General features: G+C 42.9%; 3 protein-coding genes across 5 annotated transcripts; 2 read left to right on the forward strand and 1 right to left on the reverse strand.

The window, feature by feature from the left end:
* Positions 1-28,805: 28,805 nt before the first annotated feature.
* XPO4 (exportin 4) lies at positions 28,806-195,599 on the forward strand. The gene is made up of 23 exons (XM_050937160.1): positions 28,806-29,079; positions 76,482-76,587; positions 82,386-82,527; positions 82,817-82,955; positions 116,107-116,223; positions 117,037-117,190; positions 137,177-137,289; positions 139,767-139,924; positions 140,196-140,370; positions 148,261-148,437; positions 151,235-151,377; positions 151,528-151,673; positions 153,141-153,318; positions 155,572-155,731; positions 168,092-168,261; positions 172,421-172,595; positions 174,263-174,556; positions 175,859-176,039; positions 177,560-177,678; positions 178,703-178,833; positions 179,628-179,745; positions 181,694-181,786; positions 187,282-195,599. Exons 1-23 carry the CDS (start codon positions 29,002-29,004, stop codon positions 187,477-187,479), a joined length of 3,465 nt encoding a protein of 1,154 aa, XP_050793117.1. The 5' UTR covers positions 28,806-29,001; the 3' UTR covers positions 187,480-195,599.
* A 5,266-nt stretch (positions 195,600-200,865) lies between these two features.
* Positions 200,866-221,652, forward strand: EEF1AKMT1 (EEF1A lysine methyltransferase 1). Of its 3 annotated transcripts, none has more exons than XM_050937334.1 (5): positions 200,866-200,986; positions 209,807-209,965; positions 211,151-211,233; positions 216,977-217,257; positions 221,482-221,652. In XM_050937334.1, the coding sequence occupies exons 2-5, from the start codon at positions 209,810-209,812 to the stop codon at positions 221,634-221,636; spliced, it is 675 nt and encodes a 224-aa protein (XP_050793291.1). In that variant the 5' UTR covers positions 200,866-200,986; positions 209,807-209,809; the 3' UTR covers positions 221,637-221,652. The 3 variants fall into 3 exon arrangements, with proteins under 3 accessions (XP_050793291.1, XP_050793292.1, XP_050793290.1); XM_050937335.1 differs by lacking the exon at positions 200,866-200,986 and adding an exon at positions 209,484-209,586; XM_050937333.1 differs by lacking the exon at positions 200,866-200,986 and having other exon boundaries at positions 211,154-211,233.
* Positions 221,653-239,737: 18,085 nt separating this feature from the next.
* IL17D (interleukin 17D) lies at positions 239,738-261,078 on the reverse strand. The gene is made up of 3 exons (XM_050937345.1): positions 260,962-261,078; positions 260,098-260,396; positions 239,738-241,981 (listed from the first exon to the last, which is right to left on the reverse strand). The coding sequence occupies exons 1-3, from the start codon at positions 260,974-260,976 to the stop codon at positions 241,663-241,665; spliced, it is 633 nt and encodes a 210-aa protein (XP_050793302.1). The 5' UTR covers positions 260,977-261,078; the 3' UTR covers positions 239,738-241,662.
* Between the last annotated feature and the right edge of the window lie 7,761 nt (positions 261,079-268,839).

The raw sequence follows: 268,839 nt of genomic DNA on the forward strand, positions 1-268,839 counted from the left end.
AGACTCTGAAGGGTCTCATTGACTCAGTCACAGGGTTCCTGGTTACAACAGCCAGGGTTTACCTGCAGCTCTTGGGTCATATGTGGGCATGCACGAATGTGGTCCATCACGCCAGACTCAGGATGAGACCCCTCCAGCTTTGGCTGGCCTTGAATTTCTCCCAGGCCACAGATGGGGTGGAAAAGGTCCTCACAGTGCCACACTAGGTGATCACCTCCCTGAGGTGGTAGTCCACCCCAAGCAACATGTTCCAAGGGGTCCCATTCAGAGATAAGGCCCCATCGTTGGAGCTGGTGTCCGACGTGTCGGATCTGGGTTGAGGAGCCCATGTGGGGAGCGTTCAGACCCAAGGCCTGTGTTCGGATCGAGACCTGACCCTACACAAAAATGTCAAAGAACTCAGGGCGATGCGGCTGGTGTGTACGGGCTTGGCGGGCAAGGTAGTCAAGGTCCTCACGGACAACACAGCCTCCATGTTCTATATCAACAGGCAAGGCAGGGCCTGATTCTCTGCCAAGAAGTCCTCGGGTTGTGGGATTTCTGTATAGCCCACAATATCCACCTGAAGGCATTCCTCTTATCAGGCGTCCAGAACGAGAAGGTGAGTAGCCTAAGCAGGGATTTCTCCTCGCAAGACGAATGGTCCCTCCACCAGAAAGTGGCCCACCAGCTTGTCCAAAGGTGGGGAACTCCGCAGGTGGACTTGTTCACGACTCGACAGAACCAGTGATAACCCTGGTTCTGCTCCAGGGGAGCCTGGGGAGGGGCACTATCTCTGATGCCTTTCTCCTGTCATGGTCAGGCAGGCTTCTCTACCCCTTTTCCCGTTCCCTCTAATCAGCAGGGTCTTGGAAAAGATAAAGTCAGACAAATCCCGGGTCCTCCTGATCGCCCCGATGTTGCATTGGCAGTACTTGTACGGGACCCTCATGAGCCTGGCAGTAGCTCTGCTGTGGCTGTTACCACTCCGCTTGGACCTGCTCTTACAGGACCAAGGCCACCTCCTCCCACCCAATCTAGCGGCTCTCCATCTCATGGCGTGGCTGCTCAATGGTTAGGGGGAGAGGAGAGGCCGTGCTCGAAACAGGTTCAGCGCATCCTCCTTGAAAATAGGTGGCCCTCCACTTGCCATGCTTACTTGGCTAAGTGGTCACAATTCTCTAAGTGGGCGGCGGACCAGGGTGTCTGCTTGGTGTCCACCCCTATCCAGCTTATCCTTGATTACCTCCTCCACCTGAGGGCTCAGGGCCTGGCACTCTCGTTGGTCAAGGTGTACCTGGCGGCCAAATCGGCCTTCCATCCGCCTGTGCAAGGACACACGGTGTTCTCCCACGCTTTGACTGGCTGGTTCCTTAAAGGTCTGGAATGCCTCATCTCGTACTCTAGACCCCCCCGGTTCCACAGTGGGACTTAAACCTGGTCTTAGCTCATCTCACAGGGCCCCCGTTTGAACCATTGGCCACATGCTCCTGGTCTCATCTCTCTTGGAAGGTGGCCTTCCTGGTTGCTATCATATCGGCTAGACAAGTCTTGGAGCTCAGGACCCTGACCTCTGAACCCCCGTACATGGTCTTTCACAAGAACAAGGTCCAGCTCCGCCCATACCCTGTGTTCCTCCCTAAGGTGGTCTCTGCATACCACATGAGTCAGAACATTTTTCTACCAGTCCTCTGCCCCAAGCCTCATGCATCCAGTGAGGAGCGCTGCCTCCACATGCTCGACGTGTGGCGGTGGGCCTTGGCTTTCTACCTTGAGCAGACTAAGTCATTCAGGAAGTCCTTTATCACCCTGGCTGAGAGCGTGAGGAGCCAGCCGATCTCCGCCCAGAGGTTTTCCAACTGAATCATTTTGTGCATCTGGTCCTGTTATGAGCTGGCAGGTGTTCCCCTGCCGCTCATTGTGAGGGCACACTCGACCTAGGCTCGGGCCTCGTCAGCTGCCTTCGTGGCCCACGTGCCCATCCAGGACATTTGCAGGGCTGCCACGTGGTCTTCGGTTCACATGTTCACTTCGCACTATGTGATCGTTTCCCAATCCAGGGATGACGCCAGTTTCAGCAGGGTCGTCTTCCATCCTGGGAACTTGTGAATTCCTACTCACCTCTAACAGATATAGCTTGGAATCACCTACTGTGGAATACACATGAGCAATCACTTGAAGAAGAAAAGTCAGTTACATTTTCCGTAACTGGTGTTCTTCGAGATGTGTTGCTCAGATCTATTCCACATCCCACCCTCCTTCCCCTCTGTTGGAGTTGTCTGGCAAGAAGGAACTGAGGGTGTGGCTCCCCTTATACCATGCCAGGCAGGCGCACTCCAGCGGTCATGGGGGGCGCTCCCCTCTACAGGTACTGATAGGGGAAAAATTTCTGGCACTGGTGCACGTGGCAAGCACGCATACCTACTGTGGAATAGACATGAGCAACACATCTTGAAGAACACCAGTTACGGAAAAGGTAACTGTTTTCTCATCAAACAAGATGTCAAATTAATTTGATAGGATCAATTATCCAGAAACCCTTGTTAATTGGCATTAATTATATCAAATCCCATATCAGTCCTTCCATTATTTTGCCCAGGATTCTAGGCTTACAGGCCTATAATTACCCCAGTCGTTCTCTTTACCATTTTTAAATATTGGCACATTAGCTTTCTTCCAGTCCTCTGGAACTGTCCAAGAGTTACTGAAAATTAACATTAACAGTCCAAGAGTCATAAGAGTGGCTCATCTCCAACCAATACCTACATAGTTCACTCGGTATCAAACCTCCTGAACAGAACCCCTCCGGTTATTTTAGAAGGTGAATGATCTACTTGTAAATACAGTCTTGGGAATTGAGCAATGCATGATAAACTAGCCCAGAAAGTAAGAATGGAACCACTAATATGCTATTAATCTTAAATCTATCTCAGTGTGCAATTAAAAAACAAACTCCAATTTCACCTCGAGCAGAACTGAACTGTACAACAGTCTTTTCTGTTTAGCCTCTCTGTATAGCTAGTTTGCCTCCCTTTGTACCAAAATTTCAGAGGAAGCCAGAACCCAGAATAAACTATATGCAAGCTGGCAAATTAGACACATGCCGTACATATGAACTGGCTTCTGTATGTTCTTGGGTTTATATATTTCCTACTAAGATACCTAATATTTTATTTGAAAAATTAGAACTGTGATTAATGTTTTGGGTCCTTTAAAATCCCTTGCCTCAAAAGAAAATGTTTGAATTATCTTTGGCTGCAAAGAGGCTCTCACACTTTAAACCATATTATCGGGCAGCAAATTGAAGAATTACAGCTACATGGAAAGAGAGAGAGTGATAGGTTTGCCCAAATATCCCTTTGCCCTACCACAGAGAGAGAAAAGGAATCTATTCCGAAAGAGCATCTTTCATTTATGGCAACACTTGACATTTGGGGTGAAATCCTGGCTGCATTGAAGTAAATAGCAAAACCTCCATGGACTTCAATAAGGCCAAGAAGTCACCCATGGATTTCAATTTAAAAAAAGTACACCAGGTTGACATCAGGTAAAATAGTCACTACGTTTCCAGTCTTTGTTCTGGAAGGTCTAAGTAATTTGGACGGTAGTCTAGCACTGAACAGTATATATGATAGTGTGTTACTACAGAGTGGCAAATCTATAACACAGCAGTAACAGTGTTGTAGGAACAAAAGGGGTCTTCATAACCTCTCTTTGTACCTATATTGCCAGATGTGGAGTTTTGCAATAAGAAGTAGCAATAATTTATTAGAGGTAATTTTGTTCCTGGTTTCTCAATGGAAAAGAATTACAGGTAGAATTTATAGCGTATATAATTTGGACAACATTAAAGGTAAATGAGGAAGAAAAGCATTTTACTCTCAAATGACTGAGGAAGAATAGAATTAACTGCACAAGAAGTAGTGCTATTGTCTGTAATTTGATGGAAACTCTGTAATAATTTACAGAGATTCAGTTTTACTCCCTACAGATTGGGCTATGATACAATTGCTTCATATAGTGCTGGAGAAACTCTAGTGGAGAAGGGAGCTTAGAACATATAATTTGGTTCTGTCCCAACTACAGAAATATTGGCAGAAAATATTCACAGCTACCAAAAATATTGTTGGAATTAGAAGTATTGAATTCTTCCTGCAGGAAATAATCTCAGGAATAGACAATGCAGGAATAGCAACTGCTAACACACAAAGACTTGTAAAAATGTTTTTCCTGGAAAAGAAATGTGATATTGTAAGAACATGGAAGCAGTGCCTTCCTCTAGTGGCTTTTAAGCAGCATATGGCATGTGGTGAAAATGGAAAGCTGAACTTGATCATATCAAAATAAACCAAAGAACTTAAAAAATGTCTGGTCTCCTTTCTTAAATTATGCAGCAATAGCCTCAAGCCCTACAGAACAAAAGAGAAAGTGGACAAATGGACAATTTAACTTGAAACTGGACTAATACTCTACCTTGTAAATGCTTCATCAGTTAGGGTGCTTTTAAATTAGTTCAATAAAGGAGAAAAGGTACTTGTGTGCAGATAATGAGTTTTAGGTGTATTGGTGTGCCAACTATTTCAATTACAATATTTGCTTTTTAGTTCAATGTTTCATATACATGTTTTTGTTTTAGCTCTATTGTACGGTTAAGGAACAAATGTTAGGCTGTCAACTTTTTTCTCAAGTCAGTGTTGATTATGATAATTCTAAAACTTTACAAAGTAAGGTTTAAATCTGATGTATTGATAAGACTGCAATAAAAAGCTACATTTTTTGCAAAGTTTGAGGTTGGTGGAGTAGAAAGCAGGGAGGCAACAGAGGAGGTTCAAAGAGCGCAGTTGGCGACATGATAGAGAAATGGACAGGAAGGTGATTGTTGCATTTCCTTTGTTTCAGAAGGGAGTGACGTGTGTGTGGGGGGTGAGCTGAAGAGTAAGGAGTGACAATCATCAAGACACGACATTATGGAGGGCCTGAATGAGAGGTTTAGCTATGTGGACAGTGCTGTTATTATTTATTTGTATTATACTGAATTGATGGCATGCTAATAGCTATGAAAAATCTGCTTCAGTGTTTGCATCCTATTCACAGTGTTTTACTGTTCAAGGAATGCTTTTTGCTAGATTCAACTTCTTGCTGTGTGGCTTCTCATGGCTGCTAAACAAGTTTCTTACATTCATGTGATTTATTGCTTTGCCTAAAGTGCTTATTATTAATATAATTTACTGAATAAAAGCAAATATCTCCCAGCAAAATGCACTCCCTCGGGCCCCTGACTGAAAAACTGAATTTCCATTGGGAAGGTTGTATGTATATGTCCCAAATGAAAATAAATCTGATGCACCCAGTTTGTTTTGATCTGAATTGCATCCCACCTTAACTGAATGCTCTTGCCTTGGGAGGAAGGGGATTTGCTTGGCCTTTTCTGCTGGACTGCGCCTTGAATCCAGCGGTTTGAGGGATGTGGTTTCATCAGTTAGGAGTCGTTGGACTGAGGAAGAGATGCTAGTTGGAGCTGGTCAGAAATTTCCTGATGGAATAGTTTTCCATCAGAAAGTGTTGCTTTAGCAAAAATGAAACATTTCCTGGGAATGCATTGATTTGTGTCAACATTTTTCTTGAAAAAATATCAAAATGTTTTAGTTTTGATAAGGGCAAAGTGTTTCACTTTGATAGTCATCTCAACTTTTATATTATATAAATATATACAATTTTATATATTTTATTTCTTAACCAAATTATAGTTGAAGTGAACCACTTCGATAAGGTCAGTTTGGTATTTCTAAAATGATTTTTTTCAACTTTTCATTCCAATCGATGACTAAAGGAAATTTTGAATGTCAGAATTTCCCACAAAACACAAATTCTGAGCTTTGACCAGTCATAATGAGGATGGAAGCCGCAGACAGCAAACCAACGTGAATAATATCTGAACTGTAACTGAATCTAATAGATCACATTCATCCCCAGGGTAATTCCATTGATTACAATCACTTGATGGTCTCTTTAGTCACCTCATCTGCTCTCCATGTCTTAGCAATTCTGATTTCATACGATACTTAGTTGTGGAATTTTTAACACTGCTGTGTGCCCAATCTGCTTTATTTTACTGAAACTGGGTAGGTTGCTGATTTACATGACTATGTTTTCTCTTATGACTATGTCTGGTTGATGGTGGCTACACAAATGGTATGTATGAAGTAACAGAATAACATTTTATTTTCTTCCTTTGATTTCCATGGAGAAAGTAGCCCAGAACTGAGTGACAGAGTTTGACAGTACAAGACAGCAGGCTAGATTACAGGAAATAGTGATGTAAATATATTGTATGCTTGGTAAGTTTTAAAGCAGGGAGCAGCGGGGAAACAGTGAGCGTAATGCAAGGGAGTAAGGCCTCCACCTGGGAAAAGCATGGAGGGAACTAAGCGCTGAACTAACTACATGCAAAGGTGCAGGTGGGGAAGACAGAGCCTTTCAGACCTTACAAAACCTAGAGATACTTGGCCCACAACCCGCATCCCCCTTATTCTGCAGCTAAGGTGAACTTTCGCAAGCTACAACCAGCATCATCACTTAATGCTGAAAGGTGGATTCAAGACTTTTCTCTTTTGCTGTATTACCATTAGGGGAGCTGGTGGGGCTGAAGTGCCAGCAACACAAGGATGAAACCAGCTCTACAGCTTCCAAATACCACAGGCAAACAATACAATGCCTAGCTGAGATCAGCAGATTCATTAAAGCTAACCGGCTGAAACTGAACCCAAGCAAGGCTAGTGATGCTGATAAGAAATGAAATATTTTGAGGAACTCACCCCCTTCATGACACCCCACAGATTGCTGTCCGTTTACAGTGTTGCGTTCTGTTGGACTCCTCCATTGCAACTGGATGCCAAGTAGCCTCGGCAGCCAAAAACACCCACTTCCACATATAGACAGACAGAAAACTATGCCCTGGCTTTTCAGGCTTGAACCTGACACTTGTGACTCACACACTCATGACCTCAAGCCTTAATTATTGCAACTCGTAACATCTAGGAATGAAACCAGATAGCCTGGAATTGCCCCAACTGGTACAGTCTGCAGCAGCCAGTCAGCTAAATAATGCAGGTTGCAGTGAGCACGTAGCTCCAGTGCATCACTTTCTGCACTGGCTCTCCATCAAACAGAGTCCAATTCAAGGCCTCTGTCCTGATGTGCAAAGTTCATCATAGGCTTAGCCCTAGCTACCTGAGAGCGCAGTCTTCTTCTCATGACCAGAACTTCCCACACCACTTTACGCTGGAGTTAGGCAACTATTGTCCTGTAGGAGAAAATCATGGATGTAAGAGACAGGACCTGGACTAAGGCTTGGTCTACACTTAAAAGTTAGATCAACATAGCTATGTTGGTCAGGAATACGAAAAAAAGCCCACCCCAACTGGCATAGCTCTGCTGACATAACCCCCAGTGTAGACACAGCTATGTCGATGGACTAGTGCTCCAATTAATGTATCTACCATCAGTCAGGGAGGTAATGTTCCTACACCAATGGAAAAAACACTTCTGTCACTGTTGGCTATGGCCACGTCCAGACTAGGAATTAAAATCGATTTTAGATACGCAACTTCAGCTACGAGAATAACGTAGCTGAAATCGAATTTCTAAAATCGAGGTACTCACCAGTCTGGACGGCGCGGCATCGATGTCCGCGGCTCTCCGCGTCGATTCCGGAACTCCGTTCGGATTGATGGAGTTCCGGAATCGATGTAAGCGCGCTCGGGGATCGATACACCGCGTCCAGACTAGACGCGATATATCGATCCCCGAGCAATCGATTTTAACCCGCCGATGCCCCGGGTTAGTCTGGACGAGGGCTATGTCTACACTATGGGGTTATGCCAGCATCGCTACAATGACCTAGCTATGCTGGTATAGTCTCTACAGTGTACTGTAGATATACCCCAAGGCTATGGAACTGACTAGGTGAAGAGTGAAAAATGACCACCAGTTTCAGTGGATTCCGAAATAAAAGCAAAACTGATTTCTTTCAGGTTGACTTTGTTAATAAGAATATTTCTCTTCCCTTTTCCCCCAATACATATATTATAGGCACAATCTCTATGATCAACTCAGGTTTTTATTTCTAGAATTGGAAAAGAAAAAGTGAGAGAGTCTGCATTTATTGTTATTTTTTTAATACTTGGGGGGTACACAGGTGCTGCCAAGATCAAGGTCATTTAAATAGAAACATAAATTAAGATTTTAGCAGACGTGAAGTTCAAGAAATAAGAATAAGAGAAATGTTTAAAAAATAGTAATACACAAATTTACAAAGCTTTGAGAGGAGAAGGAAAGTTAAAGGATTCAAAAGAACACTAAAACTATCAAGCGGAGAGGTGGCTAGGTGGACTAAGCTGGGGAGTGAGATGGAATTCTGTTTGAGGATGAACCTCTTGCCCCAGAAATGCTCTTCTGCCTTCAAGACATTTAGCAAAAGGAAGTTGAGAGAAAGCCACAAGTCTACTTGGCCAGGTCAGGCACTGTGAGCAGGGAGGAGACATTAAAGATGTCAAATGATATGTACAAATTAGAATCACCAGTGTGCATATCAGTGGCATAGCCAGGTTCTCAGTGTAGGGGGAACAAACATAAAAAAGGTGCCCCCCCTTGGCTCCTCCTCTGGCCACGCCCCCTTGGCTCCTTCTCTGGCCCTGCCCCCTTGACTCGTTCCGTTTCCCCCCGGATTAACCCTGGGACCGGCTCAGGACTCCTGCAGGCTTTCTGGGGGTGCGAATACCCCCCTGTCCCTCCGCGGTCCCGGGAGAGTCTCTCCTGCCCAGCGCGCTCTTCAGGTATCCACCGCCGGGCTGTGCCACCCAGTTCCACCCACGGGGTCCTGTCCCCCCCCCCCAGATTCCAGGCTCCTGCGCCGCACCAGAGCCCCCCTTCCATCCAGACTGCACAGCCTGCTGGCAGCGCTGGTCCAGCAGGCGCCTCTTCCTCGCCTGCCGCCCTGAGGGGAAGCGGCAGCTTCCTCTTAACCCCGCTAGCTACGCTACTGGTGCATATTAGTCCAATACAGAGGGAGGATCCCTGTCCCAGTGTGCCCCTTAAGAGAAGTTGAAATCCCAGCTCTAACCTGTGCTTAGTTTTCCCTGATCAAGGGAATTTTGAGACTTGTAGACCAGGTGCCACTAAAGTTGTGGCATGAGATGACATGGGTATTAAGGATAGCCACTTTTCTCACTGGTGGAGAGGACACCTCAGCTGAGGAGCTGACCAAGACCTGGACCTGTAGTACAGTTCTCAGCTGAGATGGAACTGGAAAAGAAGCCTCTGGAAAGATTGTGGAAAGATATCTAAAATGCAGGCAGGCAGGCAGGAAAACTGGGTGTCTGTGCGTGTGTGTGTGAGAGAGAGTGAAGTGGACTACTGCAGGCTGGAGTGGATGGCTGCCTCACACTGTTTAGGGCCTTGAGATTACCTTGATCAGAGGAGGCAATGAATTTGTTCTTCCTGTGCCCAAGGGCTTAAAAGAGCTGTTGTAAGCCACTAGGACTGTGGGATGAAAGTCACACAGACCTAAAGAGGGATCTGTGACCTGCAGAAGATGAAAAACAATTTGTCTGGAGAGCTAAACTAAAGCTGAGCGATGGATAGCTAACAGGGAAAATGAGACATAGCTGCAACCTGACAGCAGGAGGTATGTGACTTTTGTTCAGCAACCAAGAGGAAAAACAGACAAGATCAGAGGACTAAGAACATAACTGTGTAGGTCCTGATTGAGGCAGATTTTTGGCACAGAGAAGAGCCATCACCCAAGCGTGAGTGCATAGAGAATGCAGCAAAGGAGAGTGCAGGAGGTAGGCAGGAGCCTTTCTAAGAACATTTGTTCTTTAGAACTTTTTTATTGATTTAAGTTAACTGTATAATTTAAATTATTTTAAAATTTTTACTTAAAGAAACTCTGAAAGGCTCCTTTACCTTGCTTATGAATTCAGCTGGGGAGCTGCATTTTCTGTGTCTCGCATTACATAATGAGAGTTGGCTTCCTGTTGACCATTACCAATAAAATACCAGTTTGCATTGTCAGACACTGGCTGTATTAGTGCTAGTTATTGAGCTAGTGGACCAATGGTTGCCATTTCTAACAGTTGTTTTGAAAAAAACATATTTTAAAATATGGTAATGAAATGGGTTGTGTGTGTTTCATTGTTGCTCTCTGCTGGATAGAATCAGCACTGCTCAACTGTGTGTCATGGACGCCATACTACTAATAGCCTTCTTTAGCTCAAGTTGGAGGGGCCTGTACTTTTGAAGCAGGAGAGTCTTGCTCTGTCCATGATGCACATCATAGTGACAACTATAGTGTCCTAAATTGCCAGTGCTTTCTTAAAATCTTTAGCAAAAGTTAAAATAACTCATCATTAAGATCTTTAAGCAATGGAAAATTTCCATCAGTCACTTTTGCTTGTTTAAATGTTTACAAGGAAGAGGAGAGAATAGCATGTTCTCATTCTGTTTCCGTAGTTAGAGTTTCCCCTGCAATGAGAAGAACAGATTATATTGTACTGTAATCTTTTTTTCCTAACCTTTGTGTTTGCTTTTCAAGCAAAAAATAACAGTTTATAGGTCACAAAAGGGATACCAGCAAATGACAAACAGCATATCTTGATAAATATGTATTGTCAAAACTCGAACACTTCCAAGTTCTACAGCCTCCAAGACATACAGTACAAATAGACAGTAATGGTAGGAACGTTCAAAGTCAGAGGGAGTTAGTCACTTAACTGCCATTTGTGTCATTGAAAATCAGCCCCAGGAGTTTATTTTAAATACCAGGTTATAAGTAGAACAGGGCAAATTTTTTCAGCCAAAACTTTTTTCACTGAAAAATGCAAACTCAGGTTGACTGAAACATTTTGGGGGTTTATGTCTAATTTGCCAAATTGTTTTAGGAAAAAAACAAAGTGAAAAAGATGAAAATGTTTCATTTCAACAAGGTCAAACCGCAACATTTCAATATTTTTATTTAGGGTGACCAGATGGGATGAAGAAAATATCGGGACACATGGGAGGAGGGAGGGAACCCGCTGGTGGAGCAACAAACAAACAAACAAACAAACAAACAAACAAACAAACAAACAAACAAACAAACAGCAGAGTCCAGCAGGCACAGCAAAAAAAAAAAAAAGCACACAGAGTCCTGGAGTCCCGCCGGCAAAGAGAGAGAGAAAAAAAGCGGAGTCCTGCCTGCGGAACAAACCAAACCAAACCAAACCAGGAGTACGAAATAGCGGTAAAAATTGCATCCCGACCAAACATCGATCAGGACGCAGGACAAATGCCTACAAATCGGGACAGTCCCGATTTTATCGGGATGTCTGGTCACCCTATCTTTATTCAAAATTGCTTTGTTTTGAAAGTTACTTCAATTTTATCAGAGTTAAATATGTTAAAGCTCAACTGAAGAAAAACATCTCATTTCAGAGCAAACAAGATATTTTGTTTGACCTGAAACAATTCTTTTTTCCAATTTTTTGGAGAGCCAGTGAACTGAAAAAGCAGCTGTTTGCACAGCTTTAGCTAGATATGAGCCCACTCACTTCTGATCCTATACAAGGGAAGCCTAGTTAACTTGACTCACTTAGCAGCCTCCATGAAGAAACCAAGAGAAGGGCAATATAGTTCTATGCAGGTATGTTTGGAGCACTCCAGACACTGGTTTGGAAACTTTATTTTCTTCTCTCTCTTCATAGGTGGACTCCCCTGGAGACTGGAAAGCAATAACTCTATAATTAGAAGAAGGGAAGGTACCCTGATTTAAATTGAAAGGAAAAGCATACATTAGTATTTTGCTAAGATTACACATAGAGGGAACATTCCACTCCCACCTCCTCAGGTGCATATAGAGCACATAGAGGGGCATAGTCTACCCCCGCCTCTTCAGGTGTGGAATGCCCTTGTGTCATAAACAGATAGCTAAGGGTTAATGTCTCTTTCACCTGAAGCACCTGACCAGAGGACCAATCAGGAAACCGGATTTTTTCAACTCTGGGTGGAGGGAAGTTGGTGTCTGAGTCTTTGTTTTCTGTCTGCCTGCTTTCTCTGAGCTTTGGAGAAGTAGTTTTCTGCTTTCTACTCTTCTGTTTCTAAGTGTAAGGACAAAGAGATCAGACAGTAAGTTATATGGTTTCTTTTCTTTGGTATTTGCATGAATATAAGTGCTGGAGTGCTTTGATTTGTATTCTTTTTGAATAAGGCTGTTTATTCAATATTCTTTTAAGCAATTGACCCTGTATTTCGTCACCTTAATACAGAGAGACCATTTGTATGTATTTTTTCTTTCTTTTTTATATAAAGCTTTCTTTTAAGACCTGTTGGAGTTTTTCTTTACTTCAGGGAAATTGAGTCTGTACTCACCAGGGAATTGGTGGGAGGAAGAAATCAGGGGGAGATGTGTGTGTGTTGGATTTGCTAGCCTGATTTTGCATTCCCTCTGGGTGAAGAGGAAAGTGCTTTTTGTTTCCAGGACTGGGAACAGAGAGGGGGAGACACTCTGTTTGGATTCACAGAGCTTGTGTCTGTGTATCTCTCCAGGAGCACCTGGAGGGGGGAAGGGAAAAAGGATTATTTCCCTTTGTTGTGAAACTCAAGGGATTTGGGTCTTGGGGTCCCCAGGGAAGGTTTTTCAGGGGGACCAGAGTGCCCCAAAACACTCTAATTTTTTGGGTGGTGGCAGCAAGTACCAGGTCCAAGCTGGTAGCTAAGCTTGGAGGTTGTCATGCTAACCCCCATATTTTGGACGCTAAGGTCCAAATCTGGGACATAGAGGGAACATTCCACCCCCACCTCCTCAGGTGCATATAGAGCACATAGAGGGGCATAGTCTACCCCCGCCTCTTCAGGTGTGGAATGCCCTTGTTAGCATCACCTGCTTGTTTTTTAAAGGAGAGGTTGAATTAGGGTGGTGATGCCATGGTCCTCTAGTCCCACTTGGCTTGGACTCCAAGTAAACTGGGCTGCATGCTGTGGGGTAGAAGTAATATTAGGGGAGTGGTGGAGCCAGATCTGCTGCAGTGTGACCCCTCTAGTCTCCTACCACTGAAGGTATATACTAGAGTGCAGAGGTGGAGCATCATTGAGGAGAGGATTTCTTTTCTTTTTTCCAGCACACTGGTGAGAGTTCAGATTGGAGATTTGTCTCAGAGGACCCAATAGTGTAATGAGCTGAGTACCCTCAGCAGCCATGGATGTTGGCTGGCTGAGGAGTTAGCTGAATCATTAGTGTTGATTTTCAGTAAGTCTTGGAGCACTGGGGAAGTTCCAAAAGACTGGAAGAAAGCTAATGTGCCCCTTTTAAAAAAGGGTAAATGAGATGAACTGGGTAATTATAGGCCTGTCACCCTAATATGGATCCAGGGCTTGGTAACAGAGTGACTGATATGGGACTTGATTAATAAAGAATTAAAGGAGGGCAATGCAAATCAATATGGGTTTATAATTTGATATCTTTTTAAAAATGAGATTACAGGTTTGGTTGACAAAGATAATAGTGTAGATGTAATATACTTAGACTTCTGTAAGGTGTTTCACTTGGTACCTCATGACATTTTGTTTAAAAAACTAGGACAATATAAAATTAACATGGCATGCATTAAATGGATTAAAAACTGGCTAACTGATAGGTCTCAACATGTAATTGTAAATGGGGAATTGTCATTGAGCAGGTGTGTTTCCAGTGGGGTCCCACAGGTCTTGCCCTACACTATTTAACATTTTTATCAATGATGTGGAATAAAACATAAAGTCATCATTGGTAAAGTTTGCAGATGACACAAAAATTGGTGGAGTGGTAAATAATGAAAAGGACAAGTCACTGATTTTGAGCGATCAGGATCTCTTGGTTGACTGGGTGCAAAGCATTTTAATACAGCTAAATGTAAATGTATACATCTAGGGACAAAGAATATTGTCAGAATGGGGGGCTACATCCTGGGAAGCAGGGACTATGAAAATGATGTGCAGATCATGGTGGATTAGCAGCTGAACATAAGCTCTTAATGTGATGCTGTAGCCAAAAGAGCTAATGTGATCCTGAGGAATCATGAATAGGAGCAGAGAGGTTATTTTACCTCTGTATTTGGCACTAGTGCAACCACTGCTAAAATACTGTGACCGGTTCTAGTGTCTACAATTCAAGAAGGATGTTGATAAATTGGAGAGGGTTCAGAAAAGAGCTATGAGAATGACTAAAGGATTAGAAAACATGCCTTATAGTGATAGACTCAAAGAGTTCAGTCTATTTAGCTTAACAAAGAGAAGGTTAAGGTGTGATGTGATTACAGTCTGTAAAAGTATCTACATGTGGAAAAATATTTAATAATTCATTCTTCAATCTAGCAGAAAAGGGTATAACGTGATCCAATGGCTGGAAGTTGAAGCTAGACACATTCAGACAGGAAATAATGTGAACTTTTTGACAATTAGGGTAATTAACCACTGGAACAATTTACCAAGGATCATGGTGGATTCTCCATCACTGACAATTTTTAAATCAAGACTGCATTTTTTTTCCCAAAAGATATGCCCTAGAAATTATTTTAGGGAACTTCTATAGGAGGTCAGACTAGATGATCACAATGGTCCCTCGTGGCCTTGGAATTTAGAAATAAGAGCTGAGGGTGTTCCAGGATCTCACAGAATTGGGCCCTTAAATAACAAATAGCTGCTGATGTGAGTTCAATCACACCACCAGTGTGTAAGAAATTAAGTTCTGGAAGTTTGATTTGTTTTCCTAGAGTACTGTCTGTACGCTCCACTGCCTCTTCCAAACTCCTTCTACAAAGTTCTGCTGAATTCTGCCTCCTAACTGAACAGCTCAGCTGCCCTCTTTTCTTTTCTATACATACACACACATATTCACAAGTTATCTTGGAGCTGATGTTTTTAAAGTCATCTATTCTTCACATACTTTAAACGTTTTATTTGTTGGTGGTTATGTTCAAAATGTGTATGTCACATCACCTCTTACATTTTTAGACAGCTAGCAGAGTTAGGAACAAATCATGCTGAGAACCCAAGGACTTAACACACAGGTTTGCTTTGTTAGAATGTTTCAGATAGATGCAGTAAATTATTGTACTTTATATTTGCTATGAAATGGATAGAACCATGATACAAAGAGCAGAGCAATTTAAGTTTTAACATCCACATATATCAGCTATGGTTGGTAGGGGCCATCTTGTGGTAATATTGTTGAATACTTCTTTTAAAAAGACTGCTTTAAATGGATACTGTTATATTTAAAATCTTAACTGAAAAAATATAACTATCTTGTGTTGCTGCTAATACCGTAGATTGTTAAAAGAGAAAATGTACTACTTGACCCCCTTTTAATTCAGAGCAGATAATGAGTCTGTGGGTTGAAAATGCTGCATGGTAATGTTTGAATTCCATAACAACTACTTTCATTGAGCTGAAAAAGAGAAAGAAAATAAGACACTTCTATTCATATAAGTTTTATAAAACTTATTTTTAATATTTCAAAGTTGGGACCTAATTTGCCTAACCATGTCCTTCTAAGAATAGTATGCATGATTAACATATTTTATAAAATATACGGTTATCTATAAGAATTCCATGAAAAAGAGAAACTAATATCTGACTACTTACTAAACTTTTTGTTTGTTTGTTTGGACCATTGTCCACATATTGGATGATATCTCAGCTCTGTTGGAAGCAATGCCACTAACTTTATTTGGGGCCAGAATTTTATCCATAAGTTTGTTATTGCAGTGTGGCCATTTGAGGGAATGAAAATGGAGGCCTTAACCAGAATGAATCGTTGATGTTGTGATGATGGTAATTCCAGTGTTGCTCCCTCTGGCACAGCTAAAACATCTGCAGCTCAGCTTCCTTTGAATCAGAATAAGCTAATCAGTATTGTAATGTGTGTTTGGAGAAAGGACAGGAACCCAGGCAAGTATTCTCATTCTTTCTTTCTCTGGACTAATGAATATTTAGTTTTACAACATGGAATAGTTTCAACAGGAGAGATTGAGAAAGTCCCATAGCCCAATGGTTAAACCACTCACTTGGGCTATGGGACAGACTGTCTTGGGTCCCAACTCTGCCTGATTCACTGCAGGGAACTTGGGTCTCATCCTAGGGCTATAGGGTATAAAGAGAGTGGTGGTGGTTGGCAGAACTGCTACCAGTGGTGTCTTGTGAATGACATTTCTAAATATCATTTGCTTTTAGTGAAAAAATTAAATGCCTGAAATCAAAATGAAATGAAAAAAACCTGGGTTTGCCAAGAAAACTAAAAAATGTTTGCTTTGGGTTGACCTGAAACAATATTTTAAGAAAAAATATTGGTTTGGACAGAGAAATGAAAAGTTGATTATTTGCACAGTTCTATCTGTAACTCATGTCTACCATTCAAATATATTGTCTTTAGCCTTTTAAAGACTGGTTCACTATTTAAAATCTGCCCAGTATTAGCAATTTAGAGATGACACTTTAAAAATATCAGATTTAATGTCCAACTCTTTTGGAAAGTATCCTTTTTCAGAGCAGATCTTCTACAAAAAATTAATCTTCTGCCTAAAATAACTACCAGCAATAAAATGTTTCAAGAGTGGCTCCAAAAACAAGACAAGAAATAAGGAAAAGCTACCTACGAAGAACACCTTACCCTCATGCTAAGAAAAGTAATTAGGGAAGTCAATGGATGACTTTGGAGATGGGTAATAGGAGACAGATGTCCACACAATTAAAAAGTTTGAGAAGCCCCAGCGTAAGAGTGATTGTTTTGTAGCCACTCCCTTTCTGTTCATGATTGTACAGTGGTTAAAATAGATTGAAACAGGAGAAGCAACTCTAATTGCACTGGGGAGGAAGAGTTTATAAGGGAGCACTTCTCTCCCAGTCTTGGTTGCGGAAGAGGAGCTCTCCTTCTGCTTTTAGCAGATGAAGAGCTGACCTCCCCTCCTGCACCCTATTCTCCCCTTGGTGTTACAGCTGCAATCACATAACATCCCTGTGGGAACTATAGTAATTATATGCATGGGAAAAATAATATTAGGAAAGTAAACATATTTTTATCTGTCTCTTGATGCAATTTAGCAGCTGGAAACAAGAAGGACTAGCACAATGTGACCAGCCTGCTCCCATGGACCATCAGAAAGTGCTCTGAGAAACCCCAGTGGTCCATGAATTAGAACTGCTAATACAGAACTTTTCTGTTCTAGACTCAGGGTTGAATTCAGGCACCAGAGAAAGAAGCAGGTGCCCGGGGGCAGCCGATAGAAAGGGGCGTCCGTTGTTGGGGCGGCATATCCGGGGTGATGGCGGCGGTACTTTGGTGGCAGCTCAATCGGTTTGCTGCAGTCTTCCGTGGCAATTCGGCGGCAGGTCCTTCACTCCCTGTCTTTCTCTTTGGCAGCACTTCGGCAACAGCTCAATCGTCTTTTTCTTTTTCTTTTCCCCCCTGCCGCTTGGGGCGGCAAAAAAGCTGAAGCCGGCCCTGTCTAGACTCATAACTTGTATCCAGCACAGGTAAGAAGTAATCAAAACATTTGTTAAGGAATTAACTGATTACAGTTTATAATTACCTACAGGAGGAACAAATATTTGATAATGGGCTCTTCAGTCTAGCAGAGAAAAGAATATCATGGTCATGGCTGGAAATTGAAGCTAGACAAATTTTTAACTGCAAGACTAATTAACCATTAGAACAATTTACCATACGTTGCAGTGGATTCTCCATCACTGGCCATTTTTAAACCAAGACTGGATGTTTTTCTAAAAGATATGAGGTAGGAATTATTTTGGGGAAGTTCTATGGCCTGTGTTATATAAATGGTCAGCCTTGATAATCAAGTGGTCCTTTCCGGCCTTGGAATCTATGAATGTGATGTCTACTGGTCCATGTGAATCTCAGTCTAGTTGCCAGTGGATAGGTGTTTAAATCAAGAACAGCATTATAGCTAGCAATAAATTGCAAGTTTATTGGCAGTGTCTGCGGAGGGTCAAGGATTAAATTGACCATGGAGACTGAACTGTCCTGTCACTCCTAGAAGGGTCCTGTTGAATCAGGGTTAGAGCTGATTAACTTGGAAGCTTGTATTGTTGCTATCAGTGAGAAGCTCTTTGGATCTCCTTGTCAAAAACTTTCTGGTATTTCACCCCTCCCAATATTGCTAATTCATCCTTACCAGATATGATTTATCCCTGAGGCTTATTAGATTTTTAGCCTTTAAACTGGACAATATTACACCAAATAGCAAGTCTTTAAAAATAAATGCTCAGAAAGAACACCCAGGATCATGCAGTCTATCACTTTTCCTTCTTGTGAGCACAGATAACTCTTATCCATGGGCCTTGTCACAGACTAAAGGGAAGTATTTATTAAGCTATTGATAGCTTGTTAGTGGTTGTTCTGCAAACGGATCGGCAACTTCAGACTCTGGATGTGTAATTCTGACAACTTTCACCAGTGCTATATTGACAAACAATAATTAGAAAGGAAGCAAAGCAACTGAGTATGTCCCCACCAAATAAGGGGAAGAAAATACTACAGAATTAGCTGAGGGGAAAAAAACTGTTCACATATACACACAAAATCTGAACACTTGGCACCACTCCTCAAAGATGTCAATGGTACTGTGAAAATCACTGAGTGATCTATACAACTGTGAAGAGCGAGTCAGTACACCAGCCTTCAGTGTGCTTCCTACTCCTTTGGTAATAATCACTGTGAGTGATAGATGGGAGGTCTGGGAAGTAAGGAAACTTCAAAGACTATTATGTTGAGCTGTGACACATATTACAGACAAATGCAAAATCTCTGAGAGTCTTGTATCTATTTTATAACTGTTATATGTATCTTTGTGAGCCAGGAGTTGTATTCTGGCTCCATGGGGGAGAGTTACAGAACTTCTTGCAGGAACTAAAATCGCTGCAGGGTAATTATTGCAAAACCCTGTATAGGTAAACGGGTCTGAGAAGGACCACCCCCCTGGGGTGGGGATTTGCATATACTCGGTTTGACCAGGTTCAGGAGGCCCAGCAGACAATGAATGGAGGATTGGAAAGGGGCAGTCCAAACTAATTCAGGACAGACTCATGCTGGAACAAAGAATTGACAAACTTGAGTCTAATGCAGTATAATAGCTTTGTGTGTGCGATATTACTCCCTCCCTTGTCCACCCCAGATGGAATTCTTGAAAGCATAGCAAGCTTAATGTGCATGAGATAGTTTATTGTTTTATTATGTTTTCTCCATAATGATTTTGTCCTAAATAAATATACTGTGATTTGTGAAGACTGGCTGGTCACTAGTAAACTCTGTCATTGTCTCTGGGAGATAAAAGGGCTGCAAGTGCTCAGGTAACCTCAAATTTGCTAAGGTTATCACAGTGAAGCACAGAAGTAATTGAAGGCTAAATCCCCAGTCTGGGAGAAAAACATGAATTCTCAATCCAAGAAAGGTGATGACTAGAGGCCTCAGATGTAGGTGGGGCTGACTTCAAAGGGGCTGTGAAGGGATCAGAGGTGCAGTTACCCCAGAACTGTGATAAACACATTCTAGCTAATAAACTCCTCAGCCTCAGAGCTGAGCTCCTTAATCATTTCTGCTTTCTGCTCCAGAGATCAGTTAGCCCCAAGACTTATTTTGTAAAAAGAAAACACCCTCAAGTTAGAACTGCAGAAAGTAGAAGTTGTTGAATCAAGACTGTAAATGTATCACATTACTGGATAGCACCAGATGGTGCTATTGTTAATAGCTGTGTTGAGTCTCAGAAGACATGTGTACCTAAGTGACTCCTTGTCAGCTTGCTCACTTTTGTGAATTCCATTCTTAGATATCTAGCTCTCTCCATTCATTGTACAAGGAGTCAAGATGCTTAACACAGGCTTTGTGAATCACAGTCCGTTCCAGTGATTTTCTAGCAATCAGGCCCAAGATCACATAGGAAAACTGTGGCAGAGCAAGGACTTAAACCTGAGTCTCCCACGGCCTAGGCTAGCACTCTAACCACTGGGAAAGCCTTCCTCTCTTACTAACCAATTACTGGGTGTTGGAGCTCAGTTTTTCCTTTTTTTCTCCTCTCCTCATCTGAATGGCAAAAAGAACAGGAGTACTTGTGGCGCCTTAGAGACTAACAAATTTTTTTCAGCATGAGCTTTCGTGAGCTACAGCTCACTTCTTCGGATGCATAGAATGGAACACACAGACAGAAGATATTTATACATACAGAGAACATGAAAAGGTGGAAGTATGCATACCCAGGGGCGGCTCTAGACATTTCGCTGCCCCAAGCACGGTGGCATGCCACAGGGGGCACTCTGCCGATCGCCAGTCCCTCGGCTCCGGTGGACCTCCCGCAGGCATGCCTGCGAAGGGTCCGCTGGTCCCGCGGCTCCACCGAAGCAGCGGGACCAGTGGACCCTCCGCAGGCACGCCTGCAGGAGGTCCACCGGAGCCGCAGGACCAGAGGATCCTCCGCAGGCATGCCTCCGAAGGCTGACTGCCTGCCGCCCTCCTGGGACTGGCAGAGTGCCCCCTGTGCCTTGCCGCCCCAAGCAAACGCTTGGCATGCTGGGGCCTGGAGCCGTCCCTGTGCATACCAACAGGAAGAGTCTAATCAATTGAGATGAGCTATCATCAGCAGGAGAACAAAAACTTTAGAAGTGATAATTAAGATGACCCATAGAAGGTGTGAGAAGAACTTAACATAGGGAAACACATTCAATTAGTGTAAAGATCCATCCATTCCCAGTCTCTGTTTAAGCCTGAGTTAATTGTATCTAATTTGCATATTAATTCGAGTTCAGCAGTCTCTCTTTGAAATCTGTTTTTGAAGTTTTTTTGTTGCAAAATTGCCACCTTCAAGTCTGTCACTGAGTGGTTAGAGAGGTTGAAGTGTTCTCCCACTGTTTTTTGAATGTTATGAGTCCTGATGTCAGATTTGTATCCATTTATTCTTTTGTGTAGAGACTGTCTGGTTTGGCCAATGTACATTGCAGAGGGGCATTGCTGGCACATGATGGCATATATCACATTGGTAGATGTGCAGGTGAACGAGCCCCTGATGGCATGGCTGATGTGATTAGGTTCTATGATGGTGTCACTTGAATAGATATGTGGACAGAGCTGGCATCGGGCTTTGTTGCAAGGATAGGTTCCTGGGTTAGTGTTTATGTTGTATGGTGTGCGGTTGCTGGTGAGTACTTGCTTCAGGTTGGGAAGCTGTCTATGAGCGAGGACTGGCCTGTCTCCCAAGATTTGTGAGAGTGAGGGATCATCTTTAAGGATAGGTTGTAGATCTTTGATGATGCGCTGGAGAGGTTTTAGTTGGGGGCTGTAGGTGAAGGCTAGTGGCATTCTGTTATTTTCTTTGTTGGGCCTGTCCTGTAGTAGGTGGCTTCTGGGTACTCTTCTGGCTCTGTCAATCTGTTTTTTCACTTCAGCAGGTGGGTATTGTAGTTTTAAGAATGCTTGATAGAGACTTATCTCTATCAAGCATTCTTAAAACTACAAAACAACCAGCATAGGACCTAATCACATCAGCCACATCATCAGGGGCTCGTTCTGTTCTTTTTGCAGATACAGACTAACATGGCTGCTACCCTGAAACCTGTCATCTGAATGGGGTGATGGTGTGGCAGATGAGAGATATCATACAGAATCAGGTGACCTACTATCCTGCTTTTCCTGGGCACCCTACAGCCTAGCAGACAAGCAGGCAGTGAAGCAACCTGGAGATACTCTACAGTGTATCAAGCTGCCAGTGGGAACACCAGTGAGCAGCTGCTCAGAGTGCTCTTAGCTCACATCAGACCTACTCCTGGGGTGCTAACAAGACATGATCTTCCAATGCTTCACATCTCCTCCCTGTACCAACAAGGCTAATTAAAACATTGTTTCATTCACACTTTTTCTGGGTTGGTGAGAGCCTTCCAGGTTACAACCCTTTCGTTTTAGCTTTTGGGTTCTCCTGAAGGAAGTTTTGGAAATTCTGAGTTGGCATTGTGCAAGTTTGAGAGGAAAGTAAACTAGTGTACAAAAGGATTTTAAAAAATGTGTCATTCAAACTTGTTAGTCATAACTCACCAGCCTATCGTGTAGCATATTAGCAAAACTTTTTGGAATACCGCAGCATTCACTTTGCAGTCAACAGAAACATTATGTGAAGCAAAATCAAGAGCGTGTTGTCCAAATACTTACTGAAAGCTATTGCTGATAAATTGCTCTATAAGCAGTCTGTACTAGTTAGCCACATGCAAATCCTAAAGATAAGATTGAAGGTCAAAATGTCTAAGCCTATTGATGATGATGATGATGTGCTTCCTTCAAGCTCCCTCTGCCAACACATACAAGCCCACACTAGGTCAGAGCCCTTTGGTAAAGCAGAGTGACAAGAGAATGAGCATATTTTAAATACAAGAATGAAGGTGGCAAGCTTACCATGAAGTAACAAGGTCCTGTGTTAAATAATCAAAACAGCTGAATAAAAACATACAATAAGTATTTATTATTTATGGCCCAGTGAGAGAGCTGGGCTTAGAAGTCTGTTACAAGATCCCAGAAGTCTGGTTCTAGCAGCATTACTGCTATCCACCTCTGTCTTTGTGTTCTGTCCACCAGTGCTTTAAACTGACTTTTTTTCTTCTGGAGTAATCTACATCTACCCCTGCATCTACATCAGGATGCTCTGTGATGCTTTCCTTATACATGAGAAGAGAGCCACTGGATGGCCTAAGAGAAATGGCTCAAGATCCTTAAGTTGAATATTACTGCAATAGACACTGCAATGTTATTATGTCTGAAGACTCAGCCTGCCTTAGAAAACTGTGGGTGCTCAACAACACATTCCTGAACTTCCCCTTTCACAGTCTCTGAGAGCAGGATGGGTCTTAGCACATCCTCCCTTCATCAAGGAACAGTTATGGCGGTTTAACTGCTACTCAGTGAGCATTCTATGGTCCCTCTCAGCCAGCTCTGCTGTATAGTGGCACATTGACAAAGGCTCTTCTCCCTAGAGAAATAGAGGAGCTGGGCAGCCATTTAATGTGTAGGCCTGCACCCATTTCCTGTCAGGACGCCTGAAGGAATTGTGCTGTTCAGCAAAGGGATCTGCTGCTGCCTCCTCCACTGACCGAGGAACTGCTGCTGCTACTGTCTGTGGGAGCTGCTTCATGGGGTGACTGGTGCCAGGCTGCTGGGACAGGATCAGCCACACTGGAGCTGCCATCCTGAAGCCATTGCTACTGAAGGACTGCAGGAGCAGACACTGCAGAGGGAGCAGCACAATGAGGCATACAGGAAGAGAGGTACTGAAAAAGCCACCACCAGCGAACCAGAAAGTATTTCAGGGAAAGTTAGGCTGGAGGAAGGAGGAGCTGGGAAGTGGGAGATATGAGGGGGAAACAATTTAAGGCCACAGCAGGAACCCTGTCTAGGAGAGGAGGCCAAAATGCTTGCCTGGGGACCACAGCCCCCTATTTATATGAAGGGAGGCTCCTAAAAGAGCCCTAGAGTTAGGTAAAGACGGAGAAGCTAAGCAGAGGAGGGGAATTAGTGGGTATTCACCAGGAGCAGGGAAGGGAAATGACTACACTTTGGGATGCTAATAGCAAAGTGTCAGAGACTGGCTTGGTACCTGTGGGGAGGTGGGTGTGGAAGCAGTCTGAGATAGAAAATTTACTTGAAGTGACCTGTCTCCACTCTCATTCTCCACTGCCCTCCCATCCCTGCAGCTGCCTTTCTTACTCCCCCATCCCAGCATGTAATTTTCCTGTTGAGTTTCTGTTCCCTGGCTCATTTTCTCCTGTGCTCAACCACTCCTTTTATCAGCTTCCTCAAGAGCCCCTCTTTCTCCCTGCTGCTTCCTACTGCCTGTAAATAGGAGGCCTCCAATTTGTAGCAGCTCATTCATGATTCTGTGTCTTATCATGAATTGTTGGTCACAGTCTGGCAGCTTGAGCCAAAGTACCAAGGAGAAAGAACCAACCAAGACAGAGCCTAGTATTAGCTTTGACAATGTTGTGACAGACTGAAACAAACCTTAGGGAATTAAGATAGACCTTACTGAATTATATTAATCCATATTGATTTAGGGTTAATAGCTTTGGGGTACATTGTATTAAAAATCCAATTGTGTGTGTGTTATTGTGGCACTGTATGCACCATCTTTAGTAGGAGGGGAATGCTATTGTACTTCTTTTATCAGCTCTTTGAAGCCTCTCCCCTGGAGCAGTTCACATATACTAGTTCAAACTGGATTCTCCAGGGACCAACAGACAAAGAAAGGATTTTTGGATAAATGGCCTGATTTTAAACTGGCTAAGGGCCTTATTCCTGATCCAGCAAGCAGACAGGACCCCTGGTCCATGGAAGGAAGGGTTGGAAAGACTGGACCTATTGAGGCCCCATAAGACTAGGTATGCATTCGGAGCTGAAGCTGTGATGAATTTGCAACCAAGAGGAATGCCCTTTGGTTGGGATCTGGAGGACTGCTCCTGCCAAAGCCATTGTTAGGGAATTCCAGCTTATTAGCAGGTTCCTTTGTTGATTTTATTGTGTTTTTTCTGTAATGCTTTTCCCTTAAGAATAAAATAGGCTAGTATAGAAAGAACTGTGTGGTAACATATAACTGTAGCAATTATACCAGTTAACCATCTCTGAAGAGAAAGCAAGCAGGTGTGCTTGGGTAGCCTGTCTGTGATGGAAATAATAGTGAAAGCAGAGAACTGTGTAGCCTGGAGATACCCTGGTCAGAAGGGAGTGAGATGTGGTGACAGCTGGAAGCCTGAGAGTGCCCTTGCTAGATCAATGAGGGGAAATACAGATGCAGTTGCTCTGAACTGTGACAGAAGTATCTTCAGCTGTGGGAAAAAAAGGAATTAAGAGGAGGACTGTCAGAAAGTAGGAAGGCAAATACATGGAAATGGGCCATATGTGGACTATATCTAGATGAGTATCACATCAAAGTTATTTGCTGTGAAGTGTTGGACACTGAAAACCTCACCTCATTCCCTCCAGTTAATTTGAGACCACACATTCTTACTTGAAAAACAACATGTGATTTTTTCCCTGCACAAGTTTACAGAGCAACATAGCCAGAAAAAAAAGTGCAGCCAGTGTCCACAAGCTTTGAAGACATCTCATGTGAGTCTTTTCATTACAAAAGGAGGGAAATATCACTATAGCGAAGAGTTTCTTTCTTCTAGCAGCAGAGGAAGCATCAGTGGCATCTGATATCAAGACAAGCAGATAGTTGGCCATATTAACATTGTTAGACAATACAGAATTAACAAGACTCTCCAACATTGCTGAAAATATGAAAGAACGTGCTCTCTCAAGTTTGGAGTAGTCATTTAATTGTAATACAGCTTGACTAAACATTGATTTGCTTTCCAATGAAAACCTTTCCACCTATGTGAGATATGGGTCTGATGGCAAAGTGCATTATTTTCTTTTTTGTCAATCTTTTCCAATCTACACAACTAAAAAGTAAATGTTCTCAAATACTGGATGGATATGTGAAGGAAAGTAAGCTTAAATAACAAAATAGTATCAGGATCTTCATGGATGATGCACGAGCAGTCATTGGGAGGCATAGTGGTCTAGTGGCATGTACTATTCTGCTGCATAGTGGTCCAGTTGCATGCACTGGCCACTATCCAGAGACAGGATACTGGGCTAGATGGGGCATTGGCCTGATCCAGTATGGCCGTTCTTATGTTCTGCCTTGGTAAAAGGCACGGCCTCAAGTAACCAGTACTGCCCCTGGTGGTGTGTGGAAAGACTGAGTCTCCAGACCGGGTATGGGGGTGGGGCTTGGCCTTGCTCCGGCCAGTGTGCTGGGTCAGGACTGCACCACGTGGCTCAGCCCCACTCTGTCCGGGGCGATGGGTCGAGGCCACACCACGCAACTCCCAGAATCTGCGGCATGACCCACTCTGGCTCCTACGCACTTCAGTAGGAGCTGAAGGGGCAGAGCCTGCAGATGGGGCAGCATGCAGAGCTGCCTAGCTCTGCCACCGCGTAGGAGCTGGAGAAGGGACATGCTAATGCTTGAGGTAAGCACTGCTCACAGCCTGCATCCCCTGAGCCTCTCTTCCGCCTGAGCCCTGATCCCCTTCCCGCTCTCTGAACTCCTCAGTCCCAGCCCAGAGCACCCTCCTGCACACCAAACCTCTCACCCCCAGCCCCATCCCAGAACATGCACTTCCAGCTGGAACCTGCACCCCTTCCAGCACCCATGATCTCACGCATGAACCCCTTAGTCTCAGCCCAGAGTACTCTCCTACACCCCAAACTCCTCCTCCCCAGCCCCACCCCAGAACCCGCACTCCAGTTTTGTGAGCATTCATGGCCTGCCATACAATTTCTATTCCCCGATATGGCCCTTGGGCCAAAAAGTCTGTTCCACCCCCTGTGTAAGGGATGAAGAAAGCTAAGGTCCTGCTGAGGTAACTAAGGAGTTGATGCCTCACTGTTGGAGGTATGGAAGAGAGCTGAACTCCAAGTTCCCTCTTGCAGAGGTTCTCACCCTTTTCCATTCCAGAGCCACCCTGGGACCCCTTCTCAGGGCCAGTGCAAGGAAGTTTTGTGCCCTAGGTGAAACTTCCACCTTGCACCCCCTCCAGCGCACCCACCCTGAAGCGCCCCCCCGCGGCAGCTCCCCTCCTCCTCCCTGAGGCGCCCCCCTTGCGGCAGCTCCCCACTCTGAGGCACTCCCCCCCGCCGCAGCTCACCCCTGCCCTGCCTCCTCCCCGAGCAGGACGTGGCCACTTTACTTCTCCCGCCTCCCAGGCTTGCGGCGTGTCATAAACAGATGGTTAAGGGCTAATGTCTCTTTTACCTGTAAAGGGTTAAGAAGCTCAGTAAACCTGGCTGACACCTGGCCAGAGGACCAATAGGGGGACAAGATACTTTCAAATCTTGGTGGAGGGAAGTCTTTGTTTGTGCTTTTTGTTTTGTTCGTTGTTCGCTCTCGGGACTGAGAGGGATGGGCATCATTCCAGGATTTCCCAATCTTTCTGAATCAGTCTTTCATGTTTCAAAATTGTAAGTAATAGCCAGGCAAGGCGGATTAGTCTTATGTTTGTTTTCTCAACTTGTAAAGGTTTGTTTTTGCTGGAAGGATTTTTTACCTCTGTTTGCTGTAACTTTGAATCTAAGGCTGGGGGGGGGCATCCCTCTAGTCTATATGAATCTGAGTACCCTGTAAAGCATTTTCCATCCTGATTTTACAGAAATAATTTTTACCTTTTCTTTCTTTAATTAAAAGCTTTCTTTTTAAGAACCTGATTGATTTTTCCTTGTTTTAAGATCCAAGGGATTGAGTCTGAACTGACACGGATTGGTGGGGGGAAAGGAGGGGGATGGTTAATTCCTCTTTGCTTTAAGATCCAAGGAGTTTGGGTCTGGGTTCCTCAGGGAAGGTTTTGGGGGAACAGAAAATGTGCCAGACACTAAATTCTGGCTGGTGGCAGTGTACCAGACCTAAGCTAGTAATTAAGCTTAAAAGTATTCATGCAGGTCCCCACTTCTTGTACTCTAAAGTTCAAAGTGGGGAAAAAACCTTGACATGGCGCCAATCAGCTTAGGCACCACAAGCCTGGGAGGCAGGAAAAGTGGAGCAGCCATGGCATGCTTGGGGAGGAGGCGGGGCAGGGGTGAGCTAGAGCAGGCAGTTCCCCTGCATGCTGCTCCCGCTCCTTACTTGCTGCAGGCAGCCCTCCCCGAGCTCCCCTGCTCCAGCTCCCTCCGCCTAAATGCTGGCGGTGACAGGAGTGGCCGAAGATCCGGCCGCTGCGGTCACTGTCAAAGAAAATGGTACCCCCCCCCCAAATCCTGGTGCCCTAGGCGACCGCCTAGGTTTCCTAAATGATTGCACCAGCCCTGGCTGGCCAGCAGGATGAGAAAGCCAGGCTGCTGGCTGGAGCGTGCGTGGGGAAGCTGAGTTTACTGTTGAAGGGGTGGAGGAGAGCAGTAGTTGAAAAGAATGGAAAATTGAGCTCCACACCCCTATTGGGTGTCGAGGGAGCCGCAATAACTGCCCCCTCGGGCCGGACCAAGCTTAGGTGTGCGCATGCAGCGAGCCAAGTCTCTCGCTCTCTTACCTCCCCCACAGCAGACTGAGGGTGCTAGTGCCAGGAGCCGAGCCTTCCCTCCCCACCATCCCGTTCCAGCAGACTGAGGGGTGCAGGCAACCGAGTCTCCCCCCATCCCCGGTTCCAGGAGACTGAGGGGTGCAGGGAACCGAGTCTCCCCCCATCCCCGGTTCCAGGAGACTGAAGGGTGCAGGGAACCGAGTCTCCCCCCATCCCCGGTTCCAGGAGACTGAAGGGTGCAGGGAACCGAGTCTCCCCCCATCCCCGGTTCCAGGAGACTGAGGGGTGCAGGGAACCGAGTCTCCCCCCATCCCCGGTTCCAGGAAGCTGAGGGGTGCAGGGAACCGTCTCCCCCTTAACCCCGTTCCCGCAGACTGAGGGGTGCAGAGAACTGTCTCCCCCTCCCCCTCCCGCAGACTGAGGGGTGCAGGGAACCGAGTCTCCCCACATCCCCGTTTCCAGCAGACTGAGGGTGCGCGTGCAGGGAGCCGAGCCTCCCCGCACCCCGTAAGCGCTCCCCGGTGTAGCAGGTGTCAGAGCGGAGCTGCAGCCGGCCCCCAGCGAAGTGAAGCAGAAACCGCAGCTGATCTCCCGAAGCGATGCGACCCCTCTCGCCTTGGGCGGTGCTGCCACAGGCGAACTCTGTATTGGGCCTGCATGAGTCCCGCCCCCCGCCGTCTGCGGCCGCGTGCCCTGGGCCCGCCCCGGGGGAGAGCGCGGAGGGGTGGCTCTTGCTGCAGTCACGCCCGGTGCTTCCGCCTGTTCCCCCGCTGCTCCGGCCGGTCACGCTGCTGCAGGTCGGCGCTGATACTCTCGGTCCGGGCGCTTCCCCGCCGGGCCGGGGGATTGGCTGTGCGACCGCTTCGTCCCACAATGCAGCGCATGGCGCGTCACTGAAGAGAGACCATGATGGCGGCGGCCGTGGCTGCGGGGGGGGCTCCTGAGGTGATCGCCCAGCTGGAGAACGCCGCCAAAGTGCTCATGGTGAGGGCGCCCCCCCCGGGCCGGGGAGGAGAGGGGCAGGCAGCGCCGGGCCCGCGGACCCACCTTGCCGCCTGCATAGCCCCCTCAGTGCCCTGCACGGGCCCCGTCCCGTCTGCCCCTTCAGAACTACCCTAGCTGCCCCCCGATGCTTCTGTGTCCCTCAGAGCAGTTTCCGTGCATAGTTCTCCGGGATACCTTCCCTTGCCTCCTTCATACCGCCGTCCCCTCAATGTCTTTTTCCTTTTAGGTAGTTGCCTCTCTAACGCTTTTAGCTTCCCTAGGCTCCTTTTTTCTCTTCTGGCCCTTCAAAGCAAACCTTCCCCACCCAGGAGCCTGCCACTCTCTAAAGTCTCACTAGAGGGGGGGCCCTTACACGCCTTTATTCCCATGTGCTCCAATCTCCAGTAGCCAACATTCTCCACTCTACGGTCCCTTGTTGCCCTTTCCCCCCGGGAAATCCTTCTTTGTTGGTCCCCTGTATCCCACCCCCTTCCTGTCACCACCAGTGTTTCCACCACTCCACAGGAAACTAGCAGAGAAATCCCTGCTCCAGCACCTATCTCCTCCTCTCCCACTGCTTGCACAAACTTGTGTGTGTGTGGGGGTTTACATAAAACATAACTATAACTGCCTGTTTCAGCTTTCCCTCCTTGCAGTAATGGGAACTGGGAAACCCCAGGGTTGAACTGCAAACTTGTCATATGAGAGGTGTCTGAGTTTAGTAGTGGGTGAAGTGGTCCTGAACAGTTTGTAATGTGTTCTGTGGTTATAAAGGCTGCATAAAGGTATTGTGTATGAGATGTATGGAACGTCAGACCTTACGAGTTGTGATTCTATCTGCCCTGTGTTGTGAAATGCACTCGAAGAGTCAAGGGCTTTGTAATGAACAAACTAAAGTACTCCACTTAAAGTACCAGTAGCACTACAACAAAGCTAGTACTTAGTATTTTGATATTTAAATAGTGATGGACTGTGTAAAAAAATCTCTTAGCATAAAACGTTTTGTTAGCTATTGTCTGAGCAGTGGGTTGTTTCTTTTTCTTTTTTTTTTTTTTTCCCAGTGGTGTTTTTGTTACTTCAATTAATGTGGAGTTCGTGAAGGGTAAAAATCCTCAAAGGATTATTAAATATTTTTGAAACAAATCTGGATTAGAACTATGCAGTTATTTAACTGACTTTATTTGTGGTGGTCTGACTTTTTTTCACCATCACTTAAATGAAAATTGCTTTGGTTTTTGGAATTGAATGTTGTATAATATTGAGTATGTGAGGGAGAAACTTAACTATTTTTTCTAAAACAGAAATAAATGCATACAATCGTTATGTGTTAGACATTTGAACATCATATAAAACTGATGAGTGCCTTTTGATTTTTTTCTTCTGTATGAAAAGTTGTACATAAATAGTTTTAAACATAAATCTATTTTAATAAAAGATTTTCCTTCAGTTTTATTTTCTGATTGCCATTAAAATTCTGACCTTATTGATAACTTGAATGACTTTGACAATTTGGTGGGAGTTCAGTGGAGCTGAACACAATTTAATTAAGAGTCTGGCTGAAATATTTAATATTTATACTAAAGTTGTGCCCAGAGGCTGCATAGTATGAGGTATTTTGCACATACTGAGACTGTCTCTACCCCAGTTACCGTAGTAAACAATCTAATCTCTTGTAAATTAAACTAACCTGAATTAAGACCACTTTAATTCTGAATAAGTGAGTCCACATAGGGATTGAATGTGGTTAAACAAATCTGTTTTAAATTCACACCTTTAGTTAATTTTGGATTAATTTTCCTGAGTGTTCCCTTGAAGTTAAACCCATAAAAGCTAGTCCCATAAACTCACATCTTTATGTATGTGAGTAATCCCTTTGAATTAATCGTCTGTATAACTGTTTGAAGCATCATGGACTAAAAAAAGTTAAACATGTATTCCCAGACAAAAAACTGCAAATTCAGTTAAAATTGCCAAACAAAGCTCTTGTCTTTGGAAATGTATCAAAATAGCTATTTTGGAATAATTATTCCAGAGCAACTCCCCATGTGGGCACTCTTATGCCTGGTCTACGCTGAGGCGAAATCGATCTTAGTTATGCAACTTTGGCTATGTGAACAATGTAGCTGAAGTCGACGAACTTAGACTTACCGTTGTTTCTTCACCGCGGTGAGTCGTTGCTGCCACTCCCCTGTTGACTCTGCCTGTACCTCTCGCTGACCTGGAGTGCAGGAATCGATGGGCGAGTGCTTGGGGCTCGATTTATTGCGTCTAGTCTAGACACTATAAATTGACCTCTGCTGGATCAATCGCTGCCCGCCGATCCGACGGGTAATGAAGACTTACCCTTAGTATGGAGTAAGTGTGTTCACATGGACTTAGTTCGGGACACTCTTATTCCAGAGTAACTGTCCACATGGGGAAGTTGTTCAAGAATAACTCTTCTAGAGTAGTTACTTTGGTATTTTGTAGACAAGTTCTTAATAGGAAACATTACAAAAAATAAATACCAAGAATTATAGATAAAATATAACAATTAGAAGTATGCAAATAGTAGTAAATTAAGGTAATGTATATTAAGATTTGAATTATGTTACATCTCATACACATGCTTGTGAAACTCATGAGTAATATTAGACAATCAACTACCAATCTTAGACTCCCTTTTTCGAGCTTATCTGATTATGGTGGTAGAAGGACTCAGTTGTATAAGAGCAATTTAATAATAGAAGTGTATTGTTATTATGTTAGATGTTACAGGCAAGACTGGGGCAGGGGAGAGAGATGATTAGGAGGCTTTTTTTTTTTTTTTTTTTAGGTGAGTACCATTAACTTTTGCAGCTTAAAAACAAGTCTCTAGTTGCATGTTGGTAGAATATAACCTTCCAAATGTTTAACTGAATTTACACTAACAAATATAGTATCTGATTATCAGTATTGTATAGTTCCCCTGTGCTAGTAGTAGTGTAAATGTTAGTGTAGACTGGCTGAGGCACTTTCATATGAGGCTTTCATTAAAGTGGTGGTAAAAATACGTGAGTCCTGTTTATGGTAGTGCTTACACAGATATAGAAAAATGGGCAATATATTCGCTCTTGAATATACAGCTTTAGTACCTCTTCTGCTATTCAGCATTTTCAAGATGTAGTAGACTGAAACCTGATCAGACTTTTATCTGTTTTCACTACTGTTACTGGAAACCTTGTGGAAAATATTTAAACTGACAAGAATTAGGGCTATTTTATTCTGCTGTAGAAGTCTAGGGTAGCAGACACAGAGGCAGGCACCAAAGCTATTCATGGGGGATTTGGAGGTTGGAGGGAGGGGCTCTCTCTAATGCTCCTTTCCCTCTCTAGTAACCAGAGGGTATTTTAGGTGATGGAGGGGAGAATTCAAATTGTTCAGACAACTCTGAGTTGAAAGATAGGATCCCAAAGCTGGGCTCAGGGACAGCATGATGAAAGGAATCCCAGAAATTGTGGAAGCGCAGTTTGTGTCTCACCAGAAAATTACTCCTGGTCAGTGAGGTAAATTTTTCAAGTCATTTGCGTATAAAGGGAATGATGAATGAGGGCAGGAGTCTGTGTGAATGGATTGTCCACATTCACAGCTTCACACGTGTGGAAGAAACCACTGGAGAGCAATGAATGTGGTGGCGGGGGGAGGAAGAAAAAGTATTGAAATATGTGTGCGAGAAGCTAATGAACAGGAGTTGAAACTGGCATTGTTAGTGGAGATAAGTGGGTGGGACCCTGCAATAAGAGATGAATGGGCAAACGGAGGAGATGAGTTATGAACAACCTTGTAGGTGAGGGCAAGAAGGTTGAACTTATCTGCTTCGTAACTTGGGATTGGTGGTTGGGTAGGTGGCAATGGAGAGATTTAGAAGAATGTTGTGATGTGTTCAGTGTGTCAGACAAGGAAGATGGTCTTAGCAGCTGTATCTTATATGGATTAGAAGGAGATGATATGGATGTCAAAGACACTCAAGTATTCATAATGGGAGATTTATGTGCTGAAATTAGTATTTTAAATATCTTTTGACTTTATCCTTTAAAAAGTGGAAGTTAAATCCTATTGAAGAATATAGAAAGGAGCATAAACTTTGACAAATGAAGTGTAAAAATCTAATTAGGAAGGCCAAAAAAGAATTTAAAGAAAAGCTAGCCAGAGACTCAAAAAGTAATAGCAAAAATTTTGTTAAGTACATCAGAAGCAGGAAGCCTGTGAAACAACCAGTGGGCCCACTGGACAATCGAGATGCTAAAGGAGCACTCAAGGATGATAAGGCCATTGCAAAGAATTCATTTAGTTTCTTTGCATCAGTCTTCACTGTTGAGGATGTGAGGGAGATTCCCAAACCTGAGCCATTCTTTTTAGGTGATAAATCTGAGGAACTGTCCCAGATTAAGGTGTCATTAGAGGAGGTTTTGGAACAAACTGATAAACTAAACAGTAATAAATCACCAGGACCAGATGACATTCACCCAAGAGTTCTGAAGAAACTCAGATGCGAAATTGCAGAACTACTAGCTGTGGTATGTAACATCATTTAAACCAGCTTCTGTACCAGATAACTGGAGGATAGCTAATGTGACACTAATTTTTAAAAAAGGCTCCAGAGGCGATCCTGGCAATTACTGCCTGGTAAGCCTGATTTCAGTACTAGGCAAACTGGTTGAAACTATTGTAAAGAACAGAAATATTAGACACATAGATGACCATGATTTACTAGAATTCTTTGAGGGGGTCAACAAGCATGTGGGCAAGGGTGATCCAGTTGATATAGTATAGTTAGATTTTCAAAAAGCCTTTGACAAGATCCCTCACCAAAGGCTCTTAAGCAAAGTAAGCAGTCATGGGATAAGAAGGAAGGTCCTCTAATGGATTGGTAATTGGTTAAAAGTTAGGAAACAAAGGGTAGGAATAAATGGTCCATTTTGAGAATGGAGAGAGGTAAATAGTGGTGTCCCCCAAGGGTCTGTACTGGGATCAGTACTGTTCAACATATTCATAAATGATCTGGAAAAAGGAATAAACAGGTGGCAAAATTTGCAGATGATACAAAACTACTCAAGATAGTGCAGTCCAAAGCAGACTGCGAAGAGTAACAAAGGGATCTCACTAAACTTGGGTGAGTGGGCAGCAAAATGGCAGATGAAATTCAGTGTTGATAAATGCAAAGTAATGCACATTAGAAAACATAACCCCAACTGTACATATAAAATGACGGGGGCTAACTTAGTTGTTACCTCTCAAGAAAGAAATCTTGGAGTCATTGTGGATAGTTATCTGAAAACATCCACTCCATGTGCAGTGGCAGTCAAAAAAGTGAACAGAATGTTGGGAATCATTAAGAAAACGGATAGACAATAAGACAGAAAATATCGTATTGACTCTATATAAATCCATGGTACGCCCACATCTTGAATACGGTGTGAAGATGTGGTCACCCCATCTCAAAAAAGATATATTGGAATTCAGAAAAGGGCAATAAAAATGATCAGGGGCATGGAACAGCTTCCATATGAGGAGAGATTAATAAGACTGGAACTTTTCAGCTTGGAAAAGACAACGGCTAAGGGGGGATGTGATAGAGGTCTATAAAATCATGACTGGTGTGGAGAAAATAAATAAGGAAGTGTTATTTACTCCTCATAACACAAGAATTAGGGGTCACCAAATGAAATTAATAGGCAGCAGGTTTAAAACAAATAAAAGAAAGTATTTCTTCACACAACTCACAGTCAACCTGTGGAATTCCTTGCCAGAGAATGTTGTGAAGGCCAAGACTATAACAGGGTTCAAAAAAGAACTAGATAAATTCATGGAGGATTGGTCCATCAATGACTATTATCCAGGATGGGCAGGGATGGTGTCCCTAGCCTCACTTTGCCCGAAGCTGAGAATGGGCAACGGGGTGGATCACTTGATGATTACCTGTTCTGTTCATTCCCTCTGGGGCACCTGGCATTGGCCACAGTCGGAAGATAGGATACTGGGCTAAATGGACCTTTGATCTGACCCAGTATGGCCAGTCTTACGTTCATATTTAAATACTGTGTTTCTTGCAGGGCAAAGTTTAGACATTCTGATAAGTTTGTTAATATTTATACTTGTCGCTCTTTCTTGAGAGAATGTATAAACTGTAAAGAAATTCAAATAGTTTAATAGATTACTGTAATCTCTCTACTTTTTAAATGTTTTAAAAAAAATTAGCATTCTTGATATTTGTTTCAGAGGGGTGGCCGTGTTAGGCTGTACCTGCAAAAACAATAAAGAATCCTCGTGGCACCTTAGAGACTAACACATTTGTTTGGGCATAACCTTTCGTAGCCTTGGGTTATAGCCCATGAAAGCTTATGCCCAAATAAATTTTAGTCTCTAAGGTGCCACAGGGACTCCTTGATATTTATTGTTACTTTAAGTTAATGAAGTTTTTTTCAGTGAGGATTTCCTTTTTTCTTTGATTTGTTTTAAATTAACATAAAGTATATTAAGAGTATTAATTAGGCATCTGCACTACTTAAAAGCTTCTCATGGACTCCTGCAAACACTGACCAGCAGCCCCTAAAAAATTGTGGAGTTCCCAGTCTTTTCTCTTGCAAAGTTCCTCTTTCTGTCCCTACATATTAAAATAAATCTGGTTGATCTTGTATCAATAAACTCTATTCTGGTGGTCCTTTTAAACCAAGAGTTGGCAAACTATGGCTGCGGGCCCAGCGCCGCTCTCAGAAGCAGTCCCCGGGTGGGGGGGCAGAGGGCTCCGTGTGCGTTGCCCTTGCCTCCAGGCACCGCCCCCCGCAGCTCCCATTGGTCGGGAATGGGGAACCGCGGCCAGTGGGAGCTTTGGGGAAGGTGCTTGGAGGCGCAGCAAGGGCAGCGCACGCAGAGCCCTCTGCCTTCCCCTCCGCCAGGGGCCGCAGCGCTTCCTGGGACAAGGCAGGCAGGCAGGGAGCCTGCCCTGGCCCCAGTGGGTGCCGCTGCCATCCCGGAGCCACTTTAGATAAGCGGCACCGGGCCAGAGCTTGAACTCTTCCTGCCGCCTGCCCCCCAACTCCATGCCCTAAGCCCCTGCCTTCACCCCGTACCCCGCCTGCACCCCAAATCCTGCCCTGAGCCTCCTCATATACCCTGCACCTCTCCAGAACCCCAGCCCCCTGCACTGAGGTCCCTGCTGCACCCTGCACGCCTGTGCACCCCAGCCCTCTACCACACCCTGCACCCCTCCTGCACCCCAGCCTCTGCCCTGATCCCTCTCCTGCAGTCTGCATCCCTCCTGCACCCCAATCCCCTGCCCTGAGCCCTCTCATACACCCTACATCTCTCCTCTGCCCCAATCCCTTGCCCTGAGTCCCTTCCTGCACACCGTACCCCCTCCCACACCCCTGCCCCAGCCGTGCATGCAATTTCACCACCCAGATGTGGCCCTCAGCCCAAAAAGTTTGTCCACCTCTGTTTTAAACAGTATCTTTGTTCAAGGGATATAGCATGGAAACTCATAAGTTTTTGGTATAAGTTGCAGTGTCAGTACTCAGACATGACTACAGCTTGAAAAGTCAGAAGGCTGAAGAGAATTTAGGATCAGTATTCACTTTTGTGTCCATCAGTGCTTATACTTTTTGTGTCCATTGTATGCATAAGCTATGTTCTGAAATATTTTCATCATATAAAGTATGCACAGTTTTTATTATTTATATTGTGGTAATACCCAAAGACCCCATTGTGCTAGATGCTGCATGAGTATGTAGGAAGACATTCCCTGCTCCAAAGAGTTAAAAAGCTAAAATTCTATGATGCTTTTTAGGGTATAGTTTAAAGGTATGTAACAACTTATACGATTAAAAGACTACATAACCAGCATACACCAAAAGGTTGATGAACTGCATTGACCTTGATCCTCCTTCCCTTCCAGATGGTACAGGCCTCCCCATGTAAATGTATATGTTTTCTGGATCTACACTCTTCCCCCTCGCAGCCCATGTGCTTGAGTGCTGATCATTAATTGACATTGATCAAGCACTAACTTCATTAATTGTCTATGAGTATCTGAGAAGCAAAACATATTCTGGGCCACCTGGGATGGAACATAAACCTGATTCTTGTGGGGGAGAGGTGTGTGGGAGAAGGGGACTGCTTGTAAGTGGCAGTTTATAACCGTGGAAAAGCAGCTTTGCTCTAGTTAAGTTCAGATTCACTGTTCAGTGAGTACATGACTTTTCTAAATGGTCTAAAATCCAGATGCTGACTAAGGTTGTCTTGAAAATTATGTCATGTGGTGGTGGCCTGGGTTGGATAAGTGAACCAAATTTGGGAATATTTGAGCAAGGTGTTCTCCAAATAAAGCCCTTCTAAAAATCCTGTCAATTTCCTTTGGTACTTATGGTGCTTTTTTGCCCACAGATGGGGCTCAAACGATTTCTCTAATGTTGCTTTTTTGCCCACAGATGGGGCTCAAACTATTTCTCTAATCCTCCTGAAATTTATATCACCTGCTCAGGATTTATCTCAGCTACGACGCGGCACCCACAATCCCTCTGGAGTAGCAATATTTCAAAAATTATTGAGGGTAAAGTTGGGAACTCCAGCATGGATTGACTCAAACTGATGCAGCAAAGAGAATTAAATAATTATGTGCAGTAAAAGTAGGACTCTGTTGCAAGCCAGGAGATTTGCAGACAGACTGACATTAAAGTAAACAGGTGGCTCAAAGTGACATGCTATAGTCATTGAACTTGAGCAGCATACATGCACTGTAAGTTCAAGTTCTACCTTTGGCAGATTCTTGAGAATGTGTTGTGCACATTACTTGCTTTTTACATGGATTCTACAGCATCTCCTTTTGAAAGTTTTGCCCTGAGACAGAGCTGTTTAAAACTGTTCAAAAATCCACATACATACTCCAGTTTTATGTAGAGGTATTGTCAAGTAAAAATAGCATTAATTAAATAGAGGGAAGATAGAAAAATTCTTTTGAGCTGTTAGGATAATGAAATCATGACTCCTGCTCCTCAGCCTTTCCCTGAACAACGGTACTCTGTGATTGAAGAAAAGCAAGTAACTGAGTCATTTTTGTCTGGTGGTTCCTGATATGTTCCGTACTTAGCAAGAGCTGTTAAACGTTTTCAGGTTCTTACTACTTACAATATTTCTAGGGGAAATCTACAACTCTGTCTTTCAAGAAATTTATAGCATGGACTGGCGTTGTGATCAGTTATTGGGTGGTACAGTTTAGAAATATTTCAAAAGCTATTGCATTACAAAAGCTTTAGTACCTCCTTCTTAGAAACAGCAAGCATCTCTGTGTGCTATTGCTTCCTCAGAAACTGTTTGGAGTGACATACACTGAGCAATTTACTCGATGGTTTAAGGGAAGAATTGCTGTCCCTAGAACCCAGGCACAATGAGTTCAAATGTTTTGCTCAGGTCAGAGGCACTGACTTCCTGAGTTCCTGGGACGTGCTCGACCTCCGCTCTGCCCCAGGCCCCGCCCCAGCCCTGGAGCACCCACTGAGTCAGCGTCTGTGGCTCAGGTGATTTGTTTGCTGTACATACTAGTGTTCTCAGCCAGCCTTTCTGCTTGGTGTCTAGGACCACAATCAAGCTCCTTTTGGAAGCTGTAGAACTTCAGCTCTCTACAAATGCACCCTCAGTGCAATCTACATGAGTTCCTCCTTGGGACAGCTTGTTGGGCTGTACTGTGGCCGGGAGAAAAAGCCAGCTGATGCCTCCCTTCCATGGGTTGGAGAGCTGGGGAGAGAGTACTGAGCTGATCTGGACAGACACAGACTAGAGATGAGGAGATAATGCAGGGGCAGGAAAGGAATCAACTTGCAGTCACTATCTTTTGTGCCTGGAGTAATCATTGCCAAGGAGCCAGAAGCAGTGGATGGGGAGAACTGGGCTGTAATACGTAGGATGCTGAGAGAATTTCTTTGTATTATATATTTTTAAATAATTTAACACCCTGTAAACTTAACACAGAGTTAAGATTGCTCAGTGCTGCCAATGCCCTTCCAGAATGTGAAGAATGACTAAACCTATGCCTCTGAAACCCAGAAGTTACAGAGTTAAGGTACACACTAACCATGCAATGCAACCTTAACTCTGCCCCCCAGAGATGGCAATAGCCACTTGAAATGGTTCAGTAAGGGTGGTGCAAAGGTTGAACTACCTAAGGAAGTGGTGGACTCTCTGTTCCTTGAAGTCTTCAAATCAAGACTGGATGCCTTTCTGAAAGAGATGCTTTTATCAAACACATGTTGTTAGGCTCAGAAAAGAAGTAACTGGATTAAATTCTTTGGCCTCTGTTGTGCAAGAGGTCAGATGAGATAATCTAATGATACCTTCTGGGGTCTTAAAAATCCATTAATCTATAATAAGTGGACTTAAGTAAGGACTAAAAATATGTCACTGTTTTGAGTTCTACAGGAATGAATTCCAGTATTTGTCAGCATGCACTCCAGCATGCTCACAGTGTTAGATGTAGCAGTATTGATTAGTCGAGGGGTTAGCTGGAGCAGGTTGGCAGAATTATCTCTGTAATATGACAGCAGGTGCACATGTATTGTGAGAGATCAAGTAAGAGCTCTCCCGTCAGCCTAAAAAACCCCAACTCTGCAAGCAGCATAAGCTACATTGTAAGGAGAAACTCTCCTGCCAACATAGCGCTGTGCACGTGAGCACTTATGTCAGTGTAATTTATGTTGCTTGGAGGGGTGTATGGAATATTCACCCCTCCCACCCCCCAAGTGACATAAATTTTGCTGACAGAGACTAGTGTAGACAAATCCCAGAGACTACTCCATTCTCATTCTCAATATCTCGGTGGCTTTTCATGCTAGTGATGGTTCTTTGTCTTTCAAATCTGTCGTCCATTGGCTTTTATGTCCCTGTTTACTCATTACTTTTTCCTTACCTCTTCAGTTACTACTTCACTGTCTTATTTGGTGGGTCTTCCATTTTCCCTCTCTTTCAGTAGACATCCCCCAAAACTCTGCCCTTGGGCCCCCTACACGTCTCTCATCCACAAGCAGGGATTACGCCATCTTTAAGCCAATTTTACTCGTTCTGCCCTTAAGGCCAGTCATCATTTTGCTCTGTCCTATCTGTCAGATCTATTAATTAGTGAGTCAATGACTCCCACCTTTTGCTCTGCCATTGTCAGTCTTGATTGGCCCTTCTTTGCTTCTCCTTCAAGCTCTGTCACGTTTCCTTTTGGTAGCTTCCTATATTACAAAATAGTTTTGCATCATTGTCAAGGAAATGTACCAGCCAGGTACAAAATCTACTGGTTCAGCTTTTACTGTGATGACAGATAATAAACAACTAAAGATACATTGCTCCCTATGTCTACAAACAAATTCTTCCCAGGGGAGATAGAGAGGCTTAATTCTAAAGCCTTTATTTTGCTAGGCTGTTTTAAGTGGGATTAATAACAGGTGTTTGGTAACTTGACTACAATAAATTGTACATTGGGGAGAATGTGTTGAAATGAGAGGAGACAATAGTTGCAATTCTGGAGCAATCCTAATGCTCAAATTACAACCATTTTCTCTGGAGATATATATACTGGTGAAGAAGTTTAATATTAAACCGTGGCCAAGATTTTTTTTTTTTTAAGTGGGTGCCTAAATCCTAATTTAAGTACCGAAATAAGCGTTAAGTATCAGAGGGATAGCCATGTTAGTCTGGATCTGTAAAAGCGGCAAAGAGTTCTGTGGCACCTTATAGACTAACAAACGTATTGGAGCGTGAGCTCACCCACGAAAGCTCATGCTCCAATACGTTTGTTAGTCTATAAGGTGCCACAGAACTCTTTGCCAGTTAAATAAGTGTTGTGATTTTCTACAATGCTGAACACCTAGAAACTTGCATCAGGGGAGTTGTTGAGTGTTCAAAACTTCTAAGTCAAAAAAAGCTTTTTAAAAAGTGAATTTCTGGTGATTTTTCAAAGTTTAAAACTCCTTTTCTGGCTTTTATCAAACTTCTTTAAATTCTGTTGTGAGATGAAATTATGCCTGTGAAATTTCAGAAAGATTGGTGGAGGAAGGGTTGAAAAGTGGGGTTATAATAGGAAGTTAGCTTTAGCCTTAACTGTGGAGCACCTATTGTTGCTCTATAATTTGGTAAACAAAAATACTGTCATCTTGAGACACTGTATATCAAGCTTCCCTCTGAGACCATATTTAAAATTTTAGATTAAATATGCTGGCAGTTGTGGTCTAGATTGAAATTCGCACTGAAGTGAAAGTGCAGAGACCTGAGCCTATCTGCACACTATGCGTGTGTCTACACTGCCCTACAAAGGTTGGTTTAGAGGATGTTGGGAGTGGTGCACTGAATCCACAATGACATGAATCTAGTGGCTCTCACTATTGAGATGTATGTTGCAGTAATACCCAGAGCTAGATACTGCGCAAACAGACATGTTCCTGCCCCGTAGAGCTTAAAATTTAAGAAGGTAAGTGACGTATAGAGTGGTTTGGAGATGGATATAATTGTATACCTACAACTTTTGCATTTAAAACTTTTCTTTTTATAGATCAACTATTTCCTGCCCCTCAACCCTGACCATAATGAATTGGTTTTGCAAATGGTGCTGCAGAACTGTGGCTGCTATTCCAACCCTTAGACTCCTATACCCCCATGCCTTGCCCTCAGGGTAAGGTAATGAATTTTATCCCTGAAACTTCCCACTCACTTCACCTGCAAAAAGCTTGCTTTCTAAGACAGACTTCATGGGACGAAAATGTCACCTTTGCAGAATTTAGTGCAGCAATTATAGCACTGCTATAATTTTGGGCATCATTGAAATTGTAGACTAGAAAGAAAAGAATGCACAGTACAAGTCATTACTTACCTTTTTTGTTCATGTAAGTGAAGCAAAAGTAGAGAATGTGTCCTGCAGTAGGCGAGAGAGAGCTGGCAGCATTGTACATGCTGTAGGTCTAGTAAATAGATAAGGCAGAGATTGAGAGTCTGTTCTGCCTAAACTTAGTTTTTGTGTTAAGCCATGTTTGTACATTATGGTAATTGCAAAACTACTGCTTTAAATATGTATCTGTCCTAACTTTGTGTGGTGATAACTTTATTTTAGACAGAAAAGCACCATTAAAAATAACTTCCATAATCTCTCAATGACTTACAGCAGGAGTGCCCAAACTAGCCTGTGGGGCTTCTTGTGGGTGAATGGAGTACTTAGACAGAAATTGGAAGTCTCATGCTGATTCACCTGGGATGGATTACATTACTAGTACATAGGAGTAACTAATATGAAGGTCAGGAAAATCTTTCCACAAATAACCTCAGCATTAACATCTATCTTCTACCTATCCACAAACTGACCACTACAGAGTGCATGTACACTAAGATTTTTTCTCCCATGATTAGTTTAGCACCAGTGCAGCTCTACTGATGGTAGCTACAGGTAAATCAGTAATATAGACAGGATGAGAGGGGGCACAGGTGTTGTTTAACTTTGTGTCTTCTAACCCCTGTGCCCTAACTATACTAGTGCTTTCATTGGTGGAGTTGCACAGGTGCTGGTAAAGTTTATACAGAAAGAGAGAGAGGGCTTTACCCCATCTAACCCTCATTCCCAGATTAAATTGCTTACTTAGAAGGAATTGAATCTTGGTGCTGTTTATCTGAGAACCTGGAACCATTTTGGTATCCATTTTGTTAGAGGAATGCTTAGAAGGATAAGAATGTTGCATCACACTCTAAAACAGGGGTTCTCAAACTCAAATGATCATGAGGGCCACATGAGGACAAGTACATTGGCCTGAGGGCCGCTTTTACTGACACCTCCCCCCTGCCGCCCTCGGCCCTGCCCCCAGGGGGTGCAGGAGGGATATGGGATGTGGCGGGGGCTCAGCAGAGAGGTGGGGTGCGGGGTGCGGCAGGGGGTCAGGGTGCAGGGTGTGGCAGGAGGCTCAGGACGGGGTTGGGCTGCAGGAGGGGTACGGGATGCGGTGGGGGGTTCAGGGCAGCGGATCGGGGTGCAGGGTATGGTAGGGGGTCAGGGTGCAGCAGGGGGTCCAGGTGCAGAAGAGGTGCAGCAGGGGGCTCAGGGCAATAGGTCGGGGTGTGAGGTGCAGCAGGGGTTTCAGGGCAGGGGGTTGGGGTGCAGGAGGGGTGTGGCAGGGGGTTCGGCTGCAGAATGGGTTCGCTGTGCCCCTGCGCCGCTCTGGGAAGTGGCCGGAACATGGGGAAGGAGCGGCGCAGGGGTGTGTGTGGCTGTTGCTTCAGGCACCACCCCCAGCAGCTCTCATTGGCCGCAATTCCCCATTCCTGGCCAATGGGAGCTGCTGGGGGTGGTGCCTGAAGCAACAGCCACATGCACCCCACACCCCTCCTTCCCCAGATTCCGGCTGCTTCCTGGAGCGCCGCGGGGGCAGGGCAGGCAAGAGCTGCTCTAGGAAAACACTGGGGGAGGGCGAGGGGGCTGTGAGGAGCTCACGGGCTGCAGAAAATAACCCTGTGGGCCATGTGTTTGAGACCCCTGCTCTGAAAGTTGCAGTACAGAAGCTCTGCCTGTTCTGGGTCTTGCAATTATTATTATTGCTTATTTGTATTGCTGTAGGGTATAGAGGCTTCAGTTAGGGATTTTGGCTGAATTGTGCTAGACGCTGAACGTGCACATAATGAAGAGGTTGTGCCTTCCCAAAGGAGTGTACAATTGGTGATTCTCAGACTGTGATCCATGAGCCACTGGTGGCTTGCAGAGAACTCGCCCTGGAGAGGTAGCTGGTCACATGGTGTCATCTTGTTTCCAGTTGTTGAATCATATTAAGACAGCTAAAAGGCATTAAATATGTTTTCTAATATTGGTTTAACATGTAAGTAGCTGCAGGTCATGAATAGGAAGGAAGATGGTCCCTAAGATCGCTTTTATTTGTGATGTACAGTACAAACAGTTGAAAACCGCTGCAGTAATGAATTTCACAGCTAAGGGCCTCTTACTGAAAATGCTCTATCTTGGGTGTGTTTGAATCTGGGTTCAGTCAGCTTTACCTTTCCTGTCTAATTCAGCTACCTCGCTGGGTCTGGAGCAAGAGGTGGCCTCTCAGATACCTACGCTCTAGTGTTCAAAGATGTGGAGCAGAATCTTGAAATACATCTGATGTGGAATAATATTGAGGACAAAAGTTTGGTGTGAATTTAGAGTCTAAGGGAGGGTGTACACATGGAGTTAGTAAATTCCTGAATAACTCTGTGTGGATAAGCCCTTATCATATAATTTGTTTTTTACTATTTCATTGTCCAAGTTGAGAGGAAATACAAAACAAACTAGTCAGCTTTACTTTCAGATTCTCATACTAGCAGTATACAGCAGTGTTTCAGTTGCAGGGGTTGCCAATTTGACTTTTTAAAGTTTCCATTGGAATCTCTAGAAATTATTGAAAAATTTGTTGGCTGTAAGTTTATAAAAATATTTTTATTAAAAATTCTAAACCTACACTGAATGTCACTTGAATCTTAGGCTCGCAACACTTCATATTTTGATACAAAAACTGTAGCTATGTATGTACATCTGCAGCCCACTGTGTGTGGGCTGTCTGAATCTGGTTCAACATTGACAAGTTAAAGTAGTGAATATTGGGGGAGGATTTAATTCTTGTGGGAATATTGCATTTTTTCCAAATTCTCTTGCAGTAGTCTTCTGTGGAGTGGATGGAATCTGGACTCCTTGTGTTCTAATAGTACTTGCCAAGAGGCTGGCAAAAGAAGTACACTTCTACCTCAATATAACGCAACCCAATATAACATGAATTCGGATATAACGCGGTAAAGCAGTGCTCCCGGGGGGCAGGGCTGTGCACTCTGGTGGATCAAGGCAAGTTCGATATAACGCAGTTTCACCTATAACACGTTAAGATTTTTTGGCTCCCAAGGACAGCGTTATATCGAGGTAGAGGTGTATCTAAAGAAACTGGTGCAATTTTAGCTTATTCTGCTGTATGGACACTTGCCCAGCAGTATTATGCACTGATGATCTGGACAGAAAATCAGAGATTCATAAAACTGGGGAATGTGAGGAGACTGTCACTAAAGGTCAGAGTAGCTACACTGGTGATCCTGTGGTAGTATGTATTATTTTTATAGCACTAAACTTGGTGCCTTGGACTTCTGTGCTAATAAACATACTGTAGAACCACAGAGTTACGAACACCAGAGTTACCAACTTACTGGTCAACCGCACACCTCATTTGAAACCGGAAGGCCACAATCAGGCAGCAGCAGAGACACGATAAAGCAAATACAGTACAGTACTATGTTAAATGTAAACTACTAAAAAAAGGGAGGTTTTTTACAAAAAGATTTGACACCATAAGGAAACTTTCTGTGCTTGTTTCATTTAAATTAAGATGGTTAAAAGCAGAATTTTTCTTCTGCATCTAATGTAGAGTTGAATCAGGCAGAGGAGGGACATGAACCTGGGTGTCTTACATCCCAGGCCTGTGTCCTAACCAGATAGATAGACATGCAAACTCACCTGCCTATGTGCCTGAATCAGAAAGCTCAGGTTTCAGTCAAAAAACAGATATTTTGACACAATTCTGTTTTTGCAAAAACATTAGGAAGGTTTTGGTTTTGTTCCAGCGCAGAATGAAAACAAATTTTGAAAGCACAAAAGTCGCTGCCTACCATGAAATGGAATTAACTTCTTCTGGTCAGCGCCAATGCTTAACCAAAGCAACAGTTTCTGCGATTTAGGACTTTGAGGATGGGGTGTCCTGAAAATCTTTCTATCACTTTCTTTAAGAGCACAACCAAAAAGAAGGTAGAGGTTGCAATGGATTTGGGAAGAGAGAAAACATACAGGAATAAGAAGTGAGTGAATGTGGCAAAGGTGGTGAGAAACACCTCAGTGCGAAAAAGTGGCATGGGAAGGAGGTGCAGGTGGATATTGCTTTTATATATATTAAATGAAAATATTATATAGAAAGAATGAAAGCAAACTGCTGTTCATAATAAAATTTAGTACATACTTCAACTTGCAAAGGACTTAATTAAAAGACTACTCTAGAAAAAGCAGGTGAAGAAGGCAGATTTTGTTTAAAGTTAAAAATCATCATGATGGCAAGAGATGAGATAGTAAATGTGTAGGAGGTAGTTCCTCTGACAGTCATGTGTGGGTTCCAAATATAAATTGAAAAGTGCTTGGCAATGGGGAGCTTAAATAGGTTGTATCATAATTCATTTTGGAAGACTTTCAGAAAATGAAAGTCCTTTGTACTTTTAGAAAATCTTAGGTTCTCTTACATTGTCTTTTGCAGATCTAAGGTATAGCCTTTGCTCAAATTGAAATTCTCTTATGGACATGCTGATTCAGCTTGGCTAGCTTCGCCTTGTTTTTGCCTGTTACAGGCTTCCAGGCTCTTCTTCATAGCAGTGTCTAGATAACATTTTGAAGTCTATGAAATTGAGGCTGAAGGGCCCCTACCATGTGGTCAACTGTGTCTCTGCAAACCACTAGCAATCCACAGAACTCAGGGAATAACTGTGTTGTTTGACTTGACTGCGAGGAAAGGCAAGGTTTTTTTACAGTATTTAAGCAGGGTCAGTTTGGAGAGTATGCAGTGTAAATTTCATTAAATCACACTTTCATTACGGATCTCAAGGATTTTTTTATTTCTACTCTTGACAAATTTGCAATTTACTTCATCTGTAGTCATAAACATTGCCTTTGGCAAGACAGTTCCTCCTGGCTTGAATAGTAGCAGCTGAGAGAAATTTGATCAGTTTCTTTCAAGAAAGTCCTCTGGTAGGCATATTTGCCTTTCCTCAGTACTGTGTTTAGGCTACACTGTTCCTATGAGATATTTTCTGTTGGTGGAAAGACTGTGAGTACTAGTCTAAAGCACTGCAACGCACCATCTGTGTCATTCTTTTTAAAACTAGTAAGGTCTGGAAGAATGCTTAATTATTCTGCTGTGTAGCCAACTAGTTTTTAGAGTTCCCTCCTAATAATTATAGAAAGAGACATTTCCTAAATAATTAAATACAGCCATGATTTGCTGTATTCTTGCATTACATAAGGGTGTGAAAATGCAGAACCCTTAGAGCTAGTGTAGTAACTCTTTCTACAAAGAATGAAAACAATACATCTGGTGCCTGCTTACTGTTACGCCAGATATTTTTAACAAAAACATGCTACTCTGAGATAACACCACAAACATGCTTTAATAGAAAACTTAACCAACTGATTAAAATATGTAATGGAATAAATATTAGATGCTATTAATTTTGAGAGATCGCTCTATGTAACTGGTCAACTGTACACCCAGTGACAGGTGGTGGTACCAATGAGCTGAAATTCATGTAAAAATACAAGAGGCTTGTATTGTTTTTGTTTTAATATATATAGTCCAACAGTGTGTTGGGCACTTTAGATATCTAAAGAAAACAAATTTCTGTCCCAGAGTTACTTGTCTGTTCAAACAGCATATGGATGGGGCAGAAGATATGCTTAGGTTATTTATTTGTGAGCATGTGGGCTACATATGCAGATTTGGATGTTCAAAAAAAATATTTTCCTCCTTCTAAAAACCTTTTTCTGCTCTTGAGTGCTCTGTGTTTGACCCATTTTAGATTTTTAACTTGTGCCTACTTGACTGCTGATTATCAGGTTATCCAATCTTTGTCCATTTTTGTTTAACCCTTTCCCTGTTTTAAGTTTCATTCTTGTAGACTCATAGGGCCCTACCAAATTCACAGCCATGAAAAATGCATCATGGACTGTGAAATCTGGTCTTTTGTGTGCTTTTACCCTACCATGAAATCTGGTCTTTTGTGTGCTTTTACCCTATACTGTACAGATTTCATGGGGGGAGAACACTATTTTTCAAATTGGGGGTCCTGACCCAAGAATGAATTGCGGGGATAGGGTAGGTTTACAGGGTTATTGTGGGGAGGGGTCGCGGTTTTGCCACCCTTACTTCTGTGCTGACTTCAGAGCTGGGTGGCTGGAGAGCAGTGGCTGTTGGCTGGACGAGCAGCTCTGAAGGCAGTGCCCTGCCAGCAGCAGTGCAGAAGTAAGGGTGAAAGTACCATGCCATGCCATTCTTACTTCTGCGCTGCTGCTTGTGGCACCTCTGCCTTCAGAGCTGGGCTCCTGGCCAGCGGCCACTGCTCTCCAGTCTCCCAGCTCTGAAGGCAGTGCTGCTGCCGCCAGCAGGAGTGCAGAAGTAAGGGTGAAAGTACCATACCATGCCATTCTTACTTCTGCGCTGCTGCTTGTGACGCCTCTGCCTTCAGAGCTGGGCTCCTGGCCAGCAGTCACTGCTCTCCAGTCTCCCAGCTCTGAACACAGTGCTGCTGCCGCCAGCAGCAGCGCAGAAGTAAGGGTAGCAGTACGGCAACCTCCCCAGTAACCTTGTGACCCTCCCACAACTCCTTTTTGAATCAGGACCCTTACAATTACAACACCATGAAATTTCAGATTTAAATAGCTGAAATCATGAAATTTACAATTTTAAAAATCCTGTGACTGTGAAATTGACCAAAATGGACCGTGAATTTGGTAAGGCCCTACTCACAGGAACCATTCTTGTCATCTAGTCTGACCTCCTGCACATTGCAGGCCACAGAACCTCACCCATCCACTCCTGTACTAGATCCATAATCTATGGCTGAATTATTGAAGTCCTCAAACCATGATGTAAAGACTTCAAGTTACAGAGAATCCACTAGTTATTCTAGTTCAAACCAACAAGTGTCCTGTGCCCTGTGGTGCAGTGGAAGTGCCAGGGTCCCTGCCAATCTGACCTTGGGGGAAATTCCTTCCTGACCCCAAATATGGCTGTCAGTTAGACTCTGACCATGTGGGTAACACATATCAGCTAGACACTTGGGAAAGAATTCGCTGTAGTAACTGAGAGCCCCCACCATCTAATGATCCATCTTTAGCTATTGGAGATATTTGCTAATAGCAGTCGCAGATAGGCCACATGCCCTGTAGGCAAGCTCATCCCACCATCCCCTCTGAGAATTTCTGAAGCTCGGACTTGAAACAAGTTAGGTTTTTTGCCTTCGCTGTTTCTGTGGAGAGGCTGTTCCAGAACTTCACTCCTCTCATGGCTAGAAATCTTCATCTAATTTCAAATCTAACTTGTTAATGGCCAGTTTATATCTGTTTGTTCTTGTGCCAACTTTGGCTCTTAACTCCTCTCCCTCCCTAATGTTTAACCCTCTAATATATTTATAGAGAGCAATCATATCTCCCCTTACCCTTCATTTGGTTAGGCTAAACAAGTACATAAGAACGGCAATACTGGGTCAGATCAAAGATCCATCAAGCAGAGTAGCCTGTCCTCTGACACTGGCCAATGGCTGATGCCCCAAAGGGAATGAACAGACAGGTTATCATCAAGTGATCCATCCCCTGTCACCCAATCCCAGCTTCTGGCAACCAGAGGCTAGGGATACCATTCTTGCCCATCCTGGCTAATAGGTCCATCAGTGGCTATCTTTCATGAATCTATCTTGCTCCCTTTTGAACCCAGTTATAGTACTGGCCTTCACAACACCCTCTTGCAAGGAATTGCAGGGGTTGACAGTGCATTGCATGAAAAAATACGTTCTTGTGTTTGTTTTAAATCTTCTACCTGTTAATTTCATTTGGTGCCCCTTGTTCTTGTATTATGAGAAGGAGTAAATAGCACTTCCTTATTTGCTTTCTCTATACCACTCATTATTTTATAGACCTCTTTCATATCCCCCCTTAGGTGCCTCTTTTGCGGCTGAAAAGTGCCAGTCTTATTAATCTCTCCTCATATGGAAACCGTTCTGTACCTCTAATAATTGTTGCCATTTTCTGAACCTTTTCCAATTCCAATATATCTTTTTTGAGATGGGGCAACCACATCTGCATGCAGTATTCAAGGTGTGGGCATACCATGGATTTATATAGAGGCAATATGATATTTTCTGTCTTATTATCTATCCCTTTTCTTAATGATTCCCAATATTCTGTTCGCTTTTTTGAGTGTTGCTGCACATTGAGTGGATGATTTCAGAGAACTATCCACAGTGACTCCAAGATCTCTTTCTTGAATTGTAACAGCTAATTTAGACCCTGTCAACATGTGGACTCGCCCCCGTGGCGCCGCCTGCTGGTTGCTTCGGGGAATTAGCTCGATTCCAGCTATGGCACGCCCTCTGCAGGCTGGTGAGCCACCTGTTCTCCGCTGGCCCCGGGCCCCTCCCTGGACCTCAGTGCCCCTTTAACTGGGTCTCCCCCCTCCCAGGGGAACCCCCACCCTACTATCCCCACTTTGCCTCAGTATTGGCTACTGTCCAGTCATTGTCTAGCCCCACGCCCTGGGGCAGACTGCAGTATCAGCCACTCATCATAGGCAAAGGGGTTTTGGCCTGGCTGCCTTTACCCACCCTCTGGCTGCCCCTGTGCAAGCCCAGTACCTTGCAGGCCTAGAATTAGGCCCTGCAGCCTGGGGAGTTGCTGGCCTAGGGCTTCTCAGCTCCTAAGGCTTTTTTCCCCAGCCCTGCCTTCCCTTAGGTCCCCTGGGTGAGTCCCCAAGCAGCCAGGCCTGTCTCTCTCTTCCTGTCAGAGAGAGACTCCTTCTGCTTCTGGCTCCCCTGGACTCCTTATACAGCCCTGTGGCTCAGTTTGTGACATGGCCCCCAGCTGCAGCCACTCCCGCCATCAGCCCAGGCTTCTGGCTCCAGCTACGGCCCCTTACCAGAGCTGTTTTAACCCCTTCTCTCCCGGAGCAGGAGTCCACCCTGCTACAGACCCCTTCATTGTATATGTATAATTAAGATTATGTTTTCCAGTGTGCATTACTTTGCATCTATCAGCACTGAATTTCATCTGCCAGTTTGTTTACCAGTCACTCAGTTTTGTGAGATCCTTTTGTAGCTCTTCGCCATCTGCCTGGGACTGAACTATCTTGAGTAGTTTTGTATCATCTGCAAATTTTGCCACCTCACTGTTTACCCCTTTTTCCAGATCGTTTATGAATATGTTAAATAGGACTGGGACCAGTACAAATCCCTAGGGGACACCAGTCTTTATCTCTCTCCATTCTGAAAACTGACCATTTATTCCTACCTTTTGTTTCCAATCTTTTAACCAGTTACCAGTCCATGAGAGAACCTTCCGTCTTATCCCATGACTGCTTATTTTGCTTAAGAGCCTTTGGTGAGGGACCTTGTCAAAGGCTTTCTGAAAATCTAAATACACTATATCCACTGGCTCTTTTGTCCACCTGCTTGTTGAGCCCCTCAAAGAATTCTAGTAGATTGCTGAGGCATAATTCCCTATGTTGATTATTTCCCAACAAATTATATTCAACTATGTGTCTGACAATTTTGTTCTATACAATAGTTTCAACCAGTTTGCCCAGTACTAAAGTGAGGCTTACTGTCCTGTTGTTGCCAGGGTCACCTCTGAAACTCTTTTTAAAAATTGGCATCACATTAGCTACCCTCCAGTAATTTGGTACAGAAGTTGATTTAAATGATAGGTTACAGGTGACAGTTAGTAGTCCTTCAATTTCACATTTGAGTTCCTTCATAACTCTTGGGTGAATACCATCAGGTCCTGGAGACCTATTACTGTTTGGTTTATCAATTTGTTCTAAAAGCTCCTCTAATGACACCTCAATTTGGGACAGTTCCTCAGATCTGTCACTCAAAAAGAATGGCTCAGGTTTGGGAATCTCACTCACATCCTCAACAGTGAGACCCTGGCGCATGTTTACTTAGAGTGCGCCAGGTTGCAGCCCCTACACCGGCTCCTCACAGCCATCCTCTTACGTTTCTGGTTACACTTTTCCCCTCACCTCCTTTTGTATGCACTCCCTATCCGTGGCCCCACGAAGTCCCGGGACCTCCTGGTCAACCTCCTCCTCGCCCTGGCGAAAAAGGCCATCCACGCGACCAGGGAGGGGAGGTTGGCCGATGGAGACTCCGGTGACTGTGGGGCTTGCTTCCGCTCCATGGTCCGATCACGCATCCGGGCGGAGTTCCTCTGGGCGGCGTCCACTGGCTCCCTTGACGCCTTCGAGGAGCAGTGGGCGCTGTCCGGGGTTCTCTGCTCGGTGTCCCCTTAGGTTCCCTCCTTCTGACCCTTTGACCTCACTCCTGTCCCTGTTCTTTTATTAGTTGTCCCCCGCACTCAGTGGGTTCTGTGGCCCTGTGGTTCCTCCCCTTAGGCTGGGGGAGGATCCTTTAGCAGTGGGCGGGCTTTCCCCGCCCACTTCCCAGACACCCAATAGGTACAGTCCCCTTCCTAACTGCTTTTGAAAATTAGATGCATCTGTTAGCCAAACACAAGTGTAATTTTCATAGTACAATTCACCAATTGTACACTCACTGCTATGTTTTATAATGAGCAGTCCTTAGCTTTGTTATGCCAAGGCTGCACAGATTCAGTAAGAGTACCACTGATATGCTATAACTGCAGATAAAAAGGACTGGAACCAAAAAAAAAAAAAAAAGAAAATCCTCAACAGTGAAGACCGATGCAAAGAATTCATTTAGTTTCTCTGCAATGGCCTTATCATCTTTGAGTGCTCCTTTAGCATCTTGATCATCCAGCGGCCCCATTGGTCGTTTAGCAGGCTTTCTGCTTCTGATGTATTTAAAACATTTTGTGCTATTACTTTTGGAGTCTTTGGCTTGCTGTTCTTCAAATTATTTTTTGGTCTTTCTAATTATATTTTTACACTTCATTTGCCAGAGTTCATGCTCTTTTCTATTTTCCTTAAGTCTCCTCTCATAAAGTAATTTCTTTATTCTTCTCATCATCCTAGTAGCCCTTCTCTACACCTGTTCCAGTTGGAATTCATCTTTCTTAAACACAGGAGACCAAAATTGCACACAGTATTCCCGGTGAGGTCTCACTAGTGCCTTTTCATAATGGTGCTAGCACTTCCCTATCTCTGCTGGAAATACTTCAGATTGTATTCACCTTTTGCATGGCTTCATCACATTGGTGGCTCATAGTCATCCTGTGACTGACCAGTATACCCAGGTCTTTCTCCTCCTCTGTTGCTTCCAACTGATACATCCCCAGCTTATAGCAATAATTCTTGTTGTTAATTCCTAAGTGCATGACTTTACACAAAATTGGGAGGTATTGACAATAAAGAGAAATCTGGAGTAATAGAAATGCGATCAAGTTTAATAGTGAAATCTGCTAATTTTATTAGCACGCTCCCACTTTTTGTGCCAAGTTCATTAATGAAAATGTCAAATAAGATTGGTCCTAAGGCTGATCCCTGGGGAATTTTCCTCCAGCCTGACAGTTCACCTTTCAGTATGAACTTTTTTTCCTTTCTTAAGAATAGGTACTATATTAGCAATTCTCCAGTCATAGTGTCCGACCCCTGACTACTATTCTAAAAGAAGTGATCCAGGAGACTACAGGTCCTTTAGTTTGACCTCAGTTGTATGCAGGGTCATGAAACAAATAAGTAGTTAAGGATATAGCGGTAATTGGGATAAAATATGACATGGTTTTACAAAAGGTAGATCATACCACACCAACCCTTGAGGCGTTCCAGTAAGAATGTAGCAGTATCATTTGTTCTCACATGAAGGACAATCAGTGGAGTCTGTTCTGATCCCATTAAAACCCTCTTCATACTCAGGTCCACACCCTGTATCTTAGCTCCTGGCAGACTGCACACCCTTCTGATCTCGCGATCAGGTCTGTCTATTCTTCTTAGTAGAGAGTGCCCAGTCACATAGATCTGCCTCTTCCTGATGTTAGTGCAATTATTTGTCCTTTCCCTTTTCTGTTCTTTCTGGCTACAAGTTGTCTTGTTTTCTGTTTTCACTTGCATTCTGGTTTTTATTTGTTTTAAAATACTTCCTATTTTAGTTTTTTGACTATAGCCTATGTAACTAACCCTTTCTGAATTTAACTGTCTTATTATTTTTCTCTGTTAGTGCTGTCCCTTTTTCTTATAATGATAGTACACGGTATATACTCAATCATAAGCCGGTTCGTATATAAGCCGACCCCCTCAAGATAGATAAGTAAAAATGGAATTTTTTTATGACCCGTTCATAAGCTGAACCTATAATTCAGGGGTCAGCAAACTTTGGCTCCCAGGCCATCAGGATAAGCTGCTGACAGACGGAGATGATTTGTTTACCTCGAGCATCTGCAGGCACAGAGGTAAACCTAAGTGAACAAAGTGTCCTGGTGTGGCAGCTGCTTATCCTGATGAGCTGGGACAGCAACAGGTGGGGAAATTTGGAGGGGAGGGGAAGAAGCTGGGGGTCATGGGAGTAACCCCTGTGACCACCCCCCATGTGACCCCACCCCAAGCCTGAGACCCCTACACTCTCCCGATCCCATTGTCATAAACAGATAGCTAAGGGTTAATGACTCTTTCACCTGAAGCACCTGACCAGAGGACCAATCAGAAAACCGGATTTTTTCAACTCTGGGTGGAGGGAAGTTTGTGTCTGAGTCTTTTGTCTGTCTGCCTGCTTTCTCTGAGCTTTGGAGAAGTAGTTTCTACTTTCTAGTCTTCTGTTTCTAAGTGTAAGGACAAAGAGATCAGATAGTAAGTTATATGGTTTCTTTTCTTTGGTATTTGCATGAATATAAGTGCTGGAGTGCTTTGATTTGTATTCTTTTTGAATAAGGCTGTTTATTCAATATTCTTTTAAGCAATCGACCCTGTATTTTATCACCTTAATACAGAGAGACCATTTGTATGTATTTTTCCTTTCTTTTTTATATAAAGCTTTCTTTTAAGACCTGTTGAAGTTTTCTTTACTGGGAAATTTCAGGGAAATTGAGTCTGTACTCACCAGGGAATTGGTGGGAGGAAGAAATCGGGGAGATCTGTGTGTTGGATTTGCTAGCCTGATTTTGCATTCCCTCTGGGGAATAGGAAAGTGCTTTTGGTTTCCAGGACTGGGAACGGAGAGGGGGAGTCACTCTGTTTGGATTCACAGAGCTTATGTCTGTGTATCTCTCCAGGAGCACCTGGAGGGGGGAAGGGAAAAAGGATTATTTCCCTTGGTTGTGAGACTCAAGGGATTTGGGTCTTGGGGTCCCCAGGGAAGGTTTTTCAGGGGGACCAGAGTGCCCCAAAACACTCTAATTTTTTGGGTGGTGGCAGCAAGTACCAGGTCCAAGCTGGTAACTAAGCTTGGAGGTTTTCATGCTAACCCCCATATTTTGGACGCTAAGGTCCAAATCTGGGACTAAGGTTATGACACCCATCCCATCCCTTCCCTTCCCACCTTATCTGGGGAGGGCCAGAAGAGAATGTCTCTGGCCTGGCTGGAGCTACTCTGGCAGGCTGGGCAGCGCAGCCGCAGCCTGCTCTGGTGGGCCAGACCAGACAGAGCGGCTGCAGCATGTTCCAGCAGGCTGGGCCGGGCGGCGCCGGAGCTGCACTGCTTCGGAGACTGTTGGGAGAGCAGCATGGCCAGAAGTGGAGAGACTCTGGCCCCGTCTCTTCCCTTCCGGCTCTGCTGCCTCTCCTGGCTCCCTCTTCTTCAGCTACCCTGGGGGGTGGGGCCGAGCAGCACGATTGCAGCCTGCCAGCCCTGGAGCTGCAGCTGCTTTGGAAGCTGGGGAGAGAGGCTGGGGGGAGAGCAGAGTGGCCAGAAGTGGAGAGACTCTGGCCCCGCCTCTTCCCTTTTGGCTCTGCTGGCTGTGCTGCCTCTGTTGTGGGGAGGGACTGTGTCCTACATCTCCCTCTCTATACCCATTCATAAGCCGACTCCCTTCTCTGGGGCTTCCCTTTTTTTTACTAAAAAAAATTCAGCTTATGAACGAGTATATACCTTCTCCTGGAAGTACTGTGTTCGGTGTTGCTCACACTCCATCTCTAAGAAGGTTATGTTAGAAACAGAAAGGGGTTCAGAGAAAGGTGAATAAAATAAGTAGACATGGAAATTCTCTACTGTATGAGGAGAAAATGAAAAGATTAGGACTATTTGTTTCCCTCTAAAATAAATAAGAGGGAACATGATAAAGCTATACAAAATAATGAATTGTGTGGAGAAGTTAAATCAGGCACTTGTATTTGCCTTCCCTCAGTACAAAACGGGAGGGGCATATTCAGTGAAATTGGAAAAACAAATTAAAAACCTCAAAGAACTTTTTTTTTTACGTATGTAATTAACCCATTGGACTCTCTACCGCTGTATTTGTCAGAGCAAGAAATTAATAGGATTTCAAAAACAATTAGACATTCTTTATGAAGAATGAAAACAACCAGAATTACTCTAGCTGGGGAAATGTTTATAAGAAAAATATATATCCTCACATTTCAGGGCATAAGCTGCTACCTGTGGTTAGGAAGACACTTTCCTTATGAGCATGTTATTTTTACAACTGTTATAGGTCTTATTGATTTTCCCCTGGAGTATCTCCTACAGTATCTCCTCTCTTAAAGTCATCCCAGTTAACATTGTTACATTGCTGATCAATTAGAGAACATGCTCATATAAAGTTGCACAATGCTCCCTTATAATATTGTTTGGCAGCTGCCTGCTCTATCCACTGTTTGCAGAAAGAGCAGCCTGTTGCAGCTAGCTGGTGGGGGCTTGGAACCAGGGTGGACCGGCAGCCCCCCATCAGCTCCCCGCTCCCCTAAGTTCCCTGTGTGGCAGCCACCCAGCGGGCTATCAGTTGCCAGCAGTTTAGCTGTACCTCTCCCCGCCATGTGCTGCTCCTGCCCTCTACCTTGGAGTTGCTCCTGGAAGCCTCCTGCTTGCTGTGTGTCTGTGAGGGGGAAGAGAGAGGCTAATATCAGAGTGTCCCCCTGCTCCTACCCCATCTCTATAGATGGCGGAGGGGGGGGACATGATGAATAAAGACAGCGGGAGCTTGGTGGCAGCAGCTGCTCTCTCAATTTGCAGATCTACTTAAAAAGGCAATGTACTTAGAGTGCGGTCACCGTACTTAAAGGGGCAGTGTGCATCTCTCTCGCTCACACGGTGTGTGTCTCTGTTTCTGTCTGCCATGCTGTCTCCCTTCCCTCCATTTGTGCTGCTTTGTAGAGAGTGAGGCTACATTAACAACAGTGTGTTAACTCTGGAGTGCTCAGCAAAGTGCTAGTTCAGGGGTAGGCAACCTATGGAGGCAGCTCTTTGTGCTGATTAGTATGCTAGTTGTGGGGGGAACAGGGCTGTTGGCTTTAGTCTCTTCTCTGCTCCATGTGCTTCTGGACTGATGCTTCTAAAGGGCTGATAAGGCCATTTATTGGAGATTGCTGATGGGGCTACTCAGGGCCGTCCTTAGGCATAGGCAGAATAGGCAGCCGCGTAGGGCCTCAGACTGCTTGAGGGCACCACTCTGCAGGCAGCCCAGACAGTGTAGAAGCAGGGCTGCTGGGTCCTAGAGAGAGCCGAATGCAGCACAGTCTGAGGAATGGGATTGGCTGCTGGGGTCTCTGGGAAGGGGAGGGGGTGGGGGTTGGGAAAGGAGCTCACCTGTGAGTGTGACTCTTTTCCCCCCGGCTGAGGTCAGGTGAGGCTGTGGCTCTGGAACCAGTATCCTTTGTTGTCTCCCATAACATCCATTCTTCTCCCCCCTGCCCCACGGAGCACCCCCTCCTTTCTCCCTCCTCCCCAGGAGCACCCCTCTCTCTGTCCTCCCTCCCCTCCGTCAGGGCTATGTTGGGTGAAGTGCTGGGGGGGGGAGAGGAGGCTGGCTGGCTGCTTGCTGAGGAATGAAAGTGAAAGTAACTCACTTCCTGGGCAGGCAGCCAGATGTGTGAAAAATCAGGATAGGGGATTGGGATAGGGTGAGCAGATATCCCTATTTTATAGGGACAGTCCCAATTTTGGGGTCTTTTTCTTATATAGGCTCCTTTTACCCCTCCACCCCCACCCATCCCTGTCCTGATTTTACACACTTTCTGTCTGGTCACTCTAGGTGGGGGTAATTGGTGCCTATATAAGACAAAGCCCCAAATATCAGGACTGGCCCTATAAAATCAGGACATCTGGATCTGGCCACCCTAGCTGGGGAGCGCCTCTTCCCCAGGCTGGCAGCTGCCAGCGATCCATCTCATCCGGGGGGAGCTACACAGGGCAGGATGAGCTGCTGTGGCTCCATGGGTGCCCTGTCCCTGAGATCAGATGCTGTGCTAACTTCACCATGGTCCATAAGGCTGGTGGTGGTGCCCATTGGCGTGTGATTGGACCTCAGGGTTTGCTGCTGCTGTTGCCACTCTGCACCCCAAGAGGTGGATTTTGGGATCCTGCAGTTTTCCACCTATCTCCTCCTCTACTGCAGCTTTTGGGGGTGAGCCAAGCATGAAAGCAGTACTGTGTTGCCATTTAGATTGTCATTTAACAACTTTGTTTGCCAAAAATTCTTGCTAACAATCCTGAATCCAATTTCAATTAAAAAAAAAATCAATATCTTAGCCAAAAACAGAAAATTAAGTTGTTGACAATTATTAGTGACAGGTTTGGTTTGAGGCAGGGAGTGGGCCAGTTTTCATCAGAGAAATAAAAAATGTTGACTGACTTTCCTATAGCCTGTTACTCCTGATAAGAGCCCTCCAACAATTGTAATATGCTCATCTCCTTACTAGTGTATAAAGCAGGGTTCGGCAACCTACGGCACACCTGTCAAAGGTGGCAGGTGAGCTGATTTTTGATGGTATGCAGCAGCAGGCTGAGCGGCTCAGCCCATCACTGCTCAGGGGTTCCGGCTGCTGCCCTGTTGCCAGCTGGGATACCAGCCATCGGCCCCACTCAGCACCTGCTGCTGGCCTGGGGACCCCCAAGGAACCCCAGGCTGGCAGTGGGCTGAGCAGGCCAGTTGAACCACTCAAGCTGCTGTCAGCCTGGGGTTCCATTCACTCAGCCGGCAGCGGGCTGAGAAGGCTGGTGGCGGGCTGAACGGGCTGGTGGCGGGCTGAGCAGGGCCGGTGGGGGGTTGAGTGGCTCAGTCTGCTGCCAGTCTGGGTTGCCAGCAGCACTCAGCCTACTGCTACTCCGGGGTTCCGGCTGCCAGCCCCTTGCCAGTCAGGAACTCAGCCGCCAGCCCCACTCTGCCTCGTGCCAGCCTGGGTGAGCAGAATCCCAGGCTGGTAGCGGGCTGAGGGGGGGGGGGGGTTGGTGGCCGGGATCCTGGCTGGCAGGAGTTGGTGGTCAGAACCCCAGACCAGCAGCGGGTTGAGCAGGGCCTGGGATCCTTGTCTAGGGTTCCAGCCACCAGCCCGCTGCCGGTTTGGGATTTCATTTACTCAGCTGGCAGTGGCCTGAGCAGAACCGGTGGCCAAGACCTCAGATAATAACAATAGTTTATTTATATAATATAGACATAGAGAGAAACCTTCTACAAACATTAAAATGTATCACTGGCACGAGAAACCTTAAATTACAGTGAACTTGGCACACCACTTCTGAAAGGTTGCCGACCCCTGGTATAGAGTGACCATATGTTGTACTAAGATTCTCCTGCTTTTTTTTTTTCCCTGTGAGTCAGTATAACTTTTGCCAGCCCAGAAGTTGGGCAGCCAATGTTTTACGTTTTCACAATGTTTTCTCCAACTTTCATAAAGTAAATACATAGTTAATATGAGTTAAAAAGGCCAGGGACACTTCTTTGTGAAGAATCTGTACAGCAGATCATGCCCATAGACGATCCAGAAAAGAAATTTGAGGTTGAATTTTTTAATGTTGTGATGGGTAAAGCAGTATCTGCTGTTGATGAAAGGTTTAATACCTTGCAAGTACACCATGAGCAGTTTGGACTTTTGCATGACATAACTAAATTCAACGAAATAGGAAAACAAGAGCAACTAATGACAAAGTGCAAGAATCTAGAGAGCCTCCTGAAGCATGGTGATAGTTTTGATTTAAATGGACTTGAACTGTACGAAGAATTGAGTACACTGTCATCAGTTTTGCCACATGCAAAATCGGTGATGGACATTGTACAGTTTATTCATACCCGCAAACTTGTTGACATATATCCTAACATGTACATTGCCACTCGTATTCTACTGACAATTCCTATAACAGAAGCATCAGGAGAACGGAGTTTCTCAAAACTAAAGCTCATTAAAAACTATCTCCGCTCTACAATGAGTCAGGAATGCTTGACTGGTCTTGCTATTCTTGCGATTGAACAAGACACGACTTTGTCTTTGTCATATGATGACATTATTACTGATTTTGCAGCCAAAAAAGCCAGAAAGATTGCTTTTAATTAAAAACAAATCTTTGTTTCAATACTTCTTCATATAAATTTCCAATAAAATTTTGATAAATTAAAAATTATTTGCATCATTCTGTCATATCAGAATTTTTTCTATAGTGCTGCTTCTTTAGTGCTAGTCCATCAGCATTACAGTGTGCTTAATTAAGTTAAACTGGTTTTAATAACATGCATGTGGCAAGTTTTCCAATACTATAAGCTTATGTTTGTGTTGCTAAGAGCAGATCAGGCACAGGGGCACCAGTTTAATAATCTCACCTAGGGCACCATAAATCCTAAGGCCGGCCCTGGGGCTACTACCCCATATGTTGGTGCTTGGGGATGGGGGAGCTTCTGGGACTTGGACTGTAGCACAGTTCCTCTTACTAGTCCTGGTAAGAATGAGAGGAAGGGGAGAGATGCTGTAGACATGCTGGGGGTGATGTTAGTCGGATTCTGCAGGGGTGGGTTCTAGGCCTGTTCAATATTTTTTCAATGATCTTGAAGAAAATATTAAATTATTGCTGATGAACTTTGTGGTGAAACACAAAGATTGATAGTGTCAGTAATAATGGATGACAGGGCAGATATATGATCTGGATCACTTGGTATGCTGGGCCCATTCAAACAAAATGTGTTTTAATACACCTAAATGCAAGGTCATACATCTGGCAACAAAGAATGCAGACCATACCTACAGAATGGAAGACTGGAGCCTGGAAAGCAGTGTCTGATAAGAATGTGAGGTCATAGTCAACAAAGAATTGAACAAGAACAGTTTGGCTTTAAGAAAGGCCAAGGAAACGTGTACTTCAGCAAGGGATAGCGAAGCGGCTACAGTACTAATAAAAAAGCTTCTGGGCTTTTATTGACGTGGGAAAGGTATATGATAAAGTGGACAAAAGTTTCCTCAGCACTGGTGTGAGCATATGTGGAGTGTCTGATTTATTAACTATGATGAATGCCCTATATAGATCACCTACCACAGTGATCCAAGTATGTTTTGAAATCTCAAGTCCTTTTGAAGTGAATGTTGGACTGCGCCAGGGGTTGGCCCTAAATCCACTGCTGTTTATCATATTGATGGACTACGTCAGCAGGAAGATCCCAAGAGGAAAAGATGAGAAGCTGCTGCATGCAGATGACACAGCAATAAGAATGTCCTCAAAAGAAGACCAAAAGGAAATAGTAAACCAGTGGTATGACCAGCTAAGCTGCCGTGGGATGAAAATGTGCATGACTAAGACCGAGGTCCTGTGGGTCATTAGAAGTGCCACAGGGAAATTGGATGTAGAGATTAATGGAGTGAGACTAAGCCAGTCTGACCAGTTCAAGTACCTTGACGCCTGGGTCATGGAAGACGGTGAGGTGGAACATGATACAGTACAGACAGGGGAGTGTTGCAAGAGTGTAGAATAATATTTCAGGGGTTGTGTATGACCAGTGTAAGCCACTGAGACTTAAAGCCCAATAGTATAGACCAGTGGGGAACCCTGCAATGCTGTACAGTGCAGAAACATGGATGATAAAGAAATGACAGGTTCAATACCTACAGAAATTTGAGATGAGATGTCTTCATGCTACAAGAGGAGTTACACAAAGAGGCACTTTCATTTCAGAATCCATTAGGATGGAAGTCAGTGTCTATGATGTTGCTGACAAAATCTATGAAATTTGACTTTGCTGGTTTGGACATGTGCAGAGGATGGATGAATGGGACTTGGTGAAGATGACATGTCAGGAAAAGCTGGTAGAAAAGTGACCCCCTAGGAGAGCCAAGAAAGCAATGAATGGATTGCATCAAAGAAGATGGTAAGCAGGTGGACCTTAATGCTGCCTGGACAGATGAAGATGGTGGATGCTTGCATGATGGCTTGACTCCATTTGATGGGTTAAGGGAAAGAGTAAGAATAAGATTAATGTTAATATGTTTGCTGCCAAGTTTTAAAGAAAATGGAGTCAATGGCTATGCATCTGGAACTAGTTTGATGAAGTGCTAAATCAGCTTTTGACAGGAGAAGTCTCTTCTGTGGGGGCAGAGAAAATGTATTTCCTTCATTTCACTTCAGCTAGTTAGTTCAGTTCAATTTCAAATTCAAAATTAAGAAACCAATTGCGAGTTTGAAAAGGCAGGAAAGCTTATTTTCCTCTTCCAATCTGTGAATAAAAACTAGGTGTGAGAGGTTGAGATCTGCTAGGTTTAAAGGACTTGATGATGAGAAAAAAGTAGTTCAGTTTACTAATTACATATAGTACTTCCTTTGCTCAATAAATAAATTTTAAAAGCAAAATGTTTTAACTTTTTTATGTACCTAACATATCTAAGGTTATTTTATTTAATTAAAATAATTAAAATGCTGTTTGTGCATTTGTAATTCTGAATTTTCATCCAAATAGAACTTGACACAAATCACAAGAAACAAATTAATCATCTAGTAAATAAGAAATGCACCATCCACCATTTTCTAACATCATAAAAATGTAAAAATTAAGAATCTGAATAAATGTAAATTAAACTATATAATTGCTTAAATATATGTACAATCATAAAATATCAGGGTTGGAAGGGACCTTAGGAGGTCATCTAGTCCAACCCCTTGCTCAAAGCAGGACCAATCCTCAACTAAATCATCCCAGCCAGGGCTTTGTCAAGCCTGACCGTAAAAACCTCTGAGGAAGGAGATTCCACCACTTCCCTAGGTAACCCATTCCAGCGCTTCACCTCCCTCCTAGTGATTTTTTTTCCCTAATATCCAACCTAAACCTCCCCCACTGCAACTTGAGACCATTACTCCTTGTTCTGTCATCAGGTACCACTGAGAACAGTCTAGAGCCATCCTCTTTAGAACTCCCTTTCAGGTAGTTGAAAGCAGCTATCAAATCCCTCCTCATTCTTCTCTTCTGCAGACTAAACAATCCCAGTCCTCTCAGCATCTCCTCGTGAGTCATATGCTCCAGCCCCCTAATCATTTTTGTTGCCCTCCGCTGGACTCTTTCCAATTTTTCCACATCCTTCTTGTAGTGTGGGGCCCAAAACTGGACACATTACTCCAGATGAGGCCTCACCAATGTCGAATAGAGGGGAATGATCACATCCCTCGATCTGCTGTCAATGCCCCTACTTATACAGCCCAAAATGCCATTAGCCTTCTTGGCAACAAGGGCACGCTGTTGACTCATATTCAGCTTCTCGTCCACTGTAACCCCTAGAGCCTTTTCTGCAGAACTGCTGCCTAGCCACTTGGTCCCTAGTCTGTAGCAGTGCATGGGATTCTTCCGTCCTAAGTGCACTCTGCACTTGTCCTTGTTGAACATCATCAGATTTCTTTTGGCCCAATCCTCTAATTTGTCTAGGTCCCTCTGTATCCTATCCCTACCCTCCAGTGTATCTACCACTCCTCCCAGTTTAGTGTCATCTGCAAATTTGCTGAGGGTGCAGTCCACGCCATCCTCCAGATCATTAATGAAGATATTGAACAAAACTGGCCCCAGGACCGACACTTGGGGGACTCTGCTTGATTCTGGCTGCCAACTAGACATGGAGCCATTGATCACTACCCTTTGAGCCCGACCATCTAGCCAGCTTTCTATCCACTTTATAGTCCATTCATCCCGCCCTTACTACTTTAACTTGCTGACAAGAATACTGTGGGAGACCATATGAAAAGCTTTGCTGAAGTCAAGGAATAACATGTCTACAGCTTTCCCCTCATCCACAGACCCAGTTGTCTCATCATTGAAGGCAATTAGATTAGTCAGGCATGATTTGCCCTTGGTAAATCCATTCTGACTGTTCCTGATCACTTTCCTCTCCTCTAAGTGCATCACAATTGATTCCTTGAGGACCTTCTTCATGATTTTTCCAAGGCCTGAGGTGAGGCTGACTGGCCTGTAGTTCCCTGGATCCTTCTTCACTTTTAAAAAAATGGGCACTACATTAGCCTTTTTCCAGTCATCCGGGACCACCCCCGATCGCCATGAGTTTTCAAAGGTAATGGCCAGTGGCTCTCCAGTCACATCTGCTAACTCCTTTAGCACCCTCGGATGCAGCGCATCCGGCCCCATGGACTTGTGCTTGTCCAGCTTTTCTAAATAGTCCTGAACCACTTCTTTCTCCACAGAGGGCTGGTCACCTCCTCCCCATGCTGTGCAGCCCAGTGCAGTAGTCTGGGAGCTGACCTTGTTCGTGAAGACAGAGGCAAAAAAAGCATTGAGTACATTAGCTGTTTCCACATCTGTCACTAGGTTGCCTCCCTCATTCAGTAGGGGCCCATACTTTCCTTGACCACCTTTTTATTGCTAACCTACCTGAAGAAACCCTTCTTGTTATTTTTAACATCTCTTGCTAGCTGCAGCTCCAAGTGTGATTTGGCCTTCCTGATTTCACTCCTGCATGCCTGAGCAATATATTTATACTCCTCCCTGGTCATTTGTCTGATCTTCCACTTCTTGTAAGCTTCTTTTTAGTGTTTAAGATCAGCACGAATTTCACTGTTAAGCCAAGCTGGTCACCTGCCATATTTACTATTCTTTCTACTCATCAGGATGTTTTTTTCCTGCAATCTCAACAAGAATTCTTTAAAGTACAGCCAGCTCTCTTGGACTCCTTTCCCCTTCATGTTATTCTCCCAGGGGATCCTGCCCATCAGTTCCCCGAGGGAGTCAAAGTCTGCTTTTCTGAAGTCTAGGGTCCATATTTTGCTGCTCTTCTTTCTTCCTTGTGTCAGAATCCTGAACTCGACCATCTTATGGTCACTGCCTCCCAGGTTCCCATCCACTTTTGCTTCCCCTACTAATTCTTCCTGGTTTGTGAGCAGCAGGTCAAGAAGAGCTCTGCCCCTAGTTGGTTCCTCTAGCACTTGCACTAGGAAATTGTCTCCTACACTTCCCAAAAACTTCTTGGATTGTCTGTGCACCTCTGTATTGCTCTCCCAGCAAATATTGGAGTGATTGAAGTCCTGCATGAGAACCAGGGCCTGTGATCTAGTAACTTCTGTTAGTTGTCGAAAAAAAGCCTTCTCCTCCTCATCCCCCTGGTCTGGTGGTCTATAGCAGACTCCCACTACAACATCACCCTTGTTGCTCACAGTTCTAAACTTAATCCAGATACTCTCAGGTTTTTCTGCAGTTTCATTCTGGAGCTCTGAGCAGTCATACTGCTCTTACATACAATGCAACTCCTCCACCTTTTCTGCCTTACCTGTCCTTCCTGAATAGTTTATATCCATCCATGACAGTACTCCAGTCATGTGATTTATCCCACCAAGTCTCTGTTATTCCAGTTACATCATAATTCCTTGACTGTGCCAGGACTTTCAGTTCTCCCTGCTTGTTTCCCAGGCTTCTTACATTTGTGTATAGGCACTTAAGATAACTCACTGATGGTCCTGCTTTTCTCAATATGAGGCAGGAGTCCTCCCCTCTTGCCCTCTCCTGCTTGTGCTTCCTCCTGGCATCCCACTTCCCCATTTATCTCAGGGCTTTGGTCACCTTTCCCGCAGTGACCCTAGTTTAAAGCCCTCCTCAGTAGGTTAGCCAGCCTGCCTGCGAAGATGCTCTTCCGTCTAGATATAATCTGTCTTCCAGGTTAAGCAAAAAGAAGCACCACATTTATTGTAAATGCTGTATTTAGTTGCAGCTCAATATGTGTTAATGGTTACTAACCAATGAAAATCAGAATGGCTGGAGGTTAGTCAGACAAATTCAAGTGAGAAATAAGGTAGAGTTTTTTAATAGTGAGAGTGACTAACCATTGGAACAAATACCAAATGAAGTGGATTCTCTATCTCTTTAAGTCTACAGATAAAAACTAGATGTCTTTCTGGTAGATGTGCCTTAGTCAGAGTGAAATATTGGTCAGCTTATATGATCTGATGGTCCCATCTGGCCTTAAAAATCTATAAATTTATTCATCGCTGTGTAGGTAAACTACTAAAAAGAGACTTTGCTAGCCAAGAGAAACTAGTGACCTACTACTGCAGTAAAATAGGTATGAGCTGAGGCATGTCATTTGTGCGATTTGTGTGGTAACTGCAGAATAAGACTTATTAGTTAATAATTGTGAAGCAATATGTTTGATGTAACTTTCATTTCAAAGTTTCCAAAGTGCTGTGCAGATTTATTTTCTATATGCACAAATCATTTCTCCAACTAATGGAACACAAGAGCTGTTGGCCAATACAAAACAAGTCTTCTCAAGTTTAGGACAGGAACTGAACTGAAGAATATTCTCTCTGATTAAAACTTTAGGAGAAATGTGGATAGCCACAAAATGAAGTTTACATATGACATCCAAGCTAGCACCATTATTCCTGCAAATAAATAAATAAATGTTCCTGACTGGAAACACTTCAAACAGCAGAGTGCCCTTACTTACATGTTGGGGCACAGACTAGGGAGAAGTGCAATTTGTTGAACTGCTAACATAGCTTCCTGCAAAACTGTTTTTTGTTTGATCTTTTATGCAAGAACTGACCTTGTTCGGTTTGAGGGGAGTACACAATAGTCTGAGGTGACCCATTTCTTATCTATTCATATATATCATAGATAAGTCTGACAGTATATTTGTAAAGAAGCAGCCACATAGCAGGGTGTGTTAATGATCATATACACAACCTGGATGTGATGAAGCACTAAGAATAGTAATAATGTTAAATCATAATACTTTTGTTAAAAATATGGAATTTAGCATTGCCTTAAAATAGCTTTTTGGTTAGTAGGAGTTATTTCTGGTGTTAGGCCATGTACTAATTATTACTGAGTCATTAACTTTAGTTGTGCCATCAGCAATTTGGAATCCATGCCAAATCTATTGCAATATAAAAGTTACTATCTCTGTGCCTTGTGTGTGGTGGGTTTTTTAATCACATTTAAGTGCAAATGTGATAAACCATAGACTTTTTTATGGAGCTGCAACCGGTGACTCCATAATGTAATTTTTAAACTTGAGCTCATTGTTGTAACATTGTTTTAGTTTTACATAGCCTACTTTTTGAGGAGATGCTTGACATTATTGATTTAATTTTGGTTTTGTATAGAGGCTAAATGTCAAATGTAGGATAACATGAAAGTCTGTTAAATGGAACTAGTGGTAGGCTAATCAAGCAGATCTTCCATCTGAGTAGGCCCTAGCTTTTCCTTCTCACTTGGTCTACTTTCAGTAACGTCATGGTCTTTTGAAATTCTTTGGTGTTGGTGTAGGTGAGCATGAAGAACATGTGCAGGTTATTAGTTTGAATATAAAAATTGACTTTGTGTCAAATGAAGTTATGTCGAGTAGCCCCAATACTCTATCGGTTAGCACCTGTAGTAATTTTCCATACATATTCAAGTTTCCTATGAAAATCTAAGCCAACATGTACACCTAAAAAAAAAACAACGTGCTATACCTTGAGATGCCATGAGGGCAGGGGACTGGACTAGATGATCTCTCGAGGTCCCTTACAGTCCTATGATTCTATGATTACCAGAACTTCATCTGCCTTACCAGGCTGATCAACTGCTAAAAACTCCAGTACTGTCCCTGTCCTAATGTGAAGAAGTTTTCTTGTTTTGAAGTTTCTTTGTTTTTTTTGATAGAGTAGCGGGACACAGTAGTTTGTCTGCACATATTCTATGTCTTGTCACAAGATTCTTACGGTGTTCTTGCTGCTCTTCATAATCAGCATTTTTCATTATGCTGCCAGTTATGCTCCTCCATAGGACATCTCCAGCAGAAGTACTTGTGATCCGTTAATGGAAGTTGGCAAATTGGAGAGGAAAGAAAAGACAGTTTCTTCCCTTTTCCTTCTTTTCTCACCCATTCAAATCGCTGAACAGTCCCAGCAGCAGCCGCCAAGGATTGTCCCAAAAGAAGCGTGAAGATACTGCATTTCTACAAGCCTGTGTAGAATTTATATCCTCCAACACATACTACTCTGCTCTGCTGCTGTTTTCCCTCAAAAGTTTGTACCCTATCTTCTTCCTGTCCTCCATTCAGATTTTCCCCACCAGTGGTAGTTGGATATGACTGAGAAGGAAGAATCAGTTTTTCTAGAAACTCTGGGATATAAAGGTGGGATGAAAGTGTTTTCTTTTTGATTACATGTCCAGGCTCATAGTTTAAAAAGGTAGTCTGTTAGTTACTACTCTGCCAAAGTGGTGGCTTTCACATATCATCTCATTGATTTATTCATTGTTTCTGTTGTTGAATTTCAGCTGTAAAACTTTTGAAAAGTTGAACAAATTGTAAAGAAAAAGGCCACTGTCCTGCAACCCTCGTGTGAATAATCTTTATTCATGGGTATAGTCCTATGTTATCAGTCAGATTGTGATTCCTGTGCTGCTGTTGATGTCTTAAGCAGTTCCAGTTTTGCCATCTAAAAATAGTTAGCAGTCAAATAAAGTGGCAAAATCTCAGACATAAGACAGTCTGTATTCTTTTTAATATTGATGGAATTTGCACACACTGATTTTCTTCTTAGAGTTGACATAACTATAACTGAAACTTCATATTTTTTTATTTGTGCACCAGAAACACTGTTATCTTCATATAGTAGCTTTCAGACTAGAGTTACTTATCTTTAAGCTCCCTCTCATGGTGATGTGGTGCAGAACATACAAAAATGTTTTATGAGTGATCTAAAATTTCTCAGCCATACAGTGAGGATTTAAAATAAATAAAAAATAAAAGCTCTACCTTTTAAGTAGACCAGATTTGAGAGGCTAATGAGGTTAATTCATGTAATTACACTGTGCATTATAATTACTGAATAAAAACTTTGTTAATATAGAGGGAAGGTTGCCCAGTGGTGGTGTATTGAATGGTGGAGGGATTATTTGAAGTAGATTGGTAGAGTTGTCATTGTGCTATGAGAAGAGGTCTGTGTCTGCCTTGAGGAATCAAGCATGCCTCATTTCAGCACTGAGGTCTGTAGGTTGTACAGACATAGAATCTAGAACTGGAGGGGACCTTGAAAGGTCATCAAGTTCAGTCCCCTGCCTTCACAGCAGGACCAAGTACCATCCCTGGCAGGTTTTTGCCCTGATCCCTAAATGACCGCCTCAAGGATTGAACTCACAACCCTGGGTTTAGCAGGCCAATGCTCAAAGCACTGAGCTATTCTCCCCTCCCCCGCCAACAATCAGTATTAGCAGCAGTATTAGCAGACAGTCAAGTCTTGTCATGGTGATTGTCAGCAATGTAGTGGAATACATGACTGGGCTTAGTGAGGGGCTAGTGATGGCACTGTCTTAGAAGAAGTCCTCAAGGAAAGGGTGAAGGAATGGTAACATTTTGCAGATCTGGGGCGGTCAGTGTGGAGAAGGCTTAGTGTTAGAGTGTAGGCTGGGTGCAGGTAGCTCCTGTTTGCTATGCCTGACCTAAACCAGAGTTTTGCCTTGGCCTAGAGAAGGTTCTCAGTTCTCAGAGTGTTCTGTAGCATCTGTAAGGATAGAATGCTAGTATTTGTGTTATAGGTAGGGCTAGAATTTTGTCACGGAAATGACTTTCCGAAGACCTCCATGACTTGAGCCCTCAGCGCCTGGGAGCTGCAGGGTCCCCCCATCACCTGTGGTGTCTGGGAACTGCAGGGTCCTGAGCTCGTGGGTGGCTGGGGTGCTCTGAGAGCTCGGAGCCACCACGGGCAGCTGGGGTGCCCTGGGGCGGAGTGGGAATCCCACAGTTCCCCATTTTATCTTGCATATTCATGACTTTTACTAAAAATATGTCACTGGTTTCTGTCTGTGATTTTTACTAAAAATACATGTGACAAAATCTTGGTCTAATATGCCTATAATTAAAGCTTTCTCTCAGGGAAGAGTTAAGGTTGCATTGCAAGGATGGTGTGTACCTCAATTCTGTATTTCTGGTTTTCAGAAGTTTGCCTTACTGTAATTTTTCGTTTCCTGTTTTTCAGAGGTTTGAGTATAAATGAACTCAACATTCTGGAAGGGAACAAGACATTACTGGACACAACCTTACCTCTGCATTAACAAAGTTTTTGGGCAGTTAATTTTCTTGGTTGTTTTTGTTCTTTTTAAACTTCTCTCAGTACCTCCATGTTCCTCCTCTGCTACCTCTGAGTTCTTGGCATTATTAAGGTAGACAGAGAAGACCCTGGGTCCACGTTTGTCCCTTCATTGCCTGTCCAGCACAGACTAATCCTCCTCCCACAGAGAAGCGGACATTGATGAGGGCCCCACAGACTGAGGATATGGGAACAGAAAGCAGTTACAGTACAGTGATTTAATATAGTCAATGGGCACATGTTTTGAAAGGGGCATAGAAATGGGGGAGTCTGGGGTGGTTTTGTGGGACAGAGCTGACGCCCCCACACCTCCCACTACACATCTGTCCCCTGAATTTTCACCCATTGTTCCTTGCACTGTTCCAGCACCCCCACCTCTTCTCTCCTACTGGTTTGAGGGTCCCCTCCCAACTTTACAGATTCACCACCACTTCTGTAACTCCTCCAACATTCCCTCCATCCATGCCCATTCCTTTGACTACTCTCTCACATCTCTCCCTGCTCCGCTGAGACCACCCCTCACACACACACACCAGCTCCACCCTCCTCCTTGCCCTCATAAGCTTGGAGAGGCCATGGGGAGGTGGGGAGGGGGTTATACATATCCATGTGCAGCGTAAACAGTTCAGAGAGGTGATCTCCGTTAGATGTGCTTAGCTAAATGAGAACACCCTATGAAGATGAATATAGCTTGAAACAGTAGCTCTGAGAAATGTGAACTGCTCCATTAATCTCAATATGGTGTTTTCGTCTTTACCCCCCACCCCAAAGGTTTCAGCACCTGTAACATTCTCCGAGTGTGCCTATCCTTAATTCTCCACCCCCTCTCAGCACTGGGTACCTATTTCATGCACAAAAAGAGCTCATTCCCAGCCCCCCATCCTGGTTTTAGCACTTTGGGGCTTGTTTTTAAGGGGATACAGAAACTGGGTATGTGTGGCTATGGGGAGGTTGGTTTGTGGGTATAGCTGAAATTTTCTAGATTCCTCTGCTGCACAGCTGTGACCACCTCATTTTTTTTCTCCCCATGCTCCATTGCACTGCCCTGACCTCCCCTTTTTCTCTAGAAGCCATAGCATCTGAAGGGAAGTCTCTTCCTCACTGATGGAGGCAGGAGGGGAATTCTGTTTTTTCTCCTCTGACTGGGGACTAGTGGCAGAACTTTGGAGTCATTCCCTCAGCCTAGTGAAATAGCCATGGAGGAATTGTTGGGTGATGTGCAGTATGCATAGGGACAAGCTCTCAATATTTGTAGAAGAGGAGGAGGAGGAAGAGAGAGTGAATGCATAGATTGCTCCACTTCCTGTTCTCCCTGCTTATAGTTCTGTCTCGTCAGCCCTTCTGAGTTCCCAGAGCACAAAGGTCCATTTTTAGGGCGATCCCTTATTTGTCGAGGTGTCATAGAAGAAAAACTACTTTTCTGGAAACCCAGATCTTCATCAAAGCTCTAGCCATCCCATTGGGTTCTTTAAAACGTAACATTTTGTGTGATCTCAGGTACTAATAAGGGTCAATATCTAAGGATGTGCTGGCCCGTCAATAGCTGTGCCAGAGCAGCCCTAAGGGGCAAAGATTGGCAAAGGGGCAGAGCCCTCCCAAATCCCTGGTCTCAGAGCAAGACTTCAAAAAAAAAAAAAAAAAAACTCCCTGTAGAATGCAGGCAGAGAGCAAAGAACGTGTCTAGCACAGTATTTGAAAGCTGCCAAGGGTAGGGCTCAGACTCACAGTGCATGGATGTAGCTTGGGTTTTTTGAGAGCTTGTCCCTATGTGTAGTGCACTTCAGGTGTGCTTGCACCTGAGACCGAAGATTTCTTACTAGCAGCATCCACTTGGTCTGCACATGTGCCCTTGCTCTTGTGCGCCATACTGAGGATACAAGGGATTGTGCCAGACTACCACCATCTAAATTCTTTCCACTGCTTTTGCTCCGAGGTGGAGCCCTAGTATTTGCGGTGCTCTCTTGAAGTTTACCTCTGGATAGTTAGAGATAGCTATTTCTGTTCAGTTCAGTTAGGCTTGCTTTTCATTACTCTTAAGGGTGCTTCCTGCCCTGAGCCCCTCCCCCCCACTTTTGGTGGTGCATTTTTTTCATCTACCCACCCCATTTGTTTTGTCCTGTGAGGAAGGGACAGCATGACCAAGAGCCTCAGTACACCTCTACCTTGATATAACGCTGTCCTCGGGAGCCAGAAAAATCTTACCGTGTTATTGGTGAAACCGCGTTATATTGAACTTGCTTTGATCCACCAGAGTGCGCAGCGTCGCCCCCCCTGGAGCACTGCTTTACCATGTTATATCTGAATTTGTGTTGTATCAGGTCGCATTATATTGAGGTAGAGGTGTATTAAGAACTGTGTAGTCTGTCTGCGCCGCATCATGGTAAATGATGACTATGACTACTGTTCGTACTGCCTGGGAGAAACCCATATTCCATCCAGATGCAGTATTGGCAGTTTATTTCCTTGAAGGACAAAGAAATTGCCGAAGATCTGCCTTAACATATTCTTTGTGGACAATTCTGTGAGAACATCGTTGGATCCTGAATAGCAAGAACCCCCCTGTACATCAACCTGAGAATGTAAGAGCACCCCTTCGCCATCTCCCCACTACTGACTGTCCTGTGGAAGATTAAGCAGGACAAGATATATAGATCATTCTCATAGCTCCATGATGGCCGTGACATTTTTGGTACTCTGTGATGCGTCAGCTGTTGGCCTGACCTCCAGTCAGCCCCCTCCTTGTATGGGATCCCCTGACCCAGGACAAGAGGAAAGACTACCCATCTTGACCCATCCTTATGACAGCATGGTATTTGGATGGGTGTCGGATCTAGAGAGGTGTTACTTGGCAGGCATGAGGCCATATGGAGTAGTAGCAGGAAAAACTCCACTAGGAATTGCTACATCTCAAAGTCTGGCATGACCAGTGTTGAGTTTCCCTGTTGCTGACCGAGACCCCGTAATGGGGTGGATTTCCTGCAATCCCTGAAGTCCACAGGATTATCCCTTAACTCCCTAAGGGTGCTCTTAGCTGTTGTCAGCACATTTCATTCCTTAGTGGACAGCTATACCATCTTTTCGCACTAGGTTACGTTCTGGTTTCTGAGGGAGATAGTGAGGGTTTTCCACCAGTGATGATGCCTGCACTGGCTTGGGACTTCATCTTGGTCTTACTGGCTCTAATGGGGCGCCATTCGAACTATTGTCGTCATCCTCCCTTCTGCGCCTTTCCTTGAAGATCTTGTTAGGGGGCATGTATGGTGGACACCCCTCCTCGCCTTGATCTTCCACAAGGACAAGGTGTCTGAGGTTGCACTCAAGGTTCCTCCTTAAGGCAGTATTGGACTTTCAGAGCATTAACTTACCTGTGTTCTATCCTAAGCCATGTGTCAACAGGGAAGAGGTGTAGGACCCTGGCCATTTACCTTCAGAGTGCTAGGCTGCTTTGGAAGTAATCAAAGTTGTCTCATTTGTGGAAAGAAAAGGGACGTGATATCTGTTCTGCAAAGGTCAAAATGGATGTCTGGCTGCATAATACTCTGCCATGAGGTGAACAAGGTCTCTTGAGGGCAGCATGAGAGCACGTTCAACGAGAACAAGAACCCAAGCAACCTTGATAGCATTTTGCAAGAATGTTCCAATCATTGACATCTGCAGGGGGTGACTTGGGGCTCGGTCCATGTCTTCACAAAGCCCACTATGCTTTGATACAGGCAGCTGCTTTAGATGTCTCCCTAGGCATAGAGCAGTCCTTCAGTCAGCACTTTGGCAATGCTCTGGGCATCCACCTCCATAAGTGGGGTCACTGCCTGTGAATCACCTGTAGTGTGCTATCAGTAGGGACAACCGCTTGAAGAAGGAGAGGTTACCTTGTAGTAACTCAAGTTCTTCAAAATGTGTTGTCCCAATTGGTAGTGCGCTGACTATCCTCTTTCCCCACTGCCTCAGATCCCAGTCTCAGGACTTTTGGTGATGGAGGAGCTGAGATGGCAGTTGTCCAGTGCAGCTTCCCTGTACACTCAGTGTGGAGCACAAGGAGAGCAAGGACACTTGCACAGAGTAAGTGGACACTGCTAGGAAGAATTCTTCGGTCTCAAGTGTTTGCACAACTTGAAGTGAACCAGTGCATAGGGACAATGCATCTAGAAGAACTCCAGTTACTACAAGGTGAATAACCTCTCCTGCAGTGACCACAGCATGGTGCCTCAAGCCACCCAGCTTCTCGGATTTCATGTAACCCCCCTACCTTTAATAGAGCCCTAGTCTTGCTGCACATGTGCACTTCATTTTTAGATGCATCAGTTTAGTTCATACCAACCTGGAGTTAAGAACTTTACCCTTAACATTTTCAATAATGTTTTCCCAAAAAGGGTGCCATGCACTAGCTGAGATAAATCCCAAGCGGCTGAGTTCAGTTTGAGGAGTAATAGAGGTATAGTGTGTGCAAATGAATTAGAACCAGCTGATTTCGTAAACCTCTTATTCTTTGGAGGGACTGTATTTTAGAAATCCCTTGCTCAAATAGCCCGAAATTTGCTCACTAACCCTACCCACCAGCAAATGTCATGAAACAGCAAATTTCAAGGCAAAGATTTTAGAGTGCTTAGTATAGTCAACTTTTGAGCAAAGTGATGCTCAACGCTAGAAGATCTTTTTTGCTCCTCTGTAATGGATATAGGAGGAATAAATACCACGGCTGCTCGGGGGCGCAAGTGGGGCAATTTGCCCTAGGCCCTGCAGGGGCCCCACGAGCCCTGACCTGGCAGTGGTCCGGGTCTTCGGTCGGGATTTTGGCGGTGGGGGGCCCTTAAGTGCTGCTGAACACGTGGAGCGACTGAAGGGCCCCCTGCCACCGAAATGCTGCCGAAGACCTGGACTGCCGCCGGGTGAGTACAAGCACCGCAGCTCCCCGCTTTGCCCGAGGCCCCCTGAATCCTCTGGGCGGCCCTGATAAATACACTTTTTTGAGAGAATAGTTACTGAGGTGGGTTCAAGTTTTCAGTTTGAAAAGCTGATACCTACTCCAATAGATATTTTAGTAAGCAGATTCTGATTTAATTTTAAGGTACTACAGCTTTTAACAAAAAATAAATATTTAAGTACTAATTTTTTTCTACTGAGATTTTAAAAGGGAAAAACATACCCTAGAAATGTCTGCAGTCTGTCATTTCTACAAATATAGATGTAATAAAATGTCAAAATAATATAGTGTAGGTATGAAAATATGCCGTGGTATGTCATCCTAAAGGAATAGAACCTTGAATTGAAATATCTGATAGAAAATTCCTCTTGCTAGATTAATTGATTAGGATAGCTTTAATATTTGTTAAAACCAAGTAAGGCTATTGGTACCAGTAAATCTCCGTACGTGATCTCTTGTAAACAGCAAAGCATTTTGATCGTGCTGTGTCGTGTAACTCAGTATGGGATGATTATAAGTGCTCAACACCAACTTAGTCTCTTTGTAATATGATGCTCCAAAACGTCTGTTAGTCTATAAGGTGCCACAGGATTCTTTGCTGCTTTTACAGATCCAGACTAACACGGCTACCCCTCTGATATTTGTAATATGCTAACTCTAAACATTAGAGGGCAGCATATCATTAATAATGACTTTGTTTCCTAAAAGAATCAGGTTACACGTTCTTCAACCTTTCAGGATTACTATACCATTTAAAAACTCTAATCTAAATTTAAACCTTCAGAAAAATTTAGTATCACGATTACAACTTTTTTTTGGTGAATTTAGCTGTAATTTATTCCATTTCTCTTGGTTTACATTTCAGTAGTCCATTATGTTTTAGGTGGTGATGGTGGGTTTTTATCTGTACTAATATGTGTGCGTTATTATTTGGTTTGGGCTTTGTCAGTCCAGTGCAAAAAGGATTGAGTAGAACCTTAATCTTCCTTCCCTTTCCCTTTCCCTTAAATGTGTTTTGGTATTAGTATTATTAGCAATGTAGAAGCATTTAGAATGATTTATTGTTTGCATGCTATTTGAATATGCACATAGAGATATTTACACCCTGCTGTAGGTATGTTTGTGTACAAAGAAGGCTATGTCAGACAAATAAGAGGCACCTTGCCTTAGCAGACTTATATTCCTGTTGTTTGGATTATTCACCAAGGCAAATATTTATCAGCTTATAAAATTTTTCATAAAATGTGTATGCAGTAGGAATGCTACTTTACAGATTACCTAAATGCAAGTAAACTTTATTTTCTTGTAGGCACCACCTTCCATGGTCAATAATGAACAACGCCAGCATGCTGAGCACATATTCTTATCATTTAGAAAATCAAAATCTCCATTTGCTGTTTGCAAGCATATTTTGGGTAAGTCTTCAGTGTATTTTTTGAGAGATTTAGCGTGTCATCAAATTCAAAACTAATAGACAATACTAGTCTTTTGCATCTGGGAATGTGAACATTAGGTTAGATATTCTTTCATTGTTATTGTACAGTATTAAATTTGTTAGTGAACTGCAAAGCATTTAAAAAGTAAGTTAAATAGAACTCTATAAGATCCTGAGTTACTAATGCAATACAATGTGTGTAATCCTAAATCCTTGGTTTTTAGTTATAATTTTTGTGGTTTGCACAGCTAGTAGTGTGTTTTAAAATGGTCTGCTAAGGGCGGAAAAAAAAAGTTTAGTGCCCCCTCAAAATTTCACAGCTTTAGCGAAGGCCTTTCTTCTGTTGGAGAATTTCTAAAATTGATTTAGAAACTGATTTAGTAAAGTAAGTGCAACTCCTTTGTGAGGATACTCTTTTACTTTAGTTTGAGAATACTTTGTAGGTGGAGCTGGTAATGTTACCTGTAGTTGATTGCTTGTCACTTTCCATTGTAAGACCTTGTTTTCTGTTGCTTATGAGTTTGCCATATAGGTGGAAATTTTCTATGCCAGTTCTCTGCCTCAGGCTGAGTTTTTTAGTAAGTTTCAGCTAAAATGATCATGCCATTTCAGAGAATGAGATTATGGGAAAATATGCTGTTTTACCTGTGATTAAAACCTCCCACTTCCATCCATTTTGTTAAAAAACTCTAGGACCTCTAAGCTTTGGAGCAAGGCCTTGGAATTTGGCTGGAACGTTCATGTTGCCCTGGTGTCAGGGCTGTATCTTTTGTAATGTCTGTGGAAAACTGCTCACATTTGGGCAGATTACAAGCCTTTGAAAAAATTTCAAGCAGTAGAGACTAGATAGCTTGGCAGCAAAATTATCTCTACTGAGGACGAAACATCCCCACTCAGCTCCCATGTGCTGATCAGAGGTGTGTGTGTGTGCGCGCCGTCATCACATAGTGAGTGGATGCGCTTCAGCTCAGGATTGCAGGGGCTGAACAGGACATTACTTGCAGATGCTTCCCCAGGGGCTGCTGTGATGTTGGGCACATGAACTGATGATAGATTCTTTCCTGTGCTCTGTGATCCATCTGTCACCCAGGCAGTGTGGAGGGAAGGAGGAAGCAGATGATTTGAACGCAGAGGAGTGAGAAATGAGGGACAGCGAGATGGGGTTGGAGGAGCCAGACTGGGGGCAGTACTTGGGACATGGTGGGGGGACATGCACGCAGAGGGATGGAGACAGGAACAAGGGGGTAGAAGGATAAGCTCAAAGGAGGAGGAAAGCAGCAGCCAGGAGAAGGAGTTGGGGAGGATTGTGTAGGAGCGGAAGGGTAAGGGGTAGAAGACAGGGTGGATGGTAATAAATAGGAGGAGAGGGGGAAAGGCTGGGACGACAGGATAAGAACAGTCTTTAGCCACTAGAGAGCACTCCTCTCCAAAACTTGGAATTAAACCTAGCTGTCCTGAAACTTTCCATTCCACTGCTAAGTCCATGGAGGGCAGGTCCATTAATGACCATTAGACAAGATGGTCAGGGATGCAGCTCGGGGTGACCCTAGGCCTCTGACTGCCAAATGCTGCTACTGGATGATGGGATGGATCACTTGATGATTACCCTGTTCTGTTCATTCCCTTTGAAGTATCTGGCATTGGCTACTGTCAGAAGACAGAATACTGGGCTAAATGGTACGTTGGTCTGATCAGGTATGGCAGGAAAAAACTTTGAAACCCACTGGCAAACTGCATTTCTTATCTCTCTCTTTAGTGCAGTGGTTCTCAAACTTTTGTATTGGTGACCCCTTTCACATAGCAAGCCTCTGACTGTGACACACACACCCCCTTATAAATTAAAAACACTTTTAAATATATTTAACACCATTATAAATGCTGGAGGCACTAGGGTTTTGGGGTGGAGGCTGACAGCTTGTGACCTCCCCCCACATAATAACCTCGCGACCCCCTGAAGGGTCCCGACCCCCAGTTTGAGAACCCCTGCTCTAGTGGCTAGTCCACATTTAGAATAACTATTCCCATTAGTTATTCAGTTAGCTCAGGTGGTCCCAACCCTGCTGATGAGGGTTAGCTTAGATAGCTCAAGTAAGGATTCAGTATGATTTGACATGATCAAATTTAATTTTTCTAGGAAATTACATTTAAAAAAATGTGAAGGTTGCAAAGTCAAGCATTCAGATTAGGAAATACCAGTATTAAGGTAGCTGATGTCACCTTAATTCAGCCTCCCAGCCTACATTGTGATGTTTTTAATTACATGATCACACACTATTTTTCCAAACTAAGCTACATTGATATAAGCCAGGTCTAAATCTATTTAAGTATCCACTTGAGGTTTTCTGCCAGTTTTGAATCAATTTAATAACAGATTTTAGCTAAATCGGTGCAACTTTGAATATAGAGAAGGCCTTTGTCATATATAAAGGAAACATGAATATTGTGGGCTCTTTTTAAAATATTTCTAAGTCTCCTTTCATAGCCACCTGCATTCCCTTTGAACAAGTAAGTGGTGATGCTTAAGACAAGCCGGCATGTCACATTCTGGTGAGAGTGCAGTCCGGACAAGTGAGGGGTTGTCATTGTCTGCCCTGTGTGCTTTACTGTTGTAGCTTCCAGCCTAGGTCACTCACAGCCAGCCTGCAGGTAACACTCTGAGTGTCTGTCTGCTAGACAGTCCTGGTTTAGCATCTCTAACCCTAGCAGCTTGTCTGCAGCCCCACTCTGGCTTCAGTCAACCTTGGTTACTGCAGAGTGCCCACAACAGATTTCCAATCCCGAATTTTCCCAAAACTGTGTTTTCTACAATGTCCAGTCCTCCGCCGGGCAGTTCAGAGAAATAATTTGGTTCATTTGTTCCTCTACAAACTCAGGAACACATCACAGCTTATTAACTTAACTAGAGGTAATAAACCCTTCCGTTTAAATACAGAACTGAGTTTATTTATGGTAAAAATAAATGTATTGACAAATTATACATAGAGGTAAATGAATTCAACTATAAGGAATGAAGATACAAAGTTACAGGTAAAACAAAAAATGCTTCTAAAAGTCTAAACCTTAAAAGCTAGCAAGATACAGACTTTGTTTGAGATGGTTTCTCTCACCAGTCATTTTTCTTCCCAGTCATGGCTGACTTTCTCCTCATTCAGGACCCTCCACAAAAGTACAAGGTGCTGGCTTCCCTTGTCTTCTTTGTCTAAGCTCGTTTCTTGCCTATATTCAGTTTCAGCAGTGCCCCCCTTGGTGAAAGGGTTCATCTTTCTTAGCTTGCAGGAACTCTGGCCTCTTGTGTCTGTCTAGTGACGGATGCCAAAGCTGGCTTCTGTCTTTACTTGTATCTTCCAAAGTTCCATGACCTTGTTTCAAGAGGCAGGATGACTTCACGCTATTCTTCCCTTCTTGTGTGCTGCCCTCCCCTGGATGGGGCTTCCATTGTTTGATTCCACCATGCTTAATTTACATAGGAAACCAGTAGATAGCTGTGCCATTCCCTCTGGACTGGGCGGGCAAACTTTTTGGCCCAAGGACCACATCTGGGTATAAAAATTGTATGGCAGGCCATGAATGCTCACAAAATTTGGGGGTTGGGATGTAGGAGTGGATGAGGGCTCTGAGGTGGGGCCAGAAATGAGGAGTTCAGGGTGTTGGAGGTTCCCGACCAATGGGATCTGTGGGGGACACGCTTGGGATAGGGGCTGCATGTGGAGTCTCCGGCCTGGCTGCCCCTATGCATAGGAGCCAGAGGGGGGACATGCTGCTACTTCCAGAAGCTGCATGGAAAGTCCCTGCTCCCTGGCAAGAGCACGGAGTGGGGCAAGTCCCTGACCCCACTCCCTGGCGGGAGTTTGAGGGCCAAACTAAAAGGTCCAACAAGCCAGATGTGGCCCGTGGGCCATAGTTTGCCCACTGCTGCTGTATAGCCTAATATCAATTAGTATCCATAGTTCCTTACATAGTGTTAATATCATTGTGAAATAAATGTGTTGATCTCTTGTGTGTCATTTGTTTTCAGAGGAGACCTAACTCTCTACACTTTTATAATACAGTAATATTGTGTGCAATAGTGCATTCAGTTGCTTATCACCCCCAGTCTTTTACAGACAAGTAAACCTTTGAAATGGATTCTTCTGAAAAGTGAAACCCAGACCAAGCTGTGGGGTGTAGACACCTCCTGTCTTCTCCACCCATTTGTTAGCATGAAGTTTGCCTCCACCCCTTGTTAGCTTGATGGGTCTTTTTACTGCTTATATATAAATTGAGGTAAACACACATTCCTTTGTTTAAGATAGACCTGTTCAAGTCCCCCAACATACCTGTTTCTCTCTCTCTCTCTCACAAACACACACTCACACTCACACAGTAATTCCAGTATATATTCATAACTATTAATACACATTGAATGCATACATACATCTCAAAGAATATTAATGGTCAGTGAATGACTAGTTTTTCTTGCCCTGCCAGCTAGCCAACCACAGCCAAATGCCAGGTACAGCTCTTTATCCTCTTACCCTGCCCACTTCTGCCCTTTTCACTCTGTAGCCACTGCCCTTCATAATGATCCTTCTATGCTTTTGTCACAATGCCCCCCAAATTAAAAAAAAAAAAAAAAAGTAGAAATTCAGAAGTCAGGAGTTGATGTTTTCAAATCTTTTTTGAAAGTTCTCTGCAAACATCTGAATAGGTTTAAGGAAGGGGATGTTTATAAACATAGGTTATAAAATCCTAAAAAACAATGCCCCCCCCCCCCCCCGTGTGTGCATGTGTGTGTATGCACACCCACAAGTTACATTAAAATAACATTAAGGTTTCAAAATCAAGCATTCAAAAGTTAGAAGATTAAATAATTAAGGCTGACTGTGTAACATTAATTCCTGTTCCTTGTGCACAGGCATTATGATACAATCTTTAATAACATAATATGCTATGTCAGGCCTGCACAACATCACTGTGTGGCCCGCGGGGGGGATTCTAAATCCCGCGCACATGGTGCTCTGCGGGCAGCCCAGAGCCCTTTGAATCCCGGCCGTGGCTCCAGCGGATGGGCTGAGATTTAAAGGGCTCGGGCTCCCCTCAGCGGCAGGAGCTCTGGGCCCTTTAAATCCCTGCCCCAGCCCCGCAAAGCTCCGGGTTCCCCAGCTGCCGGAGCCCCTTGCCTTTAATTTGCCCCTGAGGGTTCCAAACCACCTTTTCAGCTAAGAGCCCCTGGTTGATTTAAAATCAAGTATCACCTCCCCACCCCCACCCTTCCTTTTTGGCCCACAGCTGTTTTGGTGGGGCGGCCCTGGGGAAGCAGGGTTTGTTTCTGCAGGGCTGGGTGGTGCTGGGGGGCGTGTTTCTGCGGGGCCGAGGGGTTTTGGCCCTCAGCTGTTTTCTTTGGAGTAATGTGGCCCTTGCCGCTTTACAAGTTGTGCAGGCCTGTGCTATGTGTTAGTCAGTGACCAGTCTTCTTGTCATCTTCCTCTTCCCCCACCCCGGTTCCTCATCCCAATCTCGTTTTCTATGCCTCGCCAGTCAATCTCCACTCCTTAGACTTCTCATCCCAGTCTCTAGCTCCTCCCAACTCCTCATGCCATTCATAATAATATATGATGATGTGATAATTCTGGCACTTTTATCTCCTTGTCACGTGTGAGAGGAACTAACCCCTGAAATAGCAAAATGAGTTAACTGCAGCTGACTATATTTTTTGAATGAAAAATATTTTTTCATTTTAACCAGCATGGGCAGTGAAAACAGCAGGTGATAATTGAATAATGTCTTTGTTCTTAACAGAAACTAGTAAAGTGGACTATGTCCTTTTTCAAGCTGCCACAGCAATAATGGAAGCAGTTGTGCGAGAGTGGATTCTCTTGGAGAAAAGTAGCATCGAGTCACTGCGAACATTCCTTTTAACTTATGTCTTACAAAGGCCTAAGTAAGTATGGATGGAAGTACTTCCAAAAATATTTGCATAAATTCCTACATAAACCATGATTTACCTTTGTTTAATCTTCCTAGGCTAACAGATAGAAACATTTAAATGGTAGTGGCACTTCTAATTCCTGAATGGATGATGGCTCTTTGACATCTGTAGAATTGTCAGTTTTCATTTAAGCTTTTATTGTGTTCTTGAAAAAATAACCCAGATTTAAAATTCTGTTTTACAGAAGCCTTGTGCTGTTCAGCTTAATGACGAGAACTTAATATTTGTATTATGTTTACAGCCTTCAAAAGTATGTTCGGGAGCAGATTCTATTAGCAGTAGCAGTAATAGTGAAACGAGGATCATTAGACAAATCGATTGACTGCAAGAGCATTTTCCATGAAGTCAGCCAGTTGATAAGCAGTGGTAACCCCACTGTGGTAAGTTCTTGTTTAAAATATTATATAATCATTATACATTGTATACTAAGTATATTAGTTTTCTGGATTATTTTCATATCCAGAATATTATATTAAGAAGCATAATCAAAGAAAATAGTAAATGGCTGCTTGAATATCTAAATCTGGGATTTTTTTTTGTGAGAAATGAGTTTTGAGGCGGTATGTAATGCATGTTATATTTACAATGCTTTACCCTGTTACACTATGACAAATATCTGTGTCCTATGGAAAAGTGTAAATTTGCATTTGGCCTTCTAGATACAAATGTTAATGAGCACTTTGAACTTGTATTTTAATACTAGCGTGTTTGATCGTATTAGTCTCTCACTCATATAGTATGGGGTAATCGTTACCAAAAGCTAGAATTAAACCAGTGTACTTGTTTCCATTCTGAGTTGCTTCAAGAGCCATGACACTTGATATAAAAAAGGATTTTCCATTAGCTGGCAGTGGTTCTGTAAGGACTGTGTTCCGCTTACATCTGTCCATTGCTGCACCCTGTTTTGGTTCAGCTGTTGGAATTGTCTACTGAGGAAGAGACATGGACCTTCTTCATTCTCTGGGAGTTGGGCCAGGTGGGGAGAAAGGGTTGCGAGGAAGTAAAAACTGGAATGGAAATACAAAACTTGTTCACTCTAGATTTAGAATCAGACTGGGGTTAAGTGTTCCCTTCCTTACTGTGTTCAAAGTGGAAACAAGGTGTCAATGTCTATCTTTGCATTTAGTTAAATTCCATTTACTATGCCAGGAGATAAGATTAGAGTAGTTTGTAATGGAGGCTTTAGTGATAACCTTGATATCTAAATATATGAAAAAACTAAACTAACTTAACTACAAATTAAAGAAACTTGATTATTTGCCTCTCAAATGTATATGTACGATTATGCAAAAAATAATTATATATCTATATCTATATATTCAACTAAAACTACCCACACACAGCCCATAAAAAGGGGCTTGACTTTTAGAGTTGCTGAGCACTTTGGACTCCATTTGAGGTAGATGGGAGCTGGAAATTCTCAGCACCACTCAAAATCACATCAAAGAGGTGCAGTCAGAGTAATGCAGCACCTGTCATGATCCTAAAAAGTGTGCCACCTTTGTAGCACTTATAACAGATTTCCCTAACTCATAGAAATGGAAGTTTTAAGATTTGTTTTTAAACTCAGATTTCCTGTTTGGCAGCACAGTATTCTAATGTCTGTAGAAAGAACAACATCCTCACCCAATTAGCAGCTTAAAACACATATTAGCCTATAATAGGCATTTGTGTGGAGATTGATAATTGTGTGGAAGGAGAACTATACTTATTAATCTTTTAATCATTCAAAATATAGTTTCCCCCCTGAAAAAGATACTTGAGGTTTCCAAAGTTTTCTATACACTTGTGTATATGTATAGGAAGTTATTTGATTTTTAACTAATGATACAGGAGTGGGACAAGTAGAAAGCTGCATATCAGAGGAATAGTCACTGGACCGGCTCTTGCATTCTAATACAATACACAGACACTAGACTGTATGCCATTTAAGTTTGTTCTCTATATAATATACCTAGTACAAAACCTAAAAAGTAAGGAAATAAGTTAAGGCTACCAACAGTAAATACCTCTGCTTCCCTGTCCATAGGCTCACCTTGCCACCAACACAGTCACCGTACATTATTGACAATGTATCACAACCTTATCTCTGCCTTGTAATAATGCCCCAGTCACTTTCTACTCAAGGGATTTCCATTTCCAATCCACTATAACATATGCTACACTATTTGCTACCAAAAATTAACATTTGTTGGTATTTAAATATATTTATTATATTGTGTGATACAAACTTGCCAGGCCTAAATACATGTGTATAAACCTGCTGCACCATGCAATTAATATGCTTGATAGCATGAAATAGATCATTGATTCCAATTCTAGTAATAAAAATATCTACTGCTCTGCCAACATACTACACTGAGAGGACTTCTAGAACTACATAGTTTAATGAGCCCTGGAACTTGATTCCTTTTGAAATCTTTACTGCACATTAATAAAAAATACATAAATTCAACAGTATACACCCAACAGTGTATTTCCATTACAGAACAAGTCAGGAAGACAAAGTTAATGTCTGATATTGAGTTGGCCAGGAATCATGTTGGCTTGTGATTGTACAGCACCCAGCACAACAGAGCCTGTTCCTGACTGGGCCCTCAAGGATCTATTGTATTATAAAATTTAATAGGACTGAAGGATTGTATGGCAGTGAGGAACTGGCTGGAACCATTAACTGTAACTTCTTTAAAAGTATGGAATCTTTGTTGTTCTGTTTAAAACGAGTTAATAAAGACTAAAGGGAAGCCATACTCCAACAGAACTTATGAGACTCATTAAAGTAGGCTTCCTTTGTGTGGGGAGGAAGATATACCTGGCTGGGATAATGGGGTATGGGGAAGAGAAGGTCTTTGCTTCACTGGTCCGTTTCACTTCATTTCACACCTTTCGTGCCTCCCCAGGCTCCTCTACATACTCTCATCCAAAGCCTCCCACATTCGGAGACTGAGGAGCGTAGCTCTATCATCCCTCGATGGCCCCTAGCTCTCTCCTCTATCTAATCCTCCTCCCTCTCCCCCCACCTCTGTGTGCCCCCCTCCCCCCCCCCCCGACTCCTGCTCCAGATCATTTCTCTCTGGTCAAGTACCTACCCTTCTGTGTCCTCCCATCTCTGGCTCAACTCAGCAACTGCAGCAGCACAGTCAGGGGTCAGCAACAACTCAACTTATATTTATAAGTGTTTAAACACTGTTCTATATACATCTGAAAAAAGCTTCGTACAAGTGTAGGCTGGGGCCATATCTCTTGGGTAACAGGAATGGAATAGGAAAAATAAAGATAAAAAGAAATCAAATATTGCCAGTGTAAGGTAAAGGTATCTCTGTTGATATCATTCCTTGGTCTGGCCCAGAAAAAGGAATATAATGGAAAATAAATAAATAAAAGAAGCTTGCTCCAGCTAGTGGAACAGTATTTTACTTATAAAGTCACTTATAAGCAATCTTGTTCTTCTGTGGAAGCAAACTGGTATCTTCACAGTTCCTGCTTTCTTCCTTTCCTGTAGCTGGACTCAAAGCTACCTGACCTTTTTTCCCTCCCTGGGCTGAAAGGATGGTGAGTGTGCTTCATCTTTCCCACCAGGCCCCTCCTCAGCCTTCTATGCCTACTTTTTTTTATATCAGCACTCTTTAAAATCAGTGGGACTGCTTATGTGAATGTTGTTCTCGAGTTCGCTTGCAGAATCCGGTGTGCTGCCAGGATGATGACAAAAGTTGAACATTAAGAATATGTGGTTGACCATGAAGAATACATTAGGTCTGCACACTTCTCAAAGGTTCCATATATTTAACTTTTTTACATATTAATTAAAATTATTGATAGAAATGGGCTTATTCTGAGGATGGAGCTTGAAGAGGAGCATTGAAGTAAAGGTTGTGACAGGGAGAGGCATGTGCAAAACAGTGAGAAATGAGGCAGCGATGAGATAGAACAGAGCAAGAGGATAGAGAGAGGTTGGATGGGAGGTAGGATGACCAGACAGCAAATGTAAAAAATCAGGACGGAGGTGTGGGGGGTAATAGGAGCCTATATAAGAAAAAGACTCCAAAATTGGGACTGTCCCTATAAAATCTGGACATCTGGTCACCCTAATGGGAGGGAACAGGAATGTCAAGTGTATGGATAGGCAAAAGGGACAAGAGGATGAAGGACAGAAGGATATGAGATTGGTAGGATGAATTGTGGGCAGGTATGAGTGAGTCTGGGCAGTGGAAAAGAGCATTCAAGTTAGAGAAGCAGTAAGATGTTAAGAGTTTTATCACTCATTATAGAAATTGTATCAATGGGACTAAATGTTATGAACTGGTGGTGGTAGGGAAGGTGGTATAGTGTGGGCCAAGATTAGGACCTGGAATGCTGAGTTCTTCCTTCTGGCTCTTTTTCTTTTGCTTCTGTGACATCTGGACCTTTTAGGACCCCCTGGAAGAGTCCTGGGCTTGGTAGGGAGAGCCTTGTGGGTAGTAGGGTGGCTATTTGTTCCAAAAGTAGCTTTGTAGCAATCAAATGTGAGGCAGGAAGGGGTCTTAGTGTGCCTGCTTTTTTTCTTTCAGGTCTTCTCTCTGGCAGTCAAGAAAAAGCACTCTCCTACCAGTAACTTCAACATTTCTTGCTCTGTAGCCTGCATTTCTGAGGGACAGGGTTTCTGGTAGAAGTCTTAGAGCACTTGGCTAATTTTAGCATGTGTAATAGTGTTTTCACCACTGATTTCTAGATGTTAGGGCAGGGATAGTTGCTTATTTTTTGTCCCGGTCCAGACTCCTTGGTCAACGTCCAGACTCCAGAGAAAATTAAAAATATTATAATTAAATAAAAAGATTTGAGATCCATTCAAAAGCATCTGGTGATCTGAATTTGGCCCATGGTCCACCTATTGACTGCCCTGTCCTACAGTCTGCAGAAGCAGAGCTCCACTTCTGCACACCTTAACAGCTGCCAGAGGGAAGGAAATTGAGGAGACAACGGGTTTGGGGGACCAAAAAGAGGGCATTCCCCCATGATGTGTGCAAGAAACCCACAGAGTGAACAGCCTCTCAACCTGCCTGTCTCCTCCTGCTTTCCAACCCTGTCTTTGGGGCCGCAAACAAGGCAGAGTTAGCTCAGCATCTTCCAGTATTACCTTTATAAAATGTAATAAACTTCTAAAATTAGGTTTTAATCAACTGAACTTGATCTTGTACACTAGGTCTCCACTAACTCTGTACTATATGAATCTAGTAAACTGGATTTGATCTTTTGTTCTTGCTATATTTAATTGTCATTTTAAACAGTTTGTCACCATTTAGTGGTTAGAATTAATTCAGTTTAGGTATGTGTGACAGGATCCCCCGGAGTGCAGCCTGAGACTGTGGGACCGCTGTGCCCCCTGAACTCTCTCCTTTCTGGGCTCTCTTTCACAATGCCTTGCTAGTGACCAGCAGCAAACCCCTCCAGATGCTGTTATCACTCAGCACAACCACATGTGGAGCCCTGCACCCAGCTAGATTGCATGTATGGTCTCAGAGCCACTCATGAATCACACAGAGAAAGGCAAAGCCAAATCCCCCCAGTTCCCAGCACTGTACCTCAGGAATATACCATCTTGCACTGCTCAAGATGAGCAATGCAGATTTATTGGTCCGTTTACCACTTCATCAATGGAAAGTGGATATACACCAGCCTTTGCAAAACTTGAGCAGAGTTGCCACATGCTTCACATAAACTATGGTAAAGATAAACAGTAAAAGAAGTTTATTGACTACAAAAGATAGATTTTAAGTGATATTAACTGATAGGCAGAAAGTCAGAGTTAGTTACCAAAAGAAAAGAAAATATAACCACACAGTCTAAACTCTCAACCCTATTAGACTGGGCAACATCTAGATTAAGCATTTTTTCTCTCCCCACTGATATTGCAGTCAATAGTACACAGATTTCACCCTTGAAATCTTGGCCAGTCCCCTCGATTGGAGTCTTCTCAAGTCTTCTCAGTGTCCTTGTTGCTTGCAGCATAGGTGGGGGTAGGAGAAAGGCCAAGCATGGGCCCCCTGTGTTTAGTTTTATGCCTTTAGTTTATGTGCTTGGAAAACACATCTGGGTGCATTGCTGAGTCTCCAGGCAAGGTTGAGCAATTCCCCTGGTCTGGCCTCATGCAGGTGAGTCACTGCATTGTAGCCAGGACCGGTGCAAGGATGTTTTGCGCCCTAGGCGAAACTCTCCCCCCCACTCCTCCCGTAACATCAGTTAATTGAGGGGCAGATCCCAATGAGCCTTTATAGACCCCAGGAGCTGCTCCCCAGACCAGGTTCCCCCCCTCCCCGCCCCCTCAACTCCCCTGGAGGGTGCACAGCCCCCCCATGACCCCTCCCCACCCCAGCAGCTCCTGCCCCAAGTCCACTCACTAGCTTTGCCTGACTTGGGCCGCTGCAGCAGCTCGGCAGGGAGGAGCTGCCTTCCGGGGGCTCCTGCAGCAGATGCATGTGGGCAGAGGCCCCCGTGTGCCCCCCTCACCGTGCTTGGGCTCTGCATCTCCCGGGAGTGTGAGTCGCTGCTTCCCCCCCCCCCCCCCCCCCCCCGAGCAGGCCCGGGAGCCGCAGAACCCAAATATGGCAAGGGAGGAGCTGGAGACGTATGGGGACCTCTGCCTGCATGCATCTGCTGCAGCCTGCAAGACCCCCCGGGGGGTACTAGGCCGTAGCCTGGGAAGGAGGGGCAGGGTGCGCGGCTGCTCCCCGCTAGCAGCGCTACCGCCTTTGCAGGGCTCCTGACCCCCAGCGCTCTGCTAGCTCCTCCATGGCTGGGGCTTGCTGCCATGCCTCCGGAAGGCGGCTTCTCCCTGGCGAGCCAGGGCACCACTTTTTGGTGCCTCCAGGGCCGTCCTTAGGATTTATGGGGCCCTATGCGGTATTATTAAACTGGTGCCCCTATGCCCAACGGTAGCCTGAGTTTGCAGCCCGGCAGGGGCGGAGGTGGAGAGACAAGGCAGAAAGAATAACAAGACACCCGGCCCGCCTCACAGTGGCGGAGAGTCACAGTTCCCCGCAGAGACCCCTGTACCCTCTCCCTCACACAGAATGGACATGCAGAAGGTACCTAATTAAAAGCACTAAACTTGGGAATAAAACATGTCAGTCACAGGTTTTTTTGATATGCCCTGAAGTTTGTCAGAGATTTATTTGCAAAAACTTTGTAATAAGGGCGAGTCAGCTGTCTTGCTGAATACAACATTAAATATTATGGAATACATGATGCAGCTCTTCTCTGTTTTACATTTTCTTAATCAGTATTTCTAAGCTAATTTTATATTTTAAATGTACTCTAAGCCTTCATAAAGGAATCATTCCAGATTACTACATATTTAACTCACTGAAATACACATTTTAAATTAATCAGTCACAGATGTTTAGTGTGTTCATAACAATGTTCATTGCTTTTAGAAAAAGGGAACACTAATTTATAACAATACACATGTTTATGAAGTTTCACCAACTTTAAAACATGTTTCCAAAGATTTTAGGCATAACAAAGGATTTTATATCTTACTAAGGTACTGATTTTGATTAAAACTAGTTCATCAGATAGTCAGAAGTAAAGAAAGGGAAACTTTGTCCAGCTATTTGGAAGCAAAGGGCTGTTGCTTCCTTCAATGGGCAGGGGGAGGAGGGTGTGAAGGGAGAAATGGATGGATAGAAGGGACAGGAAGACTTTGGAAGTAAGTTTTTTTACTATAGTAATTAAAATGTACATTTTAGATAAGGGTGGTCTTTTGAAGAATTTTATTTAAAAAACCATATGTCTGAAGATCCAAGCATTTAAGGCTAAAGATGATTATGCATCTAAAAATCTATGCAAGGATTTTTTAGAGATGTGATTTTATAATCTTCAGCAACTCACTAATGAAATATTTTTAAAGCAAATTTTAAACTAAGGTCCTGTAGACTGACGTGTCCTGAGTAAATATTAGTCATGCACAATTGTTTTTGTCAGTACATTCAGAAACTGACAGTGGATACCTGGGGGTTGGCAAATGCCTGTTAAATGTCTTCATTACCCCTTGAATGGCTCTTTAACAGTTTCAGTGTTGTGCTAATAGGTTAGGCAGGCTGGAGATTTTTTCTCTTTTAACTACTTGAGCCCCTTCCCAGGAAGACTCAGAGCCTGCAGGAAGGGTCAGAATAGGGATAGGAAAATCAGTAGGGTAGACACTAAGGCCATGTCTACATCTAAAATTTTGCAGCGCTGGTTGTTACAGCTGTATTAGTACAGCTGTATAGGGCCAGCGCTGCAGAGTGGCCACACTTACAGCAACCAGCGCTGCAAGTGGTGTTAGATGTGGCCACACTGCAGCGCTGTTGGGCGGCTTCAAGGGAGGTTCGGGGAACGCGAGAGCAAACCGCAGCGAAGCTGGTCTCCTTTCCCGGTTTGCTCTCTTGTTCCCCGAACCCCCGAACAAGCAGGTCTCCTTCCCTGCGGTTTGCTGGGTGGTTCCGGGAACGCGAGAGCAAACCCGGGAAAGGAGACCAGCTTCGCCGCGGTTTGCTCTCGCGTTCCCCGAACAAGCAGGTCTCCTTCCCTGCGGTTTGCAGGGTGGTTCCGGGAAACGCGAGAGCAAACCGCGGCAAAGCTGGTCTCCTTCCCCGGTTTGCTCTCGCGTTCCCGGAACCACCCAGCAAACCTCAGGGAAGGAGACCTGCTTGCTCGGGGTTCGGGGAACGCGAGAGCAAACCGCGGCGAAGCTGGTCTCCTTTCCCGGTTTGCTCTCGCGTTCCCGGAACCACCCAGCAAACCTCAGGGAAGGAGACCTGCTTGCTCGGGGTTCGGGGAACGCGAGAGCAAGCCGGGGAAGGAGACCAGCTTGATTACCAGAGGCTTCCTCAGGTATGCTGGGATACCTGCTTATTCCACGGAGGTCAAGAAAAGCGCTGGTAAGCGTCTATACTTGATTACCAGCGCTGGATCACCAGCGCTGGATCCTCTACACCCGAGACAAAACGGGAGTACGGCCAGCGCTGCAAACAGGGAGTTGCAGCGCTGGTGGTGCCCTGCAGATGTGTACACCTCCTAAGTTGCAGCGCTGTAACTCCCTCACCAGCGCTGCAACTTTCTGATGTAGACAAGCCCTAAGGCCTTGGCTACACTCACACTTTACAGTGCTGCAAGTGGGGTGTGAAAAAACACCCCCCTGAGCGCTGCAAGATACAGCGCTGTAAAGCGTCAGTGTAATCAGGGCAGCAGCGCTGGGAGCGCGGCTCCCAGCGCTGCACGCTACACCTGTAAGGGATGTGGTTTACATGCAGCGCTGGGAGAGCTCTCTCCCAGCGCTGCTGCTCTGACTACACTCACACTTCAAAGCGCTGCTGCGGCAGCGCTCCCGGGGCAGCGCTCTGAAATTCCAAATGTAGCCATACCCTAAGACCCAGTGGTGCTCCAAATTTTCAGGTGCCCTACACAGCTCCCCACGCCTGAGGACGGTCCTGGGCACCCCCAAACACTTGTTGCCCGAGGGGATTGCCTAGTTCGCCTTGTGGTTGCACCTGCCCTGATTGTAGCTCCCTTGCTGGACAGTGGTTGTTGATGGGTTGATTGACATCCTGCCTGGGTGTTGGCTACTTTCCTTGTTGTTGCCTCTGGGGAGCTAATATCTCTCTGATTCCCCAGTTTACAGCATGTTTTAGTGACCACCATACAACACAATTCTCATAACTTCACATGCATTAATGATACACATAAATGGATAGAGAAATGACTTTCAGCAGATCATAACCTTTCCAGATACTTTACAAGGCATGCTTTAGATGTAAGATCACAATTATATAAAAATGAGGAATATGGGCGTTCCAGGATGCTCCCCCAAGGTTTAGAACAGGGGTCAGCAACCTTTCAGAAGTGGTGTGCCGAGTCTTCATTTATTCACTCTAATTTAAGGTTTCGCGTGCCAGCAATACATTTTAACATTTGTAGAAGGTCTCTTTCCATAAGTCTATAATATATAAATAAACTATTGTTGTATTTAAAGTAAATAAGGTTTTTAAAATGTGTAAGAAGCTTCATTTAAAATTAAATTAAAATGCAGAGCCCCCTGGACCGGTGGCCAGGACCCAGGCAGTGCGAGTGCCACTAAAAATCAGCTTGTGTGCCGCCTTCGGCACTTGTGCCATAGGTTGCCTGCCCCTGGTATAGAATGTCACAGTATGTTGGCCTGTTCTTTGACCCATTAGACCCCCCATGCCCCACCATTTACAAAGAATTATTACTAGGGTGGGGGTGCCAGTAAATGAGACCATCTCCTCACCCTGCTCCAGGAGACAGCACTAGGTAAATGGATGTAGGAGATGAAACTCCCATGAAGAACAGGAGTGCATCTCTTGGGGGTCAAAAACCACAAATCCAGTTACTGGTCTATTCAGTCATTAATGGCAGATTCATTTTGAGGAAGTTGAATGACCAGAAGTCCTACTCATCAACAGTTTCTCCTCTTCTTCACATCAGATCAGTTCTATGGTCTCACACCAAGCCTACAGCAGTTTGGACCTTTTAAAAATCCTTTTCCATGTTCTGGCAGAAATGCAGGCACAGTACATTCCCTATGGCAGGGAATTACCTATTCCAGTGGACTCCGACAGGTAACCTGCCTGGAATTGATGCCTAAAGTTCACCTTTCTTGCCAGAAAGACAAGTACCCTGGCTACTGTATGGGACACATGTAATAACCTTAGTTCCAGATCTGGACCTTAGCGTCCAAAATATGGGGGTTAGCATGAAAACCTCCAAGCTTAGTTACCAGCTTGGACCTGGTACCTGCTGCCACCACCCAAAAAATTAGAGTGTTTTGGGGCACTCTGGTCCCTCTGAAAAACCTTCCCTGGGGACCCCAAGACCCAAATCCCTTGAGTCTCACAACAAAGGGAAATAATCCTTTTTCCCTTCCCCCCTCCAGGTGCTCCTGGAGAGATACACAGACACAAGCTCTGTGAATTCAAACAGAGTGAATCTCCCTCTCTGTTCCCAATCCTGGAAACAAAAAGTACTTTCCTCTTCACCCAGAGGGAATGCAAAATCAGGCTAGCCACTTCAACACACACAGATCTCCCCTGATTTCTTCCTCCCACCAATTCCCTGGTGAGTACAGACTCAATTTCCCTGCAGTAAAGAAAAACTCCAACAGGTCTTAAAAGAAAGCTTTATATAAAAAGAAAGAAAAAATACAAATAGTCTCTCTGTATTAAGATGACACAATACAGGGCAATTTCTTAAAAGAATATTGAATAAACAGCCTTATTCAAAAAGAATACAAATCAAAGCACTCCAGCACTTATATTCATGCAAATACCAAAGAAAAGAAAACCATAGAACTTGCTATCTGATCTCTTTGTCCTTACACTTAGAAACAGAAGACTAGAAAGTAGAGCTACTTCTCCAAAGCTCAGAGAGGCAGGCAGACGGAAAACAAAGACAAAAACACTCAGTTCCCTCCACCCAAAGTTGAAAAAATCCGGTTTCCTGATTGGTCCTCTGGTCAGGTGCTTCAGGTGAAAGAGACATTAACCCTTAGCTATCTGTTTATGACACGCCCCCCAAATTGCAGACAGTGGGGAAGCTCACTGGCGGCGATTTCCTTCTAGAACTTGAAAATAAACAGATTAATACAACACATGCACCGTTACATATACCCCTAAGTATTTAACTAACAGACTTCTACATTTTAAGAAAACTTTTTAACTACTGAATGGAGAAGGCGTAAACCCCTCCCATTGCTGCTTCACCAACTGTAATGGCCCCTTAACCTTGTGACCATACACAAGTTCAAATGGTGAAAACCCTAAACTGGGATGTGGTACAGCCCTGTAGGCAAACAGCAACTGCTGCAACACTAGGTCCCAATTATTGGAGAATTCGTTGATGAATTTTCGTATTATGGCCCCCAAAGTTCCATTGAACCTTTTCACCAGGCCATTGGTTTGATGGTGGTACGGGGTGGCAACCAAGTGATTTACCCCATGAGTTTCCCACAGTTTTTCCATGGTCCCTGCCAGGAAATTAGACCCTGAATCTGTAAGGATGTTAGAGGGCCAACCTACCCTGGCAAAGATGTCTGTTAGGGCCAGGCACACAGTGTTAGCCCTGGTGTTGCCTAGAGCTACTGCTTCTGGCCATCGGGTAGCAAAGTTCACTAAAGTCAGTACGTACTGCTTTCCTTTGGGCGTCTTTTTTGGGAAAGGGCCCAGAATATCCACAGCTACTCGCTGAAATGGGACCTCAATTATGGGGAGTGGCTGGAGAGGGGCCTTGACCTGGTCTTGAGGCTTTCCCACTCTTTGGCATACCTCACAAGACCGGACATACTTGGCAACATCCTTGCCCATCCCCTCCCAGTGGAAGGACTTCCCCAACCGGTCCTTGGTTCTGTTCACCCCAGCATGGCCACTGGGATGATCATGGGCTAAGCTTAAGAGCTTCTCCCGGTACTTAGTTGGAACCACCAACTGTTTTTGCGGCTGCCATTCTTTCCGGTGTCCACCAGAAAGAATTTCCTTGTATAAAAGTCCTTGGTCTATAACAAACCGGGATCGATTAGAAGAGCTGAGAGGCGGTGGGGTGCTCCGTGCCGCCGCCCAAGCTTTCTGAAGGCTGTCATCTGCTTTCTGCTCAGTCTGGAACTGTTCCCTTGAGGCTGGGGTCACCAGTTCTTCCTCAGACTGTGGACTTGGGCTCGGTCCCTTTGGAAGCGATGTAGGTGATGGTGTTGTTTCCGTTGCTGGTGTACCGCTCTCCGCTGGTGCACCTGAGGGTATTTTAGGCTCTGGCTGAGCCTTTTGGGTATGGTTGTTTTTTGCTTTTGCCAGTTCTGGCTCGCTGGCGCCCTCTGGCGTTGAGTTTGAAGATGGGGTTGCACTTGCTGGTGCTGGTTGCTGTTCCAGTTCCGGGCCTGGGACTGGAGATGCTGTGGCTGTTTCAGTGGTAGGCATGGAATCCGGGTCCACTACCTCTGTCTGGGTCTTTGGTAACACAGACGGGGCCTCTGTGGACGGCTCAGGAACAGGAATGGGTCTGGAAGCTTGCCTGGTTTGGCTACGTGTAACCATTCCCACTCTCTTGGCCCGCCTCACCTGGTTGGCCAAGTCTTCCCCCAGTAGCATGGGGATAGGATAATTGTCATAGACTGCAAAAGTCCACATTCCTGACCAGCCTTTGTACTGGACAGGCAGTTGAGCTGTAGGCAAGTCTACAGCTTGTGACATGAAGGGGTAAATTGTAACTTTGGCCTTTGGGTTGATGAATTTGGGGTCAACGAAGGATTGGTGGATAGCTGACACTTGTGCCCCCGTGTCTCTCCACGCAGTAACCTTCTTTCCGCCCACTCTCAAATTTTCCCTTCACTCCAAGGGTATTTGAGAGGCATCCGGGCCTGGGGATCTTTGGTGTGATGGTGGTGTAATGAATTGCACTCGCATGGTGTTCTTGGGACACTTGGCCTTGATATGTCCCAGTTCATTACACTTAAAGCATCTTCCATCTGATGGGTCACTGGGCCGAGGTGAGTTACTGGAGACTGGTGAGGTTGAAGGGTAGGGTATCTGTGGCTTTACTTGGGTGGTATGTGGGGTCTTTGGCTGTCCTCGGTTATAGGGTTTATGGTCTGTGTGCCCCCTGGGGTAATCGTTCCCCTTGACAGTAGCTTTTTTGCTTTCTGCCAGTTCCATCCACTTGGCTCCAATCTCCCCCGCCTCAGCGATATTCTTGGGGTTTCCATCTTGTATGTACCGTGTGATGTCTTCAGGAACACCATTCAAGAACTGCTCCATTTGTATGAGGAGGTTCAGTTTTTCCAAGGTTTGAATGTTGTTTCCTGTTAGCCAGGCCTCATAGTTTTTTGCAATGCAGTAGGCGTGTTTGGGAAATGACTCCTCTGGTTTCCACTTTTGGTTTCTGAAACGCCGACGGGCATGATCTGGGGTTATCCCCATCCTGTATCTGGCCTTGGTTAGGAAAAGTTTATAGTCATTCATTTGGTGCTTAGGCATTTCAGCTGCCACCTCTGCTAAAGGTCCACTGAGCTGTGACCTCAATTCTACCATGTACTGGTCTTCGGGAATGCTGTACCCAAGACAGGCTCTTTCAAAATTTTCCAAGAAGGCCTCGGTGTCATCACCTGCCTTGTAGGTGGGAAATTTCCTGTGCTGTGGAGCAATACTTGGCGCCGGGTTGTTAGGGTTGGCTGGCACATGCAGCCCAGCTTTTACCAACTCCAGTTCATGTTTTCTCTGTTTTTCCTTCTCTTCATTTTCTTTTTGTTGTTTTTCCATTTCTTTTTGTTGTTTTTCCATTTCTTTTTGGTGTTTTTCCATTTCTTTTTGGTGTTTTTCCATTTCTCGGTGGTGGGCCAACTCTTCTTCTGCTTGTTTCCTTCGGTAGGCTCTCTCTTCTTCTTCTAGTTTTTTTTTGTGTGCTGCCTCTTGGGCTGCCTGTTCTCTTTGGAAGGCTGCCTGTTCTCTTTGGAAGGCTGCCTCTTTGATCTGTTCTTCTCTTTCTTTCATTTCCATCTCTTTTTGTTTTATTTCCAGTTGTCGCCTGTGTTCAGCTTCTTTGATTTGCTCTTCGGCGTCAATTTTTGCCTTAGAAGTCATGATTCCTGTTTTCTTGTGTTGGGGTGCCCTCCGGTGTTTATCTTCTGAACTGCAGGTTCTCTGTTGCCTCCTGAAGTCTGCCTAGCAACAGTGCCTTTAGCTAATCTTCAATGTCAAGTAAACCTGAAAAACCACTTTATTTGCATTCATATAGTGCTGGTATGACTCTCAATGGGAGTGCTATTGTGTGACAAAAGACTGTTAATAGTCCTTAACGACTTCTGCTTAACATGCAAGCCACAAACTGCCAGAGAGAGCAGAAAAAAAAAATTTCTCTCTGGTTCCCTTTTAAAACCAACTGCTTCTCTCTGCTAAAAAGCCCTTAGCAGAGAAAAGAAAAATACAATATTTCTACTGGCTTCTGGATTCTGTCTATCTCCCACCGCTGCTACTCATGTAATAACCTTAGTTCCAGATCTGGACCTTAGCGTCCAAAATATGGGGGTTAGCATGAAAACCTCCAAGCTTAGTTACCAGCTTGGACCTGGTACCTGCTGCCACCACCCAAAAAATTAGAGTGTTTTGGGGCACTCTGGTCCCTCTGAAAAACCTTCCCTGGGGACCCCAAGACCCAAATCCCTTGAGTCTCACAACAAAGGGAAATAATCCTTTTTCCCTTCCCCCCTCCAGGTGCTCCTGGAGAGATACACAGACACAAGCTCTGTGAATTCAAACAGAGTGAATCTCCCTCTCTGTTCCCAATCCTGGAAACAAAAAGTACTTTCCTCTTCACCCAGAGGGAATGCAAAATCAGGCTAGCCACTTCAACACACACAGATCTCCCCTGATTTCTTCCTCCCACCAATTCCCTGGTGAGTACAGACTCAATTTCCCTGCAGTAAAGAAAAACTCCAACAGGTCTTAAAAGAAAGCTTTATATAAAAAGAAAGAAAAAATACAAATAGTCTCTCTGTATTAAGATGACACAATACAGGGCAATTTCTTAAAAGAATATTGAATAAACAGCCTTATTCAAAAAGAATACAAATCAAAGCACTCCAGCACTTATATTCATGCAAATACCAAAGAAAAGAAAACCATAGAACTTGCTATCTGATCTCTTTGTCCTTACACTTAGAAACAGAAGACTAGAAAGTAGAGCTACTTCTCCAAAGCTCAGAGAGGCAGGCAGACGGAAAACAAAGACAAAAACACTCAGTTCCCTCCACCCAAAGTTGAAAAAATCCGGTTTCCTGATTGGTCCTCTGGTCAGGTGCTTCAGGTGAAAGAGACATTAACCCTTAGCTATCTGTTTATGACAACACAAATACCTTTTTTTCAAAGTACCCTAAAAAAAAAATTAATCTCCTTCAGTTGTACTGGGACACTTTTCAAGAGATCAGAGCATAAAGCTTGCTCAGCATGTTTAAAAATATACCTGTCCTCCCTGAACAAATAATGCACTAAAACATGTGTACATGTAAAAAAGCAGCAATGTGGAAATCTGCTGCTATGCAGACAGTTGCGGGAGAAAAAGAAAATTAGCTCTGCTCACAGAGAAATCCTTGAGGCATGCAAAATAGAAGCATTCTACACAAACGTACAAGACCAAGAAATCACAATCATTTGCAGTTGAAAGAAGCTTGGGCCATGTGTTTCCCTAGCATGGGGTAGTCAGTAGGTGGACTGCAGGCCAAATCCGGACCAACAGAGGCTTTTGAATGGATCCCGAAATCTTTTTATTTACTTATTTTCATGTTTTAAATTTTCTCTAGAGTCTGGACTTTAACTAAACTTTGACCAAGAAATCTGGACCTTGACAAAAAATAATTGACTATCATCCCTGCTGTAGAAGGTCTGGGGATGGGGAGATTGCAGACACTTACGTCTGTATAATTTCAGTTGTGTAGGAGTCAGGGATCCCTCCCTGACACTTACCCACCCTTTTCATCGCAAAGTTTATGCTCATGAGTCCTCGCCAACATATTTAGGCTTCTTGGGTGCTGATAAGCCTGTTTAGGCTTGTTCAGTCCTTTACAAACACCTAAGGTTCATGGGGAAAAGGACTGGAGTGCTTGGCCAGGCAGAGAACCGTTGCTGCATGTCTTTAGGTCCACATGAGTGGGGCTACTCATATATAGACTTCTAAGGTCTTTAAGAAGGGAGAAGTAATGGCCACTGATGTGCTGCATCTTCAGTGCTGAAGATATCTGTGGGTCATTAGGAAGGGATCCCCTCTGTCGTCCTCTGCACCTCCTAGGGTTCTCACGAGAGTGGTGCTTCTGTCCTGCATATTTCAGAAGGCTCATGAAAATTCCCCTTTCTCTTCTCCCACTTCTTTCTCCAGTATCATTTTAGGACTATATACAAAAACTAAAGAAACTTCCAGGCAAAAAACTTTAAGGTGACATTAAAAGGACACTTTAAAAAAGAAAGATTTTAAAAAATCAAATTAAAATAAATTCTCTTTTCTAACAGAGCATTCTTTCACTTATTTCTTGTGATATAAAAAAGAAAACATCTTTTAAAGAAAATGTTTATAAAGGTTTACTGCTCCACTACTCTTCAAGTTATTTTCTTAAATGAATACTCTTGCCATCCTTCACAAAGTTCTGTCTTTTGCTTTCATATTTGTGTCAGTATAAGAAACTCTGCTGTTTACTTTGCTCAGTCTGAGTCTGTATTTTAGAAAGGTAGTGGCCTCTTGCCATCAACACACTGTAAAGTGTACATGAAAATAAACTTTTAAACTTTATTAAAGGGGAGGGGGGGGCCTTCATTGATTCTGTAGGCCAAGCACACTGCACACACTAGTGGCTCCTTGCATTCCTCTGTCACCCCTTGTGTCCCACCTTCCCATCACTGTGTATTTCAGGGACTCCCTGCAACCCTCATTCCTCCCTTCCCCCATTCCAGGAGCTCTGTATCTCCCATTCTCCCTTTCCTTATGCCAGAGACTCTGCGTACCCCAATCCCCTGTGTCACAGCTCTGGTCACTGCTGGATGGTCACTGAGCTTGAATCCCAACCCTGGACCCATGTGTTCTTGGCTTGCTGAGGCTGAGCATAGTCTAGTCACTGCTTCTGGGCTTTGGATCTCTAGGCACATTAATGAAATACAGATTATGTGTCTAATGCCACCTGCTGAGAGATGGGACTTCTTAGGGCAGTGGTCCCCAACCTTTTTGGCTGGCGGGCGCCAGCCGAAGGACCACTGTAGTGATGGAACACCTGCTGAAATGCCGCCGAATGGCGGTGACGCCTCTCGATGACGCCGCTTGCCGTTGACAAGCGACGTCATCGAGAGGCATCCCTGCCGAAATTCAGGAGCGACGTTTCTCGATGACGTCACTTGTGGACGGCAAGCGGCGTCATTGAGAGGCATTGCCGCTGAAATTCAGGGGCGATGCCTCTCGATGACATAAGTTGTCGGCGACAAACGTCATCATCGAGAGGTGTCCCCACTGAAATGCCACTGAAATTCAGCGACATTTCGGCGGGTGCTCTCCCGGGGGCCAGGACGTGGGCACTTTAAGATGCCCCTGCAGGCGCCATGGCACCTGTGGGCACTGCGTTGGGGACCACTATCTTAGGGCATGTCTTCTTTAACTTTAACATGGCTGTGTAGTCATGGCACCAGCACTGAGAGAGAGCTCTCCCAGTGCTGTAAAAAAACCACCTCCGCGAGGGGAATAGCTGCGAGCGCTGGGAGCACAGCTGCCAGCACTGTCTACACTGGCACTTTACAGCGCTGAAACTTGCAGCGTTCAGAGGGATGTTTTTTCACTCCCCAGAGCGAGAAAGTTGCAGCTCTGTAAAGTGCCAGTGTAGACAAGCCCTTAGCCTTCTGAGCTTTTAAATGCTAACACTAATACCTGGTTTCTTTGTTCTCCTTCTGAAGAAATTCCACTGCTCCAAAACTTTCTGCCTGCAAACCACCTGGAATAATTGGATTCTCACCTTAGAGTATCCATTGTCCTGCTGGAGCATAGTTAATAAAATGTTAATGAATTACTTGGTTCTATAGCTTCTTCCAGATAGGGTGTGATATGTGACAGTGTCCTTGTCAGCCCATGGCTGATTTACTGTGCACTGGGGATGAGAGTTCAGAACTCTCTGTATAACATCTGTCAGATTTGATGAGGTGTGTCAAGGTTTTTTTCCCCCACTTTGAACTTTAACGTCCAAAAAGTGGGGATCTGCATGGACCCTTCCAAGCTTAATTCCTAGCTTAGATCTGATAATGCTGCCACCAGCCAAAATATAACGCTGCCACCAGCCAAAAAATGGGTCTTAAAACAAGGAGAAATAAACCATTCCCCCTCCTTTCCCCCTCCCAGACTTTCCCCTCCCTGGGTTACCCTGAGAGGCTTCACTGATCCAAACTCCTTGGATCTTAAAACAGAGAGGAATTAACCTTCCCTTTCCTTTTCCCCCCACCAATCCCTGGTGAGTTTAGACTCAATCCCTTGGATTCCAAAACAAGGAAAAATCAATCAGGTTCTTAAAAAAGAGAGCTTTTAATTGAAGAAAGAAAAGGTAAAAAATTATCTCTATAAAATCAGGGTGTAAAATGCTCACAGGGTATTCAGATTTATATAGACTAGAGGGACTCCCTCCCCCCCACCCCAGCCTGAGATTCAAAGTTACAGCAAACAGAGGTAAAATCCTTCCAGCAAAATACACATTTACAAGTTAAGAAAACAAACATAAGACTAATCCACCTTTTCTAGCTAGTACTTACTATTTTGAAACATGAGAGACTGATTCAGAAAGATTGGAGAAAACCTGGGTGCACGTCTGGTCCCTCTTAGCCCCAAGAGCGAACAATGAACAACACAAACAGCACAAACAAAGACTTCCCTCCACCAAGATTTGAAAGTATCTTGTCCCCCGATTGGTCCTCTGGTCAGGTGTCAGCCAGGTTTATTGAGCTTCTTAACCCTTTACAGATAAGAGACATTAACCCTTAACTATCTGTTTATGACAAGGTGTACATAGACAGAACCTCCAAATCATCACACCAGGATCCCCCATCCTCCTCCCACATGGCAGGGCCACTATTTGCCCATTCTTCCTCTCATTTTCTCCTTCCCTCAGCAATTATTTTTTTTATTTCTGTGTAGGAGGTAAGTCACTCAGGGTGTTATCTTTTGAAACTGTATTGGGATGATTGGCAGAGTTGATATGAAAGGGGGGGTATTGTTATGATGGAGGATGTTAATGGCTGCTTTCAAATAGTTCTTTGTATTATAGTTACAATGATGGCTGAAGCAGCTGACTGCTAACCGTATGCACGGGGCTCTTTGTGCCTCATAAGAATGGCCATACTGGGTCAGACCAATGGTCCATTTTAGCCCATTATCCTGTCTTCCAACTGTGGTCTGGTGCTAGATGCTTCAGAGGGAGTGAACAGAATAGGGCATTTTATGGAGTGGTCCACACTCTCTCGCGTCTAATCCCAGCTTCTAACCATCAGATTTAGGGACACCCAGAGCATGGGGTTGCATCCCTGCCCGTCTTGGCTAATAGTCATTGATGTACCTATTCTCTAAGAACTTATCTAATTCTTTTTAGAACCCAGTTATACTTTTGGTCTTTATAACATCTCCTGTCAACAGGTTCCACAGGTTGACTGTGCTTTGTGTGGAGAAGTACTTCCTTTTGTTTGTTTTAAACCTGCTACCCTGGTTTGTGTGTTACATGAAGGAGTAAGTACACTTCTTCACTTTTTAAACACCATTTATTATTTTACAGACCTTTATCATACTCCCCCACCCTCCCAAGTCATCTCTTTTCCAAGCTGAACAGTCTGTCTTTTGAATCACTTATATGGAAGCTGGGTGATAGTCCTAATAATCTTTACCTTTTTATGTACTTTTCCAGTTCTAATATATTTTTTGAGATGGGGCGACCACACCTGCGCTCAGTACTTAAGGTGTGGGCATACCATTGACTTATATAGTGGCATGATATTTTCTGCCTGATTATCTATCCCTTTATTAATGGTTCCTAACCTTATCTTTTTTTGACTGCCACTGCACATTGAGCAGATGTTTTCAGAGAATGATTCCAAGATCTGTCTAAAGTGGTACAGTTGGGATTATGTTTTCCAGTGTTCATGACTTTGCATTTATCAATACTGAATTTCATCTGCCATTTTGTTGCGCAGTCACCCAGATTTGAGAGATCCCTTTGCAACTCTTCAGTCAGCTTTGGACTTCACTATCTTGAATTATTTTGTATCATATGCAAATTTTGCCACCTCACTGTTTACCCCTTTTTCCAGATCATTTATGAATATGTTGAATAAGACTGGTCCCACTACAGATCCCTGGGAGACACAGCTATTTACATCTCTCTATTGTGAAAATTGACCATTTATTCCTAGCCTTTGTTTCTTATCTTTTAACCAGTTACTGATCCATGAGAGGACCTTACCTCTTATCCCATGACTGCTTGCTTTTCTTAAGAGCCTTTGGTGAGGGACTTTATCAAAGGCTTTTGAAAATCCAAGTACTGTATCCATTGTATCACCTTTGTCTATGTGTTTGTTGTTTGCCTCAAAGAATTGTAATAGAGTGGTGAACCATGATTTCCCTTTACAAAAGTCGTGTTGACCCTTCCTCAACACAAATTGTGTTCACCTATGTGTCTAATAATTCTGTTCTTTACTCAGGGCCGACTCTTAAGTTTTTTGCTGCCCCAAGCAAAAAAATCCCCTCCCCCCCTTTTTTGGCTTTTATACATGTTTTCACTTTGCAGTTTTGTTTTGACTGTTTAAAATTAAAAAAAAAATGAAAACAGAATTTGTAGTTAGTGAAATAAAACAGTTTCCTACTAGTATAATTTTAACATTTAATTTTAACTAGTCATTTTCGGTTTTGTCCTGGCATTTTAGCCCTATAACCACTGGCACTGACGCGAAACTGAAATTAGAGCAAATGGTACCGGTAGAGCAGCACAGTACACACAGGTAATCGTGATTTGAGTGACTGTGTCACAGCATGACATGATATTTTTCACGTCACACTCCTATTGCACTACTGTACTTGCCGTAGGTAAAGTGCTAGTCATTGAGGCAAGAGAGCTCCCCACGAGCTCGGGTACACACTGAACCCAGCCCTGCTGGCGTTTTTCCAGCGCTGAGGCTGCCCAGCTGGGAGCTCGAGGGACATGCAATGGAGAGAGCTCTGGGGCTGGAGGAGCCAAGGAGGAGGTGCTGGGCTTGCTGGACAGATGCTGCCCCTCTCTGCCAGGTCACTCGCCCCCCTTCAGGAGGGGAGGCAGAAGGAGACTCCAGGCACTGGAGTGCTGTGAGGGGCTGGGGAGGGAGGCAGCAGCCTCTGGGGCTCCAGCAGGCGGAAGCTTCCCCGGGGTCCCGGGGACCCTCCCACCCAGCTCAACTCTTACCTTGCTGCGGATCTGGCCCAAAGTGGGTTCATCTCCCGTCACCGCAGCTCCTAGGGCCAGGAGTTGGGGCTGTTGCTGGATTCCAGCCCCACTCATCCTTGATCTTCGCCTTGGCCCTGGCATGAGCTGGGCTCAGCCCAGGCTGCCACTCTGCTCCCCTCTCCCCTCCCCTGGCAGGACGTGGTGCCGAGGGGAGGAGGATGCAGAGGCAGGGACAAACCGAGGAGGAGTGGCCCGCCTGGGTGCCATATTCCCCCCGTCCTCTGCAGCCGGAGCAGGGCCGCGCTACTGGCTCCCGCCTGAGGGGTGGGGAGTGGCCGCTGACCACGGGAGAGCGGTGGGGACAATCCGAGGAGGAGCGGCCCGTCCTCTGCAGTCAGGCAAGGGCTGCGCTACCGGCTTCTGCCGCTTTTCTGCGGTCAGTGGCCACCCCCCGCCACCCGCCAGGCGGAGCCAGTAGTGCGGCCCTGCCCCGGCTGTAGAGGATGGGCCACTCCTTCTCTGCTTGTTCACATTGCTCTCCAGCGGTCAGCAGCTACCCACTCCCCAGGCGGAGCCGGTAGCTCAGCCTTGCCCTGGCTGCGGCTTGTTCGTGCCACCCCCACACCATCCCAGGCAGGAGCCAGTAGTGCAGCCCTGCCCTGGCTGCAGAGGACGGGCCACTCCTCGGCTTACAGCCGCGGGGACAAGCCGAGGAGGAGTGGCCCATCCTTTTCAGCTAGGGCAGGGCCGTGCTACCGGCTCCCACCTGAGGGGTGGGGTGTGGCCGCTGCCCGCGGGAGAGCATCGGGGACACACTCCCCACTTAGCTGGCTCCCTGCCCTGCCGCACTCCGGCGGCAGAACAACAGGCTGGTTACCGCCCCCCTGGGGCGGTGAGGATCCAGCCCAGGAAGCTGCTTGAGGTCTGAGCTGGGGCCCTAGCATTATGCCGCCCCATATATTTTGCTGCCCTAGGCACCTGCTTGTTTAGCTGGTGTCTAGAGCCGCCCTTGTCTTTACTATTGTCAAGGTTTTTTTCCCCACTCTGAACATTAGTGTACAAATGTGGGGACCTGCATGGACCCTTCTAAGCTTAATTACTAGCTTAGATCTGGTAACACTGCCACCACCCAGAGTTCCAATGTCTGGGGCACTCTCTATTCCCCCCAAACTCCCCCCCACCCCCCGGATTGCCTTGAGGGACTTTACCAATTCCCTGCTGAACACAGATCCAAACCCCTTGGATCTTAAAACAAGGATAAATTTTCTATCCCCCTCCTTTCCCCCTGCTAGTCCCTGGTGAGTCCAGATCCTATCCCCTTCGATCTTAACACAAGGAAAAATCAATCAGGTTCTTAAAAAGAAAGCTTCTAATTAAAGAAAGAAAAGGTAAAAATTACCTCTGTAAAATCAGGATGGAAAATGCTTTACAGGGTAATCAGATTCCTATAGACCAGAGGGGCCCCCCCAGCCTTAGGTTCAAAGTTACAGCAAACAGAGGTAAAATCCTTCCAGCAAAAGAAACATTTACAAGTTGAGAAAACAAACATAAGACTAACACGCCTTGCCTGGCTAATTACTTACAAGTTTGAAACATGAGCGACTGATTCAGAAAGATTTGGAGAGCCTGGATTGATGTCCCGTCCCTCTCAGTCCTGAGAGCGAACAACAACAACAAAACAAAAAGCACAAACAAAGACTTCCGTCCACCAAGATTTGAAAGTACCTTGTCCTCCTATTGGTCCTCTGGTCAGGTGTCAGCCAGGTTTACTGAGCTTCTTAACCCTTTACAGGGAAAAGAGACGTTAACCCTAAACTATCTGTTTATGACAACTATAGTTTCAACTAATTTGCCTGGTACTGAAGTTAGGCTAAGTTAATTGCCAGGATTGCCTCTGGAGCCTTTTAAAAATCAGCATTGCATTAGTTATTCCCCAGACATGTGGTACAGAGGCTGATTTAAGTGATAGGTTATATATCCTGTTTAGTAGTTCTGCAATCTCATATTTGAGTTCCTTCTGAACACTTAAGTGAATACTGTTTAGTCCTGGTCACTCATTACTGTCTAATTTATCAATTTCTTCCAAAACCACTTCTACTGACACCTCAATCTGGGACAGTTCCTCAGATTTGTCCCCTAAAAAGAATGGCTCAAGTGTGGGAATCTCCCTCACATCCTCTGCAGTGAAGATGGATGCAAAGAATCAATTTAGCTTCTCTGCAGTGGTCTTGTTTTCCTTGAGTGCTCCTTTAGCACCTCAGTCATACAGTGACCCCACTGATTGTTTGGCAGTCTTCCTGCTTCTGACATCCTTTAAAAAAAAAAAATTGCTGTTAGTTTTTGTCATTTGCTAGTTGCTCTTCAGAAAAAATGTTTTTGGCCTGCTTAATTATACTTTTATTCTTGATTTACCAAAGTTTAGGCTCCTTTCTGTTTTCCTCAGTAGAATCTGACTTCTAATTCTTAAAAGATGTCTTTTTGTCTCTTACCGCCTCTTTTACTCTGTTGATTAGCCATGGTGGCATTTTTTTTTGTTTTGTTTTGTTTTTTTCTTACTGTTTTTTTTATTTGAGGTTTACATAAGTTGAACCTCAGTGATGGTGTTTTTTAAGAAGTTTCCATACAGTTCACAGGCATTTCACTCTTGTGACTGTTCTTTTTAATTTCCATGTAACTAGCCGCCTCATTTTTGTGTAGTTTCCCTTTTTGAAGTTAAATGTTACTGTGGTGGGTTTCTTTGGTATTTTTCTCCCTTGGAAAGATGTTAAGTTTAATTATGTTGTCGTTGCTTTTACCAAGCAATTCACTATATTCACCTCTTGGACCTTATCCTGTGCATAATTTAGGACTAAATCAAGAATTGCCTCTCCCGTTATGGATTCCATGACTAGCTTCTCTAAGAAGCAGTCATTGATGATGTCTCAAAATTTTATCTCTGCATCCCATCCTGAGGTCACGTGTTCCCAATGAATATGCAGATAATTGAGATCCCTCATTATTATTGGGTTTTCTGTTTTTGTAGCCTAATCTCCCTGAGCATTTCACAATTACTGTGACCACCTTGGTCAAGTGGTTGGTAGTATATTCCTGCTGCCATACTCTTATTAGTCAAGCATGGAATTTCTATCCATACAGATTCTGTGATATTCTTTGATTCATTTGAGATTTTTACTTAATTTGACTCCATGCTTTCTTTCACATATAGTGCCACTCTCCATCAATGTGCCCTGCTCTGTCATTCCCATATATTTTGTACCCTGGTATTACCGTGTCCTGTTGATTTATCATCATTCCACTGAGTTTCTGTGATGCCTGTTATATAAGTATCCTCGCTTAATACCAGGCACTCAGGTTCACCCATCTTCACATTTAGACTTCTTGCATTTGTATATTAGCACTTATAAAATTTGTCAATATTTAGTTGTCCGCCTTTATGTGATGTAATTGTTTCACTGTTTCTCTTCATTTCCTACCTGCACTTTGTCAACGTATAGTCTCTCCTCTTTACTAGGATATAGAATATCCCCTTTAATAAATCTTTCCCTAAGGGATGTGTCTGTCCAAACCATGTGCTCCTCTGCACCTGTCAGCTTTCCCTCAGCCTTTAGTTTAAGAACTCTTCTATGACCTTTTTAATTTTACATAGCAGCAATCTGGTTCCGTTTTTGGTTCCATGAGACCTTCAAAGTGCCACATTTCTTACTATTCCATCCTGGGCTTCCTGGTGTAGTTGAATTAGATGAGGACTGCAAAATGTAATTCATATAGTAAAATTTTCATTGCCCTCAGAGTATGAAATTGTTTGAGCTATGCCAAGTTCCTCAAGAGAAACTCCAGCTGGCTTTTTTATTTCTTGTAAGTGTTGGTGAGGATAAAATAATCACAAAAATTTACAAGGCTTGTATAATCACTGATTAAACTGAAGGTTCATTCAGTGTGGTGAGGCATCATATAATATAGTGCACAGTTGATTTAATTTCATATTTTTCATTATGAGTATACAGAGACATGAGTTTTCCACAAGGATAAGTAAAAATCAGCTAAAGGGAAATTGCCTAAATAAATGAATGTGCTTTGCCTTTAATTCATTTAGTTTTAGCAGACTTATAATTAAACCATCTGAGCAGGAGCTATGAAAGGTCTCTAGGAAAGAATCAGTTCATCTTCATTCAGACCCACAGAGTGATATGTGACTCATTGTTCATCAGACAACACAATAATGAAACACTCTGAAGAAAGATAAATAACAGTGGCTGAAGAGTTTCTTGATTCTTGCTATTCAGAGTTTGCAGTTAGATGTTAGGTACTTAAATAACTACAGTGATAAGTGTGGCATTAAAAACTAAGAGGCATGGATGTATAACAGTTAAGTAGTATATTAGATAAAATGGATATATCGGCTGCAGCATGTGTTGGGGATAGCATAAGTCCTCTGGGAAGATGAGGAAGCAGGTTTGAGAAGTTAAGCACACGTGCCATGAGCGTGACCTGCCAAAACTAGAATTTGAGTGTGTACAACAGTTGGCCTCAAATGAATCTCTGATACCAGCGACAAGCTGTGTGGTTTTGTTTTGTTAACTTTGTTCCCTGATGTAACTGTAGGGCTTCATTTTGTTTGCATAACTATTGGAACATCAGAAGGTCCAGCTGTAAACAGAGCGCTTTGGACAGAAACTGTTGAAGAAAGTCAGTTCTGTTATGCGTAGATGATCTGAAGATATTAGTAAATGTAGTAGTTTTGTCTGAGGAACGCTGGGGAGGGAGCGGGGACATTGTCCCTTCTCACTGTAGAACTGTCTTGCGAGAGAAATCTTACTTTTGAAGTCTCCCTTGGTCTAGAACAACTTTTTTACCTATACACATGAAAGTTTGTTAGCCAGGAACGATACAACTATTTCTGCCCCAATGCCCCTTTTCTACTCTATCAGCTACTTGCCTTTATACTAGTTAATATCCCTGAAGAATCACTTTTATCGCATACTTCCTGTGGCCCTGAAACATTGGCAACATTGACAATAGAGATTCCATTGTGGGAGAGGGGAAGAAAACTGAAGCCCTATAAATCAATAAGAGTAACTGAAAATTATTTAAGATAACAGGATTAGTTTCATGTTTTAACTGTGAAGGGAATAAGAGCCTTGTGCTGTTAAATTCATTGAAGTTCAATTATCTAGAATACAAAAGGAAAAATAATAAGATATTGAGATTTCCCAAATGGGATCTCGTCTTTAGTTTGATGATTTAGAATTTGTGGCGAGATGAATATGACTAACTTGAACCAAGCGTCTTTCATCATGAATGTTTCCACACACTGAAGTCCAAGACTGGTATACAACAGTTTTGTTGTACAATTAATTCTGCTTTGTCAGGGTCAGCTTCTATGATTTAGACAGTTGTGTGCTAACTCCTATGTTTCCTTAACCCATAATTGAACTGTTCTTCCTTTCATACATTTTGTGTCCTCAAATAAATCAGTTCACTTACTCAGTGAGCTGCCTAGACGAAAGTGAGAAATCCCACAAACGTTCGTTATGGGTTTAACATTCAGTATAAGTGACATTCCTTTGGAAGAAATGAATCACATTTTATAGAGCATGCATATATCATGAAGATTACTCCACGAAAGCTGTTTTGCAAAATAAGGTTCAAATTGTGCATATTTTTCATATAGTGGCTCTGTTTTAGTGTTGTGTATAGATTTAAAAAAAAATCTAATTGTCTGAAGCCATGCTTTAGGGTTGTCTGATTGCTAAATTAATCTCTTATCACAAGTCTCATTGATCTTCTGTTCGAGCAGCTGAGTGTTTTATGTATGTCAACCTTTCAAAAATTTATTACTGGTAATAAAGCTAACTGGGGTAAGTGCCAGGCTATTCTAAGAGACAATCCATGCTCTGAAGTATTTTATTTTGTCAGATGGGGTTATTGTTTGGGTATGTTCTTGTGACAGAACTAATGAAATTGCTGCTGAGTGAGACAAGCTAGGTTCATGAGGTGTACTCTTACTGGCATGAAGTTAATGACTCTATTGGGAAATTAGAACATTGAGGTTTGACTTTTAATATGATCAGACTTACTCACATTTTCTAACCATTAATACGTGGCATTCTTGAATCTGATTATCTGTATTTTGTGCTATATTGCTAAAAGTGAAAAACCAAAAAACCTAAAATGTGGTTACTTTAAAAGAATCTTGTAACTCTGTACAATTTTTTTTTTTTTAACCAGGCACAGTGTGCTCTACTGGTTGATCCTAAATAACTTTGTTTTTCAAATTTTTATGAGGTTTTTCTTAGACCTAAAGTAATGCAGCTAGTGTGCATGTCTAGATATGCTTTGTAGATCCCTCTGTACAAAATACACATGTAAGCTTACAATACTGAACTTTCAAAAGATTGTGTCATTGTGGCTATATATCAAGTGATCTCCTTTGAAGGGTCGTATAAATGTAATCCTCTTTCAATGAGCTAAAGAGGTGGCTATATGTAGCTCCCTTTAAAATTGTTGGACTGATTTCCCCCCCGCTACACACACATACACATTTGTGTGAAAATGGTAATATATCATGCATGAATATATTTAGTTTTTTATAGCATTACTTTGTTTTGGAAAATAACAGCATTTTTAGAGTATGTCTACACTGGGGAAAAAAAAGTGTGTTCTTAACTCGGGTTGGCTAACCCAGGTTAAGAAAAAACCTGGGTTAAGAACACACCTTTAAAGAAAGAATAGCATTGTAGCTGGGGTAGCATGGGCTGCTTAGCCATCTCAGGGCTTGTCTACACTGGCAAGTTTTGTCACCAAAAACTGCCTTTTGGCAACAAAACAGCAAGAGGACTTTTGTCGTGAAAAACGCCCAGTTTTGACGACAAGAATCTTGTACCCCATGAAAGACTTTTCTTTTCTCCTCCCTTTATTGTCAACAAAGAGCCAGTGTAGACACTGCTTATTGTTTTGTCCACAGAACTGGCTTCCACCAGTATCCCACAATGCCTGCCCTGATTGCTCAGTGTTTTGCTCTATCTGCCCTGCAGGCATGCGCCCCTCCCCTTTCAAAGCTCCAGGAGGTATCTGTGTGCTGCTCCATCAGGGGAACAAAGAAAGAGCAAATCATTGGAATGCTCCTGCAGAGGAAGAGGGACAGACTGCTGTGCTGCTTTTCCATTCCTCATCACAGAAGAGAGCTCACAGTGAGAGCTACTCATGATGCTGCTCTCGGCAGCTGAAGGGGCTGTGGGAGAACTCGGAGAGAATCCCAATATGCACAGCGATTAGCTCTTCTTTTCCACAACACTGCACTGTGGGATACATACCCATGGTGCATTGCTCACCCTGTCAGTGATGGTGTCCCCAGTTTGGACATGATCTGTCGACAGAGGGAGCAAGTGTGAACACCCTTTGGCGATTTTTGTTTTGTCGACTTTTGGGTGTCAACATAAGTTTTGTCAACAAAACTCGGTAGTATAGACTAGCCCTCAGTATGAACCCAGGTGGTCTAGGCATGTACATATTTGTAGAGGCTAGCCTGAGCTGCTGCTGTGCTACCATGGCTACGCAGCTGTTTGTAGCGTGCTGACCCAGGGACGTTTGTGCAAGCTATGAATCGTCTTCCCAGCTCCAAGTATAGACGTTGCCTAAGGGTATGTCTTCAGTGATGCAGCTGCACCTCTGCAGCACTTCAGTGTGGATACCACACCAACAGGAGGGCTTCTTCACCAGGCATGCTCTTTCCTTTTTTATTTCTAAAGGCTTATCTACAGTGCACATGGAGTTATTTAGGAATGGCTATTCCCAAATAGCTCTGGGACGGTTTTATTTTGGAATAAGGCTGCTGTGTTCCTGTTTAGTGTGGGTTAAGCTAAACAGGCACAAGGCTGCTTTACTCTGGAAAAAGAGTGTCCATGCGTGGAGTTATTCAGGAACAGTTTTCCTTGAATAACTCCATGTCTAGGCAAGCCCTAATGCTGTGAATGACAGTCCATAGTGATAGGATCTATTCAAGTTACATCTTTTAAAAACTAGTTTGTTTAAAGGGACAAACTTGAATATTCTAAAACGAATTTAAAATGTTTTTCTGATATTAATTAGTAAGTCCTGACATTTTTAAAATCAATTTTGTTTTGAAATAATTCCCTCTTCTCTTTGTTGTTGCTACTGCTGCTTTTAGAAAGAGACTTTTGAGGTGGGTCTGAGTGTAATGCCAAACCTGCTCAGAACAACCAGTCAGCTGCTGCTCTCTCTCCCCCACCCCCTCATGTTTGATTGCTGCCATATCAGCAGACTTACTGTTGCTGTTACTGGTACACAAGCCCTTGCATGAGCTCTATCCTAGAGCAGTACAGGAGAGTAGTGAATGACCATGCTAATGCAGTGTTTCCCAAACTTTAGAAAGCTGACTTCCCCCTTTCAGGAAAAGGAAATCAAGCTCTCACCTCTTGGAGACTTGCCCTGTCCTTTGGGGAAACACCATGCTGCTGCATGAGATCAGGCATGCAGCTGACAGACAAAATAATGAAACTCACAGTGCACAAAGTGCTGTCAAATGCACAAAGTAAAACTGAAAAAAAGGAAGGCAAAAGTAACTTTATTCTTTCAGTTAGAGTAATCTTGGAAGTTTTTTATTACCACAGTAGGTACCAAATCTCTCTCCCTCCCCCTTTCCTATTTCTTTACTCCCATCATACACTGTTGCATTTTGGCTTTGTAAATGGTGCCAACTTGTATCATTGCTCTAGTCGTCCTAGGTTGTTTTGTGTAGTAAATCTATTGGGAGGGTTATCAGATCTTTGTATGATAAAGCAGAGATGACTTAATTTGTATGCTGTTGTATCACAAAAACGATATAGGATGCTGATCATATATGGAATTAAAGTAATTGCCATTAAAGCTGTCTTTGCATCAGTGCTTCCTAGAGCCTACAAGTATTTATGGAAGTCTGGAATAGGCATTATCAGTATAGCATACAAAAATGTATAGCATCCTCTGGCAACTATGAATTATTCTTTAAAAAATATATCTTGCAGTGGCATGAAAAATCCTTAACTGTAGAACAGTGGCTCAGTCAAACTTTAAGAATTATTTTCAGCTTTTTCAAATAACTAGTTTTTATATAGTGTTCTCATAGTTTTGATGTTTGATTCAAAATGGAAGTGCTTGCTTTGATGAATTCTCATATTGATTCAATTCTGAATTTAGAAAAAAACCAGCCCAACAGTCCCAGCAGTAACTACACAGAGCCTTAAGATTTTTAAAACTGCTGAATCATTTAGGAGACAGCTGAATTATTGTATAATATAAGGTTGACAAGTAGAGAGACTCCACTGCTGTTCTAGCAATTGGAGGTTTTGATTTTTTGTTTTACACTGGCAAAGATGCAACCTTCACAATTTATCAATAGTGAAAAAGATAGGTAGAATTGACATTAAGAGAATTACTTTGAACTGAAATAGAAATATTTGAATTTAGCAATAAATTACGGTAATAAATTTTCATGTATTGTAGGCAATTGTCCGCAAAGATGCATGAAACAACCATGTTTGCTTGATCTGCCTGGGATTTATTTAGCAAGTAAGAATTTTAATTTAATATGTACTGGCTAAGATAACTAGTTGTCTGTAGGGTCAAGGTACTGACATCAGAGGCATTTCTGAACAAAGATGTTGCAGTTGGTGGGTGGATGGCGCTGCTTTCAGCTGTTGTATGAGCTTGCATAAATAGTATCTCAACTTTAATCTTTCGGGTGTTCAGAGGTAGTGTGCATATTTCCATTTAACCCCTGGACACTTGCCGGCATGTATGACCCTTTAACAATTCCTGTCCCTCTGTCCATCCGTGGCACCTTGGCTCCGAACAGTCTAGGAGTAAGGCCAGTAACTTTGAAGTTGTAACTGTATTGGGTACATCTATTAAGCAAAAATATTTTCATTTAATTAATACAAGGTGTCTGTTATGTTTCCTGTGTAATATGTTGAACATTTGTGAAATGTAATTTACTTCTCCAGTACAAGATGTTTTCTTTCCTTTTGTGTGTGGTGCAGGGGCGGCTCTCTGTATTTTGCTGCCCCAAGCTCAGCAGGCAGGCAACTTTTGGCAGCATGCCTGCAGGAGGTCCGCCGGTCCCATGCCTTTGACATACCCACCGCTGAATTGCCGGCAAGGCCACAGGACCAGCAGACCTCCTGCAGGCATGCCGCTGAAGGCAGCCTGACTTCTGCCCTCATGGCAACCGGCAGGCTGCCCCCTGTGGCTTGCCGCCCCAGGCACGCGCTTGGTGCCTGGAGCCGCCCCTGGTGTGGTGATCAATCGTGGTAAAATAAAGGGGAAATGAGAACTGAAAAAGATGATTAATGGACTTTGGTATCAAGAGTAAAGCTTGCTTTTTGCAAAAATCAATTGTTTTTGAAGCATATTTCAGCAAAGAAGAGTGTGGCCCTGACTTGTATTTTAGGATAACACATCTCTTTTAAGTAGCTCATCTATTAAAAACTGTTGAAGTATTGACTCTTGTCTTACATTTTGTGAGTGAGAAAAGAACAACCAGGGCCAAATCTGATTAGAGCCTTTGGGAGCTACCACAATATAATGACTGATAGGTTTTCTGCAGTCCTACAAGCTTTCTGTGTGTCATGAACTGTAGTTGGCAAGGTACTTTATTGTTGCTTGAATATCTACTTCTGTCAGTAGGGAATCATCTGTCAGTCTTCAAGCAGTGATACTTTCTGCCAGTTCTGTCGCAGTTCTGGATTTTTTTTTTTAAGAGATGGGAGAGGGAGCTTGGACTTTGGAGGTGCTTTTTTGACTAGCTATATCTCATTCTCTGTCTCTTTGGTATAAATTTAATTATGATCAGATACCAACATTGGAAAGTAACAAACACAACAGAGAGTCAAAGTAAACTGCTAAGTGACCTGGATAAATTAGACAAGTAGAGGCAACAGGAAGCTGAACCTTCTCTAGTAGTAGGCTTAGTACGCACTTAAAAGCTGTGTTGGCATAGCTCGGAAGTAAAAAGCAAAACACCCCATGCCAACAGAAACCTCAACGGAGATGGGCCTATGTTGATGGAAGAGGGCTTTTGTCGACATAACTAACATCATTCAGGGAGATGGTGTTCTTAAACCAACAAACTCCTGTATGTGTTGGCTGAGTCTACACTAGGGCTATGCTGACATAGGTAAGCCAGCATAGGGCACCATAGGGTAGACGTACCACTAATGAATGTAAAGCCTTAAGCACTGAGAAGGAACTAAACAGCATGTATAGAAAATGGGTTGAGCTAACCAAGCAGAAACATGAATATCATAAAGCAAATTTGTTTTCATCCTGTGTTAATACCGTAATATTACTTTTCATGTTACCCAATTACTAAAGTTCCCTCAGAGAAGGTGTGTAATCTACACAGGGAGAGATGGGTCATCCACGGAGCTTTACTTTAAGTTCTCCAGAATCTGAGGAAAGCTTGAGTTACTGCTCTAGTTTGTGTCATAAGATGGCTGAAGTAACTGAAGTCCATAAAAATATTCTAATAAGATAACTTAAACTGCATCTTAAGCAGTATTACCTTATTGAACAACTTTTCATTTATATTATTTCTTATATAGCAAACTTTGGCCTGTTCCATTTTAACGGCTTTGTTGAGCGAGTTCTCAAGTTCAAGTAAAACCAGCAACATTGGACTAAGCATGGAGTTCCATGGTAACTGCAAACGAATATTTCAGGTAAAAAAAGAAAAAAAAGTAACATATGCTAACTATATTTCTGATAAATAGAAATGTTAATAAAGGAAAACTTTCATGCACCAACAAATGCATTAACCTTTTTGGGATGTGCAAAAGACTCCTATATATTATAAATTAATATTAAATACATACGAAGTGTGTATTAATTCCTTGTTTAGTAAACATTTTAGTAATTTTAGGGATATTTGTTTCAAAAAGTGTAATGCATTTTTTGTTCATTTTATGAATGTAGATCTGTGAATCTGTACACAATAGGAATCTTAATTCCCTGTCTACCAATAGCAAATAAAACTAATACTCTTTGGAACTATGATAGTCTTAAATATAGCTTTGGTTAAAAGCCAAGGAAAGCCATGCATTTAAAAATATTATTGCAGATGGTGCGGTCTGGTTGTCTCAGATGTATTGTTTGGCTATGGATAAACGTTTTTGTGAAGGCATAGCTTTAAATTCTGTGACTGTTGTGGAATAGCATATCAACTTCTTCCATGCCAAAGACCAAATCCCTCCTCCTCTACCAGTTGTTAGAAAAATGTATTACCAGTTTTTTCTCTTAATGATTAATATTTATAATGAATAAGATTTAAGCTTTTTTTTTTAAAGTGTTACATTGTTTAGGTAAAGGCCTAGTTTCTGTTAAAAATGTTAGAAATGTTCCAAGTTAATGCAAGAATCTCAGATTTTGTAAACAAAATTTAATTTTATAATTTCTCGATATTTGCCTGATCAAGAACTTCTTACTTCATGAATGGGAGACTCCATTAATAGTACGTGCATTCTTCCTAACACTAGGAGGATGACCTTCGGCAGATCTTCATGCTAACTGTAGAGGTACTACAGGAATTCAGCAGACGTGAAAACCTCAATGCTCAGATGTCTTCAGTGTTTCAGCGTTATCTTGCACTAGCCAATCAGGTCTTAAGCTGGAACTTTCTTCCTCCAAATTATATCCTTTTAATGTTTGAACCTTTGCTTCAGCTAATTAACTTCACCTGTACTTGATAACTGGAGCCTTTGAAAAATGTAACATTTAGAGAAATTTGTTTTTCAAGTGGGGGTAATTTAGACCTTGCTATGCACTCTACTGGTCACTCCCATACTTGCTCTTATTTACTATATATTCAAGTAGTTGTTGCTGTTTTCTCTTTAAAGTTGTGAGTATTTGTCACAAGGTTAAAATTAGCTCATAGAAGCAACAGCTAGTTATGGGCTTCTGGACTGTCTGGCAGATGTCAGGATGGTGCAGAGTGGGAACTTTCATCTACTGCTTTTAATGTGAGACTAGGCAGAACCAGTAGGGATAGATCAGAGCTCTTGTTTTTCTTATAAAGTTTCTCACTGTGGATCTGTCACCTACTTCTCTCCACCAAGAAAAGGAGAGGATGATGTACAACTAACACCATCGAAGAATTCCCCCCCTCTCTGGCTTCTTTGGGAGCTAGAAGAGAAGTTCTGTACTACTTTTTCCATGAGCAGGAGGAAAGCATTTTAGGATCCCACCAAGAAAAAGCATTTGTCAGAAGGCAGGGAGAACAGACTGCACCTATAACACTACCCCTTCCTCCTGACAACCTACAGGTTGCCTTAAGATGGTCCCTTAGCCCCTCATTCCTCTGTGTGACAGGTTGCTGATCTTGGGATCCCAAAGAAGTGGGGAAGCGATTAAGAGAGTAAAGAAGAAGGGAGGGACTATAATGCAGGGAAGAGGCAGGGAGGGAGGAATGAGAAAAGAGAGGAATAGAGATGCCTATATATATAGAGAGGGAGAGAGAAAAAATCAGTGTAGATATGATAAACTGCATTTTGCATTTATCCAACAAAGAGTTAAATGGCAAAGTTTCACTGCTAGGGGTGACTTTTATCCCTGACTCACAAAGCTGTTTTAAATCCTTTCAAATCCATTTGCATCGAATGACACACACTACAAAAAAAAACTCAGACGTTATACCTGAATCCTCTGTAAGGACTTTATTTCACTCCCAGAAATATTGTTGGTTGTGGGTGATCAAAACACGTTGTCGGGATTGTTTTGGCCCTGATTTCTGGGATCTTTGTACCTATCGTACAATAGATAGTAAAAGTGAGATTTCCATGCTTGAAAGTGGACATTCTTAAGGTCTTGTCTGGAAGGCTGAGTTCATATTATGACCCCTAAAGTTATAGGGAAAGTACCATGATTTAAAAGAGAACATCCATTTGCAGTTCTGTTGAAAACCACTGAATTCAGGCTGGATTAATGGGCCATACTGAGCCCTGGTGTAACTCAGATAAAGTCAGTGAAGTTAATCCAGAGATGAGGTTGATCCAAGGGCTTTGAAGACTGATTCTGAAGGCTAACTGCTGAATGGTCTGAGGTTGTGTTAGGAAATTTTGGGATTTGCAGAATATTGGATATCTTTTGGGATCACCTGTTGCAATTTGACAGTGTGCACAGAAGAGGTACACCTTTATGCTGTCTTATGTTGAGGATTTCCCCACTGGCGTAGCTTCACCTCAGTACAAGACCCTAATGGAGGTGAATACCACAGTTGGAAACTGGGGTATGCTGTACCAGTGCAAGTCATAATTTACATGAGTGCTGTGCATCTATGCTGTGGGTTTGAAATGATGCAGTTACATTGGAGCAACTACACTGATGCAAAGAAAATTGGAGAATTAAATTAGTGACCTAGCTTACATTTTTAGCTGTATGTAATCAGCAAATGGCTTGTTCTGTGCCGGTAAATAGGTGTTAATTGAAATAGATGATCAGGCCTTATCACTGCATTAGTACTAGCAATATTTTCAGTCACTTGGATACTTTCAAGATATAATAGGTAGTAAATGGTATTTTTATAATCAAATGGAAGAGAGAATTGTCTTTTTTTTCCTCTGCTGGGCATTAAATTTTTATATGAAAAACATATTTAGTATCAGAATTAAGTACATTTCATTAAGAAAACATTAAATAATTCCACCAGTGTAAGTTCTTAATCTTTAATTTAAAAAAATGTGACAGTTGTCCATAGGTCTTGGACATTTGGTTCCCAGTTGTTAGACCTGAATGTGAGTGCACTTTTAATACATCAAAATGCATTAAATTAAACTTTGAAATTTTTGTAGCAGATGTTCTCTTCATTCTCAGACAGTTAGCAGACCTCAGAAATGGACTTGTGCAATCATCAGTTGTGTGTGGATTTTGCCATAGTGTTTTGTACTTCCTTTGGCAAAATACACTGTTGGTTATTCCTGTGTTCGTCAAGGACAGAGTGAAGTTTAATTTGCAGTAGATATCTGTTCTATCTAGTTAAATGATTATTGTATCTTTAAAAGAAGTGGCAAAAATGTGACAAACTCAGTACTAATCAAACAGAATTTTAATCTTCAAGGGTCATATAATTTAGTGTAATCTCTTAAGAATTAAGACAAGTTTTTTTAGTCACTGCCTGTCATAAACAGATAGCTAAGGGTTAATGTCTCTTAAACCTGGAAAGAAGTAACCTGAAACACCTGACCAGAGGACCAATCAGGAAACAAGACTTTTTCAAATCTGGGTGGAGGGAAGTTTTGTGTGGGAGTCCTTTGTTCTGTCTTGTATCTGTCCCTCTCGGCTATGGGAAGGATTTCTGTCTCTTGCTTTCTAATCTTCTGTTTTCAAGTTGTAAGTACAAATATAATAAGGCAGTAAGGTTTATATGGTTTTCTTCTGTATTTACATGTGTGTAGTTGCTGGAATGTTTTGAATTGTATTCTTTTTGAATAAGGCTGTTTATTCATATTTCTTTTGAGCAATTGACCCTGTATTTGTCACCTTAATACAGAGAGACCATTTTTATGTACTTTTTCTTTCTTTTTATATAAAGCCTTCTTTTTAAGACCAGTTTTTCTTTAGTGGGTAACTCCAGGGAATTGAGTCTGTGCTCACCAGGGAATTGGTGGGAGGAAGAAGTCAGGGGGAAATCTGTGTGTGTTAGATTTACTAGCCTGACTTTGCATTCCGTGTGGGTGAAGGAGGGAGGTGGGGGAGAGATTGGCTCTCTCTCCTTGTGTTTCCAGGACTGGAAATAGAGAGGGTGAAGTCCCTCTGTTTAGATTCACGGAGCTTGCTTCTGTGTATCTCTCCAGGAACCCGGGGGGGATACACCTGGAAGGGAGAAGGGAAGGGAAATGGTTTATTCCCCTTTGTTGTGAGACTCAAGGAATTTGGGTCTTGGGGTCCCCAGGGAAGGTTTTTGGGGGGACCAGAGTGCCCCAAAACACTCTAATTTTTTGGGTGATGGCAGCTTTACCAGGTCCAAGCTGGTAACTAAGCTTGGAGGTTTTCATGCTAACCCCCATATTTTGGACGCTAAGGTCCAAATCTGGGAATAGGTTATGACATGAGTGGCAGTGGTGAGATAGATAGAAGCCAGTAGGAATATTATATTTTTCTTTTCTCTGCTAGGGGCTTTTAAGCAGAGAGAAACAGTTTGGTTTCAAAAGGAACCAGAGAGAATTTTTTTTTCTCTGCTCTCTCTTGCAGTTTTTGGCTTGCATATTAAGCAAGGAACCATTAAGGGACTATTACGGGTCTTTTGTCACACAATAGCACTCCCATTGTGAGACAAGTATCCAGCAATACACATGCAAATAAAGTGGTTTTTCTGGTTTACTTTACATTTAAAAGATTAGCTAGAGGAAGAAAGGGAAAAAGGCACTATTGCTGGGCAGACTCCAGGAGGCAACAGAGAACCTGCAGTTCAGACAACAAACACCGGAGGGCACCCCAACACAAGAAAACAAGATGTCACGAAAACCAGACGCAGTACAGCTCGAAGCAATGGAAAAACAGATAGAACTGCTCAGAACACAGATGGCCAAGATGAGGCAACTCACAAACAAGAGATGGAAAGGCTACAAAAACAAGAAGAAGCCAAAAATGCAGCCCACCACAGAAAACTACAAGAAGAAGAGGTAGCCTACCGCCAGGAAATGGGAAAACAAGAAAAAGAAAGTGAAGAGAAGGAAAAACAGAGAAAACATGAACTGGACTTAGCGCAAGCTGGGTTGAATGCTCCAGCCAATCCTAACAACCCTTCGCCAATTATGGTTCCACATCACAGGAAATTTCCCACCTACAAGGCAGGTGATGATATCGAGGCCTTCTTGGAAAATTTTGAAAGAGCCTGTCTTGGGTACAGCATCCTTGAAAACCAGTACATGGTAGAATTGAGGCCACAGCTCAGTGGACCTTTAGCAGAGGTGGCAGCTGAAATGCCTAAGGAGAACATGAACGCTATAAACTTTTTCAAACCAAGGCCAGATACAGAATGGGGATAACCCCGGATCATGCCCATCGGCGTTTCAGAACCCAAAAGTGGAAACCAGATGTGTCATTTCCCAAACACGCCTACTACGTTGGGAAAAGTTATGAGGCCTGGATATCAGGACACAATGTTAAATCCTTGGAAGAACTGCACCTCCTCATACAAATGGAGCAGTTCTTGGATGGTGTTCCTGAGGACATAACACGGTACATACAAGATGGAAAACCCAAAAATCTCACCGAGGCGGGGGAGATTGGAGCCAGATGGATGGAAGTGGCAGAAAGCAAGAAAGCTACTGTCAAGGGGAACGAATACCCCACAGGGCACACCGACCATAAACCCTACAACTGAGGGCAGCCAAAAACCCCACCTACAACCCAAGTAAAGCCCCAGACACACTATTCTTCCACCTCACCAGTCTCCAGTAACTCACCTCGACCCAGTGACCCATCAGATGGAAGATGCTTTAAGTGTAATGAACTGGGACATATCAAGGCCAACTGTCCAAAGAACGCCATCCGAGTGCAGTTCATTACACCACTATCACCCAAAAGATCCCCAGGCCCGGATGCCTCTCAAATACCCTTGGAGCGAAGGGAAAATTTGAGAGTGGGCGGAAAGAAGGTTACTGCGTGGAGAGACACAGGGGCACAAGTGTCAGCTATCCACCAATCCTTTGTCGACCCCAAATTCATCAACCCAAAGGCCCAAGTGACAATTTATCCCTTCATGTCACAAGCTGTAGACTTGCCTACAGCTGAACTGCCTGTCCAGTACAAAGGCTGGTCAGGAATGTGGACTTTTGCAGTTTATGACAACTATCCCATCCCCATGCTACTGAGGGAAGACTTGGCCAACCAGGTGAAGCGGGCCAAGAGAGTGGGAATGGTTACACGCAGCCAAACCAGACAAGCTTCCAAACCCATTCTTGTTCCTGAGCCGGCCACAGACGCCCCGTCTGTGTTACCAGAGATCCAGACAGAGGTAGTGGACCCGGATTCCATGCCAACCACTGAAACAGCCACAGCGCCTCCAGTCCCAGGCCCGGAACTGGAACAGCAACCAGCACCAGCAATTGCAACCACATCTTCAAACTCAACGCCAGAGGGTGCCAGCGAGCCAGAACTGGCAGAAGCAACAGACAGCCATACCCAAAAGGCTCAGCCAGAGCCTGAAATACCCTCAGGTGCACCAGTGGAGAGCGGTTCACCAGCGACGGAAACAACCCCATCACCTACATCGCTTCCAGAGGGACCAAGTCCAAGTCCCCAGTCTAAGGAAGAACTGGTAACCCCAGCCTCAAGGGAACAGTTCCAGACTGAGCAGGTAGCAGATGATAGCCTTCAGAAAGCTTGGGCGGCGGCACGGAACACTCCACCGCCTCTCAGCTCTTCTAATCGATCCCGGTTTGTTATAGACCAAGGACTTTTATACAAGGAAATTCTTTCTGGTGGACACCGGGAAGAATGGCAGCCGCAAAAACAGTTGGTGGTTCCAACTAAGTACCGGGGGAAGCTCTTAAGCTTAGCCCATGATCATCCCGGTGGCCATGCTGGGGTGAACAGAACCAAGGACCGGTTGGGGAAGTCCTTCCACTGGGAGGGGATGGGCAAGGATGTTGCCAAGTATGTCCGGTCTTGTGAGGTATGCCAAAGAGTGGGAAAACCCCAAGACCAGGTCAAGGCCACTCTCCAGCCACTCCCCATAATTGAGGTCCCATTTCAGCGAGTAGCTGTGGATATTCTGGGTCCTTTCCCAAAAAAGACGCCCAGAGGAAAGCAGTACGTACTGACTTTCGTGGACTTTGCTACCCGATGACCGGAAGCAGTAGCTCTAGGCAACACCAGGGCTAACACTGTGTGCCTGGCCCTAACAGACATTTTTGCCAGGGTAGGTTGGCCCTCCGACATCCTTACTGATTCAATATCTAATTTCCTGGCAGGGACCTTGCAAAAACTGTGGAAAATGCATGGGGTGAACCACTTGGTTGCCACCCCATACCACCATCAAACCAATGGCCTGGTGGAAAGGTTTAATGGAACTTTGGGGGCCATGATACGTAAATTCATCAATGAACACTCCAATAATTGGGACCTAGTGTTGCAGCAGTTGCTGTTTGCCTACAGGGCTGTACCACATCCCAGTTTAGGGTTTTCACCGTTTCAACTTGTGTTTGGTCATGAGGTTAAGGGGCCATTACAGTTGGTGAAGCAGCAATGGGAGGGGTTTACGCCTTCTCCAGGAACTAACATTCTGGACTTTGTAAGCAACCTACAAAGCACCCTCCGACACTCTTTAACCCTTGCTAAAGAAAACCTAAAGGATGCTCAAGATGAGCAAAAGGCCTGGTATGACAAACATACCAGAGAACGTTCCTTCAAGGTAGGAGACCAGGTTATGGTCTTGAAGGCGCAACAAGCCCATAAGATGGAAGCATCATGGGAAGGGCCATTCACGGTCCAAGAGCGTCTGGGAACTGTAAACTACCTCATAGCATTTCCCAATTCCTCACTAAAGCCTAGAGTGTACCATGTTAATTCTCTCAAGCCTTTCTGTTCCAGAGACTTACAGGTTTGTCAGTTTACAGTCCAGGGAGATGATGCTGAGTGGCCTGACGGTGTCTACTACGAAGGGAAAAAAGACGGTGGCGTGGAAGAGGTGAACCTCTCAACCACCCTGGAACGTCTGCAGCGGCGACAAATCAAGGAGCTGTGCACTAGCTTCACCCCATTGTTCTCAGCCACCCCAGGACGGACTGAATGGGCATACCACTCCATTGACACAGGTAATGCTCACCCCATTAGATCCCCACCCCACCGGGTGTCTCCTCATGCCCAAGCTGCTATAGAACGGGAGATCCAGAACATGCTATAGATGGGTATAATCCGCTCATCTACCAGTGCATGGGCATCTCCAGTGGTTCTGGTACCCAAGCCAGATGGGGAAATACACTTTTGCATGGACTACTGTAAGCTAAATGCAGTAACTCGTCCGGACAACTATCCAATGCCACGCACCGATGAGCTATTGGAGAAGTTGGGACGTGCCCAGTTCATCTCTGCAATAGACTTAACCAAGGGGTACTGGCAAGTACCGCTAGATGAACCTGCCAAGGAAAGGTCAGCATTCGTCACCCATGCGGGGCTGTATGAATTTAATGTCCTTCCTTTCGGCCTTCGAAATGCACCCGCCACCTTCCAGAGGCTGGTAGATGGTCTACTAGCAGAACTGGGAGAATATGCAGTTGCCTACCTCGATGATGTGGCCATTTTTTCAGACTCCTGGTTCGAACACCTACTACACCTGGCAAAGGTCTTTGAGCGCATCAGGCAGGCCGGACTAACTGTTAAGGCCAAAAAGTGTCAAATAGGCCAAAACAGAGTGACTTACCTGGGGCACCAGGTGGGTCGAGGAACCATAAACCCCCTACAGGCCAAAGTGGATGCTATCCAAAAGTGGCCTGTCCCAAAGTCAAAGAAAGAAGTTCAATCCTTCTTAGGCTTGGCCAGGTACTACAGGCGATTTGTACCACACTACAGCCAAATCGCTGCCCCACTGACCGACCTGACCAAAAAGACCCAGCCAAATGCAGTTAAGTGGACTGATAAGTGTCAACATGCCTTTACCCAACTTAAGGCAACGCTCATGTCTGACCCTGTGCTCAGGGTCCCGGACTTTGACAAGCCATTCCTAGTAACCACAGATGCATCTGAGCGTGGTATAGGAGCAGTTCTCATGCAGGAAGCAACGGATCACAACTTCCATCCTGTCGTGTTTCTCAGCAAGAAACTGTCTGAGAGGGAAAGTCACTGGTCAGTCAGTGAAAGCGAATGCTATGCCATTGTGTACGCCCTGGAAAAGCTACGCCCATATGTTTGGGGACGGCGGTTCCAGCTACAAACTGACCATGCTGCGCTAAAGTGGCTTCATACTGCCAAGGGGAACAACAAGAAACTTCTTCGTTGGAGTTTAGCTCTCCAAGATTTTGATTTTGAAATTCAGCACATTTCAGGAGCTTCTAACAAAGTAGCTGATGCTCTTTCACGTGAGAGTTTCCCAGAATCCAGTAGTTAAAAAGTGTTCTTAAAATGTAGAAGTCTGTTAGTTATATACTGAGTGGTATATGTAAAGGTGCATGTGTTGTATTAATCTGTTTATTTTAAAGTTCTAGAAGAAAATCGCCGCCAGTGAGCTTCCCCACTGTCTGCAATTTGGGGGGCGTGTCATAAACAGATAGCTAAGGGTTAATGTCTCTTACACCTGGAAAGAAGTAAACTGAAACACCTGACCAGAGGACCAATCAGGAAACAAGACTTTTTCAAATCTGGGTGGAGGGAAGTTTTGTGTGGGAGTTCTTTGTTCTGTCTTGTATCTGTCCCTCTCGGCTATGGGAAGGATTTCTGTCTCTTGCTTTCTAATCTTCTGTTTCCAAGTTGTAAGTACAAATATAATAAGGCAGTAAGGTTTATATGGTTTTCTTCTGTATTTACATGTGTGTAGTTGCTGGAATGTTTTGAATTGTATTCTTTTTGAATAAGGCTGTTTTATTCATATTTCTTTTAAGGAATTGACCCTGTATTTGTCACCTTAATACAGAGAGACCATTTTTATGTACTTTTTCTTTCTTTTTATATAAAGCCTTCTTTTTAAGACCAGTTTTTCTTTAGTGGGTAACTCCAGGGAATTGAGTCTGTGCTCACCAGGGAATTGGTGGGAGGAAGAAGTCAGGGGGAAATCTGTGTGTGTTAGATTTACTAGCCTGACTTTGCATTCCGTGTGGGTGAAGGAGGGAGGTGGGGGAGAGATTGGCTCTCTCTCCTTGTGTTTCCAGGACTGGAAATAGAGAGGGTGAAGTCCCTCTGTTTAGATTCACGGAGCTTGCTTCTGTGTATCTCTCCAGGAACCCGGGGGGGATACACCTGGAAGGGAGAAGGGAAGGGAAATGGTTTATTCCCCTTTGTTGTGAGACTCAAGGAATTTGGGTCTTGGGGTCCCCAGGGAAGGTTTTTGGGGGGACCAGAGTGCCCCAAAACACTCTAATTTTTTGGGTGGTGGCAGCTTTACCAGGTCCAAGCTGGTAACTAAGCTTGGAGGTTTTCATGCTAACCCCCATATTTTGGACGCTAAGGTCCAAATCTGGGAATAGGTTATGACACTGCCTAAGAGTGTTCATACTGTAATAAGATGCTCACTATTTTGCTTAGCTAAATGCGGTTTCTCACATGAAGCATCTGTATGTCACAGATGGCACATGGCAGCATCATATTTAAACTGTAGTACTAGTGATGGCAAGAGCTGGTCTGAGGGATGCTGCTTCTTCCATCTCACTTTATAACATGTAGACAATCTATCAATTCTTATTTTTATCCATTACTTCCATGAATACTATATACACAGTAGTTCACCTAGTGTTTATGAATGCTTGAGACCTTTTTTGGCAGTGCTAATTGTAAATTATGATAACATAGAATTCCTATTTTGTGCTGAGAATGTATGGCAGTCTGCAGCGGTATGTTGGCTTCGGTAGCATTGCTTTTTTTGGTACTGATACAGCATTGTTTTGCTTATTTGGATCAAGCTGGTTCTGATCACCTTTTTTTTTTTTCTTCATTTTTAAATTGACCTTTGGGGAGACTGTGCTGTATATCCATATTTTTCATAAATTTGCCTCTGCTGATTCCCACTCTGGGAGCCACATATTGTATCTAAAACATCCCATTTCAGAGCTATATACCATTTGCCCATGTGTACGTTGACACATGGAAGTAAGCTGTTCTTCATGGTCCCCTCATAACCCATCTCTCTCATGAAATTGCCTCTGCAGATTCTCCTGATTTCTCTACTGTAGGTCACATGCTTTTAGTTGCAAGTTATGAAACCACTGACAACAGTAAAATCATTAGGGGCCTGACTTTGTGACTTTCCACAGATCCAAAAGCTTCTGAACAGACAGCATAAGATTTTTGTCACCCTGTCCCCTTCCTCCTCCCCCCCCCCCGCATTGTATTAATTTCTTTGTTAGCAAATTCAGCCATGGAACTTCAGACTCAGTAAGGCATAGATTTTTATAAGTTGTAGTTAATAGGTTTAGTTTAAAGTTTTAACAATAGTTTAGGTGGTAGTTTTATGGTAATGATTCTTTTTAGTGCTAGTTTTTTTTTTGTTTTGTTTTAGGGTAAAGATCTTCACCTCTGGAGGGCTTGAGTCTCTTCCATAGTGAACGTTGAGATGGATTAAGACATCTGCTGCTTTTTAGTAACATAATGGTGCACCTATTTAGCTGATGCAGATTGTCATAGTTGCCTTCAATGGAGCTATGGCAGTTTACACCAACTGAGAATCTGCCTTTTATGTCTTTAATGGTTCAGCATGCCTATTGCCTTAAATGCACAAGTGAGGGGCATTCTCCTTGAATCTATTCAGTGGTTATTTCTTGACCCATGGTAAGACCTTTAAAGGAGGCTTTAGCACCCAAATAACTTAAATGGCAGACTTCAACCCAAGTTGGAAACATCTATCACTAAGTCTAACAGAGCACTCAGAGAACCAAATGGAATGCTCTAGAGAACATTGTCTAGAAGAAACCACCATTAGAGTTCCTGACTACCGGAGGAAGAGAAGAGGCCATATGTAAATATAGCAATTGTATGTGGGCAAGACAAGTAAGGCCTGGTTAAGACCTGTTAAGCCTGGTTAAGACCTGTTAAGCTGACTCCAGAGGCAGCTGGGAGTCCAAGGCCAGGTAGCCAGTCATACAGCTTGATAATGATGTAGGAGTTCCTGGTAGTAGCCGAGGCTCTCTCCCATTTGGTCTGGCACAGTGAACTGATGATGTCAACTGGATAGAAAGTGTGCAAAACAGTCCTGGTAGGATTTCTGCTTTGCAGTCAGTGGTGGGGTCCATCCCATATATCCCTAAACAGAGCTTAATGTGGCATTTGATGTACTTTGGTGATTGGTTTGTTAACTGCATTCAAACACCGAGTGTTAGGTGGAGGAACATTTGCTAGTAACCATGCAAGTTTTGTTGGCTTCAACATGCTTGTGATAATGACATGATTCAGTTGTGTTCCACCAATATAGTGTAGGCAGAGTTTAACCAAACTGGGGCACAATGTTCTCCAATTGCTTAGCAAAGAGTAAGCGCTGAATTATATAGAGTTTGTGCATTGACTCCCCAGGTGGGCCATACCATTTTGTTCAGGAGACAATTTTGCTTTTGATCTTTTGAGCTATTTTAGTGACATAGTATTTGTATGTAAGTGTGCAATGTAGGGCTACCCCTCGATACACTGACTTGGAATCGTGTGCCAACCACTAACCATTCACAAAGATGTTAAGCTCAAGTTTGCGCTGAGCATGGTGTAAGTGGAAGCATGTTGACATGGCCTTTGATATACAGTAGAACCTCAGAGTTATGAACTGACTGGTCAACCACACCTCATTTGGAATGGGAAATACGCAATCAGGCAGCAGAAGAGACGGGGGAAAAAAAGAGCAAATACAGTACAGTCCTGTGTTAAATGTAAATTCCTTTAAAAAAAAAAAAAAAAAAAAAAAAAAGGGAAGGTTTAAAAAAAGATATAAATAAAAGCCAAGCAGATAATGTCAGATTGAATTAATGGGCTGTAAAGAGTGTTCAACCAGTGCTGCAGAGGGTGGATGCAAGGAAGTGCCAAAGTGGTCATAAAAATAAGAGGCTGACAATCTCAGCACCCTTGGGTAAAAGCTGACCAGACTTCAGCACTGAAACCATGCAGTTAGAACTGCTTTTTGAGGGGCTAAGTACTTTTGAGTAAGGCATGTGCTCTATGGTCCTGTGTTCAACTTAAGTGTTAATCCTATTAACAATGTCTTAAGACATACTGAGCAGAATGTGAGAAAGGGGGTTCAGATTTCATGAATTTTAAAGATAACTAAACAAAACTTAAACACCATATTGAAACTGAACTCAACCATAATTAGTGCTTCATCACTTGGGTTTTCCTAGACATTTTCTTGCAAACTGTATAAGACCTAGGACATAAGAATGGCCATACTGGATCAGACCAATGGTTCATCTAGCCTAGTATCCTGTCTTCTGACTGTGGCCAATGGCAGGTGCTTTAGAGGGAATGAACGGAACAGGTAATCATGAAGTGATCCATCCTCTGTTGCCCATTCCCAGCTTCTGGCAAATAGAAGCTAGTGTCTCTTCAGTGCATTGTTTTGCATATCTGCCCATCCTGACTAATAGCCATTGATGGACCTCTCCTCCATGGATTTCGCTAATTCTTTTTTGAACCCTGTTATAGTCTTGGCCTTCACAACATCCCCTGGCAAAGAGTTCCACGGGTTAACTGCATTGTGTGAAGAAATATTTATTTTTGTTTGTTTTAAACCTGCTGCCTATTAATTTCATTTGGTGACCCCTAGGTCTTGTGTAATGAGAAGGAGTAAATAACACTTCCTTATTTACTTTCTCCACACCAGTCATGATTTTATAGACCTCTATCATATGCCCCCCATAGTCGTCTTTTTTCCAGGATGAAAAGTCAGTCTTATTAATTGCTTCTCATATGGAAGCTGTTCTATACCCCTAATTATTTTTGTTCCTCTTTTCTGAACCTTTTCCAATTCCAATATATCTTTTTTGAGATGTGGTGACCACATCTGCACGCAGTATTCAAGATGTGGGCATATCATGGATTTGTATAAAGGCAATATGATATTTTCTCCCATCTTACCTATCCCTTTCCTAATGATTCCCGACATTCTGTTAGCTTTTTTTGACTGCCTTTACAGATTGAGTGGATGTTTTCAGAGAACTCTCCGCAATGACTGCAAGATCTCTTTCTTGAATGGTAACAGCTAATTTAGACCCGATTGTTTTATATGTAAAGTTGTGATTTTGTTTTCCAATAGGCATCTGCCATTTTGTTGCTCAGTTACCCAGTTTAGTGAAATCCCTTTGTAACTCTTCACAGTGTGATTTGGACTTAACTATCTTGAGAAGTTTTGTATCATCTGCAGATTTTGCCACCTCACTGTTAACCCCTTTTTCCAGAACATTTATATTGAACAGTACTGGTCCCAGTACAGACCTCTGGAGGACGCCACTATTTACCTCTTTCCATTCCAAAAACTGACCATTTATTCCTACTCCAGTTATTGTTCCATGAGGACCTTCCCTCTTATCCCATGATAGCTTACTTTGCTTGAGAGCGTTTGGTAAGAGACCTTGTCAAAGGCTTTCTGAAAATCTAGTACACTATATCCACTGGATCCCCTTTGTCCACGTGCTTGTTCAGCCCCTCAGAGAATTCTAGTAGATTTGTGAGGCATGGTTTCCCTTTACAAAAACTATGTTCACTCTTTGCCAACAAATCATGTTCATCTATGTGTCTGATAATTCTGTTCTTTACTACAGTTTCAACCAATTTGCCTAGTACTGAAGTTAGGCTTACTGGCCTATAATTGCCGGGATCACCTCTGGAGCCTTTTAAAGAAATTGCTGTTGCATTAGCTATCCTCCAGTCATCTGGTACAGAAGCTGATTTAAATGATACGTTACATATCACAGTTAGTAGTTCTGATTTGCAGTGTCATAGGGGTGACATCGCCTCGCTGTGGTCTCACGCCCGCAACGCCACGCACCGACTGGGGAAGCGACTGGGCTGCCGCTGGGAGTGGAGCGAGGAATGGCAGGAGCTGGGAGTCCTGGTGCCGCGGATTGAGACGGACGGCAACACCATTGTCACCTCCGGAGCCAGAGGCATGCTGGAGAGGTCCCTGAAGGCCGCCGTACGCGCGCTCTACGTGGACACCCTGCGGAAAAAGCCAGACCAGGGTAAGGCCTTCGAGGTGACCAGCAAAGGAGACTCCAGCAACCACTTTCTCCCCACGGGCAGCTTCATCCGATTCGCCGACTGGCAGTTCATACACCACACCCGGCTGAATTGCATCCCTCTCAATGGAGCCGTCTGCCACAGGAACTGGGACAAGCGCTGCAGGAGGTGCAGGTACATTGCTGAGACCCTGCCCCACGTCCTGTGCAGCTGCAAGCCCCACGCCTGTGCCTGGCAGTTCCGCCACAACACTGTCCAGGACCACCTAGCCAAGGCCATCGACCCACGCCTGGGAGAGATCGCCGTCAACCGCACCGTCCCCGGCGCCGACAGCCCGCTGCACCCAGACATCGTTGTCACGGACGAGGATCGGAAAAAGATCATCCTCGTCAACATGACAATCCCGTTCGAGAATAGGACCCTGGCCTTCCGCGAAGCTCGAGCCGCAAACTCGAAAAGTACGCTTCCCTGGCCGACACCCTGCGGACAAAGGGCTATGAGGTATACACCGACGCTCTGATCGTCGGGGCCCTGGGCGCCTGGGACCCCTGTAACGAGCACATACTGAGGACCTGCGGGGTAGGCCATCGCTACGCGTGGCTCATGCGACGTCTAATGGTCTCGGACACTATCCGGTGGTCCCTGGACATCTATACAGAGCACATCACCAGCCACCGCCAATACCGAGAGTGAACCAGCGTGACTTCGCGCACCCACAAGGAAGAGACCTGAAGACTTCCTCTTTTGGACCTTATCCCCTGAACTCACCGAAACGAACTGAACTTCACCATATGAGGGTCATCCTATCCTCATTACTCGGCCCACTTATTTATACCTATGATTACCTGTAATTCCTGTATGAGCGATGTACCCTCACTGCTTGCTGATTGTACCTTGATTCATCTACCTTAAACCCCCCCATTGGGGACACTGCAGACTGTATGTGTTATGCGCTATCCAATGTCAAAATACTGACATCCCCCTATACTCTGTATGGCACCCCCAATGACTATTAACTGAATTTTCAACGCTCTGTATCATTTATTTTTAAACATTTTCTAATAAATTTTAAATCTGAGCCCCTTGCAAACCTTAATAGATCTTGCAGTGCCTCTGGGAGGTAAGGAAGTAGTTTTAGCCCCATTAAAAAAAAAAAAAAAAAGAAGGAAGCGAGACAGAGAGATTAAAGGCCTGACTTTTCAAGGTGCTGAGTGCACACAACTCCAGTTTTGGCACCTCTGAAAACTAGGCTGTAAGTGACTGGCACACAAGAAGTCTGTGGCAAAGCTGGGAACAGAACCTAGATGTTCTGAGTCTTAGTCCAGTGCCTCAACTCCAAGGTAATTGAGTCTTCCTCTTAACAGTTAATTATGCTGCCCTGGAAAAAATTTAGTATTTAAAAGTGTAGGCTGATTTTTTTAGCAGAAGATGCTAAACATTCAAGCATGGGCTTTCCTCATTTTATTACCCAAACCTCACCTCCCCAAAAAAGTCAGACATGAAAGGCTTATCCGGTAGAGACTTATGAGGGTTTGTAAGATCCCTTATAGACTGAGAGTCCCTTTCCCATAGGGACCAGTCCCAGTCCGTCTATGTATCAGTGTTAATGAGTTGTTCTCAGATCCTGGCCATGTGCTTGGCATAGTTGCAAACCAGAAACAACAGTCTTTAAACTCTAAATATAATCAGTATACTGGCATTACAACTTTTACAGCAGAATTAGGGGGAGGGATAGCTCAGTGGTTTGAGCATTAGGCTGCCATGCTAAACACCAGGTTGTGAGTTCAATCCTTGAGGCAACCCCTTAGGGATCTGGGGCAAAATCAGTACTTGGTCCTGCTAGTGAAGGCAGGGGGTTGGACTCAGTGACCCTTTGGGGTCCCTTCCAGTTCTAGGAGATAGCTATAGCTCCATTATTTAAAAAAACAACAACAAACCTTCCAGCTGTTAGATTTTATTTAAATTTTTTAATTGTTGGTAAAACATATGTATAGGAGTACTTCTATTGTACTTGAAACACTTTTTCTCCAAACGAGTCCTAAAGCTTGATTAAAATGACCTTTGAAATAAATACCTCATAATGCCCCCGATCAACCTCTTCAGCAAAAACACCAGTGGGAGAAGTCTGTCAGAGGAAATCAAAGCATTGATTGTGAACTACTCCCCTATTGTTCTGTTGGGAAGAGGCAGGGTTTACTTTCACCTGGAATAGGCTGTGGGGGACCCACCACCAAACCTGGTGGATCTGCAGAAGGCCCTGAGCTACAACACTTGCTCTAATACCCAATGGCTGCCCTCAGACCCATGGAGAGGTTTTGTGGAAAAGATAATATAGCCCCACCTCTTGAGGGTCAGAGGGGCAGCAGTGCATATCCTGTCCATTCACTACTCAGGGGCTCTGGACCCACAGACTGCCCTTCACAGGGGAGTCATGGAAGTTGGCTATGCTGCAGAGAAGGCTGACCTATGTGTAGATCTGGAGGTTAACGCCACCTATTGTATGTTGTGCAGGTATTCATTAATAGTATGTCAATAAAAATGTGCATAATTGTAAGCATACTTAAAGCATATATAATTTGAAAATCATTTTAATTTCCCAGTGATTGACCGTGTTTGAAAACATGGTTTTATTTCTGTAAGCTGTAAAACTCTGCCCATCATGAAGTTGGTGGGTACATACGTAAATTGGGATGAGGGGAACCAATGTAAGCTAAATGAACCCTTCCAAAACAATATTTCAGTGTGATCTGCGATTGTTGTCTTCAGGGCTGGCTTTAGGCCGATTCTCCCGATTCCCTGGAATTGGGCCTCATGCCTTAGGCGCCTTTTTACATTTTTTTTTTTTTTTTTTTTTTTTTTTTTTTTTTTTTTTTACTTACCCGACGGCGGTCCGGGCTTCGGTGGCATTTTGGTGGCGGTCTGGGATTTCAGTGGCGAGGGGTCCTTTGGTGCTGTGGAAGACCCAGAGTGGACCCCTCCCCCTGCCGCCAAAGGCCCGGACCGCTGCTGGGTATTCAAATTGAGCCCCGGCCTTCATAAAGCTGGCCCTGGTTCTCTTCCAGCAAAAACACCAGGAAATACATTTGCCTTATTGTATGTCATGGCATGAATGAAATTTCTTCATTATTATACTTCTCAGCACAATTTGAGACTGTTCATTGAATAATCTTGTTTTTGATTTTAAAAGTCTTTCAACTTCTGTAAGAATCTCTGTATTTTACATTTTATCATCTCAGTACAAAGTTGAATTTCCTATTGGTTGTTTTTAATGTGCATTTGTGTGGTATTACCAGTGAGCTGTTTTAAGGATTTGCTCTGAAAAAAAAAAAGATGAATTTAAAAAACATTGAGTTAGTTTTCCTGTGATATTACAGGGTGGTGCAGTAGCATTTTTATTTTTAAACTATATTGCTGTCTGAACTCCTGGAAAAAGTATTGCACAAGTTAGTCATATTTCTATTGCTTTAAAAGCATTGACAGTCTTCAAATTCATTTTTGATAAAATATGTTACAAAGCCAGCATTTATCATGGGTAGCATCAGAAGCTGCATGTGCACTATCAAATTTGGTATCCATTTTTCAGCCCTGCTGAAGATGGACTAATGCTAATGACAGTGTAAACCATAGCATAGACCAGGAATTTCACCGTACTGTCACTGAAGCAAGTTTTTATGACACTGTGATAAGCATGCCTGAGCCCTATCTACACTAGCAGTTATATACATTTACTCGCACCAGTGCAATGACATGTTCTGGAAAATGGGCTCTAGGTTCTCTGATGTAGCTGCAGTTCATTTTGGATTGTTTAGTGAACATATATACGTTATTTCACCTACAAATCTTCTATTGTCAGATGTGTCATCAGGCCATTAGTATGAGATTCAGTTCTAAAAATAACAGGATATAACTAATAAATACTGAGGCTTGTTAAAATAGTGACAGTAGTGACAGCCCTTTTTTCATTCCAAATTAGGTGTGTATATGAAAGGTCCCATCTGTAAATTAAACCTACTAATGAATAAATTGAATCTCTAATCCTCTTCTGGTACTTTTATATTTCATATTCATTCCGTACAGAATTAAGGAGACGAGCACTTTTACAAGTAAAGAATAATTTATCTTGCCTTATTTTCTTCATCAGATTACCATGGGTGGAGAAAATCATTTAACTACTGTACAATTTTGACTACTACTGAGTGCTTTGAAATGCACCTGAGTAACTATAAAGTTTTGGTGAAGGATGGTTACTTCCTGTAATAACTTACGCCAATATTTTATTTTCATCCAAAAAACTGAAATACTTTCATCAAGTCACTTTATAGGTATTTTAAACTTCTATTTATATTCTCAAATATAAATGAGACCAAAAACTCCATTATTTTATATTTCTTAAATCTATTGTGTATCTCAGAGTCCATACTGTTCACATATACATTTTGGCAATAAAATTCATTTTGTATTGAAGTAATATAAAAGTCTTGAATTGTTTCAGTTCATTATGTGTTGATTGCAGTTCTGGGTATAGTGAACCTCCTACTTACAATTAAATTGCTCTATGGAAAAAATTACTTCATTTAAAGAGGGTTCAACTGTGTATGATGGTGGTGGGGTTCTATTTTGGTTGCTGCCATATAGTTGGAGTCACTGATACATGCATCCGACGAAGTGGGTATTCACTAACGAAAGCTCATGTTCCAATACGTCTGTTAGTCTATAAGGTGCCACAGGACTCTTTGCTGCTTTTATAGATCCAGACTAACACGGCTACCCCTCTGATACTGTGATACTATGATGTCTCTCCAAACAAGTGGCAGTAAAAATGTTGCATCCTGCTTCATGCTCATACTTTTGTTTATGCCACTTATATTTGGGTTTTTTTGTTTTTTTTCCTTAAAATCCCCACTTGCTTACTCTTTTGAATTATGTGACCAGTATGGGTAGAGCTTATTGACGTCTTCTAGTGTATAAACTGTAATGTCTAGAACTTGACATATTTTGAGAACTCTGGAGTATATATGATGCCTTTAACCACATGTAGTATGTATAGTGTATTCTCAAGGGCTCTTTAAATATTTATATACTTTAGTATAGTCATAGACTGACAGAGTGCAGTGGATTTACATGCTTGTTAAGTGTTTTCTCGCATCTCTGGTTATCCAGCACTAGACCATTTGCAGAGTTCCATGCTTGTAATTTAATGTTGAGCAATTAGATGGTTCTCTGCAATTAATTCATAGATTCAGTGTGTGTATGTTCCTTGGTTTCTCTTTTAAGAACATATGCTTAATAGAACAATGACTTGTGGTGCCTTATGCTTTTATTCTTTCTAGCATGATAAAAAAATTAGAGTAATACAGGGGGAACATATTTTCATTCTGAGAAGCATATTTGGCTATTTAGAAAAATAGGATATATATTTCAAAGAGCTATCTTTAGCAGTCATAAGGCCTTTATAAAAGCTGCCAGGAAAATTTTTTAGAAAATGACTTCCTATTTTGCATAAATTTTAACACCTGTTAATTGCGGTTGCTTTTTTCCCCTTCACCCCCTGTCACATTAGATATCCTGGTTATCAGAGTGATCATATCACTATGGTATGTCTCATAATTATGATCAAACTGTTATCTTACATTCCTGGAGCATTCTTTTTTTCAATACTTAATACCTTTTATTCCTTGGCCTCATGCATGAATTATGCTGTGTATGTGGAGAGGCTTAAAGATTGTTTCCATTACATTCTTTCTGAATGGATCCTGTTGTATCTAGGATTTTTTTTAAAGGCAAGTAGGAATGTTATTGTTGACCTTGACACCAGATAACTGGGCAGACATTATATAGCTATGTTTGAATCCTCACAAAATGTGATGCTAAAGCCAACAGAGTTGTGGCGTGAAACCCTCCTGGACATCAGAGTTATGGAGCTTTTCTTTACCGTAAGTCTCATTCTTCTTCAACTTTCATAATACAGGTCACAGAGAAGCAACTCCTTCCTCTTTTAAAACATTATTGTTGGATTCTTCCTGTTGTACCAGGTAAGACTATTCTGTTAACATCAATTTTTACCCTAGCAAGTTTCTAAGGTGGTGATGGTGTGTTGATTTTTTTTCCTATCAAGTGATCAAGACATACTTTACATATAAAGTATCTTAAATTATTTTTCTTTTAAAAATTATTCATGTATTCATTTAATATCTTGGACATACCTATTTGCCAGATGAAATTCTGAGCATAATGCGTGAGCTGTGTTATCAGATACCTTTTTAGCTAAGATGTTGCCGCTCTACAAATATCAGCTGAACAATAGGTTTTCACTGCTGCTGGAACACTGCTCAACGGAACAGTTGAAAACTAGCAATATCTTTGCATTTCTCCATCCAAGTTTTGCATAAAACTCCATTCGTTATAAGCTGGATATAAACCAAAAAGGTCAACAGTAGATCTGATGACTGGAAAATAGCTGAGCAACACATGGTTTTTGGTTTTTTTTAAACTGATATTAAACCTGGGTAAAAGTAATTTTCTACCACTAATTTTTGTTAATATTTGCTTAATTTGCAGTCAGCCCAGCCACAGCATTCAGATTATTTATGTAAACTGCTATGCTAATCTTATTTAATATCACATCTCTTGGGATCTTATAGCTCAAAATTCTTCAGGCGAGGGTTCCGTTTGCAAAGCAGAGAAATAATATACTCAAAACTCTGTTGGGGTGGGCACTATGTAGCATATATAAATCTCTAGAACCAAAAGTGATTTGTCTGACACGTGAGTTTGAATGAACATCTATATTCAGTGTTTTATAAAGGAGATTCATTTGTTTGATTGAAAATTTATCTTGCTCCAGCAGTTCTTGAAAAGGTGAAAAACTTCCTGGCAAAACTCTTAACAGCCACACACAATCTGAACAGCTGTCTAGACGATTTAGACAGTTGCTACTGTCAGCTGTGAACCTCCTAATGCAAATAACTTTTGGGTTTACACGTTAACCCTTTCTAGTTTAACTGTTTTAAGAAGTCCCTGAGTTAAATGTCTGACTTCAGATTTGTTCTTCAGTGTTAAATTTTGAGTAACTGCCTTATCCATCACATACAGAAGATGAATGTTTCTGAATACTAAACATTTATTTTATTTAATGGAAACTAAAGAATACATCAGTTTGTTAAATCATTTGTGAATGCACAAAGATCAAAACAGCACATTGTTACTTTTGTTTTAAGTAGCACTGCTTAAGTCTTATATCATTAATGTTGCCTTTGAAGTAATGCAGCCTTTGCTTCTGTAGATATCAAATTCTTGTTCAAATATAAAAATTAAATGAAGAGTGATCATTTACACACTTATTTGAACTAACAAATTTGAATACTTCCAAGTTTTTTGTAAAACTGCCATTTTAAAGGAGAAAAATCCTAATTTCTACATCGTGTAAGATTTATTTTAATAGAGTGGAGTGGAGCAGAATTGTTTTAAATTCCAAAATTGTGTTTTCATGTGATTTGATCTTTCAGAAGTTAAAATAGTTGTAACTTGTCTTTCTGTATCATTTAGAGGTTCATGTTAGTTGCACAAGTAGCACTTGGGTAACATCTGAGGTGCTAAATAGAGAAACGGTTATACATATTTAACTTTGCTTTTATATATATCAATTTAACAAGACTGTGTTTTTTTGAGAGGCTGACTATACTAGTATTTATTATACCATTATATTATACTATTTGCTTTGTCCTGTAGAAGTAAAATGCTTGTCCTAATAAAAGCCTTGAAATCCATATTTCCTAATTGCAATAAGTATGTAAAAATATGTTTTAAATCTATTGATATGTTAGATTTATTTTAATCCAGAATTGGTAACCACATAAGTAGTGATGTAACACTCCATTTGCAGAAATGAGAAAAGATTACTAGTGGTCTCAGAGCTTCTGCCAAGGGTGAGGTGCACGTTTTGTGTGCCTTCAGTGTTTACCTCTGCTAAAGAAACATCTATATAATCTTGATTGAACTTATCAACTAACTTTAGCAAGTCACTGTAGCTTCGGCATAGTTAGCATAATAGAGATGACTGTCATTATTGCTGTTTTTAGAAGGAGCAGTATGTCTGACTGGCTGGCATCTGTTTCTCTCTTTAAGACATAACATGAACTAAACAGTTCAATTTCTAAAATGTAGGTAGGACCCAGTTAAGTGTTAGTTTCGGTGTGTTAAGTCATGGCTCATGATGCTAATAAACTGAGGAGCAAAATTGATGTTTATTCTGGTTTAGGGAGATGCTATAGAAGCCATGTCATTTCAGACTGACTAGAAATTAGGGTAAGATTTTTTTGGTGTCTGTTCTTTTGGATTGAGAGCCATATGACTGTTGTAAGAACATGCATGTGTTTTCCATGTATTATTAATTTATTTCACTTTGTAAAAGGTACATCGAAAAATCAGAGAGGATACAGATATGGCACAAGACTCTCTACAGTGCCTAGCACAGCTAGCTTCTCTGCATGGACCAGTCTTTCCTGATGAAGGTTCACAAGTTGATTATCTGGCACATTTCATTGAAGGATTACTGAATACTATCAATGGGTACGTACACTTGCCCTTTAAATTTAGACGGCATCTTTTAATCTTTACTTTGGAGTGAAGGGAGAGAGCCAGTATAGCTTATTTCTTTGCATAATTTCTGTTTGGAGTTGGACTATTAAAATGGAATAATGTTTTTTTGAAAGGGTATTTCCTGAAAAGAGTATAAAGTATATATTGGTTTGTTAAATGCAGAATATTCATCCATAAAATGAACAATGTTAAGCTTTTTTCCTAATTTCTAAAAAACCAAACCTGCTGTTTCTATCTATAGAATTGAAATAGAGGACTCTGAAGCAATGGGAATCTCCAGTGTTTTCAGCAACCTGATAACTGTGTTTCCTCGCAATGTTTTAACTGCCATTCCAAATGAACTTTTCTCTTCATTTGTTAACTGCCTCACGCACCTCACCTGTTCTTTTGGGAGAAGTGCTGCACTGGAAGAAGTGGTGAGTACTGTTCTTGAACTGCAATTGATTCTTGAAAGAGTTGAGTTCTTTTATTCCATTTATGATGAACATCAAATTAACAAGAGACATAAGAACGTAATAGATTTGTAATGACTTAACAATGTTTGGATGCCTTAGCCCCATTCTGTAATATATGTTTTCTAAGATTCATTAGTTTTGTTTGAGAGAAAGTTGCTGTTAACTTTTAGTTTATTTTTACATTACTGTAATCAGATGTAGAAGAGATATGTGTAGACCAGTAAAATTAATAATGAAGAACAATAGAAATAATTATGCACCTTGTAAATAGTTGTCTAACAAATTTAAACTTGAATTAAAATTTTGATTAAAATACCTGTTAAACGTCTTCATTTAAAATTGACAGTTTCACTAGCAAGTATAATAGGCATTAAATATTGCTTAAGTGTTCAGTTAGAACTTCTGAGAAGTGCTTATAAATGGTTAACAATTTACAGATTTGAAAGCCTGGAATGGCTATGTGCACATATGGGCAAATTGAAACTTACCTGAAGCTTGAACCTCTGTTTAAGTGAATGCATCGGCTATGATATTCTCTGTTACTGCCCCCATCCTGTGTCTTAGTGGCTGTTTTAAGTATCCCTTGATTGTTGACTCAGTTCAGATAATTTTTTTACAAATTTAGATGGTCAGGTAATTCAGTGTTTTGTTGTTGTTATATCAAAGCAGTTGTATGTTACAACCATGAGCAATTACTATCCCGGTATTTCTCTGCCCAGGAGAGTAATATTAAAAATGAAACAATCCCAAGAGGAGCTATTTGAAGAAGACACATAGTCAGTAAGGCAGATAAACTGTGCAGCTCCTGTGTATGATAATGAGAACTAATATCTGTAAATTTGCTACACAGTGGTGTAAAAATAGAACTTAGGAATATAAAACTGTCCTTGTTTATTAGCAATGTTTAATAATTTTTTCTCTTAGATTATATGTTTATAAAAAGATGGCTTTCTATCTATTTGGGCTTTACCAACTAAAAACTCCAGAAAGATCTTATATTGAAAAGCTTTTAAAATGTATTATGTGGAGGTTTTCTCATTGCCGGAAGGGCCTGAGTTCTCCAACTTTTGCTGTTGACTGACCTTTACAATTAGCACTTACATTATAAAATACTTTTCCACATTAGTTATTGTAGTAAGATGAGGCCCTGAAACATAAACTCTTGTGTCAGAGGCCTAATCTGAAGCCTGAACCAAAGTACTTCCAGGCACTGCTAAGCAAAAACTGGGCTGTGAGCCAGAGGCAGGCCTCACTCACAGAAGTAGCGAGAAGAGGAACTTGTGCCAAGATGACATCAGGACACTCCATAGACATAACAAGGAACAGGCAGGTGCATCTTAAAGACAGGACAGCATGATGGATAGATCTGTATGTCTGGAACAACATGACTGAAGGGGAGACAGCATCCTAATGAGCCAAGAGGCTGTACCTCAATATGTCAGGAGGGATGAGTAATCTGTCCTGTAACTGTATAAAAATAGGTCCTGGAGTGTGCATCTTTGGCCAGCCTAGGGGGCAGTGGAAAGTCCCGCCACTGATTGAGCTGTGTCCATTGCCAGGGGACACATTCGTAGTATGTCCTGTAGAGTCTACAGGAAACTATTACTGTGCTTCATTTGACAATAAACCTGGCTTGGGTTCCTTCGTACCTTACTAGAGTCTGTGGTCTTTGGGGGTTCTCTCGGGGTTCGCTGTGTCAGCTATCTGCGCAGAGCCGAGACAGCACACAGAGGGAACACGCACGCAGCCGACTGTTGTCATCAAACAAGAGCAGAGCACCACATCGGTAGCTACTGACAACAGTTATGAATGTGACGGGTTTGATCACAGAAACTCCCTTAGAAGCTGCCATCTGATGTGCCAAGACTACTTCTGCCCCTGCTTTCCCTGCCAAGCTTGGGACCCCAGCACCCTATCTTGCTGAGTGAGACATGCCTGTCTGCTCTAACACAGACCCATGGTCTGAATTACTTGCCCCAAAGCTGCAGACTTAACTGAAAGCAGCTTACAGAAGTGCTCTTGTCTTTAACACTCAGATGCCCAACACCCAACGGGGTCTAAATCCAAATAAATCCGTTTTACCCGTATAAAGCTTATACAGGGTAAACTCATAAATTGTTCGTCCTCTATACCACTGATAGAGATGCACAGCTGTTTCCCCCATCCCCCTGCTATTAATACATATTCTGGGTTAATTAATAAGTAAAAAGTGATTTTATTAAATACAGAAAGTAGGATTTAAGTGGTTTCAAGTAGTAACAGACACAACAAAGTGAATTACCAAGTAAAATAAAACAAAACACGCAAGTCTATGTCTAATACAGTAAGAAACTGAATACAGATAAGATCTCACCCTCAGAGATGTTTCGATACATTTTTCACAAACTGGATGCCTTCCTAGTCTGGGCACAGTCCTTTCCCCGGTACAGCCCTTGTTCCAGCTCAGGTGGGAGCTAGGGGATTCCTCATGATGGCTCTGACTTTTTTCTCTGTTCCACCCACTTATATATCTTTCGAATAAGGTGAAAATCCTTTGTCCCTCTGGATCCCCCCCCCCAGTGGAAAAGAACCAGGTTAAAGATGGATTCTAGTTCAGGTGACGTGATCACATGTCACTGTACGACTTCATTACCCACTTGCCAGCACATACGTATACAGGAAGACTTACAGGTAAAACAGCCATCTGCAATCAATTGTCCTGGTTAATGGGAGTCATCAAGATTCCAAACCACCATTAATGGCCCATACGTTGCATAATTACAATAGGCCCTCAGTGTTATATTTCATATTTCTAGTTTCAGATACAAGAGTGGTACATTTATACAAATAGGATGATCACACTCAGTAGATTATAAGCTTTGTAATGATACCTTACAAGAGACCTTCTGCATGAAGCATATTCCAGTTACATTAGCATATTTTCGTAAAATCATATAGAGTGCAACATCACAATGAAGTAGGCAAATATGTCTCTTTGCATTTTACAGTTTGGGCAACTGAAGCTCAGATGTTAACTTGCCCAAGGTCAGAGAGCAACTCAGTCCATTAGAACCCTTGTCTTGACCATTGTTAGACAAATGCTTATTCCACTAGACCACAGTGCTCTCCAGGCAAGTCACTTAACCTTTCTGAGGTTCCATTTCCTAATCTGTAAAATGGGGATAACACTTACATACCTCTTCATGAGAATCTTAAATGCTGTATATTTTCAAACTTCATCTGTGGTTAAGTTGCCGCATTTTACAGATTTGTAACAGACAAAGACATTAAATGCAGTTATTTATGGGACTGATGCTCTTTGGTTACATTTATAAGGCTTTCATACAGAGGTTCAGCAGAAGCATGAGGATACACCTCTACCCTGATATAATGCGGTCGTGGGGAGCCAAAAATCCCTACCGCGCTATAGGTGAAATGCCGTTATATCGGGGTAGCGCTGGCAGGGCTCCAGTGGTGATTTGAAGGGCTCGGTGTTCCCTGCAGCAGCCGGAGCCCTGGGCCGTTTTAAATCACTGGTGAGCCCCGCTGCCGCAGCCCCGGGGTAGCAGCGGCAGGGCTCCAACGGTGACTTAAAGGTCCCGGGGCTCCCTGCAGCAGCCAGAGCCTCGGACCCTTTAAAGCGCCACCCGAGCCCCACTGCTGCAGTGCCGGGGTAGCAGCGGCAGGGCTCCAACGGTGATTTAAAGGACCCTGGGCTCCCCGCAGTAGCCGGAGCCCCAGACCCTTTAAAGCGCCGCTGAAGACCCATTGCTACCGCGCTATGTGCGAATCCATGTTATATCGGGTCGCGTTATAGCGGGGTAGAGGTGTATTTCATATGATGGATCTTTTGGAGAAAAGACGAAGACCTAGTTTTTAAAGCGAAAGGGAGGAAAGCCATCCATTGACCCTCAGCCACCCTCCTGTTCCTGAGGGACTAAGAAAAAGGAACCAGTCTTAGAGCCAGCGTACGCATCTTAAATATGGTATCAGAAGTGATTAGTATACTCAGAGTTGGGGCACTCCATGTCTCTGTAAAATCACAAGCAGCGAAAACCTACAGCAAATTGCCAAACTGTAGCAGTATCTGCCTGGGAGGATCTGTCTTTTTGGAGGGTGACTAGCGATCTCTTATCCCTAAAGGCTTGTGGTTACCTAGAGCACATGAATCCTCAGCATTGTCTAATGGGATACATAATTGCTTTAGAGAAATTATATCGAAGTATTGTTCTTAAATTCAGATTCAACAGCACGAGGAAGAGAGATTGCAAGAAATTAAATTACTCTTAGAATAGTATGCTTCCAGTTGAAAGAACAAAGTGGGTTTATTCCAGGGATTTGCTGATGTTCATAACAGCCGGGTTCAAACCCACTCTGGATCTTGGAAACATAGGTGTTTGGGTTTTTTTAATCTGTCAAAAGCAACATTCATAATGTCACTAGGAAAAATTATACCTCTTTTGTATGCCCTGGATTTTACCATGCATGTATGGATACGTGATGTATCTCAGATTTTCAGTAGGGAAACAGCTCTACCAATTCTGAGTTAATGCCTTTTGGGTTTGTGTTGACACTGCATGTTTACAAACTTGTAACATTTGTGGCCATGTACTTGACTGGTCCATAAGTGTGTGTGTTCTATAGAAACAATCTGGGAAAGGCAGGATTGCAGTTAGAGAACTCTACAGGTGTGGAAATGGATGGTATCACCTAGGACATTCCTAATGCCCAATTAGCTAGTAGGAAAGGAAATAAAAACTAGTACAGCCAGGCAAAAACCTACTGCAAGTGCGCCCTCACAAAAACAACTCTATACCTGTGAGCTTAAGTTTCTTAGAGACCACTTTCCTGTTGGCAGTGACATATGCAATATGCTGAAGTGAACTTCAGGTCCTAGTGATCAATACATCTTTATTATAAAGTATTTGAAGACTGGTAAAGTGGCTTTACCAGAACATTTATATAATAATCCAGAAACTTTTTAGAACACCTGAAAGTGCCCTAGCTTTTCATTTAATCAAGTCAGATTTTTTTTGTTTTAATTCAAGACTTATTCCTGTATAGAGTTAAATTTACACTGTGTTCACCATGAACAAGCAGTCCAGCAGAACAAGTGTTCAGTGTGATCAGTGTTTGGAGTGAAAATTAAAATTAGTATAGATGCTTTTTTTTGTTCAACTGAATATTAGTGATACCCGTTTGTTTCATGACTCATTCAGAACACTGAGTTACTGGAAAAAATCCTCCAGTCCAAGAGATATACATGTCACTGAGTCAGATGTTGGCAGTAGTCACACCAACACATTCAAAAATGTCAACTCCACAAGTGTTCAGAGGAGAAGAGCACTAGAGGGGGAGTTGGGGAGAAATTGGAAACTTGGAAGAACATCTAACATATTTTGGGGGCAAAAAGAGGGCGAGAGAGAGAAAAGTAGTTATGCAATGTAGAAAAATGATATTGAATGGAAAATATAGACTGGGAAAAGATAGTTGTATGTTAGAAGGAAGGAGGAGAAGAGCGAAGGGTAAGGATATGTCTTCACTAGCAATGTTAAAGTGCTGCATCGGCAGTGCTTTAACGTGGCTGTGTAGTCATGACACCAGCACTGGGGGAAAGAGCTCTCCCAGCGCTATTAAAAAAACAAAAAAAAACAAAAAAAACCCCACCCCCACAAGGGGAGTAGCTACCAGTGCTGGGAGCGTGGCTACCAACGCTGGTGCACTCTCTGCACAGCGACTTTACAGCACTGAAACTTGCAGTGCTCAGGGGGATGTTTTTTCACACACCAGAGCAAGAAAGTTGTAGCGCTGTAAAGTGGCATTGTAGACAAGGCCTAAGTAAAAAGAACTAATGCAAGGGAAACATAGTAAATTTTTACATAATAGAAAAGGTAAATGCACAATGATGCAATATGTAACCAGGCTTTAAAAATTACTTTAAAAGGAAAGGATAAAGTGTGCCATGAGGATAGAAATTTGCCTTGGGCCAGTCCTGGTTTACTATGCTGTCTGTCTTCCAATTTTGTCTTTTTTATGTCAAATAAAATTCTTCTTCCTCCCCTTCTTCCCCCTACTCCCCTTTCTATGGTTGCATCTATGAATGTCCTGGTTTTTTATTTTGAAAATATGATCACCTTGAAGAAAGTCTGGTGCTAAAAAAGTGTCTTAAATTTTTTCCATCTTGAATTGTCATCCCAACTTTTTTTCCCTTGCCCCACATGTCCATCACAATGAGGACTTTCACTAGAAGCTTGTTGTTAAAAGGTCATTAAGCTTTTATCTGGAGGAGACTTAAGGACATAGTCACTCACTTTTTATTTTATGAAGACATCAATTCATTATGTTCTACTGTACCAAATTATTATTATACCATGGCAGACCTGTTAAAAGGTCATGATAAGGACCATTTTTTAAAAGGCAGGTCTTGCAGTAGTATACTTACAATGTTTTTCCAACTGCACTTTAGCAAGAAGGCTATGTGTCATTTGGATATATTTACTAAAAATTATTTAATTTCTGCCTCAGGATATTAATGATTTGGTCAAATAGTGTTAAAGAAACTTTTCGGACAAGGGCTCCTCACCTGTCCTGCTCTGTAGTAACTTCATTTGGAGACCCTTTTTTACTTTTCCATTCTGTGGCATCTTATTCTTTTGTGTGTATAATTGTAAACTGTAACCTCTGCTCAACTATTTTAAATGTTACTCTCAAATGTATGTTTGTACTACTTGCACTTTTCAGTTGTCTGTTTTGTGTGTGGTTTTGTGGAATTATCCCTGCCATTTTTAGTCTCCAAGATTAATCACCTGTTTTGAATGATCATTTAAAAAAAAAATTGTTTACCTGTAATTGTGTACCGTGAGGATTCAAATCCTGATAATCCTTCTCTCCAGAACAGAGGATTCTTTCACCACCCTATCTCTTTCTTTTTTTAAAAAAGAGTGATTTAATATATATAAGGCTAAGATTTAGTCATGGATATTTTTAGTAAAAGTCATGGACAGATCACGGGCAATAAACAAAAATTCACAGCCTGTGACCTGTCCATGACTTTTTTACTATAAATATCTATACTAACTAAATCTCTGCTCCTGGGGCTCCGCTACTCTAGGGGACCCCCTGCTCCAAGGCCCTTGGGAACCACTCCTCCAGCGGCATCCGGGGTCGCCGCTCTGGCTGCCCCCGGGACAACTGCTTCTCAGATGGTCCTTGGAGCCAGTTGCCCAGGGCTGTCTGAGCAGCGGCCATTGCGGCTGGCCACGGAGTGCCCAAGCAGCTGGCCCTGGGGTCAGATGCACTAGCCACTGCAGCTGCGGAAGTCACAAACGTAGCAGAAAGTCATGGAATCCACGACCTCCATGATTGAAACGCAGCCTTAAGTATATGTGTGTGATTATAATATATTTTATATTTTATATATTATAATATTGGTATCAAGAGGAGCTGTGAGTGCAGCGTCTTTGAAAATCAGATTACTTATTTATGTGCCTGTCTTTAGGCACCCAGATTTGAACATTTTGATCTAAATCATAAATGTTTTAAAGTTGTAATTTGGGAAGAGGATTTTGGTGTTAAACTTTTAGGTGCAGGGAAGAATCTTCTTAACTTTATTTTTGTTTTTTAGAGTGCCAGTTTTTTAAAAAAGTTTAGCCAGCACGAAAACTTGCTGGCCCTTGTTATGTGATATCACTTCAGGAAATCCATTTGAATTCTTATGTGTATCTTTTATAGTAGTTGTAACTGAATTCAGCTCAGATCTTTATATTAATTGTTTATAAAAATGTGTAGAATATCTGTTAAAGATTTATGATTACTAATGCAATTTTGGTTTGTTTCGCTTTGTTTAGTTTGGTAATAATCTTTTTCTTACAGCTTGACAAAGATGACATGGTATACATGGAGGCATATGATAAATTGCTGGAATCCTGGCTTACCTTGGTACAAGATGACAAACATTTCCACAAAGGCTTCTTCACCCCACATGCTGTTCAGGTTTTTAATTCTTATATTCAGTGCCACCTAGCTGCTCCTGATGGTACAAGGAATTTGGTAAGTTCTTAATCTGAGGTGGTAATAAGCACTCTGTTAGAGTATACAGCGGGGATCAGCAACCTTTGGCACGCAGCCTGCCAGGGTAAGCACCCTGGTGGGCCGGCCCAGTTTGTTTACCTGCCGCGTCCGCAGGTTCAGCCGATTGTGGCTCCCACTGGCCACAGTTCACCGCTCCAGGCCAATGGGGGCTGCGGGAAGCAGCGCGGGCCGAGGGATGTGCTGTCTGCGCTTCCCGCCATCCCCATTGGCCTGGAGTGGCGAACCACGGCCAGTGGGAGCTGCGATTGGCCAAACCTGCAGACAGCAGGTAAACAAACGGGTCCGGGTCCGGCCCACCGGGGTGCTTAACCCATGTCAGGCTGCGTGCCAAAGGTTGCCATTCCCTGGTATACAGTAATTAAACATTTCTTAGATATACACTACTTAAGTAACTATTAAAGGAGGTAACAGAAATGTTTTTACATGGTATGCAGTAGTGATGAAAAACGTGATTAGCAGTTACACTGTGGTCAGTTTGACATAGGAGAGGGTTCTTCATCAGCCTTTTTCTCTCATCTTAAAGAGAAAATAAGGGGAGAGCAGTGTTGGAGAATGCTTTTAAAACCTTGATGCTATTAAATATATTAAATAGCCCCATAATTAAAAAATTTGCTTGCCTCCTATCCTTCCATCTTTGGGTCTCGTGACAAAACAAATTACTACCTTTTTGGCAGAATTATGATTAAACCAAAAACCCTTCAGTGGAATTATAAACCTGATAGTGTGCTTGTTAATTCCCTCTGTACTTAACCGCCAGATTCTTAATTAGTTGTCCCCTTTTAAGTGTGTTTTATATGCGTAAACTTATCAAATATACAGTAGGACTGTGGGCTCAGACTGGGAGAAACTGCATTTGTAGAGAGACGGTCCTTTTGGATAAAATGGTAAACCAGGGTCCATACAGCCTTTCCATGGTAGCTGTCCAGGAGGAAATTTTAAACATTCCATGGCATTTTCACAGGAAAAAGAAAATAACTGTTATCCATCCCAACATTCCTCCTCTTAAAACAGGTTCTGATGCAGACTGTTGAATGTAAATCTTGAGCATATTAATGATTGCCCAATTTTTATACAGTAATTTTCTTAATGGTTTTAAACTTGATCGTATTTAAAGGGCTTTGAGATACCTCACTTCCGAAAAATACCATATAAACCTACTTCAGTTCTCTTGATACATAACAGGTGGTGGTAAGAGTGTCAGTATAGAGAAGAATATTTTACAAGAGACCTTGAATTCATAACCCCCACAGTCTTGACATAACTTGTATACACAGGTTAATTCATGTCCTACTGTGGGATAAGTCGTTTATCCCATGAATAACCTTTTAAAAGCCACAGCTGGCATTTCAGAATGCTGCTTGTTCAATATCAAAGCAGTGGCTGGAACTTTCAAATACGAAAGCACTCTTCAGTAAGCAGCTGCAACTTTGAAGTGACCAAAAGAGAATTATTTGCCAGTTTAGATAAAGAAAAGAGGCATTTAAAAGCACTTTGGGAGGACTTAAGGTTTGGATTCAAGTTTCCCAGCTCCTTTCTAGAATAACAGCAAAAAGATATTTTTCTCTAACACACAGTCTTCTCTCTTCCTTATCAACTACTGCAATTGGATATTTAACTTTCCAGTTAACACTGAAATCCATGTCCCAGAAATGTAGTGTATTTGTTCTTGGAAATAAGTCATAAAGTTACTCAAGAGTTCTTTGCAATGTGCCAACCTGAGTTTTCAAAAATAGAGATTTACTAAAAATCATGAGATTAAAAAAAAAAAAGTAAGGTGGTTCTTATTTCCGTTCTGATTCTTTGAGCTTTTAGTATTCACTTTTTCAACCTTTACTCTGTAAACAATGGGGGCTGGAAACTTTTCCTTTCCTTAATGAAAGCTCTGATTTTTACGTAATAACAGGACTCCAGGAGCTAGGATTTTAAAATACCAGACATGGTAGGACTCGCAATAAAATCTCTAGAACTGGCAACATTGTCTTTGTCATGACTTGTGTATAAAGTTGGCAAACAAAATATCCAGCTTCAGTGTTTTCACAGCTTAAAATATTAGTTCCTGGTCTCTTGTGTGTGTGACTCAAATAGCAAATGTAGTAATTCAGTCTTGATTAGTGCCTGAACTAGTGTATCTGCGAGCCAACAGTGATGTGTTTGAATTTTGGAATCTTTTTGCTCACTTGTCCTTGATTGATTGAGCCTGTTAAGTGTGATCAGAAGGGTCAGCCAAATGCACCTAAAGCCATTTTCACTTGGCCTATCATAGATTGCATTTTGTTTGAGCTCCTGATTCATATAGAAAAGTTTGGGAGACAGGGTGGGATTTTTTTCCTCCTATTTTTTTCTCCTTCTGTTTCTCCTATCATGTTTTGTCTCTCACTGGCATCCAGTGGCCAGTCTGTAAGTCCTCCATTTATTAGAAATAATCTCATTTAATATCTGGACTTATAAAACTGGAATGCAATAATATAAAAGAATTGAGTTCAGAGTTCAGTGATTGTTTCAGAGGTAAGACCTAGTCCCATTCCTGATTCCAGAAAACCATGGGCATTAAGTTACCAACTCCTTTCTTAATTCTTCTACGTATATTTTATTAAACTTAAATGTGCATTCTGACTTTCAATCTGGAACACCAAAAAATTGAATAGTATGTAGAAAAGTGCAAAGAAGAAGAAAATCATAACATGATATTCTTAACACAGTAGATATCTTGTATAATATACATTGATGACTTTCAACTTATTTAAAATCACGTCAGACTGCCAATGGTGTAGCCTCTCGGGAGGAAGAAGAAATAAGCGAACTGCAGGAAGATGACAGAGACCAGTTCTCTGACCAGCTGGCCAGTGTAGGCATGCTTGGAAGAATTGCTGCAGAACACTGTATACCTCTTCTTACAAGGTACAAGATTATAATTATAGAAGTGTACTATACTTCAGTCAGATGATTAAAACAAAAGAGTCTAATGTTAAGCAGAGTTTTTAATTCTTTAATATAACCTTAATTTATGTAATGACTACATAAAGTTATTTGCTCATTGTTTTTCTTCAGTTTATTAGAAGACAGAGTGACAAGGCTCCATGGTCAGTTACAAAGACATCAGCAGCAGTTACTTGCCTCACCAGCATCAGGGTCAATTGACAATAAAGTGCTTGATGACCTGTATGAGGATATTCATTGGCTTATTTTAGTCACAGGTTAGTGGAAAGTGTTAAACACATAAAATATTGGTATACTGCATCTGAAACTGGAACTCCTCAGCCAAAACTGCAATGCGTATATCAGCCCATATGTCTCATCCTTGTAATTGATTTGTATGTGCTCATTATCTTTCATTTCATATAGATGCTTCACACACAAGAGGCAAACGTATCATTTGCCCTTCAACAATACTGAGTTACTTTGTCATTCTTTTTCTTATTTCCTTATGTTAATTTTGATTAGAAATAATTTGTTTCTGATAAAGATGCTTAGAAAAATGTTAACAGAAGACATCTTACCTTTTGTGCTTGTACTGATTTTGTCATACACTTTTGACCTGTTTGTTCTTAAGTATAGTCAGTCACCATATTCAGGTAGCTTGCTGTCAATGAAAGATCATAAATAGAGACTATCTGAGGTATGTAATGGCATAATGAAGTTACTGGCATGAGTTTATGATGGCCATGTTACTAAGGAGTGACAAAGACCTGACTGGGTTATACAGATCATCCCAAATAGAGTGTCAATAAAACATTGATGCAACCACACATCACCATACATATTTTGCTACATTTTAGGGCAATTTATTTTTGAAACATTTTTAAGTTTCAAACTTTTTATTGGTGCTATCTTTTATATTGATTCATAAAACCAAATTTCCTTAGTTACTATGCCCATGCCACAGTGGCAGAAATATTGGAATAAACGTGCATATTTTAAGAGGTTTAATAAAACACTGCTTTGTGATTTTTGATGATGTCTTAATGATTACCAGATCTTGATGCAAATATGGTATACAGTTTACTAGCCATACCATTATTCCCTATGGGATAAAGTTTTTATTTTTAGTTCTGGTGAGTTATGATACATCGGATATTACAGTTGTCACTAGATCAGGAATGAATATGGCCTGTCCTGGACATAAGACTATTGTACTTTTAAATACCTTCTTCTACCTGAGCTAAACTTGCTGTGGAAAGGAGGAAACCTTTTTTTTTGTGGTAAGTTTGTTTGGCATTCTTTTGACAGCTGTGAAGAGGCTTGGATTGTTAGCAATCTCAATTTAGATTGATGAGTCAAAACTGTAAAATGAAGACATTTTATCACATGGCTGCGGAAAGAAAGCTATTAGAAATGTTGTGTAAAAATTTATTATTCTACAGAGGCATCAGTTCTGGTATCTGCAGGTGAAGCAAACATGTGTTCTGTATTTTGTTTATTCAGGGATTCTTTTCATCTTTAGCTTCCTGTTAAAATTTTAGGATCTCTCCTCTCATCTATACACACAGTACTGAAATACATAATTGATTAAGAGATATCTTTAGCATTGTTAGTCAGGATTGATTCCAATGCCATTTAACATCTGTTGTAAAGCCAATAGACTTAAAAAGCAAAGTCCTAAAATGCAAAAACAATCTAGGGCAAAAAACTTGTGGTCACTTTTTCCTCTCTCTCAACTTTAGGCTACCTCTTAGCTAATGATACTCAGGGAGAGACTCCATTAATACCTCCAGAAGTAATGGAATATTCCATTAAGCATTCAACTGAGGTTGACATCAATACAACACTTCAGATCCTAGGATCTCCAGGAGAAAAGGCCTCTTCCATCCCAGGATACAACAGAACTGATTCTGTAATTAGGTAAGAATACAACACAGTCTATAGCAACTTCCATTCAGAGTATCTCAAACAAATGTATATAGGTGGATAGGAGATAAAACTTGAATATTGATGGTCTCATGCATGTAGGAAAAAGGGAAGCAGTGCATGAATGTTGAATATGGGAAAGGAAAAGAGATCTCTGTCTTTTAAAATGGTTTTAGTACAGGGATAATAAGGTAATGCTATAAAGGTAGGAAAGAAAAGGTAGGAAGGATTAAATCAATTGTAGGTTAAAGTAACAGTCTTAAGGTGAAATTTTAAGCTAAAGGTGACTTAGTGACATGGGAAAAGGTAGGATTGAAAAGTATTGAAGATGGGGCAAGACAAATACAAGTGATTACTCCTCTAACTCCCAAATGTGAGTGACTCAGGAAAGTCCCAAGAGTACAGAGCTAGAGTGAGCAGACAGGTAAGTAGGTAGTCATCAGGGGAAGGTGGAACAAGATCCTGGAGAGAATTGCTGAATTTGATTTGCAGTAGAGATGGAGAAATATCTTTGTAGAAATAAATCTTTTGCCAGTAAATATCAAGAATCAAAATAAATGGTGTTGCTTTTTTGAACATATGAGACAAATGTTTGAAACATCAGTGAATTAAAATCTCTAGATAAAACTATATAGATTATTTGCATACTGCCTTCTACAGTGTGCATAAACAAAATGACCATTTGCCAAGCTTTCCAAAGTATTAAATGGGTCTGTCTGTTTCTGTCATGAACTGTGTGTTGGTCCCTGGGATTGCTCCAGAAGCAGCTCTGTTGGCCTTCGGTAGGGAAAGAATGCTGTCGCTCAGACACTCAGTTACTGGCCTATTTTAAGGACCAATGTGAGGGGTTCAGAAGGGATTTCCATCCTTTTTGGGAAGAAGAATGATGTGTATGGTGCTCAGTGTTGGGCAACAAAGAAGAAACATGAGCAAATGATCCATTGAACAGAAATGCAGACATTAAGATGGATGAGAGGAGTCAGAAGAAAGACCACACAAGGAATGTGTCTGTTAAAGACATGCTCAAAGACCCATAAACAAAAAAATGAGGGAGTGCAGGCTCACATGGTTTGGTCATGTAAAGTACAGTCCTGACAGGTATGAGGATAAGAGAATCCCAACATATCAAGACTGAAGGAAAAAGACAGAGGCCGGCCTAAGAAGAAGTAGTGGAATGTCATAAAGGAAGACATGTTGATGTGTTGTGGTAGAGGATATGGCATTGAACAGAGCACTTTGAAGGGAGAGGACTCAGCACTGACCCCGCTTGATGGGATTAATGCAGAAAGAAGGAAGAAGGAAAAAAAATGATGGCTCAGAACAGTCTCAGAATATGACGGTCAAATTAAGGGGATCATGTGGCACACTAATGGATGTGGAAGTTACTTCACCCAGGGTTAAAATTACTTTTCTGTGTCTGTCTCATGCCAGCCTTAACCTACTGTAGGAGGCTAGAGATGGCTTTTCATTCCCATTCATTTGGTCCCTGGATTAACAGGTCTAGAAATTATGTGGAAATGCTATACTTTGAAAGGTAAAGGAGCACCTTTATCTTGCTCCTTGATGACCCCTCCCTCTAGCTGGCAAAAAAAAAAAGGAAGCAATACTGTCCAATTGTGCGTGTCCAGTGGAGTAGGGAATAAAATATGCTCTAAATGAAGAGAGTCGTTTGGGTCTATCAGGGATATGGTTGAGGGGAAGGAAGTATATACACTATACAGTAACAAAAATAGTGAGATAATTTACAGTTTCACTGTTTGATTTAGTTTGCACATGCTCCAAAAGGCACTCCTGAAACTGTCCAAAGTTTATAAGTAATAATGCAAGGGAGAGGGGAAATACCGATGTCTCAATAAAAGCTTTTTTAGTCCTCTAGGCAGTGTTCCAATTGGAATATTTCCCATTTCCCCTGATGTCAGAGCATTGGAGAGAATTCTTTCTGCTGTAGTGATACAGAGTCCAATTTCAAATGCATTCTCTTGGACTTGACTAGGATATTCTAGCATCTCTGTCCCATTCCACCATCCATGTGTAAAGAAAGAATATCCTGAGGGTGCTTACACTCCATCAGTAGAGAGAGGAAATACTTGGTGATGTTTTGCTTCTTCCACCCTATTCCATGAAGAATGGAAATCTTTGGTGTGGCCATGCCACCCTGCTTGGGTAATTGACCCTGCTTAAACCTCAAAAGATAAAAATCCACCAAAACCCAAAGTCAAGTATCTTAATTATACTTCGTATTTGCAGGTTATTATCTGCTATTCTAAGAGTTTCAGAAGTAGAATCTCGAGCAATAAGGGCGGATCTAACACACCTTCTGAGTCCACAAATGGGAAAAGATATTGTATGGTTTCTTAAGCGTTGGGCAAAGACCTATCTCCTAGTGGATGAAAAACTGTATGACCAGGTAAGACTTTAACTGCAATTTTGATTGTATTAATGGACTGTAGAGTATACACTAACATCCACTTTCATAAAGTAGTGTTAGAGTTTTTAAACCTCCAGTTGCTGACATTTATAACATTAGCTGTGGTTTGTTTTAGAATTTAGTGTGTATAGTCATAACCTGAAAAGAGTGTTTTCGATTTACATTTTTTTTCTAAGCGTGAATAGCTACACTCATAACTTACAAATAACTTTTGTGATTTTTAAATCCCGTTTTGTAGGCTTTGATATAGTAGCCCACGGAAGCTTATGCTCAAATAAACCTTATGCTCCAGAACCTAAGAAGAGTCCAAATGGTGTGAACTTGTGTTCCTGTTAGTCATTTTTTCACCCTCCCCACTCCATTATGTTCCATGCCCATGTTCATGTTGTTAGTATTTCAGAATGCAGTGTAGTTGTAGCTGTGTTGGTTCCAGGATATTAGAGAGACAAGGTGGGTGAGGTAATATCTTTTATTGGACCAACTTCTGTTGGTGAGAAAGACAAGCTTTTGAGCTTACATGGAGCTCTTTTTCAGGTCTCTCTTACCAGCAGAAGTTGGTTCAATAAAAGATATTACCTCACCCACTATTTATTTGGCAGTCCTTGTGGCATGGACAGTCTTATATGCTGTTTGAACAGGACAAACATAATGGAGTTCTGATGCTGATTGGAGCCTGTTGACACATTTGAACTACAGATCAATAGTAGAAGACTTGCTGGCTTGCACTGACTAAGGAGGACATAGTGACTGCATTTTTATAGCTTCTATTGCTGAAATAATCAGGGATATTAAAATTCTCAGAGGATCATCCTTAATGAAATTTGGGATACTGAAGGCTCCTTCTTAGTCTTTGTTTGTATTTTTTAGTTATTTTTGTGAAGAAAGACTGATTCTTATCTGATTGATGAAGTGCACATATGCCATGTGCTGGAGCTGGAAAGTTTTCAGAGCAATGTCCATTGACCTGCACGTGCGCAGTGCTCTTTTTATGCTCCCAGCACAGGTTATGATAGGCCCTGTTGGTTTACACCTCTTCAGTTCCCTCTTACTGCCGCATGGCTGGAGTCAGAATCCCTAGTCCTCTGCGATCTTTGTCTTTACACTAAGATAGCCTTTACTTTTCCTGTATATAGTATTACTTTGTTGTTTTTGTAGTGTAGATAGTTTTCCATAGTTGTGATAGTTCATTAGTGATAGTTTCCCCGGTTGGGGTCATACAGGGTCCCTTCTGGGGACTGTGCCCCACAATCTGCAGTTTAAGAACTGTTTCACTGCTCTACAGCCAAAATGCTTCTGAAATAAATGTAGTCCAACTTTACTAATTCTGGGTCACTGAGAACGAAAATGATGCTTAAAATTGTTGATTGGCTCTAGTTTTCAAGATATGCTATTGGGTCAGTATATACGACCCTTGACTTGGGAATGGCGGAGGATAAGTGAGTTATAAAGGGAAGGGATCTCAATTTAAACCAGAAATGACTAAAATACATCTTTGACTGGATCTATGAACAAATCTATCACTGGGTTTGGACAGTACTTGCTTTTTAGGCAAAACAATGAATGATGCAATCTGAAGCTGGTATTGCATCATACATGATATGAATTGCATCATGTTCTTCCTAGAAGTCATGGATGATGCAATCATAACGAAGCTTACATCACTCTGCTGAACAAATTGCCCTATATCAGCTCTAGAAATCATACAGTGTTGTGCTCTCTTATTTGTCAGTGTTTGATTTTGCAAAGGGACACATTCTGGGGAGGGATAGCTCAGTGGTTTGAGCCTGGGCCTGCTAAACCCAGGGTTGTGAGTTCAATCCTTGAGGGGGCCATTTAGGGAACTGGGGTAAAAATCTGCTTGGGGATTGGCCCTGCTTTGAGCAGGGGCTTGGACTAGATGACCTCCTGAGGTCCCTTCCAACCCTGATATTTGGGGGGTGGAAATAGCTCAGTGGTTTGGGCATTGGCCTGCTAAACCCAGGGTTGTGAGTTCAGCCCTTGAGGGGACCATTTAGGGATCTGGGGCAAAAACCTGCCTGGGGATTGGTCCTGCTTTGACCAGTGGGTCAGACTAGATGACCTCCTGAGGTCCCTTCCAAGCCTGATACTCTATGATTCTGTTTAGCCAAAGTGAGCAGAGATGCCTCATACTTGTGTGAACAGTGCAGATAACTTCTGCTATGTTTGTGGTGAAGTGACTTTTGCATCACAAAAGCACAGTATAACCACTATGGTTAAGAAAGCCTATCACCTTTATTTTGGCTGCAAAATTGGAGATCAGGACAAGAGGTGGGCCCCACACATATGCTGCAAGACTTGTGCAACAAATCTTCGCCAGTGGTTGAACAGGAAAAGGAAATCTATGCCTTTTACAGTGCCAATGATTTGGAAAGAGCCAACAGATCATACCAACAATTGTTACTTCTGCATGGTGCCTCCCGTTGGGAAAGGTGTGTCAAAGAAAAAAAATGGACTGTGTATTATCCAAACATTCCATCAGCTATACGCCCAGTACCCCACGGAGAAGGACTGCCGGTTCCTGATGCACCAGAATCATTCTCACTTGAGTCAGACGAGGAAGAGGATGAAACTTCTGGTCCTGAACCATCAATGTCACAGGACCCACATTTTCTCCCATCCTCCTCCTCTGAACCACACTTCCTAACACAAGGTGAACTGAATGACCATGTCAGGGATTTGGAACTACCCAAGAGTAAGGCAGAGCTTTTGGGCTCCAGACTACAGCAGTGGAATCTCCTGGCAGGCTATCAGGGCAAATGGAGCCCATCAATGCTTGCAGACTCTTGCTGGACAGTGACAAGAGATGCTCCATTTAATGAATACAAGAGACAAGCCAAGAAGCACCGAGTAGACACTGAATAGGACTAAACTATGTACCTAATAGTTTTTTGCCTTTTGTTTCATAATAAATTTTATTTCTGTAACCCTTTTGCTGATTTTTAAAGTGTTACATAAACAGGACAGGTGAAATATTATCATGTAAAGCAACCATAAACACATGAAAAGACCTAGGTTTACAATTTATGATTAAAACTCTACTATCTACACAATATACATAGACATAAAATGTAAAAACTTAAATATCTTAGAAACAGTAGCCAATCAGTTGTTTTAATTGTCATATTTGAATTCAGCACATCAAAATACATAATAAATATCACATTTTATCTCTGAAGCAGACGACTTCTCAAAAATTGTAGACCAGTGTTTCCTGTCCTCGCTTGTTCTCTGTGAATGATGAGCACCAATGCTCTTTTCTGCTTCGGGGAAGCCTGTATCGCTGTGCCATCAATAAGGCTTTCCTGCCATGGGCTCAACAGGTGAGACAACTTTGCCTGAGAAAGCACCTCATGGAGGAGGCCATGAGGCTGCACGCCCACTCAGATCTGGGATCATCAGAACCGGCGGAGAGCACCCATGCCAGCACTTTACTTGCCTCGGACCTGACAGTTCCAGGCATGAGAGTAGGAAGCACTCTCCTAGGCATAGAAGCAGGTCCCTGTCGAGGGATGCTTCTCAGCACAGCCTTTCTTCCCCAAGCTGAGCCAGGTTGGGTGAGAAGTCACGTGCCGACCCCACTGCACCGGCACCAAAGCTTCCCTGCCTTGAGGATAAGGCAAAGAAGAAAACTGATCCGGCGACACCATCAGTGGCCCGCTCTGTGCGGTCTCCTGCACACTCACTGCCCATCCCCCCACATCGCTTCCATGACCTTCAGTACAACCAGCTGGCATAAATGCTCCACCGCAGTCTCCCGCTGCCACCAAGGATACTGCATGGATTCCTGGCTGCCTGGAGTGCCATCTCTCCACGGAAGAGCTGGAACTGCCCGACCCATCTTCATTGCTGCTCTCTGGTCCATCACTTCTCCAGGCGGTCCACTGTGATGGATGACTTGCTCCTGCTGGAGAGGGCCATGCCTGTGCTGCACTGCCACACAGTCTGCTCCCCTGTTTCCAGAGGCATCTTCAGATTCCAAAGGCTTTTCTGAACAAGAGCCAATCTTTTCTCTGATATCTAGGCACAGATCTGATTCTCATTACCGCCTGCCCACCTTAACTTCCTGCTTACGACCTGGCCTTGGTGGTGTGGCACTGATACCCCTCAGGTCTGCTGCACACCCAGCTCTCTACTCTTTGGCCCCATTGGCTACCCTGGGACCCATACCGCCCTCAGTACCCTCTCTCCCAGGCCTCATATCAATCTGCCTCGTCTCCTTTGCTGGTACCGTCGGGCTCCGAGGTGGAAGTTGAGCCAGTATTGCTGGTCCCTACAGCTGCTTCCTCCTCTCCAGAGGAAGCTGTATGCACCCAACCTGTTATACAGCCTGTGGCACCAGGAACTCCCATGCCGGCACCACCGGTCTTACCACCTCTGCTGCAACCGCTTCCTCAGTTTTCACCCCCAAACAACCCAGAGTAAAGTTTTGACGTGTCGCTTGAGAGCTGCAAACTCTCACCATTGCCACCCGCGGCCCCACACATCATCTTTGGGGGCTGCCTTGCCCTATTCAGCCACCATTGGGGCAAGATCACCATGGACCATTGGGTACTGGAGATTATCCACTAAGAATATGCCACAGAATTTTTCATTCCCCCTTCAGAGTCCCCCATCCCAATGCCTCCAGGGGACCCCGCCTATCAATGCTTTCTACAACAGAAGTTTATACTCCCCATACATCCTTATTCCAAAAAGGACGGAGAGCTCTGCCCCATTCTTGACTGTCACCTACTAAATACCTTTATCCAAAAATCCAAGTTCCATATGGTGACGCTGGCTTCTATTATCTCCTCCCTCCCCCTCCATCCCCTCCTCCCGCCTGGTTTGCAGCCCTTGACATGAATGATGCATACTTCCACATCGACGTCCACCTGGGCCACTGGATATTCCTTTATTTCTAGATGGGACGACATCACTATCAATTCTGAGTCCTCTCCTTTGGCATCGTGACAGCTCCGTGAGTCTTCACAAAGGTCTTTGTGGTTGTGGTGGCTCACATGTGCTGCCTTGACTACTTGGTGTGCCCCTACTTTGATGACTAGCTCCTTGTTGTGCTGTCCCAACAGGAGCTTAGCTCTGCCATCTCCACTCTTTGCGCTCTCCTGGCCTCTCTAGGCGTTTGCATCAATGAGGAGGAGTCAGTGCTCTTCCCTACGCAGACGATCAACTTCATTGGCATGCAGCTCGACTCAATTGTGGTTTGTGCCTTCCTTCCACTAGACCTCCTCAATAGCCCTAGTGACGACTCTTTGCTGCGCCTCTTGCATCATAGTATGCCATTGCCTCTCCATCCTCGGCTATATGGCGCCTGCACTTGTGACACCACATGCAGACCTACACATATTGCCTACAACTCTTGCTCCTCTCCATGTACAGACCTCACAGAGATCATGTGATGGCCAGGGTTGTGGTTCCTTGGACAGTTCTGGCCTCCCTCACCTAGTGGACCGACCCGTCCAATGTCATAGTCAGTAGCCCCTTCACCACCCTCACCCCACAAGCCACCATTGCAACAGATGCCTCCCTTGCAGGCTGGGTGGAGCACCTCCTCCAACACACAGCCCAGGGTATTTGGACACCGCAAGAGGCCAGGCTCTACATCAACATTCTGGAGCTCTGAGCAGCTTACCTAGCCTTCCAGGCATTTCTTTCTCTGATCCAGTCACAGCTTTCTCTCATCTAGTCACCTACATCAACAAAAAAGGGGATGCCTGGTCTCCATCCCTCTGTGCAGAGTCAATACACCTGTGGAACTAGTGCATCAACCATCATATCATACTCCAGGCTATGTACCTGCTGGGCACCCAAAATTCCATGGGAGCTGCACTAGCCTGCTCTCCGCTATCTATTCTGAAACTGGGGCACCTCTCACTGGGATTTTTTTCGCCACTTGCAAGTATTGCAAGTTGTCTGTCTATTGCTTCAGGGGAGACCTGGGCTAGGACTCCCAAAGTGACGCACTTCTCCTGTCCTGGACTGGAGACCTCTGCTACGCCTTTCCCTCTGTTCCCCTCCTACTACAAGTTCTCTGCAAGATTCAGCGAGACCATGCTACTGTCATATGCATAGCCTCGTATTGGCCACACCAGGTTTGGTTCCCAGACTGCCTCAGATTTTCCATCTGAGCACCCCTCTGCCTCCGAACTCTGCTAGACCTCCTCACCTAACATCAGGGGCGAGTCTGGCATCCCAACCCAAACCCACTTCACCTTATGGCCTAGTTTTTGGATGGAGCTTGAGGCTAGACAACACATGCTCTACCCCAGTATGCCACATCCTTACTCCAAGCAGGAGGGTATCCACCATGGCACGCTACCAGGCTAAATACAAATGTTTCACCGCTTGTTGTTACTGCCATCACCACCATCTTGGTGAGATTTCCATTCCCATCATCCTCAATTACCTACTCAAGATCAAGATGCTGAGCCTCACCATCAGCTCTCTCCGGGTCCATCTGGCAGCTCTTAGTGCCTTACTCTCTAAAGTGGATGGCGCCTCAGTATTTATCCACCCTACTACCATCTGTTAGGACTAGATTAAGATCCTATGGACCAATCTGCTCTCACAAATCCCTCTTTCAAACTGCTGGCAACATGCTCCCTCTCTCATCTCTTATGAAGGTGGTAATCTTGGTTACTGTTACCCTTCACTTGACGAGTCAGCATACTCGCAACCATGACGGTGCGCGCTCTCTCTCTCTCTCTGTCACATACCAACACCCACAACCCCATATTGTGTTTCAGGGCACATCTACACTACAGTGCTGCATTGGCGCAGCTGCAGTGTGTCTGGTGAAGATGCACTATGCTGACAGGAGAGTGCTCTCCCATTGCTATAAGTACTCCACCTCAGTGAGAGTATAAGCTGCGTCAGCAGGAGAGCATCTCCCGCTGACATAGCACTGGTGTGGACACCGCAAAATTTGTGTTGCTTTGGGAAGAGGGCTTTTTCCCACCCCTATGCGACGTAAGTTAGTTGACTTAATCAGTAATATAGAATTGCCCTCAGAAGGACACAGTCTCCATGCGACTGCACCCTAACTTCCTCCCAAAGGTGGTGTTGGAGTTCCACTTCATTCAGTCCATTCACCTCCCTGTCTTCTGTCCGAAGCCATACACCTCCAATGCAGATGCTACCCTTCACTGCCTCACTATCCACCATACCTTAGTCTTATATCTCCAGAGGACCTGCGGCTTTCAGGCATTACTGAAGCTGTTTGTGCCAATTGCTGGCCAGTCCAAGAGCCAAGCTGTGTCTTCCCAATGAATCTTGAAATGGGTCTCTGGGTGCATCCAGACATGCTGCACACACTCCCAACGTATAGTCACTGGATACAATTACAGCACACTCTATGCAAGCACAGGTTACCACTTTGTCATACCTAGCAGCCGTTTCCTGCCAGGACATCTCTCAAGCAGCGACATGGCGATGCGTTCACATTTTTACCTCCTCCTATGCCAGTTGTCCCCAAACTGTGGAGCTCGCCCCCCTAGGGGGCTCAAAGGAACATTCACAGCAGGGCTCGGGCCAGCCCCCATGGGGGGCGGAGCGGGAGCACCACACCATCCTGTTCCAGCTCTGCCCCAGTCCCAGCCGCAGCCCTGCACCCCATCCCACCCCCAGCCTCAGTCCGGGGCTCTGTTCCTGGCCCCAGCCTTGGCCCCCCTTACCCCTTTCTGCGTCCCATGGCCCCACTCCCAGCCCTGTCTCCCATGGTGGAGGGCATGTACAGGGGTAAGGAGGGGCACAACCCTGAAAAGTTTGGGGACCACTGTGCTAGGCCATCGCTGAAGGAGAGGCTGCGAACATGCTGTTCTACAGGCTGCATTTCCATCTCCATGCTGATTACTACTTGCTACTCACCCACAATTGGAATGCATATAGGGACCATCACTGGAGGTTCTTTGAGATATGTGGTCCCTATTCCAATACCCACTCTCCATCCCCTTTGCTGTGGGCTGGCATACTCGGTGGTAAGAGGGTTATTGAAGAGGCGTTGCTGGGAGAACAAGGAGACACGATGCACATGTGGATCAGTGGACACTGCTACGAAAACCGTCTAGCTCCAGAACATGGCACATATGTGTACCCATGATTGGAATACAGATAGGGACCACACATCTGGGAGAACCTGTATTTATAGGTAAGTAACCTTCTCTTATTGGTTGGGAACCATTAGAACATGTTGATTTGCAACTAAACATAGCCTTTACTTAAAAAAAAAAAAAATTTTGTGAACCAGGAGGATATAATATATCTATACACATTTATTTACGCAATTGTGTAGCTTAACTTACATTTATTCAGAATCTTAATTTTTACATAGTTTTTTATTATAAGAATGGTGAATGATTTTTTTTTGACTAGATCAGGGGTCGGCAACCTATGGCACACAAGCCAATTTTTAATGGCACGCGGCTGCCTGCTGGGACTCCGCGTGCCATTAAAAATCCTGCCGATGTGGCAAGCTGCGGGGTCCGCGGTCCCAGGCCTTGCCAGCCCGAGTGCAGCAAGCCGCTGCCACCTCCCCCGCCTTTCCTTAGAGCCCTGCTGCCGCGTGTGCAGCGCTCTGGGGGCTGGGGCTAGGCGCTCCCGCGGGGCAGCGTTTGGCTCCATGGGGAGGAAAAGACGCTTCCAGCTCATCCGGAGCCCTGCTGCCTCGGGCGCAGCGCTCTGAGGGGTAGGACAGGGCTATGCACACGGGGGCGGCGGCGGCGGCAGGGCTCCGGATGAGCGGGGAGCCTCATGGTAAGGGGGCCAGGTCCGGGGCTAGCCGGGGGCGGGGGTTGGGTAAGGGGTGGGGGCAGTCAAGGGACAGGGAGCAGGGTGGGTGGGATCCCAGGGGGTGGTTAGGGGTGGGGGTCTCTGGAGGGGGCAGTCAGGGAGCAGGGGGGTTGGATGGGCATGGGAGTCCCGGGGTCTGTTTGGGGAGTGGATAGGAGTCAGGGCAGTCAGGGAGCAGGGAGGGTCCTGGGGGAGCAGTTAGGGTGTGGAGGGGTCTCTGGAGGGGGTGGTCAGGAGACAAGGAGCTGGGGAGGGTTGGATGAGTCAGGAGTTCTGGGGGGTCCTGTCAAGAAGCAGGGGTGTGGAGAGGGGTTGAGGCAGGCAGGGAGCGAGGGGGGGTTTGTATGGGTCCAGAGTTCTGGGGGTCCTGTCGGGGTGGGGAGCAGTTAGATAGGCATGGGAGTCCAGGAGGTCTATCTGGGTGTGGGGGTGTGAATAAGGGTTGGGGCAGTCAGGGGACAGGTAGGGGACAGGGTCCTAGAGGGGCAGTCAGAGGATAAGGGGCAGGGGTCCCAGGACAGGGTAGTCAGGACAAGGAGTGGGGGAGTTGGGGTTCGGGGGGGCAGTCACTCAGCCCTCTGCCCTGAGCCCTGACCCCCCCCCACACCCAGCCCTCTTCCCTGAGCCCTGCACCTCCACACACCTTCAGGCGCTTGCCCTGAGCCCTGTACCACCCAGCCCTCTGTTGACTTTCACCTCCCCCATGACTCCAGCCCTGACTGGCACCCCCACATACCCAGCCCCCCTACCCTGACACCTGCACCCCCCTCACATGCCCCCAGCCCTCTACCCTGACTCTTGCACTCCCCACATCCCCAGCCACCCCCCATCCCATGCACCCCACACATCCCCATCCCCACCCTGAGCACCAAACGGGAGCCCCTGCACCACCACTCACATTCCCATCTGCACCCCTCACACCAAATTGGAGCTGCCCAGGTGAGTGCCCCCACACCCAAACCTTCTGCCCCAACCCTGAGCTCCCTCCTTCATTCTAGCTCCTGGTCAGACCCTTCACCCCCAGCCCTGTGCTCAGTCCACTCCCACTCTCAGCTCAGTGCAGAGAGAGGAGGAGAATGGGCCAAAACCAGGGAGAAGGTAGGTACCCACTGTATGTGGGCAGGGCTGGGACCCCAGACCAGCACCGGGCTGAGCGGGTCCGGCAGCTGGGATCCCGGCTGGCAGGACCCGGAGGATGGAACCCCTGAGCGGCAGTAGCCTGGGCCGCTCAGCCCACTGCCAGTCTGGGGTCCCGGCTGCTGGCCCCGCACAGCCCGCTGCCGGTCTGGGGTTCTGGCTGCCAGACCCTTCCCAGCTGGGGTCCTGGCCGCAGGCCTCACTCAGTCCACTGCCGGCCGAGGTGAACAGAACCCCAGACCAGCAACGGGCTGAGCGGGCCGGTGGCGTAAGATCAACATTTTAATTTAATTTTAAATTAAGCTTCTTAAACATTTTGAAAACCTTGTTTATTTTACAATACAACACTAGTTTAGTTATATAATATATAGACTTGTAGAGAGAGACCTTCTAAAAAACATTAAAATGTATGACCGGCACATGAAACCTTAAATTAGAGTGAATAAATGAAGACTCAGCACACCATGTCTGAAAGGTTGCCGACCCCTGGACTAGATGGTTAATTTGTTTCTTGTGATTTCTGTCAAGCTGTACTTTGATGAAGAACAAAAACAGCATTTTAATTTTTTAAAATTTAAATAAAATAACCTTAAATGTGCTAAGTACATAAGAAAAGTTACCAAACCATGTTTTGAATTTGAAACTGCTTTATTAAACAAAGGAAGTATTATCTGTAGTTTAGTTAATTGAATTGACTGCTTCTGGTCACCACAGAGATTTTAGTAATCGTAGATCTCATCCTCTCACACCTAGTTTTTATTCACAGGTTAGAAGAAGAAGACAAGCTTTCCTGTTTTTCAGTTAGTTTCTTAACTTTCTGAACTAGTCATTGAACTGAACTAGTTGAATAAACTGAAATGAAGAAAGTATTCTCTCTGTACCTACAGAAGAGCTGGTTTAGCACGTCATCAGACTCTGATTCCAGGTGCTTAGCCAGTAACATCCATCAGTTCAGTGGTTTCACTTTCTTTAAAACTTGGCAGCAAACATGTATTGCTTAATATTATTTTTGTGTACAAGTTTAGCCCTTAACATAGTGTGTCAAATTCAAATTTAATTTGAATAAATCTATGTTTAATTTAAATTACAAATACCGATTTTCTTATTTTAAAAAAAAACTATTTGTATCCATCTTAATTTGTATGTAATATGGTCTCTGAAGGCGATGAGACAAATTCTTTTACTGAAAACTAGTGCTGAAACTTGAAAATAAATGGGAATTTGAAATTGAACATGCTCACAAGACCGAAGGGTCCAGAGCCCCCTTGCAAAATTATCAAATTCCTGAGATTCAATTTTCAAAAACTTTATTCTTGAAGCGAACAGGAAATTTCAATACTTGGAATTTCAAGGGTATCAGACATTATTGCACCAGAACTTGAATTTGGAATCAGAATCGTAGGACTGGAAGGGACCTCAAGTGGTCTCATAGTCCAGTCCCCTGCACTCATGGCAGAATTAAGTATTATCTATTCTAGACTATCCCTGACAGGTGTTTGTCTAACCTGCTCTTAAAAATCTACAATCATGGAGATTCCACAACCTCCATGGGCAATTTATTCCAGACTCAGTGCTTAACCACCCTGATAGGAAGTTTTTCCTAATATCCAACCTAAACGGCTCTTGCTGCAATTTAAGCCCATTGCTTCTTGTCCTATCATCAGAGGTGAAGAATAATTTTTCTTCTTCCTTCTTGTAAAAATATTTTATGTACTTGAATCCTCTTCTCTGTGCTTCTTCCCTTCCCCACCCCCGCCTCGATAAAAAGAAGCAAATGGAACAAATTCAGGGAGCAATTGCAGCTGCACTGCTGTAGCATGTCTGGTGAAGACACGCTATGCTGACAGAAGAGTGCTCTCCCATTGGCATAATTATTCCACCTCCACAAAAGAGAGGTGGAAGCCGAGTCAGTGGGAGAGCGTCTCCCACCGACACAGCACCAATATGGATAGCGCTTGGGTTGACGCAATGTACGTCATTCAGGGGTGTGTGTCTTTTTACACCCCTGAGCAACGTAAGTTACATCGACCTAAGAGGTAGAGTAGGTCAGCCCTCAGTATTAGTGTCTTCAGTTCTGAAGAACTGCAGGAATTCCTTCATGGCCACCTTGAACAACATTGCATACATGGGAAATCTTTCTTTTAAAAGGTGGTGTTGAAGGTTAGATGTATGGATACTTAAAATAGGGTTTTATAACAAAATTGATATTGTTTCCAGTTTTTTGGCATAGAGTAAGAGGTAAATTTGGTTTCCTACCTATTTTTTCTTATACTTTTTCCTTTTTGTGAACGTAACTTTTGTATGTTAAGTAAGCAAGCACTGTGAAAGTTTGAAAATGAGTTACTATTTTGACTTTTTATAAAATGCACTCATTTAATTGTTTTCTTTTTCTTATAGATAAGTCTACCATTTAATACAGCATTTGGTGCAGACACAGAGGGTTCCCAGTGGATTGTGGGTTACCTCTTAGAAAAAGTAATCAGTAACCTGGCAGTATGGAGTTCTGAGCAGGACCTTGCAAATGACACTGTACAGTTGCTAGTAACATTAGTGGAAAGGAGAGAGAGGTAAAGTGCAGGCTTATGCCGTCAAATTTTTCTTTTGCATCTTTTAACATTTATATTGGGCCAAAAATAAAGTGAATACAGTGTATATTACCTATTAGAATATTTGTACTGTTCTAAATGTTTTCCACAGCTAAGAGCACTTTCTGTTGAAGCATTCAAAATTGTTCAAACCCTAGCATAAAATGTAAGGTATTTTATTAAAAATATGTGCATACTTCCACACAAACTAAATAACTTGACGTTTTTCTCTTTTTATGAAATAACAACCATGTTCTGGGTTACATAGACTCAAGACTGGGGGGAGGGATAGTTCTGTGGTTTGAGCTTTGGCCTGCTAAAACAAGGGTTGTGAGTTCACTCATTGAGGGGGCCATTTAGGGAACCGGGGTGTTAAAAAAAAAAAAAAAAAAAAACACCCTGGGGATTTGTCCTGCTTTGAGCAAGGGGTTAGACTAGATGATCTCCTAAGGTCCCTTCCAACCCTGATATTCTATGATTCTAGATTCTCCACTCTTACACCAGTTTTATGCTTCTGTAACTCTAGTGGAGTGTCACCAAGCATAAAGCTTGTATAATGGAGAGGAGAATCAGCCTGTCAGTGCTTGTCAGTCCAGTTAAGTGAGCCCCTCAAGTTTATATTGTACTGAAATGTGCTCTCATTCCCCTATGCCTCTCAGCCACCAGGGGGTTAGAAAGAATTAACTCTGCCTTTCCCCACACCCTCCCAATTCCATAATGAGGATTTCTACATTGCTATTTACTTTTGAAGAATTAACTGTTTAGGATTGAAAAATCAAATGCCAGCGTAGTTATGTTGTAAAAGAATATTAAAACGGTGTAATTTTAAACATCTAAAAGCATGTAGAATTTGGAGAAAGTGATACATTTCAAAGGTTTGCTTTGGAGCTAGAAGCTGTAAAGCAGCAAATTCTTGAAAGTTTTATCCTTTTGTAGATTGACACAAAATAGTTTTTTGTGTGTAATACATATGTACTGTGTTAAAAGAACATATTACGGTTGCTAAGTGAAGCATGCACATTTTAAAACGCCAGAATTAAAGTTGCATGTACAACTGTAATCCACCCCCTTTGTGTGTATGCATTATGATGCATTATTTAATTACATGATTTTTTTCACACAGAATCCTTGGCTCATTCAGTGCACAAAATGGACAGTGCTTACTAAACAAGCAACTATTCAGTATTTTGTTTTCTGCTTGATGTTCAGTGTGTGGCCGTATGGCTTATTATTACACACTGTTCAAACTCTGCTCTGAAGACAGAATTATTAACTTCCTCATTGGCTTTTCTGTGGTGCTCATCTTTATAGTACCTGAAGTGCATCACAAATACACCTCTACCCTGTCCTCAGGAGCCAAAAAATCTTATTGCGTTATAGGTGAAACCGCATTATATCAAACTTGTTTTGATCCGCCGGAGTGCGCAGCCCCGCCCCCCTGGAGTGCTGCTTTACCACATTATATCCAAATTCATGTTATATCAGGCCGCGTTATATTGGGATAGCAGTGTATTAGTGAATTTATTTTCACAATACCTCTCTAAAATTAAGAGGTATTATTCCCATTTTATAGATGAGGAACTAAGGCACAGGGAGGGTAAGGTCAAAAGTATATACTAAACTTTGGGTGCTAAATTTGAGGTGCCTTGGCCTTGATTTTTTTAGAATACTCAGCATTACATAGCGCTTCATAATTATGCTCAAAGCAGAGCTCCCATTGACTTCAGTTACAGTTGTGAGTGCTCAGCACTTCTGCAAATCAGACACCAGGGTTTCAAAGTCAGGCAAGAGAAACACACGAGTGAGTGATTGTAAAAGGCTTGGTTAAAGTGACTTGCCCAGTATTGCAAAGGAAGGAGTAGAATCCGGTTCTTTAAACAGCAGCATTCACCTGCCTTAACCATGAGACCATCCTTTCTCAAGGTAGGAAAAGCATTCAAGTGCCAAAGTCAGTTCTGAACTCCTTAGTATTATCTGGGAGCTGACACTGTTCAGTGCTCTCAACAGGGTTCTCATAACCCTGCCTCTCTCATTTCTGTTCCCAAGCCACAGTGGCGCTCCCTCCGAGGAAGCTTGATAATGGTGTGGACTTTTTAGTTAAGGCTGGCAGGGGATTGAGTCCTGTCTGGGAGTCAGGTCTGGAATCCAGGATTAAAGCATGTGTTCTCAGCCTAGAGGGGAATTTTAAGGGGATCACAGCCACCCTCCATTTCTTTGACTACAATGGGCGGTGTCCCTGGGTTCCAAAGTTTTGTTTTTTCTGTGTAAAATGTAATCACAGTATTGGAAGCTGAGAACCACTGGATTACGGCATAGGCACTACAGAGCCATGTTGGGGCCCTAGCTCCTGGAATCACATGGTGAGGTCAGAATCTCCACTTTGGTTTACCAACACCAAATAAATACATAAATAGAAGTTTATAGCCACCCCCCCATCCCCCAGGTTTGTAAAGAAAATCTTGAAAACATTACCAGAGTGTAACTAACACATTGCCTGACTGTATCTGCAGACAGCCAGTCGCAAGGGCAGGAGGTTTTCTGGCCTCACTCCCACCACCAGATGGGACCAGTCCTGTGCTGTTGCAGCTCTGGTATGGCCACTCTGCTGCTCTAGAGGAGAGGGGGCCCTGCCACTGGTCAAAGGAAAGGAAGGGTTTTCCCTGCTGTTCTCTGAGACCAGAGGGGTCTGTGAGAGGTGCTCCGTACAAAGAAAGGGAGGGCCAGCCACTGGGTTTCATGCACGCTGGATAGACTGGGAAGAAAAAGAGCCCATGTTTTGCTGTTTGCAGCCTGTTGGGGGGTTGGGAAATCCTACAGCCCCCCGCTTTCCTTCTCACTCCTCCCCCTCCATCATTTTTTGTGTGTTGAACAAAGACCATGAGAATGCATGTTCAACAAATGTGTGAGGTGAGAGAGAAGATAAAGTCAAAGGGGGGATGAATGATGGAGTGGAAAGGAGAATATAGTGAATATGGGATCTGTAATGCATCAAGGAGGAAGGGGAGGGAATGAATAAATGAAGGGATAGATGAAATGACAGAGGCAAAGGAATAGGAGTGGGAAAAGCTGCATTGAGAGCTTTGAAACTTGAGCTTAGGCAGGCATTTGTTCCCTACACAGAGGCCAAAAATAGATGGAACATAGTTACCTACACAGAGGGGCCTCTCTGCTTCTGCCCCATCATAAGTTGGCTGAGGTGGTAACAGTGAGTCCTGTTCTGAGGTGGATGCAGACAGAGCCCTCCCTGGTTTTGGAGAAGGCCCAGCTCACCTGAAGGCAAGGAGTGGTGACCCAGAAATGAGGAAGGCTCAAGTTTATGCAAAGAGGAGCAGGGCAACCAGACTAGCAAAATTTACTCTTTGCTTTTATGTTGGTGGCCCCTGCCACTGCTGGCCAAATCGGAGAGCGCCGATGTCTTACCTCTGTCCAGAGGGGTGGCAAGGGCTCCGGTTTGTCTTAATCTGGTCCTACTAAAAATGCCTCCTTGAGAAAGGCAATCTCTGCGTGATGGAGTCTAGTTGGGTTTAGACCCTTAAAGGGGCTGGCCTACGCTTGTGACCAGAAGAGACAGAAATTTGTTGCCCAGACACGAGTTGAGGAGCTCTGTAGATACACAAGAGGTGCCCTGTTTGTTGTTGTTTTGATGTGTACAGATTGACAAGCTGCAAGAAAGAACAGTGACTAAAGACTTTGCTGGTTTGTGTTCTTTTGGTTAAACAGAACTCAGTGATAAAACAGATTTTCTTTTGCTTAATCTGAATCTCCTGTAAATTCTGTAAAACTAGAGAGTCTCTAGGCTCAGAGTTATAACAACAAAACTCAACCGCTTGAGCTCAGTACATGCAAGATGTCAAATAAAGGGTATTATGTGACTCTGCAAAGTGCTTTCCCATTTTTTTCACTCATAAATTAAATGATTTATAAATTAAATTTTACAAAAATCTAGAAATGAGGCATAAATAAGATGAATGTCATAAAGAATAGAGACTAAGGTATAAATCCTAGGTTAAATGAATACTTTGGAACTTTAACAAAATTTCTATTAAGAATAATTGGTAAAAGCAATCAGATTGTATGTGTTTCTAAAGGATTTTCTATGAGTAAGCAATTTTTTTACTTTTATTTTTATTTTATTTTTTAGGGCAAATTTAGTAATTCAGTGTGAGAATTGGTGGAATTTAGCTAAGCAGTTTGCGAGGCGAAGCCCACCTCTTCACTTTTTGTCCAGTTCTGTTCAGAGAACACTAATGAAAGCTCTAGTTTTAGGAGGTTTTGCCCATATGGACACAGATACAAAACAGCAATACTGGACAGAGGTAAGACATTTAAAATTTCTGTCACCTTCATTTCAGCAAGCAATGAAACTCAATTCAACACTACTGTTGCACACGGAACATCTTTAAAGGCTTTTTTAATATTAGAATTTCATTGTGATTCTTATTTTACCTAAACTTTATAAGGCACCAATTGCAGGGTACGTAAGATACCAGTTATTTAAATGTGACCAATTAATATTACATTGAGGGTCATTTTATAATCGTATTTCATAAATGTTGTTTTTAAAAAATTCTGAAGTGGTCAGATTAAAATGACTGATTATCAAAAAAGGAAAGAGTGTTCCTTAAAACTGAAGTCTTGGAAGTCTCACTTCTTCCCCTGGTAACTTTTTAGTTTATATGATCCTTGTAAGATTCCATGTATTTTGTGAGGCTTAACAAAGTGCAACAATACAGTAGAACCTCAGAGTTATGAACACCTCGGGAATGGAGGTTGTTCATAACTCTGAAATGTTCGTAACTCTGAACAAAACATTATGGTTCTTTCAAAAGTTTACAACTGAGTATTTGACTTAATACAGCTTTGAAACTTTACTATGCAGAAGAAAAATGCGGCTTTCCCTTTATTTTTTTAGTAGTTTACATTTAACACAGTACTGTACTCTGTGTGTTTCTGCTGCTGCTGCCTGGTTTTGTACTTCTGGTTCCAAATGAGGTGTGTGGTTGACTGGTCAGTTTGTAACTCTAGTGTACGCAACTCTGAGGTTTTACTGTAAAATAATAAAATGAATATGAAGAGAAAATAATGAAGCATCTTGGCCCTAGAGTGTAACTGAAGCATGAGCAATAAACACCGTAGGTTTATAAAGAATAAATCTTGTGAAAAACTTAATTGCTTGCTTGATAAATTACAAAATTAATAACTGAAAGGGAACATGATAGAGGAACTGGTAATGTATTGGGGTTTTGTAAAGCTATGACTGTCTTGAAAAACTAAACTAAAAAATTAGATCAAATTAGCTTAGCTATCAACAGTATCATGCAGATTGAACATAGGCTGGAAGACTAAAAATGTTTCTCTAAACAAAAGGTCAGTGTTGTAATGATTATTGTATTGACTCTGGTATTTACATGGCAAGGATTTGTAAACTTAACTTCCTAAATAAATAGTTTTAAAAAAAAAATGATAGATGGCAGTATGTTGTGTGGTACCACAAAGATAATTAAGACTGATCTTATTTAACAGTTTCATTAATTAGCTAGAATAGAAAAGAAACTTTCAGGTGATACCAAATTTGGAGGAGATTCATATACCTGAGAGGACAAAAAAAGGCACAGTAGAGAGGAATTTGACCACCATAAGTGGGCAGAAAATAAGTTGGCAAGAGATAATGCTGAAACAGACCCCTAACGGAGATAGTGAATGACAAGATTAAATTAAAATTCACTTAATGGGCCTGATTAATCATTGTGTTATCCCAGTTTTATGCCAGTTTTAATTCCATTGAAATCAATGGAATTGCACCAGTGTAAAAGTGGAGTAACAATGGTGAATCCCAGTGCTTTGTAGGTGGGGAGAGTGGGCAAGGTTGTGTGCCATAAAGACTTGAATTTTTAATGAATTGATAGGAAACTGTGAGTACTACATGTATTAAACTGGAAGAATACATTTATCAGAAATGGCTGTGTAATTTTTGATTCTGTAGGTTCTTCAGCCACTTCAGCAGCGATTCTTGAATGTGATAAACCAAGAAAATTTTCAACAGATCTGTCAAGAGGAGGAGGTGAAACAGGAAATCACTGCCACACTAGAAGCGCTTTGTGGCATTGCTGAGGCTACCCAGATAGATAATGTAGCAATACTCTTTAACTTTCTGATGGACTTTCTTACCAATTGCATTGGATTAATGGAGGTGTACAAAAACACACCAGAGACTGTTAACCTCATAATAGAAGTTTTTGTTGAAGTTGCACATAAACAAATATGCTATCTCGGAGAGGTAAATGTGATCAAAGAGAGAGAGAGAGAGAGAGAGTGTGTGTGTGTGTGTGTGTGTGTGTGTGTGTGTGTGTGTGTGTTTGCGTGCATGCACGCACATGCAAAATGAGATCGTAGTCTCTAAATCAAGTAAACCACAATGATTTTAAATGCTGAATAGGAAGAAATATTGTAGAGCCGAGCCCTCTTAAATGTATGCCTGTTAACGGAGTGAACATATTTAAAATGTAGACATCAAAAGGTTCATTGATCTTTTAAAATAATACATCTAATTTATTTTTTATATAATCCATTAAAGAGCATAATTCACTGAAACTGATATGTTATTAAAAGGAAATAGACCTCTTTAAAGGAAACCAGATTTGATAAAACAAGCAAATCCATTTACAGGTTTCTGCTATAGTAAAACCCAAGCACACTGACTGGAGACTGGAAAAAGAGAGAGCATCCCACAGTTCTACCTCTTATATCATTCAGAAAACTTTTCGATGTACTAAATAATATTTCCTTGTCTATAAGTGAGAGTGCATATATTGTCTCTGAAAAGGTAACCCAAAAGTACAGCTAGACTCTGCATACACTAACAAATTTACCTATAATTCATCATTAGTCCAGCTCAGGGAGTTTTTACCATGTTTAACTTTTTCTGAAGGTTTGTCTAGGGCAACTTGCCACTGGTGTAACTTCTGGTGCAAACTCTTAATGTAGAGACATTGCATTGGTGCTAAACATGGCTTTCAATGGTGTGATTTACCTCAGTAAGTTACCAGTGCATTGTACCTACGTAAGGACTTTGTACTGGTATAGTTATACCTGTGCAAATTTCCCTGATCCAGACAAACCCTAGTTACTGCCATTGGATCTGCCGTAATGGTGGATTAAAGCTACAAAATGTGCTAGTGTGAGCAAGACCCTGTGAATCTGCAATTCTGAACAATTTCTTGAGTTTGGCAAGAAATGTCAGCCTGTCCAAAACCATTTAATATATAGACTCCTGATTTAAAATTTTCTTTTTAAATTTGGGGTAACCTGCCAAAAGTATGGTTATACTAGTAAAGTATTGTAGTCACTGGAACATGAGTAAATGGACTAGCTAGTTATGTTATGTAAGGAATATCTATTTCCTTAACACTTTTATGTGTATCTATTACACTAAATAGTAACAGATAATAGGAAAAAAATCAAAATCACTGGTGTATTGTCAGCCAAGCAGCATCAAAAGCAGCACTAAAAAGTCAATATTAAATATGCTAGTATATATAGTATGTAACATATTTAACTTCCTGTTTTGTTTTTGTTGCAGTCCAAAGCCATGAATTTGTATGAGGCCTGCCTGACTCTACTTCAAGTATATTCCAAGAATAATTTAGGTCGGCAGCGAATAGATGTTACAGCAGAAGAGGACCAATACCAGGATCTTCTTCTTATTATGGAGCTTCTTACTAACCTTCTGTCAAAAGAATTTATAGATTTCAGTGATACAGGTATGAAGAAATTGGAGATGAAAAGCATCAAGTATTGGTGAACTTTTCTGGGTAGTTTTGAGCAAAAATGATGGGCTGCAAAATAAGCTAATTTTCTTTTGAGGATTTATCTTACATTGATTTAAAAAAAAATAGCAAAAATATTGTGGAGAGAGAGAACTAATTATCCAAGTAATGTATGAGTGGAGATTAGAGAGTCTAGTTTCCACATTCTGAGATAGCATTTAATATTCAGACTCTCTTAGCTGAGGGAAGATTGCATATAATTCATGGGCCATTGTTCTTGTTGCATTGTTTGTATACGGAACAACTTGAAATCTGAACTAGAAGAAGGTACTGATCTGGAAGTAAAGCAATGGAAGTTATCAAAAACAAGTTCAGTTAAATCAGAATTAGGGTATAGTTTAAAACAGAACATTTCAGCGTGTGATAGAAGAGCTTGATTCTGAAAGGTGTTGAGCTCTATCACTCCAGCGGCACTTCAGCGGTATGTGTAGATGCTCAGCAATTCGCAGAACAGGTGCTGTGGTATGTAGTTATGGTTTAGTTAAGTTTTCTCTTGTATATCCCAATCTTTTTTTTTCTTCATGATCTCTGCTATTTAAAATTGAATCAGTTGAAAACCTGATGTGCCAGGTATAATTTAACTATATTGAACAGTTTTTTAGATAAGCTAAAAAATGTAAACACAATGTTCAAGCTTTACCAAGTCCTAGAAAGTTCTGTGCAGAAGGCACAGAACAAAAGGAAATTGTATCTATCTATCTATCTATCCCGGTATTTATATTAATGCTCATCACTAGCTCTGAGTGCCTCCGAAGATATAACCAACTGCAGTGCACTCACATAATTATTTACAGTCTCAAATGTACTGAATTCTGGCCCCCTATTTTTAATCTCTAAATAATAGACAAAGACTTTACCATTAGACCTAGATCTGTAGCCAGTATATCTTAATCTAAGGTCACAATACAGGCTGGATTTTTGAGTCAGGCTTATGAGGAATTGAATGTCTGCATTGAGGCTGGTTATATGGAAGAATTTGAAAGGGAATTTGTCATGAAACTAAGGAGTCCGAATGCATTTCGGTATTATGATCAAGTGTTAAGACACAAGTTAAGGTTTGTGTGGATGTTAATATCACCAGTTAAATCAATATTCTTGCTTTTTAGTGTTTCAGTTGATAGGAAATGCAGTTATGAAGCCTTACTTTGAAATAAACAAAGTTTTCTGTGTTTTAATATACTCCTAAATGCTAAGGCATACTCATAGCGTTTGATATTTCCTGTTCTTATAGGATCTTTTGGAGTACTGTATTGTGATGCCTAGACACAATGGGCCTAAGCATAGGATGAAGTTGCAGCCTAAACTATCACAACTCATATTTTAATATAGTGTGTTTGCTGTCCTTTTTAAAAAAGAAATATGGCCTCTTGCATAAAAATGAGACACTTCAGTATGTCTGATCTTTCCTTTTACATTTAATGTGTTAGCAATAAAGGTTTTTATGTTTTCTATAGATGAAGTATTTAGAGGACAGGAGCCAGGACAAGCTGCAAATAGATCTGTGTCAGCAGCAGATGTAGTCTTATATGGAGTTAATCTAGTTCTGCCATTAATGTCACAGGATCTGCTGAAAGTAAGTATATTTTAACATACATGTACGGTATATATGCACGCACACATAATAAATGTAAACTTCTTATAAAAATATATAAGCTTTTAGATGGTTTCTAAACTTTGAAGTTGTTAGAGTGGTTTATGTAGCCTGGCAGTTAAATACAATGCATTTTCTAGGGTTTATTTTACTGTATATGCAAGGAATTTTTCTCTGGCCCCTGAGAGCCAAAGAGAGTTATACATGGAGCACCTAGACAAAGTTTGTCGTTTTTTAAAAAGTCAGTCCTGCCACAAGTCGTCTTATTTTGAATTGAGTTGAGATTTTATCATAGAATTCAAAAAAGGATTAAACATTTATATGGAGAATGAGAATATTTATTGTAACATTAGATAGGATAAAAAAGGATATAAATCTTCATGCTGCATGGCATAAATCAACAACTAACTGATGGGGAATAGGAAGAAACTTGTTCTATAGGCAGGTTATTCCACAATTGCCTACTGTGTGGTTTCATGCACTTTTTTGGGGACTGCATTATGATCTAAAAAGTGTCTGCATTGCTGTTCATTCACTTGTCGGCTTTCTCTCCTGTCGTGGGTCCCTTCTCCTGTGGCTTTTCTTTTGTCATTTGCTTCATGAAAGTTTGATTTATTACTTTGCTCTTATCCATATTTGACAATTATTAAAACTATTCACATTTTGAAAAACACATCATAATATATATTTTGCATTTGTGATTGATCATTACTTTTATATTTCTTTACTAGGATAACACTGATTTTTGGGGGGGGAGGCAGGGAGATGCTTTTTAAGGCTTTCATGTCATATGCATAACTCTTGTTATATCACCATAAAAATCAAATGAATGGAATGGCAATATGCTGAGGACTGTAACATTGAAGTTTGTATCGGCTAATAATTACCTTTCTTTTCAGCAGAGTGCATCAGTCTCAGTCCTGTCTGTTTGTTCCACAGAAATTTAGGAGCAGTATTAAAACAGAACTGTTTGAGTCTAAAATTCCCAATATATTTCTTTTGACAGTTTCCATCTCTGTGTAATCAGTACTACAAATTAATCACCTTCATCTGTGAGATATTTCCTGAGAAAATTCCTCAGCTCCCAGAAGACCTTTTTAAGAGCCTAATGTACTCATTGGAGTTAGGGATGTCATCGTATCCTTTACAATGAATGGATGTCCAACTTCAAAATGCCTTTTCTTTTTTTTTGTGAAGAAATTTAGAAATTTTAACTTTCTTTACTTTTTTCTATTTTTTCCTTCTGTTTATCTCTGCTTATATAATAGTAGTGTTATAGTTGTTTTCCTCTCTCAATTTTACCCTTGCATTCTGTTTTATTATTATTGGAATGTCAGCTGAGTTTCTAGCCTTAACTGAATTTAATTAGACCCATAACATATATTTAATGTAGTTTTTAAGTGGTTTAATATGTGTGTGTTCTTGCTGGCAACCTCTATTGCCTCCTCCTTACTATTTCATCTCACAGAGAATCTGACTTCATAAGCGTTCAGGTGGTATCTCAAAGCTATTCCTGAATTAGTTTCTCAGCTGGTAATACAAAATTCTACTGCTGTTCTACTGGGCTGGCTCCAGAGTATTTCCTGTCATACTGCCAGTGGGCTCTCCCTTTATAATAGGGAGTACCATTTTCACTAACCTACAGCATGTGTCAAAAACAGATGAGAAGCTTGGCCATAAGGGACTGTTTCTGAAAATGTCAGGTCACAGATGACAGAATTATTTTACAGTGTATAGCCAATAAAAGAGGGCAACAAAGATGCCATAGATTCCTATCTTTTTGTTAAAGCACTCTAGTAAAAATAAAGTAAATCCTGGGACATGTACTCATGAAAACATATTCTAGTAATGCTGTTTAGAAATTTACCACAACTTAAAAAGAAAATCTGACTTATTCTTTGATGCTTTTTCTTTGACACTTCAATTATCAGGATGAGTTCTGAGGTTTGCCAACTCTGTCTGGAAGCTTTAACACCATTAGCAGAACAATGTGCTAAAGCACAAGAAACAGATTCATCACTATTTCTAGCAACAAGGCACTTTCTTAAGGTAAAATGTCTATTTGCAAATTACGCTGCCATATTTTGTTTATTATTTGTATTACAGTGGTGTCTAGAGGCCCCAACTGAGATCAATGCCCCATTAGGCTAAGCCCTGTATGAACACATTATAAGAGACGGTCCTTGCCCTAAAGAACTTAGTCCATTAAGACAAGACCAACAAAAGGTATAAGGGGAAATAGAGGCACAGAGAGGAGAAACAACTTGCCCAAAGTCATGCCAAATCAGTGGCAGACTTGGGACTTTTCAGTCAGTAGCTCATGTTTTTGTGTTATGTGCATGGGCTTCAAAATGAAACTTAAAAGATTTTAGTAAGAATCACTGTGAAGTCTGAGTAGATGACACAAAGAACTAAAATAGAATGGGCAAGGTTGCTTATAAGCTGAAGGATGGAGTGGACAAGAGGCAACAGGAATAGGTAGGGAAAATGGAATAGATGATTACTAAAACAAGAAAAGAAGATGCTGCTGCTCTGGTTGGTCTTCAATTTAAAGAAAATTACATAAGTTCTCAATCCCGTGTTGTGTTCAGTGTCTACTGTTCTGGACTACCCGCTCCATCTTGTTCAGCTGGGTCTCAGTGAGCTGGCCGGTAGGAAAATCTGTGTGCTTAATCCCAGGTTAAATGTTTAATGAAAAATCTCTTACGTTACTCTTTCATCACAGACTAAGTCTTGCTTGGGATCTTAGTTTTCTCATAGCAGGCTCATTGACATCAGTCCGGCTGAGAGAGTGAACAACGAGCCTTAAATAAAGGTTGATAAAGCTGGACGTACTTGTTTCTTCAATCCCTTCCCTAAATTTCTACCTTAAATTCTCTGACTTCCACCCCATTCAGTCATTCCCTCACCCACTTAATTTTCATTCAGCCTTAGGATTCTCCAAAGTCACATCATCTTTCACAGACCTGATGAATGGGTTCCCCATTTTATTCTGGAAGAGCAAAACCTTTCATTTATTGTTTGTAGAATCATAAAAATGTAGGTCTAGAAGGAACCTTGTGAGGTCATCTAGTCCAGCTTGGTGTGCTGAGCTAGGACCAAATATACCTAGGTCATTCCTGGCATGTGTTTGTCTAACCTTTTCTTAAAAACCTCCAATGATGGAGATTCCACAACCCTCCCTTTGAATCCTGTTTCATGCTTAACTATTCTTATACTTAGGTTTTATTAATATCTAACCTAAAACTCCCTTGCTGCACAGTAAGCCCATTGCTACTTGTCCTACCATCAGGAGACACAGAGAACAATTGTTCACTGTCCCCTTTATAACAGTCCATATATATTTGAAAACTGTTATTGGGTCCCCCCTCCGTCATTTGAAACATACCAGTTTTTTAATCTTTCCTCTTGTATCACAAAATTAACATAGTCATAAATGATCTTTTATTTATGTTACAAATTAAGAGAATATTAAGAGTATTTAATTTTTTGTGAAGACAGGGACATGGTTATCCTGCAGTTTGCACCTTTTACAGTGTTTGTTGGTATTTCAGTGTACCTCTTAATAGTTAATTCACAATAGAATCTGTACTTCTCTATTTGTTCAAGAAAATGTAGTGTTTCTCCCCCTTTCTAATAATCAAATTTTCTCCTCAGAAAATCCGTATTGTAAGTTAATGTAACAAAAAACACTTCCAAAGACAAACTTAGTAAATATGCCCTTTTCACTGCAAAGAAGTCACATTTAATTAACACAGTAATAGTCCTCCATTGTCTTCTAGCTCTAAAAGCATAAACTATAAATATTTCCACAAATCCTTACTCAATAACTCTCATTCTCCCCAGATCTATAAAGGACTTAGACTTGTTTCAGGAGGTAGTCTTCAATAGGTCTGATTCTTTTAGCTTCCTAAACAAGATTTCCCCTTCTACTTTGTTACATAGTGGCAGCCTAACAGTCTGCATTTTAGATAATTAATTTGTTTTATCACTTCAGATGGTCTTTGATATGCTGGTACTACAAAAGCACAATACAGAGATGACAACTGCAGCAGGTGAAGCATTCTACACATTAGTGTGTTTGCATCAGGTATGGTGTTGTTTTCCCATTTTTAAACGATGTTCAAAAGCTGTTTTGCACGCAGAATAATGCTGTGGTTACTGGTATACCTAGTTGAAATGAAATAGTTATAAGACAGTATTTGGCTGCAATTAATTATTTTTCCTGTGCAAGTAAGACATAGGAAGAAACTTAAATAATATCAGAAGAGGTGGGATTTTCAGTTTATAAGCTTTTCCCTTGGTACATGGCTTCATTGTAGTCAATCTTTACTTGTTCCCTGTTGATTTTTCATTAGCATTTTGACAGATCTTTATTATTCCATGAAATGTTCACCATGACATCCAGCATCTTTGTAGAACAAAAAATTAAATCGAATTTGCTGATCAGATTTTTGCCAATACACGTTGTAGAGCTGTGAAGCAAATTTAACTCTAGAGGGACTTCCATCCTGGCTTACATAGTTGGAATGGTTGTTAAAATTAAATAAGGGTCTGATTAATTTTATTTCTAGATATGTATTAACTTAATAGTTCTAGGAATACAATAACACATGTGCCTAGAGTGGTTCTGTGGAAAATTTCTTATCTTCCACACTACAAATTTGTCCCATATTAACTTTTTAAAATCACTATACAAAGATTTGTATTACTTAAGTTTTATGGCTCCCCCTGTGCTCACATTGACATAAATCCAGTTTTCTTGAAACATCTTTCTATGGGAAAAAAAAGTTCTGGCGTTCTCACGTTGTCTGTTTAGCCTGTTACTCCTTTCTTCTGCTCCCACCGTCCTTAAGGTCAGAAGTCCAGGTTTTTCTCTCACGAGTGTCCAGCAGTGCTTGTCTCCTCGAACAGTTGCTAAATCAGTTTTGGAATCTTACAGCTGGGGTCAAATTGAGCGGGTAGGAAAAAACGGTGATGGTTCTTCGAGTGGTTGCAGACGTAGTCCATTCAAGTGTGTTCACATTTAGACCACTAGGAGCCGGAGACTTTTCCCCTTGCAGCAGTACCCACTGGGGCAGTGTGCACATCCTGCACCTCTTTGTGGCCCCTCCTGAGGCTACATAAGGATGGCGGTGCACCAGTCCCTACCCCATTCCTTCTTACCACCAGTGGCTTAAGTCTGAGCTCCCTCTGCAATTCTCTCCTTACAATTTATTTCCTGTGTCACAGCTACTTACTGAGAGTTTGTAGTGTAAATAGTAGCAGTTAGTACCAATCGTGTGGTATAGTGTAACATTAGTTTAGTTAGTTGTAGTAGGTTATGCAGCATTCTCTGAGTTTTAAGCACCAGGCATCATGTGGGGCCTCTGTTCTTTATAGTGACCTCACGCATGCTGCTTACTGTGTCTTGGTAAGGAACACATTATGGTAAGGTGCAGTATCTAATGTTCATTGAAAAAGTTAACATTGATTTCCAGAGACCTTCAGTTGAAACACCACCTGATGGAACAGGCTACAAAGCCTGTCTTGGCACCAGGGTATTTGTTGGATCATTCGGCCAGCCATCCTCTGGCACCGTCTACTTCTATGGTAGTTCCAGTGGACCCCTGGACTCTGATTCTACCCCAAGAAGAGAAAGGGCTTTCACCTTCCCTAGAAGACCCTTAAAACGAATTGGCACCATCAGAAATCAAAGAGAAATTGATCGTCCTCGTCATCCAGAAAAGGCTGTCAGCGACATCAAGACCCATCAACCTATGTCTCCCTGGTAAAGAGGTGGGAGGATCCTGTACCGTACAGTTGACTTGAGAGAGAGAGCTGTCAAGTCCACTACCTACAGATGTCACAGTACTGTTCCTTTTGGTACCTATCACCTTGCAAGCCTTTATGACAGCATCAGATTTATTTCTCTGTTCTGGTATGTCCGATAACACAGGAGGTCAGCTGTACATCAGTACCCGCAGCAATTCCAGGTCCATCAGCTCCTTCAACCTTAGGACACAGTTTGCAAATGCTGACTGCCATGTTACTGATGAAGAAACAGGCACTGTCCATGGTCTTTGTGCCTGTGTAGCTGGTACTGATGCACTCTTTGTCCTCAGTGGCCAGCACTTGGATACCTTGGATACATGTGACCTCGGTACAGAGTTGCTTTTCAGAGTGTGGACAGGTTCCATCAGGTAATACACTCCTCAGTACCAGACCCATTTGTATGGCCTCTACCTCACCGGGATGCCCTTTCATTAGCGACTGAGGTTCCACCTCCAGTACTCATGGTAGCACCCCTTCATTGGTCAATAGACTAATATAGGTATCCAGCTTGGATGGGCTCCACTGAGGTTCGTAGACTACTCAAAAGACTCATCAGGTTCTGAGTCAGTGTCCTCCAGCTCTTCTTTCTCTCCGTCTCAATTAAAGAGGTCACGCAAATCATCCAAGTATTGAATAGTAGACAACAATACCAAGAGTGTGGCCACTCTTGTAACAAGGACAGAGCATCCTGGTCCAACATGTACTGGCCTCCCATGCTGTATCCCTTCCCACAGTGGCTTTCCCACAAGTGTCTTTTTGGGCCCTGATCATCACTAGTGGTTTTGTTTGTTTGTTTTTGAGGTAAAAACAGCATTTGCAAATCTTTTTTTTTGAAGATTTGAAGAGTTAGTCTCTCGAGATAACGCTTCTAGGATTTTCAGCTGTTTCTTGGGAAGTATAGATTAACTGGATAACTGAGGAAATAGCCTGTATAGGAAAAAGAATGATGAGAGTTGTAGTAGGGGTCTCATGCGCCCAGGGCTCTGACAATCGGCAAGTGAGTGTGAACCTCATAGCCCCTGCCTCCCAGAGAATACACCCTTGGCTGACACCTTGAGAGCTAGGGGCTACAAGGTTCAAACTCAGGTGCCCAAGCATCTGACGATCAGCGCATAGGATCCCAGTAACAAGTGAGTGTTGAGAAAATGTGGAATCGGTCAATGCTACACTCGGCTGATGTGGCGACTTATGGTGTCAGACACCATCAGTTGGTTGAGAGACATCTACCTAGAACACATCGCCAGACATCGGCAACACCAGGAGAGAGAAGCTGCAGTGCCAATGAGAAGCGCAGACAGGAAGGTAACTCGGATACTTCCCTGATGGATTGTATTTTTTAGCAGACGACCTACCCTAAATTCTCAATTACTGAGACAATCTTCACTCGTTGATATATTTGCTTTTCACAACCAACTCTCTGTATAACTTTTTATGAGTAATATACCCAAATATTTGGATGCTAATATCGAAACTGTGTTGTTAAATTTATTCACCTAAATTTGGGTTATTGCTGATTATGTTATATGTCTCTTACGACTTTTAAAACAAACTTTGTATTTGTGGATAATATAAACACTATACCCAGATATACAGATACTCTCTTTTTTTTAACCTGTATATTATATAATTTTTTAACATTAGCTTTAATAAAATGTTTAAGTCTGTTCTCTGCAAAACACTATATGGAGTTTTAGCCAAGGAGTTTGCACCTCTCATACAAAATTGTATACATAATACTTGGGAGTTGTTTGGACAAGGCTAGCTTATATTTTTGTAGCACAGCAGGAATGCTTTCTATCAAACTCTGTTTCATTGCTGTAACTTTACCATTGGTGAGAAATGTTGTTTATATCTTTGCTCGCCTTCATGTTTGATCTGTGCTGGTGAAAATGGCAGTTATTTCATGCAGCTTACAAAGGTGTGGTAGGCACTTTGTAGAGAGCGTGTAGGATGCTCATTGTCTACTTAGGCATGATGTGACAAATGAAGATTTTAAAAGAAGAGGGAATAGGGAATGGAGAGAGAGAAGGCTCCAAATATAAGGTCACACATTTCCTTAAAGGTTACTGCATATTTCATGTTGCCATTTTTTGTTACTTTATCCAAAAATTAAGGTTTCTTTTTACAGGTGTGGATAGAGAAGTATGTATGTAGAGGAGATGAATGAGCATGAGACTAGGAGGGAAAGGAAAAGGGTGCAGGGTGGGGTTGGAGGATTCCAAAGATACTGGATGGACAATGAGATTGAGTGAAAGAAAAGTGTTGGGGAGGCAGTGAAAGACTTTGAGAGAGAAGCAGTTTGTGGGGATGAATCTGACAGAAATGGAAATCAGGAAGCAGTCTGGTGTGAGGGGACTCATTACAAGCAGGAAGAGTGGTGGCCCTGAACTCATCTCAGCTGCAATGTTGTTAATGGTGGTTGTGACCAATGTTCTCTTGAATTTTTCTCTCACATGTGCAGAATGAATTTTGTTAGGCACACCGATATGGAGGTGATATTTGGGGGGGAAGACTCTGGCTGAGGGTGCAGGCTCTGGGGTGGGGCCGGGAATGAAGGGTTTGGGGTGCAGGCTGCCTAGGGGCTACAGCAGGGAGAGAGGACTACCCCCATCTCTCTCTCCCTGCAGCAACACCTGGGCTGGTGGGGGGAGAGGCGCCTCTCTCTGCTGCGGCAGGTCCCGGGCCGGGAGAAACGCATCTCTCCCCACCACAGCCCTGAGCACCTGCGCAGCGCTTAATAGGCTGCTGCATGGCCGCGCAGCTTAGAGGGAATTTAAGTTGTAACAGATGTTGCAATATCTTTGCAGACCTTATTGTATTAAGTTTATGAATGGTTTATGTATCACTGTGGGCCATGACTTGTATTCAGCTCCAGGGGGCAGAGTTACCACAACTCCTCCAGGAACCAAATGCAGTGAGGGTTGATTAAGGTGAATCACTTAGGTTGTAAATGTTCCCAGAAAGGTGGCACCCCTGGGGAGGCTTCCATGTACTGGTTCAAACGGGGGTTTTCCACAGGTCAACAGACACCAGAAAGGGCTTTTTGATTAAAAAAGGCTGGGTTTAAAATGGGCCAAGACCTTCTGTTCAAAGGGAGCCCCCAACCTTTGCAGAAAGGTTGGAGAGACTTTGGCCTATTAGGGCCCCATAAGACTGCTGGGTGACTTCTGGTAAGCTTTTATCATGCATGTAGGAACTTTTGTTGTTTTTTTTTAGCGTTTTCTCTGTAACCCGGTTACTTTAAGAATACATGTGCTTGCTTAGAAAGAACTGTGTGATAACTTGTAGTTGCTGGCCATACATTGTACAGAGCCCTTAGAGAGAAAGCAAAGCACAGGTGTTAGTCTTTAGGTAGACTGGCATGGTGGGGATAGCACAGTGTAAAGCAGATAACTGTGCAGCCATAAAATCCCATCAGAAGGGAATAGGATAATGGTCCTTGCCCAGAGACAGGTGGTGGCTGGAGACCTGGCTGGGCACTCCTGGAGTGGACCACTGGGGGGAAAGAGGGAAATACAGGTGCAGTTACCCTGAAATTGTGGCAGCAGTGACTGGAGCTGAAGGCTTTTAGAGCTTTGTCAAGGCAGCCACTTGGTCTGGCTGAAGGTCTTACCTAGTTTGTAACTTGGCATTCTTATCTAAATCTCTGGAAACAACTTATAACTTTTCCACCACAAAGTCTGTGGGAGTTTTTCCTCCTGCCAAAGGAAGCTGTGTGGCTATATTTGTATTCTATTTCCTATGTAGTAATCACTGCTGTTTCTTCAACAGGCTGAATATTCAGAACTAGTTGAAACATTACTATCAAGTCAACAAGATCCAGTCATTTACCAGCGGTTGGCAGATGCATTCAACAAGCTTACTGCAAGCAGCACTCCTCCTTCACTGGACCGTAAGCAGAAGATGGCCTTCCTAAAGAGTTTAGAAGAATTTATGGCAAATGTTGGTGGACTCCTCTGTGTAAAATAAACAACAACAAAACTCTATGCCTAATTTAGACCCTTTCTGCAAAATGCACTGAGAAATGCTGAAAGCTGACTAAACCTTGTACGTGTTTCTGGGTTCTTTGCAGCCATCTCAGATTTTAGAGAGCCTGGAAGTTTGATATAACACAGTTGAATAGGAGAGGTCAACTTTTGAATCAGCTTCTGCTATTGTGTTAGTCACAATCTGTCATTACTTGTATGTTGTAGAGAATCAACAACAAATTGAAATTTTAAAAGAAAATTCCATATATGTGCAAACAGATATGGGCACATGAAAAATAGTGCCTTTTCCCCATTAGCTTAAAACATAAGTGGCTGGACAAACTTTTAAAGATTTTTTTTCTGAAAACCATATTAGAGTATGATGTAGACACATACAAAACTGTAAACAGTGTAGCTGATTGAAGCTTTATTTTTTCTCTCTGAAGATGGAGTTTATGATCCAAGGGAAAAACACCAAATGGTATTTTTTAACTTGTTTAGTTTTGTTTTTCTACATCACCTGATGTTGCATGTTTTATGTAATACAGGTTTCTACATTATATTCTGCTGCCTAAAGTTCAGAAGGAAAAAGGTGTATATTTTTGTTCCCCTAAAATGAACTTTAGGAACTGTAGCCATTTCATTGCCTTAATTTAAAACAAAACAAAAAAGTGATACACTTTAGACAAGAAATCTAAGGCAACATTTGAGTCTTCAGAGTTGGTTCAGGATGTTGGCATTAAGCTGCTGTGTTTCTGTTGCAGCCCATTTTGTTGACGTGTTATGTTGGGATGTGAGTCTAATGCAACATTCATGTTTAGTTTTACTTTCACTATCTGTTTTAATCCACATCCAAGTTGTGCACAGCTGCAACGTATTTCTACGCTGAACTGTTTGCTTAAGCAATAACAATTCAAAAGGTGTAAATTATTGATTTATATGAACTGTTTTTAAGTTGGGGCATTAGATAAAATAATTATGCTAGACTAGGGGTTTCAAACTCTGTTTTACCCAAGGGCCATATACATTTGATTCAAGGGTTGGAAAGATCATTAGGATTTGTGGTTATTTTTTTCCACCACCACCTCCAGATTTGTTGTGCTCTCCTCTACTCTCACTCAGTTTTGTGTGTCAGCACATGAGCAGTTAAGATGTGCATACATTTCATCCTGCTGACTGATAGATGGATATAGTGAAACACCAAGGGGGAGTAACACAAGAATACAGAAGCAAGGCATACTTTGCCAGTAGTCATAAACCTGACAAAACTGAGGCAAACGCACATTCTGCATGCCAGATAAAATTGCTTTTTGGGAGGGGTGTGGGTGGGGAAGAATTTGGCCCTTGGGCCTTGTGCTTGATACCTCTGCTAAATTGTGCTGTTGAATGTTTTCCATGTGGTTTTTACATTTATATAAAATGTACAGTATATACACCTTTACAGTGCTGTGTATAGCATCATGTTTGCAACTCTGTGCCATCCTTCAGCTGTTCATCTCAAAACCAATCATATTACCCAAAGTGGCGTAAGTCTGTAGCACTGTGCTAGTCATAGTGATTCAGGATGTACTTTTTTAGTTAAATTCATGCATGTAATAACATGAATGGAATACAAGGGCAGAAAGTGCCATCCTTTCAACAGAATTTTTTCACTTTTATTTTAATCCACTGTTAATATGAAAACTGGGCTGGAGCAAACATACACTTTAAAAGGTAACCATAAAATTTGTTAGACAACATCCCTTCACAGTTAATATTGCATATCGTCTATTTGAACATATTTTTAGTAATATTTTGCAAGACAGGGAATTACCTTCAAATTTATTCCTAGGAACCCTATCGCTTTCCTTAAGAGATTTCTTGTATGTGCAACAAAACCTACTCTTGCACTAGTGATGGGGAAATACCATTGTATCCTTCTGCTTTATTCCATCTTTTTTTACAATTGTTCCAGCAAATGGATGACAGAATTATTGGAGCTACTTTTAAAGTTCATGTCTGAGTTTTTACTTTTTATAAAAGTAAATGTCTTCAAAACATAGTCCTTTGGCTGAAGGACATTAAGTCCTAGAAACATGAGCAACAGTAATAATTGCTAATCTACCTGGCAGTACCAAGAGTTGAACCTCTGGGGCAGATTCTTCAAAGAGATAATGACAAATATTTTTATTTTTTCTGGTTCATACGGATTGAGTAATAACCACTGTCATAACAAATGGCTCCAATATTTTCAGAACTACTTTATTTACCTCAATATGAACTTCTAAATTTTTATAAACTATGGAAATTTGGGAATTCCCTAGAAAAATTAAGTCAGCAATAAATCAGCCTACTAATTTGTTAACATTCAAACAATACAGTACACCTACCAGTTACCTTTTAGATGAATCTGGCCCATTGTGTGTTCAAGACAACTGAAACAATGTAGCTGTTTTTGTAGCTACATTGTTCAAAAATTGTCAAGGATTACTTAAAATGTTACATTTGTTTGCTCTTTCATTTTAAACATAAGTTTTATGTTAAAGGGACACTGTCCAGTGTTTTTAATTTGCAATTTTTTAACTTTGTCACATATATCTCATAAGCTTGACAACTTTTCCTATTTTTGTTTTTTTTCCCTTTCATGTCATAATGTTAAACATTGATCTTCCCACCCTATCTAGTGTTTCTTGTAGAGCAAATGCAAAGATATTTCTGCATGCTTGTGCAACACCCTCATAGATGTCACTAAAGTTCTGGGAATACGTTTTTGTTAAGTTCTGGCCTTTCTGCTGGCCGTTTCAGTACCTAAACTACTTGATCACAATCTCTTCTTAAAAACAGCTTTCAGTGAGATTCTTTGAAACTCAACCACTAAGAGCAAGATTTGAAGTCCATACGACAGACTCCCAATGGCTTCAGGGGACTTTGAATCAGGTCCTAATGTTCTGTTTAGAGACACTGATGTGATTAACATCACTGCATTGAGTTTCCACTCACTGTACAAAGTGAATAATGCTTTTAAAAAAATTGTCAATTTTTTTAAAAATAGGCATAGAGAAATCAAATTGATTTAATTATAAACCATGTATCATAACTGTACTATATTTTTGTCAAAACTTGAGATGATTTTTTACCAAAATAGATTGCTATCACAGTGTCTTAATTCTCAGGTTAGAGATCCAAATAATTTTTCTCTTCCCTGCACCTCCCCTTCTTTTTGGTTTAAACAATAATTTCTAGCTTCAGGGTTTCCCAACCCCACACAGCTACTGTTTAGCACTAACCTAACTATTTCCCTATACTTCAACCCATTAGAGGCTAGAGTCCTGTAAACAAGGGGTATCTGGTTGGGTAATGAAATACAAGGACTGGGGAAACAGAGGTCCATGCGGATTAGGGAGGGGTAATGTTCACTGTACCTCCACTTCCAGGCCTCATTACATCTTAATTATCTTCTGTAAATCGCAGAGGAAGCCTGTTTAATGCGGTACCTAATTGGCAAGAAGTTGTTTCTCCCTGAGTGATAAAGGACTTTGTTTTCCTCAGAATTTGGAAAAAACTTTCCTCTGTGCATCTAAAACTTCTAGTCAAGTTTGTCTGAGATTTGAATTTGGGTCTTCTGCCCGACAGTGTATAGCACTTACCTAAGCCACATTTTTTAAAACATGTCTTGTTTTAAACATTTAGCTGGATATCACCCTATATGTTGTTTAAACCATATGGTTTTAGAGAACAAGCTTGGTCCAAAAAGTCCATTGCATTTCTTAAATCTAATTATAAAGAAATCATCTTAATTTCTAATTACAGAAGTTTTTAAAAGTCTGTTCAAAAATAAAAATAAATTTAGTACTTCTATTTAAAACATTTTATATAACTGAAACTGAAATGACTTAGTCACCTTTTAAAATAAGTGGTTTTTTTATGAGCATGGTCAAATGGACTGAGCACAAGAGAGGGAGACAAACTCCTAAATTCTAACACCAGCTTTGCCACTAACTCTCCCTATGGCCTTGGACACGTCACTTAAATTATCTCTCTCTCTGTTTCCGCATCTGTACAACTAAGAATACTTACATACCTCATGGGGTGTTGTAAGGATTAGCTGAAATCTATAAAATGTTTTGAAGATCTAAAATGCTATCTAAGTGCTAAATATTTTTCATTTTACTGCTTATGTAAGGTGGAAGATTGACCACACTGAAAATTGAAGTGCTTTGTACCATAAGACAGATACAGCACAGGCAGCAGTAGTACTGCAGTATTTCACAGTAATAACACCTGCTGTAAAATTTAGTTGCTTGGATTGCTACTGTCAAATATGGTCTTTTCTTTTAATTAAGGGAAGCTTCCCTACTAGTGTGCCTCTCAGTTCTGCTCTAAAGAGTGAGATGGTGGTAGTTTCTGTGCTAACTCAGTCTTTGGTGCCAATTACTGTAGTATTTGCTTTTTGGGGGGAAGAGGGGTGGTGTGACAGGAACAACTAGCTCAATTAGGAACTAAAATCACTAGCTCAATTTTACAAGGTCTCTATCTGTGCTGGTGAGAGAAACAGTGGTCAGTGTACTATGATTCTATGTGGTTTAATGAATCAATTTCTAGCATGTTTAGATCCTGTCTGCTGTGGTTGGGGAAAACAAGATAGTGTTTTCTAACAAGCACAGTGTGGTTTATTATTGAAGAGTTAACATGATTTCCCTGGCCAGGATAAACAGGGTCATAAGTTATCAGTTAATTGTTAGAATCTTTCTCACTAGAGTTTTTTGTGGTTGTGCCCTAGGAATCCAGGCACGAGCCTTCCATTCTGCTCAATGGACCAAGATTCTATTTTTACACACACACACACACACACACTTTTCTTTTTTTATAACTTCTGTCACACCACACTCTTTTGAAAAGTTTAGAATATATTGGTAGATTCATAGATTCATAGACTCTAGGACTGGAAGGGACCACGAGAGGTCATCGAGGTCCAAATGATAGACGTTACCTGCACTATATTCCTACCCACTGTGCCTGATGGTGGCTAAAATCCTTCCTGAGCCCAGTTTTCATGACACTGCAATCTGCCATTGGATTATTCTGGATTTTACAACTAGGAAAATATAAAATATCTTATTTAGTTGATCCCTTTGTACAAAATAAGGAACCTCTATGCAGTGAACTTGCAGTTTTAAGGTGACAAATGTCTGTCAGTCTGTGTAAATATTGTAATTTTTAAGAAGACTGTTTCAAGTTTAAAAACTGGGATTGAAGTGCTAGTTAATTTCAAGTATAATTTTACCTGGACATAGTTGAACTTTACCGTTGAAGGTATGAAGTTGCATAATAATACTTCACATATTGCAGCAATAAGAACTTAGGAAACAAATGGCTATTAATCAAGCCTTGTCACAAACTAATTTCCAATTTTAAAATGAACACTTCATGTATTTTTTAACATCCGCAAATGGGGGAGGGTAGCATTTTCCACTAAAGATTTTTGTAACATTTTGTTTTGGCCATGTGTGATTTGTGTGTATTCTTGTATGCTATTTTTTCTAGTATTTAACTTGCATTCAAGCCCTCAAATAGGTGTTTGTTATACAGTCATATAACAGAAACAGAATATTATGAAATCACAAACCAAATTTTGCTCTTGATTACCTCAGTGCAAATTGGGGGTAACTGAACTGAAGTTAATGGAATAACTCTAGATTTACGTCAACATAACTTGGAGCAGGAATTTGGCCCAAAATATCCAAATTGTATAGATGGCACACAATAAAACAAGTATTCAGTATCTTCATCAAGAGGGGGAAGGGACAAATGTAAAATACAGTTGCCCCCCAAAAATATGCAATGAATTTTCAGTTACATACTGCATATGAACAGAAATTGGTGATCTAGAAATCTGAATTCATCCTGAACATCTAAACAGTTTATTTCACTTCTTGGCCCTGAAATGTTATCCTTCTGCTGTGGCACATAAAGATGCATCTACATATATGTTAAAAATGTCTTTCATAAATGTTCAGTTAGCAGCTTCGGTTTCTCATGTGCTGTAAGCTAATTGTATTTGGGTTAATCAATAGCTACTCTGAATCTTTCCCCTTTCTCCTCTGCTCATTTAAATGTTCCAAAGAACCGCTTCACAAACCCTGCAAGTAAAATTACATTACAGCTTGCTATATATCTTGACTATGTATCACTTTAAACTTAACTGGTTTCAGAAGTACAATTATGACCACAATAGATATATATTGGCCTGTTTTAGGCCAGTGAAAGCCTGGGTAAAGGAGAGAAGCATTTTAAGTAGTTTAGAGCAAATCTCAGAGAGCATCTGACAGTTTTGAAGCAGCAGAGTATCAAATAGCCTTTCATGTAGATATTGAGTTAATCTGCTTTACGTTAACAAATGAGGTCTGGAATAAACTTGAATTATTTGGGTACAAATCCTTTACTCACACTTCTTTGTGTAAGTGTATGCACAAAAAATTTCATTTTGCCTTTATGTACTACTTGCCTTGACTGTGCATTGTAGATTTCTTAAATTCAATAGCTTCCCTCCTGCACCCCCCAGTTGCCATTTGTTGTAAACAAAAATGTTGGAAACAGTCTTCCCAGTGAAATGATTTAATCAGCTATGTTTTAAAGATCAGCAGGACAAAGCTGAAATTAGCTAGTGGGAACAAGCAAAAATCTGCAATCGTGGTTTGAAAAAATATTAAGTTAATCTTTAGAAATCAGTAAGTGTCACTGAATTTGTTATCCAATTTCATTTTGGTGGGATAAGGAAACATTGGATTTTAAATTAAGCACATTTTTTAAAAACACAAAAGACACGTTTTGGAATTGCATTGGAGATCTGCACTCAAAAAATAGCATCGTAAGGCTGATGCTGCCAAAACAAGTATCATTAAGTAAATATTTCCAGTTAATAGAAATAAAACCTATTTCTGGGTAATGCAGTATTATCTGAGAATAATTTGACTACTGTAACTATAAATTGTGATTTGTTACTAATCACAATGCTTACTTCCACTCACATATTTAAGTTTCATGAAACAACTGTTTTCAACTTAAAATCTGTTAATGCAGTCAAATTATTTTTAATTGCCTTTACAAATTAGCAGGGTAATATAGTAGCTTTGCATATCATGTGTCTCCCCCCCCCCAAGCAACTAGTTATTGTTGCAAACGAGTAGCTTTATTTCAGTTGTTGGTATTATTGGTAATAGATACCAGTTGGGACTATGATATGTCAGAACCACCACATATCTGTTGCTGAATATGGTATTTATTGCATGGAAAGAAGTCATCACAATAAACCCAGCAAAAGCTTATTGATTTGAAAGCTACCTTCAGATCTATTCTAATAAGTTGCCAGGACACTCAATATTTTAGTACTGTATCCACTTTCCTTAATTCTTGGTTTATGCCAATACTCTTTAGTGGCATTTTGTTACTTCAAACCATTGTTGTCATTGCTAAAAACACCATTTGAAGTCTTCAGAAGATCACTGATGTCCTCTCACAAGATCAACACTATATTGGGAAGGCTTACATTCTTCTGCCATTCGAAAGACTGTTCTAAAGTACTCTTTGCCTGCCTTCAGGCTTTTATGCACTTTCATGATTTCTTAAAAACTGCTGTTGAAAATGTACTGTATCTTGCATATGGATTTTGATAAGTGCACATGTATTTAAATATTAACTCACTCAGACTCAGGAAAACAAGAAAAATTAGATACTTGTTTTATATCTTGGTTAAAATGTTTGTTACCTACATCCTTTAAGGTGGCCAGATCATGTCTAGATCCCATGAGTGTAATTGTATTTAATTACTAGTGTAATCTGTAAAAGAAGGGCAGTGTAGTTGGAATTTATGGAAACTTCTGTCTGTCTTACTTTTGTTAGACCTATAGTCTGAATTGAAGTTTTTAAAAAAGTACCATTTTCAGAAAAATATCTTTTTTTCATAACATTAGTTTATTTCTATTTGCTTCCTCAAAAAGAAAGTATGAAATAAGTGCAGAGGTATCTGTAGGAAAACTTATGTAAAATCTGCTGCTGTACAAAATGTTTGCTATTTGACTGCATTTTTGTTCCACTTTAATTTTACTGGTTTTGCTAAATATATTTTATATATTTTTCTTCCTGCTTCTTGTGATGGCAGAGTGTGATTACATCTTTGTTTGAAAAAGGCCAGTTGAAAACACTTTTGTCAGCCTCTCAAAGGCCAACAAAATCTGCATGTTACAATAGTGTATATGTTGTGGTAAGTCTGGGAGAACTTTGAATAGCTTATTCTGGGCTTTCAGAGAAAACAGGATGATCCCACATTTATGCCACGTAGCACAGTCCATTAATATGGGAAATGTTCTGTTACCTCATTTAGATATTGGAAATTCTATATTTGTTTCCATTTATAACAAGAATTTATAAATTTGTCCTCTGGTTGCCATTCAAAAATCAAGTTTCTACACAATTTTCCCCCATACTTGGAATGGGAGATCTGTGGTAATGGCTGGCAAAGGTGGACTTATTAATGGCTTCTATGGTAGTCTGACCATCAACACAGCCATCGTGGTAGGCTCTAATTTACACCTTAATCTGCATTCTCAGCAGAGAGACTTAAGAATTAAAGGACAGGTGCAGTGAACTGTTCTCTTAGCTGTAGCAGTTGTTCAGCTCTCCCCTGACCTGAGGGGAACAAAGGGATATGCATCTGGGGTGGTTGTGTAGCTTGGAGATTGCCAGTATTGTCATTCAGCTACTTTTCACAAACTTTACCGTGAGATTCTAGTCTAAGTGACTCTCAAAATGGTTGTGTGGAGGTGCATATTTGTGGTTCAGTGGCTTCCAGGTGAAAGTCACTGTTTACAAATGAAAAGTTTTTTGTTCATCTCCCCCTCCCCAACTACCAGCCTTGAAAATTCACCTAGAATATGAAAATCAAGCTCTGTTCTTTCTGGCTTACACATCACTAACAATAAAGATTCAGCAATTGTAATTTAATTTTATTGATGTGCCAGTCAGAATAGAATACCACTTATTCTTTTGTAAGACTGTGGTCATTTTTCAGAGTAGGACTGCATTGTTTAAAATTCATTATTTTTCCTAACAAAGCAAAGAGATTCTTTCCCTTATGATCTCTAGCTAAGATAATCAAAAATAAGCAGAATTGGCATTTGCTTACAAGCAGAAATTCTCTACTGCATCAAATTAGTTTTTAGCATATCTATCCAATTTTAAAGATAGCAATATCAGAGGAAAGAAAATGAATTCTGTTGAATAATGTAGTAATAGTCAGTGATGCATCTATAAAGAAAGGAACCGGATCTGTTTTTGTGAGAATGCAATAAATGATTTAACTAGAAGTGAGTTTACTCACAAAGAGGGAGTAGGAAACTGACTAAATGACCCTTAGTAAGATGCTGCTTTTGGCAGCACACACTACTACAGACACTCTCTTTGTTTCTTATGATGGCTTTTGAGTTTGACCCTACAGCCATATAGAAAGGACCCAGCAACTCATAGTTCCTAGTCGTCAAGCTGATCTCTGGTTTTGTCTGCCACCAGATAATGTCCAAACCCATACTCAATGATTGCCAAATCCACACACCTTTAATTCCATCCAGCTTCCAGTAACGTTTTTGGGAGGGAAGAGGAAACTTTTAGTCATAGGGAGACCATGTTTCAGAGAAATCTGGATCAGAAGTGGAGCTCCTCCCTTCGTCTGGCCTGTACCTTATGCTTGAGCCTTATAGCCCTTTCTGTAGAGCTTTACCTCTTAAATACTTTTCATTAAAGCTTCATGGCATCCCACGGAGGTAGGTAAAATCTTATTAAATTGGGAGCTGATCCCTAATATGTAATATTCTGTACCACTAATGGAGGTAGAAAGTTACCTCATTTAAAATGTCAGCTATTTTTGATTATTAAGCAACCCAAAGGAAGTTTTGGAATTGAAATAACCAAAGCCGTAGTAGCAGTGGACTTCCCCCTGGCTAATTGCTGCCATGTGGCAGAATCCTCTACAGTGGGATGAAGTTCCTCTTTTGCTGGATTTTCAGTAAAGGCAAGAAGTTATTTTGAGTCAGACAACAGATTATATTGAAGTATGGGACTGGTGATGGGTGTAAGAGCCTTCAACGCAAGACCTTTTAATCCTCTGAGGGATATATGCAATCTCCAGGAAATAGCCATAGAGAATAAAGTGTGGTTCTATAGCTACTAGATGCCAGATTCTATTTCTACATTCAGCAGGGGCAAGGAGGAGGATTAATGAACTGTTGCTTGATAGCTTATATTTATCTTCTACTCAAAATATTTTGAGTAGTTTAATGTTTCTTTAAATTGTTAAAAACACATTCCAGGTTACTAGTTCTCCTGTGCTACTTGCCTCCTGAGCTGGAAAATGGCACTGAATGTAAACAAGGTAAGGGAACTTAAAATCATCATCAATTACATATAGTCTACTAAAGACCGTTGCACAAGCCCCTGATTACGGTTGATGGTGTTGCATCATGCATTGTGTAGTAAAGTTCCCAGATCTGATGAAGCACTGTCCACACCGATACTTTTCGTTGTTAAAACTTTTGTTGTTCGGGTGGGTGAGGTGTTTTTTCACACCCCTGAGAAACAAAAGTTTTAATGCCAAAAGTGTCAGTGTAGGCAAAACCTTATTCTTGAAAACCTCGGATGACTGAAAATCCACAGCCTCCCGAGGTACTTGTTCCTATGCTTAACTATCCTTGTATAGTTAGAAAGCTTTTCCTAATACCTAACCTGAATCTCCCTTTTACAGATTAAGCTGATTACATTTTATCCTCCCTCCTCTCCACAATGGAGGTGGAGAACAATTGATCACAGTCCTCTTTATAAAAATGTTTGACAGATTTGAAGACTACCCAGTTTAACCTTTCCTCAGAGGTCAGGTTTGCTGAACCTTTTATCACTGTTTTTGCAAGAGTTTGGATTCTCTCTAATTTGTCCTTTTTTTTAATTTATTTTTTTTTTAAGAAAAAAAAAGTATGGTGCCTCACCACCGCTGTGTACAGAGGGGAAGTAATTTGTCTCAATCTTACATATTCTTCTGTTAACACAACCAAGAATATTTTCCTTTCACAATGCATTACATTAACTTACAGTAGTGATCCACTGGAACTCCCCAATTCTTGTAGACAATATCCTTTATTCTCTATTTTGTATTTGGTTTTTTCTTTTTAAGTGTAGTACTCTGCACTTGTCTATTGAATTTCATCTTGTTGAATTCAAACCAATCCTCCCCATGTATCAACATAATTATGAATTCTAATTGTGTTCTCTAAAGTGCTTATAATCCCTTCCATCTTGGTGTCATTTACAAGTTTTATAAGCATACTCTTCACTGTGAGGGGCCGCATGGGAACCCCGATATGGGGAGACAAGCCCCTAGTCCCAGCCTGCTGAAGCCCAGAGCCCCCTGCCGTGGCCAGAGGAGCACTACCCCGAGTCCCAGCCCATGGGCTGGCCTTCCCTAGCAGCCCTGTCCTGGCCTAGCTGACCCAAGCACTGGCTGGCCCAGCCAGCCACCCTGAACTTCCTGCCAGCCCTACCCTACCAGCTTTGGGGGAGAGACTGAGCGAGGGTGGGAAAAGTGTGACACGGGAGCAGAGCCTCTGGGCAGAGCCTGGGCATCGCCACTGTCTAATCCAGTGGTCCCCAACACAGTGCCCACGGGCGCCATGGCCCCCGGGAGAGCACGCACCGAAATGCCACCGAATTTCTGCGGGAACACCTCTCGAAGACACCACTTGCCGTCAATAAGTGACGTGATTGAGAAGCATCGCCCCCGAATTTCGGTGGGGACGCCTCTTGATGATGTCACTTGTCGACAGCAAGTGGCGTCACTGAGAGGCGGCGGCATTTTGGCGGGTGCTCCACTGCCGCAGTGGTCCTTCGGCTGGCACCCACCAGATGAAAAGGTTGGGGACTGGTCTAATCACACAAACCTGAACACCCTTACCCTGCCCCAAGGCCACACCCTGCCCTGCCCCTTTTCTAAGGCCCTACCTTCCGCTCACTCTACCTCCCCCCCCATACACATATACTTTCACTGGGCTGTGGCAGGGGTTTGGGGTGTGGGCTCTGGGCTGGGCCTGAGGGGTTTAGAGTATGGGAGGGGGCTCTGAGTTAAGCCTGGGGCAGGGGGGTGGGTTGCAGGCTCTGAGAGGGAATTTGGGTGTGGGAGGGGGCTCAGGGATGGGAGTGTGGAGCATGGAGTCTGGGAGAGCCTTTGGGTACAGGAGGGCACTCAAGGCTGGGGCAGGTACTTGGGGTGTGGGCTCCAGCCAGGAAGCGTTTGCCTCAGATGGCTCCTCGGAAGCAGCCAGCATGCCCAGCTCCTAGGCAGACAGGGGCATCTGTGTACTGCCCCTGCAGCTCCCCCACTGGCTGTGGTTCCCGGCCAATGGGAGCTGTGGAGTTGGTGCTCGGGGTAGAGTGCAGAGACCCCGAGCCTAGAAGCCAGATGCGCCAGTCATTTCTGGGAGCCCTGCAGTGCCAGGACCGGTAGGGAAGAGCCTGCCTTGGCCCTGCTTTGCTGCTGGACTTTTAGTGGCCTAAAATTTCCTGGTTTGGCTTCAGTAGCGTCCGGCAGATCAAACCCAATTCTGAGAGACTCCCGGCCAATCAGGGAGGATTGGCAACCCTACCTGTCAGAGAAAGAAATTAGATGGGTTTGGCAGAATATGTCCCTAAGAAATCTATGTTGGCTATTACTTTTACGACCTTATTATCCTGCAGGTTTTAATAAACTGTTTAATAATTTGTATTTTACAAAGTATTTTGGGGGGTATTGAAGTTAGGCTGGCCTATAATTCACCCCAGAGCTTCCTTTTGACCTCTGCTGAAGACAAGCACCCTGATAGCACTGTGAGACCAACCTTTAGCAGAGAAGATGTAAGTAAAAGCCAGAGAGCAAGAGCATGCGACTCAAAGAGGCCCAAAGTCAAAACTAAAACAATCCAACTCCTGGGGTAGCAGGTGGGGCCAGGCAGGGCTGCCGCAGGAGCAGACTCCTGGTTCAGCACGGAGAGCAGGATCCGCCAGGCTGGAGCAGTGGCTGCAGCTGGGCCGGCCCCGGGGCGCGTAGGCAGCCCTGGCCAAGGCAGCGTGCGGGGCTAAAGGTGCCCTGGGCCATGCACGTGGCCGAAGCAGTGAGCGGGACGTCCAGAGCTCGGCCAGGCACCGCCCCGCAGCGCTGCAGCTACCGCGCTAGGGCGGCACTAAGCAGCGCCAGGGGAGCGCCCCGGAACAGCGCGCGGCCCCGCACGAGGCGAGAGCACCATCCAGCTCTCAGCCACAGGGCGGAACCCGCCCACGGTGACGCGCCCAGGGGGCGGGGCGATGGGTCGCCAGACTCACCAGGACCGAGCGCAGCCGGCATCTCGTGCGCGCCCCCACTGGCAGGGTCGTGCACGTAGATTGGGAGTGTGCGCGGTCGCTCGCGTAACCATCAGTTTCTGGTGTCGGGCCCGCGCGCGGAGCGATCCGTGTCCGCGGTGAGTGAGGTGATGAGGCCGCTTCGCCTCGGGGCCGATTGAATGAAGGCTCGGGGGGGCGGCGTAGCACTAGGGTTGGGTTGGGGGAGGGGTGGTTTTTGGGGGTAGCGTTGGGGTGGGGTTGGGTTGGGGGAGGGGTGGTTTTTGGGGGTAGCGTCGGGGTTGGGTTGGGGGAGGGGTGGTTTTTGGGGGTAGCGTTGGGGTGGGGTTGGGTTGGGGGAGGGGTGGTTTTTGGGGGTAGCGTTGGGGTTGGGTTGGGGGAGGGGTGGTTTTTGGGGGTAGCGTTGGGGTTGGGTTGGGGGAGGGGTGGTTTTTGGGGGTAGCGTTGGGGTGGGGTTGGGTTGGGGGAGGGGTGGTTTTGGGGAGTAGCGTTGGGGTTGGGTTGGGGGAGGGGTGGTTTTGGGGGGTAGCGTTGGGGTGGGGTTGGGGGAGGGGTGGTTTTGGGGGGTAGCGTTGGGGTGGGGTTGGGGGAGGGGTGGTTTTTGGGGGTAGCGTTGGGGTTGGGTTGGGGGAGGGGTGGTTTTTGGGGGTAGCGTTGGGGTGGGGTTGGGGGAGGGGTGGTTTCAGTGGAGGTGTTGACTTGGGGGAGGGGGGGCTTTGGAATTCTGTTGTGTTAATTTTGATGGATTATATGGGCCTAAAATGTCACCGTCCAGCATCAGACTCAGTGTTAAAGAAGGTTCGGGGTTCGGTACACAGACCTCAGGCTGTTTAATACCATGGCAATTGGCAAACATTATAAATCCTCTTTAAGTTTTCAATAAAGGTGCAGGAAATGAACGGGGAGAAAATTCAGCATTTGAAATTTAAAGTATTTAAATAAGGCTTTCTTTTTAACAACATCCTTTGTTCACTTCTGTGTTAGCTATAGAGAGTCTGTAGAAGGAAAAGCTCCCGTGTTAGTTGAGATGAGCTGCTGGTGGTGGTGGTGGTGTTAAAATCCAATCCAGTTTTCTAGAAGAAAAAACAAGACAAATACAAGAGAGCAGAGGAAAAAAACAGCAAAGATGGAAAATGCAGTTTTTGTCTCCAGTGTTGACTCGCTTACTGGAGAAACACAGGCCTAGTACGCGGTCTTGTTGGCCACTCCAAGTACTGGCAACTTATACTAGCATCAGGGTATTTAGGGCTGTGGTTTTCAACCTTTCCAGACTACTGTAGCCCTTTCAGGAGTCTGATTTGTCTTGTATACTCTACACGTCACCTCATTTAAAAACTACTTATTTGCAAAATCAGTCATAAAAATACAAGTGTCACAGCACGTTATTACTGAAAAATTGCTTACTTTCTGTTTCTTACCCTATAATTATAAAATAAATGGATTGGAATATAAATATTGTATGTACGTTTCAGTGTGATACTTGAGCCTGTTTTTCACTTGTGAGCCTTATCTGAAGCCTGAGCGAGTCCCAGCAGCAGGGCTGAAGCATGTAATTTAGCTTTACAGGGCCCCCTCTGGCATGGGGCCCTGGGCAGTTGTCCTGCTTGCCTCTCCCTAATGCTGGCTCTGCACTTGTGATGCAGTGACCCCATCCTGTGATCCCTCTAGGGTCTGCAAACCCCCAGTTTGAGAAACACTGATCTAGATGAGTTGAGTTACCCCCTGGAAGATCTTTGTATACCCCCAGGGGTACGTGTAACCCTGGCTGAGAACCATTGATCTGCAATTATGTCATTTTTATCCTGACTCTGATCTGGGTTTCAGAGTGATTTGCTCTAGATAGAACTGGTCAAATTCAGAGCCAATAGCAATAGTAGCTTTGTGGACTTGCAGTTTGTTAGTAATAATTTTATAGTTGTTTATGCTAGGCAGTTTAACAGACTACTAAGAACAAAATTAGTCTTAAAAAGATGTATTTGTGTTGGGTAGCTTGACTGCAGAATTTTCTGCTTGTGTGAAAGCAGTGAGCCAGGCATCTTTACACTCTAGGGTTTAGCCTTTAGGCCTGTAAAACTGAATCTTTTTTGATGGGGTGGAGAAGAGAGGACATAAAAAAGCCAGTTTTTGGAACCCAGTTTTTGAACTTATTTCTACATTCAAATTGATAATATGTCCCCTTTCTGCCAAACCAGTCTGAAAACCAAATTAACTACTACATCATATTCTGAAAAGGCCTGTGTGTTCAGTCAGGGATCTGATCTATAGAGACAAACACTTCCATTGAGTCTGTGGAGTGACAGACTAAACATTCCCAATGAGCACTGTTCAACTGATCATCTCACAGTGGTGGGTTAAGGAACATTCCATGTTAAATATAACCTCTTAGCAAGTGGTCAGATGGCATGTGCAATTTTAGCAAATCAAGTTTAGAATTCATGTTTTGATCAGAGCGCTGCAAAGAGAAAGAAGCCTGGGCAAAGAATTATGGGAGGTGAACATAGTTGTAACTAGGATATTGAGAATTAAAGGTGGAAAAGAAAAGGGTAGATCTTTGTTTAAGAACATCTATATTTATGGCTAATTATCATAAAGCAATTATACATTTTGTAGGACTCAAGCGATTAAAAAAATTAATCACGCGATTAATCACAATAAAAAATTAATTGCATGATTAATTAATTGCACTGTTAATAATAGAATACCATTTATTTAAATATTTTAGATGTTTTCTACATTTTCAGATATTGATTTCAGTTTAAACGCAGAATGCAAAGTGTACAGTGCTCACTTTATATTTTTTATTACAAATATTTGCACTGTAAAAACAAAAGAAATAGTATTTTTCTATTCACCTAATACAAGTATTGTAGTGCAATCTCTTTATCATGAAAGTTGAATTTAGAAATGTAGAATTATGTAAAAAAACAAACAAACCCTGCATTCAAAAATAAAACAATATTAAACTAGAGCCTACAAGTCCGCTCAGTCCTATTTCTTGTTCAAGCAGTCGCTCAGACAAACAAGTTTGTTTACATTTGCAGGCGATAATGCTGCCCACTTCTTGTTCACAATGCCACCCGAAAGTGAGAACAGGTGTTCTTGTGGCACTGTTGTAGCACGTCTCACAAGATATTTTTGTGCCAGATGCACTAAAGAGTCTTATATCCGTTCATGCCTCAACCACCATTCCAGAGGACGTGCGTCCATGCTGATGACAATCCAAAGCAGTGTGGACTAACACATGTTCATTTTCATCATCTGAGTCAGATTCCACCAGCAGGAGGCTGATTTTCCTCTTTGGTGGTTTGGGTTCTGTAGTTTCCCCATTGTAGTGTTGCTTTTTTAAGACTTCTGAAAGCTTGCTGCACACCTTGTCTCTCTCAGATTTTGGAAGATACTTCAGATTCTTAAACCTCGGACTGAGTGCTGTAGCTATCTTTAGAAATCTCACATTGGTACTTTCTTTGCGTTTTGTGAAATCTGCAGTGACAGTGTTCTTAAAGTGAACAACCTGTGCTGTGTCATCATCTAAGACTGCTATAACATGAAATATATGGCAAAATGCAGGTAAAATAGAGCGGGGTACATACAATTCTTCCCCAACCAGTTCAGTCACAAATATAATTATTGCTTTTTTTTTTTTTTTTTAATGAGTGTCATCAGCATGGGAGCATGTCCTCTGGAACGGTGGCCGAAGCATGAAGGTGCATATGAATGTTTAGCATGTCTGGCATGTAAATACCTTGCAATATGAGCTACAAAAGTGCCATGCAAATGTCTCTTCTCACTTTCTGGTGACATTGTAAATAAGAGGGCAGCACTATCTCCCTTAAATGTAAACAAACTTGTTTGTGTTAGCAATTGGCTGAACAAGAAGTAGGACTGAGTGGACTTGTAGGTGCTGAAGTTTTGCATTGTTTTGTTTTTGAGTACAGTTATGTAACAAAAAAAATCTACATTTGTAAGCTACACTTTCATGATAAAGAGATTGCACTACAGTACTTATATGAGGTGAATTGAAAAATACTATTTTATCATTTTTACAGTGCAAATATTTGTAATGTGAACAGTGTACACTTTGTATTCTGTGCTGTAATTGAAATCAATATATTTGAAAATGTAGAAAAGCAATCAAAATATTTAATAAATTTCAATTGGTATTCTGTTGTTTAACAATGGGGAGCAGGGGAAGGATAGCTCAGTGGTTTGAGCATTGACCTGCTAAACTCAGGGTTGTGAGTTCAATCCTTGAGGGGCCACTTAGGGATCTGGGGCAAAAATCAGTACTTGGTCCTGCTAGTGAAGGCAGGGGGCTGGACTCAATGACCTTTCAAGGTCCCTTCCAGTTCTAAGAGATGGGTATATCTCCAATTATTATATTATTATTAATGTGATTAAAATTGCAGTTAATCACAATAAATGTTTTGAGTTAATCGTATGAGTTAACTGCAATTAATTGACAGCCCTAATTTTTAGATAATATATAAACATATTTCTGAGTTAAAGGATAGTTTCCATTGATGCTTTTGCACAACTTCCACGAACATTTCTGTGTGGAGAAGAGGCTATATTCCTCAATTTATAGTCTTGTATTACATTCAGATTACGTATACTATTGTGTTCTTTAATATTAAATATTAGTATTTCATTATTTTGTTGAATCCTTTGATCAGAAGTAGGGGAAACACATTTCTTGAAAGAATAAACTTTATCACTTCTTCCTAGTAATTATCAGATTTCTATTTGACCTATTACTCCACCAGATGGCACTGTTTCCAGTGAGAGAATGATTGTGTTTAACTGTCACAAAAAATGTTATGGTTCTTCCACCAAATTCATAGAGTTTAAGGACAGAAGGGACCACTAAATCATCAAGTGTGACCTTCTGTATATCACAGGCCATAAAATGTCATCCAGTTACCCCTGTATGTGCTTGAGTAATGCATAACTTGTCTTTGGCTAAAGCATAACTTCCAGAAAGGCAACCAGTTTTGATCTGAAGACATCAGGAAATGGAGAATCTACCAGTTCCCTCAATACCCTGTTCATCACAATTACACAATCTTCCGCTTTCAGCAAGGGCTGTCTTTGTAAACCTACCTACTTACCATGTTGTGTGAATAATATCTATAACATGTTACAGAAGAGACACTGATCACATCTATGAAGGAAGAGACTTGTCCACTCAGTGTAGCATTTGGCAGAGAAAAGAACATAAACAGATTTGCAAGAGATTACCTTCAAACAGAAGTATCAATGGCCAGAGTCCCACTTTGAGCCTGCCAGTTTGTTCAACCATGTTTTAGTATGAAACATCATTATATATGTTTAAAATAATTCTATGACGCTAAAATAAAAATGCATCTCAGGATTTAAGATTTTCAACCAAAAAATCCACTCCAATCCAAAACGGGCATTAAGGTATTGGGGAATTGTATATCTTTTGGAGTAGGCACAACAGTGCTATCTATATAAGGTAAAGAAATAATATTTTAATACACATACTGCTTACAGAGCACCAAAGTACAGGAGTATGTTTCTCTCAGGTTGTTTTGGTTGGATAGACATTAATTAAGCATATTAATGCTTAATGCTTAATTTACCTGTGCCCCAGATAACTGCAATTTGGCCAGTCATGCTTCCCAATATTAAGAAGAGAAAGACAGGTTCTGCAGCACACAGCAGGATCTCTTCCTTTCTCACATCATTACTTTCATCATCTCCAACAAGGTACCGAGTTTGCTGCATTTTGTCCAAGGGAAGCATGGTAGTGTTATCAATGTTTGTATTACCTAAACACCACCATTTCTAAAAATAATGGTGGGGAAGCTGTAATAAATGCGTCCGACGAAGTGGGTATTCACCCATGAAAGCTCATGCTCCAATACGTCTGTTAGACTCATAGACTCATAGGTCAGAAGGGACCAATATGATCATCTAGTCTGACCTCCTGCACAAGGCAGGCCACAGAACCCTACCCATCCACTTTTATAACAACCCCTAACCCAGGACTGAGTTATTGAAATCCTCAAAATTGGTTTGAAGACCTCAAGCTGCAGAGAATCCACCAGCAAGCGACCCATGCCCCACGCTGCAGGGGAAGGCGAAAAACCTCCAGGGCCCCTGCCAATCCGCCCTGGAGGAAAATTCCTTCCCGACCCCAAATATGGCGATCAGCTAAACCCTGAGCATGTGGGCAAGACTCACCAGCCAGCACCCAAGAAGGAATTCTCTGCAGTAACTCAGTTCCCATCCCATCCAACATCTCCCCGCAGACCATTGAGCAGACTTATCTGGTGATAATCCAAGATCAATTGCCAAAATTAAACTATCCTATCATAACATCCCCTCCATATACTTATCAAGCTTAGTCTTAAAGCCAGGTAAGTCTTTTGCCCCCACTACTTCCCTCGGAAGGCTGTTCCAGAACTTCACTCCCCTAATGGTTAGAAACCTTCATCTAATTTCAAGTCTAAACTTCCTTATATCCAGTTTGTACCCATTCGTCCTCGTGCCTACATTAGTACTAAACTTAAATAATTCCTCTCCCTCCCTAACATTAACCCCCCTGATATATTTATATAGAGCAAGCATATCCCCCCGCAGCCTTCTTTTGGCCAGGCTAAACAAGCCAAGCTCTTTGAGTCTGCTTTCATAAGGCAGGTTTTCCATTCCTCGGATCATCCTAGTAGCCTGTCTCTGGACCTGTTCCAGTTTGAATTCATCCTTCTTGAACATGGGACACCAAAACTGCACACAATATTCCAGATGGGGTCTCACCAGCGCTTTATATAACGGTACTAACACCTCCTTATCCTTGCTGGAAATACCTCGCCTGATGCATCTTAAAATTGCATTTGCTTTTTTAACAGCTGTATCGCATTGGCGGCTCATAGTCATCCTGCTATCAACCAATACCCCAAGGTCCTTCTCCTCCTCTGTCGCTTCCAACTGATGCGTCCCCAACGTATATCTAAAATTCTTATTATTAATCCCTAAGTGCATGACCTTGCACTTTTCACTATTGTATTTCATCCTATTACTATTACTCCAGTTTACAAGGTGGTCCAGATCTTCCTGAATAGTATCCCTGTCCTTCTCTGTGTTAGCAATACCCCCCAGCTTTGTGTGATCCGCAAACTTTATTAGCACATTCCCGCTCTTTGTGCCAAGGTCAGTAATAAAAAGGTTAAATAAGATCGGTCTCAAAACCAATCCTTGAGGGACTCCACTAGTGACCTCCTTCCAGCCTGACAGTTCACCCTTCAATACGACCCGCTGGAGTCTCCCCTTTAACCAGTTCCTTATCCACCTTACAACTTTCATATTCATCCTCATCTTTTCCAATTTAACTAACAGTTCCCCATGTGGAACCGTGTCAAACGCCTTACTGAAATCGAGGTAAATTATATCTATTAGTCTATAAGGTGCCACAGGACTCTTTGCTGCTTTACAAATGCCTTTTAGTTATGCAGAGGGTAAAGACTGGAGGTAAAGGAAGTGGTACAAGATGATATAACTCAGTTGACGGGTTCAGATGTCATTTATAAAAATGCCAGAACTTCTCAATTGACGTACAGTGTGCCTGTTCATCCAGCTGTGGCCCCCATTCATATATGTAAATATACAAATTCCTAGTCATGCAGTGGCATTTGGGAGGGATGTCTTCATGAGCCTCCCATCTGCTTTATTTTTGCTTATGGAGGACTTTCTAGCATTTAGGGACATCTTTGTATAAAGTGATATTAGAGTGAGTGAGGGCAATATTGATCCCGTGACACAAGTTCTTGATGACTCCAGAGCATCACTTATCAAACTGACTGCTGTGCAGTTTTGTGCTTAGTTTGGTAACATCGAAGTGGCCAGTAGTACTTCCAAAGAGTTTGTTGACATTTTCATTTTATACTTAGGACCTATTAATTTTATTTGGTCTGTTTAATGGGGTTAAATGCTACCATTCTGATCTGGTAGCATTTTACACTCAGATTTCGCTGCTGGAAATGACTACACAAGGTGTAGGGCAACAGATTCAGGCCCTAAATTTGTAAAGGGCTTATAATTAATAAATTCAATGTATACATTTTAATACACTTTTTATTGAAAAGGATATTTAAAAATCTGCATAATATGGTCATTTTACAATATGTTCTTAATAAGAGTTTGTAGCATTATCTCTGTACTGGATGGCTGCTTTCTGTGGTTAGCGTATTAACACTGAAAGAAATCCCATGTAATGTGGTATGTTAAATGCCTGATTTTTCATTAAGAAAATGATAAAAACAGATGGGAGTTTGCTTTCCGCACCCCCTTTTACTCCTGGTAATGCAGATCTTTCGTGTCAGTTATTATTCCTGCAGGCAACTGATCATTTTTCTCCTAATTAATAACCATGCGCCTGTTCCAACAAGTTAACAGAGGAGAACATGCTTTATATTGGTGAGCTGACCATAGAAATGTGTTCTAGTTCTTGCTAATTATTTAGCACTAATTACGTCACACTTTTTAGGTGGAAAGGCAGGAGCAGAATTCTACAGGACTTGAAAAGTACACAAAAGGCCTAATTAGCTAGAGGCTGATAGGAAAAAAATGGTGAGTGGTCCTGGAAGAACACCACACCAGTAAAATCAGTCAGCCCTCAGCTGTGTAGAAAGGGAATGGTTCTGGGACTCCACCCTGGACTCTGCTTGGAGACAGACTAATTCATATCTGCCTCTGGCTGGTAGGTGTTGGATACATTTTAATATTACCCACCCAATCCAACCTCCATCTTACACTGCAAGAGAGAATGTGCTTTATTTTGTTGGCTCCTGGCTTCAGGAAGTTTAGTTTTCTGGTTAGTAGGTGTTTCACTGTTTGTTGTTTTATCTCAAATGAGCTTGTCTTTACTGAATGCTGCTGTTGAGAAAAGCTGAGTTTAAACACTTCTTCTTAACATCTAGAGAATGGGTGGTGATGATGATGATGACGACATCCCTCAGCTTTCATCCCATACGCTGGCTGCCCTGCAGGAGTTCTGTAGAGATCAGCAACAGAGAGAGGGCACAAAGATCTCCCAAGGGTTTAAACAGTATTCCATTGGCTCAATAGAGGAGGACTGGGTAAGAAACTAAACTTCAGAGACTGCAATTCAATTACTTGTAGTGCCCAGTTACAGAGGAGCAGAAATGTGAGGCTTCTTTTGGAAAGTGAAGAGGAAGGGGGAATGAAAAAGGGCATTTTCAAGAGTGGGGGAATCTAATGGAGCTGTTTCCACATTATAAAAGTCAGTCTCCTTGACTTGTTATTGAAGCTGAATGTGGTATTTTTTGTTTGCTTGTTTGTTTGTTTTGTTCTGTCTGGCACTAATTGAAATTGACCTGGAGGAGGAAGGGAGAAAAGATGCCAAGATAAATAGCTGCCCTCTCTAGAAATTTTAGTTCCAGACTGGGAGGGTGGAGGAAGTATAGATTTTTCCTTTGGTGTGTGTGTGAAAGCAATGCAATTGCGACATTGTAATAATGTGGAAATAGCACACTCTTTCCTCTCTTCTCTCATCATGCCTCTCTGTGTTTTACCTATCTTATTTGAACAAGTGACTTGTCCCTTCTTACCTGTGACTGATGATTCTGGCCATGAGGTTTTCTGGCTCTCCTTTTCCTATCCCTCCCACCCCTTTTTTTTCTGATTGCTGTCGTCCCTGACTTTCTCCTTTCTACCCTCTGCTATCTCATCTTTCCTTTTCTTCACTGCTACCACTTTCTTGACTTTTCCCATCTCTCCACTCTGGCTATCTCTTTGCCTTTCACAATCTTGAGCTGGCCTAAACTGTTCCCAACCTCAAAATAAATGAATTACTTCTTAATAACATAATTTTTAACTACTTAAAGACCGGAAGTTAAAATATCTGCACACTCAATATCTTTGGATTTTGATCAGCATTGGTAACAGGGCGAAGGTACTAAATAAAGGAATGATCTAAATAGTCTGGTATAGCTTGGTTTTGTTGAAATAGTAATCGATTTTTATAAAACTCTGGCAACATGTAAGTGTGAAGTAGCTACTATTTATCGGCTTGAAATACTAGTTTATAGAAGAAATAACAAAACTGTCAGTAAATAAATCCATTTTCCAGTTCAGTTATTAAGAGTTGTTCAGAGGTGCAGGATTGCAATTTATGATACAAAAAAGCTGTAGATTTTGGTTTTCCTAGAATGGGGCTGATATTGGTTAACAAAAAGTGTCATATACTGCCCAGTCACAAAGACCGATGCTGTCAGTAATTGTTTGTGCATGATTTTCCCCAGCAGTTGAGCCAGTTTTGGTATGATGATGAAACTGCATTGTGCCTGGCTAATGAAGCTATTCTGGCAGCTGGAAGAGGTGGCAGGTAGGTTTTATTAATTATTTTATAAATTAAATATTTTGTGTTTCTTCTTACTTAAAGTGTTATAGGTAGGCTACTTTCAGTCATGTTTCTGTAGATAGTACAGAAAAATCAGAATTTTGGTAGTAAGAAATAGAAATCCAGATTAGACACACACCTGTCAGAGACGGGCTAGATCTGTGGTCCCCAACCTTTTTGTGGCCAGTAGCACATTCATGTTTTCGGAAGAGTGTGGCGAGCACCAACAATTTTCAAGGCTTATTTTGTATTTGTACATTAAATAATATGAAAAACATCGTCATAAACAGATAGTTAAAGGTTAATGTCTCTTTTACTTGTAAAGGGTTAAGAACTTCACCTAGCCTAGCTGACACCTGACCAGAGGAACCAATGGGGGAACAAGATGTTTCAAAAGGAAGGAGGGAAGTTTCCTTTGTTTAGTCAGTTTCAGTTTCAGCCCAGTGAAAAAGATCAAGGAACCAGCCTCTTATCAGAGTAGTAAGTTTTAGAAAGGAATAAATACGTTTATGTTTATTTTCTTTTGTGACTTGTCTTGGTGCCATTAAGGGAATTATCAAATTGGGTATTCTTGTGTGTGTGAAGATTTTTGCCCAGGGGAACATCCTGTGTTTTCAATCTATTGTCTGTGAGATTAGCTGATATGCTGTCCCCCAGAGGTTTTTTTTTCTTTCTTTTACCTTTCTTTTCTTTAATTAAAAGCCTTCTTTTTAAGAACCCAAATGATTTTTTCCCTGTTTTTTTAGATCCAAGGGAATTGGACTCACTAGGGATTGATGGGGGGGAAAAGGGAGGGGGAAGGAGAAATTCTTCTTTGTTTTTGAGATCCAAGGAAATTGGATCTGGACTCACCAGGGAATTAGTGGAGGAATCTCTCAAGGCTACCCAGGAAGGGGAAGGTTTTAGGGGGAAAGGGAGTGATCCAGGTACTCAAAAATTCCGGATGGTGGCAGCGAGACCAGATCTAAGCTGGTAATTAAGCTTAGAAGTGTCCATGCAGGTCCCCACATCTGTACCCTAAAGTTCAGAGTGAGGGTGAGACCTATGACCATCATATTTAATATTACATAAGATAAAAAGGGTAATTTTACATGTAAAAGGTATTAATTTAATTATTCAGCAATGACTCTTTCACCTTACCATGTGAATTTGCTCTTTTTTATCTACCTGTAAGAAAAATTAAGGAGTTTTTACAAAATAAATATCATAAACAGTTTTCATCTTATTTATTTAAAAAAAGTAAAATATTGTTGAACTGCTGGTCCAAATATATTTATTATTCGTACTTTAATATAGAATGAAGCCTGCAGCCCTGGAGTTCTCTGTCCCCGGCAGGAGTGGGGCTGCGGTTTCTCTCCGGCTTAAGCCGTGGCCCTGTGCCTGCCAGGGACCGAGAACACCGGTGCCTGCAGCCCTGGAGTTCTCCGTCCCTGGCAGGCGCGGGTCCGCGGCTTCTCTCTGGCTTCGAAGCCAGAGAGAAACCACGCCTGGCACCTGCCAGGGACAGAGCACACCAGCACCTGCAGCCCGGAGAAGCCAGAGAGAAGCCGCTTCTCTCCCATGCTGGGCGCTAGGCGGGCCCCGCGCCTGCTGGTAACAGAGAACAACGGCGCCTGCAGCCCTGCAGTTCTCTGTCCACGGCAGGTGCGGGGTCGCGGCTTCTCTCCCTGCTGGGCACTAGGCGGGCACACATAAATGCCTCGGCGGGCGCCATGGCAGCCACGGGCACCACATTGGGGACCATTGGTCTAGATAATACTTAATCCTGCCATGAGTGCAGGGGGCTGGACTAGATGACCTCTCGAGATCCCTTCCAGTACTATGATTAGCAGTCACTTAGTAGTTAGACCACAGGACTGGGAGTTGGGAGGCCTGGATTTTAATCCTGGCTGTGACTGATTCTCTGTGGCACTGAGCAACTCATTAACCAGCCTAGCTGATCACACTTACCATACCTACCTCATGGAATGTTTTGCAGCTTAATATTTGTAAAGTGCTTTATGGTCCTTGAGTGGGGGTGCTGTACGCCAGTCAGCGTGTCCATTATTTTAAACTTCTGCTCTTAGGATAGGTCTACATTGACCACTTGAGTCGATCTAACTTGTGTCACGTAGGGATGTGAAAAAGATACCCCCATGGGCAACACAAGTTACAGCAACCTAAGCACTGTCGACACTGGTGCTGTTTCAGCAGGAGATGCTGTTCTGCCTACATAGCTTCCGCCTCTCACAGAGGTGATGTAATTATGGCGACAGGAGAGATCTCTCCCCTTGGCATAGAGCGTCTTCACCAGACACGCTACAGAGGTGCAGCTGCACAGATGTAGCTCTCCTAGTGTAAACCTGCCCTTAGGCATGTTTGTAGGGAGAGAGACTGGAAGCTTCACTCCAGATTGCTTTCTTCACACAATAAAAGCCACAGATTAGAGTCCTTTTTTATGTTTTGTTTTGGGGTACTGTTTGTGTTTATTTTTTAAATTGTGACTCAGTTTCCCCTTTTCTTGTTCCCCTCTGTCCATTAAAATAACATAACAGGAAATCTTGTTTTTTCCCAAAAATTCTTGGAAAAAAATTATTTTAAACCTAAATTTTCAATTCTGTTTGCATATTGCTTTAAAACAAGCTTGGCTTGATAAGTTGTGCTTAAGTCCCCAGTGCAGCAAAGTACTAAAGCATACATTTAAGCATTTTGCTGAATCAGGGCCTAAATACCTACCGTATATACTTGTGCATAAGCTGAATATTTTTGGTTTGGTAAAAAGTGACACATCAAAGAATGAGATTCAGCTTATAAATGAGTCTACACCAAAATTTGACGATTTTAAACTCTATGGAATCATTGAATTGAATATCTAATACATTGTGATTTTGTTTACTTGGAGCATCTGCAGGCATGGAGCCCCTCAGCTCCGTGAAGCCATGGTTTGCCATTCCCAGCCAATGGGAGCTGCGGAAAGTGGCGGCACTTCCTGCAACTCCCATTGGCTGGGAACAGCAAACCGCGGCCACTGGGAGCTGAAGGTCTCCGTGCCTGTGAAAGCTCCAGATAAACAAAACATCCCAACTCACCAGCAGCTTACCCTGACGGACCAGGAGCCAAAGTTTTCCAACCCCTGAAATATAGGGCCGGCTTATGAAAGGGTCATACAGTTTTTGCTGTTCTTACCTACCCATTTTGGGGGGTTGGTTTATAAACGAGCGGGCTAATGAATGAGTATATATGATAATATATTTATAATATATTAAACCTGTGTTAATTATTGTAATTACATTTGTTTTGAGAATGTGTATGTACTTCTAATCTGTCTGCTGAGAGCTTTTTTTTAAGCTAAGCTAAATACTAGTTCTGAGCTTCGTTGTTACATATCTGCTTCCAAATCCTAATTTTTTTAAATTGTTAAACATTGGTGACTAGCTGTAAGATGTTCATGCAGACTTTCTGCATGTTCCTAATGATAGTTTCTTGTGAACTGAACACAAATCTTACTACTTTGTTAAATGAAATAGCAAAGAAAAAAAATCATTGCAGTTCCTTTGGTTTTAAGATAGCTTTGATGATTAACTTGGCAGTCTGATTCAGAAAGAAACGCAGAAAGGTTATTTTTAGAACTGTAGAAACCTTTTCCAGTCTACACAGTCTAAATCTGATGTTACCCCTATTTGAGTGTCAGAACTATTTATTCCATCATTCTGCTCATTAGAATACTTGGTATACAAAACTGAATACAGATAATATGAAGATAGTATCCCATACAATGTTCTTTTCAATGTAACTGATTATCCAGTATCTTGATTGATGGGTTGGATATTTCAAAACCAAAATTTATGGCAAGTGTATTTTTTATAGTTATGGTTAAATATATTATTCTTACAGATTATTTGCTTGTTGCTGCTACCAGTTAATGTGCTGTTGTGAACAAATTCAACCAAAGGGCTGTAATTACACTAGCACCTGTATTTTATGAACTAATTGGGTATTTAAGAGTTCATTAAATCAAAAATTTCATAAATGGAACATTTCAAAAGTACAGTAGATATGGCCCGTAGAGTGCAGTATCATGCACTGCATCACATTCTTCTTGTTCTTCAAACCACTGCAAAATGACTTTCAGTGCACTGAAGGCATTGGACTGTGAAGGGATGTTGACTTGTTCTTCATAAACATAATTTTCATTATGTGATTTTTTTTTTCCCCCCCGCGCTCCACCCCGCTTCTGTCGGGAAAAGTGGTTTTTTGAATGTAAGATTGGTCTTTATAAAATCAAGGTTCTACTGTAATTTTAAAGGACATGTCAAGGCAGATAGGCCTTAAGGAAACCAGAGCTATCAGGTTTGTTTTGTTCACAGATATACACATTCATATTGCTCTGCCTCTTTGTTCTTGTGTGTTGGCGGAGTATGGCAGTTAGAGCTAGATGGGAAATGGTTTTCCCATCCTGTGAAAATTTTAGAGATTTAAATTTTTTGCTCATTCTATATCAAGATGAAACCAAGACCTTTTTGAGGTCTTTTGACAGAAACATACAGACACCCGCCACTCCCTTGCCCCTGGAATAGCCTGGTGGTCAAGGACACTCACCTGGGATGTGAGGGATCCTGGTTTAAGTCCCTGTTTAGCCTGATTCAGACCAGGGACTTGAGCTGGGTCTCCCACATCTCAGGTGAGTGCTCTAACTACCACACTGTTCTAGAGTGGAGTTAGTTTGCTGAATCACCATTTTCTGACCTCAAAAAAACGTCATTGAAAAAGTCCTGACCAGCTCTAATTGCAATCTCAGGACCCTGTTAATTACGATACCCTGTTTGCTCAAAGGAGCAAAGGGAATAAACAAAGCAGAAGGATGAGGCCACATACATTCTTATATTTGGATTGCATGTACATGAAATTGGCACTTTGTATAGAAGGATCACTCAGAGAAACTGGGAATAAATCTATAATGCAATCTAGATTTAATTTTAGAAGGTTCTTCCTGTGAAAATAGATTGGAAAGAAAATAGAATGTTAAATCTTAGGGTGTTCTCATTTTTTGGTTATTTAACCATGGCATAGTCTCTCTAATATTTATTTCAAATAACAGAGATAGACATCAGAATTGATGCCATTTATGACCAGTCTTTTTAACTTATTCTTGATGTTTCATCTTGTTGACTTTGTCAAAAGAGCTGTAGCATTGTACTTGTCTTTGTGGAGTTTAAACAGAACCATGGGAAAATCCACATAGTTCAATAGACTTTTCTGAGGTTAGTCAGCTTGATGCTACAAGCAGCCATACTGTTGATTATCTCTGCTGCTAGTACTCTATTATCATTAGCATGATGTAGTTCATTATTAACCTTCATAACTGTCTGCATGTAAATCCTGTGATTTTTAATACAAAGAGGCAGGCCTTGATCTCTGCTAGGGGTACAACAGATTCTGCTCAAATTAATGTATCATTATGGCTTTTATACTGAGAGCAAAATTATAGTGAATGTATTAAAAGCAGAAATCCAAGTAAAAGCAAAAAGGTTATAACTTAAAAGTGAGGTCCAATTCAAAACCCATGATCCAAGTACCCCAGAACTTTTGGGACTTCGAAGAGAGGTCAAAATCCAGATCTAATTTTGCAAATAGACCTGACTTTGGGGTGTTAGAAATCTAAATCTTACAGTCTGAGCCCAATTCTAATATAATCCTTGTCTGTTACCCTTTAAAAAGAAGGTTCTGAATTATTTCTTTCTCTTTTCAGAATAGCGTGTGTTAGTGCTCCAAGTGTTTACCAGAAACTGAAAGAACAGGATGACAAAGATTTTTCAGTGTGTATACTGGAATATGACAAAAGATTTTCTGTATATGGAGAGGAATTTATCTTCTATGACTACAACAATCCATTGAATTTACCTGGAAATCTCATACCACACAGTTTTGACATAGTATTAGCGGATCCACCCTATCTGTCTGAGGAGTGTCTCAGAAAAACAGCAGAGACAATCAAATACTTAACAAAAGGAAAGATTCTGCTCTGTACAGGTATAGCATCTCTGTCTTTTGAGAGAAGAAAAAATATACTCAGCCTTGTTGCTCTAAATATTTATATTATCTAGTTTGGTGACGTTCCAGTGGAACCCAGGCAGGGGTCCAACAGAACCCTGTCTGCCAGGCAGGGGTGGCTGTAGGCACCAGCAAAGCAAGGAGCTGCTTTGGGCAGCCTATTTGCAGGGGCGGCAGCTAGCAGGGATTGAGCCTGGGAGCTGAGAACCAACAGGGGGCCCTTGGAGCTGTAGTTCCTTGATTAGCTCCCTGCCTGTAGAACCAGCCCTGGAGCAGGGAAAGAACTACATTTCCCAGCATTACCTTAGCCACTACCAACAGGAAAGTGGGGGAGGGAGTATGGTAGCTGAAACCTCATGCTGCAGCTTGAGCTCACTGCTAGAACGGGATGGCACTGTGAATGGGGAACAAGTGTGCCCAAGGAGTAGAAGGCTTTGGCCCAGATATCCCCTTCAGAAGACATCCCCAGACTGGCTTAGGGATACTGGTATGACCTCACTTGCACCCCCAAAGAAGGAATTGAGTGGACTAAATGGACAGTGCCCCTCTCTATCTGAAGCCTAGCAAGGGAGGTACGTGGATCCCACTAGAATTTAAAATGAAAAGTAAGGAAGGGGAAGCTTTACTGGACCTGGACAGCTTTAGAACAGTACCAGGCACTTAGGAGGATTTCCATTTCTGAGCCATGGAAGCAGAAACTGACTTTTCCTTTCTAGATTTAGCTAATATTCAGAAAGGGAATCTAGCACCTGCCTTCCATATTTGAACACCTCAAAATTCAGAAGTGCTCAAGCTCAATTTGGGCAGGTGTTACTTCATTTCTCCCAAATCAAATATACTGATCCACTGTAATTTGCTGTAGAGTAGATAAAATTGTGCAAGAAATGCTTCCCAGTGGTTTTTAAGGACTGGAATTGCTATTTTCAGCAGCCATAGCCTTTTTTTTTTTTTTTAAGTTATTTAAAAGGAAGACATTGGCAAATTCCCCATAGAAACAAAGAGTGGAACAAAAGAATAATAAAGGCACCTTGACTTTTCCTCATTTATGGAGGACAGTGTTATAATATGCATCCAGATATCCTCCAATCACACAAGCTGAAAATTGTTCCACTTTACTGCAGTTCTGTAACCATATGGGAACCAATCCTGTCTGTGTTCTGTGCACATCCAAAATTCCTGCTGAATGACCCGCCTTGGGAGCAAGTCACCGGTGACCCAGGGCTGGGGCACAAGGAGGGTGCAGGTGGGGGAGGGGAGGGAAGAGCCCAGGGCTGGGGTGGCAGGGGGTGTGGGTGGAGGGGGCAGAGCTCAGGGCTAGGATGGCACTGGGCGGGAAGAAGGGGGGTGCCCAGAGCTGGTGCAGCACAGGGTGTGTGAGAGCCCAGGCCTGGAGTGCTGAGGGGTGCAGGTGAGGGGGGAGAGCCGAGGGCTGGGGCAGCAGGGAGGGGTGTGAGGAGCCCAGGGCTGGGGTGAGAGCAGCCAAATTTTATTTTGCTTGGGGCAGCAAAAAACCTACAGCCGGCCCTGCTGCCAGGCAGGTTTACTTCTGGCTTGCCTGCCGAGCTCCTGCCTGCCAGACTGCCCTGGAGTCAGGGACTCCAGAGTCTTCAGGGTCCATGGCACTGGGGCAGCCCACCAGGCAGATTGGCCTGGAGGAGGGCACCATTTCCTTTCATGGAGAACTTCAAAAATTCTGGGTTTTGTTCTGAATCAGAACTAACAGGTACTGTTACTATGCTGTAAGGTTTTTAACTGTTCACGTATGTTCCCTAACATTTTAACTGCCCTGAGGGCTGAGATTTTAAACAGTGGCAGAATCCTTCTACATTACCTTTAGCAATAAATGGGTCTAACAATACACTTGTGCTCCTCCATGAAATGGAATTGCCTTTCTTAGTACAGCTCTAGTTGTATCCTAATTAGGACAAAATGCATTGTTTTTAGGAAATCCTGATCACTGAGCTGTACAAGTCTTATAGCCTGTATATGCCTAATGCCCCTACTACACATAGGGAAAATCTATTCCATGCCTGAGAATCCCTGTATATTTCTGGAGCTGAACACCATTGAGAGTCTGTTCTGTTTACAGAGAGCGATTTATCTAGTGCTCAGAGCAGCAGTTCTCAAACTGGGGGTCAGGACCAGAAAGTGGTGACCCCATTTTAATGGGGTCGCCAGAGCTGACTTAGATTTGTTGGGGTCTGGGGACGAAGCCTGAGCCCCACCACTCAGGGCCAAAGCCCAAGGACTTCAGCCCTGGGTGGAGGGGCTCAGGTTACAGGCCTCCTGCATGGGGCTGAAGCCCTTGGGCTTTGGCTTTTCCTCTCCCCTCCCCCTGCCCAGGGCACTGGGGTTTGGCTTTGGCCCCTTTACCCAGGGGGGGTGGGTTCAGGCTTCAGTCCCCTGTTATGGGATCATGTAATAATTGTTGTTGTCAGAAGGGGCTCACGGTGCAATGAGGTTTGAGAAACCCTGGCTTAGAGCACGAAACTGAAACTTGGGGCTCTTGAGTTCTCTTCCCACTTGTGTCACTGAAGCATGTGAAGTTGAGCACACACTTGCCCTCTGTGCCTCAGGTTAGCTACCTTAAAAAAGAATACCTGCTTCACAGGGGTATTATGAGCTTACTTGTTGTTTTTAAAGTGCTTTGAGATCATCTAAGAGAAGAATAGTGTTCTAATCAAATACGAATTCTCTGACAGGAACACACACTGTAATTAAGGGGGTTGTTTAAGTTTAGTTACACTAACATGAACACCACTCTCGAGTGATTTTTTTTCAAACAAGTCATTTTAAATTTATTTGAACTCATTGAAAATAAGTGAAAAATGCTGCTGCCTTTAGGAATTTGCAAGTTGCTAAATTCTGCAGCTGCTGGCTGAGGTTTAAGCTGCCACATAGCTCTTCTCCAAGTTTTTTTAAGAAGGTAATACTTGAATAAGTAAAGTTTGGGAGCCTCTGTTCTAGTGTGTTACTTCCCTGGAGCAACTCTGGTTTTGAACTGGGTAGCTTTAAATATGACACTCTGGAGCATACTCACTCATCAAATGGCAGCAGTGTGTGAAATTCGAGTCTGTGGGCTTGGCTACGCTGGAGAGTTGCAGCACTAGTGCTGGGTTTACAGCGCTGCAACTTAGTAACTGTCCACACCTGCAAGGCACATCCAGCGCTGCAACTCCCTGGCTGCAGCGCTGGCTATACACCTGGTCTGCTTGAGGTGTAACAATTGCAGCGCTGGTGATGCAGCGCTGCTCATCAAGTGTGGCCTCCAAAAGCACTGTTATTGGCCTCCAGGGTATTAGGAGGTATCCCAGAATGCCTGCTCACAACAAACCAGAAGAATGGCTGAACTCCGAGCTGCTTATCTAAAAAACAAACACAGCTCCTGTTTGCTTGAGCGAGCGAGCGGAGGCAGGCAGGGGAATTGCTTTGGAAGGTTCACAGCTGTTTGCTTGAAGAGAGAAGTCACATGGCAGAGGGGGAAGGGGAGTCCATATTGAGCAGCTGCTTATGTGGTCTGGAAGCTATTTAGGAGTGCATCATTTGCATTTAGTGAATAAGAGAGGGGTAGGGGAAGGGCTTGAAACTTTTAAATTGATTGCAGGTTGGTGATGTGTATGTTCCAGTCCTTAGAACTTGCAAGGCAGTGAGCTGACAGATCCAAAAATCCACTCTCTCTCTCTCCCCCACGTTCCCCTCACCCCCCTTTTTTTAAAAGCACATTGCAGCAACTTGAACGCTGGGATAGCTGCCCACAATGCACCACTCCAACAGCGCTGCAAATGTGACCACACTGCAGCGCTGGTAGCTGTCAATGTGGCCACACAGCAGCGCTTTCCCTACACAGCTGTACGAAGACAACTGTAACTCCCTGCGCTGTACAACTGTAAGTGTAGCCAAACCCTGAGTCTCATTTGGCTCTTGATCTACAGTCGAGCATGTCCAGGGGAGAACAGTCAGCCCCAGGGGAAGGGGACAGCGGAGAAAGCACCCAAAACCATTCTCAGACCTTTTCCCGTCTTTCTCTCCTTCCTTCTCCCTCCCTTGGGACTCCAACCCTCTCTGTAGCCCACAGAGCTTTACAGAGGATTGTGGAAGGGAAGTAAAAATAGGAGGATGCTGGAGGAACAGTTTAAAGAAAAAAGCATAGAATGTGCTGTTACCTTTCTTTGTCATGAAATCCTATTTTTTTTTCTGCTTCAGGTGCAGTCATGGAAGAGCAGGCAGTGAAGCATCTTGGTGTGAAGAGGTGCAATTTTACTCCAAAACATGCGCAAAACTTAGCCAATGAATTTCGATGTTATGTGAATTATGATTCTGGACTAGACTGTGATTCTAGCTGTTCAGAGTGCACATAAAATAAGCACAACAGTATATCAATCAAGTCCATTTATTCCTTCTTTCAGCAATGTCTGCAGTCCTCATTGTTTTATTAAAGATGTTGCTCCAGGTAATGGTTTCTGGGCTAGCTTTAGACATCTCAATATGACTGACTCTTTAATCTGTTAAATCTGCAAACATTTGTAGCTGATTTCTTTTGGTACCTGCTTAGGGCTTGTCTTCACGTACAGCGAGTGCCCTTGTGGCACAGCTGCACCAGTGCAGCTGTAGCACTTTAGTGAAGGTGCTTCGATGCCGACAGGAGAGCTTCTTCCATCAACATAGCACTTTCTACAAAGTTAGGTTAGTATAATTATGTCACTCAGGGATATGGAATTTTTCACACCCCCGAGCAACATAGTTATATCAGTATAGGTCTGTAGTGTAGACCTGTCCTTAAGTAGATGAATGGGGATTAGTTGGTTCAGGTGACTTGGTAATGGAAGCTTTTCTATTCTAAGTCACCAGTTAGACCTGATTGGTGTCCTTTCCCATATGAGGGCATTCCATGAGTGCAATGACGGGGTGCGGGGTCTAGGTGGCCTGGTCCAGCTACTCCTCCCCCCCTGGCCATAGATTAATGCTACTACAAATTCACAGTCCCGATCTCTCCAATGGGAGGGTGGGGAGAGGTCCAAGCCAATCCTGGTCTCTTTGTGGGGGAAGGGAGAGATCCTGGTCTGTCCAGGAGGGGAGTTTCCTGGACGTGACTCCCTGCTTCCCGGAACACCAAGCCACTATCTCCTCATGCTTCGTCTTCCTTCTCCACTTTTGCTTCCAGGCTCACTCCAGAAGGAGAGATGGCAGCTCAGTGAGGGCATGCACAGCAGTGCGATGGGGAACCTCACGCATGCCCATGCACACAGAGCTGGATGAACTCATTGGCAAACCAGGCACATGCCACATTTGTTGGAGGGGGGGAGGTGTCCCAAAATGTTTTGGTTTTGTGTTTTGTTTAACTGTGCAGATTTACACGCAAACTGAAGGAACTTCACTCACTTGAGTAACTGGTCATGCGCCTTGGCACACACAGTCACATTCACACTGTCACTCAAATTTGACTCAACTGCTCCTCTGTCATAAAAGAGGGGTTAGCCAGGCCATGTTTCAGTGAGGTTACAACCCCATATGCCATTCCACAGCGCCACTCACTCAAGTGAGTGAAATTCTTTCAGTTTAGACACAAATCATAGAATCCTAGAATATTAGGGTTGGAAGAGACCTCAGGGGGTCATCTAGTCCAACCCCCTTCTCAAAGCAGGACCAACCCCAACTAAATCATCCCAGTCTGGGCTTTGTCAAGCCAGACCTTAAAAACTGAGGATGGAACACCAGTGGAGGAATGGGCAGAGACAGGCCTCACACACAGCTGAGATTCACTTTCTCCTTGGTTCTGTTGGGAATAGCAGAGGACGGCACTGGATAAAGAAATCGCTTCCTTCTCAAACAGCAGTAAGTGAACAGGCTGAGATGGGAACTTACTGCAGTAATATGTATGGGATAAAACAGCACAGAAGTGTATTTTTTCCCTTCACATTTATCAGCTGTTTGCTGTTCATATTAGTAGGTAGAGACCCAGAAGTGTGTGTTTACCTAGGGCCAGTGATGGTTAATTTGGCCCTGCCTCTCAGAATGCAATGCATGCATGAAGTGGAGTCCCACTGACGAAGAAATTGGGAGCATAGCGCATGTATAGTGAGCTCTACTTGGCAAGTAACCTGGGTCGCCTTCTTAGGAAAATTCTGGTTGTGCCTCTTGGCTGTTCACTGGCCTTGGTGGAACGAGTTTGTGGACACAGTCCAGTTTCTGATGCGCAGGTTTCTGTCTCACAGAAAATCGCCATCACAGTTTGCACTAATTAGTCTCAGCAGCTACCCCAACTAAGTACAAAGACTGACCAATTTTTTTTTCACCCCTAGATATAGTCCCTCCAGAACAGGAGTGAGAGCTGTGTGCACAGTACTTGTTGTGTTTGGTCCCTCTGGTTTTCAACCTGACACCTTTCACAAGCAATAACTATTTGAATGGAGGGGAAATAGTGATGTCACTGATTATATTGTTAAAAGCAAACTTGAGAGGCCTCTTCAGAAGCAGAACTTGCTACAGTTTATCAATTACTTTACACCTAACCAGTAATGGGCATAAATGAAAAGGGATTAATTTGGAATTTGCAGCTGTTACTTTTTAAGGAAATCATTTCATTTTGACATAATGCATGCCTGTCATCTATTGGTTCACGATTTTAAAATTGTAGCTATTTTTCAACTTTTCTGAATAGTTAAATCCCCACTTTCTTTTATTAGCAAGATTTATGAATTTTCATTGTTGCTTCCCACCTTGTAAACTGCTCTGTGATGAACATCTGCTATTCTGGGGGTGGGTGGCGAAGTTTGATTAACTAGTAAGCAGCTCTCTGCAGAATGAAGTGCATACATTTGGAATGTTCTGTATTAGATTTTTTTAAAGAGCCTATTTTGGGTTCTTAAGTCAGGTATATTACAGTTCAAGGGGTACTGTAAACCTGACATTTTAGTCAAAATGTCTAGAAAAACAAAAACTTCAAAATACTTATTTCCCCATTACGGGGAGCTTGACCTTCATTGAACATTCTACACAAATGAGGCGATAGCATTTTTGGTTCCTACAGAACCAGCCAATATTCACTTTACTGCTTCATGCTGTGTTTGTATGTTTTCAGTTTGAGCTAGTGTAATAGCGGCATAAGTTATCTATGCACTGCACCACTGCTCACAGTGCACTGTGGGGTGTTAATTCACGCACAACAACTCATCTGGGTAAAGAGATCTGCCAAAACGCTGGCATTCTGATTTTGAAAATCAAGGTGAAGACAATTTATAGGGTGAGTCAAGTGTGTAGCTTCAATAATTTGCTGCTTTATTTCCAAAGTCCCATTTTTTTAAATTTTTGTTTCTTATTCCACAAAAACATGCACCTTAGAGATTTTTTAGAGGTAGTTGGAACTTTATAGTTACTGAGTAATGGAACCTATTGATAAACTTATACCATGAAATAGATGTAACATTTTATATTTGTGGAGTTTGGCTGTATTTTCAAAAGTTAAAACAGATATTAATTAAAAACATTTCTCTTTTAGAATACCAGACATTTTTTGGAATCTAGGAAACTTGAAAAGACAATTTTATCTAGCTCTTTGGCTACACTTGCATTGTAGTTTTCACCCCAAATTCCCAAAGCACTCAACAGTTTTATAAGCTATATATGTACATATCTTCCTGCACACACACTATGTATAGGGACTACATTAAAAAAAACTACACTAAAAGAAATGCTGAGGTTGCATAATCAAGCACTCAAAAGTTAGAAAATGTCAGAATTAAAGTTGCCTCGGCAGACTTAGTTCAGCCCACTTGTACATGTGTATGCATATGATAATCTTCAATTACATTATCACATACTTCCTTTTTTTCACAGGACCCCAGCCTCATTCACACACTTTATATATGTTTGCAATATGTGAGCTTTTGGTATATGCCAGGTAGAAACTAAAAGGCGCATATTGAAGGAGAGTGCTGCATGGTGTTAAGTTTGAGCAATGGGATGGATCACTTGATTACCTATTCTGTTCATTCACTTTGGGGCACCTGGCTTTGGCCACTGTCGGAAGACAGGATACTGGGCTGATGGACCTTTGGTCTGACCCAGTATGGCCGTTCTTATGGTCTTACAAAATGAGTTACGCCTAGCAAGAGACATAAAAGGCAATAAGAAGAGGTTCTTTAAATGTTTTAGGAGCAGGAGAAAGATGAACTTAACTGTAAGCCCTCTATTTAGTGGGGAAGAAGAGCTAATAACTGATGATGTCAAGAAGGCTGAGGTGTTTAATACCTACAGTAAAACCTATCTTAGCAACCGCCTCTGAAGAGAGGCCACCTCTCACAAGAGACTATTTACAGAGGCCACAGAACTTCTTCCCTATAATTTAACTGTGAAGAAACTGAAGAGCAGCCACCTGTTGTCTGACCAGTGACTACATTTTCTTTCTCCCTTCAGAGGTGGGTGCCAGCCAGCTACCACCACTCTCCACTTTGTCTTCAGAGCTGGGCGGCTGGAGAGCGGTGGCTGCTGGCCTTACTTCTGCACTGTTGCTGGCGGCAGCGCTACCGTCACAACTGGGTGTGCAGCCAGCAGTTACTGCTCTCCACTCTGCCTTCAGCCTGTTATGAACCAGAACTGGAAGTTGAACTTGAACAAACAAGAACTTGAAAGGAAGATGTGAACGTGTTGAAACAAAAGATGTACACTACTGTAAGTTACGATTTAAAGCTAAAAGAAGTCAACATGGAAGCAAAAAAAAAATGCAAATCCGAAGTTTCTTACAATAGAGCAACATGTTAAAGTAATATCACAACTAGAAGCTGGTGCCAGTTGCCGTTAAATTGCCAGACATTTTGGAGTTGGAAAAACATAAATCCAAAATCTGATATGACGGAAGGCAGAAATCCTCACTGATTGAGAAAATTAAATGTGCCAAAACTGGAAATGAAGATGTCAAATTTGTATGTATAGTTGGGATTTTTTCCCCCCAATGTGCATTAGCTACATGTACCATGGCCAGTGTCTGCTTTTCCAGCACTGCGTGTTAATCTCTCTAGATGTCTTGGGAGACCTGCAGCCTTTACACACAGCAGGTAATTCACCATGTGGTTCTCCTGGTCATAACAAACCCAACTATATATTTCTAATAATTGAATCCCCTTTACTATTACCTGTCTCTTCCTCATAACTGAGTTCCCTCCCCTGGAGAGTATTCTCAGTGCGAGAGGATACCATAACATCAGCTGGAAGGAAGGTCCCAACTAAATGATCATTTCCTCTACTCCAGCTTGATGTTCTCCTTCCCAAAGTCTTTCATCTACCTGAATAGCACAGAGGCTGTCAGAGTAGAAGTAAGACAGTTCTACTGTGTCCCAGAAAGTTTGTCTATGTACTTCTCTGTCTGCCTTAGCTCCTCTGGTTCCACCATCACTAGAGGAGGTTTTGGAATTTATTGATAAACTCAACAAGTCACCGGGACCAGATGGCATTCACCCAAGAGTTCTGAAAGAACTCAAATATGAAGTTGCAGAACTATTAACTAAGGTTTGTAACCTGTCCTTTAAATCGGCTTCGGTACCCAATGGCTGGAAGTTAGCTAATGTAACGCCAATATTTAAAAAGGGCTCTAGAGGTGAACCCGGCAATTACAGACCGGTAAGTCTAACATCAGTACCGAGCAAATTAGTCAAAACAATAGTTAAGAATAAAATTGTCAGACACATATAGAAAAACATAAACTGTTGAGCAATAGTCAACATGGTTTCTGTAAAGGGAAATCGTGTCTTACTAATCTATTAGAGTTCTTTGAAGGGGTCAAACAAACATGTGGACAAGGGGGATCCAGAGGACATAGTGTACTTAGATTTCCAGAAAGCCTTTGACAAGGTCCCTCACCAAAGGCTCTTACGTAAATTAAGCTGTATGGGATAAAAGGGAAGGTTCTTTCATGGTTTGAGAACTGGCTAAAAGACAGGGAACAAAGGGTAGGAATTAATGGTAAATTCTCAGAATGGAGAGGGGTAACTAGTGTTCCCCAAGGGTCAGTCCTAGGACCAATCCTATTCAATTTATTCATAAATGATCTGGAGAAAGGGGTAAACAGTGAGTTGGCAAAGTTTGCAGATAATACTAAACTGCTCAAGATAGTTAAGACCAAAGCAGATTGTGAAGAACTTCAAAAAGATCTCACAAAACTAAGTGATTGGGCAACAAAATGGCAAATGAAATTTAATGTGGATAAATGTAAAGTAATGCACATTGGAAAAAATAACCCAAACTATACATACAATATGATGGGAGCTAATTTAGCTACAACGAGTCAGGAAAAAGATCTTGGCGTCATCGTGGATAGTTCTCTGAAGATGTCCACGCAGTGTGCAGAGGCGGTCAAAAAAGCAAACAAGATGTTAGGAATCATTAAAAAGGGGACAGAGAATAAGACTGAGAATATATTATTGCCCTTATATAAATCCATGGTATGCCCACATCTCGAATACTGTGTACAGATGTGGTCTCCTCACCTCAAAAAAGATATTCTAGCACTAGAAAAGGTTCAGAAAAGGGCAGCTAAAATGATTAGAGGTTTGGAGAGGGTCCCATATGAGGAAAGATTAAAGAGGCTAGGCCTCTTCAGCTTGCAAAAGAGGGGACTAAGGGGGGATATGATAGAGGTACATAAAATCATGAGTGATGTAGAGAAAGTGGATAAGGAAAAGTTATTTACTTATTCCCATAATACAAGAACTAAGGGTCACCAAATGAAATGAATAGGTAGCAGATTAAAACAAATAAAAGGAAGTTCTTCACACAGCGCAGAGTCAACATGTGGAACTCCTTACCTGCGGAGGTTGTGAAGGCTGGAACTGGATAAATTCATGGTAGCTAAGCCCATAAATGGTTATTAGCCGGGAAGGGTAAAGAATGGTGTCCCTAGCCTCTGTTCATCAGAGGATGGAGATGGATGGCAGGAAAGAGATCACTTGATCATTGCCTGTTAGCTTCACTCCCTTTGGAGCACCTGGCATTGGCCACTGTCGGTAGACAGATACTGTGCTAGATGGACCTTTGGTCTGACCCAGTACGGCTGTTCTTATGTTCATTCTGGTCGCAAGAGCCTGATTTGGTTTCTGAGGGCCATGAGCTGTTTATACCAAATATCAAATATGCACACGCATGCCACCTGCCCACAAGGCAGGTGATCATACATGCTACATTCAGTGCAATAAATGGGATAGCTCCCACTCTGCTGCTGGACTTCTGCCTACATTATTTTTACTTTTGCAACTTTTTGTTTAGTTTCTTTGGTGGGTGTTTATTGGCCTAAGTTTAAAAATATGTGTCTTAGGTGTATCTGGCTTTCATGCTCCTTCTCTAAACTCCCACATTTGTGCTCTTGTTTGCTATCTCCTCTGGTTGCTTAGGTACTGGCTTTTTAAACCCCTGTTCTCTCTGAGTAATCCCACTCCCTTGTCACGGGACCCTAAATGGATCAGGAACCAAAGGATGGTAGACTAGAGCCTAATTAGGAAGCTCTCAGCCTTTCCTATCAGGCTGCTATGCTCAGCACACAGCCCCCCAAACAGACAACACTATAAACTTCAGTCAAGCAGACCTATGGCAAGCAGCAAGCACACAACAAACTAAACAAACTAACAGACAACAAACTCACCCCAGAGTTATAAGGAATAGTCAGGATGGATTTGTCAAGAACAAATCATGCCAGACCAACCTAATTTCATTCTTTGACAGGATAACCTGCCTAGTGAATAAGGAGGAAGCTGTAGTCATGATATATCTTTGGTTTAGCATGGCTTTTGACACAGTCCCACATGCAAACATAAGAAAAGCCATACTGGGTCAGACGAATGAGCCATCTAGCCCAGTATCTTGTCTTCTGACGGTAACCAGATACTTCTTAGCGACTGAACAGAACAGGGCAATTTATCGAGTGATCCATCCCCTCTCATCCAGTCCCAGCTTCTAACCTATGGCATTCTCATGAGCAAACTAGGGAAATGTGGTCTAGATTAAATTATTATAAGGTGAGTGTATAACTGGAAAACTAGTCAAAGAGGAGTTATCAATGGTTTGCTGTGAAACTGGGAGGGCGTATCTAGTGGCATCCTGCAGGGGTTAGTTCTGGGTCCAGTAGTAGTCAGTATTTTCATTACTGACCTGGATAAGGGAATGGAGAGTATGAATATAAAATTTGCAGATAATGACAACCTAGTAGAGATTGCAAGCACTTTGAATGACAGGATAAGAATTCAAAACAACCTTGACAAATTAGAGAAATGGTCTGAAATCAACAAGATGATATTCAATAAAAGCAAATGCAAAGTACTTCGCTTAGGAAGGGAAAATCAAATGCACAACTACAAAATATGAATAACTGACTAGGTGTTCTGCTGAAAAGGATCTGGAATTTATAGTATATCATAAATTTAATAGTAACAATGTGATGCATTTTTCTAAAAAGGTTGATATTCTGGGGTGTATTAATAGGACTGTTGTATGTAAGACATGGGAGGTAATTTTCCCACTCTGCTCAGCACTGATGAAACCTCAGCTGGAGTATTGTGTCCAGTTCTCAGTGCTACACTTTAGAAAAATTGGAGAGAGTCCAGAAGAGAGCTACAAAAATGATAAAAGGTTTAGCAAACCTGACCTATGAGGAAAGGTTAAAAAAACTGGGCATGTTTAGTCTTGAGAAAAGAAGACTGAGGAGGAGACAAGATAAGTCTTCAAATATGTTAAGGGCTGTTATAAAATGGATGGTCATCAATTGTTTTCCATGTTCACTAAGAGTAAGGCAAGAAGTAATGGGCTGAATCTGGAGAAAAGGAGATCTAAGTTAGATATTGGGAAAAACTTTCTAACTATAAGGATAGAAAAGTGCTGGAGTAGTCTTCCAAGGGAGGTTGTAGAATTCCTGCCATTGGAGGTTTTTAAGGACAGGTTGGACAAACTTCTGTCAGGGATGGTCTAGATTTTCTTGGTCCTGCCTCAGCATAAGGGGCTGGACTTGAAGACCTCTCAAGGTCCCTTCCTGCCTTACATTTCTATGGTGTTAGGCATTACCTTTGGTGTAATACCTTTACTATTGGTAAAAATTCATTGAGAAGGGAAGGAGTTAGAATTTTAGTCACGTTATTTTGGTGAGGATGAGCTTAGCAAACCTTTTGAAGCTAGCACTAAAATGGTTAAAAAAATAATACTTTTGTCTTTGTAGGTAGCTTCTGGTTTGGTCCTATGACAGGACCTCAGTCCCTAATGAATGGGGGTAGCTGAGACATGATGTAAACATCTTAGTGTCTGGAAATGGTTCCACCTTAGGAGATGGATACTTGCCCATTAAGTTACTTCCTCAGTCCCCTACCTGTTTCTCACCACTTTCTAAAAGACTGCTCCTACTTCCTGCCTGGTGAATGCCAGAAGAGTCCATCCTTCCCTTTCCTCTCCTTCAGAGGGAGAACCTCTGATATGCTACCTCTGTTGGCCCCATCTCCCTACATGGAGTATTTGTAGGTTTGCTGCTATTTGTTCCTCCCTCAACCCCCATGCTGCTCTATTACAAAAGGGAGGGGTTGGAAATGAGCATTTTTTGGGAGGGAAGGTGCACTAGGAGGGCTGCCCAAAGGCAGAGTGGAGAGGCATGGTCATTAGCCAGTCACTGCAAGCATGTGTTCCAACACAGCCCTGCCTCTCAAAGACCAGAAACCCTCCTTGCCATAGTATCCACCACTAGCCTGAATCCCCCAAAAATTAAAGTACCCAGGTGACATCCAGATAGGGTTTAGTTATTTTGCAAAGGATTATGCTCTTACTTCATTATGAAAATAGGAAAATGGAAAATTAAATACATATATGTTGGCACACAGATTTCCATCTCACTGTTGCAATGTGGTTTAGATTCATTACCTCAGATCTCCAGACCACCATGCAGACAGAATATGTAGTATCTACTCGCACACAGAAATCTTGTCCCCAGCTAGGCGACTAGCTACTCCTGCTTTAAATGAGACAGGTCTCCAGATCAGAAGCAATGGGTTTCCAATTAGAGAAATTCTTCTTCCTCCTTAATCTGTTAGAGCAAGCTGCTCCAATCACAAGATGCATCTAAACTGTTGCTTCACCATTTAAGTGCTTGATTAGTTTTAATCTCCATTTATGTCTGGTTCTTAATATAAGGGCATCTTACTGGGCTCTATGTTGTATTCATATTTAAAAAAAAAACTACACTAGCATTTTCAAAGACCAGCTCAACATGCAATCTATTTTCCGGGGATGGAACTCAATTTCATCCTGCCTTATTCACCCACCACCAAGAAAACAGAAGTCATCTCTTGATGTATAATGCACTTGTTTATGCTTTAAAATTAGCAGTCTGATAACACATGATTATGAAGATGAGCATAAATTTAGACTTTTGTAGATGGATGCTCAACAGAGCAGGTCAGTTTCTACTAACATCTGTCTTTTGAGTATGCTAAGTTTTATGAACTATTGCTTTGTCCTTGTGCTCTCAAAAAGTGTCTTTGTGGAGCAGGATTGTTCAGCTTTCACACTAGTCTTAATATTGAAATGGTCTGGCTTTACTGGTGATTATACAGCAGCTTGGGTAACAGCATTCACAACTGGAGCTGGTGGAGGGGAATGTTTTTCTCATCCCTGAAAATGTTCCAGGTTTCAAAAATTTTCCCAATTCAATAGCCTAGTGTTAGTGGAAGTGGGAGACTCTGGTTTAACTCCCCGATCTGGGGTGTCCCTCACACACCCAAACTACCAGCTATCCTGGAGTGGGTGTTTACTCTTGCCCTCTATCGGTTTTGACCAGAAATTCCTTTCATGATGCAACATTTGTCAAAGCTGATACTGAAGTTTTGATTTAAGTGAAAAAATCCCATCCTGTTCATGACTTACTCTTTGTCGCAGTAAGGCAGTGAGCATTTCACACGGTTGTGACCATGAAAGTGTGTGCATCAAGTAAGGTGGGACCAAAGGCTGCTCTAGCCCCTAAGCTGCATTAGCAGGCTCTGGGCAGCGGAAGGGTTTCTCCACATCTTCACAGTCACATATGTGGTGACTGAAAATGTGGCATTTGGAGGAAAAATGTATCAATGGTCCTTGTGCGGAGTGTAACAACCCTCTGTGAGACAGGTCACAACAAAGCTCCATGCACTCCCTTCAGGGCACTACTGGAGTGGTGCAGCCAATCACACTGCCTCGGAATGGCCGTGCCGCTTTTACAAAGGCAGCATCTGCATATCCATGAAGAATGGTGCAATGTCCATCCCACATGTAATGCCATACAGCTACAGACCACATACATGCACACACCTATCATGTACCACTGCACATGCAAGATATCTGTATCTGTGGGGTGGCTGTGTGCTACTCCCTCACAAGTAGGTCCCCTCCTGCCACAAGCACATACCTCAGAAAACATGGGTCTGAAATGGGTCATAGCTCCACAATACAAAAGCCACTGGTCAACAAACATCCACTCATAGCTGTGCTGCCTCACTGTCTCTCATTTTGCTTGCTGACCCCTATATCTGAGCATGGGCTGGGCTCCCCTCTGAGCAGGAGCCATTGTATACACAAGAGGAGGCTAGCTGATGCCACCACACAATACGTTATCTGTGAATGGCTATGTTTCCCTCACATGTGTCTTGGCCATTTCTAGCAGCTGACCTGTTGCCTAACCCTTCAGACACCCGTTTAAGTAGATTTCTATCAGCTTGCTGCCTGGCTGCAGGACTTTTTTTGTGATTCCACATACATTACTGTCTGTCTAGCATATTTACACTATAGTGACTGGCTAATCAAAACAAACCTAGCCTCTCAAGATGTTCACAACCTTCTTGCATGACCTGAATTTTCCAGTCTCTCTCTTAGGTTTTACTATACAGAAGACTCTCTTTACTAAGGCGAGCTTTCCATGTTTTGAAGCTAATTTATTCCAGGGACAACCTCAATAAGGGAAAACATTTTCCTGGCACAACAGAAAAGGGATCAGATAGTCTCCAGTTGCCAAGTAGTTTCAGCTTTGAATTGTTTGCAGTTATTGCACCTGAATTCGGTTCAAAGAAGTGTATCAGGCTTTCCTTGTGTCAACAATTTGTGAGCCTTGAAGTAATGCCAGTGAACCTTCCCCCCACCCTTTTCATGCAAACATAAGGCTGTTCTAACGTGGTGGTGTCTGAGGCTAGGAGCTGGAGTACGTCACATCACAGCTGATGTCAGATTGTGATAAGTCCATAACATGGTAATTTAAAAAAAAAAAGATGTGGCTAAATTTAAGCCCCCAACACTTAAAATGCAGCAATAAAATGGAGCTGGTAATAACTACGCATCAAAGAGTGCTGTGAGATATAATATGTGTACCGTGCTTTGGAGATGTAAAATGCTTTTGATGTTAAATAGCACTATTAGTAGCAAACAACTGCTCACTCTAAAACAGCCAGCATACTTCTAAAAACCAGGCACCTCTCCTGAAAGGAAACTGTCTCCGCCGACAAATTATTCACACAAGTGACCGAGAAGTGGATTAATAAAGGAGGTTTGTAACTCAGGCAAAATTCTACATGAGCTCACTTGTAACCTTGAGAAGATGCTTTCTGCACCTGATCCCATACAAAGAGGAAGAGGCCTCCAGCACACATAATTTATTGATCCACTGAGATTTTGCACTGGTCTAATACTTTCCTCTGACTCAGCCAATTCTCAAAACTTTCAGGTCTAAGCCAAGGCATGTGTAATTTTTCTTGGTTTGAATTGACCAGATCTTGTTCCACTTACCTAATCTTTCTTCATCCTGTTATTCCCAGTGGCTCTTAAGAACGTGCGCTTGTGACTTGAATATCTGAAACTGATCTCATGGCTTGTGGCTGAAAGACTCCATGGAGAATTGCTTAACAGGTGGTCACCACATAGCAGCAACTTAAAACAAACACCACAGTCACTGAGATACTTTTCTGAGAAATAGATTTTCTCTCTTGCACATCATGCGAATAAATCCATGTCTGCTAATAACTGATTTGTTGTAGTTGGCAGTGTTGTTGTAGCCATGTTGGGCCCAGGATATTAGAGAGACAAGGTGGGGGCGCTAATATCTTTCATTAGACCAACCTCTGTTGGTGAAAAAAACAAGCTGTCAAGCTAACCCTGAGCTTGTCCTCAAGTCTGGAAAAGGTACTTGGCGTGTCATAGCTAAATACAAGGGTGGAATAGATAAAGCATTAATCCATGTTTCAAGAGACTATTCCAAGTGATGTTAACAACTCATACAACAAAGGAGGATTAGTGGGTTATAGATTGTTGTAATGAACCATAAATCCAGTATCTTTATTAAGGCCATGATTTTTGGTGTCTAGCAGAGTTATGAATTTAAATTCCCAGGCTCATCTTTTGAAGATGTTGTGGAGTGTTAGGATTATTAATAATGATTGAAATTGTTAATATTAATGGGAAACCACCCAACAGTAATTTAACCATACGTCCCTTTATTAAATCCAAAGGCCAAATGGCACTTTATGCAGTTGCTCTTAAAAAACCTAACTAATAAGCTACTTACTACAGCCAAACAGTAACAAAACATTTATAAGCATTTGCTCAAGATATTTATGAACAAGGTAACCCCGGGGTGCTGAGACCCATATTGGTTGGCTCCAGCGTGGGCAGGCAGGTATTAGCAATGAACCTGTTATAAGATGACTTTTTATACCCTTTAACAAACAAGTGATGTCACTGCCAAATACTGACTTCATCTAAAAACCAGTTTGAGACAGTTCACCCTTAATTAAAGTCTTATTCCAGATAAGATTTACAACCCGCTTCCTTCCCAAGGCCATTCCTCCTTATCTCTTCCCCTCCTTTCTGAGGACCAACAACTTGTTCACTGAACCTGGGTTCGCATAGGAGATGACGTGAATATGTGGGGTGGGAAAGGGCCCTGTTGGCTCATTTTAAGACATAAGAACGGCTGTACCGGGTCAGACCAAAGGTCCATCTAGCACAGTATCGGTATACCGACAGTGGCCAATGCCTGGTGCCCCAGAGGGAGTGAAGCTAACAGGCAATGATCAAGTGATCTCTCTCCTGCCATCCATCTCCATCCTCTGATGAACAGAGACTAGGGACACCATTCTTTACCCTTCCCGGCTAATAACCATTTATGGACTTAGCCACCATGAATTTATCCAGTTCCCTTTTAAACATTGTTATAGTCCCAGCCTTCACAACCTCCTCAGGTAAGGAGTTCCACAAGTTGACTCTGCGCTGTGTGAAGAAGAACTTCCTTTTATTTGTTTTAAACTGCTACCTATTAATTTCATTTGGTGACCCCTAGTTCTTGTATTATGGGAATAAGTAAATAACTTTTCCTTATCCACTTTCTCTACATCACTCATGATTTTATATACCTCTATCATATTCCCCCTTAGTCCCCTCTTTTCCAAGCTGAAGAGGCCTAGCTTCTTTAATCTTTCCTCATATGGGACCCTCTCCAAACCTCTAATCATTTTAGTTGCCCTTTTCTGAACCTTTCCTAGTGCTACAATATCTTTTTTGAGGTGAGGAGACCACATCTGTACACAGTATTCGAGATGTGGACGTACCATGGATTTATATAAGGGCAATAATATATTCTCAGTCTTATTCTCTATTCCCTTTTTAATGATTCCTAACATCTTGTTTGCTTTTTTGACCGCCTCTGCACACTGCGTGGACATCTTCAGAGAACTATCCACGATGACGCCAAGATCTTTTTCCTGACTCATTGTAGCTAAATTAGCTCCCATCATATTGTATGTATAGTTGGGGTTATTTTTTCCAATGTGCATTACTTTACATTTATCCACATTAAATTTCATTTGCCATTTTGTTGCCCAATCACTTAGTTTTGTGAGATCTTTTTGAAGTTCTTCACAATCTGCTTTGGTCTTAACTATCTTAAGCAGTTTAGTATCATCTGCAAACTTTGCCACCTCACTGTTTACCCCTTTCTCCAGATCATTTATGAATAAATTGAATAGGATTGGTCCTAGGACTGACCCTTGGGAAACACCACTTGTTACCCCTCTCCATTCTGAGAATTTACCATTAATTCCTACCCTTTGTTCCTTGTCTTTTAGCCAGTTCTCAATCCATGAAAGGACCTTCCCTCTTATCCCATGACAGCTTAATTTACGTAAGAGCCTTTGGTGAGGGACCTTGTCAAAGGCTTTCTGGAAATCTAAGTACACTGTGTCCTCTGGATCCCCCTTGTCCACATGTTTGTTTGACCCCTTCAAAGAACTCTAATAGATTAGTAAGACACGATTTCCCTTTACAGAAACCATGTTGACTATTGCTCAACAGTTTATGTTTTTCTATGTGTCTGACAATTTTATTCTTAACTATTGTTTCGACTAATTTGCCCGGTACCGACATTAGACTTACCGGTCTGTAATTGCCGGGATCACCTCTAGAGCCCTTTTTAAATATTGGCGTTACATTAGCTAACTTCCAGTCATTGGGTACCGAAGCCGATTTAAAGGACAGGTTACAAACCTTAGTTAATAGTTCTGCAACTTCATATTTGAGTTCTTTCAGAACTCTTGGGTGAATGCCATCTGGTCCCGGTGACTTGTTAATGTTGAGTTTATCAATTAATTGCAAAACCTCCTCTAGTGACACTTCAATCTGTGACAGTTCCTCAGATTTGTCACCTACAAAAGCTGGCTGAGTTTTGGGAATCTCCCTAACATCCTCAGCCATGAAGACTGAAGCAAAGAATCCATTTAGTTTCTCCACAATGACTTTATCATCTTTAAGCGCTCCTTTTGTATTTCGATCGTCAAGGGGCCCCACTGGTTGTTTAGCAGGCTTCCTGCTTCTGATGTACTTAAAAAACATTTTGTTATTACCTTTGGAGTTTTTGGCTAGCCGTTCTTCAAACTCCTCTTTGGCTTTTCTTATTACACTCTTGCACATAAGCTGGCAGTGTTTGTGCTCCTTTCTATTTGCCTCACTAGGATTTGACTTCCACTTTTAAAGGAACTCTTTTTCTCTCTCACTGCTTCTTTTACATGATTGTTAAGCCACAGTGGCTCTTCTTTAGTTCTTTTACTGTGTTTCTTAATTTGGGGTGTACGTTGAAGTTGGGCCTCTATTATAGTGTCTTTAAAAAGGGCCCATGCAACTTGCAGGGATTTCACTTTAGTCACTGTACCTTTTAACTTTTGTTTAACTAACCCTCTCATTTTTGTATAGTTCCCCCTTTTGAAATTAAATGCCACAGTGTTGGGCTGTTGAGGTGTTCTTCCCACCACAGGGATGTTGAATGTTATTGACAGATTCTTTGTTTGATTTTAAACTGTTTGCAGTCACCCCTATCGGTCAGAGGCCTTCTTTTTAGGAACTTCCTTTTATTTCATTAGTTATTCTTTGAACCAGTTATCCTCCCTACTTCATTCCTTTTGGCCTTATCACTTAGTATTTTTGAGGCCTTCTACTTGCTAGTCAGGACCTTTCTTTACAACACATATATATTTCCTTAACCAATAAACTAATTTTAATTTTATATTTATTCTACATGCAGGTTTCCTTTGAGGATGAGGGCTGAGAGGTCAGATATGGAGTGATCACTTTGTGAAACATAGTCACCTATAGGTCAGATGGTGTTTTTGTCTTTTAGCATTTTTCTGCATGTGTTCATCTGAGAGTGTAGTGATTGTCTGGTTTCACCCACATAGTTGTTATTGGGACCTTTAGTGCACTGGAGGCGGTACACCACATATTTTGATAGGCATGTGTAGGACCCATGGATCTTGAATGGTGTATTGTGGAGGGTGTTGATCATTGTAATAATGGAGATATATCTACAGGCTTTCCAGCTGTTGTTCTGGCAGGAGCTGGTGTCACTTTGAGTTGGTGTGTCCTGCTTGCTTTTGATGATGAACTTGATGAAGTTGGGGAGTTGTTCGAAGGCCAGAAAAGGAGGTTCAGGAAAGATTTCTTTCAGGATATGGCTCCCATCAACTATGGATTGTAATTGTTTAATGCTAGAATGATTGATTGGCCAATAAAAGATACTACCTCACCCATCTTTTCTATCTGGTTAGTGGTAGGCATTCCGAATATTGTGCCCAGACAAGGTCTGGACAAAAGAATGCTTGTGGTGGAGATTGTCTCAGAACCCTGTGATTTGGATATGGTGCTGATGAGCTCCTACACTTTAGCTGACAAATATCCTTTTTTGGGTGGTTATCAAATGCTATCTTTTTTTACAATTTTGTAACAATGGAAAATGACTACACACAGGGTTGAATCAAAAGGCTCAGCTTCAGCCTCAGTGAAAAAAGAAACAATGTCATAAAGAAATTTAGAACAAGACTAACAACTGCAAGCTCTATATCCTGCAAAATTTAGGGCAATGGTTAGTGAAGAAATATATGTATGTAAAATGCTGAAATTACAGCATAAACTAAACAAAAATCCTGAAGACGCCTTTGACCAAGGGAATAGGATAGTCTGTACCTGTTAAACAAGTGTATTGGATATTACTTTATTAGAGCCTGTTAAATATTTTAATCTAATATCATGAAGAGATTTTGTTCCTACGTAATGCATTACAGCATTATTGAGTTTTAAATGTTCTAGAGGATGTATAATGTTCTAGAGGATTAACTGCAATACAAAAATGTTGGTTTTCTGTACCAAGGTATAAAAGGTATGGTGACCATTATTAAGGATCCCTAGCCTCTGTTTGCCTGAAGCTGGGAATGGGCAACAGGGGATGGATCACTTGATGATTACCTGTTCTGTTCATTTCCTCTGAAGCACCTGGCATTGGCCACTGTCAGAAGACAGGATACTGGGCTAGATGGACCTTTGGTCTGACCCAGTATGGTCGTTCTTATGATCCAATTCAGTCATGGCAGTCACAAATTCCGTGACTTCAGTGGACTTCTGTGGCTTCTTTGGCTTCAGCCCGCCACAGTGGCAGAACTGGAGCAGCTGTGAGCCCCCCTTCCCCCCAAGTAGTGGCAGGGCCAGAATAGTGGCCCAGGAACAGAGCATTCCCAGCAGTCAGCCCCCACCACAGGAGCAGTGGCCTGGGGCTGCTGGATTTGCAGCTGGTGCAGCCCGAGCAGCAGCCTCAGGCTGGGTCAGCCTCCAGGGTCAAAGCAGTGGCCACCAGGGCTGGAGGAGCAGTGGCCTGGGGTCAGAGGAGCCCCAGAAGCAATGGCCAGGGCTGGACCAGGGGCTGGTCATCAGTCCCTGATGGGGCTCCAACTGTTAGTTTCCCTCCCCCCCATGGTATTTTTAATAAAAGTCCTGAACAGGTTGTGGGCTTCGGTGAATTTTTGTTTATTGTCCATGACCTGTCCATGATTTTTACTAAAATACTTGTGACACAATCTTAACCTTAAACACTATACACTAAAGGACAAAAAGCGATGTGTAATGTAGTGTGACTGATTTTTAATTCTCTGCTTATTCAGCTTGTTAAATTCTGCTTTGCCCATGCTCTTTCCTATGCCCTACTACTACCCCATGTACTGTGGGGATACAAGAAAAGGAATGTTGGTCTGGATAGTGTCTTGCTTTCTTGGAGGCACTGGAAACTCTGTCTACTATAAAGAACACCTGCATGCACCAAGTATAATTTTGAGGTTGTTGATGCAGCAAACATATTACCAAGTACATTCATCCTCAGTTCTTCTGTAATGGAGATGCACAGCCAGGAGCCTCCTCCTGAAAACGCTCTGTCTTACTCTCCCTGCTGAGAGTGCCATTGTCACTGGTGAGTGCAGCTTCCTTGGGTGGCTGTGGTCACACAGTGTGTGTCTGTGCTACAGAATTCATTTGGCTGAGTCAGCCTGAGGCATGGCCCCTTGAGTGGGAGACATACAGTCTTTCAAACAGCTAGGATGTCTTAGCAACATATGGATACCACCAACTAAAGCATCAGACCTCTGCAAAACTATGAGATCTTACTGCCCTCCAGTGACTGTAGCCTGCTGGGGATATAAGACCAAATGCTACTACATACACAGGTGCCAGAACTAGAGACGCTGGGGGGTGCTGTCACACGCCCTGGCTTGAAGTGGTGTCCATCATCTAAAGGGTTTACAGTTTGGTTTAATGGTTCTCAGCAACCCCACTATACAAATTGTTCCCCTAACTACATAATCATAAATTTTTCGTGGGTTGTTAGCCAGTCATTGATAATGCACAGGAAAGACAATATCACACATTGTACAAATACCTGAATTTCATTAGTTCTCTTTACTTTTGACTTTCCCTCAGTGGGATTTATTGTCAACATGAGAAGGCTTGCAATGTTACAAGATACAGCTGTCATGACTAACAATTAAGAGGCTGACAAGGAATAGGGTATAATGTAGAATACTTGTGTCCCAGAGTCCGTCTCTTTGTGTCTTTTTATTACTAAAAAGATTTAAACCATATCAGAAAAATTAATACTACAGTTTTGTAACGTTCTAGTCAATGTTTTATCAGTAGGTTTTGTACTCATAGCAGCATGGAGAATTTAGCAATAATAAAGAGAGTCTATTAACTCAGTTTATTAAAACAGGGTTCAAAAAAGAATTAAATACGTTCATGGAGGACAGCGCCATCAATGGCGCCCTTAGCCTCTGTTTGCCAGAAGCTGGGAATGAGCGACAGGATGGACCACTTGATGATTATCTGTTCATTCCCTCTGGGGCACCAGGCATTGGCCACTGTCAGAAGACAAGATCCTGGTCTAGATGGACCTTTGGTCTGACCCAGTATGGCCATTTTTGTGTTCATAAGAGAATCTCCTTTTATCAAGTATTATATGAATTACTTTAGCAATTCAACACAGTTGAAAAATACTGGGTGGCAAAGGTTTCCCATTTTGTAGACTCTAAATAGCTATGGTTGTAGCAGCCAAGAACATCACTTGGAGTTTTACAGTCTGCAATGTAACAGGAGGACCCCAGCAATCAGAATTACTGACTTCCTTTCTACTGCTAACATGGGATATTTGCTGTAGTTAAATGACTTTTACATAGAATTACCAAAAGGCAGAATATAAAATTATTGTAAAGTATTTGCAACCAGTAGTTGGTTATGAAAGTAGCTGGCATGTTACATGGTTATAGCCCCTACTAAAAATTCATCCAAAATAAGCAAGGATAGAATAAAATTGTGTTTAACTCTAAACAATACAAACATAAAGAAGCTGAACTTTGAAAAGATCCTTCTTACTTGATGTGTCTTGTCTGCCATGGCTGAGTAACGATCTACTGAACACAGCCTCCCCCTTATAAGTGCAGCAGTTGTAGTTAGAAAGACAAAATTATTTCCCCCCTATTGCTATATAATCTCCTGAATCAGTGAAATATTAACTTGAAGCCAATGTTGTACACAGGGTTCCTTGAATGCTTCTCATTCAGATGCTGGCTTGTCGTTCTGGTTTACCAACAACTTCATTTCTTGCTTATCTATGCTGGAATTGACACTGTCTGCCTCTTTTTCCTGCTCCGGTACACAAGTGCACCCCACAGGGATAGTGACGTAATCCTCTGTGTACACGTAGTGACCCCCAGCACAAGCTGAAGTGCGGCGCAAGATGACAATTGGCATGTACACTGGGGTGCTGCGGAAATGGAAATTCTCCTCGCCGTAAATTCCAGTGAGACAGCCCTTGCACAGACAGTACGCTTCAGGAATGTATTTGGGATACCTTGTGGGATCGTAGGAAATTCTGCATGGAAGTAAATAATAAATATTCATTTCATGCTTTTACGTAAGCCATCTGGAAAACATAACAAATGTTGACTTCAAATCACATTATACAACATGTTGGGGGTTTTGCCAGGCAGAATAGCTGTAGCTATTGCTGTCAAGCTGCTCAGCTGTAAAGTGGAAAGAAGTGCTGGGCAGCTTACTGACCTGATCAGGGTCTGGGACACGGAGATCTGACTTGCCTTAGTTTCTAAAACCGTCAGCTTGACACAGTCGGACACAATTGTTTTGAATCTTGAACTCAGCAGAAAAGTAAGGGGGCCACCAACAGGAGACTCTAACAGCTTCAGGCTGTCTTTCATGGGGGGTTTCTGCAGACACAGCTTTGCGGTAGAAAGATCCCTTTATTACTGCTGAACCCTCCCCTGGAGTTAGGCACCTTAGCCAGGTCAGCTGTTTTCCATAACCAGTTAGAGAGCCTCCCCCAGTGGTTAGGTTTCTCACCTGGGCTGTGAGGGGCCTGCTGCTCTGCCTGAGCTGGGGCAGGTATTTGAACCCAGGTCTCCTGCAGAGGAGGAGAGTGACTGAACCACTCGACTACGTGGCATTCTGGGATGCTAGCTCTCACTAGTGCCTGATGAAGCTGTTCCCATTAGTTATACAAAGGGAACAGCTTCAATAGGAGAGACTGTGAAAGCTGCACCCCAGACTGCCCAATAGTTTGGTGACTAGGGCACTCGCCAGGGATGTGGAAGACTTGGGATCAAGTCCCTGCTCCAAAGCAGGTAGAGTGGAGATCCGAGGCTCTTGAGTAGCTTATGGCATGTGCCTGCCAGCTAGCCACGGAAATTCCCAAGCTGCTGCCCCCTGGCTGAGGAGTGTGTGAGTTAGGTGTGCTCTGAGCACACCTGCTGCAGCAGGCCCTGCTAGTGTGATAGGAAGGAGCATGAGAGTCCTGCAGGGCTTAGACATGAGCACAGGGCATGGAGCAGCTTGTTAGCTCTGTGGCAGTGTCAGGAATTAGGCAGATTTGCCCACTGGTGGAAAGTTGGATGATTATGGAGATTGAGGTACCTTCAGCGTTACCTGGCAGCTGAGCAGGCATTTTGTGAATGTCAGTGGCATCTAAATAGGCAGTTGCCTAAGTCCCTATGTGACTCTAGTCCCAACTGCCCACTTAGAGGTGAACTGCAAAATCAGTTTTATTTTTTGCCTTCTCCTGCTATTGTATGAGGTAGCAGTTGTATATTATTTTCATAGAATAATTTTTCTGAGGAAAAAATTCAGTTAGTTAGATTGAGGGCAGCTTGTAAATAAAGATTAATCCACAGGCCAACTACCCTCACCTCCAAATCCTTCCTCAAGAGCCACTTCTGCTCTGCCACCTACAAGAAGTCAGCCACGCAATGATGGGTTAGTTGTAGTTTCAGGGCGAACTGACTACTTAAACTATAAGAAAAGTCCATAGCTCAGAACTCCTAGTCAGACTCTGGGCTTGCCCTGTTCCCTCTGGCAGGACCTGATCTCTGCTGAGTTGGCCTAGACTGTTTTATCAGAGGCCTTACTCATCCCTTATCTAAAAGGAAAGTGAATATGCAGAATTAGACTGTGGAATTCATTGTTACAGGATGTTACTAAGGACAAGAAAACAAAAAAAATCATCACTAATGAAGTTTGCAGGTGACAAAAATTGGGAGAGTGATAAATAATGAAGAGGACAAGTCACTGATTCAGAGCCATCTGGATTCCTTGGTAAACTGGGGGCAAGGAAACGAGATGTGTTCTAATATGGCTAAGTGTGAATGTATCCTCTAGCAATAAAGAAGGTAGGCCATGATTACAAAATCATAGAACTGGATGGGACCGCGAGAGGTCATCTAGTCCAGCCCCTGCCTCATGGCAGGACTAAGTATTATCTAGACCATCCCTAACAGGTGTTTGTCTAACCCTCTTAAAAATCCCCATTGATGGAGATTCCACAACCTCCTTAGCAGAGCCGGCTCCAGCTTTTCTGCTGCCCCAAACGGCCAAAAAAAAAAAATAGATGAAGATGAAGAGTGGCAGCACTTCAGCAGCAGCTAAATCGCACCACTTCTTCGGCGGTGGGTCCTCCCTCTTTTCCTCTTCGGCAGCAATTCGGCGGCAGCTCAAAGAGGAAGAGAGGGAATGAAGAACCCGTCGTCGAATTGCTGCGGAAGACCTGAACGTGCTGCCCCGATACCGGATGGAGTACCCCCCCTTTGAATTGGCTGCCCCAAGCACCTGCTGCCTACTTTGGAGTCTGGAGTCGGCCCTGCTCCCTAGGCAATTTATTCCAGTGCTTAACCACCCTGAAGTTAGGAATTTTTTTCCTAATGTCCAACCTAAATTGCCCTTGCTGCAATTTAAGTCCATTGCTTCTTGTCCTATCCTCAGAGGTTAAGAACAATTTTTCTCCCTCCTCCTTGTAACAACCTTTTATGTACTTGAAAACTGTTATTATGTCCCCTCAGTCTTCTCTTCTCCAGACTACATAAAAACCCAATTTTTTCAATCTTTCCTCACAGGTCTGATTTGTGACTCTGAAAAAGACTTGAGGGTCATGGTGGATAATCAGCTGTACGTGAGCTCCCAGTGGTACACTGTGGCCAAAAGAGCTAATTTGACCCTGGGATGCATGAACGGGGAATCTTGATTAAGAGCAGGGAGGTTATTTTATCTCTATATTTGGCACTGGTCCAACTGCTGCTGAAATACTATCTCCAGTTTTGGTACCCACCATTCAAGAAGGACGTTGATAAATTGGAGAGGGTTCAGAGAAGAGTCACAAGAATGATTAGAGGATTAGAAAACATGCCTTAGACCAGGGGTCGGCAGCCTTTCAGAGGTGGTGTGCCCAGTCTTCATTTATTCACTCTAATTTAAGGTTTTGTGTGCCAGTTACACATTTTAACATTTTTAGAAGACCTCTTTCTATATGTCTATAATATATAACTAAATGATTGTTGTAAATAAGGTTTTTTTAAATGTTTAAGAAGCTTCATTTAAAATTAAATTAAAATGTAAAGCCCCCCCGGACCAGTGGCCAGGACCTGGGCAATGCGAGTGCCACTGAAAACCAGCTCGCGTGCCGCCTTCCGCACACATGCCATAGATTACCTACGCCTGCCTTAGACCTTTTCTACACTGGCAAGTTTCTGCGCAGTAAAGTAGCTTTCTGTGGTGTAACTCCTGAGGTGTACACACTGCCAGCCACTGAATGTGCAGAAACTGCAGTTACAGCATTGTAACAATCCACCCCGACGAGAGGCGTACAGCTTTCTGCATTGGGGCTACAGTGCTGCAGTGCCAGTGAAGATACCCACTGTGATTGGCCTCCGGGAGGTGTCCCACAATGCCTGTTCTTGCCTCTCTGGTCATTGGTCTCTTGGACTCTACTGCCCTGCCCTCAGGTGACCAACTGTGAACCCCACACCTTAAATTCCTTGGGAATTTTGAAAGTCCCTGTAGCAATGTGAAGACTCACCAGTTTGGCACCTCCTGCTGGTTGTCCTGGGAATTAGCTCTCCATCTCTGGAGTGCCATCTGCTGGCCGATGTCCCACTTGCCGCTGGCCCCCGTGTCTCTCCCAGACCCCAGTGCCCCTTCCTTCAGGGTGCTGCCCTCCGCAGTACCCCCACAGTCTCTAGGTCTCCTCTCCCATGGGAACCCCCAACCCTCTATCCCACCTTGTCTCAGGGGCTACTGCCAATCTCCATTTAGCCCCCACTCACTGGGACAGACTGCAGTCTATAAACCACTCATCATCGGTGGTGGTGGTGGGGAGGGTTGGACATGCTGCCTTTGCCTACCCTGGGCTGCACCTCTGCAACCCCAGTACCTGCTTTGGGCCTTCAGCAAGGCCTCAGCCTGGGGATTCGCCAGGCTGGAGCTCCCCAGCTCCTCTGGCCTTCCCCCAGACCTGCTCCACTCCAGGTACCCTTTTCTCCCAGGCAGCCCAGTCCTCCTCTCTCCAGCGAGAGAAAGACCCTTTTTTCAGCCTCTGGCTCACAGCCCTTTTCGAGGGCCAGCTGTGGCCTGACTGGGGCATGTCCCCAGCTGTGGCTGCTTCCCCCAATCAGCTTACTCTATTGGCTCCCGGAAGCAGCCCTTTCCCAGGGCTGTTTTAACCCCTTTGGGGCTGGACCAGGGTAACTGCCCTGCTACAGTCCCCTTCCTGTTTTCTTGGTGATGTCTGCAGTGGTCTCAGTGCATCTTTCCAGGTGACCATGCCTGCTCCATGCACCAGGCAATCTCCCACTTGGAGCAATTCTGAGGTGCTGAACCTCATCAGCATTTGGGGAGAGGAGGCTGCCCAGTTCCAGCTGCACTCCAGCCGTAGGAATTATGATAGCTATGGTCAGATTTCATGATGTATGACAGAAAGAGGTCATGACCGGGACACACGGCAATGCAGGATCAAAGTGAAGGAGCTGCGGAATGCCTACCACAAGGCATGGGAGGCAAACTGCCGCTCCTGTGCTGCGTTCATGAGCTGCCGGTTCTACAAAGAGCTGGATGCGATACTCAATGGCAACCCCACCTCGAATGTGAAGGCCACTGTAGCTACTTCCATGGCTCATGTGTCAGTCGAGAGTGGACCAAGCCAGGAGGAGGAAATCTCGGATGCAGATGTGGAGTGGGAGGGGGGTCCAGAGGCAGAGGACGACTTGGAGGTCAGAGATGCATGCAGCCGGGAGCTCTTCTCTATCCTGGGGGAGGCTAGCCAGTCACAGCTGTTGGAGCGTGGCGAAGTGCAAATAGCAGAGGAGGCGCCTGGTAAGTGGCTTTGATTTTGGGAATTGCTGAAGTGAGTTGTTGTGGGCAGGAGGGTTGCAGAAGGCAGGCTTGTGTCTGTATGATGCGCCTATCACCACATGCCTAGTCTGAGCGGCTGAACAGGGTGTTGATTGATTGACTCTCTCACTTCCCAGGAATCTGAGATCTCCATGAAACTCTCATGGAGATACTGGGCAATGCGCTGCTGCAGCTTCTTCGGCAGAGCTGCTTCGTTTCTTGCCCCATTGAGGATAACCTTCCCACACCACTCTGCCATCTCGGGGTGGGTGGTGGGGGTGAGGCAACTATTGCTGCACACAGGCAAGCCGCATAAGGTCCAGGGCAGAAGCCACAGTCTTGAAGAAGATATTCCCTTGATTCCTGCTCACCTTCAGCAGTGAGATATCTTCCATAATGAATACAGTCTGTGGAAAATGTGGGGAAAGAAATGATTATAAGGCTGCCCCCCACAGTGCTAGTTCCCCCCAAGAGCCACATACCCAGTGTACAGTACAATCCTGGAAGACTGATTTCCCCTGCACCTGCAGTTACTCACCATTTTGGGGGGCCTGTGGCTCATGTGTGCTTGCCTGGGGTCAGTCAGTTAGTAACAATGTATTAAATCACCAAATCAATGGTCTCTGTGTTGCAAACAAGATTGCTCCTGTAAAATGTTGCATTTTGGCTTCACAGATATGACCGTGGGAGCCCAGCCTCCCTCTTTGTTATCTCCAGCTGAACAGCTGAGCAGAATTAGAAGGTGGCCATGAAGAACTAAAGAGGACTTTCTTTGTGATGTCATGATGCATTCTGTGGCCGAAAGAACAAGAATCGAAGGAGTGTTAGGACAGCGAGAAGAGGGACCAAAAGGAGAACGCGGCGCGCCAGAATGCAGCCACGGAGCGGCTCTTCAATGTTATGGAGCTCCAAGCGAACACGTTCCAGGAGATACTAGCACTGTAAACCGAGCAGCTCCACGCCCGCCCTCCCCTTTCAGTCGGTGTTGCAAAACTCTTTTCCATGCGCCCTCTAGACACCACCAACACACATATTAACCTCCTGGCTCCAGTCTACCCGCTGCATTCCACTCCTCCCCCGTCACAGTCCAGCCCTGCGGACTCCCAGTACCCACTGCACTCAACATCCATCCCTCTGCAGTTTAGCCCTGCTGAAGTACAGTACCTGCTGCACTGTACTCCAAAGGACAAGGTTGGATATGATACCTGGACATACACAAATCTTTAACTGTCCCAGGACCCCACCTCTTCCTGAGACCTTCCTTTCCCCCTTCCCCTCAGTGCTGATGTGATTTTTTGTTTGTCTCTCTCCTCTGGTTGTTGGTTTTTAATAAAAGAATTGTTTTGGTTTGAAAGCAATCTTTATTCTCTTAACTGAAAGCAAACAGAGCCTTGCAAAGCAACAGGCAATTTTCTTAAACATTCATAGTGCATCATCTGCATCAATCACAATTACCTCCTAGCATTACAAACATACGCTATTAGTGTCTTTCCGCTTCAAATTCTGCCTCAAGGCATCCCTGATCCTTATGGCCTTGTGCTGTGCCCCTCTAATAGCCCTGGTCTCTGGCTGTTCAAACTCAGCCTTCAGGTCCTGAACCTCTGTGGTCCAGCCCTGAGTGAAGCTTTCACCCTTCCCTTCACAAATATTATGGAGCGTACAGCTATAAGCATAGGAATATTGTCATTGGCCAGGTCCAGCCTTCCATACAGGCAGCGCCTGCGGGCCTTTAAACAGCCAAATGCATACTCAACAGTCATTCTCCACTTGCTCGGTCTGTTGTTGAACCGTGCCTTGCTGCTGTCAAGGTGCCCTGTGCATGGCTTCATAAGCCACGGCACTAAGGGGTAGGCAGGGCTTCCCAGGATCACAGTGGGCATTTCGACTTCCCCTACGGTGATCTTCTGGTCCGGGAATAAAGTCCCTGCTTGCAGCTTCCCGAATAGGCCAGTGTTCCAAAAGATGCGTGCATCATGCACCTTTCCAGACCACCCTGTATTAATGTCTGTGAAACACTCATGGTGACCCACAAGTACTTGGAAAACCATTGAGAAATACCCCTTCTGATTAATGTACTCGGTGGCTAGGTGGTCTGGTGCCAGAATTGGAATATACATGCCATCTACTGCCCCTCTGCAGTTAGGGAAGCCAATTTGTGAAAGCCATCCACAATGTCATGCACATTGCCCAGAGTCACGGTCTTTTGGAGCAGGATGCGATTAATAGCCCTGCACACTTCCGTCAACACAAGTCCAATGGGTAGACTTTCCCACTCCGAACTGGTTAGTGACCGATCAGTAGCAGTCTGGAGTAGCCAGCTTCCACAGTGCAATTGTCACGCGATTCTCCAGTGACAGGGAAGCTCTCATTGTCGTGTCCTTGCGCCGCAGGGCTGGAGGTGAGCTCATCAGACAGTCCTATGAATGTGGCTTCCCTCATCCAAAAGTTCTGCAGTCACTGCTCATCATCCCAGACGTGCATGATGATGTGATCCCACCACTCAGTGCCTGTTTCCTGAGCCCAAAAGCGGTGTTCCACTGTGGTCAGCACCTCTGTGAATGCCACAAGCAATCTCGTGTTGTAGCTACTACACGTGACGAGATCAATGTCACACTCCTCTTGCCTTTGTAGTTTAAGGACTAACTCCACTGCCACTCGTGATGTGTTAGTCAGAGTGAGCAGCATATTGGTCAACAGTGCGGGATCCATTTCTGCAGACCGAAGAGGCAGAGCGCGCAGTACACAAACCATTGAAAGATGGCACCAAATGTGGACGGATGCACAGGGATCGCTGAGATGCGAAGCAATGCATCATACGACCCCCTCCGCCTTTCTACAACTCTTAGCAGAAGCGAAAAAGAGAAAGAGACACACTGTGGGATAGCTGCCCAGAGTGCACTGCTCCAAATACTGTTGTAAGTGCCGCAAGTGTGAACACGCTATTGTGCAGGCAGCTGACACACAACAGTGGTTTCCCCTTCAGCTTTCTCGGAGTGGCGCTGTAACTGCTGATGCTGTAACTTTGGCAGTGTAGACATACCCAATCACAAAGAAAAGGTGAAGGCATGACGTGATTAGTCTGTAAGTATCTACAGGGGGAACAAATATGTGATGATGGGCTCCTCAATCTAGCAGAGAAAGATATAACATAATCCAATGGCAGGAAGGTGAAGCTAGCCCAGTTCAGACTGGAAATAAGGCGCACATTTTCAACTATGAGAGTAATTAATCACTGGAACAATTTACCAAGGGTCATGGTGGATTTTTACTCACAAATCAAGATTGGATGTTTTCTAAAAGATCTGGGCTAGGAATCATTTTGGGAAGTTCTATGACCTGTGTTATACAGAAGGTCAGACTAGATAATCGCAATAGTTCCTTCTGGCTTTGGAATTTTATGAATCTATGAATAAGAACTTAGGAAGAGTCAAAGATGGGTAGGATGTTTATTCAGATAATAAGACTATCCATTTATAATAGTTAATGGTAAAAATAGAGTATTGGAAGGGAGGTAAAATTTCATGCTTCAGTATTTAAGCCGATCTCTAACTAAAAGGGATCATGATTAGACCTTCATGGAGGGCAGGTTACCTTACATCTGCTTACTCTGAGGTTCTTGTCCCTTTGTCTGAAATACCAGGTGCTGGCCACTGTTGGAGACAGGGTGCAAAACTAGATGGACCACAAAGCTGATCCAGTCTGGCAACTCCTGTGTTCCTATAAGAGGGTTAAAATTTCCCTCTTCATTGAAAAGAATAAAGACATTTACTCATGTGTGATGCAAACCAATCAGGTAACTCATTACCTCCTTACATTCTCTAAATTAACTAGTTGTAAGCTGACATGCTGGACTTCGCATTGGTTTCCTGAACTACATTTCCCAGCATGCCACAGACCTAGGGTCAAGGGACACACCCACTTCCCAGATATAAAAGCCCCAGCCTGTTGGTGTATCTTTATTTTAAGGAGCATGCTGTTGTGGGTAGACTGTAGGGATCCCCCTCAGTCAAAAACACAACTGATTTCACCAGCCCCATAATAAGGTAAATTTTGGCAATCGATGCATAGTTTGGGTTATACCATATAGTATGTTGTTGTTTCTTAAGTGTTGGCTTTTCCCACAGAACATAAATTCCTTTAAACTCAAATGTCAACAATGTTACAGGCCTTTTGCAACTTTCCTCTTTCTCTACTATGCCTGCTCCCTTTCTCTGGGTAATATCTGTGTGTTTCAAGATTACCATAAGACAGATCACCGTGAAATAAAAAGATTTGGGGCCAGCAAAATGGGGATGATGAATAATCATCATCTCTTATATTGATATATGTAAAACCCTCACCTCACACTGAGCTGTGACCAGTAATTTCTCTGCCACTTGATTTAGGCTGTTATTGGACCCTATGAAAGCACTTAATAGAATATCAGGGTTGGAAGGGACCTCAGGAGATCATCTACTCCAACCCCCTGCTCAAAGCAGGGCCAACCTCAACTAGTCCCCTCAAGGATTGAGCTCACAACCCTGCATTTAGCAGGCCAATGTTCAAACCACTGAGCTATCCCTCCTCTCCACTTCCTCACTGGCTAATAGAGCTTCTTGCCCCATGCAAAGATATGCGTTTTTAGTTGTTTTTTAACCTTCACTGATCCACCCTGAACTTTCCCCCAAAATATCCTCTAAGCAGAGGGGTATATATTCTCAATTTTGTGGTGCGGGGGAAGGGCACTTGGGAAAGATAGATTGGATCAAAATGGGTGTTGTATGGAAAGTGTTTTACAATCTGAACTGTGGGGTTGCTACCTTAGCTCCATAGTAATAAAAGGACTGGAAGAAATCTGAGCTGATTCTGAGCCAAAGCCTGGATCCAAATTCTGGAAAGGTTTTGGAGCCAGACCAGACCTTCACAGCTGGTTTCTCTCCATAAAATAGGCTGAAGCTAAACTCTGGACTCAAATGTCCCTGAACTTTGAATCTGGATCCAAGCTTTTGAGGCTTCAGCCCAAATTTTAATAGGAAACCTTTGCTCTAAAGCCTCATTGTCTTTCTGTGCTTTGCCTCCTTTGGTTTGAATTGCTCAGAGATGACCAGGGCTGCTGTCGTGAAAAGTCTGTCAGCTTTAATGTCTTCCTTTCATACAGTCTGTGCCACTGCACACCTGTTCCTGTATTCACATGTAGACCCTGAATGTTCACATACAGGGTCCATGCACATACTCAACTGTGGCAAATCAGTGTAGCTCCATCACTCATAGGATTGCAATTCATAACATACTTGTTTCTTTCCTTAGAAAAGGATTAAAATGTGTTATTTGTTTATAAGAAGTATCAGTACTGAATAGGTTGGGGGCATGCTCTAATTTCGCATGAACACTTTCCCACATGTGACTAAAGATGTGACCATGTAATCACTGTGTTGTTGGTGGTCAATGCTAACTGGCCTTTAGACAGCAGTCCAAACATACAGAAATGATCTCTGGCAGTCAGCTGTACACAGATGCTGTGTTTAATGTTTGTTCTAAATAAACTTAAATTCCCTACTGAACTGAAGCAGCTGGTGAAATGTGACTAGTTTTTGGCTTTGCTCTTTCTTGTGACCCTGTTGAGTGCTTTGAGAGCTCCCAATGAAAAGCAAACTTCCTTCTGTTTCCTTAGTATGATTGCAAACTTTGAAAGGCCACTTTGTCAGAAGTGGCAACACTTGCAAAGTATTGACTTGTCTAAAGATTTGGTTGTCCTATAGTGCTGTGCCTGTAGGTGATCTTCATAATCATACTTTATCACTTATATTGCACTTTACAATTTCCGAGTGCTTTACATGTGGTCAGATTCAGTGCTGGGATGAGCACCTGCAACCCCGCTGAATTGCAAAGTCAGCGTCAGTGTGTCCATTCACACCAGCAGTCAATTGCCCAATATACATGTAAAACAAATTAAGTGTAAAGTGAATTAACTAAAGAACCCTAGCAACACCTCCAGTAGAGAAATAGGTACCTCTCCATAACAAAACTAGCACCACTGAAATATCCATCCTGTAATTGTTCAGAATGTTCAGTAATGGGAGGATGCTCTGCATTCTAGAACTCTGATAAGGTCTAGCTGATCATTACACAGATACATTATAGTAAGGATCTGATTAATAGCAGATTTGTGTTCTGCTGCAGCTCTGTGCAAATTCACTGTATCATACGATAATGCTGAACTCTAAAATGTCCTGGATATGGTGCTTGAAAAAGTCAATGGAAGTTTACTCTCAAGAAAAATCCCTTCCCTTGTATAATTTTTTTTTAAGTACTGCAGTTTTTTAAGCCAGCCTGAACCTGAATTAGCAAAGATGAAAATGGATTTCCTCCTGTAATTCTTTACTAGAATTTTAAATACATGAGCACTAAAACTGGCATTTTATAGAGAGAAAAATCATTTGTAAAAAACAAAACAAACACACTAACAAAAACCATTATCACTTGGGAGAGGGATGACTAAACATTAGATTATAATAAGTGTATGAAGAAGAGGGTATTAGAAAGTAAAGGATATTCATCACCTTCTCTGTATGGAAAGCGGGAAGCAGAAGATGCTAAGAGGAGATCAAATCACAATTGGTGCTGCTGTAGCAAAATTCCATCTGACTCCAACCTTAAATATTTTGTTGTACTAAGTGTTATTCAGCAGGACTCAGCGAGGGAATAGGATGGCCAAGAGGAACCCATCAATTTAGCTCCTGTTTAGGAAATTTTGGAGATGTTTGTTAATATATTCATCTTAGGGTATATCTTACTACATAACCCACTGCTGAAGTAATAACCTAAAGTATGTTGTAAAAAGGAGATGGTGATTATTTAATTAGCAATGATCATGAGCCTGGTATTGTACAGAACACACAAATATAGGTATCTAAGGCTAGTGTGGACACTTTTCCCCAAGGCCTGGAGGCTGCAGAAGCTGATCCTGATGCAGGATTGGGTCCTAAGAGAGAGACACAGAAGAGGCTATACTGGGGAATCTGGAGGTGAGAGGGACTTTATGGTTATTTTTGTGTAATGTATCTAGCCACTTCTTGTGGGACTCAGGGAGAAATGGATTTTTGGAGGGACTTGAATACATTCCTACCAATCAGCTATAAATGATTATTACACTATTTATATACTGGAGGATAAAAACAAATCTGATTAATACACCTGCCTTAGTGGAATGCCTCGGGCACCCACAAGTAACTATTGGATGGAAATTTTGCCATGGATGTCAGGGGGACCAAGATATACCACGATTCCTAGATTGAAGATCAGATCCTGCAAACATTTAGTTGTGTGTAACTTTACTCGTGTTGAGTGGCGCTGCTCATGTGTCTGATACAAGTTTAGTGTGTGGGGCTTCTCTTACTTTCAGTGAATGCAGCCCCTCCTGTTCAGGGCAAGCAGCAGTCTGCAGGTGGCAAACCAAGCATTAGTACCGATGTTACTGAAGCAGTGCTAAACTTGAGCATGATCAAGAAGCACAGGCCTTGCCAGCTCCTCCTAAAAGCAGATGTCAGTTGACCCCAATGCATATTCATGTAATATCCTTAGAAAGGAAGAGCAGCCCTTGAGTAGACATATGACCATCCAGAGCATAGGCAACCTGCAGGGCTCACTGTTCACAGGCGCTCCTGCAGCTGGCGGCATTTTAAAAAGCATGGATAATTCTGGGCCCCATCTTGTGAAGTGCTCAACAAATCCAGTGAGATCCTAAGCGCGCTCACTTCCCATTGACTTTAATTTAGTGACTTCAGTTCACTGGCTCTTTATAGCTCTGCAGAGTAACAGGGATATGGGTAATTAAATTTCATGCGACAGGTCGTATACTGATCTTCTTTGGCCAGCTGGATGGGATTTCAATATTAGGCAGATGTACTTTATGCAGCCCCCCTCCAAAAACCTCCCCCTGAAGCACCACTGGTTAGGTACTGCCAGCAGCGAGATCCTGGACCAGATGGGCCTATGGTCTGATCCATATGGCAAATCGTGTGTTTTGGAGGGGTAGCAAGCCAAAAATGATGTAAGTCTTGATATTTGTACAAGCAAATGAAGGACCAAAGGATAGGAAAGAGTAATAAATGCAGAACAAAGAGAGTAATAAATGCAGAACAAAGACAAGGGAAGAGGCTGCAGATAGATCGTGCATGCATCCTTACAGCCTAAGTTCATTGCTTTGAAAATATGTCTGTGTAGATGGATATAGAATTACACGCTTGGATGAGGGGATGTGGTAGGTGAGCATCAGACACGAGGATTTCAGGGCAGCATTTGATTCTCAGGAACTCCCATATGACAAATCCCAGGTAGTTTGGCTTGGAATTCTGTCATGTGAACTGAGAGATTAAATAAGGAACAGTGATAAATGGCAGTGTGCTGAGCTGGGGGCAGGTGCCTGGGGAGGTACTGCAGGGCTTGGAGCTAGGTCTGGCCTGACAACCTCTTCATTGTTAATGATGGGGGGTAGAATTAATGATGGGGGTATAAACAGGATGTTAATGATAATGAAATCTGCAGATGCTGCTGCACTGGGAGCTGTTGCAAATGTCAAATGAAGAGAGAGAAATAATACCAAAGATCCTAGACAGATTAAAATCAGGGGCAGAAACATAAGTTTGGGAAAAACTAAGCTAATCCACCCTGAAGGGGAAAAAAATCTATAATGTAGCTCTTGAATGGCAGAGAGAAAACTGGAGAGCACTAAGGCTGCTAGATGTCGGGATGACAGTGTGTTTGTGGCATAATCTGAGCATTTTTAGACTGCATGTTCAGTGGTATCATGTCATAGAGTAGGGGAAGGGACAATCCCTCTGCATGCAGCACCAGTTGGATCATACCTCGAACTCTACACTCACTTCAGGGCACCCTGCCACCAGAAAAACACTGGCAACTTAGCGAAAAATTCAGAACAGAGCAACAAATGATGATCAGATTGGTGGTGGGCAGGGCTTGGAAGGAAAGTTAGAAAGAAGCTAGGCTAAGAGGCTGCTAAAGTGGGGATGATCATTATCTACAACAGGAGTGGGCAAACTTTTTGGCCCAAGGGCCACATTGGAGACTAGAAATTGTATGGCGGGCCTTGAATGCTCAGAAAATTGGGCTCTGGCTGGGGGTGTGGGCTCTGGGGTGGGGCCAGAAATGAGGAGTTCAGAGTGCTGGAGGAGGATCCGGGCTGGGACAGGGGTGGTAGTGGTGGTGAGAGGTGTGTGTGAGGGGGTGCGGGCTCTGGGTAGGGCTGAGGATGAGGGGTTTGGGGTTTAGGAGGGTGCTTGGGGCTGGGACCAAGGGGTTTGGAGGGGGGGATCAGGGCTGGGGTGGGGGTGCAGGAAGGGGTGTAGGTTCTGGCTGGGGGTGCAGTCTCTGGGGTAGGGCTGGAGATGAGAGGTTTAGGGTGCAGGAGGGTGCTCTGGGCTGGGATCGAGGGGTTTGGAGAACAGGAGGGGGATCAGAGCTGGGGCATGGGGAGAGGCTCAGGGGGTGCAGGCTCAGAGCGGCGCTTACCTCAAGCGGCTCTGGAAGCAGTGGCATGTCCCTCCTCCGGCTCTGCATGCTGCCCCGTCCGCAGGCGCTGCCCCGTCCGCAGGCGCTGCCCCGTCCGCAGGCGCTGCCCCGTCCGCAGGCGCTGCCCCCACAGCTCCCATTGGCATGCATAGGAGCTGAAGTGGGGCCACGCTGGCCTCTGGGAGCCACATGGTCTGGCCTCTAACCCAACGCCCTGGCCAGAGTACTGGAGCAGAATCGAGCCATTGATGCAGCTCACAGGCCAGCTTAAAACAGCTTGCTGTAGTTTGCCCGCCCCTGGTCTACAATAACTCAAAGAATGAAAAATATCAAGGAGGGAGAGGAAATATTTAGGGTGGCACTTGTGAAGCTAGTTAACCCTGCAATAATTTACCCAGGGATGTGGTGGATTCTCCATCGCGTGAAATCTTTAAATGGAGACTGCATACCCTTTTAAAAGATACGCTGTTGCTCAGACAGTTACAGGCTGGATTCAGGCATTATAGGGTTAAATTCTATGGCCTGATATACACAGAAGGCCAGACGAGATGAGCTAATAATCCCTTCTGGCCTTAGACGTCTATGAAATCATAGGCTGACATTAAGAATTTACAGTACCATAGACAGTAGAGGATAAGAGAATACATGTCTTAAATAAGATAATACATTTTTATTATCAGAGGGAGAGCCGTGTTAGTCTGGATCTGTAAAAGCAGCAAAGAGTCCTGTGGCATCTTATAGACTAACAGACATACTGGAGCATGAGCTTTCGTGCATCCAACGAAGTGGGTATTCACCCACAAAAGCTCATGCTCCAATATGTCTGTTAGTCCATAAGGTGCCACAGGACTCTTTGCTGCTTTTACATTTTTATTGTTTATCCTATGGCTCCTGGACCCCCATTATAGTAATGATCTAATAAAAGACTGAATATCAGGCAAATTTTCCTGCCAACTAGATTTATTTTTAGGCAGTGAATGCTAGGTCTCTGCATCACTGGGCCAGTAGTTTGCAGCACAGACCCAGAATTCCCCTCCAATCACGTATTACTTTCAAACCTTCTTTTGCCTTCATTCTGAGCTCCAACTGAAAATTTAAACTAAAAATAAAAAGACAGTTATTATAAAACATGGGGGCTTCTCTGTTGTTCAACACTTTCTCCCAAGCTGCCCCTCAAGGTTGGGAGGAGCTCCCCAAAGCAACCTCTTTGTCTTCCTTCAAAACCCTCTTCAAAATTCTCCTTTGCCATGATGCCGACAAGAAGTGTGAAGCCAATGACAAGCAGAGATCAGTGCCTCTCTCACTAGCCAATACTGTCTCACCGTTTCCTTGTGCTCCCTGTTTGACTGTATCCAGCTGTTGTCTCTTGTCTTATACCAAGAATAGCTTGTAAACTCTTGGGGGCAGGGAGTGTCTTTGTACAGTGCCTAGCATACTGGGTACTAGCCCCTGACTGGGGCTCCTAGGTGACACAGGAATACAATACTGTAAATAAATATTAAAAGTCTAGGCCCGGTTACTTGAATGGCTAGAGAGAGGTTGGGGCTGTCCGATTGGCACAGTCTGAGATGTCTGGAGGAGAGAGCAGTGGATTTATGGCTCTATGTTCCCCCTTTTCCTAAGACTGGCCCCATTTCTGTGATTGGTGCTGGGTGAACAGACGGCTGTGCCTGTGCTGAGCTCCACTGAACTCAAAGAAGTCTGTCCACACAGATACGATGGCAGAATTGAGGCCTTGCTTTGTTGTTGTTATCCCAGGTAGAACAACATCCTGAGAGGACCAATATATGGCAGAACAAATGGCTGCGAGTTAGTTAAGTTATTGGTATGTGCTATTCTCAGCATTTCAACATATTTGGGGTTTCCGTGTATATTTTTATGTAGCTATAAAAAAAATCCTCAATGTTTACAAGAAAATGTAATATTCCTAAATATATTAGTTTGTCTATAAAGGCCTCATTGAGCAAATGAACTGTTTTTATCTCACGAGATTATTTTTTGAGCTAAAAACAAGCAGGGAACATGCCACAAAGTAAATATTTATTGGAGATCCCTAATGAGGTGGTATTTTTATCTTCAAGCCTGCTGCCCGACTGTGACTTTGTCCTTCACTCAGAGCATCATAACAGGAGCATGTATGAAATTTAAAGAGAAATACACATTCTTTTGGGTTTGGGTTGTTTTTAACTCTCTATTATTCACAATCTCCTTTTAGAAGACTGAAAATAAAGGACCCACCCAGTCCTCTATTCCTCCTTCAGGCAGAATGCCCAGAGAAGTACAGGGGACAGGATCATAGCTTGTTTTCAATGCTTTAAAAAACTCATTTTATTTCATTTCCTTATGTGTGGCCTGGCATCCTGAGAGAGAGGAGCCAACCCCTTTTCAGTGGGGAATGTGAAGGTACCTCCTTGGAACATCGTAACTGTAAACATGGCACACGTTGCACTTAGATGCATTTTAGATCCCAGGACAGTGGTCTGGCTTAAGGACACTAACTGCTATGAAATCGATGGATCTCACTGTTATGCTGTGTCCACAAACACACTTTCACTACTAGTTTTTGTAAAATATCTTTGTTACTCAACAGGATTATCCCCATAGCCCCATGAGGGTTTCTGACTTAAATAAAGGCATTGTGAAAGCACAGGGGTTCCTGCCTCCTCATCCTGATCTTTTCTGGATTTCTCAAAATCGCTGCGTTTCAGTGGGAAACCCCTTCTGTCAGAGTGAGAGTGGCTGCCCCAAAAGGAAAAATCAGGTACTATTACCAACCCCTACACAAGAGCAATCTACACAGAAGACAACATGGACCTAAATTTCAGCTTAACTTTCAGATTCCAGGCTGTCTTCAGGGCCAGCAATCAGGAAAAACACTTTTTTATTTCTGAGTTTCAGATATGGTATGGAGGATCTTGAAAGTCAAGCATGAGGCCCCATGTTATTGCTGATCCTGAGGGTTTCTCTCCACTAATCGATGCAGCGGCGTGAATTTAGCAGGTCTGGTGAAGACGCGATAAGTTGATGGGAGAGTGCTCTCCTGTTGATTTCAGTACTCCACCTCCTGAGAGGCCGAAGCTGTGTCAACAGGGGAGTGTCTCCCGCGACATAGTGCAGTGTAGTCAATCTGAGATACATTGATGTCAGTTACATAACTAGTGTAGACAAGGCCTACGTTCACCTTTTAGAGTATAACTGTATATGGTAGCTTTTCTTTCTTTAGTAACAGATTTTTTTAAGTGTACAGTAATATCTCTCTTTGAGGAAATCATCTAAAATATTAATGGTTCTCACCATTGTTGGTGTTCTGCTCCTGCTTTCTTCATAGTTTATTTTTTTTGCTAAAGGTCAAATGCCTCCTAAATGTTTAACTTTACCTTGGGTTGAATTTCTTTTATTTATTTTCAGTGAAATTTTAGGTAATCGAGTCATGTTTCCACCCCACATTTCTGTTCCAGGAGGCTGGTCTGAATGGAGCTAGGTCCTCACATGAAAAGTAGAATCATGCCACACAGTTACAGAAACCTTTATGCATGTTAATTAAGGGATCTCAGGTTTTCAGAAGCACAGATTTTAAGCCCACAAGGGACCATTATGATCATCTAGTCTGACCACCTGCATATCTGACATCCTGTCTTGATTCCAGCCTTCCGTCTCTATCTGCCTTTGTTGTGCCCTGTGCCAGGGGAATAACTCTGATGTGACAAGAAACTCAGCCTGTGAAGAAGACAATGGCAGTGGTGGCCCCATAATTCCCACACTTGGCTTGTACCACCCTTCCAGTGTAGCAAAGTAAATAAGGGCTCTAGTCACCTGTAAGACCAGGGGGAGACGCTGTGCAGGTTGATAGGGAGGCGGTACTTTTTCTCACTGGCTGCTCTGCCCCCTGCCGGACAGCTCACGTTATGGTCTTTCTCCAGCGGTTCCAGCTGCAAGGTGTGGTGGAAGGCGCTGAGCATGCCCGCGGTGAGCCTCCCATACAGCTGTTCCAGCAGCTCCTCCGGCCGGTCGGCGCAGGTTCGAGTCCGCACGGGGCGCTTGTTCACCTTGAAGGCCTCGGATGTGGAGTGACCCAGCCCAGCGAGGAGAAGAGCTGCCAGCAGCACCCAGCCCTATAACAACACCGCGAGAAAGGAGGCTTCCTCGTGGGCTGCTGCCTCCTGCCCTGCCTGCCAGGGTCGCGCGTTCCTATGGCCCCTGCTCAGCGGCCGCCCCTGCAATCACCAGAGACACGGGGCCGGGGTATGGCGATTCGTGGGAGTTGAGGGCACTTCTGTCCCCGCATCCAGCGCACCCCTCGCTGCTCCAGCCCGCAGAGCGCTGAGCTTTCCTAGCCGAGCCCCCACCGCACAGAGCTCTCCGCTCCCCAGGCACAGACCGGGTCTGCCTCCAAATCCCCCTGCCGGTTTCAGCTTATCCCAGCCGTTTGGAAACGCATCTGATCTATAGCGCTGCAGCTTTTACAGACCCCCCCCCCCCCGCCTCCCTCCAACTCTGGCTCTGAATCAGCCCGCGCCAAACGGGAACGAGCCCCTAGGCATCAGCTGGCAAAAGTGTGTGTGTGTGTGTGGTGGTGGGGGTGATCGCAAGACAGAGAACCACAAGTGTCTGACGGATCGTCTGCTTCCCCTGGCACCGTATAACGGAGCCGACCTGTTGCCTCCCCCCCGCCCTTACCTGGCCTTGCTGCATGGTGGGACTGGCGCTCAGGCGAGCCTGGACGCGGGAGCTGGCCGATGACAGCGCCCGGGTGTTAAGACCCGGACTCGCTCGGTGGAGGAGCTGGAGCGAATGTTGGACAAGTGCCCCGCGGCTCGCTGCAGCGCCCCGGGCCCCGGGTGCCAAGAACATTTTAGACGCTTACAGCTGAGGCTAATTTTCAAAGCCTCGAGCTCGCCTGTCCCGGCGTAGGGGGAGGGGTAAAGGAAGGTCAATGAGCCCGTGTCCGAATATGGCAAGCACCCACAGAAGCTGCACTGAGCAGTGCCAGGAGAAGGGAACAGCTGGATCTACCTGGCTCCTGCCAGATGCTGCCAGTGTCAAAAGCCAAGCCCCTGTACCGTCAAAACAGAGACCCGGCTTAGCTGCCCCTGATGCTCCCAAACCCGCATCCCACTGCATCCGGAGCATGAGCACTGCAAAAACCCAGATCTGGCACCTGGATCTGCTGGCTCCCGCCATAGTTTGGTGCCTAACCTGCAAATTCTAATGCTTGAATAGGGAACATGTCCAGCTGCTCCTACTCAGTGGTTTCCCCAGGAATTGAAATTAGGGGTGGGCGGGTGTTTGTGTGTGTCAGGGCCGATAAGGGGTGAGACTGTGAGCGTGAAGAGAGCCTGTACAGCACCATAGTAAAAACTAAAAAATGTTTCAAGATCATTTTATTAGATTTAACTCATGGTTTAAAACCATCACACAAATTAAAGTTGGCTACTCAAGCTTTCTATGAAGCACTATGTCTACATCCTTCTCCGTTTCTTGTTATAATTTTGCACAACTCTGTTAATGAACTTCTTGAATGCAATACATTCATCTTTGGTGGCTTCAATTCTATTCAATGACGAAAAAGAACACTCGACTGTAGCTGTGGTGACTGGAAGTAGCAAGAGATGAATTCCTACTTCTTTCATCCCAGGAAACATAGCACAAAGATTGAGTCGAACCACTAGAGATGACGAAAAAGAAGTTGAAGTCAATTCATTCATCCTATGATATTCCACTCTGTGTTCAAATTCTCTATTCTGTCCTGATCACATGGCAGCCCCATTGCTGGTAGTGCCTCACGCCACTCACCTGTCCGTGTTTTTAGGACAGGCATCTGTAAAAGCTACATAGAGGTTGAGTAGAATCTAGAAGGTGCTATTGTGGATTTTTAAGAATCAAGTCCGTGTACTTTTTCAGTTGTCTTAACAAACACTTCTTGTCTCCTTCACTTAAGGATTCAATATTAATGCCTTCATTAGGCAACTTCTGGACTGAAGTCTTTGCTTCTTCCAGTCCTTTTTCAATGGATAGCTCTCTGATTGATCCAAATATAGCTTCTATTGCTGGACAAAGTTCTACTACTGTTGTAGCAGATGCCTGGATGCAGGGCTGGCTCCAGGGTTTTTGCCACCTCAAGCAGAGGGAAAAAAAAAAGCCGTGATCAGCTCTGCCACCGCTGCTTCAGTCTTCAGTGGCAATTCGGCAGCTGGTCCTTTGCTCTGAGAGGGAGTGAGGGACCCGCTGCCGAATTGCCGCCGAAAAGTCGGATGTACTGCCCCTCTCCGTTGGCCGCCCCAAGCACCTGCTTGCTGGGCTGGTGACTGGAGCCCTGCCTGGATGGCATTGTTTAATGACCCAAGTGGTTTCAACAGTAGACTTACAAGAGAGAGAATGGCAATAGTCTTCTCTGAATGTAGTAGCAAAAGTAATCCACCAGCCTCACTCCTTAGATCCATCCCATCTTGGTAGATACTTTCCAAAGCCAGTAGTAACGGCTGGAGTAATTTTAAGACAACAGCCAAGGATTGCTCATGAGAAAGCCAGTGGGTTTTCCCAGGTTGGACTAATTTGAACTTCAGTCCCAGTGTATCTTCTATATTTCCCAAGATATTCAGTCTTTTTGGACTCTTGCTGAAAAAAGAATATAATGAAGACATTAAATTTATAGCTTTTTAAATGTCTTTTAAAGATTCTGCAGCTCGTACTAGTGCTAGTTGGAGTACATGGCCTCTGCAGTGTGTATAGGAGAGAGATTAGAGTTACACTTTTCTCTGAGCAAAGCTTGTACTCCACCACGTCTTCCAGAGAAGTTTGCAGCTCCATCAAATGCACAAGCAGCCATCTGTTTGGGGTTCAATTTACAAGCATTTAACTCTTAAGATGTGGGTTGTCACAGATGCAGCCGATGTGTCTTCTATAACTTGAACATCTAGAAATGCATCTACTGGCCTACTCCAACATCAAGATAAGTACACAGTGACTTAATACTTGATGCCCATTTGCATCGGTGCATCCATGTATGCACATTTTTTGAATGTGGTGAGAGTGTTCGCCACTTTTTCAACTGCTGAGTCTTTCACTGTTGCACCGCATGCTTCTAGCCAGTCTAGTTGAGTTTCTTGCAGAAAGATAGCGAGCATTTGCTGGCCTTGTTCAGAACCAGTGTTCAGCTTCAGGATGAATAAGTGACAATGCACTTAACATTGGCGTCCAGTTTGTAGTGTGTGGTATCTCTTGCTTAAATAGAAAGTAGGATGCCACAGCCATGTTTATTCACATGAACTGTGTTGTGTCCCCAACATTCTTAACAGCCTCATTAAGTACTTCTAAAATTAGCTTTGAATGTGGAAGCTTTCTGCATGTTGATGCACTACAGAGGCGTGGTGTTTTGCTGCCTTTTCACATAGTTTGTCAGCATTGGCTTTGCTGGTCGGTCTGACTGCGAAGAGTTACAAAGGGATCTCACACAACTGGGTGACTGGGCAACAAAATGGCAGATGAAATTCAATGTTGATAAATGAAAAGTAATGCACATTAGAAAACAATCTCAACTATACATACAAAATGATGGGATCTAAATTAGCTGTTAACACTCAAGAAAGAGATCTTAGCATCATTGTGGATGGTTCTCTGAAAATATCCACTCAATGTGCAGCGGCAGTCACCAAAGCAAACAGAATGTTGGGAATCATTAAGAAAGGGATAGATAACAAGACAGGAAATAACATATTGCCTCTATATAAATCTGTGGTACGTGAACACCTTGAATGCTGTGTGCAGATCTGGTCATCCTATCCCAAAAAAGATATATTGGAATTGGAAAAGGTACCGAGATGGGCAACTAAAATGATTAGGGGTATGAAACAGGAGGAGAGATTAAAATGACTGGGAATTTTCAGTTTAGAAAAGAGACGACACAGGGGGGATATGATAGAGGTCTATAAAATCTTGACAGGTGTGAAAGTGAATAAGGAAATATTATTTAATCCTTCATGTAACACAAGAACTAGCAGTCACCCAGTGAAATTAATAGGCAGCAGGTTTTAAAAAAACAAAAGGAAGTACTTCTTCACACAACAAAAAGTCAACTCCTGGAACTCTTTGCCAGGGGATGCTGTGAAGACCAAAACTATAACAGGATTAAAAAAAGAATTAGATAAAGGCCTGGAGAATAGGTCCATCAGTGGCTATTATCTAGGATGGGGAGGGATGCAACACCATGCTCTGAGTGTCCCTAGCCTGTTTGCCAGAAGCAGGGAATGGGCAACAGGGGATGGATCACTTGGTTACCTGTTCTGTTCATTCTCTCTGAAGCACCTGGCCTTGACCACTGTCAGAAGACAGGATACTGGTCTATATGGACCATTGGTCTGACCCAGTATGGGCATTCTTATGTAAAAATTAATTATAATAATAAAAACATTTAGTACAGAAACTCCCCAACATAATGACCTCTCAAGATAGCAATGATGTGAGATAACAACCTTGGCAAATAATGCATTTTAAAAATCTTGGCCTACTAGGAAACATATTATATATGTTTCCATTCCCTGTCACAAATTTAGCATTCTGGAGCAAAGTCACTAAAATATAGTCCAACAAACAAATGCTTATTTAACATGCCCCTCACTTTTCCCTCCACTGCACCCCACTCACTGGTGTTGTCCTTTGTTCGTGGAGACTCAGAGTTCAGAGGTGTTTTCAGATGAGTTCACCTCCCAGGTTGGGGGCAAGAAGGCACCTTGCTTGTTCCTCCAGCTGCTCACTGTTCACTCTGGCCACAGCTGTTCATTGTGCCACCGTTCACTCCATCACTCTGTTGCCAATGGCCCTGCACCGTCACCTTCTGCTGCCACCTGCCACTGTGACCTCTGCTAGTTGGTCTCTTGAGGTTCCACCGAGCTCTCAGTGATTTCAGCTGATCTCTCAGTGGGGGAACCTCGCTGCTAGTGCATGCTGGGCTGTCTCTTCCACAGAAACACTGGTCTCACAGCAGGTCTAAGCACTTAGACCTGATTATCAGTCATTTCAGCTGTAGTGGTCACTTAACAAAACAAAAGACTATCTATGGAGCCTAATCAGCTTTGTCTTTGAACAGTAGAGAGTGGCAGGTCAAACAGTACTTGTGACTCAGACAGACCATCAAGCAAAACACCTGTCCCTACCCTCTCTCTCTTGATGCCCTCAGTCAGCACAGGCTAAGTACAGTTCTACTGCCCTTTACTCATACAATAAGAAGAACAACATTACATTTCATTTCCCCCCTCCCCCTGCATTCAAGTGATTTGTAACCTAACCCCAGCCAAAATCTATCACTTGGGCAACACAGCTCTGTTTGCTGGATACCTAGGTAGATTAAGTGTGAATGTAAATACAATCTGGTCCTGAAGCCTTTTCCCCCCCCAGCTCCTCACTAGCTGTCAGGGAGAGCTCATTTAGACTTTGCTTACAAATCATCATTTGAAATTATTAGGTTGGCAACATCACTGAAATGAGTGCACTGACATTGTCATAAAAAACAGCTGTATAAGGAAGCTAGTCTATGTTCATACTTTTCAAATCTATTATACTTTTTCAGATGCATGTATTTTATCATACACTTTATATGCTTTTAAAGTGTGTATTAATGTTTCAATTTCAATTCAAATTTCCAAGCAGTCACTAAATTGGCATGTAACTAGTTCACAAAACTGGGAGGGGGAAAGGTGTTGGGGAAATTCAGGTGGGGGTGTGTAGGGAAATCACAGCTTCTACTGCACTTAGTAATTTGGAAACAGGCACGAGAACCACAAAAAATCAGTGACGGCCCCTGGATCCAGATGGCTTTGGCGCTTTTGGGTCCCAAATCACAATCTGTACAATCATGGACATGGAAAACAAACTGAGCCACTCCTACACCTGGGTGAGGCTGCATCATGGTGCACGGCACATGTACTGCATGGATCCTGCTGATTCTAACATTCAATTGAAACATGTTTAAAATTCATCTAAAAGATGTCTCAGTCCCTGACACTGCTTTGAAAAGTTCACTGAAGAGCCAACTACTGTAGCTACCACATATAATGTGATCAGTCCCTCTGCAAAATGTAAGTGTGAGGGTTTGCAATTTAGCTCTATCTAGAAAGATCAAGATAGGTGCTCTGGGCTGCTATAGCTTCCCTGGAACACACTAGCTTGGATTAGACTCCTTTAATGTACAAGATACCAGTCTAACCAGAAGGTAACACTTTGTGGGCCTAAATGGAAAACTAGGTATGGCTCTCCTGGATCCAGGCCCATATGTGAGCTTTTCAAGTGTGGCAGAAGGCTCATTTCATATGGAGCCAGGAGCAGCTGTGCTTGGTCTCTGTGTAGTAGAATTTAGGTTTGTGGCCCCAAAAAATTCTGCATTTGGCATGGTCCAGGGGTACCATATGTTTTTGCATTGCTGTTGCATGGGGTTGTGCCATAACCTGCTCTTTCTGTTATCTGTTTTGATGGTAAAGTTTTGGGGGATTGGTGCCCCCAAATAGTAGGACCCATCAGGCTCCAGGTGCTTTGTGTCTTTGCAGAACCACTGAAGGGGTTGCACTGGGTAGGTGGGGGGGGGGGTCTGGAATTTTTTTCCAGTGAATTTGGAGCAGTTGCACTTTTCTGTGTAACTGGGATTGGAATTTATAAAACTAGCTGGCTGTAGGCAGCAGATCTATCTTGTGTTTGTTGTGCTGCTTTACCACTTTGCTGAATGGTCTGGATTTTTGGTGCACTAAGGGCTGCTTCGTTTTTCTTGCCTTTAGACTGTAGAATTGGGGGACGCAGGGTTGAAAGTTTGGCAGGATATGTACAGTATCCAATATGTTTTACCAGTCCTGTTGGGCTGGGAGGCATCAGCATCCAGATTTTTCTAGTGATGCAGAAGTGGCTATGTTCACTTTCTAGCTATTTTGCCTTGGGACCCAAAATTGCCCAGCTGCGGTTTTGCAGTACACATGCTCCAAATTCCACAGTATGTATGTGCACTAGGTGCAGCAAGGCTAATTCTCTATTTAGGCATTTGAAATTGGGGGCTTGAGGCTGAAAATATGGCTGGATCTAGGTTTTTGTAACCCTCCTGCACTAGCCTCCATTGAGGTCAGGATTGTTTTGGTGCAGAGCCATTTAAAATTGCTCTTTATTTGGATGGTTTAATTTGGGAAGTTGGGCCAAAGAATGGCAGGATTCAGACAGATCCAGCTTTTATCTTTCCCAAAAAGATTATCAGAAAAGCACTTGGAATTGCTTTCAGTCTACATTCATGTGGGAGAAATGAAAGGAACAGGTAGTTTATACACGTGCAGTTCTACAGGTCAGAATAGAAAGATTGTGTCACTGCTGCCTTCAGAGTATGGATGGTGGAGATTCTAAGCAATGAGTACAAGCCTGATTGCAAATGGCTGAAATAATTCTTAGAGACCATAGACTAGGATCAGCACTTCAGAGCCAAACACTTTAGAACTGCATCTGAGCTTTGCTGCTTGTCCTTGCCTTTAATGATTGTAACAAACCCTGGATCTATTCTATAGGCATTTTATACCACACTCATGACTGTAGTCTCCCGCACAGACAAGATTTACCCTTATTGGGGGGAGTTCCCTTGTGCCGGAGGAGAGAAGTTGTTACCACAGTCTTCATCCTGGAGCTTCAGCTGATCTTTTAGATGCCATGAAGCCTCTTTTAGACAAGGACTGAGACTTCGAACTTGATTTGACATTCTGTGGGAAGCCAGTGTAGAAAGCAGAGGACAGGTTTGAGGTACGACCTGTTGCCAATGTGGCAGAGAGGAAGTGCTGCAGTGTTCAATATTACGTGACATTTCCTCAGTGCTGAAGGTTTCATGCCCAGGTATATTGCATTGCTGTAATCCGGCTGAGAGGTGACTAAGGCTTGAATAACTGAGGCCAGTTCATTGTCCACCAGAATGGGATAGTCTCTTTGCTAACCAGAGATGATAAAAAGCATTGCTTGCAGATGTTGCTACGTGAAAGCTTAGTTTCAATGAGGCATTTAACAGTGCTCCTAAACTACAGGCTGACTTTACCAGTTGTGGAGGCGTACCTGCAAACAAAGAAGACTGCCTCACAGTTGCAAATCTTCAAAATACTTTCCTCTGACCACCAGCATCACGGCTATCTTGCTCAGGTTCCGCTTCAGCCAGCTGTTCTTTACTGATGAGCGGATCCCATCCAAGCACTGGACAGACCTTCTTGGTGGCAGTGCTTTGTCTGTATGTGCTATAGAGCTGTGGGTCATCTGCACACACTTTGGGAAATTTCAGATGTAGATCCAAATTTTGTTGCTCAGGACCATGACTATTAATTAAAGGCCCAATCTTCTGGTCTTTATTCAATCAAAATTCCCTTTGAATTCTCTTGTAACTTTGCAGCTGATGAAAGTTTTGTCTGAGTGTGGAGATTTGTCATTGTACCTAGCTCTTTCACCCCTATTTATTAATAAGAGCTCATGTTTCAAGAGGGTGAACAATAAGGTGTATCAATATGTTTAATATCTACTAGTGTAGTTTGACTTCAATGGGCCTTGGATGCGGCCCACAAT

Source organism: Gopherus flavomarginatus, chromosome 1 (assembly GCF_025201925.1).
Source record: "Gopherus flavomarginatus isolate rGopFla2 chromosome 1, rGopFla2.mat.asm, whole genome shotgun sequence".
Lineage (NCBI taxonomy): Eukaryota > Metazoa > Chordata > Testudines > Testudinidae > Gopherus > Gopherus flavomarginatus.

Excerpts from the sequence above, each read along its gene's own strand:
- XPO4 (XM_050937160.1), top strand. The coding sequence starts at position 29,002 with ATGATGGCGGCGGCCGTGGCTGCGGGGGGGGCTCCTGAGGTGATCGCC. Across the intron at positions 155,732-168,091 it reads ATGAAAAACTGTATGACCAG|ATAAGTCTACCATTTAATAC; the intron begins GTAAGACTTTAA and ends TTTTTCTTATAG. Across the intron at positions 172,596-174,262 it reads AACAGCAATACTGGACAGAG|GTTCTTCAGCCACTTCAGCA; the intron begins GTAAGACATTTA and ends TTGATTCTGTAG.
- IL17D (XM_050937345.1), bottom strand. Across the intron at positions 241,982-260,097 it reads GTCTCCCCCTGGTCTTACAG|AATTTCCTACGATCCCACAA; the intron begins GTGACTAGAGCC and ends ACTTCCATGCAG.
- EEF1AKMT1 (XM_050937334.1), top strand. The coding sequence starts at position 209,810 with ATGGGTGGTGATGATGATGATGACGACATCCCTCAGCTTTCATCCCAT. Across the intron at positions 209,966-211,150 it reads GCTCAATAGAGGAGGACTGG|CAGTTGAGCCAGTTTTGGTA; the intron begins GTAAGAAACTAA and ends GATTTTCCCCAG. Across the intron at positions 211,234-216,976 it reads GCAGCTGGAAGAGGTGGCAG|AATAGCGTGTGTTAGTGCTC; the intron begins GTAGGTTTTATT and ends TTCTCTTTTCAG.